The sequence below is a fragment of the Calonectris borealis genome, chromosome 3, assembly GCF_964195595.1.
Source record: "Calonectris borealis chromosome 3, bCalBor7.hap1.2, whole genome shotgun sequence".
NCBI lineage: Eukaryota > Metazoa > Chordata > Aves > Procellariiformes > Procellariidae > Calonectris > Calonectris borealis.
The window spans coordinates 84337755-84626112 of NC_134314.1; the positions used below are offsets into that span (position 1 = coordinate 84337755).

General features: G+C 45.5%; 4 protein-coding genes across 5 annotated transcripts; 2 read left to right on the forward strand and 2 right to left on the reverse strand.

Annotated features, from left to right (window-relative positions):
• Nucleotides 1–54400: 54400 nt before the first annotated feature.
• SLC35F3 (solute carrier family 35 member F3) lies at nt 54401–125902 on the forward strand. The gene is made up of 7 exons (XM_075146460.1): nt 54401–56632; nt 73406–73730; nt 111609–111828; nt 117940–118065; nt 121205–121397; nt 122969–123058; nt 124211–125902. Exons 1-7 carry the CDS (start codon nt 56557–56559, stop codon nt 124453–124455), a joined length of 1275 nt encoding a protein of 424 aa, XP_075002561.1. The 5' UTR covers nt 54401–56556; the 3' UTR covers nt 124456–125902.
• An 11220-nt stretch (nt 125903–137122) lies between these two features.
• On the forward strand, nt 137123–138509 carry COA6 (cytochrome c oxidase assembly factor 6). Its single transcript, XM_075146463.1, has 2 exons — nt 137123–137491; nt 138075–138509. Exons 1-2 carry the CDS (start codon nt 137348–137350, stop codon nt 138168–138170), a joined length of 240 nt encoding a protein of 79 aa, XP_075002564.1. The 5' UTR covers nt 137123–137347; the 3' UTR covers nt 138171–138509.
• Nucleotides 138510–139189: 680 nt separating this feature from the next.
• TARBP1 (tRNA guanosine 2 -O-methyltransferase TARBP1) lies at nt 139190–179747 on the reverse strand. Of its 2 annotated transcripts, XM_075146461.1 has the most exons (31): nt 178877–179747; nt 178690–178787; nt 177727–177796; nt 176695–176843; nt 175502–175554; nt 173613–173710; nt 172225–172360; nt 171093–171189; nt 170125–170214; nt 168179–168317; nt 166347–166443; nt 165876–166051; nt 162611–162708; nt 160378–160539; nt 158545–158738; nt 157599–157854; nt 157326–157514; nt 153852–154051; nt 153637–153708; nt 152384–152504; nt 150939–151049; nt 150252–150401; nt 148309–148395; nt 147221–147417; nt 146571–146654; nt 146017–146098; nt 144487–144658; nt 144047–144238; nt 142943–143067; nt 141636–141772; nt 139190–139571 (listed from the first exon to the last, which is right to left on the reverse strand). In XM_075146461.1, the coding sequence occupies exons 1-31, from the start codon at nt 179745–179747 to the stop codon at nt 139406–139408; spliced, it is 4869 nt and encodes a 1622-aa protein (XP_075002562.1). In that variant the 3' UTR covers nt 139190–139405. The 2 variants fall into 2 exon arrangements, with proteins under 2 accessions (XP_075002562.1, XP_075002563.1); XM_075146462.1 differs by lacking the exon at nt 146571–146654.
• Nucleotides 179748–246330: 66583 nt separating this feature from the next.
• On the reverse strand, nt 246331–249922 carry IRF2BP2 (interferon regulatory factor 2 binding protein 2). The gene is made up of 2 exons (XM_075146464.1): nt 248801–249922; nt 246331–248541 (listed from the first exon to the last, which is right to left on the reverse strand). Exons 1-2 carry the CDS (start codon nt 249825–249827, stop codon nt 247826–247828), a joined length of 1743 nt encoding a protein of 580 aa, XP_075002565.1. The 5' UTR covers nt 249828–249922; the 3' UTR covers nt 246331–247825.
• Nucleotides 249923–288358: the final 38436 nt, after the last annotated feature.

The following is a 288358-nucleotide window of genomic DNA, read 5'->3' on the forward strand; positions in this document are numbered from 1 at the left end:
CAGTGTGGAGAACTATCAATCTTCATCTGGAACCTCCAATATGAATAACTCAGAAACCAGAAAAATTATTTTTTTATTTGAACCTCTGAGTGCTCAAGCAGTGAAAAATGATTATGTAAAATCTGGCAATATACTAATGTGATTTGCATTTGATGAATATCCTGACGCAAGTATTTCATGCATACTTACCTGAGGAATTTTAGTGGTGCTTTTGCACTTCTGGACCCATACCCTATGCATAATCCATCATGTGTATCAAATTCTCCAGAATAAAGGGACTAAAAAGTACGGAAAGGACTTGGCCAATTAAACTTGAAAACCTTCACACTCTTCGGATTCATGAAACCACTGAGTGTTCACGGATGTGAGAGAGAATCATAGAACAGCCCAGGGTAGAAGGGGCCTCAACAGATCATGTTGTCAAACCTTTTGTGGGAAAGGGAGCCTAGATGAGATTATCTAGCACCCTGTCCAGTCGCATCTTGAAAACTTCTAGTGAAGGGGACTCCTCCCACCACGTCCCTGGGGAGGTTGTTCCAGATAGCTGAATGACAGCTTAGAACCAGGGTTATGAATAGCCTGAAGAGGAAGCATTCAAGAAGAAATTGTGAGAATTTCCCTAAGGGGGAAGTAAGAGCACTTTTTCCTTGTTGGGGTTATGTGTTACAATCACCTAAGTGGACCAAATACCTGCTAAAATGAGGTGTCTTGTTTACTTGTGTTCACTTCTTGAGTACAGAAAGGATATTTTACAACTTAGAAATCATATGCTAGATTTCACATCAGGCGATTAATGGGGTAGTGAAAGCTGGTAAAATGCCATGACAGTAGACCAACAGAATAGAAGTCAAATGGCCGCAGGTTTTCAATGCATGAGGTATAAACTTCAAGGCTACACGATATAGTGATATGTGTTTACTTTTTGATGCAATAACTTAAATTGCAAGGAGGAAAGTAATTGTACATGGTCTTGATTTTAGCAGGATTCCACTGAGAAAACATGCTGCTGTAGACTTAAAATTAGACTGGTTTGACTTGCTAGAATCTGTCTTTTCAGATTACGTGGAGATGCTTCTGAGACCCAAGAAGTCTCGCTGAAGCAAAAAACACGAAGAATTGCATTCAGTGCTTCAGACCAGTGAATGGGTGGTTTTTACCTTCAGAATTTACTTGTTGATATGCACTTTTCACACATTGCACTCAACTCCCAGGTGGAGCTGGTGCTGGAGAAAATGGCCAGGTTTGTGTAAATTCTTGATGTCCAACTAAAGAGTTGATCTTTCTGAAAGATGGAGATTAGTTTCTCATCATTAGAAAGGAGAATCTGTGCTGAATCTGATAATATGAAAGGTCTTTGGGAAAAGAAATTTGTACCTTCAATTCATAGTCAGAATTTGGTCATAATAGCTGCAAGCTTCTTTGGAGGTGAAGTCATGGATATTTTTCTAGAAACCACACCTCAAATTCTGTCAGTCAGTAAAGAAAAACCTGCATCAGGGCTCAGAAACCTCATTGATGACCCTGTGATGTTGAGCTCACCCAAGAGGAGAAGGCTTAAAAAAGATTTATTGTCTCTCAGCTTAGCAGATTTCAAGGTTCTCAGCAAGGTGAAGGGCCTCTCTAGACAGAGGAGTTCTCCGACTTGAGTACATCTCTTCTTACCCTGAAGGGCTCAATTGTGATGTTTGAGATGTAATTTTGCACCAAAACCCAGCTGCTTCGTGTGTTGGATTGGGCTTCTTTTAAGAAAATGAATTGCCTTAGGCTGCCTTCCTTAAAATATGACTCTTCCAGATGCCAGTTTTCCTTAAAGGAAAAAAAAGCTGGTATCTAAATTGGCTATGTTTAGCAAACGCCTCTCCCCAGAATTCCTGCAAAACCAATTACCGCAGAGCTGCCCAGTTTCAGCCCCAGGCTTGTGGGAGATTTGCTTAGCACTTGAACAGGAATATGAGCTATTTATTAGCTCAGCATAGTTTTTTATTGTGAAAAAATAAAAACCACACTGTTAATGAATGCAAGTAAAAATACAAATGTATTTAATATAATATCCGTAGTCAAAACATTGACGGGACTCTCTTGACAATGGGGATCTTTATAAGTTAATATATTAAGGAAGAATAGTGATGGTGGGGAAACAGACTCCCAAGTGCTTCTCGGTATTGAGTGGCTGTTTCTGCCCCAAGTCAGCTGCGGATGTCAACCATCCGCCCACTGCTTACATCTTTCAGACAAGCACATTGTTCTTTTTCCCATGCTTGAGAGGTACAAACTGCCTCATTATTTTCATTCTCATCACCCTTTATGCTTTCTATTTTTGTCATGTCTGCAAAAGTCATCGGTGACTAGTTTGTGTAGCTGCTGCCTGTCTTGCTGACCAACAGTAAGTTACAGTGTGCCAGCTTTGTCCATAACCTTCTGTTACTTCTTGCCTCATACCTAGATCTTAATCTGGACTCAACCCAGCAAAGCTTTTGTTATTCCCAGGGACTCAAGATAACTGTTGACTAGATGTATTACTGATAAGTGGAGATTCAGGCCGACTTTCAGATTCTGTGAACTCTTTTTGGGCTGACTTCACGAGAGATATCCAGCAATGTTTGTGGTTGTTCTCATGACGAGCAGAGGGTGCATTCACTTTCTTAGTATGAGTCATCATTTTTCTGTGTTTCTTAAAACACTTCTAACAAAAATTGTCTCTGTGCTTTTGTTGCAAGAGGAATATGTGTGAATAAGCCTTGCAGCCACTATCAGCCTTGAGACAAATAGGTTGTGTCCAATACATGGATCAACAACCTTTGGCAATAATAAATGCATAACATGAAACGTCCTGCAATTATTTGGCGCTTGAGCATTTCGAGTACATTGGCTTCTCTTGAGAATATTTTGAGTCTCCATCCTTTGAGAAAAGCTATAAATTGTTCCAGTGAGAACAATATGTCCTTTGAGTGTTTCCTGATCTTCAAGTCCTATCTGTAGACTAAATGGTGTAGAACTGGGTTCTGTAGCAGTGACAGCTCACAAGCAGAACTGTCAGCTTCCACACGAAAAGCAGCAACACCATTAGAAAATGTGTAAATCTTTGCAAGTGGCATCTGCATCCTGTGATGGTGATACATACTGTGAGTAGCCTGTCATCAAGAAGAGAGATTCTTCATGGTTTAGAGATCAGATGAGAGCTTACTTATCTGTGGCTTACTGAACAACCACTATAACTTCCCCAAGCTCCTTCAGGAGGTTTCTTAGGAACTTTTACATTCGTGACATGAACAGGTAAAAATCCATTTCTCTGTCTACAGAAACACATTGAGCACTCCTGTACATCCAGTGGATGTAAACGCCTCTGCTGGGACCTTTTAACATCTAGTCAGAAACAACAGCAGGAAAACCTCTTCCTAACAAAGCAAAGCCTTAGGGTTTTTAATCTTTGCTGCCTTGCACTGGGTGGTAAGAAGCTTTTTGTAGTGGTGTACATCCTGAATTCCCTGATTTGTTCCAAACTGTTTGGGGGGCCTCTCAAATATTTTTTTGGGAATCATCCCAACACACATTGAAAAAAACTATATAAACTTGGGACTTTGGGCAAACAAATGAGCGTTGACCATCAAGGTCTTCCACATCCAACTTCTTTGCGTTTCTAGAGAATACCTGTCATCGAGGAAATACTGTGTTCTGTGCTATATAAACATTCATCCATGGAAAGATTTTTATACAAGGCTCTGCTTATCTCTGAGCCTCCCTTGGGAGCCAAATTCACAGAAACCCATCAAGGAGTTCTAGATGGTTTCAAATTGCCTCAGATGTGATCACTGTTAGAGGCTTCTTCTGGCAAGCCTGAATGATTGGCTCTATCAATTGCAAGTGAAAAGGGATTTTTCATCTTCTCAACCAATTTTGCTAACAAGTGTGGCTTGACAGCTCCATTCAGGATGCTGATAGCTTTTATTCCAGGCTTCAGAATACAGTGCCCCAGGGAACACTCAGTGAACTACAGCAATTACAACTTTTAGCTGTGCTTTCTTCGCCTCTTAGTTTCAAGCAGAGGGATTATTTGACATAAGCCTTACCCTGTCATCAGGTGACATTTTTTTTCCAGAGTCTCAGGTCACTGCTGTTGGCACACTGGCACACACACCAGATTTCCTAGTGTCCATGAGTCAGATTATGTCTATTCAGCTTTAAACGGATTGTGTATATGTGCCCAGTTTAGTGTAGGCTCTGGAAGCCCTACAGCTATGTTTAGAGAGTGCTCTATCTAGGCTAATTTACCCTGCCTCTCAGACAGGCTATTTGGCTTAGGTGCCATATTAAAGTGCCAATACCATGCCCAGGACCCAGTTTAGCTAATTAAGAATTAGTTCTTACGTCTCCACTAAACTCCATCATGCGGAGTAGAAATTCTCTCGACTCTTGTGTCGGTTTTCTGAGACAGAACTGTATTTTTAGTATTTTTTGTTAAGATGTTCTTAGGATTTTTCTTTTCTTCTTGTTGCTTGATGCGGGCATACATTTGCAAGCCAATGAGTACTTCTGCATTGAAAGTTTTCTGTCGTGATGAAGTACCACATGAGTTGCTAAGTAATGTGTTTTGTTCACATTTTTCCTTTCCCTCGCGAGTATTAGATCGTTTTGACTTTTTTTTTCCTTCCTGGCAGCGAATGGCACTTGCATGAGAAGGAAGTTGTTCAGATTTGTTAATAACTGCTGCTTTCTGAGGCCAGCAGGTTACGTGTTATGTTTAATTACCACTGCCCCTGCCTGGCTGGAGATTTTAATTGCAGATGTAGACTAGCAGGGTCAATGATTATGAAGTATTCACCCACTGTGGAGTCCTGCATTCTCCTTTTAAGCACATGTTCCTAGCCGCAGCGCATGGGAGGTAATACCTTTCATGGACCTGAAATGAAATACTGTTCTCTCACAAGGATGGCGCTTTTATCTTTCATGTGGAGATGAATATTCTGTACTTCCTGAGGACTCCTGAGAAACATTGTCACTATCCAAATTAATAGTAGAGACTTTCCTATTAAGTGCAACTGTTTCACAGGTGAAAAGCATTACTTTCTCTCCTAGCAGTTCTATTAATGACATTTGCTCTGGGATTTTCATACTATATTAAATGTCTCAAACTTGCCTTTTGATGTCAGCTAATGATAACAATTTTTCCACCATGACCCAATTTGAATTGCTTTTCCTGCTACCTTCACAGAAATCTGTGACACTGGGAGCTTTCCTAGAAGTCTGTTTTCAATTTTCTTCCCTTTTTCTTTTGCCACTTACTGAGGCTGAGGTGACTGGGCCCGATCTTAAGTTTAGGAGTATTACATCCAATCTGAAAATAAAACAGTTTTAATATATTTTGGTCTTGAAAACGTACACTTGATCAGCAAGAGAGAGCAAAGGAATAAAAGTTTGGGAAGGTATACCCCAATATCTTGAAGCACACAGGGGAAGTCAGTGCAGGGCACTCCAGTACCATGCAGAGGGCTGCACAGTGGCCCTGAACGAGTCTGCTCCAGAGTCAGGAGCTCTGAAATAATTTCAGCACAGTGCCAGGCTTGGCCTATGTGACCCCATCAACGGATGGAGCTGATAATCAGCCTATTGACGCACTACTCTTTGGTCTCCCCAGATATCTGTACAGAAGTCCCTGTCGTTTGTGTAGAGTTACCGGCCCACATGGGTATTCCCAAAACAGTGCTCACCACTTTGTTGAGATACACACACAGAGATCTTTCAAGTTAGTCCTTTGCCACCTCCACAGCAAAACAGTGCATAATGGGTGGTCTGTTATCATGTGTGATGTCCCACATTAAGTTCACCGAAGACCTTCCTTTGACTTCCCATGCAGTATTGGCAGGGAAGTAGTGCACACAATCTACTAGTAGATAACTTAGAAGATGGGCAGGGGGCAGGTGGCAAGAGTACAGGTTTACAACACTTTGAAGACCATGCTGAAATTCATAGGATTTGTGTCATATCTCTTTGATCTTTAATTTCCATTTTACATCTCACAGTAGTGTTCTCAAAATAAGTGGTGTTGCTGGTATGTGAGGGTGGTATGGAAGATAAGAATTCAGAACAAAGTGTATTATGTCCTATCAAAAGGCACACATAACATATTTTAGGCAGCCTGAGTGGTGTTCTCATTTGCATTAAAACCTCTTTCTGTAATTCTAGCAATGTGAAGAATCTTCAGAACATATTTTTCATGTAGTTTATACCGAGAGAAATATAAAGGGGTGAAGGGAGCTGACATGAATGTAATTAAGACTTTCAGTGGAGAAATGGCTCAAGCTCTTGTGAGCAGAAGACTTCATAGACTAATGTAGAGCACTAGTACCAACTTTCTAGATTCTCCCATCCCAAACATAAGTTGGGAGCTCAAGCTGTGTGCTCCAAAGAGGCGGCAGCAGAAGCGTTAAGGAAAAACTCGCTTCTGTTTTGAAGCCTTCTACTTTCCTGTAAGGACTTTGGAAGCTGGTAAGGCAGCTGCAGGGGCTGGAAGGAGGCCACTGCTGCAGACCAGCGTGCCAAACTGCTGGGGCAAAGCTATGAGTGGTGGTGGCAGGAAGGACAGAGAAGTAGCAAAAGTAAGGAGGGGATAAGTGGGAGAAGCCAACATGAAGAGGCTTGAAGACTGTGCTTAAGAGGAAATAACAAGAAATTTTTCAGCACATTTCTGTTACTCAATATTGAGTTTGTTGCTTTATCATTGAAAGGTAGGTAAACATGAGACTCAGCAGTCCCAGGAAAAGTAGTTTGATATAGCCCATTGAGATTTATGCTGAGATGACTTTACAGCACCCTGCTGTGAAGTCAGCAGTTTCAAGAACTCCTTAAAATTGATGGAAATACTGTTCTTGTTCATTGTTGTACTTTTTCACCCTGCCAGAGCACTTGGAAATGATCTCGGTGTGACTCAGGATCAAGTATGTTTCTCCATACCTAAAGCTGGCAGCCAAATGGGTCATGTGTAACCTTACACTGACTGTGTAGGTTCCTGTTTCTATTCCCGGACACCAGCTGGGGGAAAAAGAGACTTTTCCTTTCATCTGAGGCCAGCAGCACTGAATACTGGCAAGCATTATTGTGCAATACAGGAGCAAAATATTATGCCCTTCCAAAGTCCAAATCCTTTCTTTCATTCTAAGAAAACTGGCTGTTGGTGCTGCTGGGTGACAGCATGCTCGCTAAGTCCCCGACATTCTTCGTGGTGGGATTGTTGCATGGTTTCTGTTAATAATCACCTTCCCAGTCGAAGTAAGTGAATAAGTGGGCTAGTACATAGTGAGTACATACTGTGATGTGAGACTTACGCACATGGTGATGCAGGATGGGCACATTATTTCCCAGGTAACTTCCAGCTGGAAGACTGAATGAGCTGACTAGGATGAGAGATGAAAAATTAATGGGGGAGTGAGGAGGAGTGGGATTTGTTAGCATCGACTTGAAGTTTGAGACTTAGTGAGAAACTTCGCTATCCTGCCGTTGCCATTTCTTGGTACTTCCTATCTTGGATGCTGGGAATGCCACTAATGAGAAGGCCTGCGTGCTGCTTGGAGGATCTGTCTTTCATTTCCATTTCTGGCTGACTGGTTCTCTGAGGTACTTGAAGCTCTCCCCTCTTTGGTTTCGTGGTGAAAGAAGAGATGTAGATTTTTGTTTCCTTTACTCCTTCTCTCTGTTAGAGGGCAGAAGCCTTTCTAGCCAGCTGTTTCTCCAGGCCCAGATTTTTGGGACTATATATCCAGGCCTCCATTTCACTTTATACTGCCCTAGTAAATTTGATACCTGCTACTTTCTTGGATGTTCAGTATTTTAATCACTAAGCTTTCCAGAAGTGCCAGTCAGAAATCCAGTAAGAGGGAGGGCTTGAAAATCAGTAGATGTAATAATAAAATAACATTTTATTGCTCTTTATTTTATTGGTTCATTTTTTCATCTTATGGCTGAATCCCAGAGTGCACGTGCATCAAGTTTTCCACCCTTCCCCCTAATCAACAGTACTAGGAATTTTTTTAAAGGCATTTCAGATTCTCACAGGGACACATCTGCAATTGTGGTGGAAGCAGAATAGCAGGTGTCTTGAGAATTGCCATGAAATTGGGAGAAATGACAGTGCTATAGACTTCCCTCAAAGTCTGAGCTTAATGAAATTGATATGATTCTTCACACAAAGATTTCATTGTGTTTATTGGTGCACTGGGATTTTTTGCAGCCAAAAGCACATGCTTCTTTTTTGGTACTGTGTCGCAATACCCATACGTGTATCGATACTTCCCTCTCCTTTGTAAATTAGCTAGCGGGTAGTTGTTTTCTTTTATTTTTGTCTTAAAAATCTGAGATTTCCAAAGGTACGCCTCACAGGCCCCCACATATGGTGAGCGAGAGCATCCCCATAGGATGCTCTTCTTGCTGCAATATACCCTGCATGTCTACTTTCTAAGCACACGAGACAGTTTAACGCCTTCTCATCACTGAGACAACATGGTTTTGAGGCTATGACAACAGAGTGGGAGTCAAGCCTTCCAGATTATAGCAGCCCAGAGCTATTCAAACAGCCATGTAGCTGCTCTGCCTGGGCTTGGAGCCTAGCAAATGGAAGATGGTTCAGTCTGTGAACTGTAACCACGTTCAGCTGAGCTGAGCCCTTCAGCAGATGCACAGCGGTCTGTACCTAGCCTTGAGCACAAGCCCTGAGATTCTCCTGCCAGCACTATCAGTGGTGCTGTCTGGCCCAAGATCACTGCTGCGTCTTCGGTGTCTGATGTCCCCACCTGCAAAAGGGAGACTTTCATCCTGCTTTGTAAAGGGGTAGAAATGTTCCCTCGCCTTTTAGATGGGGGAAAACATACATATGCATGCATATATATGCAATATATATACATACATATATTTATACACTAAGTATCTATTACTCCAGGATTTATTTTGCTCAAGGATTGAAAGTCATAACTCTAGTTTTGGTTTTTTGTGTTTCAGAAGCAACCATAAATCCTGCCTGATTTTGATCTCTGATTTCTCAGGCCCCCAAATCATCATCCATTTATCTTCATATTTCATGCATTGTGTGATAAGGAGTGTTCTGAGTTTCCAAACAGCTTCCATTTGGAACTGAACACGTCGTGTTAAAAAAATAAAAGCAAATAAACAGAGCATCTTTACTGATGATGGAGCCCTGAGAATAAAAGTAGAGGGGTTTGTGCTCCCTCTTCTGGCCATGGCCTCGCAATGACCGGTCAAAACATTATCCCAGGACAGCAAAATCTTCGTCATGACTGAATGTTGAGAGGGCCCACATGTCAAGAGACTTTTCATACTTCAGAAATAAAGCTTTTTTTGGCAGGCACAGTCCGAGGTTAGGCAGAGAGAAGACGGCAGCTTTCTTGCAAAGAGTTTGCTAGCGTTTGGATTGATTTGCCAAAGGAGTAGTCAGTGTATGGATGTTTCATTCAAAATATCCAGGTAGACAAATATTAATGGAATTCCACCGGTTGCAACAGGAGTCTGCAGAATGCAAGCTCAAAGTAGCTGAAGGCTCTGAATCTTTTATCTTACCTCTGGTCTTCTTCCTGTCTTGCTTTTTGAACTGCATTTTTTTGAATCTCACAGTTCTTTAAAATACCTGTGTTGTTTGGTGAAGGAAGGGCTCACACATTCACACTTCAAATACTTGAAGTCCTCTTAAAACTTAAGAAAGTAAGTTGCACTCTAGAGTGGAGGTGAGCAAGGACTGCCAAGTGCCATGTGTTATCCCAGCTGCTTGGGCTGGAAATGCTCCCACCCCTCTGGCAGAGGTGGTGAAGGCCCTGGCGAGCCACAATGTGAGGGTGGTTGAACACTGGCACAGGTTGCCCAGAGAGGTTGTGGAGCCTCCATCCTTGGAGATATTCAAAAGACGTCTGCATATGGTCCTGGGCAACTGGATCTAGCTGACCCTGCTTGAGCAGGGGTTAGACTAAATGATCTCCAGATCATAGAATCATAGAATCATTAAGGTTGGAAAAGACCTCTAAGATCATCGTGTCCAACCGTCAACCCAACACTACCATGCCCCGTAAACCATGTCCCTAAGCGCCTCATCTACACGTCTTTTAAATACTTCCAGGGATGGTGACTCCACCACTTCCCTGGGCAGCCTGTTCCAAGGCCTGACCACTCTTTCAGTAAAGAAATTTCTCCTAATGTCCAATCTAAACCTCCCTTGGTGCAACTTGAGGCCATTTCCTCTCGTCCTATCACTAGTTACTTGGGAGAAGAGACCAACACCCACCTCGCTACAACCTCCTTTCAGGTAGTTGTAGAGCGCGATGTCCCATCCTATCTCAGCCTTCTGTCATAGTTTGATGAAAGTGGCCTTTCACATCTTGGAATTAGTGACCTAACTCAAGTCCTTCTGGCTGGAAATGGCATCCAACTGACTGTCACGGGAGTGAGGACATTATGTGGGCCCAGAAGTGCTACGACACAGCAGCTCAGCACTTAGCACTGTCCAGCAATATTGTTCATGCACCTGGGAACAGTGAAGGTATGGCTGGTGTTGGTGCTGCTTACGATCCTGCATCATGCTGCCATCTCCTGGGATAGCAACTCCATGACTCCTCCTGCCTCAAGCTGCCTGGAACCTCCTGCTCGCTCTCCTGTCCTTCCTTATCTCACTAAATCACAGCGTGTCACAGTAAGTGAGATCAGCAATGTCAGTGAGGATGCTAACAGGCCGTGGCAGGTGTTCCTGTGTGTGCTGTTTTGGAAGGTCAGTGGCGGGGGAGATGCTCATGAGTTGGGTAAAATACGAGTTTTAGAAATCTCTGCCTCATGTTGCAGGAGTTGTTCCCCAGGACAATGCCCGTATGACTTTGGCACCCTGGAAGGGATACTCTTATTAGGTCCCTTCTCTGGAGCAGCCTCACAAAACACTGCAGAAATGAGCACTGCCTAGTGATGCTCGTTAGGAAGAGTGCGGCAGAGCAGTTAACTGAACCTTTTAAGCTTCTCCAATCCTAGGTGAGTAGCAAGTGGTGCTGCATGTTTGGTATTTATACTGTAAGGAATGAAATGGAGCCCCACGTCCAGCTAAGCCCCTGTGTGCACTCTCTACTTCCCAAGGCTGCATAGCGCTTTGTAGGTGCATCTCCTACCCATAAGCTCCAGTTTCAATGCACCATTGCTGTCTGTGCCGTCTGTGGACACCATGTGTGGTCAGGAAGTCCCAGAGCTGTGGTTATTAACTTCTTTTAAAAATATCTAAATATAAATAACATAAATTTATAAATAAATAAATCTGCTGCTTTCTGGGTTTGAGAAGCGCCTCTAGTTCCTTGTGATATTGATGAAATGAACATAATATGCTCAACTTCAGTGGAATTTTCTCACTTGTGCTACAAGTTTCAGGATAATTTTCAGGGTTTTTTTTAATAATTATTTCATACATTTTCCCCTCTGGGGTGCCCTGGAATTCTGCAAGTTTTCTGTTATAGAATAAAAGTGGCTTACTTTAGTGTTGTACTGCATAGAGAGTGACTGCTTGCCTTTTCTTACCAGAGTTTTTGCGGTTAGAAATGAGTTGCTTATAAATTCCCACACTCATCTGTGTGAAGAGAGATTAAATCTGGATCTATACTTGTATATAGATCTTTGTGACCTATTGTAATCAGATTAATGTAATTTGCTTGAATGTTTTTTGCAGCATTCTTTTCTTGAAAGTTTCAAAATCCATCAGGTTCATCCATTCTCCAGGGACTTCTCCTGTTTCCCAGTTTATCATGGAGTGCCCTGACTGCCAGATACTGCTGCAACTTGAGGTGTTTCCCAGCTCTAGAAGAATCTGGCCTCTGAATTGCAGACCCTGGGACTCCAGGAAGATCCAGGAGGGAGGTTAATGCTAAAACGTGTGAGGAGCAGCTTCTCTGACGTCGAGGAGATGCTCAGTTGTTAAACTAGTCTTAGAGTGAATCAGTTCCAGGACTGTTCGCAGTCCTGAGGGATATGGGTCAGGTGAAGAGTAAAGTCAGGACCCTGAATTTTAGGAAAGCAAAATTTCAGCTGTTCCTAACTCCTCACTGCAGGGAGGTTGGACTAGATGACCTTTAAAGGTCCCTTCCAACCCAAACCATTCTATGATCCTATGACTGGAAGAATTCATTGGCACAAATAAAGGTTGAGGGGTTGTTAGGATTAGGAATTGTATCTGAACACAAGGTGGCACTGCAGGAATTAATTTTATATTGTTTAATTCATTTTCTGAGTTAATGCTCTTTGCAGTGCTCTTAATAGGCTACAGAGAGTATTTTTCCTTTCACATCTATGTTTTCAGGAATTGGTATGAGCATATTTACTGTAAAATGAATAGGAATCAACCACAGCAGCACGGCTTAGCTGATCACAGGCTCTGGAACTTCTGCTCTGATAAATCTGAACAAACGCAATGCAAATACTAACCCCTTCCCTACCCTGAGAGCTCTTTCTTTCTTTGTTGTTTACAAAAATTTGAAAATACAGAGACTGAGGAGCATCCAGGGTGTTGACTAACTTACTGACTTGCTAAGATGGGCTTGTTTTCATGTTCTTTATCATCCCTCTGCTGTTCCTCTCTGTTTTGCTTTGCACTAGACATGAAGTGTAAGATCATTGGGCCAGAGGCATTATTTTTATTCCACTTTTTATAGCACCTAACAAGGCTATCCAGTATGTGATAGGATTTCTAGCAGCTATTAAAGTAGACATCAATTGCAAGTAAAAAACCCATGCTTTTTGCTATTGGCAGTCTCAACAAGTTTATCTCAAGGACAATATATATGAAAGTCCATGACAGCCAGTTAAAAATTTATAAGTTGAAGACAAACTTACTTTATCGCCAACTCGAGTCTGGTGATTTCAAATCTCCTTTGGTTACAAATGTAGTGGAAGAAGATGCTCTATTGACTTTGCAGCTGATTTTCTGAAGAGCTTCTCATTCTTTCGTTGCTGTGTCATGTGATGCTTATGAAAACACTTACATCTGGTCACTGTTTTCCTTGTTGGATGGCATAAAATGTACCATGCACATGCAGCATTTGGGGTGGGGGGGTGTCCAGTATTTTTTCTCAAGGTTTTCATGAATACTGCTCTGATTGATAGAGCTTGGAATCCTATCACCAGCCGCAAGCACTCAGAAGCCATGAATTGCCTTTCACAGTCAAGGCATTATCTCATTAAACACAATATGCTTATTTCTTCTTACAGTTCTGAGCCTAAATGTTGTGACTATGTTTTTTGAGCCTGGTTTCTAAGGACATAAAGTTATGTTTAGATGGTAGTTTCAAGCCTTTTTTTCACAGCGTTATGGTCCATAAACATTTTTGTTGCAAAATCTGAAATGCTTATGTGATCAATTGATCCAAGAGCTGGAACTTTAGCAGAAGAAAATATGTGATAAAATAATAGCTGTTGGAAACAGATGTTCAAGATTTCATTCACAGAACTGCCATAGCACTGAAGTGTGGAGCTGTGAGTTTCTCTGTGTCTTTTTAACAAGATGCTTTAGCTATGAGTGTTTGCCTTCAGACAATTAGAGGGTACTTTAATTCTCCATAGTTTTTTAGACCCACCACTTTCTGCACTGCCTGCCAATCATGGTATCACACGATGCTGATATCGGCAGAATGGCTAAAAGCAACGCCCCTTGTCATATGGTGCCAATACCTGCCGGGGAATAACAATTCCAATTAGTACTGAGAAAGATCAGAGTCCAGCTACTAACCTAAGCTAAAGACTTTCCTCTTACTTTGAGTCAGTAGTTCCAAAACATGTCAATGAGTCCATGTCAGATAATCTTATCAGTCAAGTTTTATATGATTTTCAAATAAAAGCTTGCATAAAAATGATGTATGGTACTCCACAAGGAAATTTGAAGGCTGACCATTGATTCAGAAGGCTTGGGGTCATCTGGCCTTCACTGCTGTCTTTTAAAACATCTCTAGTTTGAACAATGTTTCATAATCTGGAAAGAGAGACATTATATAAGGAGCTGCTGAGACCTCCCAACTCGGTCCTAGTGCACTGCTTAACCCAGCCTCCGTCAGAGCCCACCTGTCGTGGTTTATCCCCAGCCAGCAACTAAGCCCCACCCAGCCGCTCGCTCACTCCCCCATGGTAGGATGGGGGAGAGAATTGGAAATGTAAAAATGAGAAAACTCGTGGGTTGAGATAAAGACAGTTTAACAGGTAAAGCAAAAGCCACGCATGCAAGCAAAGCAAACCAAGGAATTAATTCACTACTTCCCATCGGCAGGCAGGTGTTCAGCCATCTCCAGGAAAGCAGGGCTCCACCACACATAACAGTTACTTGGGAAGACAAATGCCATCACTCCGAACGTCTCGTCCTTCCTTCTTCTTCCCCCAGCTTTATATGCTGAGCATGACGTCATACGGTATGGAATACCCCATTGGTCAGTTGGGTCAGCTGTCCTGATTATGCTCCCTCCCAGCTTCTTGTGCATGTGGCAGAGCATGGGAAGCTGAAAAGTCCTTGACCAGCATAAACACTACTTAGCAACAACTAAAATATCAGTGTGTTATCAACATTATTCTCATGCTACATTCAAAACATAGCACTATACCAACTACTAGGAAGAAAATTAGCTCTATCCCAGCCGAAACCAGGACAGTATCCACCCCTTATTCCATACCATTTACATCATGCTCAGGTCCCACACTATGCAATACATTCTCATTACTCACCATCCCCCTTCCCGTCCTTTGATATAATACACACATATCATTCCCTTAGTCTATGGACCACTCCTGTAAAATGCCTGTAAAATGTCCATAAATGTCCACAAAATGTCCACTGCATTCATTTAGTCCATGACTTAGGGTTCCATCTGTTACAGTGGTCACTGAGATAAGGAGAGGTGGTGTGTTGTGTGGTGTTGTTGGGCACCAAAGCCAGCTCAGGTGATGTCACTGCTGTACTTGCACTGCTTCTTGTAAGGCTTTTCCTCCACTGGTTCAGGTGGTTCCTGCTATAGTAATTCCTATAACATGCAACTCAAATCATGGGTTACAACAATTTCAAAGTATATCCATTACAATCTCCACCCCTGGTCCCTTTGGGCCAGATTATAGGATTTAACGTTGCAGTGAACTCCTCCCCTTGCTCCTAGCCTGGCTAGCAACTAGGGGTTTCTGCTATAGTAATTCCCATAACATGCAACTCAAATCCCGGGTTACAACAATTTAAAGGTATTGCCATTACAATCTCTACCCCTTGTCCCTTTGGACTAGACCATCAGGTTTAACATTGCAGTGAACTCCTCCCCTTGCCCCTGCTCCAGCTTGGACTTACCCACAGACTGCAGTCCCTTAGGGGTGTACCTGCTCCAAGTGGAGCCTTATCCGTGAGCCACAGTCTCTCCAGGGGTATACCTGCTGTGGCATAGACCTATCCACAGCCACAGTCGCTTTGAGGTGCACTGGCTCCAGCGTGGCCTTACCCACAGACACAGTCCCTTCAGAAGTAAACCTGCTCCAACATGGCCTTACCCATGGCTGCAATCCCTCCAGGGGTGTACCTACCCTGTCATGGGCTTATCCACGGCCACACGCTTTGAGGTGCTCCAGCCCTCATGCACAGCCACTGTTGCTTCAAGGTGTACCTGCTGCAGCATGGACTTATCCACAGCCACAGACGCTTTGAGGTGTACCTTCTCCAGCATGGACTTATCCTTAGGCCACAATCCCTTCAGAGGTATACCTGCTGTGGCACAGACATAATCACAGCCACAGAGCTTCGAGATGTACCTGCTCGGGCATGGGCTTATCCTCGGTCACAGACACCTCGGGGTATCCTGCTCCTGCGAGGACTCATCCAGAGGTCACAGCCCCTTCGACTCGAGTTCACACTGGAGTTCCAGCCTGCCCAGTACAGCAGCACAGAAACAGCAGCGATGCCCTGGCCACCTGCCAGCCCAGGCACATCCCCATTGCTGTTATCAAAGTGTTCCCAGGCACAGCACAGTAAGATGATCAGCAGTGCAGCAGCACAGCAAGCAGCGAAAGCAAAAAGCAGCCACTAACGAGCACAAGACTCTAATACGCAGTAAGGCAGGCAAGCCCCATGGCAAGCACAGGAGCCTGCCAATTAATAGCTAAACAGCAATAACAGCTATAAATTCGATCTAGCACATTCCAATCAAACCTGTCGTTATCTTGAACCCTTCAAGCCCCACATTGGGCGCCAAAAAGGACTGTCGTGATTTAACCCCAGCCGGCAACTAAGCCCCACCCAGCCGCTCGCTTACTCCCCCATGGTGGGATGGGGGAGACAATCAAAAGAGTAAAAGTGAGAAAACTTGTGGGTTGAGGTAAAGACAGTTTAAGAGGTAAAGCAAAAGCCGCACACACAAACAAAGCAAACCAAGGAATTCATTCACTCCTTCCCATCAGCAGGCAGGTGTTCAGCCATCTCCAGGAAAGCAGGGCTCCATCACACGTAACCGTTACTTGGGAAGACAAACGCCATCACTCCGAACGTCCCCCCCTTCCTTCTTCTTCCCCCAGCTTTATATGCTGAGCATGACGTGATATGGTGTGGAATATCCCTTTGGTCAGTTGGGGTCAGCTGTCCCAGCTGTGTCCCCTCCCAACTTCTTGTGCACCTGGCCAAACACAGGAAGCTGAAAAGTCCTTGACTAGCGTAAAGACTACTTAGCAACAACTAAAATATCAGTGTGTTATCAACATTATTCTCATACTAAATCCAAAACACAGCACTATACCAACTACTAAGAAGAAAATTAGCTCTATCCCAGCCGAAACCAGGACACCACCACATACGCAATTTCTGAGACCCTCAAAGCCATTTCTCAGCTATGGCTAGTCCCATAGCCAAAACTCATAGGTGTCTACATGTCTTTCCATATCCATGTGCAAAGCCACCAGCATTCTGAGAATGTCCCACAGCTGGAAAGCAGCAGAGAGACTTGTTTCAAGGAATAATCTTGGGTGTTGGGAAGCTGTATCCTCACTCTAGGCATTTTCCTGACTCAAACTGCCAGAGAAAACTGACGCTCTTGATATGTTCATATTGTGCTGGAGAGAGAGATGTTCTCTAGATATGCTTGTATTTCTTCTGGCATATGGGAGAAAGCTGTCTTTTCTGTTGAAGCTATTTCATGTTGTATAAATAACCAGACTATTCATTCAGTCAGAGAAAAAGACTTTGATTTTCTAGTGTTTTGGGCACTTTTTTCAGAAATAGAGTAAAATCCTTCTTATGATTAGTATTTATGTAAAGTGGAGAAACTGAGGGAGGTTTTCCCTTGGACTCAAATGGGCTTGGGAGATCTGAATGTGGATAGCTGCTTTAGAGCAAGGGCTTGAGTGTGATACTCCATATCTCCGGTGAGTCTTCTGATCCTTAAAGAAACACACATCCTACATCATCTGTTGAATTCTGCATCTTGAGCCACAAAATTCAGGCTCACTGGCAAGGTTGGAGATGGACCACTTCACAGAACAAGTCCTGCTTTGGGATTTTAGCTCATGCTGGATCTCTGAGCAGCTAATTTGCTCTCAGGTGGCACTAGTCCTGAGAACACTTTGTGCTCAGCTCAAGATCCTGTGACAAGTGAAGCAGCAGTTTTGAAGTGGTAGTGGTACCAAATTGGCATATAAGCACCTTCTCTGTTCTTTTTATTTTCATGATCTGGGCCTCAGTGCCTAGGAAATCATTTGTTCAGCATATGTCAGCTCAGTGACACATGGAAGGCTTGGACAAACTCTATAAGGAGGATATGGGTTTGAGAGTGATTCGTAACTGATTAGTTGCAGGCTTTTTTCTCAAACTACTTCGAAATGTGACAGCAGCAGAGCTAAAAGTAAATACCGAAACTGTATTCCTTATTTTGTTAGGTTTTACTATTTCCAAATATGAAAATGAAGCCTGGAGAAATTTATGTATATTTATTAAGATATTTAGCTAGGAAATCCCCAGTGAAATGAATCATCTTGTCTCTTACAGTATCAAGAGTAGAGAGCATCTTTGACAGTATCATATTGAGAATGGAGCAAATATATGTATTTACTAAGTTGTTTTTCTTATTTACCAAACTAATTAGCGAAGTATTCCAATATTCCAGTATTCCAACCTCTTTATGCCGTTGGCCAGTGTCTAATTTTCTTATTGGTCATAGTAACCACCATGTTAAATTAATATGTCTTCCATGCTAATTGCAGCAATCGTCAGTTTAAGACAGTTTTGGAGATATGAGGTTCAGCTCACTCTTTGATACCATCTAAAGCAACTAAAAGTTTCACGTGGCATCCATTTCAGTCTGCAGCCTCTCTGCTTTACAAAGAGACACCTGATTATTAAGTAATAAAACTTGACAGGTGATATTGGTAGGCTTAATTTACAGGGCTTTTTTAAAATTGTAGATAAAATGCCAGCAATCAGAACTTCTCAAAAAATGAGGGTGCCTGGAAAACAACAGAAAAGATTGTTAGTACAAAGGGGTGAATTCCCTTCTTTCCTGGTTTGGGCTAGCAGGTATGTTAAGGGGTGGGCAACAAGGGAAACATTATTGTGGCGTAATGAATCAGTGTCAATCAGCTGAGCTGAAATAACTACCATGTGCACAATTGCACATTAAAGCAGTTTCACTGAGGTCTAAGCTAATGCATTTTGTCTTCCAGTTGCAGTGGGTGGTGAATACACACGAGGCCAGGTGCAGTGACTGGGCTGGTGGGGAGGCGCAGCACCTCCATGGCACAACTGTGTGACCATTAGTCTCGGATAAACCTTGCGTTTAGGTGTTAGTCAAGCCTTGTACCTGTGATTGCACTAGAGTGATTCTTACCTGGAGCATTCCTAGGTATCAGTAACAGAAAAATGTAATAATGAAAATCAAAAGTCTATGATGTTTGCTAATGATAATTCAGTGGATCTCAGCTTTTTTTCAGACAGGTACAGAACAGTAGCATGAATGCATTTCACAGGAAAGAAGGCTTTAATAAAAAATATTTACAGTTGCCTCTTGAAAGCCTTGCAAATGCGCTTATTGAGTAGCTAAGGGAGAAGGATTTTATTTGTTCATGATGTAGAACATACTTTGGATCAGTCCGATTTTTTTGTAGATTGAATAAAGTCCACTGATGCTCTGTTGATTTACACAAGAAGATGCTGTCAGCTCTTATCTGAAATGCTCAATGATATAAAGGTTTCTTTGTGTTAGTCTATCTGTGTGGAGGGAAAATGATCAAATATAAGCCTAAATCTCTTTCCCAAATGATAGGTTACCTCTGCTTTGTTCATGGCAAATTAAAGACATTTGAAAGCAGGAAGGTTTGAGCTGATTTGGAAGAAGTAGATCTCCAGCCTATAAATAGTAATTTCAATTGATCTATGCTAGTTATCTGCTCATGGTACGTTATTTCAAAAGATGAAAACTGCAGTGTAAATTAGAAGAAGCTCCATGTTTCAAGAAATAAGCCAGTCACTTTTTGATGAGAGAGACAAAATTTCTCTTGTAGTCAGGAACCTTCATGGATGTCCTTAGCGGCCCTGGTGAGGCTTCTCTCTGAAGTTGTAGTGCCGCTATACAGCTCCTGAGCTCCTTCCTGGGGGGCAGGCACCGGCCCGAATGTCAACCACTATAGAGTCCTCCCAATCAAAGGACTTGGGGTTGGACCTGTGGCCTGACTTTTCCCAAGTCTTCCCTAAACCTGAACATATGCTTCTATACTGTGTGCAACTACAGCAGTTGATGCTTTTCAGGATCTACACATCAATACCTGAAGTACCGCAGCTCCATCCCTGTGTTTCAAGGATACTGCTTCCTGCTCTCTTTCTTTTGGGCATTTCTGTGTTCTGGCATAGAGATGCCCCCACCTCTCTACCCCAGGTTTCCATATGCTGGAAGAATGGAGCAAGGTTTGCTTCTCATAACACTCTTCCCATAACATTTGGGCACCCTGCAGCTAAAAAAAGAACAAGAGAAGGCAGGGAAAGAACTGTAAAATTACATAATAAATTACTAATTACTAAATTACTTTCTTAAAACACATGAAACTTTGTCCAGAAAGACTGAGAAGTTCACATCAAGGTAACAGGGTCACTGTTCACTCTAGATTTTTCCCTTAAAAAGTACTTCTTGTTACAATAGAAGTCAAGACATCTATCTTGAAGTGGTGTAAATACGTGATATAAGAAGCCCCATTTTTCATATATTTAACAGAAAATTTTACAAATTTACAGCTGGAAAGGGACTGATAAACAAAGGGAGGAAGATAGTCTCTGTCTCGCAAAGCTCTTAGGCTGCAAACTGCTGGAAGGCAGAAGGATATACCAGAGGTATTGTTGTGTATTCACCCTCTCCTTTACTCCTTCCCAGAGCTCCCGTGCACAAAGTATGGGCCCAAAAACACATACACATGGACACACACATATGCACAATACATATTAAACAGTTTTGTTAGTTTTCTGGTTTCTGTTTTTCATGTGCAGAGCATGGCCACGGGCCCTCCCCTAAAAACTGCTCTGCCTGACAGCAATGTCCACTCTTTAATTGATCACATTTGCTCACAGCTAAGAGATGTGACTCTCTGATCTCAGTCATCAGCTCAGTCAGTCTTGCAGGACGCTTGGCTCCCACAGTCCTTACTACTTTGCTGTGCGTGGTTGTATTTCCCACCGGGTACGCGATTGGGAATCTCACCGGTGTGCAGGGAACTGTACTGAGGCCCAAAGTGAGTTGTGTGTATTGAGCCTTCCCAACTCAACCGTAAATCCTGGGGCCCTGCCTCTGGACCTCAGAAAAAAAGGATATGTTCTTATGGAGCCAGTATATCATTTATTCTCTGTTGCACTGGAAAATACCAGATGGAGGTTCAAAATACTTGTTTTGGGGGTTGTTTTTTTTTTTTTTTTAATTGTACAAATAGTAAGATGTGTAACAATTTTTAAACAATGTTTTGCTAAGCAGCTTCCTGAAGTCTTGGCACATTCGTATTTTAAATTTGAAGTGGAAAGCCTTTAAATGGAATTTAAAATAAAACCAAATGAGATTCCTACTTTAAATAGTTAAATTATTGCAAAATTTGCCCAAGAGGTTTTATTTCAGTTACGATAAAAAAACCTAGTCATTTCTCAGTAATAGCATTGCAGCTGTGATTTCTAATTAGCACCGTGCCTGAGGTGAGTGGTATACAATGATGCTGTTTCACTCTTCTAACATGAGACAGAAGGTCTTAATACTTTGTACTTCTCAATAAAGAAAAGGTTATGGGTTGTTTTTCATACTGAAGGAGTTGTTTTCACTGGAATGACACAAAGGATCATGACCTGCTAATGTATTCCCATCATTTATTGAGCTTCTTATTAGTGAAGTCTCTGGGCATTTACAATCTTATGGTAAAGAAAAGGGACTGAGCAATCAAGATATTTCTAAAAAGTCTCACAGGAGATTATCTTCCAGGAAGCTAATTCAGGGCCATTTTGTGAGGAATTTGACATAAGCAGATATTGACTGAACTCACAATCCTGGAAAACTGATTCACGTTAGTAGGAGCTCTTCTGGTTATCATCACTGACACTGTTGACTTCTATCACATGGAATTATCACAGGAAGATCATCCACAAATGGGTATGGTGGATGAGCAAGGATGAACCAGAGCCAGGCAAAAGTCTATTACAAACATCTATTTTTGTTTAGTAACTACAGCAAAGAGCTCTTGATGAAGCTCTGACAGCTGTTCGCTCATGCTGGCAATGTCTTCTTTTTCTAGTTGCCCAGAGAAGAAATCCCTGTGGATACAGTTAGAAACTTTTTCATTGGGTTTGCGTGGCAAGGCTTTGGTAGCAGTGGGGACTGCAGGGGTGGCTTCTGTGAGAAGCTGCTAGAAGCTTCCCCAATATCCAATAGAGCCAATGCCAGCTGACTCTAAGACGGACCCGCCACTGGCCAAGGCCGAGCCCATCAGCGACGGTGATAGTGCCTCTGTGATAACGTATTTAAGAAAGGGGAAAAAAAACTGGGCAACTGCAGGTGGAGAGGGGAGTGAGAATATGTGAGAGAAACAACTCTGCAGACACGGAGGTCAGTGAAGAAGGAGGGGGAGGAGGTGCTCCAGGCACTGGAGCAGAGATCCCCCTGCAGCCCGTGGTGAAGACCATGGTGAGGCAGGCTGTCCCCCTGCAGCCCGTGGAGGTTAACGGTGGAGCAGATATCCACCTGCAGCCCATGGAGGACCCCACGCCAGAGCAGGTGGATGCCCAAAGGAGGCTGTGACCCCATGGGAAGCCCGCACTGGAGCAGGCTCCTGGCGGGACCTGGGGACCCGTGGAGAGAGAGGAGCCCATGCTAGAGCAGGTCTTCTGGCAGGACTTGTGACCCCATGGGGGACCCACGCTGGAGCAGTCTGTTCCTGAAGGACTGCACCCCGTGGAAGGGACCCATGCTGGAGCAGTTCATGAAGAACTGCAGCCCATGGGAAGGACTCTTGTTGGAGAAGTTGGTGGAGAACTGTCTCCCGTGGGAGGGACCCCACGCTGGAGCAGGGGAAGAGTGTGAGGCATCCTCGCCCTGAGGAGGAAGGAGCAGCAGAGACAACGTGTGATGAACTGACCACAGCCCCCATTCCCTGTCCCCCTGCGCTGCTCAGGGGAGGAGATAGAGAAAATTGGGAGTGAAATTAAGCCCGGGAAGAAGGGAGGGGTGGGAGGAAAGTCTTTTTAAGATTTAGATTTTATTTCTCATTATCCTACTCTAATTTGATTGGTAATAAATTAAACTAATTTCCCCAAGTTGAGTCTGGTTTTGCCCGTGACAGGAATTGCTGAGTGATCTCCCTGCCTTTATCTCGACCCACGAGCATTTTGTTGTATTTTCTCTCCCCTGTCCAGCTGAGGAGGGGAGTGATAGAGCAGCTTGGGTGGGCACGTGGCGTCCAGCCAGGGTCATCCCACCACAGATATTGATGAACCCAATGTAGTGGCTTACGTGCAAGAATGTTTCATTGTTAAGGAGTTAGATTTTGCAAACTTAGGGCATTTTGGCATCCCTGTGTTAAAAGATTATATTGTAACCGTCCAACTTTTCTTTTTTGTTCCCAAGACATTGACATCCTTTATTTTCACTTTCAAGCATATATGTTTTTTCACCATTCATGCAGATATAAGCACACAAATTGCTGTATTTGTATACGAGTTGTCTAGACCCAATTGAATTGTAATGAGAGAGGAGCATGTACACGGATCTGATTATTCCATCTCAGTTGGCAGGGAGAAATATTATATATAGGGATCTACATAGATTGGAGCATTGGGCTATGATGGGATGAAATTTAACAAGTCCAAATGCCGGATTCTGCACCTGGGATGGAGTACCGCTGGGCACAAGTATAAACTGGGAGAGGCGTGGCTGGAGAGCAGCCCTGCAGAAAGGGAGCTGGGGGTGCTGGTGGACAGCAGGCTCAACAGGAGTCAGCAGCGTGCCCTGGCAGCCCAGAGGGCAAACCTGGGGTGCATCAAACACAGCACAGCCAGCCGGTCAAAGAGGTGATTATCCCGCTGTATTCAGCGCTGGTGCGGCCTCACCTGGAGTACTGTGTGCCGTTCTGGGCCCCACAATTTAAGAACGATGTGAAGGTCCTTGAATGCATCCAGAGGAGGGCAACAAAGCTGGTGAAAGGGCTGGAAGGAATGTCCTATGAGGAGCGGCTAAGGACATGGGCTTGTCTAGTTTGGAGAGGAGGAGGCTGAGGGGCGACCTCATGGCTCTCTACAGCTTCCTGAGGAGGGGACGTGGAGAGGGAGGTGCTGAGCTCTTCTCCCTGGGGTCCAGTGATGGGACGTGTGGGAATGGTTCAAAGCTGCGCCAGGGGAGGTTTGGACTGGACATTAGGAAGCATTTCTTTACCGAAAGGGTGGTCAAACACTGGAACAGGCTTCCTAGAGAGGTGGTCGATGCCCCAAGCCTGTCAGTGCTTAAGAGGCATTTGGACAATGCCCTTAACAACATGCTTTAACTTGGTCAGCCCTGAATTGGTCAGGCAGTTGGACTAGATGATCGTTGTAGGTCCCTTCCAACTGAAAAATAGTCTATTCTATTCTATTCTATTCTATTCTATTCTAATATTTCTTAAAATGTGCTTGCCATGTAAGTCTATTCAGGTTTTTCAAAGAGAGCATTACTGGGATGTCTTTACTGTTATTGACGTGGAGCTATTATGTTTAGCAGCTGAAGATTTGTTTTGAGGAATTGGCCCGTGATAGACAACTGAGAGGATAAAACAGTAAAGAAAAGAGAGAAAGGAAAAAATATTAGGGAGACCAAAACCTCTGCAGCTTCAGCAACTAGCGTGCCACATATGCTTTTTGGTTGATCATTTTAAAGAGCAGGATCGTGTTGGCACTTTTTCCAGTATATTTGCTTTAATCTTCAAAATATTGAGTTGAGAGGAGGTGTGGCAGAGTAAAAGAATGTGAAATAGTAACGCTTAAGAAGCCTTTTAAAGATGTTTACAAGATATATTTGAATTTCCCTACCCTACAATTCTTTCTTTGAGTTTCTTGGATTTGTTTTCTTTTCTTTCACAATCTTCCTTAGAAGCTATTTTGTTAATTAGGTAAAACGTTGACCTTTTTAGTACTGTACTGCTCTTGTTCTTATGAGTCATTACCCTTTCCATATCACTTAATTTTCACTGTTTAAATATTTTTGTTAATATTGATTCCCGCAAATATATAGACACTCCCTTCCCCACATCACATAAAATTTAGAAGGCTTGCCTTAGCTCGAACTGTTCTCATTATTCTTTTACTTCTGGCTCCAGTGGAGCTGTCTTTCACAGCTCTTAAAGAGCTCATTCTCCAGGGATCAGGATCTCCGAGGGATAAGCCACCTGGATGTATCACAAAGCAGACTCAGGTAACCCCTACGGTAGCCAAACATTTCCCCACTGAGAGCGGGCATCTCGTGCAAACCCTCTGTTCTGCCCTGAGCCAGGTGCGTTCATGTGTTCGCATGTGCAAAGACAGGTTTTGTACCCCATTGCGTACTTAACGGTGAGTTTGTGTTGTTGACAGCCTAAGTGCTGTGGACTACTCAGGGATTTGCTGGTGGAGCTTCAGCTGTGCCAGGGCACGTCAGGAGGTACAGAGGTAGAGGGCTTCTGGAGCATCTCAAAAACCAAGGCAAGGTCTGTGCTCTTGTCCTGCAAAATCTCCACTTGGACACATGAAGGGCTGCCAGACATGCATGAAGTGTTAGGCAGCTGATGAAGCCTCCAGAGCAAGTGCTGTCCTTGAAAAGCACAGTTGTGGGGGAGAACATCATATGAATGTAGAATAACTCTCTGAAATTTAAATTGTGATTACTTACTTCCACAAAACTAATTGCTTCCTGAAAGCCCTTCCCATGTAGTTTAAGTTCTAAAGGTTTAAAGGTTTACCAAAAATAGGAGATTGTTTCAGTGATACAATTTATGCCATATTTAAATGTTTCATCTGTTTTTATGAGAGATAACTAGCAAATACTTTACATGTTTACATATTGTACCTTGGAAAAGTCACTTTCAAAATTAGTAAGTCTAATAATATGTATTTCAGAAAGGACAGCAGGAATTAATTTACTTCCCAGAATATGCATTAATTTCTAGTTCACTAATGCTTCATACTCACAGAGTAATTAGCGGTATTTTTACATCTCCCACAATTTATCATGATTAAACTCACTGCCAAGTGCCAAGCATATTCAGATGTATTCGTAGCATAGCAGCTTTTGCTTGACAAAATTATTTGCAAAGCACTGTACACCTCTGATAAACTGTAATCAATTGTTATTATTGAGATTTTCAAATATTTGTTTCCATTGTTTAGGAAGATGATTCGGCACTCCATTGCTTCATTTTATTCGAAATCTTAAGGACTTTTTAACGATATAAGATACAACTACCAATGCAACCATTTAATTGTCATTTTTAAAGATGCATGGCCCTTCTTTCTGTGACCCCATGAGCATAAATTCACTGTAAGTGTTCAGCATAAGATCTAGGAGAAATGAGAACGCATGGGAAGTGCAACCTCTTGTGATTTGTGGGGCGTGTTAGAGCAATGCTGTGAGGAACCTCTGCGGAACAAGAGCTAGCCAGGGCATACCAGGGGTCTGGACAGCAATCTAGTCATCTGCTACCATTTTAATAGCAGCTGGTCAGCTGAAAACCTCTGATACAGTAATTTCTTGTTGCAAAATCAAAACGTTTTGTGGAACATGCAGAATACATGTACTTTTATCTTGAGTGAAAAGATCGTTTTACTAATAGTGAAATGTTTCCTTTAATTTCGCTATTTTAGCTTTTAAGTTTCGTTTATTTTTTACTGCAGTCATGGTATTTCATGCCTGAGTGATGGGACTGTTTCATCCGAAGTTTGTATCACTTAATTGCTTTTCAATTTCAGCTCAAAATTCTTGTTTTGCAATTGTTTCATTCTGTTTCTTTGAGCTTCAGAGTGTCTGCTCCTTCATTCATTTGAGCATTCATACTTCTTGACCTCCTTTTACTGTCTGTAATTCTAGGATGAAGTTGTCTCATTAGTTTGCTTGTGATGATCCAAATATAGCTCTGAATTCCAGACTCCAAAACTTTTCATATCAAGCTGTTTTTCAGGTTGACAGCAATGCGCAGTAATTTTCCTTACCTACTTAAACTTTTAATATTTAATAAATCATATAGAAACACTAAAAATAGTTCAAGATTTTAATGGCCATATATGAAGGCAGAAGGACCACTGGGAGAGAGATTTCGCTTTAAGGCCATCCTGCTTTCATAAAATGTTAATCACATGGGATAAGATCCAGTCTGCCTACCCAGCTTGCATCTAGGTATTGCAACTCTGCATGTGACTATCTAGCTTGGATCTGAATTTTAGATGTCTAGGGAAGAAAGCCTCCTAAAATAAGCACCTGCATTCCCTGTCAAATGAATGGAAATCTCTAAAGTGCTCCAGAGGGGGATCCTGTCTGCATGAGTTCAAGCATCTAGGTAGGTCTTCATACCTCAGCTCAGCAGTTGAATTGAAAAGGTAAATTTTACTTTAGTAATTCAATAGGTAATCTCTCATCGGGTGCAAAAATGAAATAAGCAAATAAAGATCTGCTTATGCAACAGTCACACCACTGGCATGTGTAGAAGAGAAGGTAGGACGTGATCTGTCCATAATTCCACCTAGAAACATTACTAAGGATGTTTTATCCTATGCCATCATTGGCATAGACAGTTCAAAAATGGTTATTTGTGAAAACTTGCTTTACCTGGAAACCAGATAAATGAAGATAATTTCTTCTTAGAAAACACATTTGCCTCACTTTAAAGGGCAGATATCTTTCTTAAAGTATTATTTATAACAAATGAATTATGGTTTTTATGCTAGTTAGCAGCAATACCTGTGTATGTGACCTTCACTTTAAAGTTGTGGAGGTTTTTTGTAGTGGTCCAAAGGGAACACTGTCAGCATTCAGAACTCCATTTGTACAATAGTTTCTGATTGACAGAAAAAAGATGGAAGGCTCTTGTTGGCATTATAACCTTAGTAATTTAAAAGTAACTTTTCAGCAATATTTTCCAATTAGAGATATAAGAGTCCATCCTCAACAAGTGATAAGCAAAAAATAGATAAACTTTTAAAATACAAACATGAATCAAAATAGAATTTCGCATCTTGGGGGTATGAGGCAAACTTGTTTTTCCAAAGGTGATGGACATGGTTCTCTAAGCCAATTATTTTGAATAGATTTCAGTTTGACATGGGTTAACGTTATTAACTTCATGGATCTGAAAAAGCCTGAATTCAAAGAACAAAATTGAGTTTTAAAATTAATAATAAAAGAATACCCATGATCAGAATTTGACTGGTGTGTACCTGTTACTTCGAACCGGTTTTGATACACAAGTTTTCTACAGTAGTTCTTGATTTTAAAAAAGGTTACCATCATAATGAAGTCCACGAACAAAATAGATGAAAGGCTGTGTCGTGACCAGTCCTGCACCAGCAGAGCCCAGTGTGAGGGACAGACACCCTCCGTGGCCACGGCCAGCTGGCTGCTCGGCACCATGAGCTGCCTGAACTACTTCAGTATCTGCCTGGGGAGAGGGCAAGAATTGGTTTCTTTGGCACTGCGGGGCTTGCTTCTGTCTCTTTCTTCATGCCTTCAGTTTGAAATGAGAAAGTACTTGACTGAGTTGCATATAGCGGAGGTTGGTATGGGCCAGAAATGTGTTGCTGTCTAGCGTCTGTCCAGAAGCCTTCCAGTTCAGAGATGAGTGAGCAGAAACATCCCCTCCCAGCCCAGTTTGCTCCTTTCCCTGCTTCCCTGTTCCCCAGGCTGGCAGGGGCATCTGTGTTAGCGAGCAGTGGCAGGGCTGAGAAATGCATGGGCATATGGACCACAGTCTTGTAGAGAATGCTGTAAGAAATTTATACTGCTTTTATTATTCCTGCTTTGTTGAAGAGCAGAGAACGTCACCCATGTGGCAATTTCATGTTGCTTTCAGATAAAAAATAATTATCTTTTGATCTACGTACAAGGTGAAATCCAGCATTTATTTTACTTCAGTAATTCTATATTTCTTTGAAGTTTTCTGTGTTACAGCTTTTTTCATGAGATAAGCATGATTTTGCAATATGCATTTTAAGTCTATGGAAATGTGCAGCAGATCTATAGCAAGTCAGTTAAGGTGATACATATGAAGCATAAAAGTAAAACTATTGTTTTGAAATGTTTATTGGGAAAAAAGCTGAGAAGCTATGTGGGTATTTATAAATTATGAATGTTTCACATAGCTAAATACTGCCAGTAAGCTTATTGTTTCCTCTTTTATATTTCACTTCAGTTTTTATATCTTTTGTAACACATCTTGGGATTTAAATAACCCAAATAATTTCTAAACAGGAAAGTCATTGGTATACTCTGTTCTGAGATGAATGTCAATTCAAGTGCAGAAAGCAGCAACTGTTAAAGAGGATTATGAAAGTCAATATTTAGACTATTACCAGTGTCTAATAAAGCTGGTTCTGCAATAACATTTAGTGGGTATATCAAGTGTATTGGAGCAATGAGCTATTTGTCTACAAAATGCTTAAAAGAGGAATTTTCCTGGCAAATATTATTAGAATAACTAGCACTACGACAGTCCCTCCTGCTTGAGGAGTGTGTGTATTTATATAAAATGAGTCAAATTGTGTTGATATTTTCCTTTTTAATAGGATTAAAAACAATTCTATTAATCCAGTCAGCATCTGTCTATCCCTATGTACCCTTTAAAACCTTGCCGTTCAATTATTATTACTTTAAAACAATCTCTGGCTCCTGAATTAGTCAAGGAACATTTGTCAATGTACTTCTTTGTAATTTTTTGAATAATTTTTGTAAAAATATTTCGAAAAGCTTTTGTGTGCCTGATCCATCTAACACATGGAACTAACTGCTGAAAGTCGGATTTCAGGCCAGGCATTTAAATTTAGTGAAGCACCTGAAGATGCACAGACACCCCTATTGTTATTGAAAAAGTTTTGTGGACCTAAGTCTCTTTGATTCCCATTAATTTCAGTGGAAACTGGGCATATTACCAGCTTTTAAAGTTCCTAATCTGTACATACCAGTACCTTCAGGTTTCTCACTTTTAAATATCTGTCCCTCAAGGTTCTTTGTGTTTATTTAACTAACCTTTGTAATTTGTTCCTTGAACTTAGCCATTCTAAATTTTTTTTCAGCCAGGTCAGCATTAGGGTTGCAATTACTTGGTCTTGCAGCATTTCCCAATGGGAAGGTGAAATACCAAGACAACAATACTAAGACTTTCCTCTGCATGTCCTTCTCGGTCCCACATGCCAGAGTGCTGACTTCTGTTCAAGCAGGATGCTGGGCCCGGAACAACAGGCTCTCGGGTGCGAAGGTGTTGCAGGAGCGCACGCTGGTACTGCAGTGCAAGCAGCTCCTGTCCTTGGGAGGTGGTCTGCGCCTGTCTGGGCCGGCGATCGGGGTTCACAGGCTAGAATCGCTGAAGTGAGGGGAAAAGAAGACAGCGTTAAGTGGTGGAGAAATTAAGAAAAAAGGGTGAAATACATTTTCCTTATAAAGACCATTTGTACTCTATACAGAGCACATATTGGCATGCCTCAGCCCAGCGCCTACCATGCAGAGGCAATTTTAATAGCCTTCCATCTCTCTTCTTCACTGCAGCTGCAGAGCATCTCTGCTTATACTGGGGCACACTCATATGCTGAGAAGTAAACCACATTTTTATGTTTTCTACTGCAAAACCGAATTTCATTCAGTGACCCATTTCTGTTGAATTATCCCGAAAACTCTGTCCCTGCTATCCATTTGGAAGCCAAGTCCAGTGGTGGCTTGGTTACACCTTTCATCTATAGCCTGCTTTCTTTCATTCCTCTGCTGGGATTTGGTCATTTCCCATTACTAACTCCGCAACAAGCCCCTTTCAGCACTTCAGTAGACCAGAACCCAAGTCGTATGTGGTCTCCCCCAACTCCAAACAAAAAAAAAGAACTTGGACTAAGAGGCAATTTTAAATAACAGATTTCAAGGTTCAAAATAGTCTTCTCATGACAACTAAGAAGTGCTGCTGCAGCTCAGTTCTTGAGTGTGTCTGTAAAATTGGAGTGAATGAAAAATCAATACGGAGAGGGAGAATCATTCCTTCGGCAGACTGCATTAAAGGGAGGATCCCATTAAAAAAACCCAGGAAACTTTGGCTGTCGCCTTTTAAGATGAGAACCAAAAGTAGTTAAGTCAATAGGATTGTTACAATAAATAGTAGTACCTAACCTAAACTATTTGTGGCAATAAGATGATCTTGAAGTGACACATTTTAAGTCTCATGGATAATACTGAAAGTCACTGTGTATCCTTAAAGATCTCTGATGACACAGTGCACCTCAGCTGTTAGTCATTGATTGGATTTTGGTCTAAAGGAGACTTGATACGGCATCAGACTTATTTGCAAAAGTCAAAGACAGTGCGTGCGTCACCACTAGCAGACCGCAGTTGTAATGCTGAGTTTGAAGTATCCGGTTATGGATTGCTGTCAGGAACTTCAGTAAGAAACTTAACCAGTTGGTTCAGGTTGTGCACATTTGCTGAGGGGAAGGCTCTCTGTTGTGGTTTAAGCACAGGCCTGGGAGCCAGGAGGTCTGGATCTATTCTGCACCGTGTGCTGTGACCTTGAACAAGTCAGGGTAACCTGCACATCTAGTATTATATTTGCTCTTAGATAAAAGCATTGCAAAGTATTGTCATTGTGGTCATTACACTTCTTTTCTGAGGGCATCTTCACTTTCAAGGCAATGGGAACGTTAGGAGGATGAGCATGGTTTTTTTCCATGTGGAGTCAGTGTTAGTAACCCCTCCAAGTTCACATGTGCTCAACTTTAGTATTATAGATGTCTTTCCCCCAAGGAGTAAGTGTTACCCTGGATGCAGACAGATCAGGACCCCATTCCCTCCACCTCACCCCAAAGCTTAGGGTCTGTGAGGAAATATCACTCCTCCCTCCTGATGGGGCATCTTTTTGGTTCTCCATCCAGATCCCAGTCAGCCAGGACACATCACCTAAAGGCTCTTGCTTGAGCCTGATGTGTCCCCAGGGCACCTCTGTGCAGGAGGGGCATGTGGAGGGATGGCTTGTGACCTGTTCCTGATCTCAGAAGGTTACACAAGCAGTGCTGCTTACAGGGCTGTGTGTTTTTATATTAGACATTCCTGACAGACTGGCCACTCTGAGGCACATATTGCATGCTCTCACATCCACATGCAGGTCCCCATGCAGATGACCAGGCATGCCCAGGCTCCTAAGAGACCTTGCTGCAAAGCCCCAGGTCTCAGCAACCCGCATGGCCCTGGCCAGCCTCAGTGGGGCTCGGCTGTTCTCCCCATGCGGGGGAACAGAGGGGAATAAGCCAGGTCTGCCAGCTTGGTCTAAAACAACAGTGTTTCTGTTAGTTTTTACTTGATTGAATGAAAGTATAACCTTGATGCAGCAGTTGCAAAGGCTGTGAGCGTGTGACGGCTGAGCAGTGCGTGTCTAGTACCTAATACCGGGAACCCCTTGCATGCTCTTCAGCAGCATGCGAGGCTGTAAACTTCCCTGCTGAAAGCCGAGATGAAGCAGTAGGAAGGTATTCTTTCTCTTGTTTGTGGACACTAGAGGGCAATATAGTAATGTAGTCCCCTAAATCTCAATAGTAGTGCTTGCAGCTCGAAGGTTGTAATAGGGATTGGCATTTTTAGGTGCTTACCTAATTGTTAGCAATCCGTCCATTGCTAATCATACAAATCTCTGGTGTGAACTACAAAGGACACTCACTCTTGGTTCTATGTTATAAAATATATGACTAAATAACATTATTGTGTCTGGACAAGGCAAAAAGAAGGGATCGCAGATTTGTTTGTTCTTTTCATGTTGCGGCTGGTTCTGGCCGCATTCCCTTCTGCGCTGTGCTTCCAGATCAGGCAGTGGAGAATTTGCACAGAGGTGACTGCACGTTTCCCTTCTGGCCACAGGGCAGGTGGAAGCTAGTATTTCACTTTGTCTCTAGCCATGCACTGGATAGTAATAGCTATGTAGAAGGAAAAAAAATGCAAAAACCGAGTCAGAAAAACTGGATCACTGAAGCCACTGGAACGTTGAAGACAGCATTCTTTGTGCAGCTCCGGGGGTGGCTTTTGCATGGGAGGTGGTGGGTGGTTTTGATTTTCTGCTACCCTGTGACGATGGGAAAATAATAGTTGGAACATGAAAATTAAGAGCTGTTTTCTTTACTGCATGAGACAGGGAGCTGTGAAATTCTGTCAATATTAATATCACAAGGGGTAGAGCAATGTTTTTATTAGGCTGTTCTGCTACAGTTTTTCTTTCCTGCAGCAGCTCTGACAGATAGAACAGCAGCAGGAGGTAGAAAAATAAAAGGAATTAACCTGAACTTTTACTGCAGGGTTTTCAACACAGAACAAGAGTGGGAGACAAAAATAATAGAAGCACACTGCTATCAGGTAAAAAATTAATAATGTAGAAAACTCTGTAAGATCTCAAACATTTGATGTCACATGCTGTATAACGGGGTTTAGCTCTCCTTGGCGCTCATAATTTTCAAAGAACAGCTGAGAAGAGGCCCTAATGCCTGAGATCATTGCGAACTCTGGTTTTTCAACCTGAAGCAAGTTCTGGAACTGCCATACGAGTTGCAAATTTTGAGTGCATTTAGTTTGTCGTTGCATGAAACACCTGGAATATTGAGATACAGAAAACATTATACCTTAGAAAGCTTTTGTCTGGTTGTCTTGACACCAGCCTCAGTATATATGCCCCCACCTCACTGTCATGTCAGCCTGATATCTTAGCTGGAGTCCTCAGTTGTTACTATAATCCAGAGACTAAATCCTGCCCCCCAGCAGTCATGCCTGCTACTGTCTCTGCTTTAGGAGATTTACATCTTTGGCAGTTCACAGTTCTGTGACTAGTGGGTTGAATTAACTTCTTCTATTTGGAATTTAAAACCAGTCTTGATTTCTCTTTCTTTTGCAAGCGTTGACAAACTTAGCCTTTGTCTCTACTAAAGAAGGTTTTGCAGATGTGGCTGCACTGGCAGAGTGCAACCCTCCTAAATTTACTTCTTACCAGGAGGACTTTTTTACCTGTACAGCTTAATCCAGAAACAAAGTAAGGTAGGTCAGCAAAAGGGTTTCCTGCCAGTATGACAGCTATACTGGGCCTTTTTCTGGTAGAGTTGCATACTTTATGGACAAGATATTTTTTCACAGTCCTGACTGCTACAATTGTTCTAGTGAAGCCTCTGGTGTGTAGGTCAGCTCTCACCGATGCCAGGGCAGTACCGAGTAGTAGCAGCCTCTCTGCTCCACTGGGGCCTGGAGGGGCAGGCAATGCTTCCCATTCCTTTTGGAAGGCAAGAGAAGGAACAAGCTCCAGATTTTTCTGATACCACAGTCTCTGCTGGAAGAAACACGTGCATAAAATGAAGATGTGATATTAGCTCCTTTCTGTCAGTTTGCTCCAGCTAGCTGTGAGGACTTTAGCGCATAATAGCAACCAACCTGCTACCAGTATCCCCAGAGACCCCTGCTCCCACGGCTAGCTCGCGCAGAAGCAGCCACGGCTGCTGCCCCTTCCCTGCCGCAGTTACCCGGGCTAGCGCGGCTGACCTGCCCCCGGCACCGCCCGAGCCTGCCCTTGCTCTGAGGTGCCCGCAAGCCCTCAGCACCCTGCCCGGAGGGAACACAGCCTTCTGCTCTGCCTGTGTGATGCTGCGATTTGTAACTTCTGAGTCCGTGCGTTTTAAAGATTTGCGAGCTCACACTGTCTCCCTGGGTAGCTGATTTTTTCCTTACGCATTTCGCTGTAGCCAGGCAGGGTTGCTCTAGTTTGCTTTCTCTTTTCTCACACAGCAGGCCAAATGGTGATAAGCTCCTTTGCACCTGCTTTGCCATCAAAGTCTGGTAGGTACTTACCTACCCCTCAAATTATAGTTTAAGTGTTTTGTTTCATCCTTAGGTTGTTAATAAGTTTTCAAGCTGAAGCCTGTTCTCAGATGGCATTGCAGTGTTGTTTCAATTACACACTAATGCGTTAGTGGCACTTCCAGGGGAGCAAGATTGCTTGCCAGAGGAAAAAAAATGTTATTCACAATAAAGACACTTAATGGCTGTTGGCATATGTGGCATCATAATGTTGCATCTGCATGACTACCAGTGAAAGCAGAGGTAAGCAGCAAAGGTTTCTTCCTACCTTTGGCTCTCCCACTATTCGGCAGAGGGGAGCAGACAGCCTAGCTCTCAGAAATACTAAACCGATCCTCCTTTCTATTGCACAGAAGCAAGGGAATGAAGCTTTCAACTGGCGTGTGCGCTTGTTGTCCATTTTTTAGCTGCTTGAACACATGCAGAAAAAAGCCACGTAACAGAAATTAGTTATGGATGAAAGTTGTCTTGGAGAACGTTTTCTGAAAACAGTGTCGAGGTATTTTCCTTGAATTGACTGAACAGCTTCAATCCCTCCTCCCTGTGGTGCTTTCATGAGATAATGTTTTCCAGTGTGGTTTTGCTACCGTGCATTATGTATTACTGATTAATTCCTAGCACAAAAGAGGTGCCAAGGCATTTCCAAAGACACACAGATACTCGCATGAACTTAGACAGGGAAGTTGAGGTGACAAACCCAAACTAAGCAATATAATCACCAATAGATTTACAAATCTACTATGATGTGGTAAATTTTTTCCAGGCATGCATGATATTCTGAGAACTTCAAGTATGTGAGGCTTATTCCAGTCACTATCTCGAATTCATTTTCCTCTAAAAAATTAGTCTTGGGAATGGGATGTACCTACAGTAATATTGAGAGTGTGTTTCACTCAGCGGGTCATTGTTAAAGAACCAAAAACTGGAAGTCCTATATCCCAAAGTAAAGCAGTATAGTAGTGGGCCATATGGAAACAGTTTTATGAACAACTGATAGGATACAAATGTCTTTTTTTGTCTCTTCCTCTAGTAAACACTTACAGAAGGAATCCAGCTTCAAATCATACACTTGCTTTGTGTTAGCAATAAACAGCCATTTGTTAACAATGATCTGTTTTGATAACCCTGTTCTTTGACATTTCAGGGTTTCTTTCTTTGAAATTGTTCCTCTGCGCTACCCAAACGGCAGTTAACTCTTCTCATGTCGCTTACAGAACAACTAGGAGTTAATCTCTTCAAATTCATTTGCACTGCTCCATATCCAGAATATTTAATAACAGTTTTAACATCTGCTACCCCAGGGTGCTTCCCAGCACATTCAGCAGTGCTTCTTTACAGCTCAGGTATAAGGAAATGCGGCTTTTCAGCCCTTGTAGCCTGGGAAGGATTGGAGGAGGAGAGGGTCAAGCTGCAAAATCATTGGCTTGAAATCAAAGGACAGCGATGTGGTAGAAGAATGGGACAGGAACGAAGGAGAATCACGTTTGTCATAGGCTGAGGCACAAAGAGGTCACCCAGCAGACACATAGCACAAACCATGACCTGCCATGGGACAATCCAGAGGAAAGTTAGGCAGGAGCTCCATTTCCACTGTGTGTGGATCAAAAAGCAGGGATAAAAGCCAGAGAGGGCAGGCAAAAGAAAGGACACGGGGAACCACAACACATAAATCTGTCAGTGTGACACAGTTACGTGTTGTGGACAGCCACGGAGGCACTTCCTTGTCTCTCTCTTTACTCAGCCTAGGGGTCCGAAGGTAAAGCTTGCCAACTAGGCCAACTATAACTGAAGGCAGCAGCTTATGGTAGAAAATTGTTCAGGATTTTACAGCCTCCAGTATTAAGTACTTGCCTAGTAGTATTACAGAGAAAATACAGAGATGCATTGGAGAGCTTTCTGACACCTTTCCCATACTTACGAGGTTGACCAAAGGTGGCAGGATCATCCAAGCACTCTGTTTTCATGCTGAAGATCATACCTCTGTGGTAACTTTTAACACTCACCTGATTCACGGTTTCATGAAGTAGTTAAGGAATAAGGGGATTTATATTTATTTCTGGTTGAAGGGTGAAATCATGAACAGAACAACATTTACTTCCTCTGTTTAAATTTCAGTTGCTTTGTTTGTTCAAGGCAGAAGGCTTTGAAGCTTACCTTTGGTTGGTTATTTTAAGCATTTTGTGGGCTGCAGCAGAGTAGGAGGGTATCACTGGCAAATAAGCCTTGTATCTTTGACAGGGAGTCTTGTGACATTTCAGTAAGTTGGATCCTTATGCAGCAGAAGGACGGATATGTGTAGCAGCATTTCTCATGTGTAAGCTTCTTCATCTCCTTCCTTTGGTAGTAAGGAAACTTTTGCATCCTTGCAGGATCAGATCCTGTACATGGTAACATCATACAGCATATGTCCAAGAGACATACCATTGATTCTGCCTGAGGATTTGTTGGCAATCTTTAAAAATCCAGGTCGGTGTAGGCTAATGGTTTAAGGGCATTTTAAAATAAGAGCGGGATTGATGCTGTTGGGCAAAGCTTTAACTTAGGATAACTTTTTTTTAGGGTTTCCACAAATTCGAATGTGTCAGGACAAATGATTCACTTTCCCAGTGAAAGTTTCCCCTTCCCCCTCCTTTCCAAAGTATAGAAAGCCTAAAAGGGAGCCAGCTTCTGTTAATCTGTCCATGTGTCTTCCCCACAAGATCTGCAGAGGTTTCAGCCCAAAACACGTATGAGAGAGAAACCCCCCAGTAAGTTCATACTCAGTAAGTTTACAAGAAAAATATGTTGTTGTTTTCTTTCTGAACTATAAAGTCACTGGAGACCTAATGCAGGAAGGATTTTGACACAGTTACCTGTAATACAATTACCCATTATAAAGATTTTTTAAAGTGGAACTTACCTGGAAAGGATTGTTGATGATGTGCAAGGCACAAGAAAATCTCAAAGGGCTGCCCTTAAAGCTGTGCCAGCTATGTAGAGTCAAAGAAAATTTTAGATTGGCATTTTCACCTGAAATGAATGAGAAATAGGGCACAAATGTGTATTTTAATAATCATTTTGCTGTGTCTCAGTAATACTGGATGAGGAAAGTTAGAGATGCACTTGAATTCTGGACTCTGCACTGTACCATGGCCTGGAGATGGGGAACAAAATGAAGGACACTTATTAAACATGGAGGGTTTGAGGTATTTGCACCCAAGTGCCACTGAAATTAACAGTCAAGTGCACTCATTCCTAAAAGCAGAACTTGGTTTATGAACATGTGCATTTTTGGGGCTGACTATAGAATTAAGCAAATGATGACAGAAAAGGATACCACAGTGTATTCAAAATATTACAAATATAAGCCAGTGCACTGTTTGATAGCTCTTACTCTACAGAGTTCATAGCCCAGTTGAAATACCTTCTTCTTGAAATCTTTTTGATTTTCTTAGGCCTTGAAAAGTATGAGTCAAAATATATTTTTAGCTGGTCATTAGGCAGTTTGGGGGTTTTATTCCTATCCCATGTATTTGTTTCACAGTACTTATTTTCTTACCTTATAAAAGCTGTCAAACTTACGAACGGTGCTGCTAAAATTACTTTTGCTTCATATTGCTTCTAAAAATACCTTATTTCAAAAAAAATATGAAGATGGATGACTAGTCCTTAGTTTAAGGAGTGGAAGGAGGGGCTGCACATTCAGTGTTACTCTTTTCAGACCATCCCTTCGCGTAGTTTTCTTAGTGTAAATGTTATCAGTTCTATAACTCACTCAAGCCTGGATTGTTAATACCTGTAAAAGAAAGCTTTCCAGAACCATCCTGCAGGTATCCACCTACTGTTGCTCTTAAGAAAACTCTTTATTGGCAAGATCTTCAGGAGAAGCTCCTGATGATGTCCAAGAGACAACCAAGAGAAGAGATGGGGAGGAGAAGGGAGATGTATAATTCCTGTCTGAAGTGCTCACTGAGTGTAACCCTTTCACTGGATGTTCACTGGATGAAATCCTTTTCCCCACAACTAAAGCATTTCATCTTCACTTCAGTACAGACACAAATTTCACCCAAGAGTTTCTTCCACTGATGCTAATTAGCTTTGGATCATACTCACTGCATGAAAAGATTGTCTTGGGAGACAGCAGAGAGGTAATTTCCTCTGCTAACAGCTTTTCAGAACAACTAAAACTCAAATTCCACTTCATATTTGTAGTATGATCTTTTGATCTGTTTTTAATACTGTCAGCAATAGAAGTGTTTCTACCCTTTGCTGCCATGTAGTCTGCTTGCAAACTAATTGATGTACCCTGTAACAGCTCGGAATAACAAAACACTGCTTCTGTCTACTCTTGTAAGGAGAGATTACTCATTTGTCTTCCAGTCTTACAAGTTTGTCCCCTTTTCTAGGTTTCTGGAATACACATATCTTTCCAAAGATCCAAAGATTTTTTTGTTAACCTGAGGGTCACCCAAGGTTGTAAATTATTTCCTCCTTGCATACCTTTGCCTGTGAGGCGGTGGATAATAGATGGCAGGGCTGATTTCTCCCTAGCACTTTGCAATAAGCACCTCCAGTGCCTGCGGGTCCCCTCATAGATAGCAGGCTGGAGATACCTGCATACCCCTCTTGGTTTGGATTCCTGACTACCCAAGAAGTAAGAGAACCAAGGGGCATTAGGTTGTTTCAAATAGCCTAAAATACAAACAACATGTTTATTCCAGTGAAGGGTGGTGCTCTGGATGATGGAAAACAAAACCAAAAAGAGAAGCAGAAAACAGCAGCCTGCAGTGTCCAAGTACCCCATCTGCCTGGCAGCTGGGGCTCTGAGTGTGGACCTGGCGGTGATAGCAATCCCCTGCCCATGGAGTGAGTCTCCAAAACTACCTAGCAGAATAGGCAACTTCGTCTGCCACTCTGATTTGCTTTGGGAGCTCTCCTGCAGTTTGAATCTACCCTGTTCCTGTTTTTAGGATGGATTCTCCTCTTCTGATTTGCCATCGCAGTCCTGCCACCCACCAGCAGGTAGATTTTGTGCTTATGAGCAAATGGCTGTGGTGAGGCAGCCTTTTACCCTCTGCTCTGGCACCAAGCTTTGAAATTAAAAAATGCAAATATAGCTAGTGGGGCCTTTCTTTCTCCCCAGGCTTCTCTGTTTTATAATCCTACTGTGTTTCTTAATTAGCACTTTCCTTCAAGTTTGAATGGTTACTGCATTTTGTGAAATAATAACTGTGCTTGTTTCTGATGGTAACTACATTTCCAGGACTGTATCATATTTATAAATGACCTATCTGAAGTATTCACTATGTATGTCCTAACAAACTCCCAGCTTTCTGTTTGTTTTGGGTTATTCAAAGACAGCACACACAATGTACAGCAATACAGGTGATGCTTTTACCAGTACTCTTTACATGCACCATCCTCCCCCCCACTTTTGGGCAGGGACTCGCTCCCATCACAGCATCGTAGCCCTTTCTGTCCTGAGTCTCTGCTGATGTGGCTCCACGCTGACAACCACCACTCTTGACTGCAACAAATGCCAAATATACCTTGTAATACTGCAAGCAGAATGTCTTGTCTGAGCTCTAAAAGGCATAACTGAGAGCGCCAAATCAGAACAATCTCAAAGTGATTGTAACAACCAGCCAAAACAGCTGAGTGAGGAGGAAAAGCCTTATCATGCTTTGTGTGAAAGTCTAACACATTTTGGTGACTTAGAGTCCAATTCTAGTGCTTTGACAAAGACATTTTATAAAAGGCAGAGCAGCATTTTCTATTTCCTTTATGGTAAGGATCAAACGAAAGTATTTGAGAGAGGCCATATCTTAAGTGCAAAATAAGTCACTGTACAGTATGTCATCGTCAATAATGCGCCTATGTGAAGATTTTTTTACAATACATTTTAAGATGTCATATGTACGGGTTATAAATATGATGTTCTGAATACCTACACAATTTTCATATAGTTCCCATATCATTATTTTACCTGAAGATCAGGTGTCAGGTAGCTGTTCACAGATGAGACAGGCCTGGGCTCTTTAATCCCTTGCTGTCGTTCTTTCAACCTCCACTGAAAACCTTCTGCACTTTCCAGTACTCCCAATGTTCCAATTCACTGCTGAAAAAATAGTGACTTTATCGAATGCTTCCTGCACTGGGGCATCTTCTCTTCTGCTACAATTCCACAGACTTCAGTAGGCATAGACCAACTGAGCATTTGGTGAGTTACCCAAAGTCACCTAAGCCAGGAGTGATATTTCCACAGATATCAGCAGTAGCCTTTCTGTTGGCTGCTGTAGAATTTGGATCTCACCCTTAAGACCGGACTGCAGATACCTTACTCGTGAGGGTCAATAGACCTAGTTCACACAGTAGGCTTGTGCAGATGTGCGCAGGAAAGTCAGGACATCTCCTCATGCAAGTAACAAACTGAGCTTCCAAAGGGGAGAACGGAGCCATTCTGCTTTACTGAAATTCTTTGAAAACATCCACAGAAGCAGCAGAGAGAGAAGTACTCACTCACAAATTCTGCTTAAAATCACTGTCAAATACTGTAAGAGTCTTGAGGTCTTCACCCGGGATGGCTGAGCAAGCTCCCAGGTGCCCGAGTGCACACATCTCCTCTCCTCACTCCCTGAATGCCTGCACTTGGCCTGGGGAGCCAAGGGACACCTGTCACAAACGAGTTTTCTAAGGACAGTGTAAGGTGCCCATGCAGATTTTTTGTGATTTATTTCCACATGGTTTTCTACATATAACAGTTCATCCACAGCAGTGCACACTTTCCTCACCTACTGTTGTTTGAAGTCCAAGCCATGTCTTAGTTTGCAGGCATCCAGAGTCTGACCGTAGTACTGCTTTATTTGAACCTTTTGCTTCTGAGAAGGTAATGTATCTGTCTCACGAGATTTAAAGGGTGGGCAGGCATAACGTAAATGAAAACAAGTGTTGCCTAGCAAAGCAATAGGCTACATTCTTGATCATAAGCCTGAAAACATAGTTATAAATAAGAATGTTAAAAAAGGAAGACATGGGATAAAACCAAAGATATATGTGAAATATTCCCTCTGTCTTCTAAACTTTTTCTGAGACATCTTTTAGCTGTTAGATCCGAGGGCTAATAAACAGATCCAGCATGCTGCATTGTAGACTAGAATAAATTGTGGCCTCTCCGCACCAATCTCTGTGTTGGAGTTTCTCTAATACTTTAGAGTTGTCAGGATGACAATGTGGACAAATGATATGTCAAAGCAATTCTAGGACCTCCACTTTCTTATTAATCCATTTAGGGAAATCTATTGTATTTGCAGCCTGGGTTGACTGCAAATATGCTTGAGACATTATAATGGATATAGTGAATGTGCTTGTAATATTGTTCAAGCCTATCTAAGTTGGACTGTGCAAAGCCTCTCTCATAGGAGAGGTGACGTTTTACAACAGCCATATCCTCCTGCTAATTACATTGCAGTCTCTTTCTGTCTGGGACAGAATGATTTGTAATGTGAACATTTCCTTCTTTTTGTAGGAAAATGAGATTTACATATTATGAAAGACATTACCTGTACAGTATTTTTGCCTCACAAATATGCTTACAAGAAAGACATATAGCCAGCTCTCTATCTCCCTTAACATTAAAATGCGACTTAGTATTTTGAGTTCCTTCTTTTCTTTCTCTGACTTGTCCGTTATTGGCAGGACTAATCACATTAAGTCAGACCACCAAATTTAAAGAAACACTTCTCACAGAGTCTTTCTGGGTTCCATACTGAAGTAGCATAATTCCCCATAACTATAAATCCATAATTTATTACATCAGATTTAGCTGTTGTGGCCAGTTTTGGCCAACCTTTCACGGACCAACTTCAGCAGGAATAGGAGAAACATGAGGTGGGGAAAAGACCAGAGTCATAGAGAAGTTCCAGAAGAAAAAGAGGATGGAAAGACAGAGTTGTTTCATTTAGAGAAGTGTTAAAGAGGAGAGAGCAAGGTGAGTGCAGGCAAAACAAAAAATGGCTTAGAGACCATGTTTCAGTCTTCTCCTGTTTGAATTTTCTCATAAAACAAGAAAAAAGGGAATCATTCTTGATTACTTACCCAGTAAAACAGATAGGCAGCAGCTGTGAAACTAAAAGAGTAGCATTTTTCACATGGGGCAAAACTAACCTGTGGGACTCCTGCAATGAAAAATATACTGAGACCATAACTTCAGTAGGACTCGGGAGAGGATAGGACTTTTTGGGTGGAGTTACACTGTACTCCCAAGAACGTCAACTGAAAGAATGGGAAACACGTGTGCTCTAGGGTTAAATCAAATAGACGACGTGGAGGGAGGGAGGCTAATCAGCATCAGTAAAGCACTGATGCACATTTTTAGCTTTAAATATCAACTTAAACCTGCTCAGCAAATCACTTTGTAAGCAGATACAGAGCTCTGAAGAGGTGCTCAAGTCAGTTGAAGTTGGAACTTCATTATTTGGTGTTTTGATTATGTGCCTGGGCACTTTTCCATAGTATGAGGCCTGGAATTGAAACGTGCTGAGGGGTAATGTCAGCAGCAAGCATACTATCCATGAAATTATAAACCATGCAATACAGCAGAAGAACCCATAATGCATATATATCAAAAGACGTAACATTTGAAAGCAGTCCTTCCATTGCCATTGCCCTGGCTTCAGCTGATGAAACATCCAGCTTGCTAATATATATGGTTATCATCAGGAATCAGGGCATGTTACTGACATGGGAGATAAAAGTGGATGACTTACAATATGCTAATTTATGTGATTATAATATAAATTATTTTGTGCTATGCTCACTTTCCTTCTTTCTTGTGAATCTAAGGCTCAGTTCAAGTCATTCTTGGGATACGTGGCAAATCCCTAAGGCTCCTTCATATATGCTGAGGAGGGAAAGTCTGAAAAGAAAAATGAAAACCACAATAAAAAAGCCCTTGGTTCAGATTAATAATAAACCATTCTGACACAGTCTTATATCTTATGTATTATCCATAGTTGTTTTGCCTTTCACATCCAGGTGTATTTAACGCCTCCTCCTTCTTCAGCTTCTCTCTTACTTAGGCTTTGGATTCTCATAATTTTCCTTAGTGCTGAACAGCAAAAATTTTTCCTGCAAGCCTGGAGGATCTTCTCTGTTCCCTTTCATCCATCTGTATTATCTGCAGCAGAAGTAGCAGTGATTCTAATTATGGAATTTCTGTAGTCATTAACATTTTATAAATTATCTGTTTCTTCTTTGAGATGGTCCTATTCCAGCAGCAGATAGTCTCGCATTCCCCTCTATTACTGGCAAATCGTTAAGTATTTGGCATTCTGCACCCGGTGGAGTTGCAAAGAACCTCCCTTCCCCCATCTGGTACATTCATGGGTACCACTTTTCTGTTAATCTCTTTTTAAAATGTAGTTTGTTCACGTTTGTGTGCAGTATACAAGCAGGCAGGAAAATACCAGCATGTTAGTATCTAAGTGACAAGAGAAGCAGTAATGATTTCTGTTTGCTCTTCAGTGCCTTTCACCTCAAAGTTTTCCAAATATTAAAAAAAACCCAAAACCCCAAAACCCTCAGCACTGATCAGACAGTCATTGGCAGTCATTTGGGGTAGCGATTTCATCATACCAGATGCATTGTACTTATTTTGGGTTGGAAATAAAAAAGAAAGCACAATTTCTCCAGCTGAAACACAGAAAAACACAGGAGATTAAAATACTTTAATAAACCTCATGCTGAATGGAGTAAAAAGAATGAAAGGCAGAATATAATGACCCTGGTTGTTGCCAGTACACGGTGACATCACACTAACATTTACAACAAGGTCTTCCATGACTTTGAGTGACTTTCCCTGCAGCAGAGAAAACGGTTTTGAAACTACAAACTATCTGGAAGTGAGACCAGGCTGGCTGAACTTGTTATGCAGCTCTGCACACTGAAATGCAGTCATTTTGCTGGTAATGCAATAGGCCGTGGTGTCTCTTCAGTTAAAGATCCTTTTTCTGTCCAAACTTTAAAAAAAAAAAAAAGTAGAAGGGGTAAAAATCACTGTGAAATAAAATATACAGAGTTTTTTCACTTTGCGTGCAATGACCCAGGAAGGGAATGAGAAGTGGCAGTGGAATATCCACACCACAGGTAAAGGCTTTTTCAATGAATGCAAGCTGCTGAACACTAAATCTAGTGGTATTCAATGATTAGAGCATGTGATGAACAGATGACACTACTGTTTAAGGGTGAATTCTTTAAGATTCTCACTGATTAGCAATAAAATATGACAAAGTTATGTTTGATAAGATATAGGGGAGATAAGGATGTAGTGAGATAAAAATGTATAGCTTGGCTCAAGGCTAACATAATTGTAATGATCAGGTAGAATGTCGTCATCTAGGTGTTGTCTTCATTGAGAAACAGTATCTGTTGGAGCGGTTGTATGATCCTCTGCAAGACAAAGAAGGCTGCTTTTTAAGCAAAAGCACTTAAACCAGTCCTGCTGCTTAGGGTTTTAGACAGTTAGCAATAAGACATTAACTGGCAGTTAAATTGGGTGAAGCTTAATGTAGGTGGTAGAGATTGACTAAAGTGCAAACAGCTTATTTTCTTATCTTTATGTGTATTATACACTGCCAGAGGAGGGAGAGCAGGGTCAGAACTCTTTAAAATATGTAGCATTAACTTGGATGAAGCAGTGAGTATTATTATTATTAATCCTGTTTTACGTACACTGAAACATAGAAATTAAGGGCCACGTTTCATCTAAATGTATTCCTCTAACAGTTAGAGTTGTAATTCGGGGGCTTTCTCTGTAGTGCTTCTGCAGTTAATGGAAAGAGATTGGCCTAAGGGATCCACATCTGGATCCTGTCCAGAAAGCAAAAACATTCTTATTTTTTAAAATAATTTTCAAGGAAATGTTTACACTCCTAAAATAATGAAATGGATGCAGGCTATCTGTGAATATCTGTTTGGACGCTGTTTTGGACTGGGCTCTGTTGCATTTATCTCAGCAAAGCCAACTTGTACTCCCAACATTTGCCTTGTTAGTATTTCATGTCTTCCATTTCTGTAGCCTTAATTGCACTAATATGTGCAATTCTGTGTGCTTCTGCCAGTCTTCTGCCTTTGGATTGTTATTTTCAGCTGATGCCCTGTTTGCTTTGTCAGACACAGAAGGATCATTCAAAAAAATGTCTCCCACAGATACGCCTTCTATGACCTTATTTTACACAGTGATTATATGAGTAGCTTTTAAATGTTGGGATGATAAAAACTGTTCTGAGTTCCTGGTTAACAAAATCAAGCGTCTTTCCTCCTGTTTGGCTGGCAAGAACTTATCTCAAGCTTAGTCATGCAGTGGTCTTAGCTCCTTGCAGATTTAAAGCTGTGTTTTCATTCTTTCATTTATCTCACGCAAGCCTTTCAGGCATGATACTGTTTCTCTACTCGCAACCTTCCTTGTTCGTCCGAACAATCTGGAAAAGAGCACAAAATAAGCTTTTTGATGGGGAAAAAGAAACCTAGAAAAAGCTTGTCAATTCCCATATACAATCTTGTGCTCTGGAGAGTGTATATGTTTTTTCAATTAGGGTTTCTAAAGTTCCTTTAAATGCACTAGCGGTGCCCTATACGGTGATTAAAGGCTTCAGTGAGTAGGGTCTGAGAGGCCTTACAACCTTCCAGTCTCCTATGAAGGCATTTGCCTACTGATTTGCCCTTCTTTTCTTTATGCATTTGTTGTTGTTGTTGGTTTAATCCTCTCTAGAAAGTCAATCCTGGAGAAGTGCCATTAGTGGGGGAAAGACTGAGCAAACAGCAAGTCTTACATTTATTTCTGATGAAGTGCTGGCTTATTCCTAGAGATGTCTGAAAGAGCCAGAGAGACTGGCTAAAGTCTAAAGGTTTATTTTTTAGGTCTCCATGAGCAATACTCAGTTTGTTTTACATTTTGCATTGGAAATGCTAATATCCAAGCCAGGTTTAAATTGACACTGAAGAGTTATTTCTTTTCAGTGAGTTACTACATGAAACAGCTATAAGTTATTTGTAAGGTGTTTTATACATAGTTAATCAGAAAAAAATTTCTTGGCATTTGTGCTATTTATTTGCATTAGGTGGCATGGGACCTAGATTTATGTTTTGAAGCTTTGAGGAACTGTGTGTTGCATTGCTGAAGGCTTTAGATTGTTCTATGGAAGAAAAGCAGTTGAAGAAATATATGCTGCTGCCTGAATTATTATACATATCTGAATAACAAGGCCCCAGCCGCATTTGCCGCCTGCCTGTAACTGCAATAAAAAGTACTTGTAATTTTAATTACTTAGAGCAAAATTCAAGTGATTTGTTAATATCAACAGAACCCTAGGACAGAATTATAGTAATGTTTTATATATACTTGGGGGAATGCTGATGGAAATAATATGCAGGATATAAATCTGCTTTCCCACTGCTTCACAGTTCAGTGGAAATTTAACCTGAGATCCGACCTGCATCTGCTGGGAGTGGGAGAGGGAAGAGGAGCACAAACAGCCACCCCAGGGGGAAAGTTTCATTGTTCCAGATCTCGGGAGAATGATTCTGCCATCAGTGCAGGGGCTGGAGCCTGCCTAATGGAGGTTCAGTACAGTCAAGAGGGAGATGGATAGGCCGTCTCATGCTCTCAGGTCCCGTATCCTACCATCATCCAGGCATCTGTCCAGTTCCTAGCAAAGATGGAGCATGCCTCATCCTACTCTAAGTGACACCAGAAGCTGATGTTCCCCCAGGGTTGTGCTAAGACCATAGGGTACGAGCCAGGGGAGCCTCAGATGAAGTGCCAGTCTTCTCCCCACTACTCCTACTTCGTATCCATGTGCCATCCAGCGAATACTCCTGCGGCTGGATCTGACAGGTTTGCTTTGTGACAGGAGGGATACAAATCAGCTGGATTCTCCAAAGAATTTGTCCTGGTGGCCGTGGTGAAAGGATCAAGCTAAAGAACAAGTTGGAAGTCTCTTTGCACAAGGATACATGTTAACCTCAAACAACACGTTATAGGACAAGGAGCCTCCTTGTAACAGAAATCTGTGCTTTTCGTAGGCTATTTTTTACTCCAGCTGAAAGGAACAGGATCTGCTGAATTTCCACGCTCTATCCGAAGCACACGTGGACTTTACTCACAATAGGCAGGTGCTTCAGTTTTTCTGAATTAACCCAACATTCTTATTTTTGGTTCCAAGTGTGTTTTATATTTGTGTTCTGATGCTTGCCTGAACTATTGTCCATCTGTCTTTGGCTTATCCTGTCTGGTGATCCTCTCTTTCCTTCTCTATCTTGGATATTTCTGCCTAATGCTTTGCCCTCCTATGGATTCATAGTTTATCGTGACCCTCCCTCCTTCTACTCTATAAGCTAATATTTTTAATTTAGTTTTTTAAATTTAGTTTCTTTTTTAACTGTTTTATTATTACTGTTTTATCAGCAATAACAGTTCCAGTGTTGAGTGCATTGAGTCCAATGGCAAAGTTCCCATTAGTTCAAAAGAAAATTGACTGAGTCATGGGAATGTAAAACCATGTGCGTAATCTTATTACAGATATCCCTGGTACTGTTAATGAATGATCCAGATCCGTTCCCCAAAAGCATTAACCAAATCCAGTCCAGAAGTTGAGGGATTAATGATAAGCAGCAGAAGATCTTTATAGAGAGCTGTCTTGTTATTGTGTAAAATACAGGGCTTATAGCATAGAATGACATATCTTGAATGCTCACAGCCATTGTCATGTAAGCATGAAACTCAAAGGTTCTACTCCAGCATTTTAAAAAATTGTCATGCCTATTTTAACAAAATCTTGCTAGCAAGAGACAGCAAGAACCCATTATACCTGCTTTCTTCTCGTACTGCAAGAGAAAAACAGACAAGATCCACCAGTGGACATTTACGTCCCAAGGAAGGTTGTAGAAATCTCTGCTTTTTGCAACAATATGTAAATTGAAAACTCATAAAAGTTGGCAGGAATCAAGCTGACAAAGGGTAAAAGTTGTGTATCATACAGAACCTCCACAAACAGCGCACATACCTTGTGCCTGGGTGGGTGGGGGGAAAAGAAGATATCTGTAGTAAATTTGTATGCCCTAGTGTAGTCCCAGCTAAAAATAGAGAGAAGCACAACCATCACTTTCTCCCTGGTCCTTTCCTGACCTCCTTCACAGATCCTCAGGCTGTGGTTCCCCTGTATCTGCTGAAATCAAAGGCAATCTATTAGACCATCTCATCAATATCTGGTCAGTATGTATGAAATTTTTTAGAGCTAAGATGATACTCACTGAATTTCCAATCTGAAGAATTAAAAAACCCCACAAGGTTTTTGCTTATTTTAGACTAAATAAATTCATCAAATAGAGAACATAATGTTACCATCCTGCCTTGTTTATTCAAAGTATTTCTGTTGGAAAAAACTTCCAGTTTTCTTCAGTCTCATGACTGTTTTTTGAGGGCTACCACAAACATAATGTTACAGTCTAAGTAAAAGACTGAATTCAGTGCAATATATTTGGGGTAGATTATACTCTTTGCTGCCTGTGCATTCATCTGACATGGCTGCACTGAAATCTGTGAATTATTCTAGTTTTACATTGTTTTGAATCTCCTGACTGTATCCATGGTCCTTCATATAAAGTACCTCCTTTCCAGAGGGACACAGCAGCCCTCCTAACTTTACAGCCACAACTTCAAGCTCGTTTCCCATCTTTAACCCCGCTCTCCAATCAAAACTGCCATGGCCTTGGAGCAGCCCAAAGGACTTAAACTTTCTCCGTGGTGTTTCCCATGAATATGAGGCAGTATACCTTTGCTGTGGTATCCATCTGACATTGTATTGTTCAGCAATGCACTTGTGAGGTTAAAATCGTTCACTCTGTAAAGATATATAAGATTATTAATCAATTTATGAACATCTAGAATATTAAGAGAGGTACTTCTTGGTCTACAAAATTTCGCTGTCATTTCAAAAACTCAGGTTTAGTGTATGACCCAAGATTTTAATTATTCTTGCACTAGTGACAGATGGCAGTAACAATACATTCACCCTCTGCACTAGTAATAAATTCATCCTCTTTCTTAAGAAAGCGTGATAAATTATAAATAGTAAGCCTGTTAGATATATTCCAAGTGTTTAATAACAATAATGCTTGGCTGTTCTCAGGGCTTTTCAGCATAGAATCTCAAAAGCACATTAAGGAAGTAGCTAAATTATGTCCCAGGGTACTCATGAGTAACTTGTGGCAGAAACTTAACTCACGCCTTGCATCACGATAATGGCAGAGCCTGAAATGGAGTGGGAGGATCGCACTGCCACTGCTCGTAGTGCACACCAGTTGGTACTTCTAGATTTTATCATAGGCATTCCCACCCCAGCGTTCTCTCCCTTTTCGTTTTCCCAGTATCTGAAGGCAGATACTTTTCTAGGAAGCAGGCTTATATTGCTGTCTCATATTATAATAAAATAGCTGGGGCCCAACTGTATTAATATGTCCCTTAATAGTGGTTGAAAGAAGCAAGAGATGCCCCAAAAAAGAGAGAAGTAGCCAATGGGCTCAAGAAGAAGCAATTAGCCTCTCCAAGGGAGACTGGAGTGATTAGGATTGCAGGGTATGGAGGACATAATTACAAAGCACTTGGTGCTAAAAGGTTCATCCTGTATAATGGCTTTTAAATAAAATCTACACTTGAAGGGGGAACTCAGTGTGCCAAACGGAATGGTTTCTCTGAGGGCAGTCAGCACAGCTACTTACTTTAAGCATTTCAGTGAGATGTCCCAAGAAAATTAACCTGTTGCTTCCAGGGATCTGACTTGCTGCTTCCCGAGAATTAAGCCAGAAGCCTGCTGCACTGGACCTCGCTTGGAGCTCCTGCGAGGAAGCAGGGCAGACTTGGAAAATTTGGGGAGAGGCTGTGCCTAGGGCATTATTTTTCAGCCTCATCTTGAATTCTTCTGGACATAGCACCGATAGTGTTCACAGGCAGAAACTTAAAATCACAGAGCAAAGGGTAGGAGAGCTTGAGAGGTGCACAGCTTCTGGGCAACTACAGCAAATCTACTTTGAAGCTGTAAATTGTGAGGTCTGAGACACCTCCAAAAATCCCAATATTAGCTATTAAGGGTTGTGATGGACAGGAACGATAAAAAAAAGAACCCACGGTTGAATATCTTTTTCTGTTTGTCTGTGTAACTTTATAAGTGGATGTGGCATTCAGTTCATATTGCAAGCTTTTTAGTACTAGCACTGGGAGAAATTTGATGAAGGAAAGACATGAAAGAGGAAAGGAAAAGACAACGCAAAGAAAAAAAAAGAGCAAAAGAAATACTGACATAAAAAGTAAGAAGAAAGACAAAGTGCAGAGTCTACAGAGGAGAACAGGAAAAATGTAATTATTTAAAGTGTTTAAAATCAGTCTTCCTGGTAAAAGGGCAACACAGGAATCAGTCTGGACCTGCTAGCTCTTACGCATCTTTGGATTTTAGATAGGCAGCAATTTTCTTCCCGGCAAATATCTGGCAAGTTATTTATGTAGGCTGAAAACCTCTCCAGTCCACAGGCCACTAGGAGTGCTGGCATCCTACCGAATCTTTGGTTCAAGCAGCTGACAGTAAAACTTAAATTTGACAGACATCATGATTTTCATCTCAGAGCACTGACCATAAAAAGGGTGACTCGAAATACAGAATATATTTGCTCGCAAGTGCCTTTACTGTTATTTTCTGAAAGATCTTTGGATGTTCCTTTTTCATCTCATTTTTTGTTCTTTTCCTGCCTGATACTACTTGGGGAGGCAGTGCAGAGTTCTGTAAATATTCAGGTGAGAAAAAAAATGTGATTCTGTCTTCAGTTCTCATGGTCTCTGCTTGCGTGTTTGAGGCCAGGAGCATATGCTTATTTGCTCAGTCAATTCTGAAAGAACCTTCTCTTTGAGGACAAAAGCTTGCCTCAGATTGAACTTATTTCTTTTCTTTCTGGACCAGAGTCTGAACAATAGATTTTTTAATCCTGTTTTTAGGGTTTAGATTTTTAAATTCTGTTTTTGTATGTTCCAACCTCAGATTTTTTTCACCTGTTTTTTTTACAGTGCTAGAAGTGTGAGCTACTGCCAGACATGGTCTCCGGGCCTTTGCATCTTTACTAGAGGAGTCAGGTCCTCCTAAGCTGGGATGTTACAGCAGTAGAGGTTTAACATGGCTTACACACTGTTTCTGCTGGTGGAAAACATGCACAACTACATTTAAATTCACTGTTATTTGTAGCACTGTATATCTGATCAAATTTGAAGAGAAGGCATTCAGGTAGAGCAGTAATTCTATAGCAGTCTCTTTCGGTACAGTCTGGCAGGTGCCAGACAGGTGTTAATCCCTCCTCTTCCCTTCACTGCTTTGCTCCGTGAAATCAGGACATGATGCTGAAAGTAACTGAACTGTTTTGGAATAGGGAAGATTGGAAAGACGTTGTCCTTACAGCTAGGCAGAGAAAGACTGTATGTAAATTTGACAAAAATGTGAATTTGTTCTGAGTGGAGGTTGTGAATGTAGGAGGCGTGCAAACAGAATAGTGGTGGATGGTCACCAGACAGCGCATCTAAATGCAGATTTCAGAATGATTGCAGGACAGCAAATATCCCTTCCAAAACAGCTATTATTTGTGTTGGAAATGTGCTTTTGACATCTATGGGTTTTTAGTTGGGAAATAAAAGCAGATTAGAAAGTTATTAGATGGTAGCCAAACAAAACTAACACAGCATTCAAGTAGAACAAGCTCCTCACAAACAGACTAATAATTATTTGTGGAGAATATTCACCAAATAACTTCAAATAAACTAGAGGAAAGAATGCTCTGTTCCTGACAGATTGTGGGCAGTGTAGGTTTCGTGCATGTATTTGACTCCTGGCAGAAGAATTCATTCTGGCATGAGATGGAGCCTATTAGGAAATTGGCTACACAAATAAAAGTCCACACTCCATTTCCTTTAGGGTTGCTAAGCACAACAATTATTGCCCTCAGTGGTAAGGCAAGCACTTGAATTAATAAATGTCCTATTAATGAGTACACTAAACACAAAAATGTCTGAACTGGAAAAATACCAACTGTGCACGTTACCAACTGGGCATGTGTTTCATGTTGGTTAAACAAACTAGCTAATAGGATAAAAGTCAAAGGTTGAAGCACACATAACTATGAGAATTTAGTTTTGTCTTGAATCTACCTTTCTATGTCAATAAGAAATCTTTCAGAAAAGTGGTGATGATACGTGAACTTAAAAGCAGTGCGGTGCGGAGTGTTAGCACACTCGTATATGGGTTTATGTGTAAAAAACCCAACCCAACGACTATAATTTCTTAATCTAAAATGAAGAAGGGTAACCGACTGTAACAAAACCGGTTCCATCAAACAACAAATTCTACAAATTCCTCAAACTGAGCAAATTCTAACTATCTCATCCTGGATTTTTAATCCAACCTTGCCTTTTTCACATGAAGTGTCCTTGCTCTTGATCGGAAATAAAAGTCTGCTTTCTCCAGTTCTCAAGCTTTGAGACTGCCCTCTCCACATTTGTAAGCTGTCTGCAGCCCAGACATCCGCCAGCTTCTCCTCTGTTGCCTCTTGAATATGGGAGTGGTGGTGTAAAGGAAAAAAGCCATAAATTTGACTTGAAATTTTACCCTGAGTGCATCAGTTTTGCATTGCTTATACTGTAAGATGCTTACTGTAAATTAAATTAAATGTAATCCAGCAGCAAATGTGTTAAGGCTTAGGGAGGCGGGGAGGCTGCAGAGTGATACAAGTTACAGAAAGTAACAAGCCTGCTGCCAAATGCAGCTCTCACTCTAAAGAATACAGTCCTCAGGCACCCTAGTCTTCAGTAAACAAACACAACTTTTTGTTACCGTGATATGTGGCTGATATTTTTATGCACAGCGTAAGACAGGGGCCTAGCATGGATCTCTGGTGTGAGTGTGTGCGCCTGTAAGGGCAGCAAGAGAAATCGGAGACTGACGGAGTTAACATGCTCTGGGACCAGGGTCGAGCAGAGCCCTATGAGACTGCATCAGCCCCAATGAGCTGTACTTCACACACGCATTGGGCAAAAGATTTCCAACAGCCCGCAAGTCATTGGATGTCCTATCCCCAGTTTGAAACCAGTCCTAGTTGGATATTAATTGTCCTCAGTGCCTTTGAAAGCTTCTCTGAGGTGAATAAACTGAACACTGAAGAGTCTTGAGTGCTGTGGTAGTGCAAAGCACGAGGAAGGAAGGAGGACAGGAGGTTTGAAGGCTTAGATGCCTCCTAGCTCTCTCGCAGCACCAGCGGTGCGGCCGTCTCTGCTGAGCAGTGCGCTTGGACGCCAGCCTCACCTAGGCAAGCAGAGGTCCAGCCAGACGCAGGAGATCGTTACTGCCATACAAGTCTTTGACGTTTGGAGTTCTAGGCTTAAATAAAACATTGCAAGCCTGAAACATGTTAACAACTCTACAAATCCTGCAATATCAAATATATGCAGAGTTAAAAAAACATGCCATCAAAAAGAAAAAGATTGTCTTGTTTTCAATGTGATTGTCTAGGTGAGCAGCACCATCCTTTAAAAAATAAGAGAGCATAAACCTTGCAGAAAGGAAAGAGTATAAGTGCCCAGCAACAAAGATCCTTTTAATAATATCCTTTTAATTCTTATGAATGTCCCATTGATTACAAGATATAGCCAGTAAAGAAGTCTGATTGTCCCGCCTTGCACAGCCATTGACCTCTAGGAAAAGTAGGTGAAATTTGGATGTAAAATGCTGATTTAGTAGTTTGCTGGTTACATAGCAGAGGCTTAGATGATCCCGGAAGGTAAGCTCAGAGCAGAAGTTGGACAGGGTTATCTGGGTTCTGTTCCTCACTGATGTTACTTGGTCATCTGAGTCTGAGGGAGTCGCTTACATTCTGTGGCTGTATTTTACCCACCGGTGAGCCTGAAGTTTCTTCACAGAGGCAACGTAGAATGAATTAATATTTTAAAATGTGCTTTGAAATCCTCAGATAAAAGGCACTGCAACATGGCAAAATACTTCCTGGACAGAACCATCTGAGGTGAGATCTGCCTCTTTTTACGTAACTTCTTTCAAAGATCAGAAACTAATTGGACTCCGAGATGAAAAAGTGCAGTGAAACAAGATCGACCCACAGTTCCCAACATGCCTATGATCTGTAACATCATAGGAAGCTGAATGGATCAGATAATTCTACTAAGAAGGCCTGGGAATAACCATGAAAGCAATTTTTTTTTTTTTTTGACCAAGCCGAGCTTTTGTGGTCTTAGCACTGAGCACATGAACATACTCTCCAGAAGGATCACTTTGAAAGAAGCCTAATGATTTTTTTAATAAAGCTCATCCCAAAGGCTGACGAGGAAGAGGCATAGGAAATGCAAACCACCCCTGAGCTTCATCAGACTGCACATCACCAGGTGACACCTGTGCAAACTAACAGTCCGGATCTGACCCACAAAGAAAGCTCTCCTCTTAAATATATAAGAGCTGTCCAGATGGCACAAGTAAGGTGATGTTTTCCCACAGTTTGCTGAACAGTCTGTTGGGGCTGCTTTTCAATAGCTAGTGTTTATATAATTAACAAATACTTTGGAATGTTTGTGGAGTATTGATGGCTGCCTGGTCTTGTTTGCAAAGTACACTCATTTTAATTTGACCAAATCTTAAGAAATGTTGAGTATTTGCATCTTTGTCTGCTGACGCATCTTGTATTTGAACCTGGTAAATGTGCCAGGTATTTTCATATCCACAGAAAAAATCACTAGAATTAAAGGGTGTTGAGCTCACTGTGCTCAGCATCTTGTGAAAGCTGATTCTTTGCTTATAGTGATATAATCTTTTTTAGATGTTTCATATTCATTCATTAGAATCTGTTCTCTCCTGGATCCACTTGCATTAAATCCTGTTAATACCAGTTAGACTTCTGCGTCTCGACATAAGGGTAAATCTACCACACATTGGTATGTCATGACTGGGAGTCGTAAAATTATTTGTGGGGGAAAAAAAAACAAAACAACTTGCTACATATGAGCAGCATCCAGTTATAAAATACCACATTTTATCTAACTTGTGTGTAGGTATGGAGGTGTTTTGTTTCATGCCTCAAAAAGAAGTTGGTAAGCTGTGTTAAGAAAGCTGTAGAGTATGCTACTGCAAGTATTGGAATATTATTGATAAATCAATGGTGTATCCTCATCTTGAATGCTGTGTCTAATTTTGGTCTCCCTCTTGGAAAGGACACAGCAGGAACAGAAAGGCTGTGGAAAGGGTGGTGGAAATTACTAAAGGCACGGGTGAGAATCGACCCAGAATAGTGAGCGGACTTGAAGGAGAATAAAGGAGGGATATAACATGGGCAAATAAAAAAAATGGTTTGTAGAGTGTAAATTATCCGTCCCCGTAAGACAGTAAGAAGGGAACGAAGGAGACCACGAAAAGCCAGGAGCCCTTTTCGTGCGGTGCAGCAGCCCAGCGCCAGCAGAAATCGCCGGCGCCGGGAGCCCGGCCCGCTCCGGGAAGCCCCGGCACAGCAGCGGGGAGCAGGAGCGGTGTCCGCAGCCGCATTACGGTGCGGGCTCCCTGCGTGCTCTGCCGGAGCGGTGCCCGGGAAGGCGCCCGCGGCCCGGGAGCGAGGCACGCCGCGGACTGGCGCTGCGAGGCCGGACGGCGGGGCAGGCGCCGCCCGGGGGCTCGGCAGCGACCCTCGCCGCGGTGTCCGGGCGCCACCCCCCCCGACCCGGGGGGCGGCCCCGGGAGCCCTGGGGGCGGGCGGGGGGGGCCGTGCCGGTGACGTCGGGTTTGCAGCAGCCCCGAGCGGCAGCGGACGGGCGGGCGAGCCCCAGCCCCCGCCGCCGCCGCCGCCCGGTGCTGCGGCAGAGGGCGGCGGGCCGGGAGCCGTACCGGGGGAGCGCCGCCGAGGAGGGCTCCGGCGGCGCCAGGATGTAGGCGCGGGGCGGCGGGGAGCTGCCGCCGGCGACGGGCTCGCCATGAAGAAGCACTCGGCCAGAGTGGCCCCCCTCAGCGCCTGCAACAGCCCCGTCCTCACCCTCACCAAAGTGGAAGGTAAACGACGACCCCGCGAGCGGGACGGGGGTACCACCGCGGGGATATCCCGGGGAGAGCGGGTATCGTGACGGGGGATGCTCCGGGGAGACTGGGTACCGTGACGGGGGATGCTCCGGGGAGACTGGGTATCATGACGGGGGATGCTCCAGGGAGGCTGGGTACCGCGACGGGGGATGCTCCAGGGAGACAGGGTACCGCGACAGGGGATGCTCCGGGGCGCGGTGCCGGGGCGATGCCTCGGCAGCGGGAGAGCTGCGCGACCCGTGGGCGGGCGGCGGGGACCCCCGCCACCCGCCCACGGGTCACGCAGCTCCCCTGCCGCCGAGCATCGCCAGCGCCACTCCCGCCCCACTCTGCTCCAGCTCCTTCCTCCCCCATGCTCCAGGGGCAGAGGTCTTCTCCTGGAGCTCCCCTTGGGGCCCAGGAGTGACCTCCAAGCCCCTGGGCAAGCACCTGCCAGGCGAGACCCCCAGCAGGAGGAAGGGAGGATGCTGGACAGATTTGACCCCCAATGGGAGGGACACAGCCCTGTGTCCCAACCATCTGTCCTCACCTCTGGCTGCCACTCCAGCTGCATGGTAGTGGTGAGTTTGGGGCTCTGTGGCCGGGAGGGACATTAGGAGCCCAACAGCAGTAGGGGGTTGGCAGACCTTCAGGGACTACGGGGACCTTTGGAGACTTTCAGGGACCCTGGCTGGGGACCTTGGAAAGGCTAGTGATGTGCTCAGGAGGGTCTCCCAGAGAGCTCTGAATCTCTGGGCATAGCTGGTGGGGGAGGTCTGGAGTGAGGAGCTGCGATCTTGGGTAGAAACCTGTAGGCCATGTCCTAGAGAGGCAGAGCAGGGTGGGGTGGAGGGGGGGATGCAGAGGCAGGAGGAACAGAAGGAGGGTGCAGGTCAGGAAGAGGAGCCCACCTGAGGGGTGGATATGGAGCTCAGTTCCTAAAAGAAGTGCAAAGAGAAAGCCACTGGTTTGGGGGATCCACTGGGGGATGTGGATGAGAAAATGGGGTTGGCTGAGAGGAATGGAGAGAGGAGAGGGAGAAAGGGGTGAGCAAGATGAGGCAAAGAGGAAGAACAAATCAAAAAAGGGAATGATTGAACAGCAAGAGGTAAAATATGAATGTGAGACTCCATAGAAAGCTCATGAAGAAGAAAAAAAGTAATATTGAAAAACTGAGGAACAAAGAAGGGAAAAGAAAAAATGGTAGCAATAGCTCTGTGGAGGAGAAAGTGAGAAAATGCAGAAATGCCCAAGACGGGGAAAGGAGCTAAAATCAGCAAGTAAAAGTGGAAAATCAGGAGTACCTGAAGGTTGTTATTTCAGTTCATGGAGAATACAGCTGTTGCATTCCCCCAACATAAAAACCACCTGCTGCAGAGATAGGAAAAGGGATCTCAGTTTTCTGACTGAAAGAAGAGCAGGCCTGATCTTCATTACACTAAAATTAGAATTAAAAAAAGCCCTTGGAGTTAGCCCCGTGCACAGTAGAGAGTTTCTCCCAAGGTTTGCATTGGAGGCTTCTCTGGGCAGGGAGCACGTCTCCCTTTCTTTTGGTGCACTGCACATGCTTTATGAATCATAAATAATAATAACCCACCAGGTTCCAGCTTTCAAATGTGGGTCATCTCATTCCTCTCCTGCCAGTTCAAATACAGTTTATTACCTACCTTCTATAAAAACAGAAGCAGCACAGTCTTCCCCTGTGCCATAAAATTGAATCCTGTCAAGCATTTCCCTGTCCGCTCTGCATACCAGCTCTCAGATACCCTACTGCCGCCCAGCAGGGACTTTGTTGACCTAGTTGGACTTTTCCTTCTTTACTGCAGATTCTTTTTTCCTTTATCATCAACGGCAAAATCTAAATTGCCAGTTGGCAATTACCAATTGGTGTATGATAGGGCCCAGAGGTTGTACAGAGGCTGGTAAGAGTTTCCTTTGCAAAGGAAACAGATTGGCTTTGTTTGAGAGCTTCTCTTTCCAAATCAATTGACAACATTTCCTTTCAGACTAGTATTGACTAATTTTGCCAGCTGGTGTTTACAGCCATATAAAAAGCCAAGATGTAGATATAGGCAAAAATAAAGTGAGGCAGTGGGCATAGTGTGGACTGCTCGCTTCCCTTGGTCTGCCTGCCGTACCTCTGGCAAAGATTTACCTTCCTAAAGTTCTCTGGTAGCCCAAGTCCCTTGCAAAGGCATAGCCAATGCTGCAAGAGCAAGAAAGCAAAAACTTTCCTCTGCTTCGTAGTTATGATTATTTTCTCCCCTATCAACCACCATTAAAGCATTTCAAGGATCTTTGGCAGAACCACTAGGAATATGTTTCACTCTAGGATAGTTAGCCAAGAGGAGCCTTTCATTGATATGCATTGCTGTAAAGCCTTCCAGCATTCCCACTATTTTCCTCTCGGTGCAGTAGCTTCTTTGCTTTAAAAGGGAGATAAGGACTCTGTGCACCTTCAGAAGCGTGACTGCCATTTCGAATTATTTCAGAGATTGAATCATCAGTATGCACTGAGCCTGCTGTACCAGCACTTTTCAAGACAACTGTATCTACATGCATCACTCAGGCAGGCAGTAACCATACCATGTGTTTTCTGTGCCTGGTACCATTACACACACTTCGCATTTTGAGAAATGTAGGCTCGGTGCCTGCTTTATGTTTGTCCATCTCTCTGTTGTTATTTTTCTCACCAGTTTCCATCCATACTGCAGTGGCCATTCCTCTCAGACCAGCCAGTTGGCTGGTTTCACCCTGAAAGCACAGTGTACTTTGAGGACTGACTTCCCTTCCCTGGGAAGGTTAGTATTTCCATCCCCGCTCTGCATCTTGGGATCTTCCAGAGATAGGTGACATCAACTTTCATGAGGAGCTGCAGGACAATCACCTTACCAGAGAAAATCCATCTTCTACTTAATTAGCCCCTACTTAGAGCTCCTTATTCCCAGGCTTCCAGCACCAAAGAAATGGTATTGCAGCCTCCCCATATAGCATGTTTCCTCTACACTATTCTGTCGGGAAGAGTGACTGGTGATATTCAAAGTTGCTTATAATGCAAATGATACCTCTCTGCTTTTATGTATTACACGTAAATATCTAAACTGAGTTGCTGTGGAACCAGATTCTGCTACATGCTCAGCTGGAGTAACCTTGTCTGCATCACTGGAGTTGCAGGGAATTTGTACAAGTGCAAATGAGAAATGAATTTGGCCTTTAATATATTGCCTGCCTGCAGGGAATTCACCACAAGCGTATCAACACTGTAATCACTTTAATAATAAATCTTTTTCACTTCTTTAGCAAGCACAAACTGAAGATCCCAAGCGCAGCAAAAACTTTCACGAGTGGCAGTTGCTTCCTTAAGATACGTGATTCTTTTTATCCTCATTTTGCAGATGGGGCAGCCGAAAAACTGCAGAATGAAGCAACTTGTCTAAAAACAAGCAGCACATCTTTTCACAGAGCAGGCGAGAAAAGACTTACAATAGATATGAATAGATCCCCAAACTTCCCACACGTGTGTTCTGGCCGTGGGATGGCACTGCCACGAATGGATGCAATAGAGGTGCGAGAGGACTTCTTTTACTGAAATCAATTACTTCAGGTTCCTACTAAAACTTCCTTTTTGGGAAATAAGTTGAAATGCTGCATAAATATATCTACGGATAAATACTGTGTAACTATTAGCAGTGTTCTGCTAGGTTTTGGTAGTCAGGCAACGCTTGTTTGTAGGCTGAGCACTAGGACAGACCCTGTGAAAATTTCACCCAGGAGTTAGCATTTGTGGAAGCAAGAAATGTGCCCACTGGTCTTGTTTATGTGAGAACTGTACATTATAGAAATATGCAGTGCTCATGCGTTCTAGAAAACAGAAGCAGCTGGAGAGCAGGAGAGGCCGGTGGTTCGGTGGCCCAGCCAGGGCTGTGGGTTTGTGTGTGCTTCCCCACTGAAGTGGCCTTTGCGAGGAATGCGTGCTGGCTTCTGCAGGGAATAATTTGCAAAATGTTCACTTTTGATCAGCCTGTCTTCCTGCACAGAAGACAGTCTTAGGTGTGAACATGCACGATTAGGGCAGAGACCATCAAACCCACCTTGTGCTTTCTCCATCGTTGTGGTAGCAGCTTTCGCTCACTCCTGACCGGAGCTGGGATGGAGTGAATGATCTAGCGGTGAAGGTAATGGTAACAAGTTTGCATGCAGCTACCGGAATGAATGGGGGTGTGAATGTGCTGTGTGTCTGCTTCTCCATGGTACCTGCCAGCAGGTTATTACAGGGTAAAGTCAATGTGACTTGCTCCCCTGATGGAAAAGTGGTACCCTCTTCCATGTTTACTGTGGGTACTGAGTGTTAAGTGCACCTAGGCAGTAATTACACGCTGGCTTTGCCCCAGGGCAATTCCTATTCCTTGCAGTATTTTCAGTTAACACAACAGCGTATTTGAGCAGATATCCAAGATCTTGTTCCAAAGGCGTGAGGAGATTCTTGTTGCATAACACCTGGCTCTCTTCCCAAATGGTACCGTGCTTTCGTAGGCTTTAAACAGCCTCAGAATGAGCCACTCTTAGCTGTGCTAGCCTTACTCACTGGGGATTCCCACCAGCTCATCTTTGGTCCTGTCCCACTGGTTATTTTGTATACCATCTCGCCTGTGCAAACTCATAAGCTATAGGTATGGAGGTGAACTCATTACTTCTGCACCGAATGTCCCCTCCCCAAATGATACAAAAATAAAATGACACCATTTTGATGTTACTAAATGCCAGAGCAGGAGCTTTAATGCATCACGAAACAGAAAGATAAGTTATTAAAGATTTATCTAAGCTTCCTTACTTTAGTGGCTGAAATGAGCCAATATGTACACACTATGGACAAACAATAGTTTCATTTACAGAGGCAGAATTTAAGAATAACAGCAACCATTGGATCATCTTCTCAGACCTTGTGTAGATCACAGGCCATTACATTTCACCCACTTATCCCTAAATGAAGCAAGGAGCATTTTCTAGTCATCTTGAATCAATTGAGCCATTTGCTCTCAAAAAATAAGCAGATTACTAATTTAATTATAGATTTCTCCCATGAGAAGTTGGAACAAGAACTAGTAAAAAATAAGTATTAAGTCACCAGAATGCATCATTCATTGTCTCCTATTTTCATTTTTTAATTCTTGTAAAAGAATATATCAGCATAGATCATAGACTATTTCAGTTGGAAGGGACCGACAACGATCATCTAGTCCAACTGCCTGACCAATTCAGAGCTGACCAAGTTAAAGCATGTTGTTAAGGGCATTGTCCAAATGCCTCTTAAGCACTGACAGGCTTGGGGCATCGACCACCTCTCTAGGAAGCCTGTTCCAGTGTTTGACCACCCTCCCGGTAAAGAAATGCTTCCTAATGTCCAGTCCAAACCTCCCCTGGCGCAGCTTTGAACCATTCCCACACGTCCCATCACTGGACCCCAGGGAGAAGAGCTCAGCACCTCCCTCTCCACGTCCCCTCCTCAGGAAGCTGTAGAGAGCCATGAGGTCACCCCTCAGCCTCCTCCTCTCCAAACTAGACAAGCCCAAAGTCCTTAGCTGCTCCTCATAGGACATTCCTTCCAGCCCTTTCACCAGCTTTGTTGCCCTCCTCTGGATGCATTCAAGGATCTTCACATCGTTCTTAAATTGTGGGGCCCAGAACGGCACACAGTACTCCAGGTGAGGCCGCACCAGTGCTGAATACAGCGGGATAATCACCTCTTTGACCGGCTGGCTGTGCTGTGTTTGATGCACCCCAGGATGCGGTTTGCCCTGTTGGCTGCCAGAAATTTTGTCCCTCTTTCCTAATGGCTGATAATTGTAGACAGTAGGATTTGTAGCATAGAAGCAGTTCAGTATAAGAGCCAGAGTTCAGAAAAGACTAGTAGTTCAACATAAAAGTCTATGATAGCTCAACATGTATTCCCCAGCAATTTCCCAGTTATAAGCCTCATATATAGCATTATTTATGCTGCAGCTTTCCTAGCACATTATACTCAGCACAGCACATTCACTTATGTATGAAGCAGCTCCCTCCACTTGGCTGAAGTACCATCGCCAACCTTTAGTCCACAGCCCAGTTAATCTTTGTTGATTATAAACTGTGAGATGCCACTGCAGACCTGGATAGCATCCTGCGGAAGCAGGAATTTGGCCAATAAAAGAGTAGATTTACTTTGTAATCTTCACTGAGTTTTGCTGATAGCCACTGCAGCATAAGATCAAAGGCAACAGGAAAAAAGGCATTTTTAGCAGTGCAGAGATAGCTTGCTTTTCGGCAGAGCTGCCCACCAAATGTGTTGGCACATGTATTGGAGAAGCCAGGTACTACCTCGGATGTTAACTGCCCAGTTCCAGGAACCTGGATCCACTCTACTTGGACATAATGCAGGGGTACCTAGCCTGGAAATTTTATGAGTCCTACTCAAGGCAAGAATTTTGCCACGGGATCTGGCAAAACATATCTGGTTATACAAAAGTTATATGTTGACTCTTCTTGAAGTAATAGGTATACATTTTGCTCAGTATCACTATTTCTGGCCAAAAACCTCCTCAAATAAAAAAAAAAAAAAGTGAGCCCCGTAAGCCTTGTAATTCAGTCATGGAGAATGCAGAAGTGAGGAAGTATGATCTAGAAATGCCTGTTCCACAATCACCTCAAATTCCCTAGGGCAAGTCTCAGCAAGGATAGTACTGTATTTATGGCTGAAAAAGTCATCCTTCTGTCTTCTGTAGCTGATTGAAACGAGTGAGGAGTAGCAGGCTGCAGAAGCCTTTCCCACTGAAAAGAGGAAGAGGCAAGTATCAGAGAGAAAATAGAAACTAGAATTTTTGCATGTAATGTATTTTTGCTCGGAGTTACACTGAGTGCCTTGGTGCCAACATGTGTCTAGCCAAACCTAGCTTTGTTATCAAAGGAGACCCAGCTTTTGCTGACCTTGCTGGTGACAGGTGAGGAGGCATCCTCTTCTTTCTTCTGGTAGATCCTTCAGCAGCAAATCATGTGGGGACGTCTCTGGATATATGTACGTTACTCCAACCACTGTGAGCATGCTCAAGTCCATGTCAAGTCACTTTAATACCTGCTTATTGGTTGACAGAGAAGAGATGCTCCAACTATCTTGTTCTGAACTTAGGACCTAAAAAAACATTGTGTTTGGGGTTCAACAGCAGGTTAACCCTTTAGCTACTAAGAGAACTATCAATTGGAGTTAGAATTCAGTATGCAAGAAACCAATGGGCTATAGCAAAATCTTCTGTCTAAAACTGTGTTTACTTGAAAGCCAAGCAGCTCTGAATTTTGGAAAGCTCCATAAAGGAGAAAGAACATCATCTTGTTTTTGATAAAAAGCAGCCTCCACAGTTAGCATGAATTTACTTACCTCTTAATATAATACCTGTATATATGTACTGATATAAATGTGCTATTTATATTAGTTTAAGTAGTTGAATTCCCTTGGAGATAAAACTCAAGAAAGACGCGTGGCATTCAAACGCCTGGCTAATTAATACAGTAGTTGCTTGCAGAGAATCCAGTTTGTTTTTTTCACCAGAACAAACAATCATCTCTCAAACCTTTGTTCAGGGTGAAATTTGCACAGACTCTGATTAAAATTTGCCCAGAATGCCGTTTTAGTCATAGCTTATTTTTGTTCTAATGAAAGTTCTGCTTCCACAGAGATGCTGGTCTCCTCAAAGTCAACGGTGAAACTCCCAGTGACCTCGCCAGGTAGCTCACTGTAAGCTTCAGTTCAATTTTTATTCAAGAAAGGAATGCAGAATAATGAGAAAAAAAAATCTCTTTTTCCATACTATCAAGAATATGTATCTCATAATCAGGTTTATTCTTTGCGTGCTTTTATGGCTGTTACTTTCCACTACCACAATGCTGATAGTGTAATAAGCACCCAATATCTTCCATTTTCACTCTGGACTCCAATCATGCATTCTGATAAATAATAAAAAGGACAGTATTTAGGGGAACTCCCCACTCCACAATATGGAACATCATATTTTAATAAGGCCCATTCAAGTGCAGCACTTTTAATAGAATTTCTAAGCAGTTGCCTCTGAAGATAAATTAAATGGATTAAAGTCCAAATTGCTGAAGTATGGAGTTGATAATTTTTCAGCTCTCTCTGTATCAGTAACAGGAATTAGAATATATATTTTGCAGGAAGCCTTGCTGGAGTATTTGACAGAGGTGGAAAGAAATATGTATGCTAAGGAGGAGAATTTAGCGTATCTAAAACAAATATGTGCAAATTATTTAATTCCAACTCTTACTAAGCTTAGGTGTAATATTTAGCACAGGATAAAACAGGAAATAATATATGATAACCATTAGTGATAGCAAATGCGATATCTGTGAGTAATACTTTAGGATTTGAGACTACCTGTTACAAGAAACTTATGCCTATTTGGTACAAGTTAAGCTATATGGATGATCTGGTGGTATCAGTGATACGGGACAGATTTCCACAGGCAAGAGGCAGGAGAATCATCTTGATTGCCTGTGAGCCAATAGACCTATTTCCTACCCTGTTGAAATTAAGGTGAGATGACCAGATAAGTTTGAATATCCTGCATAGATTATCGTAACACTTTTCATAATTAGTTAATTTATGTTATTAATTCCAATAGCAAAAGAGGGTCTGAAATCAGACTGCATTTGTCTTGCTTTGAATCTGTGTTCATGCAGTTTTCCCCAGTTCCAGATACCTACATCCCTTATTCTGTAGCCTCAAGCAAATTCAGACCTTCTGACCTAATAGGTTAATACCCTGGTTTTGTTCTTTAAAATAACCTTTACTGTGGATTTTAAAACTGTCTGCTGTATTGATTTATTCTTAATTTAGTCATGCCATTCCATGATCAAATTAAGTAAAATTATTTTTATCTGTTCCTGTAAAAGCAAAGTATTTCAAGAAAGTGCTTTAAACTTTTACAGTTTCCCAAAAAGCGTCTAAAAATCCATATGTGCAATGCCATTTTGACCAAATATTCTCATTTAAAAACTGATTTAATAAAGGTTCATGGGGTTTTGTAGTTTTTCGATTATGATACATCAATTGGTATTCATTAAAAAATATAATACTGGTCTGTTAGACCTTCAGCACCGACCATGGTTGGAAAGTTGGGGGAATGTGCGCAGACAAACCCACAGTCATTGCAGCACTAAGCGTTGCAGTCCCATCCGCCAGCCACCCATGGGGACTCACAACTTCCCTGTAGGAACCAAAGAGCAACGTCCTCAAAAATCACACTCACAGCCACCATATGGGGCCTGACCAAAGGTCCACCTGTCTCCAGCTCGGTGGAATCGATTGGGAAGGTGTATTTTCTAGCCTGATATGCATCTCTCGCAGTGTGGGTGTGCTGACAGCTGCAGTTTCCCCAGATGTAAGAAACAACTGTTTTCTGCTTTGTTCCTGGTAATTTTTGGCAGTTCTTTTGCTTTTTTGGCTGCTCCTGAACACTGAGTTGCCCTTTTTGTGGAGCAGCCTGTGAAGGGCTGAGGATCCCTGGTGGCAATGGCCAGAGCCCATCGCTGCGTGTGCAGCATGTGAATTATTTACTCCCACCTGCACCTCTTTATCGGCACATTTCTCCATCTGCTGATTTACCACCCAGTCACGTAGCCTGACATCCCTCGCAGCTGGTCCTTAGCCCTGCTGACCTGCCTAACTTCATGTCGTTAGGAAACTTTGTCATCTCATTGCTCGCCCCCTTGCTCCCGTTACCTGTGGTTATGGTGAAGAGTGCAGGTCCCAGAGCAGAGTTCTGCAGAGCTTCAGCTACTTCCCCCGTTGCTGTATTTACTCCTCACTGGTTTTCCTATCTTGTACTGAGCCTCTTATCCATTCCAGCACCTTCCCTGGCTGCTTGTTTTCTCTAAGGCCCTTTGGAGTGGGATTTTGTCAGAAGCCTCTTAAAAACCTGGAAGGAGAAAGTGCATCTCCTTTATCAATGTGCCTGTTGACCCCCGTCAAAGGACACCGGGGGGCTGCAGGATGAATCATCTAGCTTGCCCGGTAGGTAACGCCGAGCAAAGTCCTGTGCTTTATGCCGTGCTAAGATGCCCGTTCCTCGCTATTGCTCATTCTCTCTAGCACTTACGGCTCTGTTTCAGAGTCGAGTTGGCAGCTAAGTGGCTGAACCCTTTCCTTCAAAAAGTGGAGGTGGAGTGTGTGCTCCTCTTCAGGAGCTCAGCGCGTAGAGCAGCCTCCCACCCCCTGTGCTAGAAGAAGCAGGGATCCCATCTGCCCAGGTGGGTGCTCTAATCCGCAGGCCTTCCAAGGCCAGGGGAACTCAGATATCAGCAAAGCTGGTCTGCTCAGAATAGAAGACATCCTTATTTATTGGGAAAGCGTGAAGTGAGGAGGTCATTTGCCCAGAGGAAAAAAAGTGAGGCTCTAGGCCTTGTTCCAATGACTGCTTCAAATACAGAATGGAAATATTTCTTGGAGATGACTCTCTGAGAGTCTGGAGAGATGGAAACTCTCAAATGTGTCTTTGAATGCTGAGAGGGTCTGGGTGTAAGAAAGGCACAAATCTGCTTAGGAGTCATGATGCTTAGGCATGCCCAGGAACAGATTCATTGGTATCTGAGGAGCTCTAGTGGGGTTGGGAGGAGGATACAGCTGATACAAGAAGCCTTGGCAAAGCTAAAGCCAATTTGGAGAAGGAGGGAACGTCCCTTGATGCAGAAGTTAGGCTGTGCGTGTTCTCATTACTGTTCTGTGCAGCAGAGGCATAGGCCTTTGGAAAGGTTGATACAAGGAGATTACTGGCTTCCGAAATGAAATGAAATATTAACAGTTCCTTAAAACCAGCTAATCAGGATGACCTGCGAAAGGAGCGTCACTGGGTGATCTGCCAGGTGACAAATGAGTCCCTAAGACCTCATTCTTCAACCTGACCAACGGTGAAGAAAATGCCTGGGCAACATATCTGAATAAATATCATTTCAGATTTAGGCAACTGCAGTGGCAATTAGAGACGTAAATCACTGTGGATTTGGCACTTCATCTTCTCTTCACAGGATGATGCCTCAGCTTTTTTTAACAGCTTAGCTCAAAAATCCTGGACACCTAAATAATGCATAGCTAGTGTGGTAGACAGGAATGGGATAAAAACACTTTGAGGAGTTTGGGAGTCTGCTACTGAGGCAAATAGTATCATATGTCCAGAAAACCACCACCAGAAGTCATCATGTGTGTTCTTAGATTTGTAACTGGTAAGTAATTGTGTTGGAACTAATGGTCTCCCACTGATCTCTCTGTGTAGTAATTATTGGGTGAAGAGGAAGTCACACAGCATTCAAGGTTGTGAGAATATACCTTGTGTAGTGTCCAGCTCCAGTCCCCCTGCATGTCACGGGTTTCTAGAGCTCTGACCATGCTGAGGGTCAGGCGCTGTCTTACAGGACTTACCTCAGCTCCTTCTCCCCTATTTATGATAAGCAATTAGAAGTTTTGCAAGCTTTACAAACTTGTGCAATGCCCAAGCAGCTACAAAACATTTGAGAGGCTGGCAAAATGGAAATGCCTTGAGAATGGCTCATCTGTAGTTGTCACAGAGACCTGTGAGGATTCTTTCTTTTGTCAGAATTTTTTCCAGAAGCCTGATTTAAAGAGCTGTTTAAGAATATGCTTACGTTGAAGCACATTCATAGCCTGGAGAAGCTGTCAGAGTTGTGCATTATCATTAGGCACATGTTTCAGTCCCTATAGGCAGGACCTTACTCTGTGAGGGTCACTTTCTCACTCTGAAGGGTTGGCGCGGGCACCTGGCACTTTTGTAGTACTTCTTCCACTCATTTGCTGACGAGGTGGCAAGAGCTAAAGCAGTTCATTGGTGACAGCTAAATATGTTTGTGTGGCGGGGCCCAGCTCCGAGCCTACCAGTGCTGTCTGCGGTGGCTTTACTCTTTGTTCCTGACAGCAGCGGTGGAGAGGTGGGGCTCATCTCACCCAGCTGCAGACACCTACACTAGAGACACCTACTTCTGAGCTTATCGCCCCAGACTGTTTAGAGCTGGTGGAGAGAAACAAGCACTTGGAGAGGGTGATTCATCTGGCTTGTTTTAATTGTCTACTTTAGGAGGAGATAAATTGTACTATGGAAATGTCTTTTTTCTGTCTACTAACTATGCAAAAAGTGTAAATGACTGTCTCAGATATACAAGTCTGCACAGCAGACGTCTCAAACTGAGAAGATGAATGCCACCCGTGGTTTTTATCAGTATCATATTTTTAACATATACAGTGAGGTACGGTGTGCTCCTATGGTAAGCCTTTAACTGGCTAGCTGTGCATAGGAGTCTTAAGCCTTAAAGCACTTTTGAAGCGGTCTGGACAGGCTATTTAAAGGTGTTACCTCTGGATTTTCTCTTACCCAGTGCAGGCATCTGTAGACAGTAAGAAAGGGCACATCATCTAAGGCATCTACCTTATGTGGGGTGTGTAGTGCCTTCCAGTGCCTGTTTTTCTCCATGGCCTCAGCCAGGACTCTGGAGTGAGTAGCTCAGGTACAGATGTCCCTACCACAGGTATCTGAAGTCAGCTGCGAGGGGTCTCACCCATAATGGAGGAAACAAAAGGATGGCTGTTTTCTGGGGTTGGGGATCCCCGTGAGTAATGGCATTGGCAGTAGCGTTGGAGGTGTTTTCCTTCCTTTGCTTCTGAACGCCATGGCAGAGACTGAACGCCATGGCTGAAAGGGAGGGAGGAGGAGTGGTTCCAGTTGGGATTTATGAAACAGGAGAATGAATGAACAGAAGGGAGAATGAAAAGCCAAAATTATTAAAGAAAGATAGGCATTTTCCTCTATGTCAGCATCTTGATTTCTTCTTTTGGGGGATACAGTAGCATACAGAGCAGTCTGCTGCAAGGAGCAATGGAAGAAATCCATTAAAAGTCTGGACGAGGATGTCCAGAAATAAAATTCTTTAATGTCTGGCCTCATCCGTTCTGAAAAGACATTTTGCCATCTTTAAATTCATGTGTATTCTGTTGCCAGCTGGCCTTTGTGCAGTGTTGGAAAAAGAGTGAGGAGCTTCTCATCCGTGTGTGGGTTTGATGTCACCCCATCTGTGCACCTGCAGTTTGGGTGAGGAAAATGTCCCCATGGGGACACAGAGACTGGGCAGGGAAAGGTACAGCACTGGGTGTTACGCGTGCTAGCTGGCAGGCGAGTCCCCAGCACAGTAAATGAGAGGATGAGGCCGCATGGGTGTATATCGTCTGTAGCGTCCACCACTTCCAAAGACAATCTGGCTTTTGGGGGCAGATTACGTCCCAGGTATCCTTCAGGACAGTGCCACATCCACTGGAAAAGGCTGTGCCCGTTTGACATCTAGCCCTCCAGCAGCACAGGAAATCATGAGGGCACGGTACAGTTTCACTGACAGATACTACAAGTCTCAGCTTGTAACTGTTAATCACCAGGACAGTGAATTTTACCCCAAAATATGGGGCCCATCATCATGAAACCCATCATGCCTGGGATAAGTTCTTACTCCATCCAGCATGTAAATGCATCCAAAGAATGAGCATCCCTAGAAATTTAAGCCTTGAGCTGCAAGATCACTTTAGAAGTGATACATGCAATATTGTCTTTTGCTGAAAGTGAATGTTTCTATTGGTGTATTTAACACAAAATTAAATGTACCTGGACAAGTAATTTTGCCTAGGGAGCAGAGAAAACGTCAGTAAAGTTTAGCTTTATTTGATAGGAAGTAATTGCCATGGAATAGAGTTAAAAGGCAGTGATATTCATGCAAGCTGTCCAAATGAACTGGTGGCTCATGAGTATGTGCGCAGTACAAGGGGGAGCAGAGTGGGCGGCTTCAGCCTTTGGTGGGGAGAAGATCCTCACCACAGTGTCTGTTGTGGAGCGTCCACCAAACACTGCATTATTTTATATTGAAAGTCTGGCGCATCAGATGGTATAGTTGTGATTTTCCCCCTTTTCAGTGATTGCCGAGACTACTGGGCCAGAGGGCCAGACATGTTATCTTGCTGTCTCAGTGATCAATTCTTATTTTAGAAAAAATAACACAGCTTCAGTGTTGTGATTCAGAGCACCTACTCATCTTGGGATATCATATGCCCTAGTGGCTTAAGGCATGTTCCCTAGTGTTAAATATATTCAGCAGGAGGGGTTTAAATCCCAGTTTCCTGCTTCCTGGGGGAATAACTGCAGAGGAGACGGGATCAGCGGGTACACTGCTAGCTGTCTGCTAGCAGGAGGAACATTTTTGCCTATCTCTCCAAGTAGTTTCAGAGATGCAAACTGTGAGTGGAGGAAGGCTCTTCCCTGCATTGACACAGTGGCACAAACCCCTCCTAAGCTCTCGCTTGGCACCCTGACTGCCTGGATTCGTTTTTTCTGTGCCCAGCTCTCCCTGTGGTCCATGGGAAGGATGCCAGAGTTCGTTAGTGAAGTGTTTGATGTTGCAGTGACAACGCCCAGTAGAAAAGCTTGAGAGGAAAGGAAAAATTCAGTAATCATTGCAGGACTTGTGTGGTGGACGGCAAAGAGAGCGCTGGCAGCTGCCTGTTAAAAGAAATGAGTTAAGTTAAAAGAAATGAATGTACCGTTGTTCGGTAAACTGAACCCTGACCAGTCTGTGCAGCGAGTGAGGCAAGAAACATTAGTTACAAGCAATGATGTAAAGAAAATGTATTTAAATTATTTTGAATGAGCTAAGGGTTCACAGGCAGCCTTTTTTTTAATTCTAGCTTCTTCTAACATTTAGCAGGTAGCTTGTAACCTTTCCCTTATATGTTTGATACAAAGCCACGTTAACTTTGGATAATTCATTGGCCTGATGGTGCATCTTCCATTACGTGGGAAGCTGCCCACACAATCTTATATTGAAAACTGAAATGAGTGGAGAGATCAGCAACATCCCCATCTCTCTTAAATCTGCTCAAAAAGACTAGACATTTATACCTTTGCTGCTGTACATTCTTTTTAGATTTCAGGATATCAAACAGACGCCACGGTTTTTCCCATTACAAAATACAGCTTTACTAAGCCAACCAATGGTACTCTTAGCTCAGGTCATGCATTTCTTATCTGTAAAGAAGTAATTAAATAGTTCTCTGCATCGGAATAAAACTTTTTTTAATAATGTATTCGCTCACGTAAATACAAATTTAGGTTAACCTGAAATAAGAAGCTTTAAGAGATTTTCTATTCCAAATACTGATTCTCACCAAGATAAGGAAGGATTTTTTATGTGCAGATCTCTCTTAGTCTGCCTTGAACATATATAAATGTTTGGCAATAATAGAGTCTCTCATTGTCCTGGCTGTACTTATATTTCTCTTTTCACTTTTGAATGCATGCAATGACCTCTGGACACTTTTGAAGTTGTAGGTTCCTGGCTTTCAACATGAATTACTATTACATCCTCCTTCAAGTGAATGGACCAACTAAACTGAAGTCAGCCTTTAACAGAAATCACTGCTCAGTGTCGCTTGCGGGTGACTGACAGCTTTAGCGGATGTTAAATGGGGTGAATTTAAGGAAGGCAGGTGAAAGCCCTTGAGGCAGTGGCCCGCTGCTGAGGTCTGGCAGCGCGTTTTGATCTCAGTGGGAACTGAATCACCTAACCTCACTTTGCTCATTCATTCACAAGCTGGATACAGTATCTGCTGATAGTGGCAGGATAGCAGGGCTATGACAATTCACGTTTAAGGATGTAAGTAAAGGGGCAAGGTATTTTAGGAGAGAAATTATCTTTTCATTAAACCAAGTGCTCTAATATGTGAAAGAGACACATTTTTGGAAACATAAGCCCGAAGGAGGTTTTGATGGCTGTCATGCAGCTGATTTGAAACCAGACATACAGCAGATGCCGTCTTTAAAAATTATCGCCTGGTTTGTATAGTGCCTGTAACTGGGCTGATGGGTGCTCGGGTGCGTGGCTGAGGAGCCGCCGCTGCTTTGGGACCCTGGACACCGGGTCAGCAATAAGGCATGTGTGAAACTGGGCTTTCCAGCAGCATCCCAGGCTCAGTTATACCGGGGCAAAGTTCCAGTCCATGTGCTGCGTCACATTTGGTACAGGACTCAAGCTAAAAAAAGTTAGGGTTGCCTAGTCTGAGATGCTCTTCAGGGCAGCCTGTGGGTTGGTCTAATTTTTGCCATCTGGTTACAGCCTCAGGAGAGCTGTTTTGCTAGGGATCACTGAAATACTTGGCAATCCCGGTTCAGTATTAATCGTGCTACTTACATTGCAGTGATCGTGCTTAACGTCAAGATTAAATGCATTGTCACCTCTCTCCTTTTAAGAAACACCATATTCCATAAGCTGCTCAATTCCACATTTTCCAAGACAATAACAATTCCAAGTGTTGTTGTAATCCCCTTTGCTGCTTTATTAAACTCAATGCTATATTTTTCATTCATTTACACATCCTAACAGCATCAGTTTAAGTGGTGTGTTAAGGCTTTCTATGTACATCAGAGCAACATGTAATTTTCATTTCCATTTTACCCAGTGGCTTCTAAATCTAGAGGTGATAATTATTACTTGCTTTGTAATTATGCCTCAGTTGAACCAGAGGCTTTGCAATGATCTAAAAACGAAGGACATTTTGTGTCAAGATCTGGTGGGGTTTTTTTGCTGGTAAAGCTCCACGTGATTTCAGAAGGGCCTCAGATTTGAAAACTAAAATGCAGCCTGGATTTTCTTAGTAAGCCTAAGTAAGTGTTTTCTTCTCCCCAGGGGATGAGCGCTCCCGGGAGTCTCCAGCCCCAGCCGAAGCACAGATGCAAGCCGGGGCGGAAGGCGGTGGAAGGGTGAACCGCTGTTGCTGGAAATGCTCCGTGACTCAACTCAAGAAGATTTTCTGGGGTGTGGCCGTGGTCCTGGGTGTCTGCTCCTCCTGGTCAGGTTCAACCCAGCTAGCAAAACTGACCTTTAAGAAATTCGATGCACCCTTCACTCTAACGTGGTTTGCAACAAACTGGAACTTTTTATTCTTTCCTTTGTATTATCTTGGACATGTTTTTAAGTCAGCTGAAAAGCAGTCTCCAAAGCAAAGATACAGGTATGGGAGCTTTTGTTTTTTCTCCTGTGGCTCTTGCATGCTGCTCTACCTGTAGCGGACATTTTATTCAGATCAGCCAGTTAAATCAAACTTGCATTTGCTTTCCTCTTCACGTTTGCTAAAGGATGTTCTGAATTCATTCTGTGTGCTGTGCTAGGTGGTATGTTATTGTTCTTAATACAATTTCACTCCAACAGTAAGAAATCCAGGTTTATTTCCGATACTTACAAGTCACGTAATGAAAGTCCGCATTTTCTGCAATTGCTTCTCAAGAGTTTTCTGTTCAAACCTCTGTGAACATTATTTTTTGATTAATATCTTCTTCCTCTACCCACAGCTGACTTTTATGGCAATCTCCGAGTAAGCTAAGTAAGCTTTTCTTTTCCAAACTCGGGACTAGTGCAGTGCCTTGAATAGCCAAGTAAAAAGTATTGCAGTATTTTCCTGGCATTATGCCCCTGACATCAAAGGCCAAGCTCTGATCCCAGTTAAACTCAAGCTGATGTGTTTATTTCCGGGAGGAAGCGCGGTCATAACTAAAGGCAGCACTTTGTCCTCAGCACACCTTGTCTTTACAGCAAGCCAAGCACACAAAGCCTGCAGCGTTCATGGAGAACCCTGGGTGCCCATCCTCCGTGAGGGGCTGAGGGTGCTCTGGCTGCTTGAAGGACTGCCTCTGGCTGAGCGCTCCTTCATCGCATCTCGTTTTGGCCTGAGAGGTGTCTGGGACAGGTGGGATGACTCAGCCATCAAGATGTCCCACGTCAGAGAGCTTCCCCGATACATGGAAGGATGTGAACAACGTTTTCCCCTTCTGTTACACAGTGGGGCTCACAGCCTTTTAATGAAGTAGCTGAGAAGGTAAACAGTAAGAAGTACACATTTCTCAGCTTCCAGCTGTGCAGCAGCAAGGTGGAAACTCACTACGGAAAAATATCTGAGAAACCAGGGTACTCGGGCAATGCGCTACCTCAGATGGCTAAGGTTAACGTTATCAATGCTGAAGTTCTGCTGCTTAGCCATCGTTACAGTTTCTTCATCTTCTAAATCATTCGGGGGCTGCAGATAAAGGAGTTTCACTGCTCACTGCAGGTCCTAGAGCAGCATCCAGAAGTTTTAAAGGCATTTTCATTACATGCCATGTTTCCTGCACTTCAGTCTTCAGTTTGTATTTGTTGTTTACTCCGCAGCAAATATGGTTGCTTCAGAGATGAGAGAAGCGTGGAGGTTGGAGAAAGCAACAGTTTAATCTAAAAACAATAACAAATGCTAGCCCAAAACAACTACCTTTTCGTTTCTTTGTTTTTAAAGTATTTTTCTTTCCAGCTGCTCTCAGATAATGTTTTAAATACTGTTGAATTCTGGGGTGAGCAGTTGTGGTTCGCCAGATCCCTGGGGTTAAAACCAGAGCATTATACTCTTTGTTGCTGCAGTTAATTGATATGGTTGGTAGTTTTATGTCTTCCATTTAATTAAATGATGGCTGAGTTGAACAGCAGGTGCAAGCCCTGCAGCCTGTTTGGGATGCAGGGGGACATCGTTACAAGTAAGCTTGCAGCAGGCTTAGTAAAATATATGCATTTGTGTGTCTGACCAGCAGACTGAATAGGGTTAATTTGCAGTTTTTTATTGGTGCCAGAGTAGACTTGAGCATTTGGAGGTATGGCTTTGGTTCCTAGCTTTGCTGCAGATTTGTTTTGTGGCTTTGAGCAAGTCACTACAGACCTGATTTCCTTGTTCTCTCTGTTCGTTTGGATGAGACAGTCCTTCAGAGGGAGGACTGTCCCTTACCATGTGTTTATGTAGTGTCTGCTTCAGCATGTCCGCTATCTACACTGGGACCTTTCAGTGGTCCTGCACTAAGGATTACTGTAAAAAGAATTACTGTTCATCTGCCTGCTCCATTATGGCTGAGACGTCACATGCACGTACATCTGAAAACCCAATCACTGAGTTCCAGTATCCCCTCTTAATTATTCCCCATTTTTGCATATTTTATATATATATGTATGTATATAGAGGGAGAGAGATACAGAGACTTTGCAGCTCTGTACGAGGCATTACCATCTTCAGGAAAGCTTGCACTCCAGGCACAGTTGGACATGTTAGGGAGGCATTGCATGGGCTTCTGGATAGTTAAAATAAGACAGTTCTGACCTGGAACTAACAAGCAACTCGCTTAATCACTTGCTGCTTCTTTTACCCATCACCTTCATTTATATTTTATATACTATCTAAGCTCTCTGGCAGGAATTTGCAATGAGATAAATGAAAAGGTGGTAGTGGGAGAAGGTGGAAATACGACATCTAAGTCACCTTAGCAGTGAGATAGTAAAAGAAGGGATTCTTAGATCTCGCCTACACAGGTTGCTAAAATCCACAGGCACCTATTTTTTTTGGCAGCAAAGCTCCCCAAGGACACCTGCGCAGCCGCCTCCTCCTCAGCAGGGCTGGGCAGCTCAGCCTCCCCTCACCGTGGCACAGGCAGTGCCTTCACACCGCCCCTTCCTCCGCGGGCGGCTTCGTGGGGCCTGAGCCAGCAGGCGTGCTTTGGGGTACCTCGCTATACAGCTAAAGAGCATGGAAGAACAGCAACCATCAGGAAAAAATATACAAAAGAGGGATCATAAAATGTAGGAACAGTGAATAGATATATAGTCTCTCCTGTACAGATTATATGGTTTATTATGGTTTTAATTCCTGTTGTATTGTACCAGCATGTATATATGGCGTAAATATATGAATTTGTATGTTTTGTAGTCTCACAAAAGAACATACCTGTCGTGGACACAAACCAGTTTAAAGCTGCACAGATTTTTTTTCCCATTTTATAGCACATATAATTGTAATAGATTTGCCATCAAAATTTTATAGTAGCACATTAAATTTAAGAGGAGGTTTATTCAGTTTCTTCATAAGATTTTGAGTATTAGCCCATAATGTAAAGTATGAAGGATTTCTGATTGACCCATATTTCATGGTAAGGAACTTTCTGTTTAAGCTGAATTAGGCTATCAGTTGTGTCCACAGCACGGGGAGAGAGTCACTCTTCAAAGTAAACCAAAACTCATGCATTCACGTCCAAACTGTTCTAGGCTCCCTGTGCAGCTCCATCAAATGCCAGAGTTGCGCCCAAGTGTAGACCGCTCAGGGAGAACTTGTCCCACACTCGCTACCAAGGGTGCCACCCGCCCTTGGCACGGGACTGCGTGTGTGGGAAGTGACGCAGAGAGCTCTGGCAGGCTACTGAAGAGCACTCCAGGGTCAGCGCCGCTCTCTTACTCCTTGTGCAAATGCTCACTAGCTTAAAATAAAATTACAGTAACTAAATTATCATTCATTTCAACCACTGTCCAGTCCAGAAATAACACATGTAATGATTTATGCGCCTAATGGATCATTTAAGACTACTTCATTTTGGCTTCATACTTCTTGCTTCCAAACTGCTTTATAAAATGACACATTTAATCTGATGAGCTACCCTCCGTCATACCTACATTATTAATTTATGAGGTAACATAAATGAAAAGCACTAGAGCTTAAAGCTCCCTGACTACATGAAAGATTAAATTAAAATCTCTGTAAGATATTGCTTAGCTTTGTGTATCTCTAGGCAGGACAAAACACACCTTTTATAAAGGTTGACTCCATGTGTGCCAACTGGGGGAATAACAGAGGATTGTGTTCACATTTTAGCAGAGGAATACCTCAGAAAGCTTGCTTATCTTGATGGTACGGTCTTATCAAACGATTTTTTGAGAAGGAAAGGGCAGGACTTTCCAGAATGGTTTGCGTGATTATTTATTTATTTGTTTATCATTTAGATCTTGATTTTTATTTCATAAAGGGTTAGGCCTAAAGAAAACACCAGAAGCTAAAACTAAATCTCTTCCATAACCTTGGCTAGACCTGATGTGTTGGGTGAATGAAAGAATCGTCGCACGTACCTGCACTGACCTACAACCACATTTGAACATGTTTTAACATGTTCTTTTTCACTGAAACAGAGTTTTGTCTCTATACTGCCCCCCTCTATACTGCCACTAATCTTTCAGAATTTGAAGATTTTTCTTTGAAAAGAAAGAAAAAAGTTGCAGGTAACACCAAAGTATAGTTATTTCTTTGAAACTGAACCAAAATACTGGGGGCAGCAATGATAGAGGACTAATGTAGTAGATCTCACTTACTCTAATTTACCAACATACTAACTTCACAAGAGTCACTTTTGCTTTATATGCATATGGGCTCAAATTGAGACTTAGCTCTTCAGTGGCCAGAAATTATCAGTGCCATAGCTTCGCATGACGTCGAGGAGAATGTGGGCCAGTTTCTAAATGTGTCATCTGGCAACTAAGCCCCACACAGCCGCTCGCTCACTCCCCTCACAGTGGGACGGGGGGGAGAATCGGAAGGGTGAAAGTGAGAAAACTCGTGGGCTGAGATAAAGACAGTTTAATAGGTAGAGCAAAAGTCGCACACGCAAGTAAAGCAAACCAAGGAATCCATTCACTCCTTCCCATCGGCAGGCAGGTGTTCAGCCACCTCCAGGAAAGCAGGGCCCCATGACGCCTAACGGTTACTTGGGAAGACAAACGCCATCACTCTGAACGTGACCCCCTTCCTTCTTCTTCCCCCAGCTTTATATGCTAAGCGTGACATTATACGGTATGGAATATCCCTTTGGTCAGTTGGGGTCAGCTGTCCCGGCTGTGTCCCCTCCCAACTTCTTGTGCACCCCCAGCCTACTCGCTGGTGGGGTGGGGTGAGGAGCAGAAAAGGCCTTGGCTCTGTGTAAGCACTGCTCAGCAGTAACGAAAACATCCCTGTGTTATCAACTCTGTTTCCAGCACAAATCCGAAACATAGCCCCATAGTAGCTACTATGGAGAAAATTAACTCTATCCCAGCCAAAACCAGCACGCACATGTATTTCTGCTAGCATGGAGGAGACGAGGCACTAGCCCGGCATCCCCAGTAATTCCAGGAGTTGGGTCCATTAGTTTGATCCTGACTCATACGAAAGTGCAACTCGCTGCACCACGGGCACTGCCCTCCTCTTCTGCAGCAGGCAGAGAACCCAGACGTGCAGTGCTGGTAACCACCCGCCTGGCCACGATGAAACTCTAAAGGGGAAGAAGGTCAGAGCCTGACTTGGCATGACTGGCTGCTTTTTTACTATTGATTTTCAGCATTTTGTATTCATGATTCTCTCTTACCCAGCAGCACTAAAATGTTGCATTGTGGTTGACTTTTGGCATCCTACTGATTTATATTGCTACTTAGGTGGGAACTTCACCACCAGAGCAGACAGCATTAACAGAGTCATAAATAAGGTACGAAGGCATCAAGACATGATGAATGCAAGTGTTTTTAGCAAATGTCACCCAATGAAGCATGTTTTCTTTCAAAAAACTTCAGTTTATAAACTCTATTTGTCTAATTCAGTACATTAGCCTTAAAATAATACCTATTTACTTTGTGTTCCTCAAAATAAAATCACTTTACAATTCAAGTTCCCATTAGCTTGTTGGGGGAAAAAAAACAACAACCAAAGAACAAAAGGAACCCTTGAAATTAAAAGATACAGCATCTGATTCTTACCCGAGTTAGATGATGGATACAAGCCAGGAGTAATTCCAAATTAAATCAGTTTGATCTCTACAGCAGTCTGTCAGGACTTACCTTTGTGCTTGGTATCGAAGCAATTAATTAAAAGAAGATGTGGATATTGTGCAAGAGGTTTATCATACTCGTGGTCATCGATATCTCTCCTGCAGATGTCTGAACTGTTGTTGGTGATGTGTTATTGATGAGCCGTGGTATCGCGTCTCAGACTGTTTTCACTGAATCGGCACTTTTCTTCCAGGGGTTCTAGCTGAATACAAGGCCAAATTGTATTATTAGCAAGTAGCAGTAGTGGTGAAGCCTTCTGTTGGAACAACGTGGTGTTTGTGGTAGGGGCAGTGCTGGTGGGCGTCTGTCCGATGTCCAACCTGCTGGGCATACAGCATCAAGCTAGGGCATGGAGCGTTCATTTGGGCTTAGCTCAGCTGAAGCCCAAGCCACAGAGCTCAGGGTGATGCGGTTGTTAACTTCTGTTTCTCAAAGGTAAATAATTACTCCTGATGAAACCTGTGGTAGCTGCTGTCTCTTTCTTTTTGAAAAGGAAAGTGTGTCCCCATGGGACGTGGGCTAGGACTCCCATGGGAGTTCTGGAGGTGGCTCCTCGCTGCTGCCTTGACATAATACAGCTATGCTGTGTTATTGCCAAATTATCACGTAAGTTGTCATTTCAGCTGCTTCCTTGGGGAGACGTTTTCTTAGGTGATTAAAGATTAATGTCATGGTTTTCTGCTCTTCACGGCTCCTGAAACAAAATTTTCTCAGCCAGCTGATAAAAATATGTACTACAGACTGCCTGTTCTTGAGAAAATAAGTAGTCCTCCAGCTCCAGAGTATTTCTAGAGTAGCCTTCTGTTCACGGAAGTCTTTTCTACACACTGAAGACAGTACCAGGGCTTAGATTAGCAAGGAAATTTGCCACAGCTGGCTCCTCAGTGCCACATTGCATATTGCAGCACTGCCAGCTTGGAGCTGAATGCCCGGTTTCCTCCTAAAATGCACAGGGAGAGCAAACACCTATAGAGGAGACACAAACGTGAGGCATGTAAGGTAAGCAGCAGGAAAGGCTGAGGAGAAAGAGAAAGTCTGTTTGCCCAACTTTAGCTGTTAGTGGGAGCCCTCCACCATCCCAGAGTTAAGTGCCGAACTGGAGTTGAGGTGGCACTCCCTCTTGATGTTTTCCGTTGGAAAGCTTAAAAAACTGCTCCTGGACCCATGTTGAAGGTGGTGGGTTTTTTGTTCCTCAGATGCATGGTATGGGAGCTTGGTACCTACATGGGGCTGATGATGTGAGTGGCTGGCCGAATGCCCTAAAATTAATGCCTGAGCCCTAACTTCTCTGGAGGTAGCTCTCACCATACAAAGTCTGTATATGGGTCTTGGGCACATAAGGTGGCATTTTTATGCTTACCTCCCTTTCTAAACCTACCCCAGCTTTTACATCTCCTGAAAACACCTTTAAGAGAATTTCTTTAAACTTCCGTTTGACTAGTTTGCTAATTCCTTCTATTCAGGTAGCTAACACTGCCTTTGAGAGCTCGTGTCTTAGCTTCTGTGAGAAAATGGTCATGGTTCCTTCTTTGGGAAACCAGTCCCTTCTAATTTAGCATCCCAGTTTATACTTGGAGATTGCGTTTGTAATTCGGACCATGATGTTCTGAAAAGAGCTTAACATTCATGCCCAGTGAAAAGCTTTCTGTTAATCTGAAGATCCTTCATCTGTTGAGGATCACCTCTTCTGGGCTTCCGGGCTTTTGGGAATGCTAATTGAGAATAAAAATTGGGTACTACCTGATCAGGAGAAACACGTGTTCTTTAATTTTGAGCCTGGTTTGCAAAATCATTCCAAGGATGATTGAATTAAGTGGTGTCCTGTAATTTTGTCTTGTTGTTCCATTACTTTTGTCTTCTCTGCTGTGGCTTGAACAGATGCTCTAAAATAATTACATTATATGCCTCCTATGAGGTAACGGTGCTTGAGGCAAGGACTAGAAAGAGAATTGTTCTTGTTACCTGCAGACAGGGCATGTGCTATGAAACAATATGTTTATGTAATGGCTTTTGCTTGGAAAAAAATGTCATGTCTTGCATCACTGAACGATCTCTGGTCAGTAGTTAAACTGCACTTCATTAACGGGCTCTTCCTCTGGTTAGTAGCTGCCAAGCTTCCACACTGCGAGGGCTTTTCCCAGGACACCTCAACAGCAAATCCACTTATACTGATCCTACCCATGCTGATCCCTCTGCACGGGCTGAGACTGTGGAACCAAAGCCAGTCAGATTGAAGAGACCTCAAGGGTCAACTCCTCCCTTCCCTGCCTCCAGGCATGACCTGCACAAACAAAAAAGTAACTGCATTTTATGGCTGGCAGAGGAAAAAAGGGACTGGGAAAAGAGTGTGTGGTCATGTTTACTGTGTGGGAAAGAAGCAGAAAGCTGAGGTGAGCATGGATATGCTGTTTTTCCAGTCATCGTAACATGAAAAAAGACAGAGTTCCCAGCTGGTCCTTTTGCAGGAGGTGTTTCACCTCGGTCATCATATGAAGTATCTCGACACCCAGTGCACAAACTTATTAAACAGGGACTATCCTAGATAGGTTCTCCCATGTTGTTTACAACAGCAACATGAACAACAAAACTCAGGAGGGAGTGATAAGGAATTCTGCATTTTTTTTCAGCCCAGATCTGTGTCAAAATATCTTGAAGGCAGCTACCTTTAAAGCTGCTTTAAAAAAGGAAAGTGCCTGTATGGTAACAGGCTTCATAGCTATAATTAACAGCTCTCAATAAAGTCGGATGATACAATGAGAAGTGTTGGAGGCTGGCAGTACTACAGAAGTGGAAAAAACCTTTTTGTCCAGCTGCCTAGTGGTTATGGACCGTGTCCAGATTTCCCAGGATTGTTTGTGTTTGTAAGAAAAGGCAGCCTTATAAAAATGCAGAGGTACCTAGCTGAAGATCCTGTTCAGTCCGGGTCTGCGGGAGCTGGCCACCCTTGCTTGTTAATCAAAGCTATAGCTGGTAAAAAGGGAGAAATAGCCAAAGGTGAAGGTTGGCAGCAGCATACGTTCATGAACAGGGCTTCAGAAATTGAAAAACCCTGTTGAGCAGTTAAATAATGTCTGCGAACATCCATAGATTTTTTTGGAGGGAAACAATGGTAAGACATGAGCTGATGGCTAGACAGGTTCATATATGTACTGGCACACCCATGTACAACCATTTCTGTGTTTCCAGTGCTAAAACGCCTTTCTAAATGGTAGTTTCCCTCCAGAGAATCTGATCCAAAATGGAGCAGACAAACAAAATCTGGTTTTGTTACCTCATTCGCCTGCTTTGGCTTGGCAGTTAGTGAAGGCCGCTTCTCTTCAGCCTAGCTGTGAAAAAGAAACAACCCTCCTGTTGGTCTGTTTGTCAGTCCTTGGGGTCAGGGCTAAAACTCAGCCAGTTTAAAGGAAAGAGCCTCATTTACTTTATGGCCTTTATGGTCATTGCCACATCATTTGGGTCTCTTGTCCTCAGCAAGCCTACACTAACCAAGTCCACTGTGGCCACCTCATCTGTTCCCTGTTCCCCATATCTCCAACGAGCGCTTCCCCACGTGGAGCTGGTTTCGTTTGCTCATGGTTTGTTAATTTATAAATTGCATTCCTTCTCTTTGGAGCTGGGGGATTGTTTACTTGTTTGCTGAAGCTGCTTATTTCGCGAACACGTAGAGACTGCTGCAACGTTTCCTTCGTATCTTTGAAAACCTTCCACTGCCTTGGTAAAACGTTCAGAATCCCCCAGGGGGAATGGGCCTCTGGAAGCCTTATGCGAAGGATGGCATCCCCATCTGTTTCAGCAGACTCAAATGTTAAACCCTGGGGATCTCAAGTCATTGAGAACGTCCCTTCAGCAACAAAGCGGTATTAACCTTCGTATAGTACATTGCTAGCATGAGGCGCCCTTGGGTGGTGTGAGTCCAGGTCCATTTGCTACAGGAGGATTCTGTTCCTCTGTGTCATCTGGTATTTGCCCTTGCATTGCATCTAAAAAATGTTTTGCTTCACCAAAATACTGGGTTTTTTTAACTTAATTCTCTTCACTGTGTCTATTGTAGAGGCCAGCCAGGCCAACTGAAAATTGTATCCTGCTTTTTCTGCACTGAATCTGCAGCTTTCTTTACTAGTCTGGCTTATTATGCTTTCAGCTGGAGTACATACAGATTTCCAAGTACAGAAAGATGATTTTTCAGCAATGAAAAGCTCTCCCATTAAATAGCACACTAGAAAATAGCAAGAATTGCACCTCTAATTTCAGTACCTCTTAATACTACCTAGGATAAAAACGAAGCTACAGCTCTGTAATGCTGTCTGATATTTTCACCATTTAACAAATGGTGCTGTTGTTAGACCATCTCACCATGATATCCTGAACATCAGGTCGTAGAAACACGGAGTCATTCTGGCTGCTGGGGACTTGGGGAGGGAGATCTCTAGTCCAACCTGCTCAATGCAGAGCCACATCATATCTACTTTTTTATTTTGTAATGGTTAGTGATCTGCAGACACTGAATGAGACATAACTATTATTATTTAAATTTATGTGTACTTTATTGCATCTTTAAATGTGCTGTCTCTAGATACCCCAAAATTACACGTACCAGAATACGTTGGCATGAATGGTACCCGTTCTGCTGCTGTTTGCTCCTTTTTGCCAGAGCCACCTAAAATATTTTTCTGTCCTCAGGCAAGAACATGTTGATTCAAACCCTGAGGATTTGATTTATTTTTTATTAACCTTGAAATTTAAAAAAAAAATTGTATTAACCCACTATAAAGTGTTTCTGCTTAACTTATTTTTAATAATCAAACAAATTTTCACCTAGCATTTTCAGTATTTTATGAAGTTCTCTATATTAAATGTGATGGGTCCAGTCAGCACTTGACCCTAGCTGGCAGAGCTCCACTGAGTCCCATGACAACGTGCTGATTTCTATCAGAGAAGGGTCTGGCTCGGTGAATATTAAAAATATAAAGTTAATAACTATCTAGATGTGTTTCATCTTTCTTTCTTTCAGAGGAGAACTCAGGCTTTGACCAGGCTGAAATTTACCCTACTTCCCCACGTTATTTTTTAAAAAGTATCTTTTGATTCTTGAGAACTGAAGTAGAAGAACTTCATCTTGAAAAATAGTATCCCAGAAGAGGATACAGTGACATACAGCCAAATGATCAGCTGCCTTCCATTAACGCACCTGCAGACCTGCACTTGCTCTTGAAATTTTTAGCAATTAAGGCCAACCCTCTGAAAGTCTTATAGCATTTAACAAAGAGCTTTATCTATTTCACAGATTTTTCAAACAACTTAAACAACCGTGCTCTTCTGTAGTTCCAGGTAATTCCTCTAATACCGTTACTTTCTCTCTTACCAAGTTCCACGTGGCTTTTTTAGTAGAGTTGTACTCTTCATCATGTAAAAGGGATAACTGTAGGGGGATATGATAAAGGTCGGCTAAATCAGGTATCGATTGGAGAAGGTGAGGAAAGAGTTAGGTGGCATCAAACAGAGTTAGTGAGGTTTTCGAAACAAGGGAAGAGCTTTCTAACAGTGTGCAACTGAGCTGTCAGGAGTCTGAGAAACAAGAGGAGCCCGAAAGAGTGGTTAGTGCATGCTTGGGAATCGAGATGATGGGGCAAATGTGGCCTGTTGTGGGAGCAGATTGCATGAGCTCTACTAAAACGTAATACTCACATGAACGATATCGTTCTTTTAGGTCTCCTACGAGCTAAGCTGAATCAGTACATCCTACATGATTTTAATGGACAGCGTGCTTAGCGTAGTATTGCTAATCTGTTGAGTCCTGTGGCCTGCTGCAGGTTTTTAGCGTGGAATATTCCAGAGCTCAGCAGCCGCAGAGCCATCCAAGTTACAGGGGTCCAGACAAGTCACTCGGGGGTATCTAGGGAAGATTTAATCATACCAGCAGCAGCTATTTCATGTGTTAACAGATTTGTTTCTTAACATGAGTGAATGTACAAATAAAATTTACCAAACTGCTGGAAGATATTTTCTTGGGATCTTTTCAAAAGTGAGCATCGAATTGGCTTTATTTTTAGGTAAACAGGAATCATAATGAGGACATTCTTCTTGAAAATCTTACCAGTTATATGTATAGTTAACTGTGGACCTTACTTTTGGCTGGCAAGTTGCAAAATGTTGTCTGCTGCTTTATATTTCTTGAACTTTGTTTTGTTTTAAGGATTCAAAAAAAAAATAGCAGCTGGCTTCCCGGATATGTTTGCTGCAAGAAGCCAGAGACGAGTAGTTTCGAGAAACTGGAGACAAATGTGTTTCCTTCATAGCAATTGTGCTAAAAACAAACTGTTCTCTTTGTCAATGTGGCTTCAGACACTTTCCACTATTATGCTGCTGGTATCTGGAGTCTCATTACCCAAAAAGCCTTTGTCTAGCGCAGAAGAGTAAATAACCACGGATTTTAGGCACACATAGAAACATCTCATTAGGGAAATTTGAAAGAGCGGTGACAAATAATGTCCTGGAATCAATCTAATGTCATGATCCGAATATGCAATGGCAAATCATCCTTCCTCAAGTAACTCGGCTACTGAAGGCTACAGATGGGTTTGCCTTCAGCGGGTGTTTGGCATTTGCATGCCTTTGGGCTAACAACCGTGACCACGCGGCTCCTCTGCATGAAGCATGCTGATGGCACCTAGACGTTTTGCAGCTGACAGGAAAAAGATGCAATAGTTCATTAGTTTTGTCATTCTGTTTAATTCAGATGTTTTCAAAAGGAATGGCACTGAAAGCTTTGTAGTACTGAAGGTGCATAATAATTGCATCAAAATTGCCCATCTGCAGCTAAAGTGAGATAATTGCCTAGGCGTATTTGCGTTTGCAGAAGAGATTTTGAATAATAAATGTTTATAAAGCCCTTCTGTCATCATCTTATCCAGCCCTCACCCCATGAGCCAAACTCTCAATTCATTTACACTCTTTTCAAACCAAAAATATCTCATGTCGGCGCAGCTCTGGGGTCGGTGAAGATGAGAATCAGGACTAGCGTAAGTCACCTGAAATTGGCTCCCAGCTCCCCAGCAACATTTATGAACCAAATTGAAAGAGAGTAAGCAGCAAACCCTGCTGATTCCTTGCTAGTGTTATTTTCTGTATCTTTAATAATTAATTTAACTAAATTACTGGAGTTTAGGGGTGCCGGTACTGATTTTCAGTGATACTGAATGGCGCTCCTTCCTGAGGGGCAGGGCTTGTCATGGTGTCAGGTCCACAAAAGGGCCGAGACACATGCCCCATCCTGCAAACGGGCATAAACATCTACGTGTGGTTTCCAGCAGATGCTTCCCCTCCTCAGGAGCCTCTCTTCTCTCTCAGAGCTAAAGCCTGAGCAGATCCATCCTTACAAACACAGACACGCCGAGGATATTGCAGGACTGGCAGCAGTAGGTGAGATGCAAGCCCATCTTAATTAGGTTTTTCATGGCTGATCTAACCTGCTCCTGCAGATAAGCTCATTAGCACGGACTCAGCTCACCCAAGGCTTTAAACACAGTCGCTCCATGCTTGACAAAATGCAGACAGCTGAAAGATGTGTCCTGGTTTAAGTGCATGCTTTCCCTGTCAATCCCTCCTCCACAGGGATGCGGTTTGTAACCACTTCCATGTTCTGGTACGCTCCCTTTTCCTGGCAATTAAAGACGCAAACAGCACTGACCAGACAAGATTGTTGATGCACCTTTGTTATCTTATACTTCTCCAAGAAGGAATTAATTGATTTTTCCATTAGACTTGATACAAATCATGCTGATGTCCCCGTCATCCTCAGTATGCCTGACTGATTCCTAATAGCTGCCTTAGAGTCTTCGCAGCACATCTCGTGCCTCTCCCATGCTCTCGTGCAGTGACTAGAGCTGCTCGTTCTAGCCCAGCACTACTAAATGCACAAGCACAGATGATTTACAATGGGATGGCAAACGTTTCCAGCTAGATGACAGGATCACCTGCTTTCTGCCACTGTGTGCCACTGGTCTTTCTTCATGAACAGAGGAGCTGCCGTTCCTGCTGTGGGATCCCTTCAGCAAAAGAGCCACCTGCCTCCCCCACGGTCAGCTCGCCCTGCAGTTCTTCAGCTCGTAAATCCTTGGCGCTGTAGTGAGATTTCAGCAGGCTGTACCTCTTGGGTAGCCCCGGCATGGGCACGGCAAAGCTGAGTTGCTCTCCAGCACTGGAAAAGTAGCCAGCAACCCTAGGAGATAACTAAGCCGGTGTCCCCAGCCACGCAGGGCCCTGCACACCTCAGAGATGCTTTGCACACCTGCATCGATGAGGTTCTTCAGATCTCTTCACTGCGCTAACAGTGCTCTGCCGGAGGAGCGGCACTCTTGCTGCTAGGGATCCAGAAGAAAGTAGGATAGCAAAACAGGCATCGCCTTTGCCAGGTTTCTGAACAAATAGTTTCACCTCAGAGGGTGAAACCACATTGCTGCTCTTGTCACTCTTCCTGGGAAACAATCTGAAAAGAAATTCAGACGCGACACTAAAATTAGTAACAATATGAACTACTGTTCAGTACATTTTTCTCTCTCTCAAGGGCTTAAGCTTATTGAGTAACCTCTCTCTCTCGCAGTTTCGTCACAGAGTTTTGAGAAAGGGCTGAGCCCAACCACTGAAGCTCTTTATTCTAGTTGTGTAGGTGCAGTATTGACAGAGCCAAATTTAACACAGTTTACCCAGTGCACAGTTACAGTAAAACGAGCCAGATTTTGCATTGAGTTACAGTAAAATGAGCCAGATTTTGCCAGATTTTTACATCGGGGGAGTTGGATAGAGATATAGCAGGGCGCTGTGACTCTGAATGACTCTGTTACTGAGACTTGGTAAGGTGTCAGGATATTTTGGGTAGTATTTTTGAGGTCCTGCTGCTGGATTCTCTACTCTTACTGAAGACTGGTGAAACTGTAATGACTCGTTTGGAAGGAGTGGTGAGCCATAGTGAAAGCTGTTGGAAATGTCTCCTTATGGTTGTGTACCTATGTAGGTGTGTGTATCTATGTACATATGTATGCCTGTGTATGTATGCGTGTGTATATGCACCATTTGAGTACACATGCTGAGCCCCTTTACCCTGCAAGAGCAGGGATATTCCAGAGGGGTAACAGACTGTTTTACTTTTGACAGTCTTCATACAGTGTCCTGCAGATCAGGAGTTCTCCTGTAAAATACGAACTGTTGAAAAAGAAAGGAAAATGAAGCCACAGATGTTGTGGTCTCTAGCTCTAGGGTAAATATGAGGTTGTGCCCTTGACTGGGGTGGAAAAATCCCCTAGCACAATGTGTATCTTTCCCTGTGGGTCTCAGCGGGAAAGTACAGTCTCCAGGATCAGGCCCCAGCTTGTTTGCTGGGGGAGCTGACACCTGCCTGCTCGCAGCAGGAAGGCTGCTTATTCTCAAGCATCTGTCTGCAAGCGCTGCCTGGTGCTGCTCCGAAAATCCCTTCCACCCCGACGAACAGAGCTGGAGCCCCGGGAGGAGGGACGAGGCACCCCCAGCACTCGCCTGCCCGCAAGCACGGCAGTGATTGCAGCACAGGTTGCCCCGGCTGGCTTGTCATCGGCCCCCACCGCCACCCCGGGCTGCCCTCACGCCAGGCAGAGCCCCGGCTGCGCAGGGGGATCGGGCTGCGGGACGAGCTCTCACCTCCATTTACACCGCTTCCCATCCCACTCATGTTCAGTATAAAACCAATGCCCTCGGCAGCCCTCTTCATTCTCCTTACACATACAAATTTTAAAAAATCCCTAGCTTGTGGTAAACACTCCTTCCTCCAGAGCCGTACGCAGATACCGTCTTCGCTTCCAAAATGCAAAACTCCCCTTGAGCAAGGCTTTTCAACTCTCCTGGGCTGCAGTCCCACCATGGCTGATGCCCGTGCGAGAGACACCGTGCTTAGCCTTCCTACCTCTATTTTAAAACCCCAATTTGATCACCCATAATTCCTTTTGAAATCAGTGGGTGGTGACAGTCTTCAGCCCACTGGAAAAGTCAGTGTGTTAGGTACCTGAATATGAATTTATGTTTTTAATTTGGTATGATCCTCCTAGGATTTCAGTGTGAAGGTGGAGAAATCCAGTAATTCCTTGCAGCTTGCTCATTTGTGCAGTCTATGAATTATTTGTCAAATTCTTTTTATATTATCTTTGTGATAAATTTAATGAATCTCATCAACACCAAATCATTTGTCTCTGTTGGTTTACTCTCTAGGATGATTTATGTGTACATTAAATGTGATTGCTAGTCGTTTCCTAACACATGTAAAACTCAATTTTCAAAGATCTCTGGGGATGCTCTAAGTTTTAATAACAGCCTCACATAAAACACAATTACCCCATTCTGTCAATGAACATGAGTAAACATGGATATGGGGAGTTAGTAAAATAATAGTTTATTTGTTATTTCACAAATTATACTCTATAATTAGGGAAAACTCTCTTCATCAAAACCAAAGAGCAAGAATTATCAGGTAGGTTTTTTTTCCACTATGTGTCTTCAAGGTATTATTCCATGTTTTCCTGTTGGGCAGCTGACATTGTTTGCTCCCTTCTCCCATATAATCTTGAAGCTGCCTGCTCAGCCTCTCTCACATGCTGGGAATATTTTGGTTTATGGCTCAGCCCACCTACCAACTATTTCAGCTACTGACATGCAGTGAGCTAATTAACGCATCCATCATCTTACATATTCTTCAGATGCCGTGAGCAATAAGAGGAGACTTAACCTTAATCTTCTTCTTTGTCTTATTCTTTCTCCTAGGCTCGGCACTGGCTTAACTCAAGCCCATACACATTTTCCTTGCTGAACTGTTCATTCATGTATTTTTGTTCTCTATTTATTGACTTCTAATTCCCTTCCTCTCCTAGCATGCATGCTAGATTAAATCTCCATTATCTAAGCCTGTGTCTCCTTTGCCTAGCTCACAGAGCCATTTAAGTATCATTATTACTTAATATTTGTATGAAATTAGCATCCAGCAAATCCTGATCCACACCAGCAGCTTGCACTAGGCGCTTTTCCAACAGGGAAATAAACACAGCGCCTGTGCCACAGAGCCTACAGTCAAGGTTGAGGCACATATCTGCTAAAATCTGCTATTTTTCATTTAACTGGTGATTGCTGATTTCTGCAGATGCTGTTTGGGGCCCTGTGGAGGAGGGCTGTGGTCCCACAGTACCTGCCGAGGGAAAGTCAGGCAGAAGCATGAGGACATCGGGGGGATGCTTTTCTCACCCCTTCATGGACCTCACCATGAACCTAAGAAACACAGCATGTGATGCAGTAGCACAACCTGGCAGATGAAGAGGAAGAGAAATAATTGCAAATGTGCTTATAGATGAAGACAAACCCAGGGTTTTCAAAAGGCCTGTTTCCTCTTCTGCCTGAGATCCACTTTCTGCCAACATAACGCTGCAATCTCACCCCTTTCATGTCAGAACATAATGTAAGATGTCCAGATCCTATTAATGGCAGTGAAAAAGGAAGCCCTATGTGAGAAGCAGGCAAATGACAAGTGTCACTGTGAAGCTCCCCCAGAAAGCTTGCAGCACTGAGCACAGCATGGCTGAACTGGCTTAACCAAAAGACATTTATGAAATCCAACGTCAAAAGAAATCTTAGAGTCTTAGAAAGATGTAAACCTGCTTTTCCAGATAACGCCAACAAGTTATCTGGTTAAATTAATCTACGTCTGAACTTAAACTGAGATAAGTGCTTACAGAATATGTAGGCTGTGATACATCCCCAGCAGTAATTCTGTTAAATTTTTCAACACCCCCTGCTATGCATGTGTAAGGATTTGCAGGCACACCAAACAGGCCAACTAACTATGCTCCTCTCCTCTGCTTTTAACCACTCTCAGAACAGCCCTGTGCCTCCTCCTCGCATGCTTTCTGCTATAAACCCAACCATTTTCTTTTCCCAGGCAATCTGTTGTATATGGCTGCAATTGCACTGACCAGAACTGCAACCAAAGGGTGTCCAATCCAAATTATGTAGCACATTCTGATACTGGCCTGTGGAGCCACAGATCTGGGAGAAGGCCAGAAAAGCCATTTTACAATTATAGTCCAACTCACGGGCTTTATAAATCCGTTATTAAAAAAAAAGACAGAGCAGGCACGCTCACAAGGCAGGCATTAATCATGGCTAGGTAAAGTCCACTCTCTCCTCGGTGGCAAGCTGTAAGGTTTCAGCAGGAGCTCACTCCTGCTGCAAGGACACCCCGCGCTTTTTGCCCTAACAGTGTTTTTGCCCTCTAATAGCAGGGAGCAGATTTTTCACTGCTGTCTCTGCAGCTGCTCTGGAAGCAGAGCGTGATCCTGGAAGTAAGGATCACAAGGTCATTTTCCAAAATGAAGGAAGGAATAAGCATGTCACAGGAATAGAAGGTGGAAGACAAATGAACCCGGTAATTTTGTATCTGGCAAATACTTGGCTCTCCTCGCTGCAGCTCGACTTTTAGAACCAGCAAGCAAGAGGGAGGCTCATTGCACAGCCCTTACCGTCTCACTCAGAAAATCACAGTCCCACACTCCCTGTAACTCCTTCTACCCATTAAATCCAGGAAGATGCCATAAACTGCAGCTATATGTCACAGAGCTATTTCATTTTAGCCAAAAGTGAGTCTGCAAAAATGGATGTGCGGCACACTTAGCTGATGTAGATCAAAGGCGTTTGATTCCTATAGTTAAAAATAATCAAAGAACAGAAATTACTTTTGCGACCCTAAATCAGGTTATAGTAGGTGAGGGACTCTCCTGATATTCTTACATTTTATTTTAGAAACCTTCTATCATAAAAGGATGTTCATCTGTGCTACAGTCAATCACATGGTATCTGAGCATCTAAATGTAAGAAAACTCTTTAACAGGCTGTATACCAGACACTTTATTAAAGCCATTACCAGAGGCACATCAAAATGTAATAAACACAGAAGCAGATAATGGTCAGAGCGTTTCTGGCATGAAATGCATGATCTATTCCGGTTAAGGATAGTCCAGGTTAAAAGCTGGCATTTTCATTTGGCAGTTTCAAATGTCACAGTCACATTTCTGAGACAAATCCAGATACCATGTTCCTGAGTCACCTCAAGTTTACTGTCAGCAGTCAGTCTCTGCCACTTAAATGTCAAAGCGCTCTTCTCGCAAGTCTTCCAGGTGCTCTCGCTAGGCAGTGTATCTCTGGATAATCCTGACTCTTCCTCTGTCTGCTATGCTAATTCCCAGAAGGTAGCTGTATTGTTTTCTCTCCAGAGATGTAGTCCTAGTGAATCCCAGCACCATCACGGCACCCAGTATGGATGATTCCATAGAGGTCCCCAACTTGGCAGGGCCGGCTGGCAGACAGGGTACATGCAGCACACTCCCCAAGGCTGGCAAAGTCCAAGCTGAGCTGAGCAGATGATCAGGAGCTTATCACAGTGGTTCATATTATTCTGTCAATGACAAGAGAGCTGTACTTTGGCTTTGCACTTACACCTAAGCGGTTCAGAGCACTTTAATTAATGAAATGGTAATTTATTCTCACTGCTCCTGAACTGCAGGGAGCTACACTTGTCTTACAGGCTGAGTGAGGGTACATGGCTAATGCAGCCAAGGTGGATGAAGCGGAAGGGCAGGAAGAGAAAGACAAGAAAGTGGCAGGGTGTCCCAGGGGAAGGATTTCTTCATGTGTGCCGTGTCCCAGTGCCTCCACCACTGGCAGCTGCTAGAGCCAGGACAGGGCTTGGCTGGACCCAGGCTGGTAATTCCTGTGTGGTCCAGGTCCATCCCTTCACAGGCACCTCTGAGTGAATGCCTCATTGACACAGATTGGGCAGAGGGAAGGCTTACGTTGTATTAGTATTTCAGTAATTTTGATGCTGATGACCCGAGTACAGCATATGGACTGGCAGATAGGTTTTCCAATTCATTAACTCAGGAGTTCTGCACCTTGTTCCGAAAAGTTCTTGTGTTATTACTGTTGCAGATAAGGGCTCCTTTCTGGTTTCCAGTCTTTCACAAAGTAAATCGGTATCTTCAGTGATGACTGGGTTGAAATCCTAATTTCTGGATTCACAGCAAGATCAGGATGGAGCATTAGATGCTAGTGAGGCACCAACTCGCTCCTCATCAGGGCGGTTTTCAAAGTGCTTCTCTGAACAGAACTGTTTTCTTTGCACTGAGGATCACACAAAGCAGAGCCAAAAGAAACCGTTTAGGAGGCAATAAAAATATAAAAGAAAAAGAACAAGTACATTAAAAATGTCAGTAGGAAGGAGAGCAGTGTGTGCTGTAATAGCCTGATCCAAACTACACTGACGTTCCCCCCACACATGCACTGTAGTGACAAGACCCTACTCCTTTGTATTTTCCTACTTCTGTGGCACCAGACTCCAGCCAGAGACTTTTGATGCTCCACCATCTGTTATCACGTAAGAGTAAAACCTTAAAAATACGAAATATTTCATATAAATAATTTAACATTTTAAAAACACACAGCTCAGCACTCTGAAGCACAGTATCTGTGGAAGGCTTCAGGTTCAAAGCAAATTTCTTCCTGGCCTCTGAGGAACAGCTACGTATCCCATCCAAACACATAATAATGGCTACTGTCCCGTTCAGAGGGGCACTCACAGCTTCCAGCAATTTTTAGTCGCAAGCGCCGTTTTGCTCCACCATCTCAACTTTGAGAATGATTTTTAAATTTGGCAAATCTGAAACCTCCTTAAGTTCTGCTTACTTCAAATTTCTGAGTATCCCTCACCACTGTTTTTTCATTTCTGGTCTTCCCAGGAACTTCAAATAGATCTCATTTTCTTATAACCTCTAAGCAGCGTAATCACGTCAGTGCCATAATCTCTTTGTTTGCTTGTGGAATGAATCAATTTCTACCTGATCTCTCTCTCTCCCCCCTTATATTTCTTCTCTGTTCTTTTTAATATCATGCTTGCTTTACTTCATTCTGAATGAAGCAATTGAGGGCTAATGACCCCATTAGGTATTTATGTTCTTATTTTGTCTCTAATGAGAATGTTGGCTGAAAAGTCTAGAGTAGGACTTTGACAGCAACACCAAATGTGGCTGCTCTAATACCCAAGAGTGGGGGCACAAGGGTGCTACACCATTCTGGAATTCAGATGAGCCTAAGACTTGATAGCCTTGGCAGCTGACACCAGTTTTAAAGACCTGATCCATCCAGTACAACAATATGCATAACGGGGTCACTGCAGCTCTTTGAAACTGGGGTATTTGTTTGCTATTTCTCCTGCTTCTAGACCCCAGATTCACCTCAGCATCAGCAAGCAAGGCTCTGCTGGAGTTTGTCATTCCTGCCACAGCTGGAATGCATCTGTTGCTGTCTAATGGACTGCTTCATAGCTCTCCTCTCTCACTGGCCACATCCCAGAGAAGATGCATATGGGCGTGTGGCTGCTAATGGCAGATCTCTGGAGATACCTTTTTACACCCTGTGTATACCCAGCCCATAGGCAGCCCTTTCTCCCCTACAAATGACACAGCTGTCAAAGAGAGAAGGGGCTGTAACTCCTTTGGAAACGGAGGCTGCTGGATTCGGCAGAGGAGAAGAGGCAAGGGTTACTGTCTTCTAGAATTCTGAAACTCCAGGCTTTCCACCTGGAGTGTCTGGGAAGTTGCAAGGTGCTGATGGAAGGAGTTGGAAATTTTCTGAGCTGCAAGAGCAGAGACAAAGCATGTTCCTAGAGCTGCTCAGTGATAACTCAGCTTCCTTTCTGGAGGAAGGACCCAGCATGAAACTCAGTTGTCCTCCTCGCTTCTTTGGAGGGTATAAAGGAGGAAAGCTCATGGTCTGCAGAATGATGGAGCATGAAACTGAGATTCAGCTTCTGAACCATGTAAGAGTGAGTGGCCCATCAATCTGTAGGCGTAAAAACAGCTTGAAAGAAGAACTACGAGGATGTAGACTCCTCAGAGTGCAAGAAGACTGAAAGACAAATGTGGCTTGATCCATCCTCTGGACCTGCCTCTGGGGCTCAGAAAGAAAATTAAGTTGATGCTCCGTCCTCTGTGTCTTGAGAAGAGTCTTCAGAGAAAGTTTTGCTTTTACATAGGATCCTCATGTAATACTGCCCGTTATTTTACAGACTCCTTTGTAACTGAAAAGTAGGGAGGAGAAAATTCCTTAGAGACAAGGCTCCTGAACTGCACATGCATGATCTCTCTAGCAGAGTCAGATTAATAGTTTCGTTTAATATTTCCTCCTGTGGGTTTTATTTGTGAAGATAACTATAAACTATATTGTAAGGTTACAGAGGGAAAACTCCCTTACTCAAGACATAGTTCGTTCTTGGCTATGAAGCTTGGGTCAGCAGTGCCTATTATGCTGTCACATTGAAGAGTTGTTAAGGGATAATATAAAGGGTCATTAATAGACTGGGGAGGCAATTATTTTCTTTTTCCAAGAGTAATTTTGAAATTTTAAAAGAAATCTTGTTCCAAATGGATGAAAGGCGAAATCCAAGAGCATCCACAGATGGGAAATGAAAATAGAAGTACCTTTCAACTAAAATACATTCTTGCCTATTCTTTTTTAATATTTTCTGCTGATTTTGATCACTTCCATTATTTTCCACTATAGATTTAGTGAATATTCATTTTGAATTAAAAAGGCAGCTTTCACTTAAAATGTTCAAACGGAACAATTTCAAAACCTTTTTCAGTATTTTTTGTAAAAGTTTTTTTAACCTGTACCCTTCTTCAGAAGCTTCTGTTTCAGTCAAGGAGCATTCTGTTTCACTGCAAATTGAATGAAAATAAAAATTTACAACTTTTTGACCAACATTTGTAGAACATGTCCTCAAAGATCCAAACCACATGAGTTCCCACAGCTCTTCACTGGAGCTCTATCTACTTAACTTGTCACGAGCACAGTCTCTTGGAGTTTCAGCGGCTATGGCTCCATTTCTGTGTTAGCCAATCCTCCTTTAAAAACACAGTGAGTATCAGTATTTTCAACTTTGCCTGTTTACTGTTCAAACAAGAAAGTGCTCATATGGGGAGCCAAAAATTACATATTTCTCTTGGACAACAGGTAATTGATTTCCAAGCCATTCTCAGTTATTGTATGCCACTTGAGAGACCTAAATGTTCCAGTAGGGCAGAGAGAACCGATTCAATTCGTGTTCCATATCACTCTGTTTTTATCATTTATAATAAGGTCTTGCACAAAATTAATGCAGCCGGCAACAGCAACATATCGTAGAACATGTTTTCTGAAGGACTAGCCTACTGAGAGAAAGGTCAAAACAAGTAAAGCTGTTTGGAAATATGAATCTCAGAAGTGCTGTACATATTTTATACCACCACCCTTTTGGCACCAAACTCATCAGCTGTACTCCTTCACTTCATGTGATGTAAGGCTGCCGAGTTTCTCAATCTCTCACAGGCTGCTTTTCGAAGATCACTACGCTCTGAAGGGTGCTGTTAAATCAAGCTCTGGGATGAGGGTAGATGCCATCACATTGTCTTGAGACCTCCTCACTCCACTTCCATGGCTTGTTCAGGACTCACTCCCCTCCTTGCTGCGCTGCCGTGTGTGGGATTGGGGTGACATTGCTGAAGGACAGAGAGTAAGGGAGTACGGGGCAGAGAGTGCTCTGGTTTTGTGTTAAATGGACATCAGCGGTGCAATTAAAAAGGCAAACAAACTTCAAACAGAAAAGATTCACCTGTTCTTGATACAAGGTACTCTAAAAATGACCACAAATACAAGTATTTAGAAAAGATTGTTTCCTTTCTATATCCCAGTTTTCTTAATGCATCTAGGGGCAATTTGTGTGTCGTAAATGTCAGCTTCTCTGTTATGTCAGCGAGCTCTCGGCTTTCTTTTTTGTATAACTTTCTTTTCATTGACTAGCTGCCAAATTGATGGTGTCTCTTTTGGTATCTCCTGACTCACGTGCCTTCCTGTTCCCAGCTGTCCCAGTATCCTGTTGTGGTGCTGAACAATTAGTACTTAGCTTATGAAGTTGATTTATTTCCCTTGTTTTCTGTTTTACAGCATGATGCTGCTATGGAGTGAGGATTTACAGAGCCAATAGTTTATGCCCACGGCCTAAGGCTGGCATCGCCAGTGAGAAGGGCCATGGGCTGGCAGGGCTATGCCCAGCTGGAACCGTATCTCCACGCAGAATCTTTCTGACAATCCACAGGCATAAAGGTCCAAAGTAAATGTGCGTGTGAATGTGTGTATATATGTGTATACTAGATACATGTTCCAACATACATATATATATGTGTGTTTCAGTAATAGTATCTCAGGGTGTTTGCATAGCCACTGTTATCACTGAGACATTTCTCTCCTCCTTGTATTGCCGCTTGTCTTGTTCCTTCCCTCTCCCAAGATGCAACAGCATTGTTCCCCCTCCTGTCAGCACTGTGCTTCTAAATCAGCAGAGCCAAAACCCCCCATTTCTAGAAGCCAAGACAGCAGCTATTAGAAAAGCGTTTTATTCTTGCATGCTTTTTTGTTTGCCTATACCAACCACTACAAAAATCCAATTCACAGGAGGCCAGCTGGCTAGGTTCTCCTAAAAGTTCCATTTTGACTATTCCAAAAAGTAGTAAGTGGTTCAGGTCACAGCTGAAGAGCACGAGCCGGATATAAATCACATCAGGCCAAGCTTAAGACATCCGCAAGCGATCACTGCACAGTTTCAGGCTCCGCACGCCTTTCACACCCAGAACATCCACTGACGTCAATGGAAATTTTGGATGATGACGGAGAGCAGTGACGATGTTGACTCCGGCAGTGAAAGCCTTGAGAGCCTAATGTTTAGGTTTTCTCTGCCGTAGTTTGTATATGCTGTCCCTCACCACACGCCGAATGCCGCACAAATGCTTGCCTGCACTTACCTCGGCACAGCCCTGGGAAATCACAGCGAGCCTGTACCCTCACGCCCCGCTGCCAAGCCGGGGGGGGACAGGCTGGCTGGGTGACTCGGCCACGCTCACGTGGGGAATTTGTGATCGAGCGTCGCCATGGACCTCAAGTTCAGGCTCCCAGCGCCCTTCCCAGTGCTTTCCTTGGGACCCTTTTCATCTTTTCAGTAACTGAAGTGTTGTAACATTGCTTGAGGTGCCTCTCCAAACTGCTGGGACCTGCAGGGAATTGCCTAATCCGCTTAGGTAACATTAAAAACAATGTGGGTTTGGGGTTTGGGGTTTTTTTACCCCAAAATTTTGATTAACTCACCTTTTAAAGGCCTGCATTAGGAAACACGTTCATGTGACAGCCTGGGCCACGCAGGACACAAGTTAGGTGTGACTTTGGTGCCGGTGCATCTGCCCCCGGGACACAGCCCCTTCTCCTCAGCGCAGCACCCAGCCGCGCTGGTTGAGGAAAGGGGCGCTGAAGCAGCTCCTCTGACAGCTGGAGTGCCCTTCCCAAAAGCCGGGGTGCGGCCCCCCGGCCGGCCCCAGGGTGCTGGGGAGGCTGGGGCCCTGCTGCCCCCGGCCCGGCGCGGGGCTGCATTGCCCTGCTCCCTGCCCAGGGGAAATGCAGAGGCGAGAGGCTTTCCCTGCCGGCCGGCGGTGCCGCGGGCACCTGCCAGCAGCAGCGCAGAGCGGCTGCGGAGCTGAGCCCTGCGGGGTTTTTTAATTTCGGCTGCACATGATAACAGTGAGGAGCAAGAGGCTCTGGGGAGCAGTCCCTCTGGAGACCCAGCGGCCGTGGGCCACTTCTACCTGACTGGTGCGGCGGGAGATCCTCAGGAAGGTCTGAATTCATTAGCACCCAGTTGCTCCGAGCAGTCGGTGTCCTGTTTTTGAAGACGGCAGTCATTAGGTGCATGGTATAAGCAGGAACGATCCTGCTGGAGTCAGGCTTTAAGGGCACTTGCTCACCAGCCATCCCGCTGGGCTGAAAATACTTGCCAGCGGCAGCAACACCCCGGCTGTGTCAGCGCGCTCCGTGAATCGGCCTTCCCTGTTCTCATCGCTCCTTGATGAACCCAGGAGGAGGAAGAGGCGATGCAGTGCAGTCTTTAACCAGCAACGGTCATCTTCAAAATGGATGGCCAGCCACAATCACGACGCTAATTACATTTAAAGAATCGATGGGATATTTGCTTTGGGTAGGAAGGCAGTTTTAAGGGCAAAGTTACAGAGCCCTGTTATGAATTCCCTGTTTCATTGTTGGGCTTTTTGGGCTTTTTTGAATTCTTGAGTAAATATTGTCTGGCAACTTGCTGCTGCTCGTTTTGTCAGCTTGCTCCATAACTCCGTAAGGACCGTCGTTAGCTTCGATACATCTCACTAACTGCTCTTCACACTCTGCCTTGGCCTGCCTGCACGTGGCTTTACACGGCGCTGTCAGAGCTGACAGTCCTTTCTCTTTACTCCATTTGGGCATGACATCACGTCCCGACGTAACCTCCCTCCCTCACACCCCACCGTGCAAATGGGCCAGCTCCCTCTCGCCCGTCCTCCAGCCCTGCCCCAAACACAGCAGGAACGGGCCCTCTGCGTGCACCGTGAGCACGCCAGTAATCCCCAGGCACCTCTGAAGCTTCAGCCCCCTCGCTGCCCCTTCCAGCTTCAGCCACTGCTGCCGCGGAGGGGAAATGTCCGCTCTGAGTACCTCCTGGCCACTGCTCTGGTGGGCTCTGGCTAAGATGTAAGGCCGATCCTGTGTGCCACACCAGACCAAGTCAAGGGTTGCATCTCCTCGCGGGCTCAGTAACCAGCTGCTCCATGAAGCAGTTTTTGAGCGTAACTAAAAAGCTCATCTCTGTGTCCAATTGTGATGTCTGCCTGGTCTGTGGGTGTTTGGAGCTTGCATACAGCAACAGTATTACATTTTATTTGTATAACGCCAATTATCTAGAAGAGTATAAAGCAGTGCAGGCTCTGGGTACCTCTAAGGTGTAAAGGCAGAAAATGCTGGATAATGCACCGTGTGATAACTTCAGCTATCTGATTGCTGAGTGCATGTTTTCACATTAAAAGCTACTTCTTGCCAGAGTTTGCTGCATTTTCCAAAATGACACATCCCCTCTGGCCTGATGGAAGACCCACAGATGCCAGCCTGCCCCATGCAGCAAGCTGAAGGGAGACTTCGGAGGGACCATCTGGTCTCTGTGATAACACACCCCAGACTGAGCTCAGCTCACTCTGGTGCTCGTGGACAGATGTGACTCTGTGGGAAATCTGTTGCAATGTCTGCTCGCACTGCTGCAGCCGGCGCTCTTCCTCTAAAGTAGCACTACTGTGCTGCTGCACAACTTTACCTGCTCCTTAACGCTTTCCCTCGTGTCCCGTCAGGAGTGGCTGGTGGTCCTACTCCCACAACAAACAACCTAGATGCAAAATTCTGCAGCATGTTCAGGTGCAAAAATTAAATGAAATATTCATCTTAATGCGACCCACTTCCTGCAGCCTTTGCTGCAGTCATGTATGTAAAAGCTGTAGAGTGTGTCCTAGGACTACTGCTCTTAACTGGAAATGGATGGAGGCAAACCAAACAGATTTATTGCCTTGGGCGCAGCAAATTGTGGGATAGAGGACCATCCCACAGGCAAAGCTGCAGACTTCTGCTTCTGCAGCTTCTGCAGCCCAAGACTCCCACCCTGGTGTTTTGCTAAGGCAGTTTACAGTATGTGACTTTTCCCTGTGGTTTGGTCTTGTTCTTTTAAACTTTTTTTTTAAATGTTAGTTTAAACATTAAGGCTTCTGAGTGTGTGCTAAGGCTTGTCTTGGAAATGTGTATTCAGGTGGTTTGTAAGATTTGTATTATTTGCTTCTTTCGGAGCCATTCTGGTGTATTTTGTAAATCCATAGCTAAGCATTTCCTGGGACCATTTATTGTGCAAATGCCTAGTTTGGCACATGTACAGCGCTGAGCAAAACCAATTGCTTCTGTCTGTCTAGTTCAGAGAAGAAAGATCAGCCTGGAGATTTTTTGTATCATTTAAGAGCATTTTCTCATTTCATTGCCTATCAGAACGAGTTTTCTGCAAATGAGCTGGAAACTCCTGGAATAGATAAAAGTTTAAAGGCATAATATCAGCCCCAAATCATGTATAGAAACAAGTAATGATCAACATCAGACACAGACATTTAAAAGTGGCAGCTGGACACTGGATTGACTTCCATGGTCATTTCTTGCATTTAATAACATGCTTACAGAAAAATAGGCACGGGACGATGGGCATTAACAAGCTATTAGACTATTTTAGATAACGTCCATTTCTGAGAAACTGCTTAATCCCTTGAACAGTTATTATTCAGTTTATGTAACCAGGTAGGTTTGGTGACAAGCCCCAGATCTATCTGTTGCTTTAAGCTTCAGCTCAGGCCTTTTTCTATGTACTGACTCTGCATGAATTCACCCCCAGAGCTAAGGAAAGCAAGCGTGGGGTACTTGACACCAGGAAATTCTCCATCCTTTCTTAGTTTCAAGGTTTGGCATTCCCTGCCCAGGTCATTGCTTCTTTCCCCCCTGCAAGCTCGGGAAGGGGCTGTGGCTTGCGGCTTGCCTCTGTTCCCTCCGCAGGAAGGAGGTCTGCAAAGGGCTCTCGGGGGGCACAGGCAGCGGGAAGGGGGTGCAATTTGCAGGTTTGCCCCTACCGCAAGCCTCCAAACTCCCTCCCTGGGGTTGCTGCCAGCCACACCTGGAAGGTCAGAAGAGGCACAGAGCTCCTTGCAGGCACCATCAGCTGCAGCTCACAGGTCTCAGCAGGGGTGGGACGAGCTGTTGGGAGTCATGGCAGGACCCGCCAGCCCGCAGTCCCTCTGAAGGAGGCCCCCAGTTACTTGGAGCTGGAAGTGGGCAGCACTGCCCCATCTCCCACCTCTCTCCTCCACGGTCCGATGTCCCTGGGTCCTGTGTTACCTCAGACAGCAGAGCCCTGAGACACGTCACCATCACTTGAGTTTAAATAAAGCTGGAAATAAATGTTTTGAATTATACATTGTGGTGGAGCATCATGTTGTGCCCCTGAACTGTGCTAGAGGAAGGGAACTTAAAAGCCACTTCCACTTGTGGGGGAAAGCCCCACCGGCAGTGTTGCCCCCTCGCAGGTGGTCCGATGCCAGCGACCGTGGGGCCGTATCCAGCCCTGAACCTCCTGTGCGAGCAGCACCCACGGTAGCTCCCCTCTGCCACCTTCCCACAGCCGGGCTTGGGGCTCGAGCACAGCCCTGCAACCCACTCTGCTTTTCATCTGGCAACCCCCCTCCGGCCTGGGCCCCAGGCCCATGGAGGGACAGCACAGGAGGGGGGATCCCCGCTGGGGCAGGCCAGGGAGGGGTGAAATCCTTACTGCGGCGGCCGTGAGTGGACATCCTTGGCGTGGACTTCGGCTCATTGCTGGGCTGGGAGCAGCACGCCGGCATGGCACAGCACAGCACGGACCATGAGCGACCTGCTGCTTGAATTTCCTGCCATGTAAGATTTGTAGACGTGCTCTCAAATTGACCTGATCCTGAAGACAGGAGCAATCAATTAAGGCAACTTTTCCCTGTGAAATCAGCTGCAAAAATGGTGGTTTTATGACAGCCTGCGCTTGCTACCTTTCTAAGGACAGGATGCTTCAAACTTGAGATTTTCTGACATTAGCCAAGCATTTCTTCAGCTCTTCTCAGGCACAGATCCAGTAAAGGAAAAATGCCCGATTGTGATGAATCACTCACTAAACAGCTTAGTGGTGCCCCATCCCCAGCCATTTCCATGGGCACTATTAGGTAAACAGCCACTTGAAACGTGCCAGGCATTTTCCAGGAAAAAAAGGACACCCCTTGCCTCCAAGTCCAGAAACCAGTGCTGTCACCGGGGCTGATGTTACCTGCCAGGCTGCAGAGCTGCAGTCTCCCGTTAGGCTATAACATATAACGAGAGACCGAAGGGCCGGACTCTGCAGCCCTAGTTCAGTCCCCAGCACAGACAGACCCCACTGGATAAGTACAGGGCATCTCTGAGGAGCGACACAGCCGCTGCCCTGGCCGTGACCTCTGGCTAATGGCCACGGGCTGCGGCTTGCCTGGCCAGGCAGTGCAGGCAGCGGGGTGAGGGGCTCGGGCACACCCAGGGCAGGTCTCGCACCTCTGTCCTGCGAAAGCTGAGGAGGAGCTTGTGCCTTCCCAGCACTGGGAAGCAGTTTTCCTGAGCTGCTCTGGGTGCACGGGAGGAAAGCTGGAGGCAGGGGTGTACAGGTTTTGTTGTAGGAGCCTCAGACCAGCGGGGCAATAAAAGCGACCGCAGGAATCCCGGGCACCTCTCTGCAAAATGCTGAGGCTAGTGGATTTATTCATGGCATTTTATGATCCGGGACACACCACAGGAGCCTCCGTGCAACTGTTCTGCTGGCATGTGAACCTGCAGTGACTCAGGAAAAAGGCACTTGGGGGCTGTCTTGATAAGTTACAGAAGTTGGCTATAAAATAAACATGCAGGAAAAGCAAATCCCCAGCTCTCTGAAGATGCAGCCTTCATCCTGCCTCTTTCAAGCACCCAGGGACTTCACCTTTCTGTGCCTCAGCTTGCACATCTGTAAAATGGGGTTCATGAGCCCTCCCTTCACTTGCACTGCTTCGAAATCTGCCCGCCTGAGAGGCTGATATTATCATCACTGCTGTTCACATCAGCACTTCCTCACAAGGAGTGAGGAAGTGAAGCTAGAGGCATGATCCTGTTTTCTGGGAAACACAGCAAGTACATTCCTGGAGAGCATTTTTGAAGAATATTTTGGCTTAACTTGTATCTCCTGTATGCCCCACAGTCTTCTACCTACATCCACTTGTGAGCGTAATGCATGAGGGATGCTGTGGCCCTAACAAGATGAACTATGAAAAAATGTCCTGGAAATTTCTTTTCACTATGAAAAATTAGACTTGGGTTTAGTTTCCTTCCCTCCTTTTAACAGCCAGGGCACTTCATCTGTCGTCTTTGCTTTTGTTTGCTCCAACTGGCTTGTGAGTTCCCCCAGAAGACACGGCATGACATTTTAGTCCATGTCTCTTTTTTCATATGTTGAACAGAAAATGTACGACTGTTAAACAGCACATCTGCAGATTATTTATCCGTGCAGGCCTAATCAGTGCAGGGATTAGCAAAGCATGTTTTGCATGCCGATCTCTAATCAAAAGGCAAGATTCAGTGGCACAGTGGTGGCTTTGCTGTGCTCCAGGGAGGCGATGCTCACTCTGCTGAAAAGCAGGAGCAATTTAGCCAAATTCAGTTTGCAGGTTCGGACCTTGCAAGGTCAAAGTAAGAAGCGCAGTCTACAAAGAAAAATATCCCCCCCCAGGAACAACCGCAGATCCAAACCTGCTTTGGAGGAGAAGGCTCTAGTATGAACACTGCGGCAATGAGAAAATTGTAACAAAAGTTAACAGCCTGGAAAGGAGAAAAAACCGACTCGTGCAAAGTATTCCCTTAGGATGTGTATTTCTCCCAGATATTTTCTACTTCGCTGCATCTTTCCCAAAGATGTAATGGCAGCTTCAATGGCTCATTAACCTTTCTGGCATAGGTTTGTTCTGCAGTAAGTATCAAGAGACCAAACCCCCGGCCTGGGGGAACACACTGTGTATGCTTTTTCAGGTTCTTGTCTACCTTTCCTCCTCATAGGTGGGGTTTTTTTGCAAAATGGGAGTGAAAAGCATTCCTTCCAGTCTTGGCAGAGTTTTATACATTCATTTGCACGAGGTTCAAAGCAGTGGAGAAACATCCTGACTACCTAGCAATGGTTAAAGAGAAAACAGGCAGTGGAAGGTGAATAGTGTTAAACATATAATTGTGAGCTCAGTGGGGAAAAATGGAGCTTTACTGTCATATTTTATTTGCAAATTGTATTTGACTGCAACACCTGCTTTCAATATGATTAACTCTTACTTAGCATGCAATTTTGGCACTAACTACTTCTGATTTACTTCACTGGGGATGCTCAGTTCCAGTGACGGAGGTATTTTGCTAGTCTTATTGTGCTGGAGATATGCCTAATGGGGCAGAGCTAATTTGCCATTTGCTGGGTTAATGAAGATACACACTAAAAAGATTATGAAGAAAAATAAGAACTAGTACATGAAAGATTAAGAAACCAGCAAACAATTGAGAGTAAAAATACAAACAGTAAGATCTCTGTGCCTTAGGCTTTTCTGTAGTATCTTTCATCCCAGCGCAGTTCCCTTCAGCTGCGTGCCGTTCCCAAGTGACATTACACATTTCCATCAGGCCACGCTGAGTTGTCAGGGCACCCTCTGACAAGTGGGGGGACCAGAATCCCCATTTGGAGAAGGGACCGCTGGTACATCCAGCCCACGCGGTGCTGGTCAGGACTTGCTAACCCCTTCTCGAGGGCTGTTCCTGTGGGGGGCTTGTGCCACAGCAGCAGCAAGGTGGGTTGAGTCGTGCCGTGTGGTGCCCACTGCTTTATTTTATACCTACAAGCAGGCTTCCGTCTGTCCCCACCGCTGTCTTCCTGTGCAGAGGATGCCCTGAAAGCAGCCGCTTCTGCTCCCAGCTGGGCTTTATGGGCTTTATGCCAACCATCCCAGCTGGCATCCTGCGGAAGCGGGGAGCAACCAGGCCAAGCGTGTGCCCCTCTTTCTCACCTGCACCATCCCGTTACCCGACACACAGCAAAGATGCCTGCTGCAGCAGCCCCCTCAGCAACTCCCCGTGGCGAGCACGTCCACGGTGTAACATCTCTCTGGAAACACTTCCCGAGGGCCACGAGTAACCAGGCTGTAATTCTCAGTCCGCATGTAGACCTCCTCCCAGCAGTGTAATCCTGCCTTTTATTTCAGTCATGAGCCTTCAGATTGTCTGCGAACATGGATATGACACTTCTGAGTGCGAGCAAGCTTTTCTTTATTGCCCCTGTGGCGATTAAGCCAGTACGTTTCCCCTCCAGTATCTTTCCTTTGACATTTCCATTCCAGTCTTACGCAGGCCTTTGCTGCTGCCTTGGCTAATGCCTTGCATTTATTTTTTAAACCAACTGCTGTGATTACAATGGAGCTCTAGCTCATGACGGCAGAATCGAGGAAAATAATGCAGGAAGCTAGTTTATCTCGAAAACACGGTATTATGCCCCGCAACGTCAAAGCTCCTTGCTGTCTCCTGCTGCCTTATCTGGAAACAGCCCAGCAGTTGTAGGAATTTACTCCTCATGCTGGAGGATTATACAGAGTTGAGGAGAGATTGTCTCAGCAGGGTGGCTCTGTAGGATGTCTGCAGGGTGGCTTCCCTGTCCGGGAGGAGCCATGCTCAGCGTGACCCGGGGATGCACAGGTCCAGGACACGCCTGAGCTTTGCATCAGCGTTTCCCTATAGCCTCTCTAGCCGTTGTCCACACTGAAAGTCCCACTGCTCCGTGGGCAAAGCAGGGTGATCCCAGCAAACGAAACCGTATCAGCAAGCGAGCAGCAAGGCAACTTTCATGTTGAGGTGGTATGTGAGACCGGCAGGCGCGGGATTTCTGGTAATGCAGGCAGGAGTAGGTTTGGTCAGTCTTTGATGAAAATTTCTCTTTTAACACAGGGGGTGGGATTTCTCCTGCCAGACATGTGCTGGAGGGCCCCATGCCTGTGCTCCTCACCCTGGGGTCCCTTTTAGAGCTGAAGGAGAGAAACAGAAGTAGCTTCTTCCTGGGCTCAATGCCTCCTGCGGTGGGCAGCAAAGGCAGCTCAGGGACGTTCATCTACGGTGACTCTGAACAGAGCCTGGGGTCCTGGCTCAAACATAAAAAGTTGTTTGTACATATCTAAAGGTCAGTGGGCAGAAGCTCCCCTCTACCACTCTGTGTCCCTGGCACTCAGCACTCTGCCAGGTTATTAGAGCCACATGCACATTCATCTCACAGGGAACTACCAGAGCATCTTCAGGGCCTCCTTCAGCTGGATGTCTTGGAGGTACGTGGAAAATATACATGCTATAAGTAAATAAGGTTGCTTGCTGTTAACTGTGCCTTTAAGATAGGCCAGGGTCTCTCTCTCAATAGCTGTACGGCGCAGGAGATCTTTGAAAGGTTTGCAGTGAGTCTAAGGCATGATGGGCACCAGTGCACACTCTGTGTGAGCAGGGAGAGGGAGGTGCAGAGGACCATGACCGACAGGGGCTGGTTGTGTGCACACCGTGATAGCCCCGCTCGGCTCCGCTGGCCGGAAAACCCACTCCAGTGTCACAGTGCCTGGACACAGGGCTCACCATCAGCACTTGTAGGCATTTGTAGTGATGCTGCACCTAGCAAATGCTGTATGCCCATACCAGCCACTTGCAAACACTGCATACTGCTAAAAATCACTGCTCCCCTCGGGCACGGCCTCTCCTCGCAGCAGGGCTGCCTGTGGGCTGCCCACGCCTGCCACGTGCCAGCAGCATCGGGCTGCCCCGCACGCAGGGCAAGGGTGAGCGCCAGGAGCGCAGGGCAGCACCTGTTTACAGGATCCCTGCTTGCTTTCTTTGCAAAGCACGCCTCTGGCACCTCTGCCCACATTAGCAAACAGCAGGGATTTAGTCCCAGAGACAAACCTCACAAAGAGAAGAGTCTGCAGCTTCCAGGCATCTGGTAACCCTCCCTCTTCACCCCAGATGAGCTAGAGCTAGCTGTGCAGCAGGACCGGCTCACCGAAGCCTGGATAAACTGAGCATAAAGTGTATTTTATCCTGGAAATGAGATAGCTTGGCTGCTGGCCCCAGCAGTCAAAGCTGGGGGAGGCTGGTGGTCTCTCTGCTGGGCACTTCCCCAGCAGCTTTTCCACTACCATTGCACTCTTGTCCCAGGAGGAGACGCCCAGTGCCATCTCCCCACCGGCCTGGAGGCAGATGGCTTGCTCCAGTGAAAACAAAGGACTGCCTCCATGTCCTGCCCTGGTCAGGTAGACCTGCAGGAGTCTGTCCTGTAAAACCTCAAGGAACTGACCCCAGCTCCCTGTCTGTCCCATGGCTTTGGGAGACTTGGGGTCAGGCCTCACATGAGGGTCCACAGTGCTGTGCTGAGCTGAGCTCCAAAGGGTGCTGAATGCTACAGACTGCCCTCCGGGTAGGGTGGGTTTTGTCTTTCTTAAAAAGTAACATTTTTGTTAGCAGATGAGATGATTGTTAAAATATTCAGGCAGGCTCTCCTGGTGCAGCCAGGCATGCCTGGAGCACCACGGGACACAAGCTCTGTTTTTGCCAAAGAGTATCCATAAAACATCAGGATACTCGTTGGGTACAATGTACCCTTGTGGGCAAAATTGAAATTACTGGACAGCAGGAGCAACTGTGTCCAAGATGTTCTGTCAAAATATATGAAGGTTGGTTTTTCTAGAGTGATTTCATCCCCTGACTGTTTTGGGATTACGGTGTAGGTTATATCACAGTCCTGTCTTGCTTCCCATAACTATTTATCTACCGTTACTCACTGACAACTCTCTGCATCAAACGCTTCCTGGTACGGCTTCACAAGCTGTGTTATGGCACCAAGGAAAAATCAGTTTCCCCGATAAGCAGTAGCAAACCTGGGAAGACAATTAATTGTGAGGGGGTTATTGTACAGTATATAGTCATCCTGGCGCACGAAACATACCACATTTCCCCTAATGCTCCTCAGACTTCACTGAAGATGCCAGGTCCAAGAAAGCCACCTAAGCCATCTGCTACCCCCCACAAAGAGCCCACGGTTCAGCAGTGCACCCGTTTTAGACAATGGCGCTCGCTGTGCACGTGGGTGCAGATCTGGTAGCACCCTCCACAGCCCCGGGTGTCCTCAGGCAGAAGCTCCCTTACAACCCCATGCTGGATAGGGAAACCTCTGCCATAAGGAGGTCTCCTTTGGAAGCTGGAGCCAGCCTACAAGAAGCAATTCAGACTTGGTGAAACCAGCCAAAACAGCTAAAAGGAAGCTTTATTGTATAGGCCAGTGAGAGGAGACTCCCAAAGGAGTCTCCCCCCCCAAAGGGGGAAATGCAGCTCAGGGTCCTGATCCATGCCGGGGCAAGGCTGTCCTTTGGGGCACCACGGCACTACACTGGGTGCTTCAGGGATGGGGGCGAGTGCCAGGCTGTGCTACCGTACGGATCCAGTGGTAGCTGATAAACAAGAATCAGGCCCACAGTACAGTAAAAGCACGTTTCTACTGTATATGAAATAGTGATACCCAATTCTATATGTGGGGAACTTTTTTTCCCCAGAATGAATCCCAACATAAATTCCATTTTAGTCCTTTCATTTGACTATGGCCTTCCTGTCCCTCTCATACTAATCTTACTTAATGTTATGTTATTTAATTTAAACTGCATTTTTTGTCTTCAGAGCATTAGACTGACTGCCTGTGACACCCTGGCAGTCAAAGCCTCCCCGGTGTCTTGGGAAGCAGGTTTAAGCCTCTAGTGAAGTTAGGACTGGGTTTTTCAATGTCTCTCTGCATCCCCGTGCACTCCCTGCATCCCCTGTGGCAAGTGGCTGGTACAGCCAGTGCCTCGCAGGGCTGAAGGCCAGACTTGAAGCAGGTATAGTGTTTCTGGAAGGGCAGAGTGGATGCAGGCCACGTGCTGAGCACAGGCAGCGTCTGTCGGTGCTGAGCACATCCCTGAACGGCCCTACACGGCACAGGCTGCGGTTTCTGGTGCAGAGGGTAGCTCTTTTACTGATACAGAGAGGCAGCTAACAGGTTTGGCAGGGAATAGGCTGCTGCCAGCAGGTAATTTCATAGGGGACAAGGAACACTGATGTGCTGGCCGTGACACCGAGTGACACGATGCAGAACCAGCGGTTCAGATGAAAGTGTCCGTGTACAGCAGCCAAAGCCCAGGGTCATCGTATCCAGAGATGGGCAAGTTCTGCATAAGAGGTGGGCAAGTTTTGCGCAGCCATGACTTGGTATGACAGACTGGCAAGCGACAAAACACAACAGACACAAAAAATGCATTTCCTCTACCCTGCAGGCTTGTACCTGCTGCAGCAGAGGGGGTGTAGACAGACGTAGAGTTAGTGATGGGGGAAATCTGAAGAGGCTCAGAGCGTGGATACGTTTCTTTAGGTAATCGCCTGATACAGCCCCATCTTCTGAGAAAGTTGATCAAAATCACACTTTCATCAGACTCCAAATAATGAGCCTTACATGCCCAGTCTCAGGAAACACAGCCTGAAATTCGAGGCAGCAGTGAAAACCTATTTGGCATTCATTGTCAGAGGAAAATTTAATTTTGCTCAAATTTTGTCAAAGCACCCTCAGGGCCTCAGGGGTTTTGCAGGTTTGAAAGCAAGCAAAGCCAGCACAAGCCATGGTCCCACCGTTGACTGCCACCTGCACACTTCAGCAGGCTGCAGGCTGCACCCTCCGCCTCGCAGACTGCTGCATTTCTTTTTTCCGATATTGAATTTCCATGCAGGCAGCGCAGCCGGCAGCTCCCAGCTCTGCTGCCCGGCAGAAGCGGGTTGCACGCAGGCTTCCCCTCGCAGCACCTCCACAGAGGTGACCCCTGCAGCCCCATCCCGGCCCCCACCCGCTGCCTCCCCAGAGCCGTGCCAGCAGGGCCAGGCTGCACCCGTCACCTCCTGTCCCCTTTTGCCCGCCAGCACCTCCGGGACACAAACAAGCCGCTGGTGTGTTTCCTCTTCCTGCACCAGGGCCAAACCTGCTCTGGCTGCCTCCCGCCTGGGGATTCACAGCATCCCCAGCCCTTGCTGTACGCGTGAGCTCCTGACTCCGTGCTGCTGCTCCAACTGACCCAGCACGTCCCCAGGTGCCACTGTGCCATGTCCTCGCCCCAGCGGGATTGGGCAGCTTGGGTGGAAAAACCCCAAACCGGGCTCCCGTGAGGCTCCTTCCAAGCCCTGCATAGCGGATCACAGATGGGCACTAGGGTCCCGTGGCTGCAGCAGGAGCGGGGAGCAAGGGGCTTTGCTGCCAGCCCTGGCCCCTCAGCATCCCGGTGCCCACAGGGCTGAAAGGAGGAGGATGACCCCACGCTGTTTCAAGATGTCCACTGTAAAGGCGCTCATGGCAAGGGTGAAATTTCACCTCCTGGCTTCACCTCTCCCCTCGCTCTTCCGTTGCCATCCCTCCTGTGTTTGCAGCCCCCCCATGCTGAAACTTGTTTTTCTTCTCCTTTTTAAGGTGTGTGCCCCTCTTTCCCCAAAGGAAAAGAAGAGGAGCAAGAAAGAAAAGAAACCCATACATTTGCTGCAGACTGTGACTGTCTTGTGTAATAATGCTGCCTTTCTCTCCTTCTTGTAGGGAGTGCTGCCGATTTTTTGGAGACAATGGCTTGACTTTGAAGGTGTTTTTTACCAAGGCAGCACCCTTTGGTGTTCTTTGGACACTCACAAACTACCTTTACTTACATGCAATAAAGAAAATAAACACTACGGATGTCTCCGTGTTGTTCTGCTGCAACAAAGCTTTTGTGTTCTTGCTTTCATGGATCGTTCTGAGGGACAGGTTCATGGGAGTGAGGGTAAGTGATTCCTTATCTCTGTCTCCCTTCTTTCCCCTCACATTTCTGCCTTTCCTTTTCCCCTTCCACTCGCCGGCCGAGTCGAGCAGCACCCCACGCAGACGGCCGAGTGGGCACAGAAATCCTTGTGGAGCGGGGACGCATCCTTCCCTGCAGCCTGCCCAGGCGCCCGCGAGCTTCCAGAGCCCCCAGTCTCCCCCAGCCTGCTGCCTTTGCGCATTTTCCTTCAGAAAAGAGGTAACTTGCTCCAGAGCGTGGCACGAAGGATAGCTGCTATCTCCATGTTGCCGTGGACGTGCATCAGCCTTTGCCTGCCCCTTCCAAGTGACAATTCCCAGGCTGTGGCACCAGACCTAGTTGTTTCTAACTGCACATTCCTGCAAGCCTCAGCTGCACGCAACACGTTTCTGGTCCCAACCTGTGAATTTAATGGGGCCCTTGCCTTTCTTACGCGCAACAGCAGGCTTGCAGGGCAGCACGGTTATCCTTTGCACCCATGTCAGTCAGCTGCAGCTACAGAGAGAAGAGCTGGGCTACCCTTGCCCACCCGCGGCCAAAGCCTGCGCCTGCGTCGCCGGTGGAGGATCGGAGTAATGCTGGCACGTGGGGACTTGCGTCTGGGCAGCAGCCAGGGGCATGGGGCCAGGCAGCGGGGCAGGCAGCGGGGCAGCAGGCCCACTCCCCCAGGGCTGCTTTCCTGGTGGCATCCCAAACGTTTGCTTACGCTCTTAGTCCTACACCCTATGTGAATGCCTGCTCCACAGCGGCAACAGGGCCACAGCGGTGGGGATGGTTATTGGAAACGCCCGCAGCTCCCTGCTGACCCTGCTGCTATTTTGGCGGCCCTCAATATGCGGTGTCCTCTGGCAGCAGGCAGGTGGGTACCCAGGACCCCGGGGCCAAGGGGGTCCTGCTAGGGTCAAGAGTAACGGCAAGGAAAAGGCGCCAGTGGGTCCCTCCTGCCTCGCTGCACCAGCAGACGCTTATTAATATTCACAGCAATAATGGTAATAATACCTATTTTCTGCCCACCATTTGAGGAGCTCTCTGCTCACCCACCCGGGCAATGCTTTCAGTGCTCAGAAGAGGTTGTTAGCCCTCGCTGCATGGAGAAACTGAGAGTTAACTTTTCGGGAAGCGTTCCTCTCTGGCAGGAGAGCTTGGCCAGCCTTGCGGTGGTAGCAGCCAAGAGGCTGCTCAGGGAATCGTTGCAAAATGTACCTGCCAAAGGCCCGGCCTGGCCAGCTGGTGTCTGCGCTTGCCCACCCACCTGCCCAGGTAGCCGTACCCTGAAAACAAATTAACTGGGGTTTTTGAGTACAGAAGCAAGGTTATCCTGAAATGATCTTGGAGGCAGGGAAGTGTCGCTGTTACCATAGCTGGATGTGCTGCCCATTTTGATAAAGGCAAAAAAAAAAGCATATTTTTGTGGTCTTCAGCCATCTTGTGGCACTGTCAGCTGTAGTGCTGGTGGGGCGCCAGGAGAGGAGGTGTGTAGAGGGCTGGCTGCTGGTCTCCGGCATGTGCAGCTTGCTCCGTGGTATGCACGTGCCATCTCTCACCGCTGGCTACGGCTGTGGTCTGAGGCGAAGGAAGCTGACCTGCGTGTAGGGATGCCCACACCGGCACGCACACGCTGGAGCAAAGATGCTTCTTGTGCTCTCCTGGGTGCGTGGCCGTGCGTGAAAAGCCAGGGTGGTCAGGGGCACTCCAGTAGCTTCTCGGCCAGGCTAGGTCTTGTGCCATGGCAGGTGACACGTGCTGGGGGACAAATCCTGCTCTGGATCCCCCCCTTCCCAAAGGGGCAGAAGGAGTGGATGGAACAGGAAGCAGACCCGAGTGGTGGTCTCAGCTATGTTCAGCCGTCCTTCGTTTCTTATCAGCACTGCCTTGGGAAAGGCAGCAACGAAGCAGAGACCCAGAGCAGGGGCCAGGGCGATGGAGGCCGTGTGATGCTCCTGCCACGCATCCCAGCCTCTGACCATGGCACCTGGCACTGGGAAGGGGTGGCAGAGGTTGCTTCCTGAGAAGCCACCTCCATGCCTGAGGAGGAACATGGCCATCTCTCACTCCGGTGATGGGCCAGCAAGGGGCCTGGGCACAAGGGGAAGGGGCTTGCAGGAGGACTGGGCTATTTGCTCTTGGGTAGACGTGGCATCCTGACTGGTGACAAAATGTGAGTGAGGAGATGCTTGTCCCTAGACACTGGCAGGGCATGGGACAGCACAGCAGTCCTGCCACCCAGCTTCATTTGTCACCATGGGAGCACTGGGGATGCTTCTATCTGCAGAGGGACATCGTGTGGAGTCTCCTGGCGAGATGCATTTTCTTCCCCCTTATCTCCCTTTTCTGTATAGCCCATGTGAAAAACAGTAGACATCAAGGGTTGCCTGGCGTGCTGGGGGATAGCCTCGGGATGAACCCCAAAACAAAGCCTTCTTCCTGGGACTGGCAACCAAGAGGAGGGACAGCTGCTGGGGCTTCTCCGGGAGCGACCTAGGGACTGTGAGCCAGAACACAGCCCAGCCCCAGAGCTCGCGGTCCCTCGGGGCCACGCTGTGCCAGAGCTGCTGACCCTTTCAGAAGCACCCTTTGAGAGGGTGTTTGGCAGACGAGGCTGCAGGGCTTCCTGCCCTGCGGCGAGCGGGAGCCCTCCCACGCTCCCACTCCATCCCCCCAGCAGCGCAGCAGGATGGATAGTGCTGCAGCAAAGCTCTGACTGCACATTTGGGTGTCCCTGTTCACACCTGCTGCAGAGGAGGCTAGGTAAGAAAGGCAGCATCTCCATGGGGTTTAAGGACATACAAGTATCCTACTTGGCCTTCAGAAGAAAAGTGCAACTAGTAGCTCTACAAGCACTTAAATCACAATTTTGCTGGAATTTAAATGTAAGAGCAAGCTACAAAATCCCATCCTCACTACTCAGGTGCTTGTAAGTGCCTACATCTCCTGTAAAGAAGTTGCACTTCTCTCCTTTCCCTTCACTGTGCCCAGAGCAACGGTCCAACTGGGCTGCAAGCTGTGGTATTGCTTTCAGAGAAGACACGTGTAATGAAGCTGTGAGTGCCTGAAGCGTTGCCTCTGCAAGCCCTGTGGTGCTGAGGCATTTGCAAGTAACTGCAGGCCGGTAGCCATGGCGTGGTGCAAGCAGCCTGTCACTGCCGCTAATGACATGCTTGATAGACAGGCTGAAACGCCTCCAGAGAAAGCATATGTGACACACCTGACATGTCAACAGGCAAGACCAAGACGCACCTGACACTGGTGACATGCTTGATAGAAGAGGCAAGGACTTCTACTCCAGCAAAACTGTTTGCAGACTGCATTTATTTGCTTTGATCTTGGACTTCGGTGTTTCCCTCCGTGCTACAGTAAATAAAACAGTTCAGGATTCAGGAGAACCATCACTTGCAAGTACTGCCTGGGTCCATAACATGTAGACAAGCACATCTGCCAGTGGGACTTGGAAATAAATATACTATCAAATCCCAAATCAGTCTTCATTTCCAACCAGCACAGACCCAGCCTCCCAGGAGGTGCTCTGGAGTCAGCCAGCCCCTGACATTGAAAGCAAAACTGCATGCTTTTTACTCTGCAAATCATTAACGCGCCCTCCAAGTTTCCACTGCAGCGGAGCTGCGGCCACCAGCGGGGGCTCAGGCGGGCTCCCTTCGCCAAGATGGATGGAGGTACCAGCTGGTTGCCACAGCCTGGCGTGTGGCTGTGCTCTCCCCCGGGGCTCTCCAGTGAAGGCTGGACAAGCCCCACGCATCTCAGATGGGAGACGGCCGTGCCTGGAGCAGATGCCACAGGAAACACTGCGTCTACCACTCATTTTCACCTGGGCTGTAGGACAGGGCATGTGAAGGGCTGGGGTTGCCCTTATCTTTCAGATAAGCCCGAGCCATGTATCTTGCAGCTCTACAAAGAGTCAGAGCAAAGGTGTGTCTGCCCCAGGAGCCTGGCTCCAGCAGCTGCCAGTAGTGGACACCGAGAAAAATCGTCTAAACAGGAAAAGCCTATAATGATATTTCCTCATGAGACTTTCCAGCCTCCAGCAACTTGAGGCTCAAGGACTTCCTGAGGTGGAAGTGATGTTCCTATAGTCCTTGATGGATTTTTTTATTCCATGAGTTTATCCTTGTAAAGTTCTCACATCCACAGTGTGCAACAGCAAAGCTTTCCTTGGCTGAATTATATTTTGGGTGAAGACAAATCTCTTTTTGTTTGTTCTGCACCTGCTAGTCTCATTCGATGACCTTTTTTCTTGTGCCTCTGAAGCCACACAGAGTGTCAGAATTTTTACTTGACAAGCACCAGCACGCTGACATGAGAGAACTGCTGAGGGTTGCTGAGCTCCTTCAGCCCTGCCTATCTGAAACAGCCCCACGTTGCTGTAGAGCCATGCATCGGGGTTTTTCCTCTCCTTGCCTTAAAAAGAAGCCTGTCCAGGACCGTAGGGCCCAGTTACACCAAGCCTCGCTTTAGAAATGATGCCCCACAGCTGTGCATGGAGAGATCTGATGCCAAGAGAGCTGCAAGCCAAGATGCCGTATCTGAACTTCCCCAAATTTGCAGCGTGCACACCCAGCCTTTGCAGCTTGCACCAGACTCCGCTCTGGTCAGGTCATAAACCAGCTTCTTCAGAACCTGCTGCCCCTCGGCTGGGCCATGCAAGGGGCTGAGCAGCTGGGGGAACCCTGCCCCTCCACAGCCTGCCGAAGCTGTGCTCATGCAGCATCTTGAACAGCAGTACAGCAGCTTCTAGACTCAAGCCCCTTCTTGTTGAGGTGCTATTAGCAGCTGTATTTTCCAGGCAGTGTCAGCTTCTGCCCATACGGACTTTTTTCTACCCTTGCGCCACCCTGCCATTCTACAGCAACACCTTTGGAGAAATTGATCCCCTTCTGTTTGCAAAAATGGGGCATTTTTCTGCTAGGGGAAATTGGAAGTGTTGATGTCAGCGTGCAGGGGGGATCTGCTGGGTGATTGCCTGTGGAAGCTTTGTAGGTGCCGCCTGGCACCAGCCCCAGCTCAACCCAGGGAAGAGGCTGCTGGTGCTGCCGGGATGGGGACCTGCAGCTGGTGGTAAAGGGGTCCCCCCACCGCAGCTTGCTCATCAGGCGGCAGCAGAGCTTGGCACACAGGCTTTCCCCCTGCACCTTCACAGCAGCCCCAGCATCTCTGGTGGTGAACGGGAAAGGTGAGAGGAGGCCATTGCTCTTGGATATGTAGGCAGCCATAGCCTGTGGATGGGGCTTAAAACCCCAGGAGAGGGGCAGTTTGCTAGCACTGATCCAGCTGTGGGTCAAATTAAACTCATTTATCCCAATCATCTTAGAAGAATCACCATGACTGTGCAGCCAAAGGGGATGTGGTCTAAGCAGGGCGTCCCTTGCACCACTGCCAGGAAGCATGGAGCATGCAGAAAGCCCTTTTCACCCCAGAATTACCACCTGGGGAGGCTTGAGGCGTCTGGCAGGACAGTCCCAGAGAAGCCAGGGGTCTCTCGCTGACCCTGCTGAATCCGGGGCAGCCTGTCCCTTTCCCTGGTGAATGCTACCTTCCTTTGGACGACCCGCCTCAGGCATTGCTGTGGGCCTGGCTGGCCGACTGAGCCTCCCTCCGCTCTCTGAAATGACACGTCTGAACTGGAAAGTAGTTGCATGAGTTTTATTTCCCTGTTTATTTCAAAAACCTTTTTCCTCCAAAACCTTCTCAGGACTCAGAGCCTTTCCAGGGAATTATTACTTGTGATTATTGTCAGGCACAGGCTGCGGGGACTCTCTGATGGGGAGGCTCAGTGACCCAGGTGAAATCCCCCCTTCAGCGCAGTCTGGGGCGCGGGGCCCTGCGGTCTGGCCTTCCGCACCCGCCCCGAGGCAGCCGCTCCTTCGCAGCTCTGCCTGCAGCTTCTCTGCAGCCAGGGAAGCCACGAGGGGAAGCAGCATCGGCTCCGTGGGTGCCGGCCTGGGCTTGCTACTTGTTTTCTACATAAGGAGGGGAGGAGGTGATGCAGAAGTACTGCCCTCTCATTTAAAGCTGCTTTCATATTTTTCCATGTTGGGGGTTGTCCGGTAACACTTGCTTTCTTTCTTTGTCTCCGACCAGATCGTGGCTGCTATATTTGCTATTGCAGGGATAGTTATGATGACGTACGCTGATGGATTTCACAGCCACTCCGTTATTGGGATAGCCCTGGTGGTGGGCTCTGCCTCAATGTCTGCTCTCTACAAGGTAAGCACTCCTGGGTCTTCACCCCCAGGAAGATGCCAAGCACCCCCGTCACTCACTTTAACTGCTCCTGTCTTACTTGCAAACCTTCCTTCAGTTCGGTGCCACGTGCTCTTTTTATGGCAGAGCCATAAAACCATGGCCATAAACGCACTGACTCTGCCACACTGCATTCAGGTATTCACTTGCTTTGGTGTCTGCCCTCACTTTGGATAAAAACTCCTATTTCCTGGGAAGAGCCTTCTCCAGTGCCTACAGGAGGACTTGCAGATGTCCCACCTTCTTGAAAAAAGAGGCTGCTTTTCCAGAGGTGCTGGATTTAATTACTCACTCTGGAAGCACCCTGCAGAGATTTAGCTTCTTTTTCAAGTCACTGTGTTACCTCCCCTTGCCAGTTCTCCTTCAGTGGCATATGTAGCCTACGCTGGACTTGAAGTATGGTTTATCACAGAAATAATCAAGTGCTTAAAATCCAAAGCACATGCCTATGAATCAAGGTCTCGTCCTAACCAGCCGGGCACGCTGCACTATGTGTAAGATGACATGCAGCCTTCTCAGCTGGGCAGAGAGCCGTTTCACTCAGCCTGAGACACGTATGTGCATTTGCCTCTGTGCTGCTCATGGCGCGCAGAGTCGCAGTCCACAGAGAGAAATAAGCACTTATAGGGTGCGGTTCACCCACCCTGGCTCGGATGTGGAGACTGGGATGAGGTGTAGACATCTCCATCTCGTCTAATGAATTGCACCATACCAGTCCTCCAACACAAAGTGGCCAGGCAAGCCCTGCAGCCTTAACACAAGCAATCCAGGGAGACTCGCCAAACTGAGAAGCATCTGTCTGTGTCCCTCAGCGCTGAGCTTTCTGCTCACTTTTTTATATCGGCCTATGTCTTACATAAGGGAGGTCATGAAGTTTCATACAGCTCTTTCCTCTGAAAGAGCATTTCCTTGCAAGACCAGAGATGTGGCCCTCCAGACCCGAGGAAACGCCATGGCTCTGGAGTCATCTGCAGGCGGGGAGGGTTATTCAAGGCTAGAGCCTTGCTCTGCCGCCCCTCCCATGGCACCTCCACTCCTTGGCGGGACAGAGGGTCTCAGGGCTGCTCCACCAGAGCCCATGCACGGGGAGGTGATGGTGGCAGTGCCGGCAGGGTGTTAGTCTGCAGTGCACCCCGCATACAAGGACAGATGGAGCTGTGCAGCTTGTTCTGCAATGAATGCCGCTCTGCCACTGCTGCTGACGCTCTGCTCTTGCTTTCCGCAGCCTGCTCAGTCTCCACGAGTTGTGCGTGCGGAAGGGACAGGCAGATCTGCAGGCAGACAAGCTGTGCCATGTGCAGGGCAGATCTGCCCGCAGACAAGCTGCGCCACGTGCAGCAGAGCCGGCTCCAGCTGCCCTCCTCCCCCAGACACGGACGCTTCAGTCTGCCTGTGCCGGCTGCCCACCCTGCCAGGGGCAACACGCCATCCTCGGGTGGCAAATGAGGAGTAAGTGGGGAGTAATGGGACATTTTGCCCCATTATGCAGAGCGGCAACACAGCTGCACTGGCCAGTGATGGCTGCGAGGTGGTGGCAGCGGGCAGCAGCCCCGCGAGCATGGCAGCCCTGCAGACCTGCCGGCAGGGCTCTAGTTAGGTAACGGGAAGAGACAACTGACACTCGCAAGGCGACCTGCCGTCCCGGCACAAACCAGTAAGCCAGAGTCCATCCGCTCCCCTGGTTTGCAGCCCGTGGCAGGGGAAAGCTGTACCCAGAGCCCATGGGATCCACCGGATCCTCTGCAGTTCTGTGGTGGAAAACTGATGCAGACCCCAGCCCAGGCCAGTCCGCGGGGGCTCCCCGGATGGGCTGCACAGACCCCTCATTTCCTCTCTCTTTATCCCTTCTCCCACTAACAAACCAAAGCTTTTAAATCCCATCCTGTGGTCTCATTAGTCAGGCTGCGGCTGTGCTCTGGGCTGCAGGGCTGCTGCTGCGCTGGCTGCCTGAGTCCCCCACCCTGGGGAGGTGCGCAGACGCTGCTGTCCTCGCTGCCCGAGGCTGCGGGGCAGCAAGCTGCTCCCTCCTTCAGAGAAAACGGACGTTGCGTGCATTGGTATAAAACCTCATTTATCTTCCTAAAAAATACACTGGAAGTGAGTGTCCAGCAGAGGAAAGGAGCTGCTCCTGTGTGCAGCTGCTGAAGTTGGTACCTACAAGAAGAGAACCTGGCTGTTAAGGGGAAGGTTTTTTCTTTGTTTATGTATGTGTAACATCCCCTCTTGCTGCTTCCCACTGACCAAATCTATCTTTTAAAACCTCACCAGGGAGGTCGAGTCAGGAGCGTCAGAAGGAGCCTCAGCTCCCACAGCTCCCACGGAGGGTGGTTTCTCCAGGGCTGCATGGAGTGCAGGGCAGGGCAGTGCTGGTCATGGCGCCCACGAGCCCACGAGCCCATCACCCAGACACCTTGCAGCCCACCTGGGCCATGGCAGGGCCCCATTTCAGCAGCCTTCCTCCATCCGTCTCTGGGAGGAGGAAGAAATCCACACCACAGAACCCCCCGCCTACCTACCACCAGGTAGACGGGCCAGTCAAAGCAAAGGGAATGAGGACGGGAGGGAACAGCCTCGGGGCCACCCCCTCCTCTCTGGCGGAGCGGGGCCTGGAACAGTGATGTCTCACGCAGGGAGATCTCAACACCTTGCTTCCTCTCCTCCCCCTGCCCTGCTCCACCAAGTCTTCTGTTTTTAATGTCAAATTTTCCTGAGGTTTTCCCAAAGGGAGCACGCAGGAAACAGACCGAAGGGTGTAGACTAGGGTGAGCAACCTTCCCTTTCTGGAGGTCCCTTTCAGGCCAAATATGCCGAGTCCCCTTCCCGCCTGGGCTCGTTTGGCAGCTGCCCCTGCCTGTGCTCCGGGAGGGTGCCAGGAGGGAGAAGGCTGGGGCACACGAGCTGCTCTCCACAGCTCCATGAGCAGCCGCCTCAGGTGTCCGGCAAGCATCACCGTGGAGGTGCTGACTGACACCGCTCGGCACCCAGCCCCTCGGCCCCAAGCACTGGCCGGCGGGCCAGGACGCCGGGAGCCCCTGGAGCCAGGACACCAGCCCTCCAGAGGAGCGGTGCAGGAGAGTTAAACCCACGTCTTTTCCTCTTGTAGGTTTTATTCAAACTTCTTTTGGGCAGTGCTAAATTTGGAGAAGCTGCCTTATTCCTGTCCGTGTTAGCTGTCTTCAATGTCCTCTTCGTTACCTGTATTCCTGTCATTCTTTATTTTACCAAAGTGGAGTACTGGAGCTCTTTCGACATCGTTCCTTGGGGAAACCTCTGCGGATTTTCGATTCTCTTATTGAGTGAGTAGATGGGGGCTCTCGCACTGCTTGGGGTGGAGGAGGGTGCCAGAAACTGGCCGCTGGGGCAAGCTGTAGATTTCTGACATGCTGGAGCTGTTTTCCCTTCTTCCCAACCTAATTATTAGCTGGAGAAATCCTGCAGAGGGCCCATGCCTAGGTGGCAATGTAGACCCTGCTCCTGCTGTTCATTACCAAGCCAAAATATTGTGGCCGTCGTTAGAAGGTGCTGTGGGACGAAACTGTAAAGCTTGTCCTCACTCCCACTCGTGAACTCTGCCTCCCAGAGACAAGCGACGCTTGCCCGGGCTGTGACGGGAAGCAGCCCTGCCAGCGGGGCATTGCCTGGGGCTCATCAGCATCCCCCGAGCAAGCAGGTTAGGCCAGGCCCGTCAAGGCCAGCCGCCGGCGCCTCTGCTGACTTCAGTAATAGTTAATTGCTATTCCTAAAGAGCAGGAAACTGTTGAAAATGTAGCGCTGCATAGCGCTCACGGGAATTTGGTAGGTGGCACTCCTCTCTTCTGCTGCCACTGCTGTGCCACCAAGGGAACCCAGCTTGGGAGGGATGCCAAATTTAAGCTTTAATGATTCATGGCCATCAGAAATGTGATGCTGTTCCTTGTTAAACTAGATGTGTTGACTGTGCTGCTACAGTTGGTCCCTCAACTGGATGACAGCATCACATCTCCTAAAACGTTCCTTTCATTTCAACCAGAAATAGCCCTTCTCCATCCCTATCTCGAGTCCCAGCTCCTTTTACCCTGAACAGTCACAACGCTTGACTCTGGAAGTACCTCCAGTTTACTGCTCAGTGGACTCAATGGAAGGTTTCTGTAAGCAAGCATTGCAGGACTTGGCAAGCCATCACTGGGGTGTGCAATGTATAGGTACCACTGGAAGACAGTCAGAGCCCCAGCTGCTGACAGGTTCAGTGTTGGCAAGGCTCTCCTGACCTTGCTAAAACTAATCACCGTAAAACAAGGGTGAATTTGGTCCAAAGCAATTACTAATTTGTCATGAGACACTCCATGAAGAGTGTATGGTATTACAATGGAGTGATATTATAATCATTCTGTTGTAATGATATTATAATAATATTATAATTTCATTGTACAAAATTATATTTAGCAAGTTCCTGTCTGGAAGAGGGTTAGATTTACAGCATCTTCCACCTGCAGCTGGAGGCAGCTTTTTGACAAAAAAGGTATCCAGCCAGAAGCAACTGTTTGGCTGAAATCTCCCTGATGAAAAGCGTCTTTCAGCAGGGCAAAGTGCATTGGTATAGAGAGTGGGAATCACTGCACATTACACTGAGATACAGGTTGTACCCACCTGATCCTGCCACTGGACTCCCATGGGATATAGAGCTCCCCAGAAACAGCAGTGTCTCAGGCAGACGGACATGCAGCAGACAGACGTCTGTCCACAGGTATCTTCCAGGAATAGCAACAGAAGTTAATATGCCTTCTATTTGAACAACATACAGAGGCAGTAATAAAGCATAAACATTTCAAGTGACATTTCCTCTGCCTAGTTTCACTGTAGTAAAAGGTCTTTTTCTTTCCTTCTTCAGCATTCAATATTCTACTAAATTTTGGGATTGCTATTACATACCCCACCTTGATTTCTCTTGGAATTGTACTGAGTGTCCCAGTGAATGCAGGTAAGAATTTCTGCCTTTTGCATCTTAATGAATACATTAAATCTGTGGCCTTTCAAATACACAACAGGGATAAAAGCAAATAGCTTTATTAAACATGTTTTGCATCTTCTCTCAAAGGCTTAGGGAGATGACACTGATTAAAAATGTATACTTTATGTGTTAAATATGTATTGTATAATATTACATGAATATTCATAATCTCTAGAATTGTTTTTTAAGTTACTGTCCGAAGAAGCCTGCATACTGAAAAACAAAGCAGATTTGAAGTCTCTGGGCTGGGATGAAAACTCATGGATGAAGTAGAAATCCATTCTTAATGATTTCTTCAAGACGGGCTTAACACTAGATTGAAACAAATAAAATTCCTTACATTTTAGAGCAAATATGTACTAGTAATTCTGCTTGCCTTGGTAAATAACATTGCAGGCATTTATCAAGAGCACTGGACAATTTAATTTTGGGCATGGCCTGGTACATTTCTCTGACAGTTTTCTGAAATTTAGCAAAAGCCAAGAGACTGCAGAGCCCGAGAGGGATGAGCAGGGGAGCGCAGAGGCAACCCTGGCCCAAACCAGAGCCACCTCTCCCAAACCCGGCTCCTAAAACCCAGCGTGCTGAACTGGTGCCATGGTGCAGGCGGCAGCTCCCAGCTTTGTGCTGCCTACACGCAGGCAGAGCCGGGCACCGCTGGCTGCCCCGGCAGATTTTCATACCGAACGGTGTGATCCCCACCGCAGCGTTGCACGGCCCAGGGTGTGCAGGGTTTGTTATTCAGCGGGGCAGTCAGGCCGAGAAGAAAAATTTGCACAAAGGAGCTGTGATGCCAGGGAAGGGAAATGCCCCTTTCTCTGCGTACCTGGACCTCAGCAGGAGTTCCTGGGCTGTCGGCGAGCAAGGGACAAGATGCTGCCACAGACAACAAGTGCAGCTCCAGGCAACGTCCCCTTTTGCACCCTGAGCCCACAGGCCAGCTCCGCCTGCTCTGAAGGGGGTTGAACCAGCAGGAAGGTAGTCTCCCTGCCACCATCTCCTCCACGGTCATGTTCTCCTGCCCCAGCCAGCCTTCAGAGCCAGGGAGGCGAAGGGGAGGGAAGGGGATACTGCCCTAATGCTTTGTCCCATGTAATAACACCCGTTCAATCTCCCACACAGTTGTTGATCACTACACGAGTGAAATTGTCTTCAACAGTGTCCGAGTAATCGCCATCATCATTATTGGCCTGGGCTTCCTCCTGTTGCTCTTGCCAGAGGAATGGGATGTCTGGGTAATAAAGCTCCTCACGCGTCTCAAAGTCCGGAAGAAGGAAGAAATCCCCGAAGGGAATGGAGACATTGCTTCGGGACTGCCTAACAAAAGCCGGAGAACTCGCCCCTCCATGTCATCCTTTGCTCATTAAATGTTCTTTTTACCAAAACTTTGTGGTTAACCTTATATATGATGATGCAAAGGTCTTTTCTTGGGAAGAAGCACACCTGTCCAACACCCTGTACATACCTGTACAGTTTTGATATGATCACCATCTAAGGCATCGAGTCTTGGCATGTCCAGTTTGCTTGTACTTTTTTCACATCAGACCTTTCACTTAAGTAGTACATTGAAAAAAGAACTGCAAACCAAGAACCTCTCTTCTCTTTTTAAATGAATGTAATATATAGTCAAAATATATTTGCATAGGTTATTTTAAAGAATGATTTTCATGAAAAGCAGGGCAGACATTTTGAACATTAGGTACCGAATGATGCATTGCACACTGTGATTTAAAAGAAACAAATGCTATGCTACATCACACGTTTATTTTTGACCAGAGCTGTACTCTGAAAGTTTTTCAAGAAACCAAAAGGGAATCTTATCCGGAATGGGAAGATGGGGGGAAGAGTGGAAGGAAGGAGGTTTGGAAATCACTCTATGTAGATAAGCGCATGTTGCGCTGCAACCAGGAGAAAATTCAAGCGCTAAAAATGCTTGCACTAAAGCACTAGAGAGAAAGCAGTTTAGAGCCCAAATCTCCTTATTCTGCACATGACTGACTGTAGTCCACGTTTAAAATCATGCAAGAGAAATCCAGTGCCTTCTACAGAACTCTTGTCTTTATCCACGCAGAACCAGGCCCCGCCGCGAGGCACTTGCAATGGCAGGGCTCAAGCTTGCAGCCCTGGGGGACCCCAAATTCCCACCGACAACAGGACGTGCCCCCCATACGTGCTGCGGCTTCTGTGGGAATGCAGGGCCCAGGGGACTGCAAGTTTGCGCGCGGGAGACCTGGTTGTTTCCCCACTTGCACAGGTTTTACCCCTGTGTGGAGCTGCGTTTGATTAACACCAGTGTGAGGGAGGGGAAGTCTTGGTCACGTGTGGGACAATCCGACCGAAAATGATCAAAGGGGCTGGCAAGAGCGTGGTTGCTGATGTACAGTCTGAGAGCACGGACTAAGGGGGTGAATCGCCAGTTGCTTTTACTCCATAATTGTGAGTGTTAAGAGTTAAAAATGTAAGATATTTACATCAAATGTAACACTTTTTATGAAACTTGTAAGCACCAGGATGTTTACTTACGCGATTTTGGTTCGCCATTAAATTTCTATCTGTGATAGATCACATGCTATGTAAAAAAGGGGGGGGGAAAGGTTATAGTTTACTATTTTTGAAGTTTACATTGTTGCATACAAAATTAAAAGTGTTCTTTTGAACTGCTGCCACAGCCTAAGGGTCCCTGCTGCCACTGAGGCCCTCTTTGTCTCAGGCAGGGGTGGCATCCACTTCAAAATATTTTAGCAAATCAACTTCAGATTCCATTATCTGTTTGGCAAAGCTAAATAATAAAAGATTTCAAATTCAGCCTCTGTCAATGCTATCTGTTTCCTTTTCTTGACTGCACCTTTATTCCAGTTTTACTGTGGGTAGTATTTGGCCAAAGCGATCAGAAAGGAGAGACAAGATCATTAAAGCAACCAAGGCTGCGACTGATGCATGGTGCCAGTCTCTCCTCAACAGGAGGAGCTTTAGACTCCTGGCCAAATCTGTCCGGAGGGCTGATGTTAGGCATCAGTCAGGAAACACGTGTCCAGCAGAAATAGACCAAAGGCAAAGCTGACCTTCCTTTGAAACTGTCAGAGAGCGGCCATAAATGCATACGCTAATAGGTATTTAGGGGCTATAGATGGGACATGAGTTTCTACATTAATAATTAGGCCCTAGTCCAGGCTGGATGTTGTTCCCTACATACCTCTTCAGGGCCAAATAGACACTGAAGACCTGCTAACAGAGATTACACACACAAGCAAAAATCTGAGGCTGTGGGACGCTGCTCGCAGCTACTGTCCATCCAGTGTTACACACCTGAATTTTTAAATCTATTTCTTTGGGAAGCAGGGGAGGGTAAGGCACAGGACAGGAGCACGGGTACAACTCTAATAACTGGTTTGAAGGGCACACGCAGACACTTGATTTCAAAGCTCCCAGCTTAGAGTTTACTCCATCTTCGGGCATATCATTTTGTCATCTCGAAGCACCCCACCCCCTCCCCAAGCCCCCGCTCTGAGGCAAGGCCAGAGAAGAATGTACAAACAGTCCTTCCATTTTCCATAGTCCCAACCAGATGACAGGCATCTCCTGTCATCTCTGCACTCCACTTTACTGTGTGTTTGATGAAGTCTGGTAGGTATCCAAAAGGCTCTAAATGCCACTTTAAAAACTACAACTAACCTATGTTTATTACTAAAATGGCAGCAGATTTTTTAACATTCAGTACAGATCGTGGGGGAATTTATGCACCAGAATGGATAGCAGCATCAGTAAAACTCTGTGATTTACCAGATACAACTGTCATTGCTTCTGTTGGCTCATCCTTCCCCAGAACAGGCTAACCACACGCAAGGGCTGGGATTTCAAACAGCACTTTATTACAATCTCTCTCCTGAGTGAGAGCTGAGCAAACTAGATTTACCCATGTTAAGCAATTCTAAACTACACATAGATTAATTAATCAGGTGAAGTGACCTGTATTTCTCCAGGCAACACCTTACCCTAAGGATAAACACCTGACTTGACGGCAAGCTGCTGCTTAGCAAAACCTTCCAGTGAAGCCCAGGATGTGACTAGGAGAATGTCAAGAAAGCAGCATGTCCATATGGGTGCGTGTGTGCATCTACAAGTGCCAGAGCTTCCCGGATCTGATAAGCTGAGGAATGAAAGGAACTGGAGTCGCTGCCTCCCACCAGAAGGACAGGGCAGAGAGCAAACCCTTATGAGAAGGCATTAGATGTAGCTGGGCCACCCTTCAGGTGAGGGCAAGATTGAACCCCCCTGAGCTTGGACTGTTAAAGGACTCCTGGGACAAATTCAGTGCCTTGGAGGTGAGGGCTGAGTCGTGGCCGGCTCCCCTGCTTGCCCTCATAGGCCAAAGCACTGTGTGCAACGTCTGCAGCACCCTGCGAGTCAGACCCACCGCTGGCCTGGATGGACCCCACACAGCTCCGCAGGGCTCTACCTGCCCCGCAGAAGAGAGCAACATAAGCCTGGAACCAGCACTTTTAGCCCACCCTTGGCCAACTCAAACCTCCTCCTGAAGCAGACCTGCAGCATCAGGTCCCTGCAGCATCAGGCCTTGCTGCCTGGTGTCTTTGAAGCTGGCCTCCTGCGTCATCACTGCGTGGGTCCTGCCCTCACAGAGCACTGCCAGCCACCAGCGTGCACTCTTGTTCAAGGGCTGACCTGGATCCGCAGCTTTCTGCCCCATCTTAGCCCTCACAAGGTGTTTTGGCTCCTGCAGCAAAGGGGGAAACCAGAAATGACCCAGTGGGCTTGATAAAACAGCAAGTCGAAAAAAATCTCAGGAAAGTAAATAGCATCACCAGGTGCCATTACAGCTGCCAGCTTTCACTGCCGCACAATACAGCAGTGAGGAATCCGAGGAATAACAGCAGTTCTCCTCCCTTGCATGTCTTTCTCCTTGGCCTGTTGTCTGTAGTTGTCTCCTGCTGCTACCTTTATCGTTATATTTTATTGCAGCTCTCCACAGTGACTGCCTGAGCCTTTCATCAGCACATGAGTCAGAGCTGGGCTTATTTTAAAAAGTTTCTCCAGTTCTTCTGCTAGGATGGTTGCATTCCGATCAGTAGTCTTCAGAAAATAGCTATGAAAGGCAGAAATCCAACCACAATACTCAACAGATAAACAGAAGACACTGAAACCAACATGTAGCTTAACTGTTTTGGGGGTGGAGGGTAGAATAGCAGAACCTATAGATCACCAGGTTCTGGGGCTGAATTAGTGTCTCCTGTAAGCTTGGGGACAAGTCACTCATCCCCAGCTCTCCAGAATGCTCTGTAACAAAACTAGTGCAATATTGAGAATCATAGAATAGTTTGGATTGGAAGGGACCTTTAAAGGTCATCTAGTCCAACCCCCCTGCAATGAGCAGGGGCATCTTCAACTAGATCAGGTTGCTCAGAGCCCCGTCCAACCTGACCTTGAACATTTCCAGGGATGGGGCATCTACCACCTCTCTGGGCAACCTGTTCCAGGGTTTCACCACCCTCACTGTAAAAAATTTCTTCCTTATATCTAGTCTAAATCTACCCTCTTGTAGTTTAAAACCATTCCCCCTTGTCCTGTCGCAACAGGCCCTGATAAAAAGTTTGTCCCCATCTTTCTCATAAGCCCCCTTTCAGTACTGAAAGGCTGCCATAAGGTCTCCCCGAAGCCTTCTCTTCTCCAGGCTGAACAACCCCAACTCTCTCAGCCTTTCTTCACAGGAGAGGTATTCCATCCCCCCGATCATTTTCGTGGCCCTCCTCTGGACCACAAAAGGTCCATGTCTTTCTCTCCAACAGGTCCATGTCTTTCCTGTGCTGAGGGCTCCAGAGCTGGACGCAGTACTGCAGGTGGGGTCTCACCAGAGCAGAGTAGAGGGGCAGAATCACCTCCCTCGACCTGCTGGCCACGCTGCTTTTGATGCAGCCCAGGATACGGCTGGCCTTGTGGAGTGGATACGGCTGGCCTTCTGGGCTGGTCAAGGTTAATACAGACAGTATCTTCAACCTATAGGGAAGGTAACATCACCAGGTTGACACCATTTCTGGTCAAAAACCTTTCTGCTACTGTGCCTGCAGGCCTGCAAAGCCACTGGAACGTGAAGGTTTCCCTGTGCAGTGGATACAGAAATCTGAATCGACTTGCATAGCTCTGGATCATATTCCCAATAAACTCACAAATCTGCACAACAGAAACACAGGTGAAACACCCCTCCTCTTCACTGAAAAGGATGTCGTAAGTCTCCAGCACTTCAGAAGCCCTAGGAATAGCACCAGTCACCCGCCTGGGCTACGTGGACTCAGAAAGCGGGCTGGGACAAGCGGGGCCACACAGACTCAGAAAGCAAGCTGTGACTGGGGGTTTCTTCAAGGACTGGGGAAAGAACAGAAGCCAGAAACAATGCAGCTGGTGTGAAGCAGGAGCACAGGAGAGCTGCTGATGGGATCAGGACAGAAGTGCCTTTTGGGAAACATTTCCAGGGGAAGATGCCCACCTGCCCCTTGCTACAACTCCAGTTTGAAGAAATGGGGTCTGTGCACATGCTGTAAAGTCAAAAACTATGGGGAGTTTGGCGTCTAAACCTGAGCTTCTCCTTGGCAAAGACCAAGGTTGAGAAGCTTCTTTCACAGTCCAGTCTTTGTGCAAGCTGTCTTTGCAGAAACTGCCAGCAGTAATGGATTTTGATGGATGAGTTTAATTAGCTCATCGTTATTAAAAGAGAAGCAATTAGATTTTCTTCTTTAGCTGGCATGTTCTAGGGCATTTTCATAATAACCTGCACCTTATCTAAAAGTCCTAAACATTAAAAAGGGAAATAAGAAAAAAAGGAGCTGAAAGATCTAGTGAAAGCAAAAAGGAAGTCAAATGAACAGATCCCCACCTGCAGCCTAAAAATCTTCTTTGAAGAGGAAATCACATTCCTAAGGACAGGACCAGTAGCTCAAACTAATGTTTCTGAAAATAAGCAGCCTCATATTTCTCTCTTCTACCTGAAACTCTGTTAGAGGGATCTTTATATATGCACAAGATCATTCTAAAAAAGGCGGTGATTAGTATTTCTCCATGCACATTTCAGCAACCAACTTACTTCTCTGTAATGCAGAGTGGAACTTATAAGGAGAGTTAAAATTCTGGAAAAGGCTTAAACATGGGAGATGGTGGAGTTCACATTAGTAGTGTATTTAAGAACCTGTTATATGCAATTTCTCTGCAATGATCTAGAGATATTTCTTTAATCCTACTGCTGAACTAGATGATCTCTTCACAAGAGAACTCGAAAGAGTTTTCCAGCTCTTCATCTCCAGGTTTCCCTCCAGTTCTAGATTCAGTCCACCTAACACCTCAAGACAGCCATCAGAGCATTGATTGGGAACAACAGCAATCAACCTGCAGACCATCTTTCACCCAAATGAAGAGAACTAAAGTAGATGTGCTTCAACAGAGTTAACCACCATAAATTGAGAATCTTTCTGATGAGTGACAACAGTAAATTTAGAGCCGCTCACCATGTATGTTAGACTTTTTCACCATGTCCATTACCTCGTGTCTATTAATGTTGAGTGCCACCAGCTACTTTGCTGCCTGGCCACATGACAGTGAGAGATCCTCCTCCCAGTTTTAGTCTTCACTCTCCTGAATCAGTAAAAAAGTATGATCAGTAAATTTTTTTTTTTGACCAATCATTTATGAGTATATACAAGAAGACTGGCCTCAGCACCGCTCCTTTGATCATCTCCTTTTGAACAGCAATCATTTATTCCTGCTCTCCGTTTCCTGCCTCACTAACCAGTTATTAGTCCACAAGAAAACCTTCCGTTTTTATCCACAGTAGCTTCACTTCTTTGGTAAGAAGCACCATCAGAAACTCTTCAGAAATCTAAGTGCAGTGCTTCCTATTCTCTCAAAAAAAGGGCCAAGACGAGTCTGTGGAAAGCCATCCATCCTTCAGACTCCTTTTAACATGAAAGAACAAGACTACCGAGAGACCGAGATTCTTCCTTTGCCTTTCTTTAGGGGAGGGCTGCCTTGGCTGACTTCCGCAGATTATTTACACCAAACTCCAGCTTCTGCACATATCCACGACTGACCCAGATGCTTAAAAGATTCTTATAAGATTCTTCAAAGAATCCTAAAAGCTGGATTCCAGTGAGGTCCAAGGAGCAGGATTTGTAAGAACTTACAAAATGTGAACCAGCCTGGATTTCCCGCCTTGCTGGCTATGAGCATACATTATGGGCCAGTGAACATAGCTTTGCTGTCTCCCAGCGATAGGTCTCACTGTCCCTCTGGCTTCTGAGGCTGCCAAGTCTTTAATGACTGCAGCCCAGTAAGCTGCATAATACTCTCCTTGTGATTTTTGGCCACTTGTACATTCTAAATGCCTTCCTGACTTGTAAACAAAACCATCTCTCTTTCATTGTGTGATTTTGGATTTAGTCAAAGGCAGGTTACTTGCTAGCTTGGCTACTAATTGATATTGGTCTTGGGAACAAATACTCACCATGTTTGAGAACGATGTTGCCTTTGCACATGTGTAAGCAATCCTATTTGGTAACAGTACACCTATGCTTCACAGACAATGTTTATAGTGAACATAAGGTAATCGGTGCAGCTGGTGGATTATTAAATACAATACCTGAATGCAAACATGCAGTTGGATTTTTAATAAAGAATTTTAGGATGTGTTTCAGTCTCAGAGAGAACTAGGAACCACTTCTTTGCTTTTAGTGCATAACATGCCACAGAAATTTGAAGGCATCCAAATGAAACTCAGAAGATGAGTTGTCTTCTTCCATTTACATAGCTTTGAAAATTGGAGTCTGCTTGTAGAACAGGCAGATTCCCAGTTTCCCATCTAGCTTTCTTGTAAAAAACTGAGCATCAACACTGCTGCAAAGCAAGCTTGTCTCATCCTTGGTGGGTTTGGAGAATTGCTAATCAGGAGCCAAGAGAAGAGCAAGGATTAGTCAGTCTGCCCACCTTACCATCGCCTGCTTTTCCCAAAATACTCCTTTTTCTGTTTGCTTCCTTCCTAACAACTGAACAAAAATGGAATATTGGCATTAAAAACAAGTGCCTATAATTAATGTAAATGACTTCATCACCTTAAAAGAATCCTAAACCTCCAGTTGTTTTTTTTTCTTCATCAAAATCCACTCCTCTAGGTAACCTAGTGATTTTCAGACACCATTCCACAGAGCACTCCACTGATGTCCATGAGAGGTCACAAAGACAAGCAAGCCTTTTCTCAGCAGGTGTCAGATGACTAAGCAGAGGTCTGGAGAAGGTGCAAATCACTGTTCTGTCTATTCTTTCTCCTTCTGTCTCCATAACAGCCTGCACAGACGGCTTAGTTCTTCCTAGCCAAATCCCCTCCAGCGCTACCTGATGAACCCACACACCCAGCCCTCCGATACATGCCGAGCTACTGCAGAAAGCTGTGGCAGCCTCTACGGCTGCCTCTCCCTCAGTGTCCCAAGCCATGTGCTTAATTCTCCATGTTCATGTCACGTTTGCGCTCCCTAGTGCAGGGCTCCTCATCACAACACCCAGCAAAGACAGCGTTATGAGGAAATGAAGGTAAGAGCCCCAACACACATTTAGTTGGAAAATAACCTGGTAATGCACATTTTCTTAGGGATTCAGAAATTGATTTGCTAAGGCTGTGAAACAAAAGCTACAGTTTTCTTTCTCCTCATACACTCCTTTATTCATTCAAAACCCTAAACTTTTGCTAACTCATCCAGAGAAGTTTAAGCATGTTACTGTTAAAAGGAAATTCATAAAAGTAAAACTCAACATGAAGTCTTTATGAAATAATGAAGAGGAGTGCTTTGCATAAGGCCATAGAAAGTACCATATACATTTCTTAAACGTTTAGAATCTAATGTGCCTCTTTCAGATCTTTATTTGCAGATGTTTGGTATTAAATGCAAGGTTATGTAAAGAGAAAGAAGTTTTATTTATAAACATAGATCCTTTAGTATTATTGGTGGCTACTAAATAATGAACTCATTAATTATTAACTAAGGAATTCATTAACTGTCTGCCAGTTCTTAAGCAATTCTCTTATAAAGCTCAGAAAATTATTGCTCAAAAAATCAGTGGTCTTCTCTGAAGCCTGATTCTTCAAGAGGGATATTTAGTTTTTAAAAGACTTTTCAAAAGCTATTTTAAAGATAAAAATTACCTGTTCTGTTAAAGAAGGACCTATTTGAAAGAGAACTTAAGTCTCACTGAACCCTAATAAACCACAAAAATAACCTCAGAAAGCAACGTAAGGAAGACTTTAAACAATAAAGATGTATAAATGCTTCCCCTCCACAAGAACAAAGAGTGTTCCTTTGCAGACTGCATCTTCAAAGCTGACGCTACTGCCAAGAGTAACCATGAGGGTCTTTAGCCAGTAAAAGGATGAAAGCAGAACCTGAAATTTGGTCACACAGGATCTCAAGAGATCCACTCGGAGAGATGCTTGATGTTCAACCATTTAAGTAAACTCTGTTAAAACATTTTCAAAGAGGAGCAGACAGAGGTGATTACTGTTTGCAGTTCATGGGGTTTCTTTGCTTAATTTATTCCTTTTTTCAATAATAAAACCAGGCACAATTAATCATTGTGATTGTTTTGCTTTTTTTTTGTTTAATTATTTTCTTTCACCAAGCATAGCAAGTAACACTGTAAGACCAAAGACCAAAGAAGTCAGAATTACATCCTTAATGGACATCTGAGAAGCAAGAAACAGAAAAACTTAATATATGGTTCTTTCGCACTATGTATTTTTTAAATTTTTATTTAAAAAACTGCTTGGTGCTCAACAATGGAAGAAAACATCCCAGGCTACCTCAGGTAAGATTATTTCCAGCAAAATAAATAGTTGGACACTGCTAAAGAACTCATTTTTAAATTCATTCCCCTGAAAACCTATTACGGATAAGGATCATTGTTGTGGTTTAACCCCAGCTGTCAGCTAAGCCCCACACAGCCGCTCGCTCACTCCCCTCACAGTGGGATGGGGGAGAGAATCGGAAGGGTAAAAGTGAGAAAACTCGTGGGTTGAGATAAAGTCAGTTTAACAGGTAAAGCAAAAGCCACGCACGCAAGCAAAGCAAACCAAGGAATCCATTCACTCCTTCCCATCGGCAGGCAGGGGTTCAGCCATCTCCAGGAAAGCAGGGCTCCATCACGCCTAACGGTTACTAGGGAAGACAAACGCCATCACTCCGAACGTCCCCCCTTCCTTCTTCTTCCCCCAGCTTTACATGCTGAGCATGACGTCATATGGTGTGGAATATCCCTTTGGTCAGTTGGGGTCAGCTGTCCCGGCTGTGTCCTCTCCCAACTTCTTGTGCACCCCAGCCTGCTCGCTGGTGGGGTGGGGTGAGGGGCAGAAAAGGCCTTGGCTCTGTGTAAGCACTGCTCAGCAGTAACGAAAACATCCCTGTGTTATCAACTCTGTTCCCAGCACAAATCCAAAACGCAGCCCCATAGTAGCTACTATGAAGAAAATTAACTCTACCCCAGCCTAAACCAGCACAATCATATATCGGAATCTTTCAATGCAAGAAAAACAAATTAATTGAGCTCCTGGTATAAGCACAAAGCTCAACACAGCTATAGTACATCGAGGAGTGCTCGCATTATTAATCCTACAGACACCTGTAACATGCTAATTGCTTCCAAAATGAAAGGAGAAATCGTTATGGTTGCCAATCCAGAATCTGCTGGGAAAATTTCAATTAAATATGGGGTAAGTAAGGCTGTAGGTGAGGAGAGCTCTGTTAGATGTTAACTGGAAGGCAAAGCACACACAATGCTGTATCCCAATTAGCAAGAATAGGTACAAAAGAGTCTGAGAGCTGAACCACTGTAATAACTCCACACAATTCACTTTAACGCATTACTGGCTAGAGTTTCAGTGGAGTCGGGCATCTGTTTCTTTAATATCTATTTCATTAACTGCTAAATGGAAATGTAATTCAATGGCTTCAACTGTGGCAACCAGCGCACCTAACAAATCTGGAATTTTTTCAGCTTCCCATCTTTCTAGAACATTTGCCCCTGCCTGGCTATTATAAATATCCTATTTATTACTTCCTGGGCACATTTCCCAAAAGTAAAAGACTAAAGATAGATACTTAGAATTGGCTAACTAACAACAAAAAAATCTACCTCCTTATGACAGCAGTTTAACCAAATGGAAATATTGCCATTAAAAATGTATTAGATAAACCTGTTCTTTTTTCTATTCATGCACTAAAACCAGATCACTAAATTTCCATAATATCCATTACACAGAGTTATTTACGATTGTCTCCAGTGAGTATTTCTTGGGCTACAGGTCATTAAAGAATAAACTATTTATCACAAATATCCCAGATGTGCTATTTGGGCATTTGATTAATTATATATAATCACATTATCCCCTCTGTTTCGTGAATGCAGTAACTAAACAACATTAAATGCACTGTAAATTTTGAAATCTAAATCACAACTGACATTTCCTATTATCACAAGTTTTGGTCTTGAGACTTAACATTCATTTTCTTTTCAATATTCATGCCTTGCAAAAGCTTGAGTGCAAAAGGGTCATAAGTAAACTGTAATATAAATTTACTTCTATATTAATTCTTTTCAACAGAAAAACATAACTGAAATTCTACTTTTGTAGTGACTTCCACTCACCTTAAAACCCCTGTTCTATTAGAAATTAAATTACTGCATTTCTGTCTCTTGCCTATCCTAGTCTAGCAAACAGAAGCAAATAGGTTAAGCAAATAGGCAGGGATGAGAACATGGACTGTGTTATATACTGTACAGTGTACAGCAGCAGTCACATTCACTTTGCTCCAAAAAAGCATCCCTTCCAAGGGGTTGGTTAGGTATTTCGACAAACAAAATCCCCTCCAGATCTGGCTGGCTTACAGGGGGCTCTGCTGAAGTGCAAATCCTTGGTCTTCTCTTTCAATACCTTTCCTTGTATTAAGACAAGTGAGCCACCTGCAAAGGAGAACCAGGAAAGCACGCCCACCACCACCAGCCAGAATCATTATCACATGCTGAGGACGAAAACCAGCTCAAGGTAGGTCGACAGCTACACCCGCTCCCCGACCCGGCTGCCGAGCAGCCTCAGGCACCAGAAGGAGCACCGGCTATCGACAAGCTCCTGGTAAAGCCGCCGGCCTGGGAGCTGCCAGGGGCTCAGCAGCTTGCAGGGTTAGGCTTTTCCCAGCTGCCAAAATGTCACCCTTCCCAAAACCACAGCATGTTACTATGGCAACACACGCCATAGCTTTGGAAACTGCAGAACTGCTCCACATTTCCATGCGGCCGACGTGTAAAAGGAAGACTATAAATTCCTTGGCTACAGGGACTGCCTGCCACGAGGAAACGCCACCAAACCCTAAATAAAATAATGAAACAGAGTTTGCTCCTGGATGCTTTTTACCAGCACGGCAGGCTTCGTGCCTAGTTTGGCTGCTAGGCTGAGCTCACCGCGCACCCACCCGGCCGGCCCACACGCTTCTGGTATTATTTTACCACCCTTACTACAGGTAAATTTTTCTTCCACTGGGATAAACCAGTTCTTCTTCCTTGTTTTTATCATCAGCTTGACTTAGCGACAGAGTCTGTAACGAGAAACCTTTCCAGAGTGGTTTTTAGAAGGCACGCACCGCTGTGCACAAGCCCGCGAAACCAAGTACCCCGGGGCTCCAAATTCGCCTTTCGCAAACCCACGGCTCTCCCTCCTCCGACTGAGAGGCCACAGCGGGGAAAGGCACCCCGGAAGGGGCTATGGGGGGAACCGCTGCGGACGGGAGGATTTGGGGAGCCCCGGCTGGCCGGGACCGGCCCCGCGGCCCGACCTGCCCCGGCCCGGTCCGCTGGGGGACCGGCAGCTCCGTCCCCATGGCGACCGCCGCCCCGCGCGCGGGGGCGGGACAACCGGCCCGCCTGCCAATCTCACCCCGGGCCGCCGGGGCTGCGCCTGCGCCCTAGGAAAAGCGGCGCGCCGCTCCTCCCCAGCGCGGTACCGCTTCCGGCACCGTGACCTTCGCCGCGCGAGTGAGTGCGGTGCGGGCCCCGGGGCCTTCCCTCCGCTCAGGCGGCCCCTTCCCCCGGCGCCTTGGGACCGCGGGCAGGGCGGCGTCGGGCCCCGCTGTGGAAGCGGCGAGGCGTGGTTGGGGACTCTCTGCCGGCCCGGGGCGGCGAGGCGCTCTCGGACAACCAGGGCTTGTGTTCAGGCCGGTAGTGAAGATGTCGGCGCCGACGATGGAGGAGAGGAAGGCGTGCTGGGGGGCCCGGGACGAGTTCTGGCGGTGCTTGGATAGGCACGCCGACGATGACTCCAAGTGCGAGAAGCTGCGGCTGTCCTTCGAGTCGCGGTGTCCGCAGCAGTGGGTGAGCAGCCGCCGCTCCCTACGCGTCCCCCTGCGCTCGGCCTCCCAAAGCCTGTGCTGAACGAAGAGAGGAGTTCGTAACGGCATCGACAAGCCATTGCACTTACCTCGCTAATGACGGCACTCCCGCTTCTCGGGTGGCGGGACGTGTGCGGTCTTGCGCTTTCCCATCGATAACCCTGCACCCTCGTCAAACGTAACGAGGTTTGCGCGCTTTTGGTCTTGCTGGGAAATCAGAACTCCTGAGCTGGATTTCGCTTTGTATTGCCAATAATCTCTGTTCGTAACAGTGAAAATAGCAAAGCGATGAGACTACTTTTATTAAGCTGTCCATGGAAGTAATGGGAGTGGTTATGACAGGAAACTGGAGTTCACTTTCAAAATGATAAACACGTCCACAAAAAACAAACACACCTCAACACACCTATAGTCTTCCACTTTGAGTGAGAAACTCCTAACTAGTGTATTCAGTTAAAATCCTCCTTAAGCTCAGGGATCAAAGACAGTTTATTCCTTAGTCTTGTGATGCACAAAGCCTCTTCCTCTGCTGGTTTCTTTTAATTAACTTTTCTCTTTCTAAACAGGTTAAATACTTTGATAAAAGAAGAGACTTTTTAAAATACAAAAGAAAGCTTGAAACAGAAGGGTATCATCCTCCAGAAGCCGCTGGAAAGTCTTAGGTACTCTGCTTTCAAAATAAATCTCATGAGGAGAACTATGGAAGGAAGACGCACGAGAAAGCAACAGAAGCTGCTTGAGCTCAAGAATGGGTACCCTGGCTGTCTCCCTGAAATGCAGGCTGCCCTTTCTTGTTGCAAGGTCTCACGTGTCTGCTGAAAAAAGATGGTCATGGACAGCTTTCTCATGAGTACAAGTCAAAGAAATATGGTGCAGGGCTGTTCACAAATCATAAGGTTTTGAATGTATAATTAGTCAAATTGTTCACAGGAATAAATGATTATTTAAGTGTAATGTACATATTCTAAAGAAAACAATAAAATTGTTTTTCAATAAGTGAACCAGTTTTTCCTTAAAAAAAAAACCATTCCAACTTCCCCTCCTTGTCATAAGGAGGTGGTGGTATAATGTAATTTGTATTTGTCATTTACTAAGTATTTCTAAGTATTCTAAAATACAGTTTAAGTCAAACATCAGTTTATAAAACAGCAGGCATTAGACGACCTAATGCATCCTGTGCATATGATACGTAATTTACGTATTTTGTGTATACTCATTTTTTATAAGCAATAGGAATTCCTACCTTGGTGAGAACAGCCAGTTTTCAATCAGTATCTCTGTTAGAAGTATGGCAGTTATTTATCATGATTCTCACATTATAGCTGCCTGTGTGTAATTTAGTGGTTTTGATTACCTTACTGATGCAACTCCATTAAAGATACAGACTGTTTACAGCAGGATTAGTAAACTTGACCAGGGAAGGCATTTAGACAAGGGGCAGCACAGGCAATTTTTAATAATGTAAGTGAATTTACCTTGCAAAAACTATATAGTATATCCAGATGCTGGAGGCATGAAATACTTCACTCTGGCTAAAGTAAGTTTTGATTGTGGTTATAGGAAGGCACCACTTCAAATTCAAGCATGGTCATCACAATCAAAGTAACTGCAGTATGTTTTAGTTTGGGATTTTCATGGTACTATGCTGATGTTCTAATAGTAGAAAATCACACACACCACATGCAATATAAATAGTATTTATTTCCAATGCAACAGTTTTATTTAAGGAGGTAAAGTATTAAGGCATTTAAAAATCAGTCTGAACTACAGAGAACAAAACATGCAAACTTAAGAATCTTCATTCACCCTGAGTTTGTATCTCATCTATTCAGAATTTCATGTTGTAGCACCATAGTAAGTCACCCAGCTGTACTATAAGGCACGAAACTCTTGGCAGTTATTTTTGTTGTTTTTGCTTGATCACTTGTTGCCTTGTGTACTCCCAAATCAGCAGAGCTCCACTTACATGAACATTAAGTGATCGAATAATACCTTGCTGAGGAATTTCCACACAGACATCCAGGTGGTGAATCAGGTTTGCTGGGATTCCTTCGTGTTCATTTCTAGTAAAGAAGAAACAGTGACTTGTATCTGGGAAAAGACAGGTGTTCCAGAAAGCAGAAGATGCAAAAGTCAGAACAGCATCAAAACACCGTTTGACAAATGGTGCATCCGCCCTCAATGTAACTGATGAGGACAAGAAACGAATTTTTTTTAAAAGCAGTAATACATTACAGATAGAAGGAAAACATGGGAGACCTGACTAAGCTTTGATGTAGGAAAACTGGTAGAGCACTTCACCTTTAATTCACTGGTCCAGCAACAGCTGAACACCCAATGTACGGACTCCCGCTCTGCCTTTATTTTGAAACCATCCTTATATAGCGAAACAAGCAGCTAAAGATGAAGTGACCAGGGCATGAAGCTGCTGGCACAGCAGGGAAGCTCAACTGCCCACTTTACATTCAATGAGGTCTTGGTATGAGGGAATGTCACAGCTGATGGAAGCCTTGAACTGGAAATGTTTCACCTCTTCAGAATGAGCACACCAGAAGATACCAAAGGTTAACAGTAATTGAAACTGTATTTTTAATTAGAAGAGAACAAAGTGATTATGAGAACTACATTCTGAAGACAAGCTACATATATAAAGGTTTGAAAAACAGGTATTTCTGCCCATTTTGTCCTAAAGGGATAGACAGACAGGCCCTTCCTTCTTGTCTCACTCGGTGGCCCTGCAATTCCAGTAGCTTTCCAAGTGCCGGGTCCTGCACTTCGGCCACAACAACCCCAGGCAACACTACAGGCTTGGGGAAGAGTGGCTGGAAAGCTGCCCAGAGGAAAAGGACCTGGGGGTACTGGTTGACAGCCGGCTGAACATGAGCCGGCAGTGTGCTCAGGTGGCCAAGAAGGCCAACGGCATCCTGGCCTGTATCAGAAATAGTGTGGCCAGCAGGAATAGGGAGGTGATCGTGCCCCTGTACTCGGCACTGGTGAGGCCGCACCTCGAATACTGTGTTCAGTTTTGGGCCCCTCACTACAAGAAGGACATGGAGGTGCTGGAGCGCGTCCAGAGGAGGGCAACGAAGCTGGTGAAGGGCCTGGAGCACAAGTCTTATGAGGAGCGGCTGAGGGAACTGGGGTTGTTTAGCCTGGAGAAGAGGAGGCTGAGGGGAGACCTCATCGCACTCTACAACTACCTGAAAGGAGGGTGTAGCGAGGTGGGTGTTGGTCTCTTCTCCCAAGTAACTAGCGATAGGACAAGAGGAAATGGCCTCAAGTTGTGCCAAGGGAGGTTTAGATTGAACATTAGGAAAAATTTCTTTACTGAAAGAGTGGTCAGGCCTTGGAACAGGCTGCCCAGGGAAGTGGTGGAGTCACCATCCCTGGAGATATTTAAAAGACGTGTAGATGAGGCCCTTAGGGACATGGTGTAGTGGGCATGGTGGTGTTGGGTTGACGGTTGGACACGATGATCTTAGAGGTCTTTTCCAACCTGTATGATTCTATGATTCTATGATTTCTAACTTGTAGGCACTTTCCTCTAGATTTCTTGAAGTAGCCTCCCCTTTGTCACACCTGAGGCTTGCCTGGTTATAGGAACTGGTTATTGCTTTTCTCTGAAGTCATCCCAGCCTCTGCTTGTACTGCAAAAACTTGCTACTTTGTCCTGTGCCTCATGCTTAATTTTAAAGCATCTCCCAGCTATGCATGCTGCCACTCCGCTCCAGTCCTCCTCGGCGAGTTAAGGAGGGCAAACAGGCAGCCCTTCCTTCTTGCTGAGCTCCCCGCAGCCTACACGTACAGGGCCCCGTATTACTAAGTGAACAGACGATAGCTCTATCACACCTGGAAAACTATAATCCACACTGTTGCTACCTCCACCCATAAAAAAAAGGAGCTGTAGTGTATGGATAGGTTATTAAGTATGAGGAGAAGGATCGTTCAGGAATAGATATCAGTACCTCCCACTCCTTAGCGCACAAAGCCAAGCTCTGCTGTTTCCATAATCACTTCCCATTCTAAATCCACCTTTACCAGTGTCACTTGATTTTCATATGACCAAACTCTGACTAGTAGAAGGGATGGACTGCAAGAGGTAGATTTACAAAAAAGTGTGTTCTTACCCCAGCAATAATAGTGACTTCTCTGGGAAGCAGTATTCTGTAAGATCAAAACTTTTAGCTGTCTGCTCCACACCAATAATAGTGTAGCCTTCCGTTTTTTTCTGCTGTAAATAATCAACAAGCTGAGATGGTTTCACCTGTCCATCAAAAGTAGAGAGAAATATACAAATATTTAAATACTGCCATTTGTAAACTTCTGAAGTTACTGTAAAAATCAATTTACTTGGACAGTTTTTAAGATGAATGACTTTTATTCCCAAAGACTCTGTCCATTTACGTAGCTTTCCATTTCAAAAGCTCTTCAGCAATAGCACAAAAGGTAAGTAATGCCACAAAAATGTACCCCACAAATACAATGAACAAAGGCTTTCTATGCTTCTGACAACTACAAACATTACATGTGAATGTAAAAGAATCACTCTTGCATAGGGACAAAGTGCATAGGTGTTATTTAACCTAGCATCCCTTCCCAAAACAATACAACAGCCAGTATTGAAGCTGAGTTGCCTTACATGCCTGCATTACAACTCGTGATAGGTTGCAGTAACAAATGTCTTAGTTGTCTTCTTCCTACTCTCTGAACTGCTTGTTTGTATTAAATGCCAATTTGTTCATGCAACAGAAACTCTATCATCAGTACACTTCTGTACAGATACTAGGCATGACATGTCCATCAGCATTCTGTTTTACGCAAAACACACTACAACTATCTTGTTCCGAAGAAAAATCTTAATAGGCTGAAAGTAAACACTGTGGAAAAAAAAAATGAAAAATTTGCACTGAATTTTTCAGATGCTGATCTTGAAAAACAGATTATTATAAAATATCATAAACATATTTTCTAGCAAATACTAAACATATAGGTTGAAACCTGATTTTTATAAGCTTGATAATAGGTTCTAAAAGCTTGGCACAAGTTAGCTTCAGGCAAACTCAAAGATTATCCCCATGAAGTTACCAAAAGCAATGGGCCAAGGAAGATAAATGAAGTGTTCTTCAACTTTTATAACTAACCATTAAATTCCAACACACCACTATAAAACACAAAGGAAGATGTAACGACAGCTCACATAATCAGTTTATCACAGCAATAAGAAATTAAAAGTATTTTTAAAATTCTTTTTTATGAGGTTGACCCGAAGTTTACTCCAAAATACTCAAGATTAAGTCTCAGAGATAACAGCGGGAGCTTCTGTTAAATAAAAAGTTCATTTTGCAAGAGAAAAAGAAGTAAGACTCTGAACTATGCATCTGATGAACTGAAGATGTACAGTACACTTTTTAGCTATTAAAATGTTTCCATTCACCTCAACAAGGGGGAGCCACTGCTCTGCAGAAACACTAAGATGCTGAAACTGCTTATCCTGTATATAATGAAGACTGCCAACAACGAGTGCAGATGCCCCAAATATTTCACTTGTACGACATAAACCTACAAACAGAAGAATTAAAGTGATTTTTGTGTAGAAAATAAACACCAAGACAGAATATTTTAGCAAGTGAAAAAGGACAAAGAATCTGAAAGAGAAATGGTTACTTTAGTCCTCTATTTTTAATCAGTTTCAGGTGCTTCTTACATCTGTTCCAAGTCACACCTTGTTCCATATGATTTACCAGAAAAAAAAAAATGTTTTGTAACTTAGCAGAAGGATAAAAATTAGGAAAGCACTATGTCTGACAACGCGCTTCTACAATACTAACTACACAAAGTTAACAGGTCAGTGTAAAAGCCTAGGCAGGGATGGATGGACACATACACAGACTTAAGCTCTAAATCCAGTACCTGTTAAATGAAAGACTTGAGAGAACAACACGTTATAGCATTACAATGCAGACAGCACCAGCTTGTGGGCTTATTTTTCATTAACAGTCTCACTGCAGGTATTTAAACTGCTGACAACAGCAAGCACAATGCAATAAAGTATTCGCAGGATTTATTACATCACAGCTTGCATGATATTGTGAAGGAGTACCTAATCAGGAACGGGCACTTTCCTGTCCAACAGTCATGAGAAACTAGTAGGTCTACAAGATTTGGTTTAATTGTTATAGAAAAGAAAAGTAAAAGCAAATTATTTCCTTTAACTGCATAACAGTTGAAAAACTCAACTGTAACAAATATAAAAAACAGTAAGAAACTGAGCACGATTTATAGCAAAGTTCTATTTAATTAATGCATGCTATGTGTAAGTTTTTTTTCTTAAAATGTAACTATAGAAGACCCCTTCTTCTGAACCAAAACACTTCTTTTGGTTACCAGTTTTTTGCAGGTTAATGATCTATTTCTCTGAATAATTTCTATTTCTCTTAAATAATTTTCTAATTATCAACATAAGATGAAATTCATTCCTACTATCAAAGTGGGCTCTAAGGTCTAAAATAAAAGTTTAAAAATGTGCAATCAACCTTACCTCCTAAATTCGTAGGTTTATCAATAAGTGAAGCCACCACAATCAGTCTGCTGTTTGATTTACCAAGTTTAGCAGCACGATCCTGAAATACCATTTCCAGGTCTAAACTAGGAGTACTGTTCTTCCAGGGTATAATCTTTCTCTGAACATCAGTCCATTCTGTCTGGCTATCTGTTTCAACTGAATTTGAACCTATAAAAACAAGTATTAGTCATATGGCTGTGCAAGCGGTAGTGGAACTACTGCTTCAGTAAAGAAGATTATCTAAATGGTAATACTGTAGACACCATTAGTCATCTACTGCTATTTTATGGCACATACTCTGCTCACATAGATACAAGGCTACTTCAGCAGGATAACATAGAGATCAGATTGAATACAGATGTATACACCTACTACATACAAATAATTATATTTAATATAGATTAGCTATATTTTACCCAAGTCTTGCTGAGACCAGTCACTTGGTTTCAGATCAAGAAGTTCCGTTCGAGAATGATACCACTGAAATGTTGGTGGCAAAGGAACGTCAGTGAACCTGTCAAATTTAGCAAGTGAGATCCATTCATCTTCAGCCAGTTCCGAAAGGCGGGGAAGAGTGTAAAATATTGTCTGCAATGTAACACAGTGTTATTAGCAGAGCACCACTAAAGCAAGCAAAACAGGTAATAAATTAACCTCTGGTAATTTTATCACACACATCTTTTATCTAGTATTCTATGATTTTAATCCTTGTTTTTCTTGGTACTTGATATAACTTACAAATACATCTCTCAATATTCATCATTTTACATACAGTGGTATCCCAAACTTTCATAAATCTAGTCTTTCTCTCTCTGATTAGATCTTTTTTAAGGATCTGCATTGAAATTCTGCTATGCTTCTCAGCACAGAGGTCTTGTGAAAATGTTTTACATGTAACACTGAAGAGTTTTCAGATGCCCTTATGAACTTCAAGTAAAGAATGCAGATTGATTTGATGTCAAAAGGAATACAGTCAATAGCATTAAAATAGTGGTAAAATCCAACTCAGCACTACCAATACAGCTAACCACAATCTATCAAGGAGGAACAAACACAGACTCCAAGGAAAAGGCTGAATAAGATGAAGAGTTTAAAACCCAGACTTTTTTTTTTATCCCAATGCACACTTAAGATGAAGGTTAAGACGCACCCTGAATACATTTAAATACTTAACAAGTATTAGCCTTGCTTTTTTTTTCTCTCTTGTTCAGGATTTTCACTTCGAAATTTTGCTAAGTCATATCTAGCATATTTAAGTGTTCACAAAAGTATTTCACAGAACATCAGTTAAAAAAAAAAGAAAAAAATTCCTTCTCTGAACGATGGCACTGTTTGTCCCAGAACACATGTACCTCTTCACATTCATGTTTATCTTCTATTTTCAGCCTAGTTCCTTTACCTCCTATTTTTATCTGCACCCTTATTTTTGCCTGCCTTCCCTCGGTGTTTATTCAGCTCTCAGTTATTTAAGCTATGGTAAAAAGAATAGCTGAAAAAAATGCTCTAGGAGTTACATATCTGTATCCCATTCACATTAAACAACAATTTAATTAAGCAACCTCAAGTCACTTCTAAGAACAGGGGATGTGTCAAAAATCCTAGCAAACTACATGTGATTAGGTAGATGCTCTTCAGTTATTAGAAGTAACTTTTCCAGCCACAAATATAAAACCTGATTAACTCCCACACAGATGGGCACATTCATCACACATACCTCTTCTTAATTGACCTAGGTTTTTAACACAGTATGAATTAGAGAATTAAGCTACAGTTTTAGTCTAAAAATCCATCACAATTTAGGTGAAGTAATTTTTCAGAGTTTTAAATGAATAATAGTTGATCAATAGCTGATCATTATTCATCCTACATTAGAACACACAAAGAAAGTTAAAATTATAGTTGTAAAACTACGCAAATACAATGATCAGCAATAGTCTCGGACTTGCCTCTAGACTGTAATCCTCAAGTGGATGAAATGTTGCAAAGAAGAAATGGTCTTGGATTCGCTGCCAGTTCCTTCTAGCATTCCTGCAATTGCAGAAAGTAATGCAAGATGCACAAAAAAAGGCAACATACTGGATTTTTTTTTAAATTGTCAAATTGGAATAAGGCAACCTGATTGTATTTGCTATATACTGTACAGGAAATAGAATACTTTAACAATTCAGTAAGGACCCATTTAAAAACAAATAAAAACCAAAACCCAGCATTCAGGAAATAAGTTTTACTTATGTTTCAAGAAAGGCCCATAACACGTCTCCAAATGCTATTATTATAAGAAGCAAGTTTCGCAAGAAAGGGTATCCCGTCTAGGCCTCTGAAGGACACTGAATACTAGCCTATGGTTCAGTGACAACTTTTAGCTGTCAAAAAAAAAAACCCAGCAGATTCCTCCTCTGCTGCTTTTTTCCATCTCATGTCTTGACATGGGTGATTTAACAGCGACTCTGATCAGAGAAATGAATACTAATGTTCTCCAAAAAGAAAAAAAAAAAAGCACCTGTCAGCAGCAGTCCCAAGTTTATGTTGGCTGACAACACTGTCAGAAATTCTAAATAATTTTAAATAATTCCTAAAAACAGGGCTGGAAAAAAAAAAAAAGGTTACAAACACACAGATGGTACAAAATTTAACTGAGGAGTTGTATTTCCAACTCAACAAGCAGAAAAGTATTTCTGTAAAGCTCATTTAATCATCACCCCAAATTAATTTCCCTATCCATTTTTCTCCCACAGAAGTTTTTTCAAATATTAACACCAAAATCATTTCAGATTTTCTATTTGAGAATTTACTGATACCAGGAAGTTTGGAAGAATGATTTGTATTGCTTCAAAACACATCAGGTAAGAAAATTAAGCACTCCTGACTGTTTTTTTTTACCCCACCCCTAAACTATGAGCACTGTTCAAACACGTCTTGAGTTTTTCCTGTTGTGCTTTCAGACTGTAATGATACACTGAATTATCACTTTATTTTCTTTGCTGATAATTAGATTTCAATTTCCAAGTCTTGGTTTCTTTTTAAAGAAAATAGCCTCCCCCTTCCCCCTATAAACCTAGAGAAATGACCAAGTGCTATTAGAAAATTAGACTTGCTGCAAATGGCTCAGAAGAACTGTATTAAGCTGTAAGTCAGAAAAATGTTACTAACCCCGTGCCATGCATGTTCTCCACTTGTTGAAGGCTAGATTCAATAACTGGTGTCAGAGCTTCAAATTCTTCCACATGCAACGTTCTGCACATACCCCAGATTTTTTTAAGGGCAACTAATGCATAAAGTCGAACGCTGAAATTATGGTTGAAACACCACTGTAGAACAACTATGAGGGCTTTCTTCAAAGCTGCCTTCTAAAAAACAAAGATAAAGAAGTTTCTTTCATTTATGTTAAGTCTTAACATACCATTTAGAAGTAGAAAAGCAAGAGAGCCCAAGAAACAGTGGCTTCCTCAAAAAACAGCCTTTCAGAAAGTCCAAAGCTTTAACAGCATGTATATGTCCAAATAGAGGCTTCAGAACATGCTCCTGATTTCCTTTCTTCCTTCTCACTAGGGCACAGATCTACAGCCCTACTTGTACTTTGAAAATGTATTAATTTGCTTTAAAAATTCTATTTCTGCATACAAGGAAACCTCTATTAACTTCTGATTTTCTAGCACTTAGAAAGCTGATCTTACAAATGTATGCAAACAGTAAAAAAGTAACAGAAATGCCTGGATTGCTACAGATGCAAAGTAGTTGACTTAATGTAACATCTGACTGTATTTCATCCTCTATTTTAAAGTTCAATAAAAAAATTGAGAATTCCAAATAAAGAATTCTAAATGTAATATGGACTTGCTATTACCAAAGAACTCCATATTTGAGCACTGTTATTCTATAGAAAGATCACCTTCTTCCAGGTTATCTCTGCCCAATTTCATGCAGATTAAACAAGAGTAGCAAGAAAAACAAACCCAGGTGCATCCACATATTTAGTTAAAACTAGATTAGCTATTCTAGAAAAACTCATAGGTAATAAGGCCCTATGTATCCAGAACATCTGCCATTGAGCTAATTTTCATAATCCCAATATGTTACAGAGGTGACAGGAAGAGTTAGTGTTTTCCATATCAAAGGATACCTTAGTAGGATGTAGGTATTAAAAAGGTTTTGAAAACAGACTGCAAAAATGGTTTTTATTTCAGAAATCCATATGCAGCGCAACTGAATAAAGAGTAAACACTTTTAGTCAAACTCACCTTCTCTGAGGTATTTTGAAGAACGATGTCAAAGTGTGATAACACTGATAAAAATGTGCAGACGCTTGTTTTAAGCTTTTCTTCATCCTAAAGCAAAGGAGAATGTAACAAGAAATACGCATATATAAAACGTTCTTATACCCTGTAAGTTTTCACAGCGTGTTCTGCAGATGCAGTATCAACACTATTAAAAAAACTATGTGTTTCAACAGCAAAATTTACTAAAATACGAAGTTCATATTATTAAGATTACATTTTTCCTAACACATTATTTGCTTTTTACTAATGCATCAATCAGAGCAAAGTATATAGCAGTGTAAATGAGCTAAAATTCAACCCAAATGCACTGTATTCCTCCCCTACCCCCATGAAAAACCCCAAACCCAACAAAAACTTTGTGGATTCTTTTCAGTGCTCGCACTTTTCCACGTCATCACAAACGCAGGTATCGGATGCAGAACGAATAGCCTAGCATCAGCCTCACCCACATTCTGTACTGGGTCTCCGCACTTCTATTCACCACTTCTCTTTACTGATACAGCTCCTATTCATCCATTTTGCCACAGCATTGCACTGGGTGCTCAAGTTCAGCTTATTTTTCAGTATGATCCTGACACCCCTTTTCAGAGTCACTGTTTTCCAGAATAGCCTCTGAAAATACAATCTGTATTCCTTTTTCATAAATCTACGTTTTCTGCTTGCTCTGTTTGTTTGAATGGGCCCACTGTGATTCAGTACATTTGTTTAACAGCATGAGATCGCTTTGATCCAATAGATTATCACCTACTAAGATGACAGCAATTCCAACAGCCTGAGCTCTTGGAAGGAACCCTGAAATAGGAAAAGGTTACATCCCTTACAGCACTTTTCACCAGTTCAGATAGGCATGACAAGCCATCTTTATGCACTTAAAAAAAAAGTATAAATTGTAAACTGAAAGAGAAAATTTTTTCCCCTACACAGAAGACACAAACAAACAAAAAAATCCCCCAAAACCACAGCATACATCACTAGCAAGCAAAGTTGTCTCAGAGCAGTATTAAAAACCTGCCTGGTTTTGGGCAAAAAAAAAATGTATATATACAGTTTTCCGTTTTTTCTATTTAGTTTTAATTTTTGTCCTACTGTTTGGCTTTTAAAAAAACTACAGTAGCAACTAGGCTATTTGATAAGCAAGAAGACATCTACATTTAACTATTATGAGTTGTGAGCTTTAGCAGAGTTACCACTGCAAGTCATGTCCTCCTATACATTTTCTACTCAGCCCAAGTGTACAATGCTAACAAATTCAAGGATATCAATACAGACAATTGATACAGGTCAACTTTTATGGGTAATTACTTAAAGAAGAACCCAAGACATAAAAATGAAATGCTACTAAGTCAGTTCTCCGCAGTCAACCCTTTCACGACTTTTGGGTACCATAATTCAAACCCTGCCTCCAGTTTTGGAACCACATGACAGAATTCCACTATGAGAAAAGTCCATATTAAAAGCTGCAAATTGAGTATGTGTTATGCAAGTCATGTTCCCACTGACAAACAAGATGCAGAAGACAAAAGCTGGGTGTGGATACCACAAGTGACTTTGCGGTATCTTCCCAAACTCAGAATCTAGGGCATCCATGTGTTCCTGATGGCTCTTATATTGGCAACTGCAAAGAGCACTCTGACTCACTATGCCAGCTCTACTCTGACCAGAGTAGCACATTATAAAAGGAAATCTCTCAGCTGGAAGAATTCACTTGTCTTCAGCCACTTCTATATCACAAACTTCTAAATGTCTCATATAGTTCAGACTCACATCTAAGTTAATTTAATCTGATCAAGAACCCACTGCCTCTGAAGGAAAATTGGCATACACAGAAAATAACATATGGGAAGACAAACTGTACTCTATTTGTTCAAATTGCTCTTCAAGTGAATGTCAAAGTTCTTTCTTACATAGCAAAAGCAATCCCAGAATTTATTAAGGAATTGGGGGTATTTATGTAGACTCAAGATAACAATCCATTCTATGAAGTATTTCACAGATGCTTGATTGTTACCAAATCCAGCCTGGAAAACTTTGTCAAGGGCTCCACATAAGAAGTTCTGAGAAAACAAAATCAGATAATCATTTACTATACTGTTACAGTTATTTCCATGAAGAAAAAAAAATCTAAATTAAAGAACATTCTCAGCTTTATCATAATATTAGAAATATTTTAAATACTCAAATGAAAACATTTTAGAACCATCTAATTTCTGTATTATACTTTTCAAACATTATTACGAAGCATTAGATGAGACTAAAATTTCTCAGTTTTCTGAGTGTTCATAAAGTAGCAGCATTTTCACTGAATGAAATCAGGTAGTCAGTACAGAGCTTTAGCTAGCTTTAACAGGAACAATCTAGTCTCCTATAATTCACAAATCCAAGAACCAGTTTTCAGTGACCTCTAGAAATGCATCATAAATCCGTGACTTCAGACTGAAAGAATGAAACGACACAAAACTTCCACCTCAGCCACAGAGATTTACGTGCCTTCTATACCCTGCTGTAATTTAACATATGCAGTTTGCATAGCACCAAATAATTCTTGAAAGTAGGTATTTATTTATCTAAGAATTCATAGTGAAGAACAATACCTGGTCAAGCTTCGGAAGAAGAATTAAGAGTGTCTGCCATACCCGGTTTTTAATTCTATGCTGTAAAGAGTTTGCATAATAGCGTGTTCTAGATCTGGATACCAGTTCATCCTAAAAGCAAATTAAAAGGTTTATTACCTATTCTTCCTTTAAAATTGAATACATGGAAATACACTTCACTGTACTGAGAAAGCAGCATCTACTGCAGAACTATTATCAGCATTAAATATAAAGTTAGGAAAAATATACTAATTTCATTTATTTAGAATTAGATTTTGAAGCTTGTCCATGAGAAGTTCGGAAAGTTGAAAAAAATATACAATTCCACTTAATATTTTTACTTAAGAGTACAACATCATCCAAATTGTAACCATTGTTCCATTAAGAAACTTCCTTTAGGCTGCATTTTGAAGCACCACATTTCACTTCAAAAATTGCAGACTACCTTTTGAATCTGCATTTAAAAAATGGCTTTAGTCATGCCATCAATTAGATCAGCTTGTCACTACAGCTCTAGTTTTGATACAGAAACTGATATTCTGCAATAAGGTGTTTTACATGAAAGAAAATAGATGAGATAAACGGAGCTTTAAAAAGATTTGAAAATCATGTTCTCACATAGCTTAGATTCTTTCCCTACATACTCTGTTCTGGCCTTCAAAATACGTGACACCCAAAACTATTTCCTTAACTTTTTAAAAAGAAAATTATTTGGTGATCCAAGTCTTACACTAATATTAAAATGCAAATACACTTATTTTTACATGTTTATGTTTCATATTTAAGCAAGTAAGGAAATCACTTTTAAAGCTCACTTTTCCCCCTTGATCAATCTTACAACACAAATATTAACCATTTTTCTTCAGTAGTTAATTGACGAGAATGAAGGACCACCCATTTTTTGTTCTTCAGACAAAAGCAGAATTCTATGGTACCAGAATGCATGATGTTCTAATAGCAGCTGTAATAATTTACCACTGATTTTACACTAGTGCCAATGCATAAGCAGCTATGATATAAATGAAAATCAGACCCCAACCTTCTCCATTAATCCTATTTATAAAGGTCTTCTAAGGAGACAACAGCTCTCTCAATTCAAAAGGTAGTCTGCAATGGTTAAAGTGAAATGTGGTGCTTCAAAATGCAGCCTAAAGGAAGGGTTCTTAATGGAACAGTGGTTACAATTTGGGTAATGTTCTGTGAAGTTAGAAAGTCCACTAAAGAGAGAGAAATAAACCCGAAAGACAATTTTTACTATTTTGGTTTGGCTGAATTAACTCCTGTCTCATAATTTAAAAAAAAAAAAAAAAAAAAGTAGTATATTACTGGGCAAATCTAGACAGGCTATACAAACAACTATAAATACATCCTGTCAACTGTAAATACTTCATGTGTTAATAATTGTACTAACGTAACATTTATATACCAAGAGAAATGAAGTTTACTTTATCAAGCAGTTTGATGAAAATGTCTTCCATAAACGTCTTATGCAAGATATTTGATCCATCCAACAAGCACAGAAATTTAATAGCACAAACCCGAACGTAGTGATCATCTCGATTTGTACTGTAAAATATTAATTAAAAAAAAAAATCATACTCTACTTGTTCAGACATAAAGATAATTCCTAAATTATAAAAAAGCACCAAACATCATCTTGAACAAGTTGTCTGTAGTGAGACAATATGCAAATACCCAGAACCAAAACTTTAAGGTCTGTTCATCCCTGCTGATGAAGAAAACTAGTGAGTTCCAGATAACCTGCCCCTGTTTTTATCTACAGGTCTTTAATAGCATCTAAGTGTTTAAAATAATTTTCTACATAAATAGCTGTATCATATAAAGTTTTTGTAAACTGTAATCTTAAAACAGCTAATTTATGCTTACAGTTTTGGTCAAATATTCTAGTCTAAAACAACACTTGATTCCTATTAGTTACTCAGGGACATATGGAATAATTAATGCCAAGGATAGAATTAATGACATTACAGGTAACAAAGCATCACACAGCTGCAGACTGTCACAACCAGACATTTGGAAACCAAGAAGCTTTTGGGAGAAAATACAGGAGTATTGAACTAGAACTGGTAGTAGATTTTTATAAAGTCAGGTTTTAGCAACTACTAACACTTCCCAAAGCACTATGTGAGACTGTTCCTCTGACTTTCTTCCACTGAGTAAAGGTGGGACTGAAGCTACAAAAAAAGTTCAATAATCCAGTAGCCAATGTCCCTGTTTCAAAAACTGGAGGCATAACATATTGCCAGTATGCAAACTAAAAAGGCCTACAACCAACGTTAAAGAGCCGAGGTCCAAATCTGGCTGCATTAAAGCCTGAGTTTCTTAACTGTCTTGTCTACAATGGTAAGGTACATATCCATATCAGCACTGGGTAAAATATCTGCATCCTAAAAAGTATTACTTTTATGAGGTGAAACAATGAGGAAGTAGTTTTTTCAACTCCATTCAGGTTAACAAATGGGATATATTTTCCTGAAAATACTTAACATTTTTCTACATTTTGTATTTGAATTATGAATGTAAGTGATGTATATCCCTTTTACCCATATTTAAGAAGGTTATGAATACAGTCATAAGCAGCTGACTTCAAAAACAGCATCTTTCCTATTGTAGCATCAATTGTAAAGACTACATAATTCAGACCAAATATTGTAAGATGTATCCTCAAAATCATTACCTTTCTGTAACAACATTTGCTGCACATTTTTCTCCAAGATTTTCTATGAAGGCATGCACATCCTGAATAAGTCTTCACAGATGAAAGGAGACAAAACAACAAAATTAACAAAATAGTATACAAAAATTATTTCAATAATTATCTCAAAGTTTAAAAGAAAAAAACCAAAGTGCATAAAATTATAACAAATATAATCACAAAGATTTTTTTTATACCTTTGATCTCTCCTAAATACAGTTCCAAAGACACAAGCCTCAGTGATAAGTTCACAATAATTTCCAGCATTTAAGAAAGCATTTGTCAAGGCACTTCTCTCATCAACAGTGGGAAATATCCAAGACTGACAACAATGACTCAGGACCACATTGAAGACTCCAGTCTTTGTAGTGGACATATCTATGAGCTTGAAAATTATCTGAAAAGAAGAAGAAATAAAAGATTCAAAATCTAGTTTTCAGAAGTGCTAGAATTATTAGAATAATATTGCAGTGATATCCTTCTGCATCCTAGATCTGCTCAGGTTAATGCTGTCTTCAATCTATTTACAATTCCCTGAGTCTAAGGGCAGGTGAATGGGCAACAATTGGCCCAGCACATGTTTATGTTAACAAAAGACAGAACTGATCTTTGCTTAAACAGATATAACACCAGATGCTTTACATGAATCTCCCGATAACTGGAACAAATGCACCTGGGCTTACTTCAGTGAGTACAAACCTAGTGTTTTTAATCAATCCTTACCAATTTAGAAAAAAAATTAAACATTAAACAAAATTTCTTCCATAGGCAGCTGTATCACTAATTCTCTTCTTTAATAAGGATCACATTCATGTTGAAGTAGAAGTTCGTATTTGAGTTAAAGTGGAAAAATGTCTTTGTACTATTTACTTTTTTTTTTTTTGAGGAGAGCATACTTAAGATATATGAAACAGCTATCCAGAACTTCTTCAAAAAGGAGAAAAATAAAATAAAACAAGAAAGATGGCCCCAAAATTTTCCTTTCCTACTCCCTTCATTAACCTAAGTGCAAGAGTAAACTTCAGTTACAAAGTAATTTTTTATCTAAGAAATTGTAAGCATTTGGGAGAGGACAGGGAGATTCAGAATGAACAGATGGGGTTTTTTATAAATTCCTTTTTAGACAACATCAATTAGAGCTGTCATAACAATGGTTTTCCAGAAGGTATGACAGCTATTACAAGACAAAGCTTCTTCTCTTCCCTGCTCCGAAATGATACTTTTGATAACATGACAATTCTTTGACAGTAACTCTGTTTTTATAGAGAAAGTTGTTCTGAATTGCTAAGGATTAAAGCACCAAGAAGCTCATGAAGAGCCTAAATTGAAATATTGGAATGCACTCAGAATAAACACTTTTTTGGGGGAAAAAAAACCCAAAACAACACACACTAGAAACATCTGGTCTTTGCACACAGAATTCGAACTTAACTTTTAGTGCAAAGACAGGCATTGTAACTTTCCTACTAATTCCAAAATTGAACTATTGTGTTTCGCTTGAGGAGAAGCATGACATTTACTACACATTTCTCAAAATCCTGGAAGGTTTTTCAATTGTTTCATTAATATAGCAGAAGTCCAGCATACACAAAATAAGCTTAAGAAATTTAAGTTCTAGCACAATTAACATTTGAATAAGTCACAGAGAAAAAGGAAAAAAGAAGAAATGAAGCCTAAGAACACAGTGCTCTGAGCACCTCTGCAGAAGCCTTTCTGGATTTTACCATAGCAATATTCCCTTTTCCGGTTCAAAAATACCCCTTTGTTCCACCCCTTCTAACTATTATTAAAAAGACAGAGTGCACTGTGGTAGACAAAATTAAAATTATGCTTCTGTGACAAATCAGTATCAGGCAGTTCCGTCTTTTCTTTCTCTTTAGCTAAAACTATATAGCCATTGCACAAGGGGTCAATGGCAATAGAGACTGCCAAGGAGTGGGTAAGAACATACATAAACAGACACTTGCTTGGGAACTTTATCTTCATTTTCTTAGGAAGGGGCAGAAGGTGGCTCGACCAGATGCCCTTTGCTGAGTATAGGAGACCTTCATTACCTCCTTGATGCCTGCTGTCATGGCATGTCCCACTGCAGACAATGGGATAGCTGTCACATAGACTCAAGACTCTCAACGTTGGCAAAATACACCTTACATAATGCTTGAAATACATTGAAGTTAAGACAGTAATTCTAAGAATTTAAACAAATTTTAAGATCAAAGAAAAATAAAAAACTAACTACAGCTCATCAGTTACTACAACACTGAGCATACAACTATCCATTACAGATACTCGTTAAAAGAAAAAGCTAACAGATTCCTAGAACTGAAGAGGTATTTTACCGTCTTTGCATACGTATCTTATTTTGGCTTGGGTCCACATTAAGACTACAAATGTGAAGTGTTATCTACTGCTTAAAATAGATGACAGTAACATTCATTTGAAGCAAGTCTTCAAAAAGAAAAAAGAGAAAATAAATGGGACTATATTTTAAGATACTTAAATATCTTAAAAGATAGATACCACAGCAATTTTAAATTGCTAGGAAGCATCCATATTTCTATATTTTATTAAAAAAATAATTTTGGAGTGTCTGAGCTGAAAATAAAGCTGAGACATTTCCTATTACTTACAGTTACGAGTGTGACACCAGGACAGAGCTATTTATGGTGACTTCAAAGCAAAACTGTAACCCCTCCTAGTACGATTTCTGCTGCTAAGTGCAAAGCAGCGCATGTGACCATAAGTCTAAGCACAGTCTAAGCATACATATATATACACCGGTAACTAATTTATAATGTATTACTGCTCTGGTAAAAGTCTTGCAGTCATTGTGGACTGTTCTGCACAAATATTTAATTGACGCTCAGAAGCTAAAAAAGCAAAAAACCCGAGAAAGATTATTTAGGAAAGAAACAGTAAACAACTTTACAGTGTATAAAGCCAAGATGAACCAACCCATTCCAGTACTGAATGCGGTTTTAGTGACTCAAAGTGAAAAAAGAACACCATAACATACGCAAGAACTTTTGGAGTACAGGAAGCTGCATTCATCTTACAAAAAGACTAAAAATTTTTTTTTTGTCTTCGTAACTATGGAGGCAGCCCTACCATGCAGTATTAAATTGAACTCTAAGGTGACTATTATTTTTATGCTTTCTACATCTGGACCCTCAGAGGGAAAAAAAAAGCTTTTAAAGAAGCAGTTAGCTTATTCAATAGCATCTATTAAAGTTTTGAATGGTTCTAACTTTTCATTTTTAGCAAGTATTTTCATAAAGATGACATTATTAGAAAAAGGCATAATTTTTCCAGAATATTAGTAGTTTGTGACAGTTCGGGTGGCAAATCCTGAACAAAACATTGAAGAAGAAGTGCTTAATGTAAAAATAAAATAAAGACCAAAAAACCCATTTTGCTGAATGCGGAAGGTACTGAACAGTCTGAAAATCAAAGAAATAGTACTTTCCATTTTCTGTGTCACAAGAACAAACAACATACTTGTTTATCCTCAATCTAATTCTCAGATCTTTTGTCTTAACACTCTCAAACTAGTACCCTTCTGGAAATGAAAAATTCATTACAATAGCTGAAAGGAAAATAAAGAATAAAATATATTTTTAGATCTAGAAAAAATTTATGTTCGCTTCCCAAAAAACAATTCTTCAACTGACCTCTTTGATTTTGGCATATGCTTGACCCTTTGCACTTGCAGCAACAGCTAGAACCTCAGTATCAAAGACGAAGTGAACAAAAGCTTTTAGATTGGACCAAAACATTAGCTGTGTGTTGCTCAAAGAGGATATAATTTTCCAAGCCAAATCAAATGCTTCTATGCAGAGAGACTCCGCTGAGTCCAGAAGCTGAAAACAAAGAGAAGAATGCGTTACATTTGACAAAAACCACCCCCAAAACTATTAATATTGTGCAGTTGTTTTATCTTTTACCTTGGGAACAAGGACTTTCATGCAGTCAAACACAGGTAAAACTTGGTCTGAAGGAAGAATAGTTAGGGCTTCTAATGCAGACTCTAGAATTTTTCTTGACCTTTCAACTACAGATAATGCAATTTCTGAAGTTTCTTCATACTCTCGAGCCAGTGTTGGAAATGAATTTAAAATGAAACGAAGGCAAATCCACTGGTCACGAACATAGCGCGCAACAATTCTCCCCCAGCCTTGAGATGTTGTTTCTTCACATAAGCTGTAAGAGGAATATTATTCTTAAATATATATTGTATTAATTTACCCTGCACATTCCTACTCCATCAGGAACAGCTTAACTGTACAAACTCACTATATTTCTTCAAGATACTAAAATTTACACAGGTTCAAGGGAGACTGGACAAGTTCAAAGAAACCTACAAATAAAGTTTTTTAAACACAGAAAAATCAGTTCTGGGCTCAGGCAGTCTCATTAGTCATAAGAATCCGGGGGAGTAATCAATGGAAACATCACAATATGCTGGCTGTCTTTTTTTGATAACCAAAACATTTGGTTTTTGGCCCTCGGGCTTGCTCTGGGCTTCCTTTCCCCAACAGTAAATAATTTCCATTTAAACTCGCTTGCGTACATGCTATGGCTTTGTGCAGTGTATATATATTTAAGCTGGCATAAGGATAAGCAATGTTCAAAGCTAGCTCTGGCTTCACAGCACTAGAGGACTGAGCAGAAGAACCTTTGGTCTGATCAATTATGGCTGCTTTAATGTTCTAAATCCTGAATGTTAAGACAAAGGAGCAACTGAATGAATAGTTTGTGTTCAGAATTCTTCATTTTTATTTTGGCAAAAAGTTATCAAAGAAAAGAACAGAAAAAGCCAGCATCTTAATCATTGCTCCATGTTAATCAAATTTATTCTGGAGAATTACTGAAGCTATAGCACAGACGTACCTACTTTTTTCTTCAATATAAGATGGCTTCTTTAATACTTCATTGAATTGAGAAAAGGAAATAAATCTCTTCAGAGCATCCACAGAAGGCAGAGATTCAAGGTGCGCTTCAGGTTTCTGATCCATTATCTCACAAACTGCTCTAAGTGAAGCCATGCTAGCTACTTTTTTAATTTGTTCTTTAAGCTTCGGCTCCTAATTAAAACCAAATCATACATGAACAAACATGCACCGATTTCTTCTAACATGATACAAATAACCTACTGATACATTTGATAATCCTCCTATTTCTATCACCTCAGACATCATAAGGTAGCAAGTCTGCATCCTTCTACTTCCTTATTTTCTTACCCTATGCATACACAGCTTTGCTTGGCTGGGTCAGTGCAATCAATCACAAGTTGCAAGCATTGGAAAAAAGTATAAATCTTGCAAATTACAGTCACTTATTCATTAAGTGCAGGAGCCTAGCTCAATGGAACACTTCTATCTTGCCAGGTAGCAGTTCATATATATTGCTGGATAGCAATTAGAAAAAAAAAGATGTGGGTCCACACAGTCAGAAACCCAGTGCAAGACGACCGCTAAAATTCGGAATACGACATGCTAACTGCTCCAAGAGGCTAAAAGGTCACAACATCTACTACAATTATTTCGTGTGATAAATGCGTATGTTCAAAGAGGCATGAAATAAAATGTCTCAATTAAAAAAAGTCAATAAGCATATAGTTCCCCAATAGCATTAAAAGCTCAATGTTATTTAAATATCTTCAAGTTACTTTCAGCTGTCTAGAGCACAGAAAAGATTTTTCTCATCTGTAATTACTCAGCGTTTTCTTTTTTCTTCTTAAACTGAAGATGTACTATATGCGCAGCTGAAATAACAACAATATAATTCCACTACATTCAAAAGAAGTTGGTAGAAGCCCCCAGTGAACATTTAGTTTGAACCATAGAATGTTTACTTTGAAACTCTGGAATAAGTATATAATTCACATAACCAAAGGAAAGAAAGTCTTGTTCTTTGTTTCCTTAGAAAAGTAAACCTAGCAAATCAAATACTTACAATCTTTTTAATGTGTTATTAACTGTTCTTGATCAAGAATTCAACCCAGAAAATACCAAAGATTATACTGCCCAACAAATCTTAATTTAAAAGGAGGAGATTTATAAAAGTTATTGATGTTTCTTTACCTTTTGAAAATATATCTATCTCAGATATACTAGCCTAATACATACAACTATGGGAAAATGAACATAACTATATGAAAAAGCCAAAGCAATGCTGGATTCTGGAACTACTTTTTCTCTGCATGTTCCAGCTTGGAAATTCACCAGATCATTAATACAAAAGGCATTTTCATTTAATAGTAACTTCCTCATTAAGATTGGTTCATCTTTGAAGAAAAAGCTTTTGAGTACACATAGTCCATTATTACAAATAAAGTTTTACTTTAGCTATATAGACTTCTGAAAAATGTAATGTAAGAAAACAAAAGTACTAAAAAATCTTATCTACAAATATTTTACATTAACATTACACTGCCAACTAAAGACACACATGTGTTAGGGAATATATATACACATACGTATTCACACAAACTTGTTATTAATTTATTATATATTATATTATATATAATATAGTTATTTTAATATGTATAATAAAATGTATTTTAATATAAATATTTGTACATTAAGTTGTACTTATGTTTATATAGTTATTTATATCTAAGCTAAATATTATATAAGCATTACAAATGAAATATTTATTTTAATTAATATGTACTGGTTTATTTTATATTAATATTTACTGTTGTAAATAATGTTAAATTACCTCTTCACAATTTCCCTCCTGAAGATTACGAATCGATGCATTTGTCAGGGACAAAATGAAATTCTTGATAGATGGTACTTTCTTCCAGCTGACTTGCATGCACAAATTCACTATCTCTGGAATTAAAGCTAAGTATAGATCACAACGATCCAGATCGCCAACCTAAAAATCAGGAAACAAAGGTAAACTGAAGCATTAAGAGGAGGAAAATTAAAACTTAAAAGAAAGAAAACTAACAGTAACAATGATAGCAGAAGGAAAACAGCAGCAGTCATTGCAGTTGAACAACCTTTTCTTTAATTTTGGGGTTTTTTGATTTTTTATTATTTTTTAAATCTTTTCATCTTACAGGTTCTTTTAGTTTTAGGGCTCTGGAGTATGCCTTAGAAGAGACAGTGTGAAATTCTGGAAGAAATCTCCACTTCTTTTAATTGGTAAGTTTATTTAACTTCCCTCCTGGGCCCAGAGGAAGGCCATGTAAAAACACCTGAGCCAGCCGGAGTATCAGTAGCAGTGTTCAAAGCCAGCTCGGTTACCAGAACATGGCACAGCACTGCACCCTGTACACACTCAACAGTACACCTTGCACTTCTTCCCCAACTACATTTTATCTCATGACTGTATCTTGCTTGTTTTATGGCTGTTTATTTTCCTCTTGTATTTGCAACTTTTCGCCACATATCATAAAAAAGCACCCCCGTATAAAGCCATGCACTCAAGGAACCGCACGAAGAAAGAACTGTTCCTTCTTTAGTTTTGAGAGAACATACACCTCTGAATTTTCACTTACCTTCAGAAGCCGTTCTCCTGATTCAAGCCTAACTTTTGCTTTAACACAGGACCGCTTTTCACGTCGATCTTCCATTGCACTCATGTTTTGGGGACTGTCCACTATCAGATTTATTTTGTTTCCTTGCATTTCCCCTTCAATTTATACTTTCTATACTGTTTCTGAGAAAGTACCCCAGAGCCCCATGCTTCTCTCCAAGTTTCCACCCTTACAGAAACACATGCTTTCGTTTCCCCTCCAACTTACGGACTTTTCTCACTCTCCCAAACACAAGAAGCAAATTTGACTTCTGTTCATTATCATTTCTGCACACTTGTCCATTTAACTTTCTCCATGAAGCCTAAACTGGTTTTCTTTTCTAAACTCACTCTTTACTGAGTAATTCTAAAAATGCCACTTTACATTTTGTGCATCTCCTCCTCACCTCTTCCCTTCCAATCCTTCTGGCCTTCTCCCTTCTTCTCAATAGTCTATCCAAATACAGTCCACTAAATTAACAATCTTTAAACTGATGTCTTCTCTTTAAATCTCTATTTTGGTTTTCTGCCTTTTATGATATAAAATTAAAAGGTGACACAATTAAAGGTCACAATTAAAAGAATTGTGAAGATGTTGCAACTCTTCATTTTCTCTTACTTCATATCCTTCTCTTGAAACTCCTAATCTATTTTTACCTCACTTTCAAAGTTCCTACTTCACATTTCATTGAGCTTTTGAGTTTTGAGAATTAGCCTCCTTTTTAACTTCCATCAATCCCTCTTTCTCAAATCTGTTTTCTTGCAAAAATGACATCATTCTCGTCAACATTACATTCTAATGCCTATTCCTCCGTCTGGAAACGTCCGTAAATGTTTTGCTTTACATGTCTTGTATCTTTCTATTTACATATGGCTTGAAAGTTCTTTAGAGTAGGAAACATGTACCTCCTCTCTCTCTAAAAAGCAGTGCGTTTCTTTCATACATTCAACAGGGTATTTTTAAAGAAGTCAAACTCCTCTACCATCAAGTCATTTTGCTTCAAATGTCACAGGTTTCTTTGGGGTATAAACTTAAACACTGGCCACAGCAAAGAGCAAACAGTGGAAGATAGTCAATCAAGATGTTAACCAGGCTAAAGTCTCCAAACTCCAAACATCTTATGTCCACAACTGTACTAGTAGATATGATACAGTATGATATGATACTCATGATTTTTTACTACATGATTTCTTTAGATTTGAGAAGAAACAAGGAATATGGACTATAGACACTAAACATTACTTGTCAAGACACCTTTTTTTTTGCTGCGTTCTTACTGTGCCCATTCAAAAAAAGTTAACAGCAGCATTTCTACACAAATTGATTTTCTAGGTGTTTAAAGATTTGATATGAAAACTAGGAACACTGGTAAATCAAATTAAGAAGCAAAACCACACCAAAGTATGTCTCATAATAATTACTTACAGTGCTTAACTCATTTGTAGTAAGCCTTCGGAGAACAAATTCAAGAATACTCTCCACAGGTGCCATTAGAGATTTCCAGATAAAAAACAACACCCCATCTGCGTGAAAAGAAAAAAAAATAAATCTATTAGCATACAGAAATACACTTTCCTTAAGAAATTTATTATATCATGCAGATTTAATTAAGTTACAGAGTCAAAGTTATATGGTAATAAGTATTCAAATACCTAAGAATACCTTAAAACAGCTCTGTACTCTTTAGCAGTGTTAAACCATAGGGCTGAAAGAATCAAACCAGATGATATTCTTTCCTGAGATTATGAATTAGTGAACCAAAAACCGCAGCAGTCTTCCAACTTTTAATGCACGCTTTCATCCTATTCCCAACCCTCTGCACAAACAGCTTATTAATGAACTTACTTTTTACTAAAGAACAAAAGTTTCCATGTCCAGCAATTATTGTATGTGAGAAAAATGCAGTTATCCATTTCTAATATGTACAGAAGTGAAAACCGTTTTTCGGTTGGTTTTGTTTTGCTGTTTAGAAATAATTCGGTTTTGAATATAGAGTAATATTACAAGGATTCAGTCAAGTAGCTTCCTGGCTTAACATTGTAAATGAAAACGCAAGGTTATAATGTGAAATCCGATAGTTTCTCTAAGAAAAGGCTAGGCTACAAAGTATAGCACATGTGCGTCGCCTTTCACAAAAGAAAAGACACAAGTTTATCACACAAGGGAAGTAGGTCACTCTGGTGAAACACATTTAACGACAAGCACACTTCAATGTGTGCTTCAAGGGTAAGGGCTAGCTGAAAGCCAAAGAAATAACATATCAATATGAAAATGGAGTTAAAATACTCAGCATGACCATCTTGTTCTAAAAATATCAGTCATTAGTTTCAGTATTTAGGGGAGTTACCAGAGGTTATAATCTGCTGTTTTCTTCTGGAGTTGACCCTGAGTTACATTTCATATAGCGAAATTACGATGAAATTGGAAGACCTTCAAAAGGCAGAAATATAAAGGGCTGTATTTCCAGAAGTCCCAAATCTGTATTGTACTTACTTTCAATGTTCTCTGTTAAAATGGCTCATTGGACTGCATTTCTAATGCTTAATTTGTTTAGAACAAACAGTTTAACTATGTCAGATTATCACATTTCATGATAAATCTTGAATCACTAAAACATCTTCTGCAATTAAAATTCAGAAATTTTTCAGATAAACTTGTAAGACAGTAAAATCCAATTCACTACCAGTGGCTCTGTAACACTATCAAAAAAATAATTGGCAAAAATTTTCCGTTTAAAATAGTAAAGTCTAACAACGGTACAGGCAGCAAAACCTGTAGAAAAATGCTGCTGCTTTCAGCATGCATTGCAGACATGTCTATCCCCATTAAAAGTATTCTTAAATAAAACACTTCCCAATTGTTATTATTTTTGTTTTACAAGCTTAAATTCCTTTCTTCTTCTTTCCCATTTTATCATTTTCCATTTGACAGACAGGATTTTTCACCTCCTGTTTAATCAACACAGAAACAAAACTTCTGTATTTTACAGCATTACTCTTCCCGCCCCTCAACACAGCTGCGGAAACAAGATTTATTACTTGGCTCTCCTGTGCAGGAGGAAGAAGCACAAAAACATTGTAGGAAAGAATATAAGTAAAAAAGTAATCCTTGTTTAACTTAACACAAAAAGACATAATATTACAAGTCCAATTCTGAAAGCCTCTTGAAAGGCTCTACCAGCGACGAGCTGCACTGGAGCTATGGGGGCATTCAAAAGGACAGAGACACGGCGATGCTCAGCCTTGCCACGCCTCCAGAGCTCCGTTAGCAGAACTTAACATGTTAAGTCAGGTATCAAAATTCTCAAGGCAGGAGCGATTGATTGTACATTAGCAAGCACAGTGGCACACAAGGAAATGATTTACAGAGTTAAATACTTCATACTAAAAACTTAACACGTGTTTTGGAGGGTTCTGCTTCAGGCTTGCTCTAGCCTCATGCTGTGGACGGAATGCACGCTGGCAGCTGGGGCACATCTTCCAGTTCAGTTTCACCTGAAGGAATCCACTCCAGCAGCCAGGGACCACCCCACAACATGAACTTAAACAGCCTGCGTAATTAGTGCTCAGTATTTCAGTCTAACAGCTAAAATTCAAGAGGGGGGTGACTATATAAAGCACTTTTTAAAATTAGGTTAAGCATTTACTTCAGGGCTGCATTTAGACATCTTTATGAAACCTGGATGCAGAACCTGAAACAATTTTTTTTCACGGAAGAGCCTAGATCTGTGGCTCCTGTTCCAAAACTACTCTTGTATTTCATGTTACAAAAATACTGAAAAAAATCCCAAAACAATCTGGGGAAGCAGAAACCAAATGCCAAGATCCCTCTTATTACAGTTCAGCATCCTAATTCATGAAAATAATGCAATTTTTCACTTGCTCTCAGGAAAAAAAAAACCACATATATTCTGGTTACAAATTGACCAAGTTCTAATAAAAGTAGTAAGGACTTCATAGCTGTTGTTCAGACTCTCCTGAAAGGTCTACAAGTTAAAATGCTTAATCAGGAGTGGGGGGGCAAAACTCCCAGAGAGTCAGATCATCAGGTTTGTGCTTAAGCGGGCACCTCTTAACTGCCTTGCTTTTTAACTAAGGTCAAACTGAAGCAAGTCAGTTAAGCACGCCTACAGAAGTCATGCCTAATACTGTGAAACAATCAGAGGCATGCTGTCTTTTGCAGTCTAAACAGCGTTAGTTGAGACAGAAGTATTTACCAGTCAACTCGGAAAACAGTATGTCTAGCAGGATCACTGTATGCACCCAGGGAAGGCCCTGGCTTAACCTGGGGCAACTAAGCAGGTTAGGCTGGGCTTCTGTACTAACTTCTTTTTGAAGTGTCTAAATGATTTATGGAATCCATACACTGGAAAAGAATAGGCCTAAAAGTATTTGTAACACGGTCACACTCTCCAAATTTTAACTGCTAATCTAATCCTAATGGGTAACAATTGCTTTCTCAGAGGGCTTCCACATTCTCAATTCCCAGTCCTTGGGACACCCTCCAAAGAGCCCCTGTAGGATGGGACCCACAGCTCAATTTTGTAACAGATATGCCAGATTGTCAACTTTTACATTTACCACTTCTAGGCTAGTAATAATTTGACAACATAGCCTTAAAACATTAAGTACCTTAGTTTTAGTTAGATTATAATTAATATAAGACACAGTATACTGAAGATATCACTAACCATCTTGTGTATTGGAACATTTTAACGAACGGGTCTGCAATAACTTCAAGAGAAGCTGTAGGCTTTTATCTGTTTTCAGTGTTGGTATGTAAGCATTACTGCCAAGTTTCATCAAGACATCCAGAAGAGGGTTCAAGAAAGCCTCTAGTTCAATCCATTCTATGTTGCTTTTTCCACTACACAAAAACAAAAATTAAAAAGAAAGTCTTCTTCTCAGTATCTGCCTTAAGTGTTGAAGTCACTTATGGAAATAAATAGGACACACGTTTCCAAGTCACTTAAGCATCTTTAGAAATGTTACCCAGTATGTTTGCAGCAACAGTTGGACAAGGGCTAAGGAATGATCAGGCTGACCAAAAGTCTACAGAGAAAAGCAGACAACTTCCTGACTTGATCAGGCTTCTACTGGATCCTTCAGGAGTAAGGGGGTTGAAAAAGACAGAAATGTAAAATAAGATATTTCATACTTACCTGCATTTATTCCTCATCTGCTCCACGTCTGCAGCCAACAGAATCACTGTTGCGACAAGCTTAGCTTCAAACCAGTCAGGCATAAAGCAATTTTCTCCTGATTAAAAATATTTTAAGGTTTCCACAGTATTTAAAAAATACCTTCAGATTAATTTTTAAAACTTTTGTTTTTACAATTTACTAAAATAAATTAGTAGTATAATAACAATTAATGCTAACAAGAACACTACTATTAATTTTTTTGCACTCTTTTAGCTAGATACAAACTAAACTCAAAACACAATTGCTTTTCCTCTAGGCCTTAAAGAGGGTAATCTCATTTGCCTCTAGGCTGAAATAAATTTTAAGCAATACGTTACATTATATAGTAGCATATATTATGTAGTAGTTCCCAACAGGGTTTTCTATTGCTTTTAAAAATACAATAGCATATTCAAGTGAAGTTAACCAAGAACATAATTCCACTATGCTTCGTCAGAAACATCGGCTGTGATTTTGACCACCTGAAAGTTGCATGAAGAACTAAAACTATTCTGTCAAAAAGAAATAAAAAAAACTAACCGAAGTTTCTCTTTTCATCGATTTTCTATGCAGGACCACATCACCATACTTATAAAATTGTTTCTTAAATAGTAGTACATAAGCTGGTTTTAGGGTTTTTTGTCTGTTATGTTTTTGGCTTTGGGAATTCAGAAAGCAAAACACACTTTGGAGGTCCAGTTCAAACAGCTAGACATAGCTGATTTTTTTCCTCCACAGAGCTGCTTATAAGCTAAGATTCAAATCCAACAAAGAAATTACAAACATAACTTTTTAGAAGTGAAACACAGCTGTTTGCCACGGAATTACAGATACTATAGACCAACAACTAAACAAACATTTCAGAAAGGAGAGAAGATCTGCCAAAATTTTTAGCAAAGCATTTACCTTGCAATAGCAATAGACAAAATTTGCTAGCAACTTTTCTAACTGTAAGACAATCAAGTGAAGTTTCCTGGGCTGCAGGAAGCTTCTGAAGCTATTTATCATTAGCAACTTCTGACTTAGGTTTTATATCTCCTACAGGTATAATATTTTAAAAGTGTTCAGTTTTGACTTTTGAAATATAAAAAGACTGCATGATTGCAGTACTTAAGTAGCAAATAACTCAGTGCCACACAAAAGTTAAAGTATTCAAAAAGTTGATTCGCCATTCCTTTCAATATATCTGAAAGAAAATTCTGCAATGAAGTTATAATAATTTAAAATGTGGCAGTGAACAAAGAAGTCCCTTCAGAATTTACCTGCATATTGATACAGCATACAAAGAACCTTCTTTGGTTATAACATGTGGCAACTCATCTGCTGCAAGCGGTCCAAGATCAAAAGAACATCAAAAGCAGGAAGGTGTGTAATGAGCTGCCAAACTGTGTAACTATACAGCATCTCTCTCCATATATACTCAGTCATTTTACAAACCTCTGCTAAGAAAGGCTACAGAATCTGTATCTATTTATATTCCCTCGTGCCTTCCTCTGCCCCCATACTCCAGTATTTTCAGGCACCGCCAAAAAATTAACAGAAGAAATCTAATGGACAAGCATCTCAGTGCAGCATTAAAATTGAATATTAAGGCTTAATTTCAATTAATACTGCAGGACTGCAATTTATGAAGGAAAACTGGAATTAGAAAATAAAGTTCAAACTTAAGAATCGTGAATACCACAAATTAGGTAGAATTTGAATAGGTAAAATATAAATAAACAAACAGCTCTTCCAAAATCCAAAGGATTCTTGTAATTTTTTGTTTAAATTACTTCAAAAATCTTTATATTAATTAACATTTAACTTACTTTCAGATGGTGGTGTCTTAAGATACTCTCCCACAAGACTGCGTACATATTGGCATAATGATGATGTCTCTTCATGTTCAAAATTAGAGGTTATCGACTTTCTGAAGCATCTGTCATTCACTTGTAACCAACTGCAAAGCTAAATTAAAACCAATACGTTACTATTTAACCATAACTGCCAGTTCTGTACTGACAATACCAACATAACAGTTCACTAAAGCACTGTTAAATCCATGCTGTAAGAAGTATTAACTGCAGCTACCTTGAGGCTTAGCAGACTATTTCCCTCTAACTAATATAGCAAAAAGTTCTTCCAGACAGTAATTCAGAGCACCCAGAAAAGATCATTGGTACCAGTATAAGAAAAAACCCAGCTCTTAAAAATAAGCAAGACTGGTAAGATTTCCCTTATGTCAAAAGGGCTTCTTACAGCCAAGTGTTATCTAGTGAGAGCTGCGTATTTATTTTTGACTTTTATGCCAAAAATCAACAGACTCGGATGAAACATACAGCATACGGAACAAGAGGACACTATGCAAAAAAACATTTATCATTATATATCTGTATATCATTATATTACTGTACAACTAACCAAAATTATGGCTGTGTATTCAGCTGGCTCCAGTATATAAAATTATATAAAATATATAAATATATTTTATATATATTTTTATATATATTTAATTGTATATATAAATAAAGTATATATAAAATTATTTCTTCTTTAAGACTTTTTCATAGCATTTTGCATCTTGCAAAGACAAAAAACATATATCCTCTGGAAATTTAAAATTTACAATCTCATTCTGTGTGGTAGGCACACTTCTCCCTTTGAGATTACCCGTTTACTCCTGCCAGTGCCAGATTCAACCAAACAACATGCAAATCAGAAGCAGCTCTTATACAGTTTTTTTGGCCCATATACTGGCCCATTCAGAGAGTCTCAGGATCCACATTATCTCAGACAGTAATTTCACGACTAATAGAAAGGGGAAACATGCACCATACTAGCAGATTATTTCTCTAAAGACAGAACAAACTTACAAAATAGTGTTCTTTTCCATCAAATGAAATTTTACAAGAGAGAGTTAAGGGGAAATGAGAAGGAAATAGCCAAAAAGAAAATACATATGATATACAGAAAACTGTTGAATCCGATAAGCAAGAGCAGCTTCAGCTGAGGATGTTACATCCACCTGGTATCCTTAATAAAAGCCGAGAGAGAAGCCCAAGTCATGGCTCTGCAGATTCTATAACATGCCCTGCTTCACAGTCTCTCCATGAGGATACCAACCATGTAGAGGTGTGAGCATGGATCCCCGATGGGAGAGATTACAGATACTAGCACAGGCTTACCAACAGCGATTTTAGCTCCTACAATCTTGGCAAAGGGTGCAGAAGACTAGGGCTGTGATGAACACACGGAAGTCTCTAAAGGACCAGTATTCAGGGACCAAAAGTCTGAGTAAGACCTGATTCTGATTTGCATTTCAGTATCGTTACACCCAAAAGTTGCAATACAGAGATGGAATCTAGGAAACACAATGAACTGGGGCATACAAGCTCTGAAGGACTCAAAAAAAACCCCTCTGCCTCAAGAAAGAGCTTTTTCTTCCACAGAATTGAGAATTTCTGCATGAAGAAAGAAAAAGTCTATTCTTCTCCCCACCCACCTTACCTTCAACCACCTTAGCATTGCTTCCACTTTGAATCTGCTGAATAATTTGTTTAGGGTTAACATTATTGCCTCTACAGCGTTTAAAAAAAAAAAAATCAGAACTTTCAAGTGAAACATAAATCTGTCAGGACTCCACATCCAGAAATTCCAGAATGTACCAACGCAGAAATAGCTAACTATTTAAATATTAAATTAGCAATAATAAATCATGCATCTGTAGAGGTATTAAAAAATGTTTGATGAGCATAAAACCAGCTTCAATTCTCACCTCTATCCATAACATAGTATCTCTCCTTAGGGACTCCTCTGGTCTAAGGGACAGAAGCAAGCTTGCCACTTCTGGGAGGGACACTTTCTCCTGAAGAAATTAATCAAGATACAATAGTTGCCAACATAATATACAACAGATAACATCTATATAACGAACTCAAGAAGTTTGCTGTCATCTGGCAAAAGTTTCAGAAAAAGAAACTGACTTTTTTCTTTCCATGACACAGACTCATTTTTGCCTCTTTGGGACCAACTTATCTTTACCAAGGAACACAATTTAATTTTCCCAAGTATTAAAATCTATCTGATAGTTAATGAATGACTAGAAGAGAAGTGCTATTCGCTGATGACACCTTTTAAATGAATGTACATAAATGAGTAAGAGTCACTGGTAAGTACTATTTCTGCATTTCCAAAAGGAAATTCTGCTCAGACAAGTTTATAGCCGTAACACACAACATGAAAGACAGTCTCCTTATCTAGAAAGCAAGCATGTTATAAGACAACCAAAACATGAATACTTTGACTACTGAATAATTAAGGTCTTGCTATTTCAACATTAATGGTAGTTTTAGCATTCTGGTATTATGAATACTTGTATTCTCTTAGGTATTTCAGAAAAGTCCATTTAGTTTCTATCTGTTAAAACCTGAGTTTATACAGTGGATATCATAATAGCATACTATTCCACAACTACTGCATGAAAACCGTACAAGAAAACATCAATTAATAAAAGGTAATGAAAAAAATACATCTTATGAAAACCAGAAGTTAACAGAAGCATACCCATACTTGCATGGCACAATTTTTTTAGTTACTAAAAAAATTGCAAATCCAGCAAAATCAGTTGTTCCATGTTGTATTTAGCAATTTTTTGAACACTGTTTACCCTGTAAAAGTGCTAGTGTATATTTCTATTACACCAGAAAATTAAAAAAAAGAAACACAACACAAAACCAAACTCACCACATCTGTCAAATGCATAGCTGTTTGAAGAAGATAGCACTGAGCAGCTCCACGCAACAAAATCTGATGGGTAATCATAGTACACTGCAGGACATCTCTGCAAAAATGAAAAATATGCGCTGCAGAAAACACACACTTAGGAACTTTAAACATTTTCATGTATTGGCTAATTTTTAACCATTTTCAGTATATTAGATTGTATTTAACAAACATTCTACTAAGTATAACACAATCACTGCCTGATCAGACAGCATACAATCCGGAATCAAGACTACTGCTATATGTACTTTCAAAAACTGATATTAAAACTTGGACAAGCATATACCAACAAGATAAAAAGCATGGAGCTGGGGGAAGCAAAACAAAACCAAAACTAAAGGAATGATCCCCATGATCACATCAGTTCAAACTGATAATTTAATATTTGCATTTCTATCTGTAACAAATACAGAAATAAAATATTTTCGCCATCAAATTCTCACTCTACCACTCAGAATGAACTGAAAGAAACCTTCAATGGTCTTTTATCAGCAGAGATGTGTCTGACTTTTTTTTTTTTTTTGGACGCTTTTTTTTTTTGGTAAATATCCAATATTCCTTCAACCACCAGTAAGATTTTATTTCAAAGCTCAAATTTTATTAAACTGGAATAATTACTGATTTTTAGTTGCTCTAGGAAGTGAAAGCAGTGTGATTAAGGACAATATGCATGCCAAGAACTTTTACCTAGCTTTTTATTTACAAGTCTTTCAGTTTTCAATTTAGTGGGCTGATACAGCCTAAATGCCATTAAACAAGGGTTTAATGTAATTAGAAGAAAAGGAAGAAGTTTGACATATATCAGTTAGGAAGTATGGAAGACCAGGGAAAAATTATGCCAAAAAAGAAGCGATGACAAAGGACTGAAATACAAAACACTAATCTTTTTAAGTCACGGGGAGATATAAATACATTGGTTCTTAAATTGCTTTCCTCTGCGAATTAGACATAAAGGAGACAGAACCTTCCATTCCCATGCACAGCCATCACATCCACCAGAAGTAACAAACATGGATTAAATCCTGGCTCTCCAGACATTCAGCACGTTTCTTTACAAGAAGTGTGTAACAACACAATGCAGTGTACATTTTACCTTAAAGCATGAAGTCCTTCAGGGCCCAGTACTTTACATGCAGGGATATATGCCAGAGCCATAGAAAGAAACAAAATAGGAACAGCACACCAATGCCTACTTGTCATCTTCTGAATAAATTTTAACAGGAAGCTACCTTAAAATAAAAGTAAACAAAACAAACAATCCAGAGTGATTTCTTGTTCTCCAATGCATTTAAAAAACATGGACCCCAGCAGCAAAGTGTTATGATCATTTCAGAAAATTAAATGAAAGACAACAGAATAATTTCCTAATTATTTCAATGAAAAAAGTACATTCCAAAGAACCCTGTCAGCAAGGTAATATGATAAGGACATAACCAGAAATAAACCAAATTTTGGCTTTGGTGATCTGCACTAATCACCATATTCAGTTACGGAATTTTAACTCTGTTTCGGGTACTAGACAATGCCTTTTTTTATGCTGTTACTCAGCCGGTGTGATGGCAGACCAAAGTACATGGCGATTCAACCAGTTTAATGGATGCTGGCATGGCCAAAGCGAGCCTCAACAAGACACCACAGTTACAATTTGTAGAAGCAGGTCACCCAGTCTCAGGGTAGCTAATCACAGACCCTCCATTTTGTGATAAAATACATGCCTTGGGACAGGGCAGAGAAATAGGGCATCTATGGCATTACAAACATGTAAGGTGTTTCCTACCTGAATATGTACCTGTAGATACAGGATACTGAACAGAGCTGGTTCTACCCTTATTTAATTCAATTAGATCAGATATTAAATTCTGGTCTGTCAAAGGTTGCTCCTTCTTTTCAGCCTGCACTGACACCAAAATTTGGAACAATCTCAGAAATCTTCCTCCATCCAACCTCACAATAAAAGAATCCTTACTCAGCTTCAGTCTTGGACCGGCTCTTTCGAATGCCTAACTACACAGGTTGTGACTAAAAAAGTCTGGCAGATAGGTTAAAAAAAAAAAAAAAACAAACCATAAAAAAAACAAACGCAAACCAAAAAACCTGCACCAAGATCCCCCAAAACAAACAAATAAAAAAATAGTTCTAAAGATTTTGCTCAGCACTGACAAATAAAGAAAAAAGAACCTGCAAATACTGTTCACCTTCAGAACTTAGAGTTTGTTTGGTTTTTTTAAATAAAAAAAGTAAGTCTGCTTCAGTTTGCCCCTAAAACAATTTTGTAGCTTACTACGGCAGCATCCCTCAAAGCCTCTGAAGACCTCCCTCTTCTCTGGAAACTCCACTGCCACAAGGACAAGTACTCCTTTTTTTTCCTCAAGTAATGTAGAAAAATAAAGGTAAATGTTTACATGAGATACAGAAAATGAGGCCATAGTTTTTATTTGGTTTCTTTATTTAAAAAAATATAAAGGTAAAATTGAAGCATACCTTTTTGTCCCTCTGGAAGAAGCATGAGATAAGTAGCCAAAAACTTCTGTAGCCTCATTCCCAAAGGAGGGCAGGTTCCCATTAACTGACCTGATGTCCTGTTGGGTTTTAAAACATCAAATACACACCTGGCATGTTAACAGCTACAAGTAGGATTGCCCCTAAACAAAAACAAAGTGCAGTTCAGCAGTTACTTCACTGCAGAGACTGCTCCAACAGGCCACAGAGATGGAGTGCATCTGCTTGCGTCCTCCATTTACCCTGGTATTCCAGCAGCACCCAGCAAACGCAGAGAGGATGGGGACAGCCACAACAGCGTGACTCTCCCTGGCCACTACAAGGACATGGCGGCGGCACACTCTGGCATTCATGCGCAAACTCCAGTCAAGTCACTCCGGCCTGAGAGCACCTTACGCTGAGCCCACAGTAAGAAATGGCACTGCCAGTTCAACCCCCTGCCTGCACCCACAGAATGAGAGGGGCCTCCGGGAGGGGGTTGCCAAGGTCCACGGGACAAGATCAGTGGTACACGGTGGGGATGTGACCGGTCTGATCTGGAGAACAGTGAAGACAAATGACCTACACAAGTGTGCTAGGGAGCAAGACTATAAACAAACCTACTGACCAGCACAGACGGTTTTAAGACGCAAGAAACGCTCCAAGAGACAACCTGTGTCCTGTCAGGAGTCTCGGGGTCCTGGCTATTGAGGATTAGCATCAGACAGTTACGAGACTTTACAGTTTTCTCTCATACAGCCTGACATAACGCTAACAACTCTGTAGATTCTTGGTATACTCAAGCATGCACTTTCCTCTACGTATCCCAACACTTTCACCAGAAATACAGAAGCTAAGAGAGAAGATTATGAAGCATTGATCCAACACAGCTCTAACATCCACACCGAAACACTCAGCACTGGCTTCAACTTCTGACTTCCCACCAGCGTGTGCCCATGGAAAGCACACCGCAGCCAGCTAATGGAGATGAGAACGCGTAACTGCTGCCAAAGCCCAAAGAGCTCACATTTGTCCTGTCGTGTTTAGATGAAACAACCTATTTTGACTACGCTTCACCCAGAATCACCCAGTCCAAACTGATCATCAATTTCGCAAGTGAGTGTCACATTTTTTTCCCCAAAAAAAGTACATAAATAGACAGTGTCAACTTTTCTAGCTGCCTAACAAGGTCAGCCAGCCAAGGCTCCTCCAACGTCGTTCTGAACGGAGTTTCAGATCGCTGGCTGAATCACCCCAGCCACTGCATCTGGCATTCAGCACTTTATTCCCCATTCTCAGTACTCTCCATGCAACTAACACAAAGGACTCAATGCCATCAGTACACTGAATGTGTAGCAACTTGCAACACCTCAAACATTTATCTGTTTCTTATGTATTCCCTCCAAGGGCCACTGTCATCTGTCGACCTCAAATAGTCTCCTGTGAAAAAGTATTGATCTCCCAGAAGATAATCAGGCACTGTTGAAAAAACATTCTATCAGTTATGAACTGGCAACAATTAGAGCAGCCCCTTCTTTCTGTATGGCCAGAAAACAGTGAAGTAATTTTTTATCTTCTCAAGTTATTCACTTATCATATCTCACTTCATTTCCAAATTAATATTTCCACACCAGGTGTAAAATAGGACCTTGAGGCATCCCTATGTTGCTATTACTAGGATAAAATGGAACCTACTTCATCTTACTCACAACCACCCACCTTTCCTGAAAAACTCTTTACCTGTCAGGGAGATTTAGCAACACCATTTGTTTATTAACGTGTTTTCTCCTTTATCAAAGACCTTTCCCATATACTCAAACCAGTATTATTAGAATACATTTCCGATAATCGATATATTTATAAAAAAAAAAGAAAAAATATCAGTGGCTTACCTGCTATAGAGGGAACTTTCTGAGAGGGCATCCATTAACGGTCCAATAACAAACTGATAAAAGGAAACAAGAACAATGGCTAAATGTACACTTGGAAGGCACTGTTACATAGAGGCTAATTAGACTTATTTCACCAGACTTTAAAAGGACAGACAGAGTCAGAAATTAGAGAACACTCTTCCTAGTAGTAACTAGTCGGAGCAAAAAGAGAAGGAAACTGAAGAGAAGGGGGAGCAGGAGAATAAACAAGCAAAGCAATTTTTTCACTAGGTACATTTCACAGAGCATTGTGAAAGGGGCAGGCAAATAAGAAATCCTTTTGGGAAATGGATGGAGAAAAGATACTTAAACGTGAAATAAAAGAAAGACTAGGGGCCAACACAAGTAGAAAGATTTAGGGTGTGTTTTAAAGCTGACTGGATTTCAAGTTAGTCATCAAGAGGCTGACTTAATTTGTATAAATCAGAAATGTTAACCTCTGATGACAACGCTCCTTCTATGAAGGAGAGAAGGAAGAAATAATAGTATAATATAGATCATTCCTTACTAAGGTGTAGGCTGGTTGGGGAGTCAACCTACAAATGACACTAATAAAAAAAAAAAAATTAAGAACTTTAGCTTACAATATTTCTTCCCACATATGGAATATTTTAAAGTGTGGTTTTTAATGGGATACAGTAATATACTGATCATACTACAGAGACATTCACCTCCTCACAGGGTTATCTAGGAATGGATCTTCAAAATCCATCCTTGAGTAGGAGACACTATGCACAGAGTTGAAGTCTGTTGACCAGGTTTATCCAAGTCTCTGTTCAATCAATTAACATTAATTAATACTTTTGGAAAGATTCAGGGGGCTCTGAAAATCTGAAGCATCAATCACCCCTCTGAGAATTTCACTTCTGGTAAAAAATTTCAATAAATTGGGAGTCAACTTTATTTAGAGAGCATTAGTTTGAAATATAGGAATGAATGACTGCACTCAAAAATGCATTCCCTCCAGCCAGGCCATTTTTCAAGTAATTATGTATTTGACGCCACTTACAAATATCGCTACCACTGGCACAGCTAAATAAGATGGTATTTTTACAGAACGTGTCTAATTCCAACACTACTGAGGCAATTAGTGTTAAGATATATTACAAATGAGAATGTCTGTTTGTTCTGGCAAGTAATAGTAACACCCTTACCTCCGAAAAAGCAAGTGAATTTGGAAGATGCTTTGTTTCATAAAGCTCCAGAAAATGAAGAATGCCTTCCTTCGTCAATGTTTTATTCTCACTCTCAAACATTCGTTTATAGATGCACATGTACCATGATGGGTGAAACAACCAACAACCTGTTACAAAAGCAAGTTCTTCTAAACTGACACAGAAATGACAGTGACACATTAACATAATAATACACAACATACTGACACTCTGGACAACATCATAGTCAATTCACAGGACATTTCAAAAAGATGATTATAGATATTAGATTTATAAGAGTACCCTGCTAAATCTCCAATACATAAAAAAATATTTATTAACATGGCTTTCCAAACTTACCCTCTAAATTTTAGTAGTTATAAATCAAAAGGACTAACAAATGCAAAAACCACGTCCTTTTTCCTGCAACTCTCCTCATCTCAACATTGTATTCACCTGCAACGCTTTCTCATTGGCAGCCTTCCCGCTTTACAAATCTCTGAACTTTAACTTCTAACATCTTGCACTACCTGATTAGATGTGTTCCGTTTTGCCCTACAAAAGATGACATTACATCCTTCACCATGCTGTCTCAGCACTCATTTTATTTCTTCTCTCCCCACTTCCAATGAGGGAGCTGTGCAGGTAACTTGGCTCATGTGACTCACCCCAAGAATCTCTGGCTTTGTTTTATTTTCGTATTAACTTAAGTAAAGCAAAATATAGTGAAAAAGGACCATTTAGTTGGGTTTACTGACAGAAAAAAAATATTTCATGATAACATAGTAAGCAATAAGCGTATGCTAGGATTTCTTCTTGTTGCATCTCAGAGCAGAGCAGCACTGCCTGTGCATGTTTGCCAAGGAACCTATGCATATAGCAGACCCACAAAAACTGGAATAGCCATCCTATTAGAAAACAGCTAATCTGAGACATAAAACGTAACAAAAAGCTGCTACTAAAACAGTAAAGAAAAAACCGTGACTTAACTGCGTAATATTTAGGAGATGTTTCAAAAAAGTTACGTCTTACCTTTTTCCCCTGATATAGCATGCTCATACAAACTGTTTAGTTTTGGTAATACTGGCTTTATGACATGGATCTGAAATGCAAATCAGATGTAATGTAAGTAGTCAGTTTATATCTCAAACCTAAGAATCGGCACTTAGTCGTGGGCAAGAATTTACTATCAACAGCATTAATATAGTAATTGACAATATAACTGCATTTAAATAAACCTGCAACACCTGTGCAACAGATCCCTGCACTTGGTATATAACACTCAATCGTAGATTAGCACTGAAGAAAAACCGGTACTTCTGTGCTACTGTATCATAAGAACAATACCTCCTAATAACCAATCATTCTATTCATAAAAGTATAATAAAAGAGCACAAATCTCTAAAATTAAACGGTTTGGTAAATACTATTTCTCTCAGTTACAGGACGATTTTGTACAAATAGAATAACTACAAAGAGGTAGTCACACAACTAATAGTTAGCACCACATTACCACACAATTATGGAAGCCTCAAGTCAACAGGAATCTTTCTGTCAAGTACAGGGGACACTGAGTCAAACTCAGCAATTTTCATCCAAGGCCACAAGTGCTTTACTATACAGATGTAGGCCCCTCTACTGCAAAGAGGTTATTAAGTTGCAATAGCCTGATTTTCACTAAGAAAACCAGGTTACCTGCGGCCTTGCAATGTGCTGCAATCCAGGGTTTTCTTTCTTAGTTCAACCCACCAGTTCTTTAATCAGAATTATTCCAAAGAGAGAAGAGAGTTCTGAATTTGTTCTGAACGAATTACGCATGCTGTGTTTTAACTACTTAAAATTCGAAATAGAAATATTCCAGTTAATGCTTATTTAGACACCCTCGATCACCAAAACTGGAAAAATTTTACCCAATGGAAGTATGTGCAGTACGTGTGCCACAAGTAAGGTATCGCATATAAACTATGACGGGTGTAGATTTTAGGGTGCTCCCACCTGGTTTCCTTCCAGAGTTTCCATTATCAAAATGTAAGTTTCCCAAAACTGCAGAAGCTTCTCATTCTTCTCAGCAGACCACCAAAACAGACTCGATTCTGACAAAAGAGGGAACACGGTTCTCCCCGCCGCTCGCCCAGCCCGGGCCGAGCCGCGCTCCCCGCTCCCGCCCCCCGCCCCGCCGTACCGTCTCCGCCGTCCGTGGGGCAGCGCAGCTCGGCGCGCTGGCCGCCGCTGAGGTCCAGGGCTCGCTTCAGCAGGTAGCGGGCCCGCTTGCGGCACAGCCCGTCCCGCTCGGTCAGGCCCTCCTGCACCACCCGCCAGAACCGCGGGCACAGCCGCGCGTCCAGCCCCGGCCCCGGCCCCGACCCCGCCGGGCCCCGCGGCAGTAAGGCGTCTGCCAGGGCGCTCAGCGCCAGCAGCGCCCGCCCGGCCCGTGGCGGGCCGCCGGCGCCCAGCAGCCCCTCCCAGACGCGCCGCAGGGCCGCCCCGTTGCTGCCCAGCGCCGGCAGCAGCCGCCCGGCCACCAGCGCCGCCGCCGCCTCGCCCTCGCCCTCCTCCCGCACCAGCGCCAGCGCCGCCGCCACGCACCGCGCCACCAGCGCCGGCTCCTCCAGCCGCGGCGCCGCCGCCACCAGCGCCTCCACCGCCGCCTCCGCGCCCGCCCCGCCGCCTGCCGCCAGCTCCGCCAGGGCGTCGCGGGCCAGTCGCGCCGCCAGCGGCGCCCCGCACAGCTGCACGCAATGCCGCAGCGCCCCCCGCGCCGCCCGCGCCAGCCGCAGCCGCTCTCCGCACCCCCCCGCCGCCGCCGCCGCCGCCGCCCCCTCCCCGCCGCGCAGCAGCGGCCAGCACCGCTCCAGCGCCACCTCCCAGGCGGCCCGCCGCAGCGCCTCGGCCTCGCCCGGTGGCGGCGGCGGCAGGCCGCCCGCGGCCAGGCGCTGGAGCAGGAGGCGCAGCGCCTCCGCGCGCTCGGCGGAGAGCGGCGCGCAGACGGCCCGCAGCAGCGCGCAGGGGTCCCCGCCGCGGGCCAGCAGCGCGTCGGCCAGCACCACCTCCATCCTGCGGGGGGAGCGAGGGAGGGAGCGCAGGGGAGGGGAGGGGAGGGGAGCGGAGGGGGAGCGCCGCGCCTGCGCAGCCGGGGGCGGGCGGGGCCCGCCCGGCTCGCGCGTGGACAAGGGCGGCGGCGGCCCCCTTTCGCGGCGCTGAGGGGCGGTGGCGGGAGGCGGGAGGCGGGAGGCCGGGCCGGCACCTCACGCACGGTGCCGCCGCCCGCTCGGGTGTGCGACGGGCAGATCCCGTGGGTGGGTCGTGGAAGTCGCGCGAGCTTTGTGGCGGTCGTGCCAGGGCTGGGGAGAAGGCGCCTGGACAGCTCTGTTTTGTGGGGTCGTGTGGGGCCGTGTGCCCCGACAGGGCTGCGCACAGGCACGGCTGCCTGTATCCCTGTGCGTGTTCCCAGTATCCCTGTGCGTGTTCCCAGTATCCCTGTGCGTGTTCCCAGCATCGCTGTGCGTGTTCCCAGTTGGCTGCTAAGCAAAGCTTGATCCACTTGTGTGTTCTCACGGGCTGAGCACAGGAGGGCCTGACAGAAACATCGTGGGTGTCGGCGCCATGTTTGAGGGGGTGAAGTTCCTTCATTGTGAGTCTCGGAAACTCTCTTCACGCTTCATGCACATTGCAACGCAAGATCAAGCAGCAGTAATGCACAAAATGCTCAGTTTTTCCATCTGTTGGGCTTCTTGTTACCATTTATGCCAATACAAGTTGTTGAAACCAGCCTCCATCGTCATCACAGGATCCCAGAAGTCTACCTGAATGCCCTGCGTTTGTCTCAGAAAGACACCGGAGGCGTTCCTTGGCACTGGCTCCCTGCTGTTGGCTTGCTACAAGGGTCCAGGCCACTAGCGCTGGGGCCAGAGAACAACAGTTAAATGTACACAGCCAATGTGTAACAAAAAGAGCAACCTGATTTCCAGTATGTATAGATTCATTATACAAGATTACAATTCCCTTGAAAAAAATTTAGAGATCAGCTCATCAAAAATGGTGGCAAACCACTCTCCTAGAAGACATGGTCATAGGAAAGGGCTAACCAGGAACTTTCTGTTCCTGCAAAAGCAATGGACAGCAGGTTCCCTGCGCAGCAGCACGGGTACAACATGGTTTCCAGTGGGTATGGGAGTTACCTTGGCTAAGCCATAGTTGCTTAGGCATCTAATGAAGAAGAAAGACTTACTGCAGTGTTTTCAGTGTGAGCTCCCACTTGATCACTCTCTCCAAATCACATGAGTACAATCTTTCCTTTTCCTGGCTATCCATTTTCCCCAAACTTTATCGGCAATTTGTTATCTTTGAGAGTCTACCGATTGTAAAATGGCTGAAGCTTCTTATTAGAAGTGGACCTGTAGTAGTGTGACTATATATGCAATATATTCCAGAAAAAGAAGGTGGAAAGGAATTATTTTAAACTTGCTAGCTAACGCAGTTTCCATATGCCTTACCACTCTGCATGTGTTCAGTTACATAAAAATATAGGATCTAGAAAAAGCTCAAGAAAACAGTTCAAACTGATACATTTACTTAAATGTAAAGTAAAATCTAGTTCTTTGTTTCATATGCAGATTTTTCAGAGGAGGAATGAGTATAATGTAAGTAAGTAGGATGCTTACTGTTGAAATATCTTTCATGCCATAATACATTTTGTTTGCTTTTCCATTTGCTCTGATGTCTTTAGTAATTCTTCCATTTCTTACTTATAGCATGCAGTCTGATGAATTGTGGGTGTTTCTTTTATCAGGCTTGAAAAAGCGCCAAGCAGGGTATCCCTTCTTTATTACAATCTTACTCTTCGCTTCCAGGCACCTGTAAGACTTAACTAAATGAAGCGTTAAAGGTCTGCACAACAAGTAGTAATCAAAATGGAATAAAATACTGGGTGCTGTGCTGTTTCCCCATTATTGTCTGAATTCTGCCTTGCCTTTATTTTTATCACAGTGGGGCGCCAAAATCTAAAGTCTTACTACATCACGTTAAACATCAGCATTTAAATTTGAACTGTTTCACTGCAGATCGTCCTATCACACAAAAAGAAGTGGGTGAGAAATTAAGCCCATGGGAGATTAAGCTGGGGAGCTTCTGAGTGGAACGTGATGCAGAAAGATGAACAACAACAACAAAAAAAAAAACCAGAAAGGTGAATATGGAGTTAGAGAAAAGGAGCAAGAAGCAGCAGCATTTTGTAATATTCAAATGGCAAGAGCCACAGGATTCACACCCTTGCGCCGTACTCAGTGTCCTCATGCTAGGACCCTAAATTTGTGCTTTCCAGCTCTACACTTCCAACACATACTTCTACCTCACCAAAGATCATGTCCCGTTCTGTTTTCTCCACTTTCCAAGCTTATCCCAACCCATTCCTGCCTTTTTCCCAAGCCAGCCCTGCTCGCGTGCCCCCAGCGTGCCAGCTGCACCCACCTCTAGGACCCCAAAGCCCATTCAGCCTAGGCCTACTGCACCAGCCTCAGCACTCAGAACACCCCACACCTGCCGATCTCTCATACGCTCTGCACTCCTGTTTAGAAGATATTCTGTATTCCCTGACCTATCCAGGTCCCCTCCAACCTCGGCATATGGGCTAGATCAAAGGTTGAAATAGCTTGGGGTTTTTTTAGAGCGGACAGCCTGCAGCTGCTTTCTTTATTTCTGCCATATGAGATATTCTCCCTCAATCAGATTAATCTGTTTTAGAAACCTAAGACTAAGAGGAATTACCCGAAACATCAAAACCAGTCCACCACAATAGCAGACAGCCCTGAAATAAATGGCCGGTCTGGACATGTCCTCTTCACAGGCCACTACTATCTATAGGCCACGAAATACTTCTCAACTCCCTGTAACAGATATAGCGCTTACTACACACTCCTCTCCCTTAACCAGAATCTCTCAGTGCCATTTCATACTATTACTAAGCCTATGGGAGTCAGGACAGAGATGAGAAACACATATTATTGTTGATTCTTATCTGAACTTTATAACAGCAACTTTGCTGATGATTTGGATTTCCAGCACATGATAACTAGCTGACCAAGTTGGGGCTGATTTTACAACTCAGACACTTAATAATAATAGTTTATTGATTTTCATCAGGACCCAAAATGCTACACCAATTTAGCAATACAAGAGGACTGAGGTTCCTTCCTCACACCTCTAGTTAAAAAATCAGTGTCTTAGTTAACTGCATACTCTTTTAGACAAATGTATACTTGTTCTGATGTAAATGTTTTCCCCCGTGATCACACAATTGGGCAATTCTGTACTAGGAATAATCTGTGGGTGATCATTCCAGTGGTTGGTTGTGTTGGAAAAGGATCACGGACAAAACTACAGTATAAACTACAGACAATTAGTTATAAGTCTTGGAAATCCCCACTTACAATTTTGGAAGCATGCCATTGCCATAAAGCCACTGCTGAGCTGAGCTACCACATTAGATTATTAGAGCCCAGGCCAAATATATGTCTTTAAAAAGTTTCGTGCCGATGGTCGTTTTGGATCACACAAAATACTTTTCCTCTCATGAAAACTGTTACAGTCCCGTACTACCACCTGCACGTTTACAGGTGGTTCTGCACAGTTTATAAGGAGAAGGGCTTAGCTGACCCTGCAGCATGATTTTCTGTCCTTGCTGGAGTCCATGGGAACATGTCTGTATAGTGTAAGACCTCTATGGGACCGGGTACATAACATAGCCTTTTCTCTCCTCTCCCACTGCATGCAGGAGAAGTAGACGGGAGATTTCTGAAAAAGAGTCATGCAGAAAATTTCCCACCACGTCTCTGTCCCACAATAAAATGGGAGAATGAAATGAAAAGCACAGATGTGCTCCATACAATAAACCTTACCACATAGTTAGGTATACTCACGTCCTCTTCTAGATTTCCTCAGTGCTGTTGTGCAAAAAACCAGCAGCGCACGTGGCTTTTACATGTATCTCACTCCAAGACAGCACTTGCAGCGAGGAGCATATATGGGAAAAGGGGACCAGGTACTATGGTAAAGGTTCATACCCAAGTACAGACATAGATGTATCTTCTAGGTTTAGGTGAAGCTGGACAAGATGGGTGGAAGTGGAAGGACTAGAAAGGGGCGGTTACGGAAAAACTTCTGCTCTCTGCCAGGGGATAAGGAAAAAGAGATTTACAAGAGATGAGAAAGGGAAGGAATAAAGTCACCTTGTTTTTGTCGGTTTCTCCTAAAGTCCTTGAACCCCCTAACTAAGAGGGATAGAGGCAGAAGTGTTCAAACTGAAAGAGGAAATAATCGATATGCAGTCAGGAAAGCTGGTCACGACATTTCTACAAGGTGTCTGTGCTGTTGTCTCCGGATCCTCTCATACTTATTTCATTCACCTCCTCTACATTGCTTCTAAACCTTTCTTCTGGCTCTTTCACACCACAATGCAAGCATGTCTTAATCTTTACCATTTTAAAATGAGATTCAGCTTGTCCCTCCAGCTATCACCTTCTCTCCCTCCTCCCTTTAATTTCTCAACTTGCTACCCACTTACAGTGAGCCTGGAGTTTGTCCTCTCCAGTTCCATTTCAGTGCTAATTTCAACACTTGCATCCCAGTCTGATTCTTATATCCCAATCTAACTAACAGTATGTCTACTGTTGTTAGAGTATGTCAGCTACCACTTCCCACAAGCTACCTGTTGAGTAGCTAGCTCCATGTTTCTATCACCCAACTCCATTGTGAAATGTGAACAAACCCTATATCTTGCAAATTCTGTCTGCAGAATTTCCCCAAAACAGGCCCATTCCCATCTACCCACATACTTAAAATTTTTGTCTGGGCTGTCGTCGTACCACATCCACATCCCCTTCCCTGGCTTAACAAAAGCAGTCTTACCCTAATTAGATCTTGCCGTTGTGAAGATCTGTTTCTTAGCCTGCTGTTTTGACCTTGCCACCTCTCCCTTTATGTCCCTCTGCTGGCTCCCTGCTCTGTGCTACATCAAACACATCTGCTTCTTTTCCCTTTCCCTTTCCGGACCCATTAGTCTATCCCTCCCCATCCTCTTATCTAATACCAAGACATTGACTTCCACACTGACCTACCCATGCTGCCAGTCTTAATTGTCCATATATTAGACTTTCAAGTAATGTTCATGCTTCATGATTTTTCACCTGCTAACTCCCACCTCATTTTCCTCTTCTATGCCCCAAACTTCCCTTTGTTGTCACACTGACACAAATTTTAGGCAGCACGTGGTCTATGACCTTCTGTGGTCTATGGGCTTCTATGTGGACGGATAAGCTGATCCCTTGTCTGGGCTGCGTATTTCCCCCCGTGACAATCAGTGCAGTACTATCGGTAGAGAATAACGTTAACACTAATTGTGATAAATAAATAAATAAATAAATAAATAAAATCAGAAACTGGCAATGTGTCAAGCCACAGGGAAGGAAAGCAAAAGTACCCTAAGTTTTGCAACTGAGCTTTTATGAGGAGGAGAATAAAAGACAAATGTAAAGATGGCTCACAGAGAAGAGTGCTATGAGAGCTGAAGTTTTTGTAGCCTTTCATTCCCCACATACATTCAGACTTCTTCAGACATGGAAACTCATGAAGAGTTAGTTCAGATCCAGCTCTAGCTCCAAATTTTTCAACCAGACCCATCTCCAAAGGACTCATAGAAACATGAGAGTGAAGCCTTCATAATCTCTGCAGAACAGAAGATGGTGCTGTTGTCACTGACATGTGCCTTCCATTTTTTTTTCTGGTGAAAAGAAAACAAGTGATAGTGGAGAAAAAGAGAGGAGAGGACAGCAAAAGGAAAGGTATAGGAAGAAAGGTAACTGCCATTTCCCAGATTTTTTACTGGAGAAATTTAGAAACTCAAAGAGAAGAAGGATAAATGCACAGAAAACAAAAAGGACTATCTAAAAGAGAGCCCAGATCTGGAATTTTCAAGAGGTGTTAGTACAGAGGGAGGTGTAAAAGCGATTAGGAGAAGCAGAGAGGCAGCACAGACCATATGCTGGGTGCACTTTTCCCCATTTCCCTGAAGATACTATAAACTAGGCTTAGGAAGGTGCTAAATACTGTCAGTTCCCCATTGACTCCGTAGGGAGCTATTATTGATCATCAACACCTGGGAAGATTAGGCTCAGTATGTCTCAAGCCAGGCATTTGAAAACAGAGATGTCAAAAAACAGTGGATATTTTCAAAAAATAGCTTTAAATAATTGAGTGGGCAAGGAGGAAGAACAGAATCAGGCAGGCAATGAGAAGCTGTGACTGCAGAACGGGCCATCTCGCACTGAATCACGGACTGCACGCTTTCGGCATTATCAGGGCTGCGCTACATGGCTTCCTTTCTTTATCCGCACAGGAGAAAAGAGCACAGGAAAGAAACAGTAAGGTATCTTTAGGACAGTACTGTTAGTATTGTGCTGTGAGATTCCAGCCTGAAATTCTTCTTTGACAGAGCAGGACAGTTACATTCACCAGAAACACTCTGATATTCCTGGGCTTTTTCGGATGTTTGCTTTAAAAATGAAGCTAGAGTTCTACTGTTGTAACACTGTAAACATCCTTCATTCGGAAGCAGCATTTAAAGGCAGCTGATGAAAAGCAGTTGTGTCCAATTAAACATTCCTAATGATGGGAAGTTGCAAATCTATAATATGTGTTTTGTCACTGTGAGCTGTAGACGGGATGTTAAGCAGGTAATTCTCTAGTTAGACTGAGTGCAGTGGAATGGTCAGGAAAAGATGAATTAGGAAAAAGAATTAGATATAATCCTTTGCCATCTGTCTTTATTTTGCTAACCTACTTGACAGGACACTACTGAAATCTGTAGCCATTTTTTATCTGCTTCATGTAGCTGAAGAGCGTTTGCTGGACAGACTGGAATTAAAATGCTTCCCAGTAAGTCAGCTTTCCCATTTGTTGACCCCATTTGCTTTCCTTTTTAAAAAAAATTTAGGACTTTCCATTCAGCCGTAGGCTGCACCATTCATTTTTGACCTCTCCCCCTCGCTAGGACTCAGAGCTGGGTGGTAAAGCTTAAATAGATTTTACCATTGGCTCTACAGGGAAGCAAAAGGGCTGTTAAAATGTACGTAATCCATGCTTCTCCAGCTTTCAGCCTGAAAAGCATATGTAGATCTGGAAGAAATGTGACAATTGAGAGAACGTCCATATGGTATCACAGTTTCTCTGTAACAGCTTTTGTCTATAGGTCTTCATCTAGCAAATCATGTAAACACAAGCTTATCTCTAAGCACATGCCTGAGTATTTTGCTGCTTCTGGATTTTAGTGTACAGGGGATTCTGCTGATAATGAAGCAGATAAGAGGATTTACTGTAGTGGGGAAAATACCCTGTAGCTTCTGCATGAAAATTTACCAGCTGCAACCCTGGGAGCCTTTAGTCTTTTTAAAGCCCTGGTGTTATTACTGGGAGTAATACTGCAGGAAGGCGGATAAAAAAAGTTCCCAAATATAAGCGAAGCAAACCACAAGGACCAATCCGGTTCTCATTTACTTCCATGGGAATAAAGCAAAATGCCACTTTATTTTTGGGAGGGAGGAGAGAAGGAAGGAAGAGAGGGCAGGAGGCAGGGAGGAAGCTTTCACTTTATTTCCAACTCCTAGGTATTTTTCTTTGCAAATGTGAAGGTTTGCCACTCAGTGTCTTTTCAGAATGCAGGGTATGAAGAACTTTGTGGCTCCTTGGCTTCAGAAAATACAGCATAGGTGAGTAGCTTTTCAGGGATGAGCTAAAGTTAATCTGCTGTCCTTTCTGGGAGCATAGAGATAGCCCAGTAGGTACAGAGAAGTTGTCTTTGGTTTTCGGATCAGTGAGGAATTGGTCGGGCACTGGTTGAGAGCAAGGTTATTTCCTCAGTGGGAAGTCAGGACGTGAAAGGCCCAGACCACTGCTGCCTTCCATCTCTCACAGTCTTTTGCATCAACGTAAAGCAAGGGAAAACAGGTTTAAAATATTCTCTTTCATCTTCCATAGTACTTTGGGTTATGCTGTTTTAACTAACCTCACAAGAAAAAAAGCGGGAGTCAGTTGTGTCAAGATGTAATTTTCACATTTTGACTCGTGCATTTGACTTCAAAGAACTTCTTCCAAGTTTATTTTGAATTTCCCATACTAAAAATAAAGACACAGAACAACTCATCAGTTTAGCTGAGAACGGCAGCTTTGAAAGCATTAGGCAAGAAGAAGCTCTAGTGTTTTGAAAACAGCTCCTAATGCTGTTGTCTTTAATGGGGATGGCTAATCTTCCCTGTTTTCTCATATTCCCAGTGATTCTCTCTAAGTGGAAGCCTGCCAGTTATTCTGCAAAACTTCTGACTCATTCCGTCATCATTTAGGGCCTTCTTAATTGATTGCAGGATATCTTCAAAGTCAGAGGAGGGCTCTTGTTTGATGCTGTAAAAGGCTTTCCAAGAGGTTACAATCTCTTCAGTTTTGGTAGTGTGCTTTAAAGATAGTGGGATCAAAGGACAAACCCCCAGATCAGCTTATTTTTAGAAATACCTCACTTTTACAATTTCATTATAAAGACAGTGGGTGTTTTTTAAGAACATTTTTCAATTACTAATTAATTAATTTACCTTGGCCTTGCAGGTCTACCTTGGGTTCTCTTCCTGCTGTCCATACAGGAATAGTAAAAAAGAAACATTTATCATATTGTCACAACATTTCTTTTTTGCTTCACCCCTTAAATCTCAATCTCGTAAAAAATTAGAATAGTAGTCTTTTACACATTTATGAGGTCTTCCATTAAAGTCCATTCAAAGCATTTTATAGGTAATAACGTATGAAGCCTCAAAGCACACTGCTGAGGTATTTATTACCACATTTTTACACTCAGGAAAATGTACCACAATAATCACACAACTTGAAGACCACAATAACTAGTCATCAGATTTTGGGCAATAGAAACGCTTTCATGGCACCCAGCACTCAGAAGCTGAATCACTTTCTGAAAGTATGGCTCTCCTCCAGTAGCTGCCAAAAAATGGAGGCATTCAAAAATAATTCTCCATCTTTGAGAATCTTGACATTAAGATGTTTTCTTCGACCTCCACCTCCTGTCACTGCATCTAATTAATTCTCTTCTTCTATTCAGTGTTGCATAATTCTTGAAACTTCCCACTGTAGAGGCATAACACTATATTGTAAAAAAATTGCTTTCTTCAAAAAAAAGAGATGGCATTTTCCAGAAGCATTTGGCCTTAGCCTAGACCCCTTCTGGTTTCCATTGAAATTACTGTATATATGAATGCTGAGCAAAGCTGTTTCTTTGGAGATCTTGCAATCTTTTTTTATGGGAAACCAGTTTTATAATACATGCTCATGTTGGAGTTACATTTGTAAGCCCACTCTGTAGATCTCTGACCATCTGTGCTTTAAAAAAAATGGTGCTTACAGATCATGCAGATTTTTCCTCATGAAAACATTTGGAAAACAAAAGCCAGAGAGAAAACTCCCAACTTTTGGCTAGCTCTGCAAGGAAGTTCTCAGACCAAACTATCGTAAAAGCCTGTTCTAGATTCAGCATCATTACCAGGCCAAAATGCATGTTCCTTCTTCACCTCTCCGATGAGATCCTCTCACATACCAAAAAGGTCCTAAACGTCCATGTTGATATGTAGTTTTTGACACTAAATGCATAAATGCTAACTAATTGCATATTCTGGACTGGAAGGCATCCTAAAATGTGCTGCTACTAAGGAAAACAAGTCTAAAAATAGCATTGAGGTGTGGGCATGTTTGACTTTGTGTGTGGAAGAGGAATTCAGCATTTCTCATCTCTTGATAATTCTATGTAAATATACTCAGTTTATATTATATAAATACTTTCCCCACCTAAACAACATTGAGGCAGATTCATTCTGGACTCTTAAGGAAAAAAAACATTTGTGTAGCTTCTAATTTGTGGATTGCTGTTAATAAAATGTTGCAAGAGATACTTGGTTAGTCATGGCTTATGATACGAAGTCCAAGCCAAAATCCTATTCATGCCGGTATGGAGTAATACGGAGTTAAGAAAGAGTCAGTGAGAGACAGGAAACAACCTACTTTTGTCAGTAGAAAGAAAAATAACCAATGAATTTTTTTATAGTCACAAAAACAAATTAAACCTTTCCTTTCTCTTAAAAAATACCCTCATATCTGGCAATAAATTTGGTAAGATATGACATTTCAGTAAGGATTAGCAATACTTCTTCATTCAGGACTTCATAAGTGACAAAATATACCTGAGAGATGAGGGAAAGAGAAGATTAAAATAAGTAATCATGTTCTTAAAAAAGAACCTGACTTTTAACTCCTGCAATAACAAAGGAAACCCAGCAGATGGTGGAAGGAGACCACAGAGGTAGAGTGTGCTTGTCATTTTGTTCCAGTTATGGACATTAGTCCTTAAAGGAAGTTACCCTCTTATTATTCATAATGCACTGTAAGTGTTTAAAACAAAAATAGGACCAGAATTGTTTCTACTATGCATTTTGTGCCCAAAAATGTAGGTGAGATCGTGCAAGACTGATTTTGACTAACATGGCAAATGTATTCTTTTTAACTATGGCGCTGAGGCTTTGTTTTAAAGCCAATTGACATCAATGACAGTAAAAAAATTACTTAACTAATAAAGATGCTGGTGGCTGCTTTTATTTTGTGTCCAAGTGTTGGGGAGGAAGCATATTTTATTTGTCTTTCTTTTTTTGGGGGGGGAAGTGTTTTTGTTTTGTGAGCATTTTGATTTATTGTTCAGCTGGTAGCTGAAGATCATATCTGCATTACCCAAAGATGTAACAAGAAGAAAAAGACATTACACTTTTCAGACCATATTTGCTCTCTGAGTGACAAGACCCCGCAGAGCTCCCTATCTGCAGCAGCTTCCTGTCATGAGTGCCAGCGAAGACCTGGAATCCAGCAATATGTCTGCTGTAATCCTAAGAAATGTGCAATTGGGAGCTGACATCTTGTTTTATCTGGTTCATTCTTTAAATATTTTCTCTCTCTAACTTCTATGTCTGACTTATGCCATATCAGGATAGACATTAAACACTGGAGAGATGATCCAGATCAAAGGCACCCCGATTTTTCTCTGTAAAGGATCAACTATTATATAAAAACCAGTATCAGTGTTACTGCAATTTTGGTGGCAGTTTCAGTAATTAGAATGGGCTTCAGAAGTACCAGGATAGAAATGCTGGCAATGGGAACCCCTCTTTGCAGTGCTCTGCAGAAGCACTGGATGAGAGGAGGTAGGTCTGAGGTGTCAGTGTGACACACCTCTTACTACTCATCGTTTTGGCACCTAAATCTGCTGTCCCACCTAAATCTGCTGTCCCCAAGCACTCCTTGACCTTAGCAGAAGGCCCATAAAAATACATTCTCCAAATAGTTTTCAAACAACTTGGCTTATTTTATTACAGCAGCCTGAAAATAAAACTGATGGGAGCTTAGGCCCTTTTTTGATTAGTGGACATACTATCATTTTTCTGTTCAGGGCACATATTTCCTGCCGAGTGACTCTAAGAGGGCTTATTTTGGTCTGTACTTTTTGCAGACTCGGTGGCCATAGCCAGTGGACACCCACTGCTCGAGCTCGAAAAGCTTGCCATTGGCACAGCGCCTTTACGGTCTTCAGAGATGAACAGCGGTTGCTTATTCCTGCCCTCAGTGGAGTCCCCTAAAAGGATGTATTTATAAGGTGCACTTCCGAGGTCTCCCAGGGCCACCAGGTACATCGCTCCTCCTGCCCTTTGCAGCATGCAGGGAAGCCTGGCCAGCCACGGCTGCGCCCCCTGAAGTGCCCCTGGGGCCCTGCCGCTCCCTGCCTCCTCTCTGCCTCCCACCCAGGCTGCCGGCTGCCTGCTACCCGCAGCTCAGCGTTTCAGTGCTGCGGGTTTATCCCTTTCTCTGTGCCTCCTGTGCTTCTCATCCAACGCTTGCTAAGGTGACATTATCCTCTGCCTGAGAATCCAAGTCCATGACAAGTCCCAGTTGGGCACTTCAGTTTTGTAGCTTTGGTCACATTTGAGACCACAGCATTAAACATGAATAGCGCAACCTGCGTGAACCTTTAATGTACCATCGTACATGCTTAACATCTGTCTCGTTTTATAGATAATGTACTGCTTTTTTTTTCTTTTTTCTCTTCACTTCTTTTGGGAGCAAAGCTATTTTCCCCTGTGTCTGAAGGGGCTGTTCTTTCATGCCAGACTACTGTACTGCCTCGTGTGTACACCTGGAAGTGGGCTTGATGTTGGAGTCGGTGTATCGTTCACAAGTGATCACGGATGACTGCATTCTGCTTGAGTTCTTCAGCAATGTGTTTTCTGGGGTATTGCATCTATTGCCACAGTCACTGGATTTTTTTCTTCTGCTTCGATCTGTGCTCTGTCAGTCAGGTCTGCAGAGTGCGTAATTCACTGCTATCTCTGTGTCTTCTGTGCACAGCAAGTTAATGTATTTGAGGTTTCATGGAAATATGTGCTTACAAATGCTACATTACGTGAGCAAGAACTTATCTGCTCAAGAAAATAGTTTGCATCCCAGAACATGATATGTCCAGAGGAAATAGTCTGACAGGAATACCTTCTCCTGCTGGTAGTTCTGGGAGGTCTTTATTTCATCACTCACGGGAGGCTTTGGCTTTCACATGTTTCTTCTGTTTGTCTGTGATTCCTTTCATCGCTGCTAGTCGCGTTAATGATGCCACTGCTCAAGGCATCAGAAGATGGAAGCAGATTGAGCCGGCTTTCTGAGAGATTGTTTCTCCATTTAAGAACAGAGATTTCTCCATTCAAGAACAGCTATGTATTTTCTTCATGTTCGTTGGCATTAATAAAATTTTAGGCATTTTAAGTGCTAATTTGGCTTTGCCATTTGGTGACGATGCTGTGGTGATGATCGAAGTGAGTAAATTCGAGGATGGATTGCAAGCAAACAGATCTGTGTTCCCACTGCGTGGGATATTCTGCCCACTAAAGTACTTAATTGCTTTAAACTCATCCACTGACCAGAAGTCTGAGTAGCAGCCCAAATAGCCAGATTTGGGGTGGGGAGGTGCATTCCTGTTCTCCCCATGGACAGTGGGAAGAGCAGTGTGTTTCTACTTCTTCTTTGCTGGTTGCCCTATACATGCCACAACAGACCATCAGATGTTGGCTAGCCTCTGTCATATTTGGCCAAGACAGAGTACTACTGGCTTTCTCTGCACAGACTGCAGCTCCAGAGAAGAGCTGGGCAATTCCCAAAGAAAGTGTCCATTTCCCGCAATCTGGGTATTGTGATTTCCTGTACATTCAGCCTGTCTCAGTACATCCAGTACTCTTGAAACGGGGACATCTTCCCCTGCTTTCTGGCCTTTCCAATAGAAAAAATGGAGGTCACCACATTATTTAATCTTAGATTTCTTCCAAATCCTTTAAGTGGTGAACTTGGCTTGACTGAGGCTTTCTGTGCCTTTACGTTGTTTCTGTCAGATTCACATTCAGCTGCCATATTTCTGGGCTGTGTACAGTGGCAGCTATAACCATGTCAGCCTTTTTCTTCATTTTGGATACCTAAAACTTAGTGTGAATGCTTCAGAGGCATGTGCTGAAGGTGATGTGGGGCTGCCAGCAGCAATCTAAAATGCTTGCCAATAGTTTGTGATCACTCTCCACTCAAGTGGTTTCCTGTTCATCGTTACACTGACACCACCTTCCACTTGTAGATATTATTGAAAGATTTAGCTTTTCTCTTTGGATGTATCTCTGTTCTGCTGGAGATACTAAAATTGAGCTATAGGTTAGCAAGTGGAACGGGTCTTTTTCTAAGGGGTAACACTCCTCATTAGCAATATGTTACATACCTCTCTTTATTAAAGGTGGGATAATTGTCTGCTCTTTCACATGTGTGATAGTTGTATCCTGTGATGATACCAATTGTCCATACTGCATCTTTATTCAGGAGCTATATCAATGACTTGCACATATGTGAAAACTGTGGGAGAAAAGTTGTCAGATAGGTAGGTCACAAATCCCAACAGGCTCTGGATGGAGTCTGTGCATTTGAGAGTAGGAAGCTGCTGTATTGCTCTAGATTGCTGAGGTCGGTCCCGGCCCTTGGGAGATCAACAGATGTCTCACACAGGGTACTGCAAACAATCCCAACACCATTATGGTTTTATTCAGCTTTAGATCTGTTCTCTGAGTCTTTCTAACTGACAGATGAAGATGGGATCATGATGTATTACAGCTTCTGCCACATGATCTCTGCCTCCATCCCCAGACCATCAGCAGCCATTACACTGTTCCCTCAGAGTCCTTTTAATACATCTTGCTGACAGTGCTGATGCTCTCCCACCTCACACCTGATCCCAGTGGTCTCAACCATTTGCATCTGCTCTTTTCCTGGATGTGGTGAGGTAGTTTCTTTCCTTATCCAACAGTTCTTGTCAATACCCCATGTACCATGCATATGTTTGTTCTCGCCAAGCTGGATATCTCCTCGCTTGTAGCCATTCAGTTGAACACTCTTTTAGTGCTTGTTGAAGTTACTTCAGTCTTCAGAAAGGGGTAGGTTGTCTGGCTTCTCAGCATCCATACTGCTTATGTGACTTGTGGTAGCCCCTGACATTAGTTAAAGATGTCTTCCTTTTCCGTTCCCTCTACTGCTCCAATTATTTTTTCCTTTTATGCTGTAGTCAGTCCTGGAGGCACAAGTTGTGAAGATGGAAATAAATGTATGCCTGGAAGACATCCTCCCTTTCAAACAATTCTTGATATGCCTCCTAACAGCTTCATTGCAGAGATGCTAGCAAATATTGCCAGCTCAGCACATTTAATATTTGTTTAATTTGTTCTGCTTGCATTGCCTGCATGAAGTGTTTGCTTCAAACTCAGAGCCCCTGTGTGGTGACGAATTCACTGGGTGCAGTTGAAAGCAGAGGATTTGGTGTTGCCAGCAACACTGATTTGATTTGCCATTTACTCTGCCTAATGGCATGAGCTCGCTGCATTGCTTTAATTCAGCTTTGCATGGTTATAATTCCTTTCCCTCCTTGGCATAGCTCTAAGGAAGCCTTTGCAACCTAACACATTTAGTAATGTCCTACTGTCTCCCTAGCATTCATTCTCCTGACTAAGTGCTGCTGCTGTCTCTTGGCACATAGCTCAGAGTTTTATTTTTGCCCTTTTGCACCATATTAACATCATTGCTGTGCAAACTTTCCTATCCTGTGCACACTTTTCTCACAGCACCAAAGATCTTCCCTGATGTTCTCTGCTTCATATTTATGCATTTGCTTTTGATGTTATTTTATGCTTCTCAGTTCTGCTTTCTGAGCTAACTGTGTCCACCCCACCTATGGTCCGCTTTTGGCTGGGTGCTTTTGCAGCAGCTTTAGACGGTCCTGAAGTTTACTAGCAGTGAGGACAGCTTTTCTTTCAGCAGTCTCATTGCACTTTTTTCCCACTTATGAATCTACCACTAATTACTTCAGGTTTTAAGATTGCATACTCGCATGAGTCAGCCATTTTCTGCACAGCTTGGCAGCATACCAATCTATTGTTTCTCCAGCTTCTTGATTACACAACTGTGGGGCAGATAGCTTCTCTATGTGTCATTTTTCTGAGGACTGGAAGTGCTTCTGAGACATTTCTAGGATTCTGCATGGGGTTCTTCCAGTCTGCAGTTGGTATACATCCAGATGCTGCAGAAACACGTGGGAGCCATCGCCCAGTACAACTAGCAGTGTGAATGGGCTTGTTTTGGCTTCCTGTTTACCCAGCCCCATGGCAATGGGTTACATTTCCCATGTGACTCTAAGGAATGGCTAGCAGAGCTACAGCCGATACTTCCTCTTTCATTTTCTGCAGCTTTGGGCCAGGAACCTGGTATGAACCCATGATGTCTTCTCTGTACTTCTGTGTTTTGGGGAAGTGTAGGGTTGTCTCTTTTTTTCCAGGCTTCATAGCTGCCTATGACACATGCCCACCTAATCTCTTTTGCCATATCCATATGTCCATACTGGCACTGAATATGAACTTGACACAGAGAACCAGGGAGACAATGCTGGTTGCTGGTCCCTATTTTCTCCCCTTTCCCTCCTCCTCTGGGAGTGCTACAGCGGTAAAGAGCTCCTCTGCTTTCAAGCAGAGCTGCCCCCTCTTCTGGAGCTCACACAGCCCATCCCAAAAGGAAATTGCCAGCTCTTCCTTTGTGGTGCTAGGGCACACTCTAAACTGTCAACCAGGGAAGGACTGCTGTAATGGAGACTGTGGATTTTGTACAGGAGTCAAAGCAAGAGACAGCTGTGCAGCCTGAAAGCTGATCAGAAGATAAAATGACAAAGGCTGAATTTCTAAAGACATCCTAATGCCAATTAGAAGTCTGAAATCTTCCTGGCTTGCCCTGCCCCAGAAATTCAGATCAAATCATGCACGGAGTTGTTCCCACAAAAGGAACTGGAAATTCAATAGGTCAGATTGTCAGCTAGAATAAGTCCACTGACTCCAGGGGAACTACCTCACCCTCTGTCATCAGAGAACCTGGCCCCATGACCGTGAGCTGCAGATTTTCCACATGGCTGTTTCCTTGGGACTTGCATCATCGCCCTGCACAACAAGGAGAGCCCAAGGTCCCAGTGTAGGAGGATTTTTAAGGAAGCAAAGCAAGAGACCCAAAAAAAGCTCAAGTTCATGTTGTGCCTCCATAATACCACCTGGTTTAGTAGACTTGTGGATCAATATCTTCCCACATCCCCCGGTGCCACGTGATTGGTGCCAGATATCAGTGCTGAGTCCTTCAACTCACACCAGAAATGGGGGAAGTCAAGGACCCACAGAGCAGCTGTGCTATGGCTTTGCTTCTAGCCAGTCCCACCCCACCTGTGACGCAATACTCGCAGGATCAGGGTACAGATAAAGAATGCCTTAAAAGCACTAGTTTCCCTTACTGCTGTCTCCTGACCTGCTGTTCATTCATATAGAAAGGGGTATCTTGTATCTCAGGCGTATAGTGAGAACCCAAATCATAAAATAACATGTAGGATTTCTAGGATGAGCAATGCCCATGGAAATGAGTTTTAGAAATTCTGCCTGAAATTCCCAAAGCATGACGTTCACCCCTAGGCAGAGAGCCTGCAGACAGTTCTGTGCATCGATTGATAGGTGTTAAGTCACCCATTCAGCCTCATGCAGGCTGCTCCATCAGTGAGATTCAGCTAAAAATCACAGTTAGGAAGAAGAATTTCAGTGCTGCTATGAAGAAGAATGATCATTCCCTAACACACCTCTCCTTGCAAAGGCACAAATTCAGTGATTTACTAGTTCTTTCCCATTACTGACTACTGTGATCTTATACGCTGTATATCATATTAACAAAATAAGAGCTTTGGTGTGATCCCTTCCTGCCCCTTCCTGCCCCCCCTGCTGTCACCCTGAACCTTTTATGTGAGGACTGAAAATCTAAACTGTCTTAAAATTGTCAGGACAGCAGGAGGAAAAACTCTTAAAAATGAGCTACTAATTATTAATGTGAATGCTTTTCACATCCATCTCCTACTAACTATCTCAATGGATGATTCAGTTGAACATCGCGCAGTGAGAAGATCCATTTGTCATACTTCTTTAATTTTTTATCCATTTGTAAAGCATCCCAAAACCTAGCCAGCAATAAAACAGCAAAGAAATTGCCCAAGGCATCCTCTTAAAGAAGCAGTATGGGTTGGGTTCTATTCTGTCACAGTCTAAATCGGTAGTTATTCCATGATGTCAGTGAAACTGAACTGCCGAAATGCAGAGGCGAATCTGGTCCCATGATCTAATTCTGTGATGAAATTGCTAGTGTAAATAATGGCTGTTGCTCTTCAGCTCTTCCCCCCACTCCCCAAAGTGTTTAATGAATAATGACTTTTATGAATAAGCTTTAATGAATGACTGAATACATTTTAACGGCCAAACTAAGATCGTAAGTTAGAACGCTTTCCTTCACACTTTCCTCTCCTCCTATAGCCTGGCTGCCTTCCTTTGCTTCCTTGAACCAGAGAATTGCCCCTTTAAACTATGTGTCAATCACACATACAATTACCACATCCCAGCAGGGATTATCAAACTGCAAAAGTGGCCAGTTTTTAATTCCAGGAAAGACATTCCGTATTTGTTTTAAACATCTAACTTACATTCCAAAATGCAAGTGCTGAAACAGAACAAACCTTTAAGCATTTATTCCTTCCTTCCCTCCCCCGCCCCCCGAGATTAAAATCCATTCATTTCAATCAAGTCATTCAGAGGAAGGCTGTAAAATGAATGACATAATTAGCCACTTAATATAGTGCATATGGAATTTTAATTCCAGCTGAAAATCAGAAAGGCTTTTCTAAAGCTGTTCACTGGCAAAAATAATAGTGGTATTTGAAGACAGCCAACGATTTTCAATTTAGTGCTGCTTTTCTGTTTGGGCTCCCTAGTACTTTAAGCATTACCAAATAAACCTTCTTGACTTCCATCAGAAGGGGGCAAATATACCATTACAGTTGGAAGAGGTCAGGAAGACAGTGAGACTAAGGACCCAGTTTTGCCAGGTTACAGTGCAATCACAGAGAATGAAGTGACTGCTCATCTTACTGAATACTATGGGAACCAGTTTTGGGACAATTTTCTGAAATGTCTTCCCAGTGGCTCAAGCACAACATTCAAAAATGAAGGCACCTCCAATCAGTCCGTACTCTGAAAAAACTTAGTCATGCACCCAAAGTCATATGAATAACGTGTATCTGATCCAGCGGCAGTTTTAACCAAACGCCTTCTGACCAAAGCAATGGGATTTTATGGGTGCAGCTTAAAAATTAATCAAAATAAACAAATAAAACACCCCTTACAGGAGAGCTAGAAGGCAACTGGGCAGTTTGCTATCTGATGAACTTGACTGTCTCTGCAACCAGTCCATCCTGTTCAATCCTGCTGGCCACCCATTTCTGTCCTGCTTATATTGACATATTCTGCAGGCTTTTAACCATGTTACTGAGTCAGGTAACACTAAAAGATGACCCAGTAGCCAGTTAGATTAAACAAGAGACACTAAACAGCAGATAATAGCCAAAGGGTAGGGAATGGGAACAAGTCAACATTACTCAAGGGGTTAGCAAGATGTTCCAAAATGTAATCTCAATGTTCATTTCATTGAATAAATATACAGTCAACCCCCATTTGCACAAGCCTTGATCACATGAAGTAATCATTTCTGGGGAAAAAAGCCACATTCCACCAGGATTTTGTGTAACAAAGTGCTCCAGGCTTCGGGAGCGATTTCATTTACTTGCATTACTTTCACTGCCCGCTGATCGCTCTCCAATCCATATGCCCATACCATGGGGAATGCAGCAGGAAGTGCAATGGTTCTGCTATGAAAAAAAGGCCCAAGAAAATGCTGGAGACAGAGGGAAAGGTTAAAAAAGCATGTGTTTAAAGTGTTGAAATCCCCTGGCATTGATCTACACCCCAGATTACCTCTTGCTTTTTTTTTTTTGTTCTTTTTGTGCAAACCAAAACAACCATATTAAAAATATGCTTACCAGTATAAATCTGTATTCTTTATGTTCTTTTTATGGTTTGTTTGGGGTTTTTTTGAAAGGATTGAACTGAACTTTGTAAACCTGATTTGCTCTTTGTACTTCGGGTTGCATGTGGGAGTTTTTTTCTTATTTTGTTCTGAGAGAGGGGGTGAGGAGGAGCTTCCTGATCCAGGCTAATGGAAACCTTTGAGGGTTCCCCTCATACCACATCATGTCGATCCCATGCACTTTACTAGTTGTGTAACTCCAGTCACTGCGACATTATTCTCAGCCTAATCTGGCATACCTTGTCGATGGAGGAAAAATTAAAAGTGAACCTGCTTAACAGAGCAGCAGAAGGTCTTTGTGGAGATCTGCAGCATCTAAACTCTAAAAGGTTGTGGGGCCATTTTGCTGAGGAATCGTCCGAGTTGAACAGAAGGAGTGCAAAGTCTTGTATCACAACTGGCACACACAAGATGGAAGATGGGCACCAAAATTTCGGCTTTTTCTTCCATGTTCCATAGGCAGTACGAATCAACAGGGTTGTTGGCTCACCGAGGGAGAGGTACAGGCCTTGCAACACCACTGGAAGTCCCTTCCCAGGACACTAGTGCAGGAGCTTAGGCCAGCGTTGAATCACATGCCAATCTTTCACTCTGATTGCTACACAGGATTGATTGGGAAAGAGAAGGGAACAGTCCAGTTTTTCCAGTATTCCAGTGCTTGGGGACTCGGTGTTGAGGCAAGAGCCACTGCTCTGATCCTTTTTGTAACCAGGCTGCTGGCCTCGCGAGCCGATGCTCTGTTAACCTCTGGAGCCCCACAGCCTCTCACCTTGCAGCTCTCTAGTATGGTCCTCAGCTGTTAAGCATCAGACCTCAAAGTGAAATGCAAACATTTTATTTTTAGATGTTTAAAAAGGTCCCATCACGACATCCCTGGCCTCATATAATAAACAATAAAATACACCAGCAAAGGCCTGCAGACAGTTAAGAAGTCTCACTGCAGAGTTAAATTGTAGAAGACCTCCAAAATCATCCTTTCCAGCCTGAGCCAACACAGAGCCTGGCATCGTGCTCTGACAGTCAGCGTATTTGGAAGCAAACGAGGGACCCGCCAACGATGCCTGGCAGTCTTGGAAGTGTAATATTACAAAGACTTATAAAAATGCATCTGAAAGTGTCTTGCTTCCATGCACCACTTTTTTTCTCCTTTAATTATTTGATGTTTTTAACTGCAGGAAACACCCCCTTGCCCTTGGAACAAGAGCAACTGTGTCACAGAGATCATGGTCCCTTTAAAGTTCATGTGGTTACAACATTGATGTCCCACTTCTATCACAAACTGTGTCACTGCACATCTGGTCTGGTCGTGTCTGCTGTCTGCATGCCCTTTCCTGCTTAGGGATCACCTTGAGAGGATGTCGCCCTCCATCCAGCGGCTGGTGAGCAGCCATGGTGGCACCTGTCCAACGGAGGAAACTGATGAGCCATCATGTTTCCCCATCCAACACCAGCAGGGCCCTGGCTTGATTGCCCTCTTGAAAATGCTGCGTCCAGATGGAAATTCCCACTTGGAGAAAACTCTCCAAAATGCACGTATCCATAGGACAGCACTGGGCAAAAACAAGAAGAGGAGTCTGTTTATGTCTCTAAAGCCTGCCTCCGCACTAATTTGACTTCAGGCCTTGTTATTCCTGTTGTGCTCACTGCAATAACCACTGTCAACAGGAGGATTTATCAGGGCGGCCAAGCACCGACTGACTCAGCACAGTTGGAGCTTAAGAACTCCATGAGGATGGATGGACAGAAGTCGGCATGGAGGAGAGCGTCACCAGCGTTCAGCCCGAAGTGGCTGCAGGGGAAAGCTCTTCTACAAAATACAACACAGCACCAGGCAAATTTAAACTCCTTTTCCTAGCTACAACCTCTTCATCATTCTGGACAAAGATTGGAGGCTGTTTCAGCCTGACTGGTGTTTAATACTCCCTGGCCCACTCTGTGAGATGCAAGAGACATACGCCATGGCAACATCAAGCTTCAGCATGCTGCTTTCCCACAGTGTTGAATCTTGAACTACTGACCATGCTTGGCACCTTTGCACCACTCTTCCTGAGTGGGTTAGACCCACAGACCTCTGCACCCCTCCATATTACAGACCTGCAGCAACCTCCTAATCTCCCTGCTCAAGAAGTCAACAAATAAAAAAAACTGTGGATGTGTTCCACAATACACACGCTTCTCATAATGGCAGGTGTAGAGAAAAGCTGTAGAAAAGGTGGATGTGGTACTTTCTGCGTACTGCCTAGCTGGGAAGACGTTCTTTCTGCATATTTTCCTGGGTTGCCATTTCAAACATGATGCTTTGAGTGGGATATGTCTCACCCTGCTTTAGTTATCTACATCTGAGCCAGTCAACTTTCATATTCAATGAAGAGAAATAGGCACGTCTGGGGTGTGAATCATCTGATTTGCTTTATACGTCTCCTTTAGACTAAGATGAATCACACCACAGAAGTGCTTATTTTTCTCCATTGACTATAAAGGGAATCAAGATGAATACTCAGATACAGACATCTACATTTGGTCAGATGACTCTTACCCTGCACCTTCTGGGAACAGCTTCAGGTAACATCCTCTACACAGGCAACCACTACCCTGCCTCTGTCTGTCACTCACCCATGCCATAGCCTGAAACCAGGACAGTTGTTCACTCATTCTCCCACCCCAAAATCTACTACACGCCCAAAGCCAGCACAGAGATCTGAACACCAGTCTTTGCTAGAAGAATCTACAGAAATTAATGGGGGAAGAAATTGGGAAATGTATTACTATATTGAAGGAAAGCCCAGAATGGAAGGGTAGAATTGGAGTAATGTGCATGGAAGGAATTATCATTATTGGCGTAGATGACAGGATCCCATTAAAAACACTCAGTTCAGGGTGGGGGCTGGGGGGCATCCTCATTTCCATTGGCAACTGTAACAGGGACCACAACAAAAGAAGAGTTATCAACTATCAGCAGCTTTTGAATTTTTCACAAAACCCAAGAAAAAAGGAAAAGGAAGTATCCATTCGGAGAACTCCTGCATTCATCCCCGCAGGGCTCTGTGAAGGCAAGTATTGGTAAGGCTGATTCCTCGTGCTTTCCCAACGCTGGAGACCTGACGTTCACAGAGCGCAGGGAAGTGGCAGTGGCACATTGCCTGTTGGCACAGCGCTCTGCTACAGCCTTCCACCTACACGAGGATGGCCATGTCAACCGACAACCAGTGGCCTGTCTCCCTACAGCAGATACCCATTTCAGTCCATAGCCAACAGCAGCCTGTGAATTCTGCTGAAGTCTAGCCCTGGTTCAGTTATATCCGCCCTACATTTGTACGGTATTCTTATTTACCTGCTTTTGTTTGTATCATCAGCCATGTGCTGCTTATATTTATCACGGGCAAACTGGTTGAAAGCTTTCATTGAGGACCAGCTCATCTCATGAAAACGACAACCAGCACATGCTGTGGTTTTTCGGTGAAATCAGTTAGAAACATTACCTTGCTTGAGATACATTCATTACCCACAACAGTGTTTCCTTGACCCCTCAAGGTGTTTTCATAGACATCCTTTGTGGATGTCCCTAACGTTCAGAAATCTCCCTGCCTCCTGTTCCCATCCATGCCCTCAAGAGCACTCACTGGCTGTCAGAGGTGTCCAAAAATACAGCATACACTTCTCACATGAGGCACGTACTAGCCAGAAATAACTAGTGTTTCCATTCGGCATGGCTATCTATCCTTTGGTCTTCCAAGCATTCACTATACCCACATTCTGCAGCTACGCAAGGGAACATTCATTTGCTCCTTTTCCTGGCCCAAGTCTCCAGCAAGAGATTTCCTAGGGGCACAGGAGGACAAGTGGGGTTTCTGCAGCTGACAGACGGAGTCATAGCACTGTTGATATCCATTAGCACAGACCTATAAAACGTCCAGGACAAACATGAGTTTTGGTTAAAAAAAAAACAAAAAAGATTTTTATAACATTGATGAAGTATTAAAAGATTGTTTTATTTTTACAAAGACAATTCAAAACATCTGGAATCTCAACTCAGTCTCTGTACACACTGTTTTAACCCAAGTTCCCTGATATTCATGGAATTTCCCCTGCACTTCGCTCTGAGCGGAGCTGACTGGCTGAGGTGAACGAGGCTTCTTTCCTGCCTCAGGAGAAACAGCTGGACACAGAACTTCTGCTTTACATGGACAAACACAGTAAGCTGACGAGCCGTTTTTAATGGGAACATTTGGCTGAGCAGCCATCCCCCAAAACAGGCCTGAGTTTCTAAATCTTCTGGCATCACAAAAGGATGTGTGATAACTTTCTTCATGGGCCTGGCATAGCTCTCCTATGCTACCATAGCGCCTGTCACCCTCCCCCTGCAACTTATCAGTTGACTTACCTGTAGATGACTCATTTCAAACTATACTCTGAAAACAAAAGGCAATATGCTCAGTGCTGGGTCTGTAGGTATGCTAGTTACTGCCAGTGCTATCACTTTCTCTTCCATGAGAGAGGGAGACAGGTGAAGCCAAGGCAATGGTGTCCTTCAGATTGCAACCTGAGGACCTGTGCTAACCATCAGAAAGCTACACCTTCCTAACTCGGTATTTCCTCAGGCTGCCTCTGACTTTCTCTGCTTACAGCAGCAGGAAGTTGCACTGTATGACACCTGCCCAGAATATTGAGCATTTGGCTTAAAAAGCACAAAGTCATGGGGAAACGATGACTAGCAGTAAGTCACCGTGGAATCCAGTCCCAAGGGGAGTACCTACAGTACCTACAGACAGCCTAGCAAATTGGGATGGATGTACATTAGTTTGCCAGACTTGCATCCAGGGCTAATTTAATGGAGTATTGCTGCAGCACAAATAGAGGCAGGGTATTGCCTAGTCCTCCAGTGACCAGTTTCCAGACCGTCCTGGATCAAAACTACGCCAGTTAAGTTGGCATGCTTAGATCAGGTGAAAGAACATGATGTGACAAATCTGTGCCAACCTGCGAGGAGTGCTTGCTTCAGAGAGTCAGATTTAAAAGCTGGTCAGCATAGCCCCTGAAGCCTTTCATCTTGGCATCACGCATGGAAAGAGGACATAAAAAGTGCAACTTATACAGGACTTTGTAGATTGCTGCCAGCGTTCTGAGGGTACTCCTACATCCACTGAGGTTGGTGGCGAGGTTCCCGCTGCCTTCTCTGGGCGCACAGGCAGAGAGTGTTGAACTGCACCCAGAGACGAGGTGGAAGCACACTTGGAAAGCTGATAGGATGTGCAGCGCTCAAGGGCAAGCTGGCACCCACCTCCTACAGCTGCAGCTACTCGGCGACTGTAAGCGGAACTCTTGTGCGACAGAAGTTTTAGGGATTCAGATGTCACTGGGATTTTCAAAGCCTAGCTCTCAGCGGTACAAAAGACTTCAACTTGCAGCTTTGTGGGACTAAGAGACAGTTCATTCACAGCGCCATAAAAATTCAAACCTATTCAAGAGCTGACCTTCATTCGACTATCTATTTGAATAATGACACAAGCAGTCAAGATGATAGAGCAATTGTGTTTTCAAGGCTCTATTTCTGAAGGTTTTGCCATGTATTTAACTTTACCTCAGAAAACGCCCTTTGCAGCAGACAGGAGCTTGTGTTATATATAGAAGTGCATGATAGCAATAGACAGAGAGGAGCCACAGGGCTGACAATAGGGAAGGGTTGGGGCTTTGAAGGAAGGTTTGGGGCTCATCTCACTTCGTGAGAAATCTGGAGTCTATAGCAGGTGAATGGAGAGAAGGAGGCGATCCTGGGAGGGATGAGTTACAAGCTCTGTCTCAGAGAAGGAACCTTTTCACTTCTCCTTGCCCTCCCCACACCGCTGGCCCTGCTGTGGGGGTTTCTTCTCCCTCAGGAAGACCTCCACCACAGAGGCAATCATCTCCCTCAAGAAGGCAACCACAGCCCTGCGCTGGCCTCTGCAGCAGCCAAAAGGCAACAGCAGCTACACCTGGGGTCAGTCCTGCCTCTGGTATCTGTGTTCACAGTATCAAGCCCAGCTGCTCAACTGGGGCCTTACTTCTCTCTTGCCAGGCTGGTAACCTACAGCCAAACACCCCTTGATTTGGAAGTCGGTACTCTCCACCTGCCCCCAGCATATGACCCTGTCCCAGTTTTGGATTACCCCCATGAGTCACGTTTTTTCCACCTCCCTCTTCCAGCCTCCCCAGCAGAGCGGCAGCACAAGGACAAGGGTAGAACAAACACCCGTGACTATCTGGCTCTGACCCCGAGGAGCAGCAGGCTCTGGGGAAGCTGGGGTGCAGACCAAGCAGCTGAGCAATGTTCATCTCAGGGATTCAGGTGTCATGGGGCTCAGGGTAAAGCCAGTTCTCTCGGCACCCCGAGACAGCGGAGGGCAAGGTTACTCTTCCCTAGGGCTGCCTGTCTCTGGCCTCAGCCTTATAATGGGTGCCCCACGTTCTCCCATTGAACTGAGTCACCAGTTGCCTGTCTGTCAAGGGTAAATGGCTATGCCAGTTGGAGACTAGCCAGGTGGCAACCATAAGGACAAACAGGCACAGGGCTTAGGCAGGAGCGTCGGTCGCCCTCGTAAATGTACGTACATGGGCGTATGCAAAAGCTCAGCCTGAAGGGCTCGGTAGTTTCCTCGCTGCTAATGCAGGTTGCCAAATCAGAATGCTCGGGGACCTCCTGCCTCCGCTTGGACCCCAGCGAGCACCTCCCTCCCCCACGCTGCCTGCCTGCCCGTCTCAGGCATACGGATACCTTCTGCAGCCTAAGGAAACAGCTCTCCGTGGGGTGCTACGCAGGAGGCAAATTCCACCGCTGGGGTCAAATTCCTCAAGCAAGGAATCTGGAAGTCCTTCAATACTGGATAAAGACTGCAAAATAACAGAGCTCGCAGTCCCCTCGGCAGAACTGAGTTTTAACCAGCAGAGCTGCTTTCTGATCTGGCACTCTTGGTCAGTGGGATTGCGTGAAATGCCTACGACAGTGATAAATTATCGTGAATGCTTAGTAACGCTCCTTGACCAAAATTAAGTTACTCACAGAGTGATTTCTTAGAATGACTTCTTTGCTTGCTCTTCCCGAACTATTAAATTACAAGTCTGTGATTAATTACTACAGCAACTGCACAGCAAACTTAAAACTGTCACCTAAGAACAAAAGGTCTTTCAGATAGGGGATGTTTACTTTCAGCTGAAAGGGCACATGCTCAAATTTGGTCAAGTGTACCTTACTTGCATTTTAATTCTTCGAGTTGAAAATAGCAGCTGGCTGCATGGAGAAGCAGAAAGGTGAAAATGTCATTGGATAAAGCCTCCGACTATTTCTCACAACTGGCACTAACAAATGGTTTCCGGAAGCTAGAGGTCACTGCGCACACAGTCCTACAGCTTTCAGGCATTAACCTGAAGTTATTGTGTGTAACTGGAATTCCTAAAGCAAGGTCAGATAGTTTATCCCAAATGTTAGCAAATTCCAACAACTAATCTAACACAGACGCTTTCATTCCCTCCAGTGGGATGCTTCGGAGGCAAAGGAGGAGTGGTTTTGAACAGGGCTGCTGCTTCCTCAGTGCATACAAACAGCAATCACGCTGCAGATGAGCTTTTTGCTTCACACAGATCTCACTGTAACTGCTGTGACCCTCCCCCAAAAGGTATTAAGCCTGATCTGCATAGGTATATAATTTTTTAATAGGGCAGCGGGAGACACTAGCTACTCTGTCACCTAAGTGTTTTTGGAAGAGGAAAAAGAGCTATTCAGCATTAAAGATTCAGGAATGTCTGTTGACATATTAAGGAAACAACCTCGGGGGACAGCTGACACGGCTCCAAGAAGCATTACCAAGGGAACAGTGACGCAAATGTCTTCCATTTTTACAGGCTGGCAGCTCGCCAGGTTCCCTCGCCTGATGGCTGATGTAATGCTAATCCCTATCTGGGTTAGTGCTCAGATATCAACCACGGCAGCTCACTCTGCTGCAATCAATATAGCACACTTTTTATAGAAGAGCGTATAAAAAAAATTCTGCTCTAATCTACTAGGAATATGTACAGTAGAGTAAATGCAGGGGAAATCTCATGGCTAGCCTAGAGCTCACCCAGCATGTGCTTTTGCAAGCATGCACGTGTGTGCACAGACTTGTACACAAACCCATCTACACCTCGAATAATGGCAAGTCCAGGCGAGGGCCACACATTGAGAAAGGGCTGGCTGTTCATCACGTACAAGAAGAGCCTTCCAATTCCTTTATTAAGTGATGTACCAGCAGAAGAAAACAAGGAAAACGGGACTGGAAAATAAAATGGGCTATCAGTTATAGCATGGAATAAAATGTTTTTTTATGTAATAATGATGACGTTTTGTACTTCTGTGAGTACCAGAGGGCTCTGGGGGGGGTTAACGAAGCCTCACAGCGGCTTCACAGGCTAGACAGCAGCGAGGCGGAGTGAAGGACTCACAGCGAGTCACTGGCAGTCAAAACCCGTCAGCCCCACAGCCAGTGTGTCAATTCCATAGCGGACACCAACACCAGAACCTTAAGACAAGACACGAGCAGGAGAGGAATCCAGGGATCCTGAATTAATTATGTAATTATCTGAGTAGTAATTTGCTTGCTTATAAGAGAAGAACTTTGAAAATCTGAGTAACCTTCAGTGAATATAGTCCTGGCTTTACACCTTCTACCATGGAAAGTCCTTCCAGTGCTTAATTGCACCCTAAAACCAGTCTAGAGCACTGTTTTGCTGCTAAGTGGATCATCACCCTACCCTACCTCCTGTAAGCGATAACCCCACACCAGTTTATTTCACAGGATATTGGTGTCATAACTGTGAAAATTTCTATGTGTGTTCTTGCACCAGATAAAATCTTGAGATAAACTCTGCGGGTAACAAAGTGGATGAATTCCAGCCTGTATCCAACACCTAGTATGATGAGAACTTCGCAGGCAATGCATTGTTTCCTTCTATTCCTCCTTTATCAGATAGAATTTAAGGGGAATTTTAGGAAAACAGTACTTTAAAATAGAAGCTGATGTTCCAGTAATATTAGTCCTTGGGTTAACTCCTGGCAGATGTGAGAAGAGTATTAACCACGTCATTTAGGGTTTCCAGAGGGGGTCAGCTTCACAGAGCAGCCTCAGAACTGGGTTGGTATTTTGGGAAAATCCAGTTACATGGCCCGTGGAGATTAAAAAGGCAACACTCTCAGACTCATCCTTTCCCAGGCCACACTCAGGGCAACCTTTCCACAGCAGCCATTATCGATTTGCCTGAATAACTGCCCCTACCTTTTACTGGCCCTGAAAGTGAAGGAAATCGGTGTCTGTTCACGTTAGCCCATAACTACTCAAGCAGCCACACAGCATAAAGCTCCTCTGAGACGCTCACCAGCACCCAGCTGCAGCCTCACACACCCGTCAGGCCTTCCCTTGCATTTCTGCCTCCCTTTTGCCAGGAGCTGCCATGGCACGACGCTGTTTCTGGCCGCCTCCCCCTCCTCTGCTCTTCCCTCCCTGCCGGCTGGGCCCCGGCCAGGGCAGCAGGGCTGCCTGTGGGAGCGATGGGGGGCTGCGGCCTGCGGGGAGGGTTTTCAGGTCCCTGCAGCAGGCAGAAAGGCTCAGGGAACAAAAGAAGGAAGGCAAGAGCGGGGCAGGAGGTAGCCAAAAGGGCAGGGCAGGTGTGGGGAGACGAAAGCAGGGAGAGGACAGCGTTTGGCCTCATAACTTCTTCCCGTATGTGTACGCCTTCGGTCCCCAGAAGCCATGGCCCCTTCCACCCACCCGCGCCGCTGAGGCACGCACTGCTGCCTGGCCCAACATCAGCTCCTCTGCCTGTAGTTTTCAAAAAGAATACACTTTAAGTGAATGGATGGTCTTATTACAACAGCCTCACAAGCCAGACCAGTTGAGAGCATTAACATAATTATATTACCCCCATCTCTGATTTGTGAAGAGGTGAAATGTTTGATGACCGGAGCCTCCCTCCTCCAACAAAAGATTTAACTGGCTTTGCTCACATGAAAGTAATGGAGGAGAAAGTATATTTCCCTTCCTAAATAAGTAAGAAAGAGGCAAATAGCTTAAGTGAAGATACATTTTAGCACACCATATACCTGTCAGTGTTCCAGACGTGCCCTCCCTTTGCAGCACGTACACGTGTGACAGGGAGGGAGCTGTAGGCCCAGTCCTCCCCGCCGGCAGCCAGAGGGGACCTCATGGAATTACGATGCGATCCCAATGTGAAAGGAAAATCCGAGTCCTTCCTATGCAATCCATAGGACGTTTGCACAATTTTTAACATATGTGTTTATATTTCCTTAATATTTAATGAAATGCTTAAGAAAAAACATGTTCTAAAAATGTTGATGTAATTACAGTTTGTTGTGCTTGAATTCTGAATGGAGAACAGTCTCCATTATTTTTTCCGCATGCTCATACTACGTTATATTGAAAACATATTCTACTCAGTCAGACATGTGTTGTGTGCTTTATAAACACTTTGCACAGTTGGAAACATTCATGTTTAGCAAAAATCCTACCGCCATCAAACGCAATGTGGAGAACCTCCTTTGCAGCAAATGGTCTGATCATGGGAGGCGATCACCAGGGGTCATGTGTGAAGGGCCTGGCCAAAGGGACTTGTTCTGCATCTGCATGCAGCTCAGCTGGGCTCCTCAGGGCCCAGCACTGCTGAGAGGAGGGCTCCTCTCCCCAGAGGACAGAAAACTCGAGTGAGAAGACTCCAGACAAGTTAATACTCTGGTCTAAGTGGAGTTTGTATTTGTGTACATTGAAATACAAGATACATATCAGTTAGCGTCAGTGCCCTGCAAGGTTCATTGCCTTCTCAGCCTCTCTCACACTTACGGTGTGGTCCAGTAATCTCTGACAATCCAATTAATGTGACTCAGGCGTTATCACACAATCTTTCTTACTCTAATCACCCTACTTTGTTGCTGTACTCCTAGAATTAGTCAGAGAACTCCAAAAAGATTGTCATAGTATTTTTTTTTACATGTTCATGCGAGGCTGATGTTCATAGTCTCTAGTGACCAATTAGTAAAACTAGGTGGTTTTCAGGGCAAAATCCTTAGATGAAAATCACAGGAGTGCGAAAATGTCAGCTTTTCATTCCCAGAGCAAACGTGGTCCTATGTTTTTGGTGCAAGAATCATCCTTACCCAGGCCATTTCATGCAGCAGCTGGGGATTTCCACATTTTTCCTATGCATAAACAAAATAAATGTCGGGTGTGGATCGGTCTCCGGTTCCAAACCCTCTGATTCCTTTTCAAAGCGAAGGCCCCATCAGGTGCAAAATAGACTCCACTTCCCAACTGGAATAATATGTGCTTTAATGTAGAACCAGAGACAGTGGGTAGATGGATGGATTCATGCCAGTTCCACATTAATGGAAGGGTCAGAAAGAAAACATTAGCGATCAAGAGCATTTTGCGGACCTTCCCTTTACGATGTATCACCCTACACCACATAAATACACATTGGCAGCTTGTGAGAGATACAAGCCATTTCTTACGCTTTAATGCCTGATGGCATCTTGATGTGACAACAACATGGTTCAACAACATACGGGAAATACTGTTGATGGAAATAGGCATTTAGCAAAGAAAAACAAGCATTTCTTTGCCTGAGGATCACTGAAATGGGAGCATTCTTTCCTAAATTCATGGGAATGCATTTCCTTTTATGTGCGATAGCAACTGTGTGGCAATTGATGATAGTTTTCCTTATGGTTTTCATGTTATACTCTCTTTTTTGATGTGTGGTTCCCTGTCCCAGAGACACACTGGTCAGCGGGCAAGGCTGAAATGTGTGAATCCTCCCAGCAGCCCTGTGAAAAGCAGGACCTGTGCTCCCAGTCAGGTGATGTGATCACGGTCTGTGCAGGCTGCCCACTCCTTCAGCTCATGTCTTTCAGAGTAGGGCTGTATCCATCCCCACATGTTCTGCTGGACGGACCGGACTCCTCCAAATGTGCAATGTGAGGACCACAGAACACAAAAGTCCTACTCCTAAAGCTAGTGGAGAACCTGCTTTACTCCAGAGCACTGGGGTCTGGGTTTCTTTTCACACGCCTGCACAAGCACAAATTAGCTAGAGAGGGACTCACCTGTTCTGTTACAACAAGCTTCACACAAACCTTGGTCTTAACAGCAGCATCTGCCTCTGAAGGTGTATTTCTTACTGTGAAAACACCTATCAAGGCAAAGATTTAGCCTTATGCTTTAAAATGAAGACATAGCTTACTGGAGAGCTGAGCTGAGACCTGGCCTGGTGAACATTGCCCAACGCTAGGTTTTAGGAAGCCACAGAGAACGACACTTCTTTATCCTACCCATTAGGCATTCGTGCTCCGTCCGGCTGCGTGCAACTGCGCCGCTGAGTCTCTGACCATCAGAGGAGCCATGCTCGGATCTGAGTAGCTGGAATCACTCCACCCCTGGGTCATTATGATATTCAATTATGGCTCTGTACTTAAGTGACACAATAGATATGGGAATTGAAAGCACAAAAACTCCTAACCTCTGATCCTGTCTCTACAACAGAATCCCTCGGTGGCTTTAGGCAAGGTACTTAACATCTTTGCCTCGGTTTTCCCATTTGCAGAAGGGGTCTAATAATACTCAGCCACCTACTCCACAGGGGAGTCCTGAGGATTCATTACTTAATGTAGAGTGGCTAGAAGATGAAAACCTGCATGTAAGTGCCAAGCGTTATTACAGTTACCCAGGTTTAGCTTCAATTTTTGAGACTTGCTTTCCTCTTTGAAATGAGGAAAAGTATTCCTTTTAGTCGACCAAGATTAGTGTTCTGCACTGCATTTCCTACAGAAGTAGGAAGGAGCCTTGGGAGTATGAGAGAAAAGGAGAAAAATGTGTCCCCTTGGATCCCAATCTACCTTTCACATCCTCTCAGGAAATTGTTTTGAAAGTGCCCGACACTTGGTGCAATATGCTGCAGTCACAAGGCAAAAATTTTACTCTTTCAAGAATGTTTTATGAGCCCCAGGAATAAATCATCTCTAGCGGGGATGGTTAAGCATAATGTTGAGAGTCTGTGATTCTCCCCAGAGGTAGAGAAATCATTCCAAGCTTTTCTTCAATTTGGTCATGAAACTTTAACAAGAAAATACGAGGGCCGTTTTGGCACATCGCTGGAATACGTACATTAAGACAAACCAAGGGGAGTGTTTTGATTGACCAAATTATTTCCTTCGATCTCAAATGAGTTAAACGTTTGATTTTAAGTGACAGTTCCGGTATGGCAAACTACTTTCATGCCAGTGTGGTCAACATTATGCTTGGTCAGCATCTTTAAACAGACCGGCATAACTGGGTTTGAGAATATGACAGTGATGGAGAGCAGGAGAACTGGTCATCCTAACACGAGCTGCGCTGAGACTACAATCTGCAATAGACGAGTGCAGCAAACAAAAGGACCAATTCAGTATTTGCAAATGCTAAGATTATTGGAAACAAAGGAAACAATTTTTTCACCCCAGAAAAAAAAATATGGCCTTTTATGATTGTTCTGAAAAAGCCCCCTGCCATGAACTGCTGCCACTCCTAAGAATTCAGAGCATGCAGCTAATGCACATGGCTCTGCTTCCAACTTCATTAATATGAGATTTTGGCACTGCAGGAGCACCTCCTTGTGCATACTGGATCCGGATCTGGCCTAAGCACACAATTATCTTTCTGTTGAATTAGTCAGAGCACACGATGTGGTATTTATGCCAGTTTTATGCTGTCTGGAGGACAGACGTTACCTGATTCGGTACGGTGTCTGCCAGAATTTGTCAAACGTATCTGAACCAACATAGTAAATTTGTGCTTGTTCAGTGCTTGGCAGCACATGGATGTGATGTCCTGGTCCAGCACAGGGTACTTTTTATGCCAGATTTTCTATCCGATGGAACTGTGGTTTAAGACGTACAGTGCAGTTACATGCCTTGCTTATATTAACTAAGCTGCCCTGCCCCTCTACTGTAAGGTGTTGTTTAATTCCCATATGCATAACAGGGATTATATAATTCCAGAGGAAAGGCTCTCCTTTGATGTTTACTCCAGGGCTCCAGGTTTCTTTCTGATGCAGTAATTGCCAGGTCCATCTGCCTCTTGAATGTAAAATGTTTACGTCTCACTTCAATAAGTAAATAAAAGGCACCAAGTTAATATGAGCAGAGCATGGAAAGAAAAGGAGTGTCAGATCAGAAGAGAAATCTACTATCCACTCCTGCTTTTCTGACTTCCCATTGAGTGGGGTGTAGAGCCAAGCCACCCTGCACTCTGAGTTGCTCCACTTTCAACAAATACTGGTCAAATCCTGCAGGATCAGAGCCAGCTTTGGGATTTTGAGACGTGCTGGCAAGAGGATTCTGCTGGGATCCTCCCTTCTTCATCATCCCGCCCAAGCAGAACAGAGTCATTTGCAGCAAAGTGGGTGGGGAGGGTTCAGAAATCTTTGAGCCCCAACAGCTTGCCTGGGCAACATAGAGGCCAGCCACATGTACACTGGGGATGTCAGCATGTCAACTATTTTCTAGAAACAATTCCCTCTGAAGGGAGCAGTCCTTCAGACAAAGCCTTGTGACACATCCGGGTGATTTTTAGGCTGTTTTCTCTTCCTTTTCTTCTAATTACTTAGTCATGGAACCCAGAATAATCAGCCATAAGTGGTCAAAAGAGCCACAGAAACAAAATGCCTCTTGGGACATTGCAACACAATACTGAACTAGTAAAAAGAAACTTCATTAACCTAAGAACAGTGTGAGTCTCTTTGTTTCACCTGCTTTCTCCCATGTTTCTATCTTATTTTTCCTTCTTCCACCTCTGTTTTTTTCTGTCTTCTCCATGTCATTCTCTCCTGTCTTGGTTTGCATTCCATCTTCTAAAAATACTTTTCTTCTCTTGCTCATTATGTCACTCCTTTTCTTTTCACAGTGGTTTTACCTACTTCTCTCTTTTCTTCCCTGCTCATTCTCATTCATTTCTGGCCACCATCCTCCTCAGTTTCTTTGCTCTGGCTGGTCAGTTCTCCCTTGCTCCTCTCTCCACCCCAGTTTTGCCTGTCCAATGTTTTCTTTAATCTTTGCCTCCCTGAGGAAATTCAGTTCTCTCACCCCGAGTCTTACAAGTTCTTATTCCCCATTCTTGCAGTCCTTCCCTTCCTTACACTGTGGGTTATTCTCATTCCCTCACACCTTACTGCCCTGCAAACCTTCTGTATCCTTACCCATTAGCTACCCGGCAAAATGTCTTTTGCAAGCTATGGATGTCACTACAGCCACAGGAGCCGCAGTCATGGGAGCGATATTTACAGAGACAAGACTGGGCTGAAAAGAAGCTCCGCTTGTGCACAAGTTAACTCATAGGGAGGCTATTAGTGGGGCTTACCAAAGGGTGGGTCAGCAGACAGGAAAATCCCAAGCTTATCTGTTTCTCCTTTGGACAGCTATGCCTGTTTTGTCACTGTTACTATTCCCCTCCTGCTTTCCCAAAGAGCATGGTCGGTGCTGCACAGACGAAGGGCTGCTGGTTGCCCCTTCCCTTGCCCCCCTTGGAGGTGGGGATTGTTGCTGTGGTCAAAGGCATGCAGCAGCGGAGCCAGATCCCCTCTTCCACTTATGCTGGTATGCAGCTTGGAGCCAAGTCAGCTCTTTGGATGAGATGCTCTTTCCTGTGGCTGGAAGTTGCATCAGAAGTTCACCGCAGAGGACAGCTGAGGCACCAGGCAGCAGCCAGCCAGCGCCTGGCAAGGGTGCTTTCGCACTCCTTTCATGGGCTTTACCCAGGTAGTTCCCTGCCGCGCTGTGAGCCGATCCACGGAAAGGACAGCCACGCACAACCCAAGTGCTGGAGCTAGTCACTGGCCATATAGAAATTGTGCACAATGTGCTTTTAAGTTGCTGGGATGAATCCCCTCTGCTCATGGCCAGCCTCCACGCCAAATGCTCTCTTCACAGTGAAAAAGTCTAGAAACTACCCGGACTAACTCCTTCCCAAGGGCACCATCACTAAGTCAACAAAGTTGTGGTATAAATGCATGTGTCCCATTGTTAGGGGTGGGAGAGCCAAAACTGATGGGGGTTTGCAGGAACACCCACAAAGATCCCTAGACACAGAGCAACCAAGTTGAAAGCTCCAAAGGCCAGCGCCTTGCAACAGCAGAAGCCAAGCACGGTCAAGCAGCAGATGAACATTTGCTTTTCTGCTTCATATCCTTCCCAGTCCTTTCCTTAAGAAACGTAGAGGATTAATAATTTTGGATGCAGAGCCTGAGTTCACACAAACGCGTATGAAACCGGCAAACAATACCCCCATTAAACGCATGGAGAAGCTCAGAGACTGGAACAACTCGCCTCCAAGAGCTTCACCCAAGTCCCACAGGAAGGCTACGGTGGAGCCAGAAATAGAGCCCAGACCTTCTGACTCCAAGCCCTGGGCCCTAACAAAAACACCGGCTTCCCTCCACCATCCCTCTCTTCATACACTACATTGACCAGACTGGAAAAGGCGTTCAAAACAAATAAAACCCGCCTCTCGCGCCAAGTTCTAAAAAACATTTTCTTGTCATGGCTGGTTGTTTTTCTCCTGCTAGACGTTAGGCAGTCTCCGCCGAGGGAGACAGCTCTCCTTTCTTCTCCAGGAAACACAGTTGTCTCCCACATGTTGCACTCAACGTAGCTCAAACAAATGTTTTAGGAAATTCCCCCTAATTCGGTGAAATTGTTAGCTTGGCAGTGGCGCGCTGGAAACAGGACTGAAAGATTGCCTTGGATTTTTTTTTATTTTTCCTTTTTAAAGTGTACAGGAGAGCTCGGGCTTCAGACGGGCTGCTGAGGAAGACAGAAACTCATGTTACATATAAGGATTTGGCAGGCCTGAACACAGAAATTTCCAGAAGTGTTTGCGTGGCAGCAGCTCTGTGCCAATCCACATTTTTTAGCTATTCTGGCCGGATGCCCGGCCGACAAGAAAGTCTTGTATCTCCACGCAGTTCACTGGCTTCCCTGAGGAGTTTCCATACTGCATGGCAACATGGGATAATCTGATTTGTGCGCCAGAAAAACTCCTGCTACTTACACTGTTACTAAATACCAGATGTGCTTAATAAAGAGTAAGTGGAGCCAAACCTAGGGTAATCACATAACCTATCATTAACATTTTCTAAAAACAAAAAAATGCCATTGGAACAGCAGATTACTGTTTTGCTTTGTTTGCTTTACGCCCTGTTACGGGAACCCCTGGGGTGCTGGGAAGGGAGCGCGGCAGGAGCAGACAGCTCTGGCACGGCCGATGACATTGTTTACAATCACACCCCTGCACATCTGAAACATGTGTGAGAAAGTAAAGGCTAAGCAGATTTCCCCTGCGCTGGAGAGGGAGGGGAGGATTGCAGCAGGAAGTCTACGCCACCGAGAAAGTGCTGGAGTCGTGTTTCTTCATCCCGGGGAGGTGGCCGGGGAGGGGAGTAGCAGTGGCGGCGGCGTGAGTTTGGTCCTTCACGACTTGCACATCCCCGAGTCCCCAGTGCATGGGAATGCGGGAGCCGGCCTTGTTCCTTGAAATTTAATGACGGCCCAAATCCTCCAAGCCCTCCATTTAAAGCACGTTTTTGTGTGAGTCAGGGGGCCAGTCACCACGCAAAATGTGTGTGCACATTTATTATGGATTTAAATGGATGTTGCACATGTGCGTATCTGATGCTGACCAGTCCCTTGAGGAAAATAGTGAAGTCATGGGGATGGCGAGTGAGTTCTGCTGCGACAGGCTGTTAAGAGAAGGAGGGAGACAAATGCACTGCGACATTTGCAGCCCCTGTGCACCCCTCACAGCGGAGGCTGGGTGCGGCTCAGCCCAGAGCCCGGAGAGCTGTGAGCCACCCAGGTGCAAGGGGGGCATCCCTCTCCCAAAAGAGATGTGGGTGAAAAAGCTGGTTTCTCCCGCAGCTGTTTCTGTGGTTGACAGGGAGGGATGGAGTTAAATGACTAGAAAAAGAGGTTGTGTCTTTATTTTAGTGTCCACTGCTACCCAGATGGAAGAGAAGCCTGGCAAACGCGCGCTGACTGGGTTCTCCCCAGGATGGCCATCCCTCGCAGGTCTGCTTGCTCCGGCTTGGTGGAAACCAAGGCAAGGGGATGGGAGCAGGGACAAGTCCAGGCCTTGCTTGTTGTGTACATGAAGGCGGGGAGCAGTGAGTCACCCTCATCACGCAACAGCCCGGAGCGGTGCCATTGCTCTAGTCCCTCAAGCAAAACTCTGACCCACGTCAGTGGGAGTCGCAGCTATGCAAAACTGGGATATCTGATGCCAGGAGCCGTGCCAAGGGCACGGGGTGAGGAGGTCACAGTGGGTGTCAGCCTGCCACAGCCCTGGAGCAGGAAGGCAGCCACCCTCCAGCGCTCACATAGCTCCCCACGTGACTGAACCCCAGCATTTTCCAAAGGCTGGCTGCTGCCCACGAGAAAAGAAAGGCCAGGGAAACGCAGCAGTCTTGATGCTGCAAGCGCTGTGCTTGTGCCCTACCCGCTCAGCCCCATTTATTGCACCTGCCGCGCAAGGTTGGATCCAGACTCTGTTTCACCTCACAAATTCAGCAGCGCCGGTCTTAAAGGCTGTGCAAAGTGACAGCGAGTAGCACTGCCGCCTGTGCTGCTCCCAGGCCAAACAGACGGTACAATCCCGCACTCCCGGCATGGGAGCTAGCTGCACAGCAGGAGCGATGGAGCAGCTGGCCCTGCTTGGGCCAGGCTTTTGCCTGATGCAAGTATTGCTGGGCTGGTCCCTAGCCACAGTCTTAGGGCAGCAGGTGACTCAGGGCACCAAAACAGCCATGTCCCCATCACCTACTCTGCCTGCACCACAGTCCTGGAGAGCTGGGCTTGCTGCTGCCCACTGCTTAGAGGTCAGGCTGAGGAGGATGTGGTTAGCCTGTTGGGGGGTGAAGCTCTAGGTCACTTGGGTCCTGCCCCACATCTCCCCCTTCCAGCTCCATCCTTCCCCCTGTCCCATGGCTGGAGTGGCCCTGGCTGCTCAGCCTTCATCTGGCAAGACTCAGTTTTGCCTGTGCTGCTGAGAAGCCCCAAGGAGGGTCTAAACATTCTCCAGCGTGCCAGTCTTGTTGCTGGCACCTTTCCTGTCTTTGCCACCATAATGTCCTGGGCACTCCTGGAAGGCTGAGGGAGTGGTGTGTGACCTGGCAACCAGAGCAGGAGACAAGAAGCCTCCTCCACCCACAGCGCAGGCACAGAGTGACCAGCTTTCCCAAACTAAAAACCTGGGACAGCAGCGAAGTAGCCAGCAGCTCCCTCCCTCAGTGTGCCCACTCCCTGTCAGCTAGAAGATTTGGTATCAGTGGAGCTGCTGGTTCGGAGAAGCCTCACCCCACCAGCTGTGGGTGGTGTGCAAGAAAGCCAGGAGAAAATTAGGTAGCGGCTGGCCAACTCTGCATCACTGTTTCCACTTCAGGCTTTAAGAGTCAGGAAACAGCAGAGAGGAACAGCTAATCAGCTGCATAACGGTGCTCCTTCCTTCCCCTCCCTGCTGCCCAGGAATCACGGCCCCCAGCCCAGCCCAGCCCACCCTTGCCAGATGCCTCCTGTCAACTGCCTCCCTCTTGGCCTCCTCCAGGGAGGCTGAGGGGATGCTCGGGCAAGGCCCCTTGACTGCAAGGATCCAGGCGCCTAGACACACCCCTCCAGATCTGCCCCTTCCTCACTGCGCTGCATAGGCCATTCACTTCAGTTTGTAGGTGAACCAACAAGAAGATGTTTTCCTACAGCTGCTTCCAGGAGTCCAGCAACTATACTGCTCTTTGGAGTTTGGTTTGTTTGTTGTGTTGTGAAGGGGAACCCATCAGATGGTCCTGAAAATGAACACCTAACCCCATCCCCAGTTGGCAGCAGGAAGGAGAGGCTCCTGCCAACCAGTCACAAGGCACACCACAAACAGGTTGCTTCACCTGCCAGAGAACAAAGTCCATTGACATTAGGAGACTTCAGTCCACAAAGCGAAGATGTTTCCCCTGGCTCCAGTTCCTGTAGGTCAGACTCATAAATGACCAAGCCCTACTGCTCAAGATTTTTGTGAAGGCCTTATTTCTTGGATTTAGAGCCTCTCTTTTCTGAAAGGCAAGTCTTTTTGACCTATATTGTTGACATACTGACTGTCACTGTGACCTCTTCTTTGCTATGCTTCATGTCCAGTCATGTCACTCTAGAGACACGGGATCCAACGAGCCCAACGGGGCTGGCCCATGAGACGAGCCCAGCCCACTTGGCAGAAAGGCAAATTCAATAAAAAGCTTGCGGCTCTTGAGCTGTACAGTGGGGTTTCTCTGTTCTGCTGCTGTAGGGGCCAGGCAGAGCTGGATCTGCACTTGGCAAGGCATCGTACAGGTCTGAACCACGGGGCAGTCCTTGACCTGAAGAGCTATCCCTGGAGAGACAAGGCAATAAAAGAGACTGAACAAGGAAGCAGAGAGGACATAAAATGAGTTTGCAAATACCACTGTAGTGCCATGATCAATGTGAAAAGAGAAGGGTTTTATTAGGAGAGAGCTGAGGAAGAGGCATGAGAAGGATAAGGGCAGGAAAGAGCAGGGAGGGCAGATGAGATGAGGCTGAGAGGAAGGGGAAGGGGAAAGGGAAGACAACCCTGACAGGTCCCACTATACTTTCTTCTGTTCCCCAGCAGCCAGGAGATAGGGGAAGGGGCACAAAATGGGTCCTTACATGTGCAGTAGAGATGCAGGGGGTGACTCTGCTTCATCACTTCAGTTCTTACACTGGTGAGCCTAAGCTGACCCTGTCTTTTCCCGTGTCACAGGGCTGCCATATGTGTTCAAACAACTTCTGCTAACTTCCATCAATCAGAGCCAAAGTTGGACAAGTGGGCAACACAAATGTCAGGGAACAACTACAACCTAATGCACACAGGAAATATCTGCTAGAGCTCTCCAACACATTGACAGGTTTTATCTTATCTGTGGCCAGGAGGGACAAAGAGCTGGAGGGACAGTGAAGGTCAATCCGGCACTTAGGAGAGCTCAGAACAAGGGAATAACTGATTACTCTGAAGGACATCACAACTGCAATTAAGGTTAAGCTCCAAAAGTATGGGGAAAGTAAGCTGTTTATCTCTCCCAGCCCAGCATAAGAAAGGCTCCCCACTGGCCACACCAACAACCATGTGGAAGTGTCGTTCCCCTTCGTAAGTCCCCACCATGTCCTGAATGAGGAAAGATGAGCAATAAGCCCGTAAGTATTTACAAGAAAAAGGCTTAGCACAAAGTGCTTCTGGGCACAGCTCTGTTGCCAGTAAAAAGCATGATGAAAAGCATACTTTCTTTGATGAAGCCTCATTTGAGTGGTTTATGGGTAAAGGTGAATCTAGTATATATCATATTTGTCTGATGGCAAACAGAGCCCCTTGTGAAATCCATCTGACTAGATGTTCTGAGAAAATCTTCATGAAACATCTGCAATCTTTGAATCACTCCATTGTTGTCAGGGTTTCAGCTGGAAATTATTCTGGATGCAAGGGAATGGTGGGTCGCTAATGGCTTATTTCTTATTAAATGCTTTGGGTTTAGGGACTTTGAGGATATGTAGATATTTTTCTCATTTGCAGCTTTGCATGAAGCAAAATACTAGATGAAGATAAATAACCAGAGCACCTTGCCTTTTGATTGAGCAGTAAAGACCCAGGTTATCGTTGTGTTAAGAAAATATGTGAAAATATGTGAAAAGTCCTTTTGACCCTCTAGAAGAGAATAGCCCTGTCACTGATCCAGATTAACAGGCCTTAAGATGCAACTGCTGTGGGCCAAAGAGGAAGGTATGTGCTGTGGTTATGCCCTGGAGAGAGACTCAGAGTATCTGGCTTAACCTCCCAGCTTTGTCGTTGACATCCTATCATTTTACCTATCTCTCTTGCTTTAGTACAGCAATTTGAGAACACCAGAACTAATTGATTGTTTGTGTTTTTAGAGTTAGATACTCTGCTGGATGGCCCTTAAATCCTCTGGTCAAAAATGGCAAGTGTAAGATGCCCCTCCTGCCGGCTTCAGTCCAGAGAGAGCAGTTTCATGCTCCAGGGAACTGCTGAGAACATGCATCCGCTGGACACCCTCTCACAAGCACCTCTGCTCTCAAGCAAAGCATTGCAGGTTATCTCCTAGGTTTCACTGGAGGGGAGAAAAAAGTCATCACAGCTTTCCTAATTCAGGCCCCCCTCAGTGGACTTTCCGCTGCTTAGGGCCACCCGCCGGTGTCCCCGCTAGCCCAGCCCGCTGTCAATTCAGCCTTCTCTCACTTCATTTCCTCGGCTGTTAAATGATGCTGAAGTCACGGTCAGGACTTTAGCCGCAGTGAAACAGGGGACTGCTATACTGAAACAAGAACCTCCATGGAAACACCTTGCGAAATAATGAAAGGTGTGAAATAAAACTGGCTTAGGTGTTTGAGCGCTGCATCTGCGTGTCACATAGCTGTGAAGTTGGCCTACAGCCGGCGGTAGGAAATTCGCCAGTGCAAGCTAGGCTAGATCAGGTCCAGACCCCCTTGTGACAACTCCCACCACTCCAGGTGCCAGTTAAAGCACTGCAGCCCTGCCTGCGCACCAGGCACTGGCTTCTCTTTTCCCTTGCGTGCACAACCTTTAAGACGACCAGGAGCAAGTTGGGAGAGCCCACAGCCATTGCTCTCACCCCCTGGTCCCGCGGCTCAGCCACACACGCCACCCTACATTCACAGTGGCTGAGGGCTGATCGTGGTGGGGATTTTGGGGGTGATGCATTAAAAAGCTGCTTCACAGGCTCACCCGGGGGTTGCTGTGGCTGGCTCTGCTCCCATGCCACCTGCCACGCCTGCAGCTAGGGCTGCGCTGGCTGCGTCTCCCCGGGAAGGCTGCTAGTGCCGGAGGGACGACGGGGACGAGTCCTCACCTGGCCATATCCCTTCAGCATCCTGCTGGGAGGGCTCAGGAGCCTCATCTTTCTGTCCCATTAGTGGGACTCCCTCTCCCTTCCCCACATCCATGCCACGGTCTCTCAACTATAACACTGCTGAAAAAAATGGTGTCCAGATACCAGCAAGATGAGCTCCTTGCTGCTCGCCAGAGTAGTAACAGTGAGCGGCAATTCTGCAAGATTTGGCCCAGGCGTCAGCGGTCGTCCTTAGTAGCCACATGGCTATGGCTGAAGCCCAAACAGAGGGCAGAGCACCTGCCACCAAGCAAGCTGGTGGAGGCATGGCGAGAGACCACCCCAGCCCTTGATGTTTAACATGCAAAGGATCATGACCTTGGGGGAAAGGAAGAAGTGATTTTCTGGTATTATTGAGTTATCGGGATGGCTATCGGGATCTCCCAGTATCACACGGAAAATGCATTATATGATCAGGAACGAACCCAGGTTTCCTAATTCCCAGTCCCATGACAGCCATTGTCCTGCCCAGTACGGGCCATCAGGATCCATTCAGCGTTTTGAAATGGCAGCTGTCTATGTTACTCCAAGGAGCAGCATCTTTCTTTATTTTACAAACTCACTCCAAGTTTCCTTGAGTACCCCGCTGACACAGGGTGAATTTCTGAGAGTAATCTTTCCTCCTTTTTCCCAGAACAGCAAACATCTGGGACTACTGAGATATCATCTTGTGGCATCGGCTGACTTTTTACTTTAACGAGTTTCTGTGTAACAACTTCATGATGTTTTTCCTGGGAGGACAACTGTCTCATCTAAAACCTTGTCTCGCATATTCCTTTATAGAAGGATGTTTTATGCTAAAGCTCTTGAAAGAATTTCCTTTCGTGCTCTGTCCCCACCTTTCTCTGTTTAATTCCTCCCAAATGTCTCTCTGATGCTTAACCTGCAGGTCGCCCTGTTCACCAAAAACAAAGCAAAATGCTGGTTTGAATAAGCTCAGGATACATGGATGTCATTTCTGAACATTAGCAAGCCACATGATACTACCAACTTTATTTGATCCCATTTGCTGGAGCAGCCCGAATTTCTCAGGGGCAGTTTTTTTTTAATCCTAGTTCATTATTGTTCAAACCCATCAAGCAAATGGCCGTGGAGCGGAAGCTTGAATGGGCTTGTTTAATAAACAGGCGAAGTCATTCATCTGCAGCATAGCAGCTCTGCAGCAAGGCTATGTCTTCCCCCTCCTGCTTCTTACTGGGTCTGCATTGGCAGCAGTTATGTTAAACCCTGGTAGGGAAATGCGCTAGGCAGGGTAAATCTTTGGCTTCATGCTAACTGCATTTGCCCGCTGCAAGAAATCCTTGCTGAAGCGAATAGTCTGATTGTTTCCGTGGGTCAGTCGCCTATTTTAAATTTATTTCTCACATCTCACTTGGCACTGCTGAGGACACTGGCCCCACGGCAGGCTGTGCTCTTTATCTGAGCGAGTGACGGCCAAAGCAGCAACCCCTCAGGCCTCAAACTGTAGCCTTGGGATCTGTTGGTGATACATTTGCAGCTCCCTACAGGTCTTATTATCGCTGCCACGGAGAGCCGAGATAGGCTGTGAAACCATGGCACCTGCTGGGTTTGGAAAACGAGCCCTAAGCTGTCAGGATGGGCATGCCCCTGTGAGCTAGGAGCTGCACTGAGCTTCTTTACCCCCCTGACTCACCCCACGTTTGAATTAAGGATCAGATGCTCAGCTGGCGTGAACTGGTGCATGGAAATTTGGTGGAGACCTGCCAGGTAGCAGCAGCTGAAGATCTGGCACCCGAATCTATTTTTTATACATAAAACTTGCTATTTGTGCACGACCTTTGGTTTCGCAGCAATGCCAGAGAAGCGCCCCGGCTGCGTTTCCCCTACGAAAGCATGAATGTAAGATTTTGTTGCTGGATGCTCACACCAGAACAGACATGTTCAAGACAGATAACTGCTAGTATCTTTCACGGTGCCATTTCTGCACCGAGCAAAGCATGTGCGAGCCCTCCCTGTCCCCCCTGCTCCCTGCCTGCTAAAACCCAACTGAAACTCATTACATACCAGGAATACCAACGTCCCCGCAAAGCCTGTGCTGCGGAGGAGGCTCTCCCTCGCTCCCTTTTTCCCCTTCCGCCCCGCTTGGCTAGGTCTTTGGCAGAGCCCCAGGATTTTGGAGGGGGGAGCGGAGGGGGGCTTGGGAGGGCAGCGACTTCCCGAGCATACCCATGGCCTCATTTTGATCTGCGGTACTGCCTGCTCATTTCCACTTCACAGATGCTGCTGAGCTCTGCCACCGAGAGACAAATCCCAGAAGGGGAAGGGAGCGTGGTGGGGAGGGAAGAGATGAAAGCAGAAAAGAGCCGCATTTATTAAGCTGTTTTTCTTTCAGTGAAAAGAAGCATTTATCAGTGATTTCATGTATCATGTGAGATGTGGCTCCCTGCCAATTTCTAAGGATGCAAACAAGCCACTGACATCATACACTAAATATAGAGCAGCTCCTGCTTTAGGTGAATAAATAATGCAGATGCAAAAGCCCAGGTCTTCAGTTACACATTCATTACCATCCGTCTGTCAGGTTGTCATCATCGAGCGAACAACGTCCGACTCCAGCAAGGAGTGACAGGTGAAGAATGCAAAACAACTGCAGACAATGGGTGATTAAGCAGAATTTCCTTGTTCTCTGCTTTTTTCTTACAGCTACATATCATTTCGGCAGTAATCCACGGTGCAGCTTTTCCAGCACAGCTTTGCCGCCTCCCTCCCTTTCCCTCCGAGCCAAGCTGGAGCGACAAGCCTGGGTGGGGAGAGCCCGAACAATGAACACGGCCAAAATGCGGAAACTTCCCTAGGCACTTAGCGGGGGAAAAAAAATAGAAGAAAGAAAAAGCCAAATTAAAAAAAAGGCTCTGATCAGACTGGGCAAGCAGTAAAGCAACATCATCCCCCTATGAAACAGAAGTTTTCCGTGCCCTGTCAGAGGGAGGTTTTCATTAGGGTCTCCCAATGCTAATCGCTCTTGATTCCTCCAGTAGTTTTATTTAAGGCACACATTTTAACAACTGCACAAGCGAACCTGTAGCTAGCTCCACAGCTTATTATTTTAGCTCTCATAAAGCACCCCAAGAAGGATTAGTCTTGAAAATAAAACCCAGTCGATACCTCCCCCCTTCTCCTCCTTCAGATCAAAGGCACTGAGCAGGAGGAAGCATCCCAACCCATCCTTGCTGGGGTAGAATGGAGACAGGAGAGCAGGAAACAAGAAGACAATGCGCCATCAAAGCTGCCGCAAGGTGTTGGATCAATGACAACATCTGCATGAGGGTCTGGGCTACAATAGAAGCTGTTACCATGGGAACGGGCAAAAAAGCATCAGGCGGGAAGGAGCAGGCGATGATGAAAGGTGGGAAAGCAGGAGAGAATATTTTTAGATCACTTAGGAGGAACGCTACTCAATGACATCATCCTATCTCATTATTTGCACCTGTGCTGTATAACACATTGTGGCGTCTGCCCCAGGCTGTTAAATGGGAAAATGCTATTATGGATGTGAATTATAAATACTGCGGTGAAACTTAAGCTCGGGAGTTATTAGACATCACTATTCTGTAATAAAGGAGAGCATTTAATACGCTATGCTGTACAGATTCACTGTACGGTGCAAGAAGCATTGTGTCTAGGATTTTAATATTCCCAGAAAGTAATTATGAGTCATCCTTTTATTGTTATTAAGAAGCAGAGTGCAAATAATTTTACACATTTGATATCCCACACATCAACAAGCCTTTTGCACTGGAGAAACATGGCCTAATTTTCCAGACTGCTGCGTGCCAACGTGCTCCGAGTGAATGTGGTAGTAGTTGTAGGTGCTCAGCACTGCCAAAAATCCAACCATCCATGACACATATGAAAGAAGCCTCATTAATCTCGAAAAAACAAAGTGTACTTTTCACTGCCTGTGTTCAGCTCCTAAGGTAGGGCTGGACCCCTAATTAAGGACCCAGTAGATACCCATGGTATCCGCTGAATATAGTCCTGATTTGGGAGGGGGAAATTCTGACTCTCAGACCCCACTCCCAGCTGACAGAGGGGAAAGCCTCCAGCCTGGAGAGGTGAAACAAGCTGGGTCTCGTCTGCCTTGCACCGGGATGTGGGTGCCCGGAGCCCACTGCACTGGAGAGGCTGGAATTGCTATTCCCATCATGCCGCCAGCGGTGAAGTCGGAAGGGTAAACCCAGAGAAACGTGTTTCTTGTGACTGCAAAACTCTGAGCCTGCTCTCTGCCCTGGAATAACCATCGGTAAATGCCGCACTCAGCCAGAGCGTGTCCAGGGCCACCAAAGCCTGTCACTGGAGATGGGCAGGGACTGAAATTCCCAGTCCATGCTGATACCCACTGACGATGCCAAAATACCACCGGGTGAGTGACAGGGCTTGCCCTAGCTGTTGCCCTGTGCGAAGCGAAGCACGTGGGTCCTCAGCCATTTGTTTTCGCACTTAGGACTAACCCCTGCGTCAGCGGGCGAGAACAGGAGGCGGGTAACCGGAGCGGTGCCGGGACCCGGTGCCAGGGGAGCGGGCATGGGGCAGGCAGCGGAGCACAGCCCGGCTGTGAGGAGTGAGCTAGGCTGATGTCATTTTGCAGCGTTCCTCCTAGGCGAGCTAAATATACCCTCCCTTGCCCGCCCCCCTTTCCTGCTCCCCGCTGCTGTGCCGCCCGTCCCAAGGGCGCGAGCGGGCGCGGGTGGGCTGGGGGCAGCGGCGGGAGGCTGGGGATGTGCGGCCGCAGCCCCGGCCTCCCCTGCTCTGCCGTAAAAGGCACTGGTGCGCAGCCCGGCCAACTGGGGAAAGAGAGCAAGAAATAGCACAGAGACGGTGGCGGATGAGCAGAAATACAAGTGGGCCAGGGAGTTACCACCTGGTAGGCAGAGATTGCTTAAAGCAAGGACAACGGGTAGCAAAACCTGTTTTTTTTTTTTCACCATGCAATCACAATGTGCCGCTCTTTTCTCTGTTTAAGCTCTCTTTCCTCACAGAAGATCTGACTCTTTAAATACATAATAAATAGTGAAACATGCTGATGTATGTGTGCTACTTCTGATCCAACTTCGGGGGGAGAAGATGAACATTACCCAACACAGCGTAGCTCAGACTGCCAAGGGTCCCATAGGGCACATCTACGAAACAGGACTAGAAAAGGTGAGTGAATTTAGCTGAGCCTGAAATAACACCACCTGAAGACATTTTCTTTCCTGGTCTAAATGCAGCCTTCTAGCTCCAACATCCCTGAGTCTGTTGTACGTAAATCTCCTGACTTAACTAGACCATGCCTGAAACAGCAGCGTTTTTTATGGTATCATTGGCTCACTTGACCTATTCTGCAGATCAGCTTCATTCAGCTTAACCTCACCCCCCTTTCCTAGTTAAGCTAATGCCCAGCACAATGCTCAATAACTTTTGCTTTCTTCCTGGCAGCTCTTTTTTGGCTCTTCCAATTTTATTTTATTTTTGAGGAAGGAGGTTAGGGTTCTACATCTTACAATATTAGTGTTGGATATAGATGAAACAATATTTCATACAACTTATCATTTAATTTGTATTGTATGTTAGCTTTGGCAGTGCAGGCATTGTAGTCATGCCAGTAGAGAAACTTTGATCTGAATGAGTGTAAAACTCAGCCAGGCTTGAAGTAGGGTTGCAGAAAATAATTTCAAATATTAAAAATCTGGCCCGTGCTCTTGGGGTTACAGGTGCTGTTGATGCCCTAAATATCCCATTTTATAAGAGGCATGACCTTTCTGCAGAAATCAAGGACCATTTTAGGACAACATACAAGTTGGGACAAGGAGTCACTCTGGACACGTGTGGAATTCACCAGACACATTTTGGGCACTGCCCCAACCTGAATCACAGCAGTCGTGGACATGTACGGCTCAAGGGATCTCCAGAGATTATCCAGCCCCTCTTCCCCTCCCCTTCCCTCTCTTCCTGTCTGATATCCCCGACTGATATTTGTTTAACCTTTTTAAAATATCTTTGGTGACAGGGACAGCCCTCTGCCAGGGCTCACCTCTCGTGCTGGTTACAGCATGTTTTTTCTTTAGCTCTAACTCAGCTCACTCTCACTGAGAAACAGCTTGCCTTCTTCTCTGCCTACCTGAAGACTAGTTGGTCTGATGGCAATCCTTACATATTTGCCACGTTGCCACATCTGCCCTCATCCTCCACTCTTCCAGCCTGGACAAACCAGTTCTTTCAACCTTTCCCTGTAAGCCATGTCTTCCAGGCTACCACCATGCTCTCCTCCATGCTCGCCTGCATCATCCCTGGAGCAGCAGGACGCCGTCCTTCGCTCGGCTCAGCCCTGAGGAGGGAGGAATGGTGATTTCCCCAGTCCCACATCTGGCGTGACCACTGGCATCCCCTGGTCAGCCCCCTCCCCATCCCAGACCACTAGCTGCTGCCTTGCTGCTCGTCTGGACCTCCCCTGCTCTGCCGCTGCCAGCCTGGCCCTTCCCCACACCATTGTTGTCTGCTTTAGTCCTCCTTCTAAGTGTGTGCTGTGGACTCCTCTGTATTGAATTTCATTTTATTGATCTCAGATAATTTCTCCCATTTGTCAAGACCGCTTTGATTTCTAGCCCCCAAAGCGCTTGCAAAGTGTGCTTCCCCACCTGGAGGTACCCACAGATTTTAAAGTGTGCTTTCTATCCCATTATCCTCCTCATTAACGATATAAACAATAGCAGCGTGATCCAGCACCGTCTGCTTGCTCGCTGCTCTCCCTTCCCTCCCTCTGACCTCTCCCGGTACGGGGGCAGCGAGACCCCTTGCCTGTGAAATGCAAGAGGGACACGGGCTTGCCACCGGTGATGGCAGCACCCTGAAGACAGGGGGTAAAGCACATCGTCCCACGCTCAGCAGGTTGCTGCCGCCGGCGTCGGGCATTAGAGCCTCTCATCTGACATAGGCACACCTCCATCCAAAGTTAAAAAGCTGCTCCTGTGCATATGTGTGTGTGGGGGGTGTTGAACCTCAAGCCTGTAGCCAGAAGACAAGCTGGGCTTGGTTTGGCTCAGCAGGACCACTGAAGCTCGGGCTACCAGAAACGTTTACTGAGTGAGTTTGTGCAGCTTCAGCTCAGGCTTGCCAGGGGCCCAGCTGAACAATTAAAGGAAATATCAGTTCAGTTGCAGGTTGCAGCACACTCATAGCCCTGCCTTCAATGAATAAAATTAATCATTCTCACTGATTCTCTAATCAACCCAGTCCTCAGAGGTGTAAATTATGGTGGCAGATGTATAATCAGGGAAGTTTTCCAAATTAACCTAAAAAAATCCCAAGAACCCACTGAGTCTCTTAGCGTTGGCTGAGCTGAGCAAGGGCTGTCTAAAACAAGTGCAACAGAAAACTGGGCAGCAGCAACCGTGCCTTGTGAAAGACAATGGAAAAACAACCATCCTGGAAGGGAGGGCTTCGATTCAAGGTGACAAAGGCCCTCCCGGGCTGGCCGTTCCCCAACGACCCTGCCCAGATGCTCGGGATGTGCCTCCAAGCATTTGTTTACATGGAAATCCCACCAGGATCCTACACCTCAGCAGGTGCAGGAGCACCTCAGGAAAGGTGCCAATCCCTTCAGCCGGCAGACCTGTCGGAAGAAAATAAACCTCAGCACATGGCTAGGACACGGAGGGTCGGGGTGCGGCTGTCAGCTGGTGCCACCCTCTGCTAAATGCATCCCTGCCAGCAGCGTCGGTCTGGCTGGGGGGGGACATCAGGGGGACATCAGCTTGACAGCTTCGGCATGGTTTTGTCTTCTCACTGCTTCTGTAGTGGGAAACACCAAGGAGCCTTGGAGAAGTGAAGGTGGCTGCTGTGTGATAGCGCCCGTGTGGAATGGTTATTTATCCACTGACCTGGGTCTGCAAAGGACGTTGGGCCACTTTATTTATTCTCCCTAGAGATGTGGATTGAAATAATGGTACTGGTGTGTACTGAATAACGAAAACGAGGAGATGTCAGAATGGAAGAGTAATATTTTAAATGCAGCATTGGAGCCTTTAGAGGAAAACAATGAAGCAAACCCACAAAACTCGAGTTACAAGTGTATTGCCTGCGTGACCTGGGGGCACAAAAAGAGTTCAAATGGGGCCCAGCCTGCTGCTTTATGTACCCACTGTTTTATTATGTAAAATAAAAATAAAATGGATTCCAGCAAATAATGGTAAATATTTGATGATGTAATTATGCCTTATTAATGCAATGTTCTTTCTTTTGCAAATTAAATTTTCACAGGAATTCATCACCCATTTCATTTTTATTATTTAGGCCATGAGTATGTCACAGTTGTTTGTTATGTACTTTCATAACCATTTGATTAATATTAAATGTTTAAAATAAAAACTCCATTTATATTTTAGTTATAATGGCCCTACGAAAGTATTATGAATACAAGTCAGTATTTATGGCCTGCATTAGTTCTTAGTACTACTTTTGATATTTTTATTGCTGTACAGGACACGCACAGTTCATTACATATGAAAAATAGTTTAATTTTCAGGAGCTTTGTAACGATCCATAAACCGGAGAGTTTTCCTTGCCATGCTGCATGAGCCCTCTCCGTCCTCCCGCTCCCACCTCTTTTATCCTGAAGAAGGCAGACCTGAGAGAAGGAAAAAACTACCCTATCCGCTTGCCTGGAAGAGCGGATCTCTTAAAAGGCATGAACCCGGGAGTTACAAGTTTTGAAAATCCTGACAACACAGCTCCTGTCCACCCAAACTTACAGATCTGGATCACGGCTGGGCAGGAACTGGGGAGAGCATTAACTACCAGGAATTATCTCACAGGTCTGTAAGGCATCTTTCATGCCTGTTGGATGTGGTAACAAACCGAACCCTGTGTGTTTGACAATTACCCCGTACAGAAAAGCTCCCTGTGGCCACTACAGCGGGTGGCTGCAGCCGGCACCCTACTGCTGTGGGTTTCGGGCTCCAAAGATGCCCGGGAGGAGCAGGGTCCCCTGCGGCACCGGGAGCAGCATTTGGTTTTCTGCTCTGGTATCTCAGGCAATTTCAAGTGCTTCAGGGGTTTTTTTTTGCAGTACTGCAGAGAAGTGCTGTGGCTTCCATTAAAAAAAAACCAAAAAAGGACCAAAAAAACCCTTCCCGAGCACTCCCCCTGCTCTCTGCCAACCCACTGCGAATCAATCAATCCCATGCAACGTTTTCGGATGGATCAAAAGTGCCACAGTCATTACCGTGCGCGTGTAGGATGTTAGTCCTAAACCAGGTACCTATGAAGTCCTTACTTCCTTTTGCTACAAGGCTTGCTGCTCTGTCAGCTTTGACAACGTCCTTGCAGACTCTACATGTCACTGTACCTCCTACCGGCTGCAGGCTGCGCGCACAGAGCATCTTCTTCCCAGCTCCAGTTATGCTGGATTTCACTGGCATGCTAGCGTGTCGCCTGCAGGAAGAAAATTGGATCCCAGGACTTGCTAAACATCCTAATGACAGCAGGAGACACGGGGCTGCAGGTGACAGCACCCGTCCCCACCGCCACTTCTGCTGCTGGAAAGTGACGGGTCCAGGCTCCCTCGGGATGACAGGGTGCAGCTAGGCTTTCCTTGCCCAGCTTCCTCTTAGCCACTTGGAAGAAGCAAGCCTACTTCCAGCTTTGCTGGGCTTTTATGAGGCATGGTGGACTTCTGCCACACACCTCGTGCTCATTTAAAGTGGTGCAAAGTGAATACGAAACCTCCCTTGTCTGTCTTGATGGCTTCCTATCCGCCTTGCTACTCCTGTCTAGCCGAGGCGAACGGCTGTGATGGCTGGTCCGTAAAACATCAGTACGGTCCTCACCTATGTGAAGCCAACTAATGGTGCCGGACTATAGCAAGTTAAACAGTCCTTGTAAATATTCTCTGCTCCAGGCCTGCTCCTCCGTTTTTGAAACGCTGCCAGACAGCTGTCCTACCTCTGTGGTGGCTAATATCCCCTGCGATTCGGAGTTTGCTAGGCAGAGCGAGCAGACACAGCCAGCAACAGAAGACTTGTATTCTCCTCCGTGGCTGCTGAAGTGACATTTTAAACAAGTAGGGAAAATGTTCCTGAAGGTATACAGATTTAAGTACCAGAGGTAAAAGCAGCTGCCTCCCTCTGCATCACCAGCACTTGCTCTCAAGAGCTCATTCTGATTCTCATTTCGGTTCCCCAGGCTCCAGAGGCGTATCAGACATGGCTTTCCACCGAACAGAAACCGCTGGTTTCGGGTGATGTTTAGCAAAATATTTTTTTCCTGAGGGTGGTTCAAGAACTTTTGGGCTGTGGGAGGACAGGCAGAGTGTGCATGGGCCCGCACGTGCTGTTTTCACCCCTTCCCTCTCTCAAACACGTGCACGCGCCCGCTGCCTCTGCCCGTGAGGACCACTGAAGAAGCACAGGCTGTGCGTGGCTGTGACCTTTTCATTGCAGCCCGCCGTGGGCTGCTAGGTCTGAAGAAGCAAATTCAGACCTCAGTTTGCAGAGGCAGGGGAGTCAGGACCCCATTTCTAAGTGCTGTTGAAACCCCTGCTGAGGGTGGAGGCCCTTTCTATTGTCAGAACAGGCTGTGCTTTGTTTCCTTCCAACGCCACCATCTCGGAAAGCAGGAGGGGAGCTGCTCCCAGCCCCTCCGTGGGGGGCTGGCAGCCCCTGTACGATGGCAAGGGGCAGGGGGGATGAAGCCCATCGAGTCCCTTCACCCCGTGTCATTCCCAAAGTGCAGAGCCCGGCCGTTTCCAGAGCCACTGCCACACGTAGCTCTGCAGCAGCCAGGGCCACGGGGCTGCCTCCTGCGAGCTCTGTTTGTTTCTGGAAACTGAAATACTTCAGCTTCCAAATCATGACAGGAGAAGGTGCTTTACTTAGGGGTGAAATTGGAGCCAAAATCTATTCCTGGCGATGACTTGAAGGTCACGCACCAACAAAGAGTTCCTACCCCATCGGTATGTGCTGTTAGACAGATGCTGCTGTTGCTCTTTCTCTGACAGTGACAGATTTTAGGCTTAGCATGCCACCCTTTCATGGGTGTGTTTGTTTTCTCCTCCAGTCTGCATTGCTCTCCTAATCCTTGCCCCCAACTCAAGTTTCACCCACTTGTGCCCTCCCCAAAGGGATGCAATTAGGCACAGCTAGTGCAGATCTTTACAGTAACAGCAAACTCCTTCCTGCCTGCAGACTTGACCAGCAATGAGGTGGCAATGCGACTTTGCAAGCGTGCCCCGCAGAGCCTCTGGTCTTGGAATCCTCTGAGGTGAGCGGAGCAGTTCACACGCAGCCCTTGCACCCATTGCAGGAGGCTGGGGCCAGCCTAGGGGACTCAAAAATGGAAGCCGGTCAGCAACCCCCCGAGATTTGTCAGTGGAGACATGTTCCATCGCCGCCCTTTCCCAGCCGGTGGGATGCAGCACTAACCTCTGAGGGGCCACCTGTGGAGATCACAGCCCTGGTTTGCAGTGCTAAGGGTCTGGCTCCCTTCCTTAGGTACACAGCAGAGGTCCTTTACAGGGCAAATGTCTTGGTCTTCACACTCTGGAGGGGTTCAGGCTCCAACAACACAGAAGTAGTTTATTACCAAATCCGGCCGTTCCCCCTTGTTCTTCTCTGGAGTAAGACACCCACCATGCAGAATAGAGGGGAATGAAGCTCCCAAAAGGGCTGCTACCCCACCACCACCACTCTAGTGCCTCTCCGTCTCAAGAGGATGAGTTTTTTAACGTGGCTCTCCGTGGGTGTTTGGCATATGAGGAGACATCAGTAAGAAACGCAGGAAGCTGAGGGTTATGAATGGTGGCTATGGGATGGGCAAGTCAATCAGAGATAAATTGGGAAAGAGGAAAGAGGAGCCTGATGCACTGCTGATCTCCATGGACAGAGATGGATTAGAGCAAACAGTTGCCTGTATTTATAACCTTCCCAACACCCTGCTGCGCCCGAAGGAGAGGAGAGAGGAAGGATCACAAGACCCTCACTAGCTAGGGCTTGGGAAAGGAAGTCTCTGAAATGTGAACGCTGGACATCCCCCCCCCGGGGTCGAGATTTTCCATGGTGTCACTCCCGCTGTCACTTACGGGAGGAGCGCTGTGGCGAGCCGATCCTCACTCCCCAGCCCGCAGGAGAGCTTTTCAGGAGCCCAGAGAGCAAACCTGAAGGGAGGCCAGGAGAGGTCTGCCCCTTTGGTCCCTGCCCCTCACCCCCGGCCGCCTCCAAGGGCTGGCGGAGCTAATTGATTTATTATGAGTACAGTCCTTTCAGTGTGGGTCTGTGTTTATGTTTACTTTTAGGAGCTAGAGATGGTACAGATGGCTAATTTGTTTGTTCGGTATTGTTCTTTCTAGCTGCCTAGAGCTGTTTTTGTACTTCTGTATTTGTCATGGTTACTGCATACTCAAAATCTCAAGTGCCTCTTTTCCTGTATGGCGGAAAGCTTACCGAGTATCAGCTGAAAAATCACGACTGTTTAGGAGAATTCTCTGTTTCACCCCCCTGCCCCTTTGTCCAGCGCTACCCTTCATTGCCTTTGTTTAGGTGGGGAGCTCTCGGAGGCAGAAAGCCAGCTCCAGCACAGAGGTTTCCCAGAACACCCAGAAAACACAGACAACAGGCTTTCCCCTGGCTCTGAGAGCTCCCAAAATGGGTCACCTCCCCTGTAGGTTAGGGAGGAACACAGGCAGGGACAACTAGTGCTGCTGGCAAGAGAAATGGTGGTGGTGGGGAGGGAAGCAGCTGCATTTGATCACACAGCATAGCTGCCCGGTTGCTGCTGGTGGGAAGAGCAAGCCTGCTGATTAGCATTCCCAAGAATACAATTAGGAGACAAGGCTATTTTCAGCGGTGTCCCCTCTCATGGCTTGTAAAGACACAAGCGCAAAGAAGCCCGGAGTAGGCGCTTCCTCCACCGCAGGCACTGGATGGCTTATATTAGCACAATGCTCCAAATCCCCTGTAAGTCCTCCCAGAAAGGGAGAGTAAATATAGTTTGTCAAACTGTTATCTTTAGCACACTGTCTTGTCTGCCAGCATGGATCTTTCTGCATGACCTCTTGCTAAGTCAGGGCAATTTCTTCTCATTTGCTTACTCCTTCCTGCGACGCCGTGCCCAGAGGGGAGCGAGGGCTTCCTGGGGCTGGGGGGAGAGACTGCTTCCACCCCCCTCGCTGACCAGCCTCTGTACGGACACAGCTGGCTTCTTGACCTTTAGGCCCAGTTTTTCCCATCTGTTTTAAAAGGCAAAAAATATGACATGGAAGTTCACACAGAAGGATGGTGAAGGGAAAGAAAAGGAGAGCCAGCTCTGCCGGGGAGCCCCTCTGAGCTCCAGCGGACGAGGGGCACGCTGAGTCCACATCTCTGCACCAGGTTCACCTGTAATGCACCAGGTTCTCTGTAACGATGGGACGGTGGTGGGAGGAGAAACACAGGGAGGTTTTGCAGTGAGCTGAAGCGAGCCCTACGTCACACTGCTGCTTCGACAGGCGGTCTTTCCCTCCCTCGGTCTCACTTTGCCACCGCTTCTCTTGTGCCACCACTCCTGCACGCACGCACGCACACACGGCTCTCCACCAGACCGGCTTGCCTCTGCCCTGCCGGCTGCACGAGCAGCAGCCTAAGCACAGCTAGGAGGGCGGGCAGGTCCCCCCTTTGGGGGTTTGCTCAGCATGGGATGGCTGTGGCCAGCTCATGGGCCATGCACGGGGTGCTGGCAGGGCTGGGACACTGCAAGGCATTGACTATATTTTGAATCGAGAAGGGGATGTGTGGGAGAAGGGGCCTCACACACCAGCGGGGACCTCACCTGCTAGTTGAAGAGCATCCTGTCTTTTAACAAAACAAAAAGAGTGAAGGACCAGAGTTGACTGCAGCTCCGGTTGCCCACCAGCTGCCCTGCCAGCTGGGGCACCGCAGCAGGCCAGACCCCTTGCCCACGGGTCCGCAGCCTCTGCCCCTGCGGGAGGGAGAGGCCTCCGTGGGGAAGCCTCCGGGAAGCAGCTACCTGGACAACTTGACAGCTCGCAGCAGCCAAAAAAGGCCCAACCCGTGTCAGGTCACAGCTATACCGGAAAGTCAGAGGCAGAGCTCGCTTTCCCCAGGTAAGCTGGAGCCCTACGAACGCAGCGAGAGGGCCGGCAGCTCCAGCAAGCCGCGTCCATGGGGGCGCTGGGTTTCTCAGCAGGTCTCCCGTGCCCGTCACAGCGGGCAGTGACGTGCCTCCACACAAAAATCCGCACGTCCGAACCACTAATTTTCAAACACATCATTTCCTTTTTTTTTAATCTCAGCAGAGTCTCATCCTTTCAGGAAACTGCCACAGGCGACTGGTGTAACACGAAGCTCAGAGACTCCGAGGTAATGAAAAGGGGGAGATTAGAGAGCTAACGGCCCCAGCTGCCACTCCAAGCTTTACTCTCCCTGGCCGCACTCGGTTGGAGAGGCATCATGTTGCAGCTGCTTCCCGTGCCATTCTCTAGCATGGTTGGGGAACTCTCCAGAACAAGAACAACACTTTCGGTGCCGTCTGCCAGTCGGAGAAACCCAAGCATGCTCTTTCGTCAGGAGGCCCCCTGCTTCCTCCTGCGCCACTGAGCAGAGCTCTTCCAAACTCGCAGAGGCCAGGTCCTCGTCTCTGCCCTGCTGCCCTAAATCTACAGCGACTCCGGCACAGCCAGGGTTTACACAGGGGAACGAAGGCCGGGGTCTGGCCCGGCGAGGTGCTGCTCATCAGGCAGAAGCTGAAGAGGGACCAGCCGTCCTGCGGGGAGACTGGGCTCAATTGCGCTCCAGGGATGGGGAGCGAACCCGGCCCTCGCTGGGCATCAGGAAGGGGACAGAAGGAGAGGAGCTGTCTCCAGCATCCAACAGCTTGCTGCAGAGGATCACATCCAACAAACCTCCCTCTGTTCCCAATAACTGAGGGTAGCTCTATTAAATACATATCTAGAAACCTACTCGCTGTCAGGTGACTATAGCCAGAGGAAAGTCAGACAGCTGCGTGCCAGATATGCAGCATACAACTGCACATATTCTGTGGCCAAACCAATGCAGAGGCACCGTAACCATTTCCTACAACACGGGTTGCATGAGGGGCTTCAATCCGTGCGCTCTTTTCTCTGTTGGCACCACCTCCGTCTTCTTTTCCTCCATCAGCTTTGAGGCAGCGAGTGGGGAAGGGAGCGCAGGCAAGAGCCTGTGCTTCCCTGGGCACAGGGGTGCCGCTCGCCTCCCTGCAGCCAGGGCATTGCTCAGCCCTCCTCTCTCCGATGAGGCCTTTTCCAGGCCTGACGAGATGCCTTCTGCTGCTCTCCTGATGGAAGTGGTGCCATCCCCTTTGCAACTCTCCCCTGCCCATTGCCCGCTGAAATGTTCTGCCTTGGCCCTGCGCAGCCATTAGGCACTTCTCCACCTCTCCCTCGTGGGGAAATGAGATGAAGACGACCAGCCACAAGGCTCCTTCATTCAGCACAGCTCAACTCCAGCCAGCCACATCTTGGCGGCCAGCCTTATTCCCGAGGAATTTCCCCACGGTCGTGCTATGCTAAAGTTTCCTGAGGTGCAAATGCACACATGCAGCACAGACATGCCAGAAGCCAGAGAATCACTTGAGGAGCATATCAAGTGATTCAAATGAAGCTCACTGCTTCAGCTCAGTTCTCGGGCTTATTCTTTTCATTTCCTCAACTTTGAAGGAGTTCCTGACTTTATTGCACCTTCCACACGCCTGACCCAGTTACGCTTGCCCCGATTCCCACCTCCGCTAGCTAACTGGTGAGCTCAGGGGTGATGGAGCACACCCCACTGTGGGAGCCCAGCCACCCCCCCTCCGCCACCATCCCAACAGGGTTTGTGTTCCGGGACTCACAAAGCTCTTTCCCGTTAGGACACTGCTAAGGAGACAGCAACAGTAATAAATGGCTTCAAGAAACTCTCCCAGCCCTTCCTATTTATTATAAACCAGTGAGATGCCAGTACCAATGAGTAAAGTATTAAAATACACATGAGATTCTGCTTGGAAACATGATTTTTTCTCTTGATATTCATCAATAAGGATTGTATTTCCCAGGTAAATTCACTTGAAACAAATCATTATGATAGCTTATACGTACGTTTTTAAAGTTAGTTTAAATGTGAATTTTCCAACAACATTACTTGTTGGTTTTTCCAAAGGCCAGTCAAGCTTGCAGTGACAACAAAAACCCCCTTCCCTTTACTTCAAGGGAAGTAAATTTTGTGGAGAAGAGGCAGACCGGTAGATCTGCTTCAAGTGCCTTACCCCTACAGCTCTGCACTTCCTTCTGGTTATTCTGAAAAGCAGCCAGGAGATGCCCTGCGTGGAGCCAGGAGCCCTGCAGCACTGACGACAGGAACCAGCATTTTATTTCACTCATTGGCCACCCCGTGCCCCTTTCCTTCCCAGTTTTTCTAATGACATGCTTGTGAGAAAGTTCAGATCCAAGTAACTTTGCTCTGCTCAGGCCCAGATTGCTCCTTCACCTATTTGCACATACCAAGTACCCTGAAAGAACCAACATTTCTTCTGAATTATTTATAGTATATGGAAATGATAATAACATAGAAATCTGCTATGATTTAACTAATTATGAATAAGTAATAAGGTAATGCTAGCAATACATTTAACTGAAAAACCTATTTATAATGAAATGATTTCTTATAAATAATTAGAGCAAAACTAATGTGTTGTAACTCATCATTTACATTTAGGGCCTGATTCTTCCTGCGCTTCTGGTGTAACTTCATCTACAGGGGTGCTCCCGTGGAGCCAGTGAAGTCAATGACAGAGCTGTTGGCAGGATGGGATCCAGTTTAGGATTAGAAGGAGAATGGATTGCAAAAGAAAAAGGTCGCATTTTCTGTTTTGTTTTTTAAACCAACTAAGGGCCAGCAATTCAGTCCCTAAAAGATGAGCTTTGCTTTTCGCCTGGAGAGTAAATTCACCTTATTTTGCCTTCCTTAAGCCCATTTTAAAAGCAAATGAAACCCAGATGACACTAACTCTATTTCACATGTATTGCTTGCCATTTGCTCTGCACCCAGTTAGCCTAAACCACTCTTGCCTGACTCTGTACAGCAGCTCCTGGCAATGTGGACCCTAACGGATACACTTGTGGATACCACGGCAAAACCCAAAGTTTGGTTACTGAGACGTGATGGGAGGAGGGGTACCTGGAGGAGTGTACTCATCTGAGCAAGAGGGATTAAATTCAGACTGCCATGACCAGCCTGTCCCTGGAGCCAGCCTGGGCCTTAGCTCAAAGGAGTGATGAGCAATTCAGACCAGCTTCCAGCTCCCACAGTCAAGAGGCAGATGCAGGGGTGGATGGCACCTAATTCAGCCTTTTTTTTTAAGTAGACGGTCTCACTGCAGTCCTTTGTCTCCGCTTTGAAATCAGGCTGGTTTTTAACTCTGATCAGATGCAAATTGCTTCACGGAAGCAATACTGGGTTTTGGCTGTAAGCAGTAAACAGAAAGGATGCTTCATTACGGTCACCTTCTTGAAAACAGACAAAATTAAAGAGGAACAGATCTCGCAGTCCTGCTTTCTCTGACCTAAGTCAGGGTTTTGCTTAGGAGAGGAACTCAAGGCAAGCTGGAAAACACATTTCACTCAGAGGCCCAGCCTGGCTCCACCAGTGACAACCTCAAATGCACCCGGTACCCCTCTTTGCCTTTTGCCTTTCTCAGCTGAAAGAAGCCTGTGCTGGAGCGGCACCCGTGCCCCTTCCTACGGATTAAGCACTGCTTAATCCCCTCCTTGGCTTTCGGAGGGGCTTGTATGATATCCTCATGCAGGAGCTGAAAACCTGTAATAAAATTAGGCTCAGTGAAGGAAGAGAAAACCCTCTGCCAACAAAAGTAGCCGGATGCATAGCCTTTGACAGGCCAAACGTAGCCCATGAGCCACTAGCTGAACTGCCGTGATCACCATCAGGATGAAACAGGCAGTGCCGCAGCACCTTTTTGGAGCTGCTCAGGAAGAGCTTAAACGAGCCCTGAGGTCACACCCAGTGCAAAGGGTGAATATGGCCAAAATCCAACACTCTCGGGCAGCCCCTTCCCCTGCAGGCACCTCTGAAGGTGCTCCCCCAAGGAAAGCGCTGCCGGCAGCAGGGGCGCCGGGGAAGGACGAGGGGAGGCCAGCCGGGCAGGTAACCCCATCCCTCTGCAGCCGGGGAGTAGCTAAAAAGGGAGCCCGGAAGCTTGCCTACGCAAACCAGATTTATTGGTGTTGTTCCAGTGCTTCGTGGACTGTTATCCATCAAAAGCAGCACTGAAATTGGCACTCTTCGCAGCAAAGGAAGGGATCCACCCCAAAACACTAAATGTCAGGAAACTTTTGTGACACAGGATGAAGAAACACATGCTGCCGCTGCAGTTCAAAATGTTCCTGCTCGGAAGATAACTGGGAGGCAGCGTGGCCGGGCCGGGCTGCTGGTCCGCACCTTCCAGCAGCACCAGGACCACACAAAACCTGCAGAGCCCTTGCTGCGAGTCCTCCCTGAGGGGTGGCCGGAGGCCAAATGACTAACCACCCAGCACGCACCGCCTTCCCAGAAAGTCTCGCTACCTGGAAAGCCTCTCCGTTTAAGAGGCGGATTTCAGGAAATAACCAAATTGTGGAGAAGAGGAGAGGAGCAGAAGTCAGACCTCCACGTTTGCGAGTTAATTTTAAAGCTGTCAAATGAAGAGGTCCGGGCAAAGAGCCACAGTAACCCAAAGAAGCAGAACCAGTGAGGTGAAATAACTGTCTGGATTATAAAAACTATTAATAGGGGATATAAAGTAGTCGGTTCAGTTATGGGCACAGGGTGTTTGTCTTTCCGAAGGAAAGCAGAGGGCTTACACAAATAGAAGGGGTCTCACAATATGAAAGTAATCATCAAAATAGCCATTAAAAAGCACAGCTAAAAATCGTTGCTTCACGCTGTTTACCATCGTTCGTTTCCTCTGGGAAAGCCAGAAGGCGCAGCTTAGATGCCTAAGCAGAAATTTTGAACTAATTAGAGTCCCTGGAATGACAAGTTAAAGCCCCAGCAGGGCCCATCCAGCCCCATTCTCCCCAGGTGCAGGGAAGCCAATACGCAGCACCGCTACTACATGAAGCGTTTTGTTGCCCAGAGTTAATAAAGATAGCACGGTACTTTCTGCAAGAAAAAAGAACTCCTTCCTTCTGTAATTTCCAAAGGGAGGTTGCCCTAACTATATTGTCATAGAGAAAATGGATTGAGCCCTATTCAATCACCACCACAAAATCACAGGGAAGTTAGTGGGGTTTTTTTCTAATTATTACAGTCCAAACAGGTCTGAAAGTGTGATGGAAAAAGCGGTGCTTATGCTGGCTTAGCTTCATTGCAATGCATGAAGTTGGATCTGCAAAGGCATGAGTCAGTGTGCAGGGGCTGATTTATTTCTTGATTTTTGTGAAGTGAAAGAAAGGTGATGTTCAGCATCACCTTCCCCGGTTCCCATCGAAGTCTTTCATCCAGGACCCCCATTTTGCGCTTTCTAACTATCAGCTGAGGGATGATGCATCTTGAAAGAGAAAATTCTTTGTTCCTAGGGCTTAGCAGCAGCTGAATTAAGTAAGACAAAAAAAAAAAAGAGAGTTGTAAATAGTCTGGACAAAATTAAATGCCTCATTCCATTATGCAGTTGTTGCCTAATATCTGTAAGTCTTCTTACTACTGGACAGTTGGAGAATGTGACACTCCTATAAAAAAGGGTTGGAGAAAACCTGGACTTCTGGTGGAAAAAAAAATTAAGGAAATCTATTTGAAAAAAAATCGGGCCTCCTTCGGCTCATAAAGATGCAAAAAGAAGAAAAAAAAAAACCCAAACCACGGGAGGGAATAGGGGAAAGCCCCGCTTGCTTTCTTGTGGCCCTGGCCGAGTGGGTGGCAGGGTGAGGCCCCCGTCCTCAGCCGGGGCGCTGCCCCAGCCCACCACCCGCCCACTTCCCAGCCGCCAGCCAGCCGCTCCGGCCCCGCAGTGCGGGAACAGGAGGAGTTGTTTCCCGCTGCAAGGAAGCGACCTGGTGAACCAATAACCCCTTTCATCTCTGTTTACTCATCTTCTGTTTTTAAATGGTTGCCAAAAAAAAAAAAAAAAAAAGACATGAAGCATCTCTGGGGTGAGGGGTGTGTGGAATAAGTGTTTTATAGTGGAAAAGGGTAAAAGAAAATGCATACTTGGCATTTTTGCAGGGAAGAGTGAATGCCCTCCTTCCCAGAGGTAGCGGCTGAGGTCTCCCTGAAAATTGGAGGCTCCCCAGGGTGTCCCAGGGAAGCTACAGCTCTCCGCCAAGGAGGGCACCCTGCTGCCCTGCCGCCTCGCAGGGTGCCCCGGGATGGGATGGGGGCACCCTGGGGCTGGGGACCACCGGGGCAAGCGGCAGCGGGTCATGGGGGCAGAGAAGGGGACCCTGAGGTGGGGGCACGGCCGGGTGCTGTGCAGGGCAGGGTGGGTTCTCACCCCTGCCCCGGCGCTGCATGGAGGTGGAAGCTAATGAGCAGGGATGCTTCTTGCAGTGTTTGCTGAGTCAAAGGTGATGGGAGGAAGAAACACCTACTGCAGCGGGAAGCTTTCACGAACTTTTCCTGACTTCTCCGTGAGTTTATTTTATAGGGGACTTCCACTTGATGCAACATTTTGGGTTTTAGCATCTCCTCTGCTATACTGGTATCTGCAAAACCGGCTCTTGAGTGGCAGAAAGAAAAGCAAAGTTAGGTGACTTGTGTATAAAAATAACTGCAGAGTTATCACCCCACCTTCAATGCACCTATGCCAACCAAGCAAGACAGCCATATAGATACTAACATGCACTTGGGAGATTTCTATGGGAGACGTTACTGTTTCTTCTTTCCCAGAAGGGAGGCTTCGGGAGGCTTCAGCCTTTCAGGGAGCTCAGTGATTCAAATTTGAACCCTGTGCTTAGTGCTCAAAGCCCATGGCTTGCTCCAGAGGCTGCCCGAAGGCAGAGTTATCTCCGGAGCGGCACCCCCGGGTGATGAAGCGGGTAAGCAGGCACTCCGTTCGTCTGCTGCACAGCACTGCCTGACCTTGGGCCGTGCAAGGGAAGGAGGGTGACTCGGGAGTCCGGCCGGCCTACATGGCATCCCAGGGAGGGTGGCTGGGCCATCCCATGGCCCTGTTTGGCAAGCGGCAAGGGCCACCCTCTGCAACGCACCCGCTGTAGAAAGTGAATCCATAGGTTGCCCAGGCTCACCTTCTGTTTCAACGGGGAAAAAAGTTTTCTTGGTTTTTGGTTTTCGGTGTTTTTACTTGCCTCGTTATCTCTGGGAGCACAGACTTGAAGGTGTGATTTATCCTGGGCTGGACTGTGGCGTCTAAACAAACAAGAGTCCACTTTGGGAAAGGGTTTTTTAAAATTATTTTTCAAAAGCTGCAGCTGGAGCTACCTAAATGCAAATGCTTGGGGAGGCGAAACATGACATGCTGAGGGCTGAGCCTAATTACTGGATGCCTCCCGCCCGTCACCCTGTTGTGGCGAAGCACGCGCTGAAGCGGTAGGAGTCAGGGCTACAAACATCTCGATTTACGATGAGCTCAGCTACTCCTGGTGCCATTGATTTCCGCATCGTCCAATGTTTTCTCCTCCCGCCTGAGGAGAGGCTGTGTTCGTGCGGGGACTGCAGCTACGCCATAACACCCTGCGGCCCCGGACACCATACGGGGTGTCCCACGCCACTGTGGGGGTGAATTAGACATGGGGAGCGGGTGCAACCGGCAGGGCAGGTGCCACCCTGCAGGCGAGCTGTCACCCAGGAGGGCGAGCGGGTGGCTGGGTGTCCCCGGAGCAGCGTCCCATCCCGCCCTGTCCCACCGAGGGCGGCCGCCCTGCCAGCAGGAAGGATGAGCGGGGCTTGGCCCCGGCAGAGGAGGAAAGGATCCAGGGGCCCTGTTGACATAACAAGCCACTAGAGAGCACTCTCAAATGTATTTATACCCTTTGCCTAAGTGCTGGTTCATAAAAACACGCGGTTGCCATGGCCTGGTTTACAGCACATCTAAAAAGAGAGCTCCCAAACATACCAGGTTTTCTGAGGCCACCGCAAAGGCGGTCAAAGCCTCCCTTGTGTGGCGCCTTGTGCCCACCCCCTAGGACCCAGGCGCAGGACAGCACCCGCCGGCTCCACGCACCCCCTCCCGCCCCGCACTGCTGCCTGTTCACAAGTAAGTGTCAGAAACAGCATTAAAAAAATTAAAAAAAAAATAAAATTGCACTGGGGCAACTATACCTTTTTCAAGTTTTCTTTTTTTATATACAAAAAAGCACAAGAAGTACTTAAAGCTCCTAGTTTCCTTACATTTAGTGCCAGAAGTAAAAAGAAAATATGTAAAAATGTCAACAGGTTAGTTCAGCAGCTATCAACAAAAGCACTGTGCAGGTGATCTGCCAGGAAAAAATATCTTTGAAAAAAATGTGATGGAAGTGGGTTTGGGGAAAAAAAAAAGCACACATTCTTCATTAAAACACTTTTAATACTACACAAATTACAGTATCACCTTTTAAAAAGTTTAAAAAGGAATATTAACAGTAGCACTGTTGCAGCTAAAACACTTCAAAATAATAAAAAAAAAAAAGAAAAAAGCTTGTAGCCCAGGAAGTAGTAAACTGGTATAAAGGGAGAATCCACCGTAGCGTTATTGTAACTCAGTAAAGCAAAAAAAAGGAAAAAAGCAACATTGAACGTGAGAAAAATGAGCTATGCATGAACACCCTCAGATTTTAACTTTTTTCCTTTTTCTTTTTTTTTTTGTTTCCTTTTGCAGTTCTGAAGTTTGATGGTGCAGATTAGACTTGGCCGGGGCACGGGGGCTGAACGTCAGCTGGGCGAGCGCAGCCACCGCGAGCCATTTCTTTTCCAGCTACGTTGCTCCCAGGCCACCGCCTGGCATCGCCGGCCGGGGAGTTTCCATCCTCTCCAGGAGTCACAGAGCTGGGGGAGCGGGGCGGCCGGCGGGGAGGAGGAGGAAGGTGCGCTTCCTGACGGGCCTCTCCGCCCGGTCACACCAACGTCCCTCGGCCCCAAAACAAGGGTATGCTTTGTCAGGAGCAGGTCTCACCCTCGGCAGGCTCAGAGCTGGGCCACCTGATAACACAAAAGGGGGGGCCTTTTTAGGGAGGCTTTGGGGTTTTGGTTTTGCTTCTTGTTTTTTTAAGAGTAGGGATACCACCTTAATCAAAAACATGAGCTTCATCCCATGTGAGGTATTATGCCAAGCAACTTTGAAGAACTTGTTACCATCTACCAGCTCAAAATCCATTTTTTTTTAATAAAGTGCCTAAATACACATTTACACAGATCATAGTGGTTCCAAAGAATCCTTTACAGTTTTTTTTTTTTTTATATATAAGTATATATATAGGTATATATATATAATGTGCGTTTTCTTCAAATTGGCTAAATGTGTTTACATAAGACACCAATCTTGACTATAGGTATAAGTTTTAAAGCGTAATATCGACTCAATGAATTTGTTTATCATGCAAGTCTTATCTAATATTACATTGACCTGTAATATGGAACACAATGTAGTGGGTGTGCTCATTAAACACTTCATAAAAAATTACTGTGCATGTGCAGTTCTGATCTTCAAATACTAATAATGACCATTTCTTTAAAAAAAAAAAAAAAGAAAAAAGAAGTCTTCCAAAGAAGACCTACTCTGCATTAAATTGCAGTCTGAACATTATCACAATAAGAACAGTTTACTAAAAAGCACCCAAAATTCTTCAAATTATAGTCGGCTGAACAGATTTTTCCTCCTCCTCCTCCTCCTCTTCCGATACTGAAAGTGTTTATTAGCCCGTCCCCGGGAAGGGACGACCTCGCCACCCTTTTGCTCAGAAACAACCGCGTATAACCGAGTTATAAACACCTCAACAGAAGGGCTCGTACAGCTGCAGCGTTGCCAACGAACTATAAACAGCACAAAAACATCACTATAAGACTCGAACTATTTCTAGTAACCAATGATTTATTGATTTTAGAAGTCTGCTTGGTGATGCAGAAGCGTGATCAAAAGAAGTGGCTTTACAAAAGAGTTCTCCAAAGTAGCTTAAAAGGCAGGGCCAGGGCTATTATGTGCAGCCCTAATTGCTTTCATTTCAACCAGTTTATATTTTCATTTTCAAAGAATAGCAGTAGGTTTGTTTCAAGCACACGTAATAAGGAAATTACAGGTTTCCTCCACCCACATTTGGGCTGTCACTGATCTGCCCGCGGGCAATCTGGCAGAGCCTCAGTCACCGCTGTCACTGTACCACACCGTACCTGCCACTACTTGGAAATACCGGGTCAGCGATAGTAACAATAGCAACAGCACTAGAGGTGACTGATAAGCAAACTCAAAGTCCACCTGCACTATCTGAAAATTAAAGTAAAATTTGTAAAAAAAAAAAAAGTCTCTCCCCCACCTCCCCAGCTTTGTCCAAAGACACAAAAGCCCCAGAAGTGACGCTGAAGACCTTCAAGGATGGCAGTGCTACGTTGGCGCCTTCGCCAATCGTGTAATTAAGTTCGTTATCAAAATTCCACGTTATGGTATGTAATTGGTGAGTAAATGCAGTTTTGTAATCTTACAACTGATCACGTGAACTGCGGTCAACTTTGCCTCAAAAAAAAACAAAACACCAAACCAAAAACAAACAAACCCAGAAATCCCTAACTCAACAGCGCCTCTGGGACACCTCTCCACATCCTACTCTGGAGGCAACTTCCCTTGAGAAACACGGAGGAATTTGGGACTGGATCTGGCGGATCTGCCATCGCAACCCGAGCCGCGCTTTTCTGGGAGAAAGCCCTCCTGCTCCCTAAGCTCGCCTGGCCGGCGGGATGGCGAAGGCCATCCCTGCCTTGGCTAGCCACTCTTCTCCCCAACCGCCTCAGACCAAGCCTGCATGCGACCAGCTCTACAGGACAGGGGCCAGGAATAAGGAATCACAGACAGTAAGGCAATCTTTACAATGTCAGAAAGTGTATTTGGCATTTAAAAAAAAAAAAAAAAGAAAAACAAAAAAAAAAGAAACAAGTGCATACAAATACAGCTAGAAGCATTTCTGGTTTGCCAAGTGCTCTCTAAAAAAAGCAGCGCAAGTCACAGCCTACATTGAACAGTAACTGTCACCAGGGAAGCACAACAAATAGTTGCTATAACAAAAGGGAAAAAAGAAAAAAACAAAAAAATAAGATTTAAAAAAAAAAAAAAACAAAACAAAACAAAAAAAGAGAAGAATTAGAAGAAATGCCTTTATAATAAGTACATACCTTTTGTCTTCAAAAAATATAGAAACACAATGTATTCAAAAAAATCAAAATTATACAGCCATGTTTATGAAGTCTACATTTCCCTTGTCTTGGAGATATATATATATTTATATATATATATTTATAGATATATACAGAATTCGAGCAGTTCGAGTTCGAGGTGACGTCGGGCGGCGAGAGCGGGCAAGTCACGAGTCCCTCTCCTTTTTCACTTTCACGTCTCCGGCCAGGATGGTGGCGATCTCCCCCTGCATGAAGGCCCAGGGGACGTTGGAGCCGACCAGGGGGCACTTCTCCCCGCTGGGACAATACACCTCCCCGCTGGCTCCCTGCTGCTTGATGCTCTGCCGGGAGCAGGGGAAGCAGAACTTGTGGGAGGGGACGGAGGGGCACTGCACGAAGTGGGTGTCCTCCAGGCGCTCGTGGCAGAGGGTACAACACAACGGGACGCTGGCGGCGAGGGACGAGTCCGGCAGGCTGGCGGGGTGGACGGGCTCCAGCCCGCCCGCCGCGTTGGCCCCCTGGCCCGGCACCTCCCTGCCGGGGCCCAGCCTTCTTTGGTTCATGGCGGAGGGCGAGGGGGGGCTGCTGCTGTTCCTCCGCGTGGTGGAGTGGACCTGGTTGGCGTCTTTGGAGGCGTGGTTGCCCCCGGCATTGTCCGCCACCAAAATGAGGGCGGCCATGGGGGACTGGCCGTTCTGGGCCGCCTCGGGCGGCGTGGTCCGGTTGGAGTGGGGCGAGGCGGTGGGCGGCGGGGGCGACATGAAGGGGGTGGCCGTCAGCGGCAGCTTCATCCCTTCCGACGAGGTGGGCAGCCAGGGCTGCGCCTCCCCGTTGATCTTCGGGGGTCCCGCCTCGCCCTCCGGCTCGGGGGAAGGCTTCCTCTTCCGGGCGGCCCGGGCCCCTGCAGAGGCAGAGGGGAGGAGGAGGAGGAGGAGGGTGAGACGCCAGCGCAGTCGCAACGCACCGCTGAGCACGGGGGTCACCGCCGTGCAACCGCAAAAGCGGGCGGCCGCGGCCACCCCCCGGGGAACCCGCCCACCCAGGCCGTCGGGCCGCCGCCTCGGGCGCCCGAAGCCGCCCGGGATCCTCGCCCCCGCGTCCCGGGAGAGCCCCCCAGCCCTGCCCTGCCCGCCGCCGCCCCCCGGCCCCCGCCGCCTCACCTGGCTTGGCCACGGCGCCGTTGGTCTCGTAGCCCATCAGCCTGCCGCCCGCCATGCCCGGCTCCTTCTTGAACTTGCTGTCGAAGGGGGGCACGGCGTGGCCGCCGTGCTGGTGCAGGGCCAGCAACGTGTCCCGCACCGTCTTGGGCTTGGCCAGCCACTCCTGCTCGCTGCCCGCCCGGCCCTTGCCCTCGGCGCCCAGCTCCGCCGCCGCCGCCGCCGCCGCCGGCAGGCTCTCGGCGGAGCCCCGCTTCTCCTTGGCGCCTCCGTCGTGCTCCCCCGCCGCGCCGCCGCCGCCGCCGCCCGAGGAGGAGGAGGAGACGGAGCCGGGGCGCTTGTGCCCCAGCTCGCCGGGCTGCCCCGCCGCCTGCCCCGCCGCTGCCGGCTGCTGGGGGACGGGCACGGCCATCGGGGCGGGCGCGGCGGAGATGGCGGCCAGCGAGGCGGCGGCGGCGGCGGCGGCGCGGCTGCCCAGGCCGCCGATGGCGGCGGGGAGCCCGGCGCCGTTCACCAGCGGCACCAGGGTGGGGGGCACGGCATGCGTCCGCCGCGGGTTGGGGCTCTGCCGGTTGAGCTCGGGCGGCTCCTCGGGCTTGGGGAAGCCGTTGGGCACCAGGATGCCGTTGACCTGCCGGCCGCCGCCGTACTCGGCGCCCAGGCGGGGCGGCGGCCGCTCGGCCGCCAGCGGGTAGCGCTCCAGGGGCTGCGGCGGGGGCCGCGCCGCCGCCTCCGCCGCCGCGGGGTGGCCGAGCTGCTGCTGCTGCGCCAGGAGCTCCTTGGCGGAGAGCGGCGGCTGCTTGGCGTGGGGCGGCGGCGGGGCCCGGCCCTCGGGGAAGCAGCCGTGCGCCCGCTTCAGCTGCCGCGCCGTGTCGATGACGAACTCCACGCGGTCGGCGCCCTCGTAGTTGACGCAGCCCCGGCAGACGGGCTCCGTGAAGTCCCAGATCATGGCCCAGGGCATGCGGGGCAGGTCGCACAGGTAGCACGACTGCCTGCGGGAAGCAGCCGCCACCGCCGCCGACGACATGTCCCGGCCCCGGGGCAGCGGCGAGCGCCCCCCGCTCCGGCTCCGGCCGCCGCCTCCTCCGCCCCTCGCCACCGGAGTCCCGACGGGGAGGCTCGGGCGCCGCGGCCGCAGCGGGACCGTCCGCCGGGCCCTCTCCGCGTCGCCTTCCTCTTCCGTGCGCTGGAGCGGGGCGCGGCGGGCGCCCCGGCAGGCAGAGCCGCTGCGGGGGACGCCGCTCCCCTCGCCGTCTCCGCCGGCGGCGCTCACAGGGCGGCGGGGACGCGCATCTCCGCGGCGCGGCTGGCGCAGGGCTGCGGCCGCTGCCGCCCGCACGGCTCCCCCGCTCGCTGGCTACTACGGGGCGGCGCGGGGCGGCGGGGGCCGGCGCGGCGCGGCGGGGCGGGCGGGGCGGGGACTGCCGCGGGGGCCGGGGCCGGGGCCGGGGCTGGCGGCGGCGCCGTGCCGTGCCGGGCTCCAGCCGCCACCGCCGCCTCTGCGCGCCGCCGCCTCGATTCTTCGACAGTGCCGGCCGCGCCTGCGCGATGGGCGCCCCCGCCCCGCCGCCGCCGCCGCCGCCGCCGCCGCGATCCCGGCCCCGGCGCCTGCCCGCGCCCCCGCCACCGGCACCGGCACCGGGGGTTCCTCCTGCCGCCGGGGGGCCGCCGCGCCCCCGCCCCGTCTCGCCCTCGGGGAGGGCTGTGGGAGCGGAGAGGGACAAGGCGAGGGGGGGGGTGCGCTGCAGCTCCATCCTCCTTTTCTGTTATTATTTTTATTGTTGTTATTGATTTTATTACTGTCTCCTGCGCCGCCGAGGGGCTTTGCCGAAACCTGCCACCCCTGGACGCAGGGATGCGCGGGGGGCCTCCCGCAGCGCCGGGCTCGGTGTCCCCCCGCCCCGCTCGCCCGGTGACCTTGGGCACGGCGCGGCGCCCCGAGAGCGCCCCGCGGCTGCGGGCTCCCCCCTCCCCTCCCCGCGGGGCCGGTCAGCGCCGCCTCCGGGCAGGGGCCGGCGCCCTCCCGCGCCGCTGCCCGGCTTTGTTCTCCCCGCCGGGGCAGGAGGCACCATTATAAATAAATAAAACGATTACCCATCTGTTTTTTTTTTTTTTAAAACTGTTGTCATTGTGCACAGGAAATAGGACGTTCTAGATTTCCTGTCATTTTCAACCACAAACCAGCGGTTCTCTAATGCAGATTAGCAAAATTCACACAGACTAAGCAAACGTCGTCTCCTCCCTAAAAAAAGAAAAACCTGCAGACATGTTTCCCCGTCCCCCTTCCACGCTGCGACTCGCTCACTCGCCGCCTGCATCCGCACCAAAACAACAGGGCGGGGGCAAGGGAGGGAGGGAAAGGGGGCGTTTGTTCTTCCCGTGTGCCGCGGGAGGTGAAGCAACCCCTCACCGGGCGCACCCCGGCACGTACGGCCGGCCGCACGCGTCTGCCGGGGCAGGGCGAACACGGCGGAGGCTGCTCCCCTCGACGCCCGTGCTCGGGCCGCCCTTCCCACGGCGTTATGTAGGTTACGGGGCGGGCGGGAGGCGGGGGCCGGCCGGGGCCGGGGAAGCTCTGACGTCCGCAGCCGCCGGCGGGAGGTGCCTCCCCGCGGCTGGCAGCCTCCCCGCGGCTACTCCCCGGCCCGCCGCCGGGGTTAGGCGAGGAGCGGGGGCAGCAGCCGCCCCGGCTACGCCGCGCTCCCTCCAGCGCCGCCCGCCGGGGGCCTGGGGCTGGGTGACGCGGCCGGCCGTGCGCCCCGGGGCGGCGGGGTGGGGGGTTGGGGGGGAGGCCCTTGCCTCGCCCTGCCCCGGCCTCCTCCTCGCCTTGGCGCTGGCTCCCAGCGCCGGCCCCCGTGCCAGGTTGGGTGACTTTGCAACTGCGGGGCCGGCTGGGCGTCCTGCAGGCGCCGGGCTGTTAACAAGCAAAACAAAAACCCAACCCGCCCCCCGAACCAGCCCCGCACGTCGGGGCGGCGGCCAGGGCTGCTGCCGGGGGAGCGAGGGTGTCCCGGGCCTACCCCCCAGCCCTTCGCGGCTCGGACCCGCTCTGAAGCGGCCGGCCGCGGCAGGGGGGCAGGAGGAAGGGGAAGGGGACAGCAGCACCGGTCGCGGCGCGGCCCAGACGTGCTACCGGAGAGCCAAGGGTTAATATCGGCTCGCTTTTCCCGAGCAGCCCTCCTTTCACATTGCATCAAAGTCCTTTAAAGCTGTTTCTCTTCCCCCCTCCCCGGCTGGAAAGACGCTTTATCCATGCATGCTAAGTAAACAGATCTTTGTTTTCGTCTTCCACCCACTGCCCTCCTTCTCCAGCCCGAAGCTGGAGCCTCGCCAAGCCGGCTGCAGCGATTGCTGCCTCCACACACACTCACTCACACACACACGGGGGGAAGAAGCCGGGTTTCTCGGGTGAGGCAATGCGCCTGCAATTGGCAGGGACAAGGCAGGAATTGTAATTGCACTTCATCATGTGATGGCTTATGAAAGAGGAAGTTTGGATGTTTTAGTCACGTACTCCTTTGCCCTCTTGCTTTAGCCTCCAGGTTCTCCGAAGGAAAAAATTACATATATTTATATATACTGGTGGAAAGCCAAGAAACAGTGTGTTTGCACATCTCAGATCATGAGCAGAGCTGGAGTGCTAGCTGAGTGAGGCTGCAGGGGAAGAAGAAAGCAAAGCTTTCAGCTGTGACAGGCTTTTAACTGCAGGATAGAAAATGTGATCTGTATTTATTTTCCTTTATTTCTAATGAAAACTAGCTGCTTGGAAAAGTCGAGATGAGCAGTATTCTGGTTTTGCCGCATTTGCTGCCTTTGAATTCATTCTGGTGGAAAAGGCAAAAAAACCCACGTTACCGAGCTCAATGTCAAAAAGCTGATAAAAAAATGGTGGCAGTGCTACATAGGAAGTGTGGTTTATGTATCAAATCACAAAAAAACCTCCTCAAAGCTGCTGACTGTTACAGCACTAACTGCACAGGAATCGAACAGATAATGCATTTGTTTCTTGTTCCTTTTTTTTTTGGAAACAGAAACCATCCTTTTGTGCCCGATCTCTGCGAAACGCCCCTTGCTATGACACGCCAACGCTATAGACAGGAGCAGCAAGTGCTGGAGGACGCCTGATGGGGCATGGGGGCCGCGCGGGGCCGGGGCAGTGCCCGGCTGAGGAGCACCGTGGTGGCATGGAAGGGGGCCCAGAACGGTGCGGGAGTCCTTCGCCTTGTCCCGGTTGTGCCCAATGTCATGGTTGAGGGAAGGAAGAGAGAGGGGGGGTCAGAGCAGGGCAGCTCTTTAAGATGAACTCTGTCTGCCACCCCCATATCAACGCCATGGTGAGCCCCTTCCCACCCCATATTTTTTTGGCATTTTTCACTGGGCCGCACTGAGGTCTTGCTGAGTTTCTCTGCTCTTCCCTCCCTGCAGGGTCCTGTTTCCCTTCCCACCTTTCCTCCGCGCTGGTGGCAGCGATCGCAGGTGGCCCCTTGCCCCAGAGCTGTGCCCCCTGGTCTGCACTTCACCCACGTACCCATCCTCCGTGAGGGACGCCTTTCCTTCTGTTCCAAACCAGTGCTCCCCACCTGCTCCCCTGTGCCCTCGGCATTCCCCTTTCCCTCCCGATCGAGGGCTGCGCCACATCCTTCCCTTGCTGCAGATATGCCCTGCTTCCTCCATGGGTCTTACTTCCATCCTTCTGTTGGGGCAGGGGTCTGCAGCGTAGTAGCAAAATGCCCAGAGCCAAGATGGGAAAGGTGATTATGCTGGAGGGTGCTACCACCTCTCCTTCTTTGATCCGTAATGAATTATGGAGGCTACTCTGCCAGAACTGAGAGGGAAAGGCTAGGAATAGTCCTTGAAGTTTTGTATTTGGTCAGATGCAGGTGATTTGGGGCCGAGGAGCCCACCGAAGCAGTGCCATCGTGGCTGAAAGCAAGACCTGCTAGCTCAACCTGCAGAAACCTGACAGCAGATTACAGCCTCCGCCAGTGCATGGCCAGGAGTTCGGTCATTAAATATTTCTTACAATGTTTGTAGAGCCTCTGCTGAGAGGAGAGTTCAGGTAGGACAGAGGGGCTTTGCCTCCACTCTGAGGCGCCTCCTGATTTTATGGCATTTCTGCTGTTTTCATTCCTACTGGAGATGGCAGGTTGCTCCAGAGGATTTTCCAGAAAGCTGAATGAACCCGGAGTTCAGTGGGTTTCTAGGTGAGGATTATGTGATTTTTGCCAAACAGTTTAAAAGCCCCTAAAGCAACTCCTGGATCTTGCTTGTAGACAGCTGCTCGTGTTTGCTTGCAAGAGCAGCCATTTTAGAAACACTGAAACTTTTCATTTAAAACGATCCATCATTTTGAGAGTGAATCCCACCACCATCCTTTTATGTATGGATTTTAAGATGTACAATTCAAACAGCAGTTCAGGCGATGTCCTGCTTTCATGTTGACGCTGGTCTCAAAACCAGCCTCATTGCACACTGAAAAGAGAAAAATCTTAGAGAAAAAGAAAAATCCCCATCCAACAGTGTTTTATTTAGTGTCATAGGAAAAAAAAAGATACTGATGCAAACGAGAGTATCATCAGGCGCAGCCTGTTGACATAAATAGGCTTTGGACAGGCTCATGGTAAGCCACTGATCCTGCAGACGTTTACAACCACTTATAACTTGATTCACAGGAGCATCACTATGAATGTAAAGCCATGTGCGCTTATGTGGTCGCAGGACGAGAACACGCTTCCCTGAGAGCCGCTCGTCAGCGGCGCGCTGATGGCCGTCCTGCCCTGCAGGCTGGAGCTGACTGCTGGTGGCAGGAGCTGACAGAGGCACTGGCAGAAAAATACTCCACGGAGGCCGGAGGGAGGTCACTGCACTAGCTCCCTGCGAGGCAGGACGTGCCAGAGGATTGAGAGGGACTCGAGCAGCTACTCGGTGTCTGCCTTTTGCCATATATGGGGGCCTTTTATTAACAGACAGCTGTGCTGAACGCCGCTGTTTGGTGTTAACTTCTGAAAAGCACCACCTAAGCAGAGCCTGCCTAGAAAAGGAAGCACCACTGGTGTGCCATTAGTTCATGGGTATCTCCTCAAATACGGAGATGCTCCGTGTGCTGCTATTCTGCTATGATTTTTGCTCTAGAAAGTTTGGGCACGTATCTGTGCGCTACTTACCAGGGAGTCGCACGGTGAGCAAGAGCCTGGATGCTACAGCTTCTGCTCCATTGGTGGGCTCTACCCTAGGCGGTTTGGAGCAAAAATTGCACGCTTTCTTTAAAAAAGGAAACAATTCTGTTTTTAACTGAGCAGTTGACTTTACGCCCTCTTTTCAAGTAGCAGTAGAAAAAAAGCAGCGAGGAAAAGATCATGGAAATACTTGAGAAATTCAGAGGTTACTGCCCTCCAAAGAGAAATAAAAACTTCAGAGAGATACTTCCAGATGCCAGAAGAAAGGGCAATTGATGTGGAAAAGCTTCCGCCCCTTATCCCCAGGCTGGGTAAATAGGCATGTCGGGTTATCCCATTTACACCCTGCCTTGGTGCTCTGCATTGCGAGCCACAGTCGGCAATTGTCTGTGGCCACGGGCAAGGGGGGCAGGAATGCGGTGGCCGGGGGCTTCCCGGGGCGCAGGCAGAGCGGCCGGCCGGCCGGGTGACCCCTTCCCAAAATAAACAGGAAGCCCGGGAAGCTGTGACCCCTCTGCGACACCGCGCCGGCTCTGCTCCCTGCCTTCTGCGCGGGAGTCGACAGGCTTCCAAGTACCCTTTGAAAATTGGACAGGGGCGAGGACTTCACAGGAAACGTTACAAAATAAGAGCAGAAACAGATCGTCTGTTGAAAAAATTACAGAGGGCTTTAAAACTCCTTCGATTTAAGCCCCTGGATAGTCGTATTCCTTGTCTGCGCTTCATCCCCCTAAGCCCCCATGCAGCGTGCAAAGCAGTGACCAGCTGCGAAGAAGGGGCAGAGCTTCTCTGTCTGCATGCCTGGGAGGGCTGGTGCGCCTGAGCAAGGCGAGAAGAGGAGCCCCAGGGAGGGTGCGCCAAGGGGTTTCTCAGCTGGGCTGGGGAGTTCGGGCTGGGAAACGCTTTCTCCCTGTTTGGGGGAGTTGGCAGCAAGGTCCTCGCACGAAATGAAAGTCAAAACCGAGGCCCAGACTGTCTCGAAGCCCGGGCCAGAGCTATTAAAGCTGTTTCCAGCGTGGGAGTTCCTGCATTACCAAAATGTCCCCCTGAAGCAGCAAACTGGCACTTGCTGACAGCTCCAGCTGGCAAGTCACCTCCCGGGCCCGCCAGAAGAGCTGGCCGTCCCTAAAGGCCTCCCTGCCTCGGCGGCCACCGGCCCCGCAGCTTGGGGCAGGAGAGGACCACCGCTGGCGGGGGAGGCGGCCCAGCTGAAGGTATCTTTGCTGCTGCTGCTGACCTCAAGGTTTCCTGCCAGTGCCGGCGGTTTTGCAATCCCACTTTTCTGCTCGCCCGGCGGTTGCCTTGTCCTCCCCGTGGGGCACGGGTGCCTGGAGGGGCTGGGGGCTCTGGGGGCGGGTGCTGATGGGTTCGGCCTCCGCACAGATCGGCTAGTTCAAAGAGACTTGAAGGAGGAGAAGAAAGAGGAGATGGATTCCCTCTCCGATTACCTAGCAATTGCGAGGGTTTTACAGTTGCCAAACGCTGGTGCTCGCCTAGCCGGGTAGTAAGACGCACCGTGCTGTTGCCCTTCCTGCCCATGCTCCCCTATCCCCCCACCGCAGGGGGCTGCTCTTTAGGGGAAACACTACAACATATGGAGCGAAGTGCAGCTGCTACAGGAGAGTCTCTTGAACAGACGACTCTTCCTTCAGGAGAAATTTCGGGCATTGGCATGGAAAAGCTGCGAGCCAGTCCGTTAGGCTGCAGCCTGGGTTTGTTCGAGGCATGATGAGATACAGCTGGTGTGCCCACATTTCTGCTAGTCATTGCAGCTATATTATTTCAATTTTGCAACATAAGAAGAGTTAACGGAAGTGTGCCTAAATCTGAGAAAACATAAAATGCAAATGAAATTTGTTTCTGGCCCCCCTGCCACTGCTTCTCTTTCCTCTCCCTTTCTCTCCTCCTGATGCCCAGGCAGTGGCCCTCCTCTGCGGGGAGCCCCTCAGGGAGCACTCTGGGCAGTCAGAGCAGGGGAGATGCTCTTCTCTGTGCTTCAGCCCCTAGCCTTACCTTTTTGCTCATTGCTGTCTCATATGCTAAGTAAAAACAAGTAAAAGAAGGTAATTTTTTCTTCTTGTACATTCTGTGATATGTGTAGTATACTACTGTGTAACAATGCTGAGGAGCAATACTTACAAGTTTAGGCATTAATGATGCATTTGTAAACTTAAACAGCAGAGCTGTATTGTGTTACCTCATCCTGTCCACTTGTACTTTCAGGCAAAAAAACCATGCACATCCCTTTTCCAGGCACCTATATCCCTCCTGCTCACGCTGAGCTCCAGAAAGAGGTGCCTGCTAGGAAATACAGTTGAGTTCATATTTGATAAAATGAACACCGGCAACATTAATAACCGGTAGACCTGTACTGGAACTGGCAATTAAACTCAAGTCTCCTCCTCCAAATTTCAGTCATTAAAGGAACTTGCCAAAGGCTGGGACCTGCGTATCACTTAGTCTCCCAAATGGGACTGGATGAGGGACTGAGGACCAGTCATCTTCGTAATGGGACCTGCCAAGGTCCTTGCGTCATGCCCAAGGAATGGCTGTGCCGGTGAGCTCGCTGGGGCGGCTGCAGAGGCTGCTTGCACAGTCGCCACTTGCTGCTGATTCAGGGGTCTCGCACGTGTGCTTGGAAGGTGCCATACAGGTGTCCCTCAACAACCGTCTCCCTAACACATCTCACCACAGTTTCAACATGCAGTCCATCATGATCAGGAGCACCAAGCTGCCTCTTTGCTCCATGGTCTGCTTGGAGAGTCCCTTAGAGGCTACGCCAACAGCAGCCGGCGTGGAGGACACTACTGTCGTTTTGTGTTGGACTCCATGGCACCCCATGGCAGCTTGCTGAGACATGTCCACACCTCCTTTAACGCCCCTGGGGAGAGCAACGACAGAGGAAAAACACACCAGCATAGACTTCAGCAAGGACTAGTTAGTTACCTAGTGCTGACCAGGGCCCCTCCAGTTGTCTGCTTGGCTGTGGTGGAGACGTGGCCCAAGAGTCAGATGAAAGTCCTCTGCTTCACTTCCCATACAGTCTCAGAGGTGGATATTGCAGATCTGGGATGGGTTTCAATGGCTGATCCAGAGGCAAGAGGACGATCACCTTCATCATCCATTTTCCCTCTGCCAGTTACTATTATTGCTAACTGCCGTTCCACACACGTTGTAATTAAGTGGAAAAAATACAGACCAAATGAAAACCATCTCTGCGCTAGCTGCAGCCTGACTCAGCCTTCAATTAACATTCTTACTTAAAATAGTTTTGTTATACAGCTTTTGTTAAATCTTACATAATAGCAGGCCAAATCACCACCCCAGAGCGCCACGCTGAAGAGAGGAGCTTGGCCCTGGTCTCCTGGGCACCATCGCATCCTGTCTTTGATCCAGATGGCCTTGGACATGGGTGAGCTACCAGAGGAGAGCGTGCAGTACACCTGCAGCTCTGCCTAGGCGGGCGCATTGAACTGGTGCTGCCACCAGAAGAAGTGGTCCCGCTCTCCCCCATTCCAGCTGCTGGATTCTGCCCAGCGCTGCCCTCTGCGTCGCGCCAGCGCAGCTGCTGGAGCAAACCCGGCAGCGCCGACAGCCGCAGCGCAGCTAAACCTGCCCCAGTGCCCCCATCCCGCTGCTCCGGGGGTGCTCCTGGGGCAAAAGGGAGCAGGTCGGGATGGGTGGCCGGGGAGGGACCTCAGCAGTGACATCGGTTTGCAGCTGCTGCAGGAGCCCCTCATGCTGCACCTGCACCCAGCCCATCGCCCGCCGCCGGCTGTGCCGCCCCTCCCCAAGCTGCCAGAGGGCACGCCGGGGAGGAGGGAGGGACACATGGGCCGTCAGGGCTTCCTAGGGACACGGGGCTGCTCTGGAGATAGGTCTGATTTCCTGCCAGGGCCTGAGGAGCTTGAGAGCTGGGCTCCATCTCCTGCAGAGCGGGATGGCAACCCTGCCTCCATCACCAATACCGATACCGTGGGGAAGCCTCTGCACAGGGCTCCTCCTCGTCACTGCAGAGGGATGTCCTTGTGGCTCAGTAGTGCTGTAAAAGCATTTATCTACCAGCACGATATTTCTTTGTTGTTCTTATCAGGCCTAGCTTCTAACTGGTACAAAACATGCTCTGTGTGTGTGTCTGTCTGTCTGTGTGTGCATTTATGTGTGTGCCCACAGAATATAAAATAGGGGTTTGTGTTAAAATCTGGAAAATTGGCACATGGGATGTAGGTATGAGGTGAGGAAGATACTCCCATGTCTACTTCAGTTTGGGGGACTACCTTTCGTTTGAAGCCATTGCTGTCAAATTTGTGGCTCCACAAACGCTGTCTGGGATTGTGGGAACCTCAGCCTGAGTTTGCACGATGCTCCTGAACCAGGATGGTGTTTCAAATGGAGAGAGAGCTGGGAAAAGAAGGAGCCGGGCACATCTAAACCTAATATCGCTGACCACCCCGGACCTCCGGAAACGGATGAACACAGTGGGCAGCGTTCCTGCTGGCGGCAGCTCCGCTAAGTCACGGAATTTGCACCAGGGCGGCATTTGGCCCAAGGTGATCATGCGCAGCACGGGTTAAGGTGAGGTCAGGAGGCTGTGCAGCTGACAGGTCACCACCGCCTCCTCCAGAGGACCATCGTGTCTGCTCGGCTCGGCTCAGAGTCCCAGCCTGACCCACCGCCGGCACTGAAGGAGGGTCGCTCCCGCCGGTGCCCCCCTCCGCCGAGGAGCTGGGAAAACTCCTAGGGATGACAGAAAAGTCACATAATGGGCTCAGCTCCTCTTCCGCTGGGAGAGCCTGCGGTGGCACGCAACCTGGAAAGAAGTAGGTTAATGCAAACGAGGTTCTTTCCTCTGAATTTTGTTTTATACCGAGAGTTATGTGTTTTGGCAGACTTTTTGATGAATAGGTCAGCAGGGTGTGGAAATGTATTCTAAAGCTTTCTGCATCCTTGCACATGCTTCTAGTTGCCGGGGGTTTTGCCTACTGCTTCACTTGGAAAGGTTTAAAAGAAAATGCAAATTGTAAGCAAAAGGCAGAGATAGGTTTTTGTAAATACTTTTGGCACAGATTTTAGCCATTCCCTTGTCATTTGTGAAACAACAGAAAGAACCCCCACTCAACTGTATACAATATGAAAATACCAGTTTCTCTGTTTACAAATGGTAAAAAAAAAATCACAACCTGCTATATGCACCTCCAGATAGCACATATAAATATCCATAAAACTGTCTTTGCCTCAGAATGGATAGAGGGCAAGTATGGGAAGAATCTGGACTTTTTCACATCTTCTTCCAAAACTAGCGTTGGTAACAAAAAGATATTGTTTCATGTACTTCAAAAAGAGATGAATGTTTCTGCACCCTAGGCTTTCAGAATCAAACTTCTACACCTGAAATATGAGAAAAATCATATGAGCAAAAGACTAAGAAACTCTCTTCAGATGTAACCAGATACACTGTCCGACAGACTGGAATACTTAAAATCCTCTTTAACCAACAGCATGTCAAGACATGCCTGCTTTGGACACTGTTAAGACATCCAGCCCCCATATTTTACATACCCTCCTAATTAAATTCATATGTTTGGTTTCATATTTGACCTCTCTGTTGCGACAGAGTGCCAAGTAAAGCACTCCTCTTCTTAGGTCTGATACAAGAATTAAGCTGGAGAGTGTGGGGGATTCACGGTCATTGTATCCCTCATACACACACCAGCGTGACATGCACCAATAAGCAGTACAACAAAACAAAAACATTTAAAAAATCTCCAGTGCAAATGTGCACTTTTAAATTTAAAGTACAGTCTGGGCTCTTTCTGCATCGTTTTTTTGGAGCACTTCGGTGTTCACACCTCTAATGCTTCCTCCATAATCTGGCAGTTCACCAGCTAGCAGGTTTCAGCTTCTCTTTATTAGGAAAAAAGGCTATTTGCACAAAAATTGCATCATTCCGGAGTGAGAAACCGACTCATCTCAGTTGTTAGGACTTTTGTCACTGCATCCGGTAGGCTCAGGTTCCCGGCGCACCGGGAATGGCTTTACGTGAAGCCCCGGGCTGCACAAGGCGGTGGAAACACTGATCAGAAGACATGAGCTGCACAGAGAAATTCACTGTTTTCTTCCCTCCCCTAAATTCTCTAAGAAGCCAAAGCCAAAAGTCACATCACTGTCAGCAAGAACAGGATTGGACCCTTTATAGATATAGATATAAAACGAGATAAATGTGATTATTTGGCACTAAATGCACGTGGTTTAAAAGCACATTATCAATGAGAAAAAGATCTGAAGGCACAGTGATTCCTAAATGGTGGCCTTTGGACCATTGCTGTTGTTTTGGGGAAGGAAACGGCAATGGCGACAGAAAGAGCGAAGCGGCTGGACAAGGCTGGATTTCACTCCCGGCCCTTTCTCAGGCGAGACACAAGAGTGCAGTCCGCAAGGCTGGATCGCAGCCTCTCAGCCTTCAGCACATCGGGATTTCCAGATTCAAGACAATGCGTCTGGGATTTTTTGGGTGAGCTGCACCTCCTGTGTGTTTTACTTGGACAGACGGGTTTGAATACCACGCTGCTCTGCTCTCCTTTAGCACTGTTATTACAGCCTTGTTTGTGAAGCAAGAAGAGTAATCCTCATGTAAAAATAATAGTATTGCAGACCTAGACAGCAGATGGTGTTATTAAATACCTGGGCAAAGTCTAAGGTCATCATGCTCTAACAATTAACAAGATATATTGTCTATCACTTAATAGGTAACCTCCTAGTGTGGGATGTTTGCAAGGCCGAGCAGAGTGGCAAGTGGTATCTTGTCCAAGCCCAGATAACTCTTCCAGTTAAACAAATATTTGGCAACCATTTTCTTGCCTAAATTTGTTGCTACCAACACGTCGGATAGAAATAATATGCTTCCATTTAATCTCCTAAACAATCCCTCCTTTAACCAACTACATTAGGTTTTAACTAGATGGCAACAGTTTGAGCACTTATTGGTAGTTGCCTGGCGTATAGGTTAATTTATAAGAGGACAGAGAGGCAAATCCTCAGGCGATGTAAATCATCGTGAGTCTGCCGTAAGGTATGTCTCTGACCGGCTCCAGCAAGGTACCATGTGTGTGAGGTGTGCTCGCCAGCCGGCTTTTGTTGTCTGCAGAGGTCTTCAGCCGTGGAGCATGTTTCTTCTTACTCACAGCCCCGCTCTCCTAGGGAAAGCACGCATTTATCTGCGTTGATAAAGTTGAAATTGAACCTCGGTAATATGTGGCAGGGCTGTCTTTGTTGCAAGATCTAATAAAATTTTCAGGCAGAGCTCCCTCTAAGGATTAATTTTATATCATAACAACTGCACTTTATCAGTGTTTCCCTTGATATTTGCCTAGCCTTCCCTGAACTTTACCTCTCAGCTGATGGGTGACAATTTCACTTCTTTAATGGCACTTCCAGGTGTGAGAGCAACTTTGCGTATCTGCTCATTTGCCCATTTTTTCCTCAGTTGTTTCTTCTCCGCCAGCACCTCTTAGAGATTTTGCCCAGGCCAGCTGCCCAGACCACCCGATTAAAGAGCCACAGCCGAGCCCGGTCATATTTTTGCCTGAGCAGGGCAGCTAGCTCCCGTTGGCACGCCTGGCGTTCCAGAAGGCTGCTCCCCTGAAGCGCAGCCTGCCTTCTCTTCTGCCGTTGCCTTCTTTTAGAAGTGTAGGCAAGGGCGCCCGCATCGCTTTCAGGGATGTAGACCCCTCCATCATCTCTTCTGTGCCTTCAAGGAAGCCATGGAGGCTAAGCATTGCTCTTTGGGGCAGGTTCTGGCTTTCCTTTAATTACGAAAGTATTGCCACTTGTATAGTGGCAAGATGGGGAGCGAAAGCAGAGTCCTGCTGCTGCCAATAGTTTCACACAGTACTTTTCCTCCACGGTAATTGCTCTCCTGCTAGGATCCATGAACTTGAGAACAAAGTACATTTTATTATTTACAAGGGTTAGATGACAAATACAAACAGATGGTGCAAAGATGACTCCTAATGCATAGTGATCGAGGAATTTAATATTCATTGGTAAAGGCCTGGAAGATTAAGTAAACAGATTCAAATATGCAGGGGAAGGTATCTCCTAACAATGCATAAAGTCAGCACGGCCTTTTGTGCCTGTTACTGCTTGGGTCAGGGCGATTAACAAGGGAAAGACTGGCCAAATTTTCCAGTCTTCTTCAAGCGCTCAACTTGAGCAGCATCTTTGTAAGGAAGCCCTCGGAAGGGGTTTTTGTAAGACCACTTACAAAAAAACCTTCTATTTTGCTATTGAAGAAGGCTGCAAAGCCTGAGCGTGCTCCAGTCTGCTGCTGCTGCCCTTACGTAAAGCAGTTTTACCTGAATGACACTGCTGTTTTAGCTGGGACTGGTCGGATAACTTACGATTACTCACCCGAGCAAGGGTTGTGGCACTGGAGTCTCACCACACTGCTTTGCCGTTAATGATACTTCTCGTGGCAGAAGCTGGGATTTCGCTGGTGCTGCTTTCACATGTAGTCATCTTGCAGAGGCAATTTCAACACTGATGAATATTACGAGTCAGGTCCTCAGCGTGAATCATCCTGTCCTTCCAGATGACTTTTTCTTTCTGCTGTTTACATCAGCGGCAGGGAATTTTGATGCTTTTTTGTGCCTGTGACTAAAGGAGTATTTCATATGAGAAGCGATTTCCAAACTCACTTAAGTCATCCCTCTATATATTTCCTTTTGTTGTTGTTGCTGCTCTCATTTTGAGCGTGGGCAGCTAGCGAGATGTTTCTAAGGCCCTAGTGACTGAGTGCTGAACGTACGGCAAAAAAGAAAAGCTTTTTGGAGGAAAAGTTTATTGAAGCATGTTGCTGCATTGTGCCCAAAAGTTTGCTCTGCACTTTGATCAGTCTTCCATTTTTCTTGTCCAGATCAGGTTGTTGAACAAACAGATTATCTGGGGTTTGGTCATCCCCTCGGCTTATGCGATGCTCAGCCCCGGGAAGGTGTGTGCATGGAGTCAGAGGCTGTGGCAAGAGGAAGGCAGCAGCTCTGAGGTATCTGCCTCCCTGCCTTCTCTTACAAAAGCCCCTCGCCAGTGCAATATAGGGTCAGGATGCCACGGCCTACAGACGGATGGGAGAAGCTAGGAGATGGGGTAGGGATGGAGAAGGGTCGAGCTCCAAGCTGCAGCACGCAAAGGGTGGTGGAAAGCTGCCCGCGGACGTGGAGGTGAGCTCTCCCTCTGGTACTCCACCACTACGGCCCCAGGAGGAAAAATGACGCCCCGAATGCAAGAAAAGGCACCGCTGTTTGGCTGCTCTATTTTCATCCTCCTCCTGTAGCTGTAGCCACCACAGCTATTCCTATGGCTGCCTCCCAAATCACTGAAGACATCAGGCACCTCTGGATCCTCTTTCTTAGGATCTTGCTGCTCTGCCATGCTTTCTCCACAGCGCCTGGCAGTGCCCTGGAAATACTTGAATCCTTGTGAAGAATGCCCGGTGAGGAAAGACGTGTTTATTGCCATGACTCCAAGTCTCAGTTTTTCAGGGCGGCCACGGTGCTGCACAAGGAAGTCACGCTGCTCACAGCAGCAGAGGCAGAGCCTCTCCGCGTCTGGTATCTGCTTGGAAATTTGTCTGGCTCTGTGGATGCATTTGGTTGATATGGCTATGCAAGCTGGAATGTGGCCCAAGATACACAGCAGAGAAACCTGCCCTGTGAATAAAAGCCTTTGTTAAGATGGATCCCATCTGTACATGATTTCATCAGCTCCATGAAATGTACAGGACATTCATATGGTGAAATAGGCAGAGCTCCTGTTCCAGAAGAGAAAACCCTTCTGTCTGCTTTTCCACAGGAGTCTGTTGCCATACGAGGAGGTGAAACCTTCTGCGACGCTGTTGCTGCTCTTAACCGCAGGACAGGACAAGCGCTGGGGCTATGTTAACATCGTCATAAAAATAACGTGCACGGAGAAGCATCAAAAGCATACCCCCCAAAAATTGGCATTGCCCTCTTCTTTGCCTTCTCTTCCTTAAATATGGAGATGCTTAAAGCAGTGTAAATACAATTCAGGCCAGCTAACGAGCAGTCCACAGTGCTGAAACACTCCTGCCGTCCAAGCCCGCTCCCTGCCAGCGATTTCATTTACCATATGTTTGGTGTGGTTTTTGGCAGAGTCAGCCTGAGGATTTTTTTGGGCAGGCCTGCAAAACAGTTTTTCCCTGCCTCCACCCAAACGTGAGCAAGTCCTGTCTGCCACCGGCACGCCGTTGCGCAGGGTCAGCCTGGCTGTTTTGGGCAGAATTAGTCAGAGGGGCCTCTGGAAAAAAGCCCAAAGAGGGCTGATCCATTTTCCGTAAGAGTATTTGTGTTAAGGACACCGTAGGAAGACGACTTCTTCAGCATCACGCCCAGCCGCTATTTTAGCTACTTTTCCCATCGTGCAGCAATATCCCCAGCAATCACCGCTTTTTTCCTTGCTGGAGAGGCAGCCTGAGGAGGCTACAAACAGCAGTAAAGGGAGATCCCGACACGAATGGGAGCCCCAGCAGGGTCGGCAGTACCCAGCAGCAGGCCACCGATACGCTTTCCTGCAGCTGCCTCATTTTTCTGGTTTGGTTTCTGTTTCTTTGCTGCAAGCCTCTGTTAGGTTTGCAGAGGAAGCCGCCGAGGTGTGAGCCAGGGCAGCCCCCGATGCTGGCCTGCCTCTGCAGCCCGAAAGCCCAGCTCGGGGCGGTGGCGGCTGTCCCAGTCTCCCCACGGGCGCCAGCTCAGCCGCCCGGTGACAACACTGCCGGGTAAGAAGACTCACGGCTTTCCCGGGGAAGGAAAAGGGAGGGTTGGGTATGCACCGGGAAGGATCAGCTCACATGGGTGCCAGTAAGGAGCAAACTTGGCAGGGTTAGGGCACTTTTCTCCAGGCATTGGATCCGGTGTCAGGGGTGGCTTGCCATGGCCTGGCTGCACTGCGTGTTTCTGCTGCCTGCTGCAGGGGTTGCCCAGCTTGGGCACAACCAGAGCAAGCTGCAGTGTGGGGCAGGTTGCTCTGGAAGGCCGGCACTGGTGCTAATGTACCTTAACAGACCAGCTGCAGCAGTCCAGTAGTCGGGAGGTGCTGGGCAATGCTGGAGGACCACGCTGGGATACAGTGTTCCTTACGCCGGGACGCACTACCCAGACATACAGTTTGGCTGGTGCCACCCAGCTAGGGCCAAGGACAAGTCTAGCCAACCAAGAGAAAAAGAAAAGGGAATTTAAACACACTTCCCTGCCCTTTTCTAAGCAGATGCCATAAGGTGGGAAGGTCTGGCTGCTTCTTTCCTTCCTGCCCCATGCTCAGAGTACATATTCCCAGGGGAATAGCAGTATTTCGTAGAGACAAGACATGTTCCCCCAGAAGAAGAGCTTTGCAAAAGAGTCACAGGGCGTCTGTTCACCAGGCACTGTTCTCTAGACTTGCTGACCTCAGGGAACAGCTTTGCCAGGTGAGCCCTCCAAGCAAAGATTATTAAAAAAACACACAGTAGCCTGCAGGGCTGCGATTCCTCCCTCCCTTTCTGCTGAATTAATTGCTAGAAAGGCAGGGCAGCTGCACAGGAGCCAGGCACTCCATCCCCTCTGGAGGAAGGCATTACCGTTTGGCCTTACCTCTACATTTCTGTTCTCTGAACCAGTGTGTCTGACCGTCCTGATTCACCCTGGAACCCGGACGTGGAATTTGGCTTGATAGCCATTGGAAGGAAATGTAAATATTCATGCCTATAGCAGCTTCTTTTGCAATCGCGCTGCCCCAGCGAGCGAGCGCCTGTCCCAGCTGGGAGGCTTGCTGTGCACGGCGTGGGCAGGAGCATCTCTTTCCCTGCCTGCCTCGTCCTGCCCAGCTCCGACCCAGCCCGGGGCTGCTCCTGGAGGCACCAGGCCTACATGCCGCAGGGCTGCCGCAGGGGCCGCGGAGCTGCCGTGCACCCACAGGAGGAGCTGGGCCAGCCCGTGTGGGGCAGGGCAGGGGCTGGCCCCCGGCACCTGCAGGGGCAATTCTGGCTGAGTCCCCTGGGCACCAGCCCCTGCTCCCCGCCTCTGTCGCTCTTCCCTAAAGACACAAGCTGGCCTTTAATCAGAGTTAGCTATGCACTGCTAACTGTCAACATCGCTCTTGTTCCACTAATGGGTGTTTGCTGTTGCAAGGCTGGAGCGTGTTAACCCCAGGCAGTGACTCAGCATGCACACCCCTACCTTGAATGCGGGAGAGCTGCGAGCAGGGAGGGGAGCGGGGTGGGATGGCCAGGGCTGCCACGTGCATGGCTGCAGGGTTTCTTTCTTCCTTTTTCTCATTTCGGGAGAAACCGTTGCAAATTTCACAGACCTTTCTAGCGCAGGCAAACAAAGGGGAAATTAATTCTGAGTGAGGGAATTAACATCAATAAATAGCAAGGGCATTGCTAAATGCTAGCGACTGGTCGCTTCCCCTGCAGAAGCAGAGGTGGGCAGAGGCAGGCTTAGGAAAGAAGGGGAAAGCGACCGGGCGAGGGCAGGGATCTCTGCAGAGACAACCCGGCAGATATAAAAGGCAAAAAGAACAAAGGAAGAGACACTGGGGAACTATGACGGAGCAGATGCATCGCTTATCTGCTCCCGCATCAAATAAAATTCCTAAGTGTAAACCAAAAGCAATGACTAACCCAAAGCTAAAGGACTGGCCTATGGGAAGGGGTTGTGCTGCTGTTGTCAAAGGGCCGAGGTTAAACCATTTTAGTTAAAGCATTGCACACATGGGCTGCTGATAGAAAGAAAAAAAACTGGCTTTATGTCTTCTAATGAAGTATCACAAACACGGTGCCTTCCTGGTGCAAAGTGCTGATCCTGTACAAATGCGTGATTCCATTTGTTCAGAATGGACAATGTTGTTGACGAGTTAACGCTGTACTGGCTGCCTTTATGCTGGATAAGGCACAGTCTGTCTTCCAACAGGTGGTTTAATGCCAGGAAAAAAAAAATCGAGAGCCAGAATGAGCACATGGTACATAATTTTGGCTCATCCAACAGAAATATGACTGGGAGTTCACAAATAATCCTGATCAATCTTATCCTGGGTACTGCCACTTGTCTAATTTTCACTTAAATCAAAGCTGGTTTAGCTTAATTGGCTATTTCAGTTAAATATATGTTAGTGCAAATGTTTCTAGCTCTTTAGCCCCGATATAACTAATTTTCCAGGGCAATGCAAACACCAAGAGAAATGGTGCTCATGAGCCTTAGGGCGCTGACACATTCGTTTGGCAAACACCTGCCCTGGTCTTAGGTGCTAGAGGACCCCCGTGGTGCGTGGGGTGAGCAGAGAGACCTTCCCTGAGGCCAGGCGAGGAGTTTGGGCAGGGGCAGGTGAGAGAGCCATTGCAGGAGCCAGCAGACGGGAGCGGCAAGCATCTTCCAGCTGCTGAGTCGGTGTGGAAACCTCCTCCCCCAGGTTTATTACTGCAAGGTGTGTGCTTGCCTGCACACTCACCCTAGCCTACCCTCACCTGGGGTTTGAACTAGCACGTCTGGCCGAATATTTCAGATGACAGAGTATGTGTTCGCTTCTGCCACCTCCAGGAGAGGAGCAGTGCGGACAGATGTAGGCGGCAAAATCTTCAAATTACAGCTTAATCCACACCAGCTCATGAGTCAGGGCTGTGACTCACAGGCAGAGACAACTTGGCGTGAGGGGGATGCAGCTCCTGCCCCAGCTGCCTGCCCTGCCCGCACTGCCTGGACACAAGCTGCACAGCCGGTGCACTGCTTTTGCATCAACGCTGCTTCGGCACCAGCCCTGCAAGGCAAACCGGCGGCCAGCTGCGCTCGCACCAGAGCAAGCTGCTGCAGCCCGGGAGCACCGCAGCCCTCCAGCCTCAGCCGGGGGCTCCAGGAGCAATGCAGGCCGCGGGGGGCATGTGCCGCTTCAGTGGGCAGCCCCCTATGAATTACTCACAGTGTGTCCCTGAGACCCACGCATCCTCTAAATCCTCTAAACTGTGTTTCCGGGGCAAAAGGAGGATGGAAACATGCTTTTTTGTACCGCTGGGTTGGTTCAAATAACTGTTTAGATAGTAAAAATTAAGCCCCACACGTCCTGCAGCTTCTTGAGGTTTTGCTTTTTCTTTCTCTCCGAGAGAGATTAGCCTTTGATGACTGGAGATCAAGAATATTTCCACCCATACAAGGTAAGTCTGTTGGTGCTCAGAGGAAATGGGGTTCCTGTGAAGGTCTGATTTTAGGTGCGCCCATGATTTTAGGTGCATCAACGTTTCAGGCGTTAAAGGCGAATCTGCATTTTAAATGTGTTGCGTGCTCCAAAAAACTCTCTACCTTAGGCCAGTCCCAAGGCTTGAATATTAATAAAGGAGTTTCCCTACACAAACAACATGTACTGTCTCATGTCTTATGCCTGCCTCAAATTTAAAATAGCCTGGTGCAGCCATAGGAAAGTCTCATGTCACTGTAACTCCACACCAACTGCAGGTAAACGCTGTGGGTGATACTGTTCTGCTGGGACGTACTTACAAGTGGTTTCCAGCACAGTTTTCCTGTGAGGAATGGAGTCTATCTGGGCTGAGCACGACTGGACTTTGAGGACTTGGATGCACGGGGACAGAGCTGTTTGTCTCGCTATTTCCACACTGCTGCTTTATTTTTAACCGCCAGGACTGAGTTTCCCAAAAGGACTGCATCGTCACAGGCAACAGGATGCTAAATGCAAGTGACAGATTTCCGCAGTGGTCGCTGTTTTCCAAAATCCACGGAGACCATGGCGGCTGCCAGAGCAAACGCACTGAGAGCAGGTGCTCCCTGCGGCCCATCTCCTGCCTGCGGCGATGTCCCGCGGGGCCGGCGTCCCCTCTGCATCCTCCCCTGGCAGGAGGAGGGCAGGCCCGCTGAAGCGGCCTCTCTGGCGCTTTGTCTGCGTTACGGAAAGGTGGTAGTTGGAAAGTTTCTTCTGCGTTTCGTCCTTTGAAAGGACACGTGTCACTGCCTTGCTTCGGCTACCTGTCATACGCGGGGTTGAAAGCAGCGCTAAGTGGGACAGCGAGGTTGAGTTTGTGTCTTTGAGGAAACCTGCCTCTCGCTGCCAGCGCACTGATGTTGCCGTGCTCTCCCTCTCAGAGCCCCCACTTGCAAACCGCTCCGTCGCTCCCTGCATCTCTGCGCTTTACAGCCATCATTGTCTTTGACCAGCCTCTGCCTTCCCGGGCTGTGCCTGCGTGGAGGGCTAGCCTTCGGGGCTGTGGGAGCAAGCCTGGGGCCGGGGCATTTCTCAAGGCGTTCTTGCCTTGTCCCTTTCCCGCAGGCATTCGCCCCAAGCTGGTTATCGCTTCTTTGAAGTCTGACATACAGAAAGTGCGTTTACTTAGTTATGAAAGTAACTGGCGAGCAAACTGACTGGAGAGGGAAACATTTCCAGTTCTCCTTTTTGGGTGTTTTCTCAGCTCATAGAAGTGCCTCTGTGCCTGAGACAGCCTGTGACGACAGATCAGTAACGACCGCCAGAGACGTCCCCCATCGCATCTCCCTCCGGCGATCCCCCCGGCCCGTGCCGACGAGCGGTGGCTGGAGGCGGGGGGTGCTGGCTGCGGGGGTGGTCACCGCTCCGCACAACGCAACAAACACCCTGGCTGTAACGAAAAGGGTGATGCTGCCCCTGCGTTTCCGCAGCATGCAGCGAGCGACTGGCATCGCCACACTTCCGTTACCTCTTTTTTACACTATAAGATGAATGTCCCTTCCTATTCTCCTCCCTCCCCCCTCCAAAGGTTCGCCAAATCTGGGAACGAGCAGTGAAGGGAGTTGTGCCCTTCGCTGCCGCCGTGCAGCCCCCTCTTCCTTCCCGCCACCCCGGCCTACCCTCGGCGGGGTGCGGGCAGCAGCCGTGGGGTGGGCAGCCACCGGCCGTGCCTGGGGTTTGCTTCCCCTGGGGACGCCAGGCCTCCCGCCACACAGCCGCTTCTCTCAAGCTGTTTCCGAAGTTTCAGGCGGGCTCGGAGGCGTTGCAACCAAGGCACCCGGGAGATGTTGCAACGGGGCATTTTGCTATATAGTGAAAACCGCCTTTCTTCTGCCCCTCTCGAAGCTCTCGCTCGTGCCCACCCCTGCCGTGGGGCTGCACGGCGGCTTACATCTGGGACCAAGTTAAAAATATTTTCTCTTTTGGGTTATTTTTAAACCAAATCATTTCCTTGATCCCCTTCAAATGAAAGCGCAGCGTGGCAAGGGAACGGGAGTGGGGCACCAACGACATGGGCAGCCCCAGAGGAGGTGTGGGTCTGGGGGGGCTCGTCTCTGCTCCCACGGATACCCACGCAGAAAGCCAGTCCTCGGAGGTGTTTAGGGCAGGCTGCAGGAGGCTGAGATCACACCTATTAATTGTTCCCTTCGCCTGCTCTTCCCTTGCATGATTACAGGTTGTCTAGACTGAGAAGCGCAGGTTTTGCTCTTGGAGCATGAGCAGAATAAGCTGTGACATGCCGCCCTCCACGTAGTGGAAAAGGGATGGCAGTGCCTGCTCAAGGAGGCTTTCTCTTTCGGCTCGGGCTGGCTTTACCTCTGCCATCTCCCCACGCAGGGAGGGGACAGGGCAGTCCCTGCCCGCACGGTGCCTGCTGCGCAGGTAGGGCTTTGATGGCCAGGGCACTGAAAAATGGCTCAATGTGGATCAGAAAGCAGCGGTATTAAACACAAGTCACTTCGTTGCCGCTGTCGGTTGGTAAGAAAATAACTTAAAATTAAACCAGTTCTGAAACTGTCTACCGCAAGTGGTTACAAGCCTGAGTGTTGTAAAACTGGACCGTTTCCTCTTTTCCTCGCAACGATCGTGTCCTTGATTCCTCCTTTAGGCTGCTTTGGCAATTCTTGCACAGTAATAAAAGGCATGACACAGCATATGTTTTGTGGCTCACCTTGCCAAACAAAATTACAACGTTAGTGTAGCTTCTTTGCCTTTGCATAATGAACTCTACAAAGGAGCTGGAGAGAGGGTAAGCATCTGTGCCAAGATAAAAGCAAAAACAAGAAGTACAAAGGTCTGGTTTAAAGCAGTCTCCGTTTAAAGTAGTTCTTTTTAAAATGACTTATCTTGAAACTGTAACAGACAGTTAGGGAAAGTCATACAGTTTCTAAATGTCGGTTATGTTTTAAGTCTGCAGCGACATTGCTAACATTAAAAAAAAAAAAAGATGCAACTTTGAGAGGTCACAAACGTGGCGCAGCAGAGCATCATCTGCGCAACACGTGCTGGGGCCGGGAGGAAGTGGGCTGCAAAGGAACTGCTTTGCAGTTCTGTTTTTGCAGAGGTGGAATCAGTGTGGAGGGAAATATGACCAAATCTGTGAAGCACCATCTGACAGTACCCATCTTGCACAAACCACTCCGAGATGCCCTTCCAGTTCTCCGTAGGCACGATTTCCCTGGGATACTTCAAAACCAGCTTCATTCCCAGGCCATCTCCCCGCAGTCCACGTGCCCTTGGAGGCTGAGGGAGCATCTCCATGGCCCTGGCCCTGGAGCAGCGCACCCAGGAGGTGGCTAGCCCCCAGCAGGCATCTCTGAAAAGAGTTAGAGACGCTTCACGCGGAGACATGCTCAGCTCATTTCCTGCGCGAAGCAAAGGAGACCCAACCACCAACCCACAGCCTTCAGCCCACCATGACTCTGCAGGGGAGCGCGTCCCCCTCGGAGGCAGGGGTGGCTTTGAGGATGCTCTCTGGTGTCCGCATAGGATTCATGGGTCAACTTCAATGCTTCTGGGCATCAGCCTTCCATTTAGGATGATCATTGCTAATTGTACGGTGGTGGGAGTTTGGCAGCGGTGGCTCTGAGCCAGCCTCGGCGTGCTGCGGTGCCCGCCGTGCCCTGCCCACAGCGCTGCGTGCACGGCTGGCTCCTGAGCTGCAACTAATAGCGTAAAGCTTCCGATAAATCAAGTGTTGCACGAAAGCGTCAGTGACTGATTTCACAATGTGATTAAAATTACCAAGGGAAAACATTTCAAATGTTCAATAATTTACACCAACCACCTGTACTTTTAAAGTACCTTTCCCCATTCCACTCCCTTAGCTTTACGGGATTCTTGCCATGTTCTTGAAGCCGTTTCCTTCCTCACTTCAGCTGCTGAGCACTCTGGTAATAAATAAAATACTGTAGGGCTGGAGATTGTGCTGGGGATGAAAAATGCAATGCCATTTGTTGTAAAATAGTCTATGCAGGCAGCTGATCTTAGCATGCACTCTGCATCCTTCCAACATCCAGAGAATTTGCAAAGTACTATGGCAAAATTGGGTTTATATTCCAGTTTGCTTTTTATGGTTCTTATTTTTAAGAAAGCATTTTCAAATGAATGTTCAGTTAGGTTTTTCCATGCCGACTTTTTACTCCAAACAGTGTTAGCAAAGTTAGGCCTCCCCTTCATGGTTTAGTTTTGAAAGGTTTTAAATGTAAATTTGGAACTCATATCACACGTTACTGAGGAGCAGGAACAGTTTGTTTGTTTGTTTATATATTTATTAACTAGGATTTATTTTCTCTCCAGCATGCTTCAGTTTCCTACCAGGTCAGCTCTTTGGTGAACTAATTCTTCAGCATGGACAAGAATTGAATTATTGGAATAAAAAATCAGTAGGGAAGAGTTAGGGTAAATTCCTTCCAGCTACTTCTGCAAAAGTGCTAATAGCGTGCTGAGTCCTGGGACTGACATGTGGCTTTCAGTCCTCTCCCGGCAAAGCCAGTGGGAGATCTGAGCAGTGGGGGCTAGGTGCAGGGTTTTGGGCAATCGGGTATTCTCAGAGGAGCAGTGGAAAACCTGTCTGTTACAACATGCTTTTGCCTGAGGTGAGTTACTTTTAATAGATGTTTTGTTTTAGGAAGCTTGAAACGATGAGCTGGCACTGCTACTTTTGATTTTACTTCAGGGAAGATGAGCTATAGGTTCTGCTTGCCAGCAGTGTGATTTCTTTTAACCAGAATACCATTTGGTTAATGTAAATATGCCAGTTGTCTAAGCCTCTAGGTATGCATTTAGAAAATAAATACATTACCCATCCATGTCTTTATGGGGAAGCCTTTCAAATCTTCGCACCTTTTTTTCACAGCTTTTTTGAAGCATTGTAAAGTCTGATCCAAAGTCCAAGAGCATGACCGGGAGTGTTCTCCAACTGATGACAAAATAGATTCTGAATTAGACCGTAGAATAAGGATGCACTGTGACAGCACTTTGTAAATTTGTGTTCTCTTTTTAATGAGAAATCAGCTTTCTGAGACCCATCTGAGTAGGAGAATATGCAGCACAGCGCGATGGCTCACCCAGTCAACCACTTCTGATTAGTTTATTCTCCTTGAGGTCTGAAGGTCTCTGCACTTTCCCAAGGAGCTTCCTATGACTCAAAGAGCAACCATCGGAGGACGCATCAGATCAACAATTGCTAGATAAAGAACAGAAATCAGACTGCCTGCAAGGATTCCAGCTATCGATGTATCATCATAGCTCTTCTATAACAGCGGAAGAGTGTTTTCTTTTTATGCAACGGTATCAAGAGAGGAGTCAATGTTGTACTCATATGGTTGGTTGGAGTGTTAAAGTCAACAGCTCCTTTAGAAACCACCCCAGCCTCTGGGCAGACATCCACGGGAGCTTCGGGAGCTCTCTCTGGTTCTAGGTGCCTCATAAAGAAACATTATCTATACTGAATTAATTAGGGGCCGCTTCACCCTAACGCCAAGACTAGATGTAGTGAAGCAAAACCAGTGAAGTAATGAAATCACTAATGTTATTAAAATAACTCGCAGCAGAGTTACCGGCCACCCTGCCAACAATACTCACAGGCAAATATCTCAGTCTGCAGGGGACATGCCAGAACCACAGATGACAGCTAAAAGCCAACTTGCCTTCACCCTGCTCAGGTGAGCTTTTCCTGAACAGCACAGGGGCAGGCGCCCGGGGACAGCCCCAGGCTGGAAGAGGGTCAGCTCGGGTGGGACGGCAGCAAAGAAGAGAGGACAAGCAGCTCCCAAAAGGAAGCTTTTGGCTTAGAGTTTTGCACAAGAAACCTCTTCTAGTACTAATGCAGCTAGAGTGAGACGTTACCAGGAACAGCGCACACTGCACTGGAAAAAGCTGGCTGGAAAAGATTAATCTGGTCTTGAAGGCCAGATGCATCTTGGTTGGCCGTTGAGAAGCTGGAAGACTCCTCGATGCTGCAATGATGACAAAACAGCTCTGCTTGGCTTGAGTCTCCATGTTTAAAAACACACTTTAATGTCAATACATAATTGAGTAAAGAAGACACTAACTATATGCTCACTACATGTGGAATTTTGAAATATTTGTCAGGTATAAGCCCTCTCATTGTACAAAGACCATAGAAAAGTCCTAAGACAGACAGACAGAATATTTTAATAACATGCTTGTACTGTTCATGTTTTACACAAATAACACAAATATTTCCACCACTGTTAGCCACATCTCCTGGGAACTAATGACAAGTTCATAGGCAGGGGCAGATAACTGTGAAAGGTAATACTAATTTTTCCTGACACAACTAAGTGCTAAATATGCAAGGGCCTCTCTGTCTAGCTCTATTCTGGTACTCTGTCTGTGCCCTTCCCTGAACTGACTGCAGCTGCCATCTCTCTAGCTTCTTCCTGGCTATCTACTCTGCAAAATTTTATTCTAACTAATACAGGGGAACTGGTTTTGCAGGTGAAGGTGAAAAGCAACTGGGGTGAGAGTGACCTTGAAGTGGTAGCAGTCATGATTTCTAGAAAAGGAGACAGGGGAAAAAAACCCAAAGACAAAACAGTGGGCTTCGAGGAGACAGGCTTTAGCTAACTCACGGTGTTAGGACACACAAGCCCAGAGGAACAAATCCAAGGCAGAAAGGACGTTTGGAGAGTTGGCAGTGGTCTAAGGAAGCTGTATGAAAGCACAGTCACAAAAGATATGGTACAGAACTACTTGTGAGCTGCTCGGTACTGGGGCAATTTAGCGCAAGTACTAAGGGAAGCTAGTAAGGTATCAACTGGCTAAATCACGAGCTCTTCATTAGTTTCAGAAGTGCAGAGGAAGCACACAGAAAGTGGAACTAGGTCATGTTACTAAGTATAAAAGAACAGCATAAGCATGGAGGAACAACATGAAAAAGATGTAAGTCATGCAACACGCAGTGGGCGTGAAGTGTACGTGCTAGTAGCAACAGGAGGGCCAAAGAAAGAGCTGGGTTTCACGAGGAGAAGGAGATACTGAGTGATGATGCCAAACATGCAAAAGTGTTTGATACTTTTTTCCTTCAGTCAAAGGTGCCCCGTTTAACACAACCAGCATAAACGGTCCAAGGGTAAGAATACCGGCTGCAGGAAAGAACGAGGAGGTCAGACAGTGTCTACATAGGTCAGATATATTCCAATTGACAAGCCCGAAAAGCCTTCTGCCATACTGGGGAAAGCAGCTGAAGCCCACTCAGCGCCATCCGCACAGAAGTCAGGGGTGGGGGGATGTGTTTCTGCACACCGGGAAAGGCAAACCTAGCACCTACCATGAAAGGGGAGGGACAGGAGGAGCCAGGAATCAGAGACCGGGCAGATTCGTTTCAATTCCTGGAAAAATACTGGAAGTGGTAATTGGATAAACTATTTTCCAGCACCTAGAAGACAACAAGCAGATGAGGAACAGCGAGCGCTCATTTGACAAGAACAAATCACATCAAATCAATCTAATTTCCTTCTACAGTAGGTCTTAGATCTTGATTTTAATAAGGCTTTTGCCATCGTCTCACCTGACACTTCCATAAACCAAGTAAAGAAACACGGCTTAGAAGAAGCTGCTATTAGAGGAGTGTACAGCTGGTTGGAAAACCAGACTAAGAGCAGTTATAAATGCTTCACTGTCAAACTGGCAGTATGTATCAAATGAAGTCTGAAGCCATCTGTTTTATGTCTGGCAGCGACAGTATTTTCATTAATATCTTTGAAAAAAACCCAAGAGTAGGGAACACTTATTAAATTAGCACGGGACACTATGAAGAACAAGCGCTTTGGAGAACCGGAGGAGAATGCAAAACAATCTTGACAAATGGGAGAAAGGGAAGAGAAGCGCCATTCAGTAGGGACAAAGCAGAGCTCTGCATTTGTGTCGGCGTCATCAAGGACTACAAGACCAACTGGGGAACAACCAGCACAGCAGCAGTTCTGCAGAAGAAGATCTAAGGATGACAGCTCAACATGAATGAGCATGGTCATGCTGCAGTAAAAAATGAAAGTGTTCTAATGAGGTGTACAAACAGAAGTGCAGCCTGTGACACACAGGAAACCATTCTTCCCCTGTTGTCTATGCTCTCAAGGCTTCATGTGAAGCGTCATCTGTGCAGTTTTGGCCACTGCAGTTCAGGGAGAATGAGCTGATTGCAGAAAGTGCAAAGGAGAGCCGTGGTCCAGAAAAGGTGTCGAGTGGGAAAGGATGAATAAGCTAAAACTGAAAAACTGTATTGATAAGAACATCTGTAGCAAAGTGTGGAGGTGAGGAAGATACGGTAGTGGCCGTCTAATATATAAACCAGGAAGGGAATAATCTTATTTCTAAGTCCATTTGGGGTACTAGAGTAACAGTCTTAAATTAGAGCAAATGAGCTGTGCTAAAAACCCTTCCAAGTGCGAGGACAGGCAAGCGCCGGAGTAGGTTGCCTGAGAATTGAAGAGTACCCAGCGTTAGAGGTTTTTGAGCACTAATGCAAAAAACATTATTGGTTGATCCCACCTGGGGCTCAGGGAGGAGCAGCCGGGCCAGCCAGGGATCCTGCCAGCCCCACCTCTAACAACTTCCAGGACCAGATAAGCTTTGGGATTTAACTCACAGCCTGCATCTGAACATCTCAAATGCTGGAGGCCATTTCTCAGTGAGGACAACCAAACCAAGCAGAGTAATTGTATCTTTAGCTAAAGAAATAGCTTTGGTTAGGAAAAAAGAGGGCAACAGGAAGACATAAAACCAGCATGAATTGAGTCAGCTTAATACAATGGAGTGATGTTAGAATTTACTTGCAGCCTACTTGGTGTTGTCCCACTGACAAAAGTGGCATCTCGTTGCAAGCCTTTGGGAATCTGCTGCTACGGGTTTCCTCTTCAAGCTTACTGAGCAACACCATAGCTCTGAATAAATATCCTCACACTCACTCTTTCTCCTCTTTTACCTTGATGGTCTCTAGTCTCCTATAGGGACTGTCCTGGTGTGGCAAATGCTGCCTGTTTGCTGCCTTTAGTAGAAATCCTTGCCTCAAATGCCTCTTTTGGCTGTAATATCCCCAACACCCGTAGTTCCCCGCCTTCCCTCAGGTGTCTAGAAATGCAGCTCTGCTGTCTTCCAATTCATGTTAGCCCTCCCTTTAAAGTCCTCCAGGGTTTTATATCATGCAGTGTTGTAGCCCTCTCTGCTTATTAACCTCTTCCCCTCTAGCCTTGGTCTCTTCCCAGGATTCTCTATTTGCCACCTTAGACTTCCACACTTCATCACACGAAATGTGTGTCGGACATTTGCCTGGCTGCCCGCAAAGCCTAGCACTCGACACAGGAAAGGGAGGCTCCCTCTCAGCTGAAGTCAAATGCAAAGCAGCAGCTCTGGTAGTCCTCAGCAATCCCATTTGAATCCTATCTCTCGTCCAGAGACATTTCCTGTCTCCTTTCACCAGATTAATTAATTTCTCTTTTCTCATGACCCAGCCTCCTACTGGTATGGCAGAATAGGTGGCCAAAATAGTGCCTCCTGACCTTAAACACCCAAAGGTTATCTAAGAATGGGGGCTTGTGGCACAGGTAAAAGCACACCACATTTTAAAATAAATGCTGCAGGCTGGATCCCTTGAACTTATGCTTTGGATGCTATCATGCACTGTGTAAAACACACAGGCTCGGGTATGTTCATTTGTTTTACCAATTGTTGGGGTTTTGTTAACTTTCTGTACTGATTTGTCACTAGGTTCATCAATGCAATATGCATTGTTATATGTGTCAGATATGTAAAACATTGCCTAGCCATACTTTTGTTAGATGAGATTTCACCCCCCTACACACTTGTTGGCATGGCTAGGGGTAAGTGCAAATTAGGTGTGAGTGGCACTTGTCTCTAACCGCATATGAAGGAGCTTTCACCTTTCCTTCTAGCTCTCCCACTTCCTCTCCCAAAAAGGATTTAAAAACCCAAGAAGAGCAGCTACTAGAAACTATCAAGTTTGGGGAAATCTCACAGGCAAATGTGAGACCACGGGACAAATATTTCAAACCGGATCTGCCTGAGATGATCTTGCAGGCAAAACACGCAACACCAAATTCTGCAAGTATTATGTTGGAAATGACAAAGCAGGGAAACAGCTGCAGAGACGGCACAGATGGACACTAGCTACAGATCACACAGGTGAGCAGAATGTTACATATTGAACACAGGAAATGCTCAATTTTTCTTTTCAGTATTAATAAAAGAAATCAATAGTACCAACGAGTCCCTCTGTGAATTTTGGGCAATATATCGCAGTGCAACATGTGGCTCACCAGCATCAAGGAGCCTTGCTCTTCCTGCAAGAGAGGACAAAACTTCCACCATCTTCAGGGGCACAGTCCAGCCAGATCTCTGTACTCGTTCCTCACAGCTTAATCTGAAATCTAAAATGAGGCATGGCTTGTGATTTTATTGACAGCTGTCATTCCTATTAGCATTCATACATTTTCAGGGCTTCACAGAAAGAGCGGGGTTTGGACCTGTGCTAGAGGGACCTGTTCATCGGCTCGTCCCAGGCAATTGCAGGAGGTCTGCGGTGATGGCCACCTCCGGAGCTGATGGCAGTCCCCTGCACGGTGAAAAGCTCGGGCAGGAAAGCCAGGGCAGACAACAGGGAGCCAGCTCCAAGAGCACGGCAGACTCCTCGCAGCCTCCGCGGACAGCGTTGCACATGCGCTGCCAGGGCTGGCGAGCGGATGGGGAGCGTCTGCAGGTCGGCCTCCAGCGAGCGCCAGGGGAGCGGGGCGATGTGCCCTGCAGTAACTGCTGCAGCGTCGCTGGCCAGGAAGCTCCAGCAGAAGAAATGTTATGACAGTGCAAACAGTTACCTCCGTTGCAAGCGTCATAGGAAGTGACACTGCAAACAGAAATGTAACCTGTCAAGGCCACAGCTATATGCTTGTCTTTTAACCAAGAGCAGTCCCGCAGCTCTCTGCTCCCCAAAGTCTGAAGGCATCTGCACACAACCAATGTCCTAAATGATAAAAGCTGCATAACCTGCCTGAAAACCCCCAAGAAAGCCACCCCAAAAGCTCCAATCCCGTCTATGTGTGCATGTCAGCCCTAATTGCAGTCAGCAAATACAAAAGTCTTCAGTGCCAGCGCAGGCATTGCAATGCTGCAGTGGAAAATGTTAGAGAGGATTAGCAGAAGCCCCCAGGGAAATAAAATCATAGCTAAAGGAAGTTATACCAAGGAGCACAACATTTGACTTATAAGTGTTGTGGTCTGAAGCATAAACGCAAACAGTACCAAGTATTTGGAAAACTATATGCTAACTGTAATCAAAATAATCATTTTGCTGAAGTATTCTTTACCAAGGGCAACCCTCAAAGACATGTTGATTAAGGCAAAATCCATGGATGCTGGCCCAGCACTGGAAGAGCTTCTAAGGATGGATGCTGGCTCTGTACCCACTAACTTGGCATCCAAGGTGGCTAACCCTGCCGTGGGCCCAAAGTGGGGCCACCACACAGCCGCGTGGGTGCCTGCTCTCCACACCGACCTTGCAGAGGGCACAGCTGGGCCAGATTCGGTGAAGGAGGTCTTTGGCTGTGAGAAATGTAACGCCCCCCATATGGGTCGCTTGCTGCATTGCAGCCTGGCTCAGGCATCTCCGTCTCCCATTGGAGAGCAAGATCAGCCAGCCCTTCAACTCACTGGCTGCTCCACCAAAACCTTTCCAGGACAGGTTTTTGTATTTTGCTCTGCTGCTAACAGAGAGGCAGATGGGGGGAAAAAAAAAAAACGTTTCAGTGATGCTGCTCCTCCCAGCTCCTTAGTCCCACCATCCTGGGATGGAGGAAATCTCGACATGTTGCTCACCAGCCTGCGAGGGAAGTTGGGAGCAATTCATGCAGGCATCTGCTCCAGTGCGTAGAGGCAGGAGACCCCAGTGGGCTTTTGTACCTCTGCCTGTGGGGAGGAACGGAATATGTGCCTTACCTCTGCCATGACACCGAAGGAGAAGGGACCACTAAGCTTCGCCCTCCTTTCTGCGTGCTGCTGGGGCATCAAGATGCCAGCAGAGCCAGCAAGAGGGTGCAAATGTCTGATGCAGAAGCCAATAGATAAGAGATGGTTTTAGAAGCTACTGGGGAGATCGAAAGTGGAAAATTAAGGAAACGGAAGCCAGGAATGAAGGATGGGGGGAAGACAAAGAGCAAAAAGCTCCAGAGAACCGGAGAAAAGACAGGGGAATAAAAGAAGACAGGGGAAGAAAGGAAGGAAGGAAGGAAAGAGATGCCCAGAAAAAGGATGGAGGAAAAAGTGGTGAAAGAAGTAACTGAAAGCAGAAACTTCAAAAAAACGCACTTTATAGGCAGGCTCTTTGGAGACCATTTTTGTTGGCTGTGCCTAATAGGGTCCCGATCTTTGCTAGGCATCACCATAATAGAGTTGTAAAAGAAAAAGGTAAAGGGTAAAACAGATACACAGTCCAGAGGAAAAGAAAATTCAAAGTCTGAGAGAAAGGGAAAAGAAAACAAGGGAGGGACACATTGAAGCTGGCTGAACTGTCTTTTTTAGTGTTTGATAAAGTTACACCCTACAGATGCTAGAAATTTAAGAAGCACAAAAGCTTGGGTTAGTGCAAAATCCTGTGGCAATGAAAATTGCATTCTGAGGGGAGCAGATGTGGTTCCCAGACATCCTACACCCTGTGAGGGGACTGAGACCATCTCCTAGGGCTGGTCCAGAGCCGAGCACCCTCCCAAGCCTGGGCCTGACCAAGGCAGCCAGCAGTGCACCCATGAGGGGCGTGCGTTCGGCTCAAAGCTGTGCCATGTGGGGACATGAGTCCAGAAGACATCAGACCGTGAATCAGAAGACATCACAGTTGGGCTGACTCAGCCCCCAATGCAGATCTGAAGCCGGGATCCAGTCCCTGCCACTGCCAAGCCCAGTCAGTGCACCCTGTGGGTCTCAGGAAGGGGAACGATGCCTGTTCAGTGCTTTGCAACAAATGGAAAAATCCTCAGGTCGTCTGCTCGTGGTGCTGCTGTCTCGAAGGCTGGTAGCAGCAACAACAGACGCTCAATGAAGTTAAAGGAAAACAGACCTTGTGTGAATACGCCATGACTCTGAAAACACTGCCACAAAAAAAGGTGTCAGCGCTCAATTTTGACTGCCAGAAAATCCTTTCACAGGTGTGTGTGCACACACGGATACGTGCAGAGGAAGTTTTAAATGTTGCTCGCTGACCTCCCGAAAGGTCTGCGAGGCGTCCAACCTCCCGTGCAGCACACGCACACAGAAGACCAGGCAGGCCACTCATACCATGTGGGTCTGGGTGAGCCCCCCGGAGGTCACCTCCAGCCCTGGCATGCCGAAACACGTGCACCCCGTGAGTCTTGCAGTGCCAGAGCTGGCCATGGACTGGCAACACCCGATTTGCTCCATCCACAGCAGCCCAAGAGGATGAGCCCACCATACACATGTGCCCGAGCACCCCAACCCTCCGTGCCGAGGGGTAGGGGGTGGCTGGCACCTGAGGGCAGCGTCACGAGCCGGCTGGGGGGCAGTGGACAGGGAACCCCTGTACTGGAGAAGGTTACACTGAGCTCATTTGGGACTATGTCCAGCTCATCATCACTGCGTTTCTGAACGCCTCCCGCTGCGTGCTCAGCAGCTGTTTGTGTGGTTGGCTCCAGAGGCGTGTTGCATTTACGAGCCACCTCTAAATCAAATGGAGGCATAAAGACAACATTGATAACCGTGAAGCTGAAAATGCAGGCCACAATATGCAAACAAAATATGCTGAAGCCCCATCATGGCCAAGCAATTGAAACAGAAGAAAAGCATGTACAAACGTGACCAAAGAAGGTAAAAAACTTTTTTGAGTGCTGTTTGTTGCAGACGGAAGAAACTCTCTCTATTAGGCAACTCAGCATGTGAAAACCTTGAGCTAGTTAACAACATGCAGAGCATTACATGTGCGCTGGGAGGGAATGTGGTCTGGGCATTGCCACAGTTCAAGAGGGTGCCCTTTCATGTATTTCCCAGGAGCCTGGACAATTACTTGAATTTGTATGAGAACTTCAGGCTGCGTCCTGCAGGAAAAGAGAGGGCACAAGGGAGCCAGATGGCTGAGCTGACCCGTGACTGCTGTTCCCAGATGAAGCAGGAGCAGACAAGGAAGGATCTGGTGGAGGGAGGGAAAAGTCAGCTGTAGGCAGGTCCTGCCATGCTGGACTGACACTTTTCCCTCTCCCACCATGCTCCCTCTCTCTCCGAGCCAGCTTCCCACCAGCCTCGTTCCTCTGCCACCTCATCCATCACAGCAGTATTTTTCTAGCCCTGGTAAGAAACAGCATACAAACGTGCTCCCTGAGGGACGGGAGCAGAAACCTCCCCACTGCTCAGTGCTGTTTCCCCGCACAGACACCCCCTCGCATCCCTCTGCAGAGCGGTAGGGTCTCTGGCAGCGGAAGGCCAGCTTCTAACGTCTGCCCTTCCCTTCCAATCCCCTGTTTATGAAACTCAACAAAAAAATCCCAAGGCTAAGGATTGAAACTCTGACACCGGGGAGAGAGTTATTCATCCTCCACAGCTGGTAAGTCTGCCCACCAACCTACGTCGTGCCAGCAGCATCAAAGACGGGCAGCAGATCTGAAAGTCTCGGCGCAGACACTTGGCCTTTCCTACAGGGAAAACGTAGGGTGTAAATATGCCTACAGGAAGGTGTCGGTGGCAGGGACACTGGCTAGCGCCTATACCTGCCCCAAGGCAGCCTCTGTTGTTATTCCAGCGCTACAGAAATGATGTAACAGCACCGGTTTTGTTGCAATGCTGGAATCCGGCAGCATTTTCCAGCCGGCAGGCTGTGTAGGACGCCCACACGCGAGGCAGCGATCCCTGCAGGCTGGGGCTCCTCTTCAGTTTCTGCTGCCAGCGGAAGAAAATGGAGAGGGCAACCAACAGGAGATAAAAGACAGTCAAAGCGCTGATGAAAAATATCAGTAGTAGTAACTCTTAGGACTAACCTTAGGTGTCAGAGGAGTCAATGCCTCTCTTTTGAATGTACGAGCCATTTTGTGGGTTTAACAGCAACGCGCTCCATAATCCCTTCCATATTTGGCTTTATTGGCTTATTGTGCAGAGCCATTAGAATCAGGATCGTCTCTTATGAAGCTGTTAATGGGATGCAAATTGCATGAAAGATTTCTCTGCATCAATAGAAAACAACCTAGTAATAAGTTCTTGCATAAAAATCTGCATAAAAATCTGCTACAAAAGACATACTTTGAAAGAAGCAAAAATCCTGTGTGACTGAGGAAGAAATACGCTCACCACAGGCAAATGAATGTCGGGTTTGGAACTAGAGGTGACCTATCTCAGAGCTGCTTGGATCCCAAAGAACAGATGTGCCTTTAACTACTGAGGTATTGCGAAGACGTGGTTCAGAAAATATCATGGCTAGAGCCAGGTAAAGAAGTGCAATGAATATTTTATGCACTGAAAAATGCAGTTTCAGGCTGACCAAGCCTGAATCTGTGCTGAATTCAGCAAAGAGCCATGGCCAAAGTATGCATGTTGTTTGAATAAAATTATAAGTCTAAGCAGCTTGCTCTATGTGATGCACTTCTACTTTTCATGCTGAAGTGATGCTTCAAGACTGAAATTTGACTTTGAGTAAGGTAGAAACACCTAAAACTAGCATGAAGTGCCGAGCAGTAAGTCAAGAGAAATGTTGTGCTTAATCTGCCACATTACTTTGGGGTTTATTTTCCTTTTTGGTGTTGACATCAGTATGACTGTGATTTCAGTCCGCTGTTTCCAGCAAGCACACAGCTGGAATGAACCTGTTGTTAATGTTCAGCCCGTGCCACCTAGCACGGCTGCCCTGCCCACATGGCGTAAGTGGCAGAGTCCCCAGCACCGCCACGCACCGTCCATCTCCCACATCACGCCATGGACGTGCCTGTTCTGTCTCCGGCCCTGTGCAGCCATAAGTGCCTGGCACTGGAGTGGTGGGAAATACCAGGCCAGGCAGAGCTGCAGGTGTGAACCCCCTCCGACTTGTCTCGGTGGCCGTGGGCAGCCCTGGGGACACCTGCTATGCAAAGCCTGGAAGACAGAGAAGAAAAGCAGCATTGCTGGAATTCCTTGTCCTTTTTCCGCCCAAATCAGCCATGCACGACAGGAGCTGAGAGTTCCCCTCCAGGGACGCTACTCTGTCTCAAGCATGAAAGACCAGGCTTTTCCTGAAATAACATCCAGCTCTTGCTTTGCCGCCTGCTGGGCTCAGCTGATATACATGGAGGAGCCTAAATAAAGAAGTGCCGAACTCATTGCCCAAGCTTTTCCTCACCGCTATCTGCATTCTTTTGCATTCATTAAAAAACAAACAAACCTGTTTCCTGATAGCAGGGAGGAAAATCACAGGGCTGGGTTGTTTGGGGTTTTTTTTCACTTGCAAAAGGCACTTGAATATTATAAAGAGAAGCAGCTCTGCAGGATCTAGACAGAGAGATTCGAGTGGCTGGTAATGGACAGAGGTTATGGGAAAACAGAACAAACAAGAAATCCACTATCTCCATCTCTCAGGGATAGGAGGAGGGAAAGAGGGATGGGAAAAGAACAAAAGCATCGGCACTGCTCTATCAGCCGGGCCCTAGAGAGGAACCAGCATACCCCCAGTCTGGCCCAGAGACCTGCCTTGGACGGACTGGGTAGATGTCGACACAGGACTAGATCTCTGAGAGAGAGCTAAAAGAAATGATGGTTTCCTGACGAGTACAGAAACCCACAGCAAACGGCAAAAGCCGCCTCCAGACGATGACGGGGTACAAAGATAGCGCTGGAGGCTGCGACGCTCCTTGGCGCGGGGCTGGCCAGCGGCGGGAAGTGCCTCACATCCTCTTCTCCGCATTGTTCTCCCAACTCCTCCGGTGGCTGGGAAAGTTTCTTCCAGCAATTTACCCCGTCCTCACCCTGCAGCTGGCCGGCCTGCCGCTATTGATTCACTTCCCAAGGCATTTCTCTTACTGTCATGCTCTTGTGGCATCAAAGCAGCCACTGGGCTCAGGGTGGGGGGGGCGGCCGCAGCTTTCATGCTGCCGGAGGAAACTTTTCCTGCATACCAACATTTTTTAACTGCAGGGAATGGCAGCAGCAAGAGTGGGGGTAAATGAACACTGAACTGAGGTACAGGTGGATTTAGGAGGCATTACTGCTGCTTTATGTGAGGGGAGACGTGTTTCAGTACTCAGCGCCGCTCCATTATGTGTAAGGCTGCTTTCCCTCCCTCTCAGCACAAAATAAAAATCGTCGCACAAAGAGCCCTGGTTTTAGATGTATAATTGGATCAAATTGTGTGTATTGACCTTGTTTGGTCTATTGTGCCTTTGTTTTCAAGTCCAGCTTGCACCAGAGCAGGTAGCATGTTTACACTGCAGTCAGGGTGACCTGACTTGGAGCCATCCTGGTTTTATTCTTCTCTTCATGGAAAGAGTGGGTCCTTGGGAGAGGGCTGACGTCCTGTAGGACAAGGCTGGGTCTCGCTGCCAGAGAGATACGGGTGATTGCTAACGTGTCATGTCAAGATAAGTACAGGCGATGGTGTGGTGGACCGGAGGCTTCGAGAGAGCGGCGTGCAAGCACAGAGCTTTTACGCCAAGGTTACAATTAAACCTCACCTGGGGCTGGCTGTTTAAGTAAAGCAAATCTTGTTTAACCGCAGGAAAGAACATCATGTAATAGAAATCTAATTACATTGAACAGTACCCGATGTAAAGGTTATAGTTTATGGATTAACAGCAAGAACTGACGCTGTGAACTGGGAACTCGTCCGGAACTGGCTGAAGGGGAAAAGGGCATGCTGGTAGTTAATGATTTTGGGCACCAATGGGATGCAGCTATGGAAAGACAAGCGTGATCCCAGGATGCGCTGGAGAGTACATCCAGCAGAGGAGGTAAAATACGGAGATGCTGACGTGCACAGATAGTACCGGGATGCTGAGGGCCATAGGGAGTCTCCCAGGGGGGCCTCTATCCCTTCGTCATCGTGTGTGGGAGGGAGCTACTGAAACAGAATAGCATTTCTCTCTGTGGCACGAGAGAAACTGGATTTGCCCATGGAGGTAATGCAAAAGGTATGGCAGAGCAGTGATGTTCTGGACCAGCCCAACAGTCAGAGCATCGGGTACAGAGCTTCGTGACAGCCAGGTCGGATCAGGACAAGAGCAACGAGCAGCAGTGTCTGACACAGGAGAAGCCAGGATTCAGAGGACATCCTTCCTCATCCCGTGGGCCGAGGGAAAAAATAGAAGCTGAATGGAAAATTTGCATAGCTGTTTGAACTGGTAGGGAAAAAAAATCCTACTAATGTGCCACTGCAACTCTTCTAGCGCTGGAAGTAGCCAGCCTTTGATCCCAGGCCTTTAATGCACTCAATAAAAGGCACGATGGCTGCAAATCCTCTCTTGTGTTATTGCTTACTTGGCTTAAAGGCGTGTGGTGCTGTCAAGGACATCTCCTGATGGCTACAAGGGGAAAGGAAGAGTGAAAGAAAATGAAAAATTTCATGGCAAAGACCACCGGGCGCTGTGAAGGGCAGGCGGGCGGGAGACACCGGCGCTGGGTGCGGGGAGAGCATGAAGGTGACCTTGCGTGGCATGCTTAAAAATAGCAGATGCCACCACGCTTCCCACTCCGCGGGCTTCACGCTCCCTTCTTTGTCACAACCCAACATATCCCTTACAGCACTACATAAATTGTAAGTAATTTAAAAACACAACTAATTACTTCGGAGAGATGTTTAAGTACCCAAGTCTTCCGCAGCTACAGGACACTTACCAACCCCATGGGCGCTGTAATGCAAGAGCAGAAGGTCTCCAGGTGGGTGCCCGTGCCGGAGGAGCCAGCAGCCCCGGCACCGTCGACGCAGGGAGGTCACCCGCCAGCAATCCCCACAATCGACCTCTTGTGTCGGACGTGTGAGAAAGCTCTCCCTTTCCTGTCGCACGCTGCTGGAGAGCCGTGGCAGCTGCGGGCCCCCTCCGACGCCCCGGCAGGCCTGAATAGACAGAGCCGCCCCAGAAACACCCAGATGTGTGGGACACCCGGGTTACTCGGGATTTACTGGCACATCATGCGCGAGATCAGC

What these genes read in the sequence shown, in the direction of transcription:
- SLC35F3 (XM_075146460.1), top strand. Translation starts at nt 56,557, where the DNA reads ATGAAGAAGCACTCGGCCAGAGTGGCCCCCCTCAGCGCCTGCAACAGC. An exon ending in CAATGTCTGCTCTCTACAAG is followed by an intron (nt 118,066 to 121,204) that starts GTAAGCACTCCT and finishes TTCCTCTTGTAG; the next exon opens with GTTTTATTCAAACTTCTTTT. An exon ending in GAGTGTCCCAGTGAATGCAG is followed by an intron (nt 123,059 to 124,210) that starts GTAAGAATTTCT and finishes TCTCCCACACAG; the next exon opens with TTGTTGATCACTACACGAGT.
- COA6 (XM_075146463.1), top strand. Translation starts at nt 137,348, where the DNA reads ATGTCGGCGCCGACGATGGAGGAGAGGAAGGCGTGCTGGGGGGCCCGG. An exon ending in CGCGGTGTCCGCAGCAGTGG is followed by an intron (nt 137,492 to 138,074) that starts GTGAGCAGCCGC and finishes CTTTCTAAACAG; the next exon opens with GTTAAATACTTTGATAAAAG.
- TARBP1 (XM_075146461.1), bottom strand. Translation starts at nt 179,747, where the DNA reads ATGGAGGTGGTGCTGGCCGACGCGCTGCTGGCCCGCGGCGGGGACCCC. An exon ending in AGGAGGGAAATTGTGAAGAG is followed by an intron (nt 158,739 to 160,377) that starts GTAATTTAACAT and finishes GGTTTTAATTAG; the next exon opens with GAGCCGAAGCTTAAAGAACA. An exon ending in TTGAGGATTACAGTCTAGAG is followed by an intron (nt 144,659 to 146,016) that starts GCAAGTCCGAGA and finishes GTTACATTGCAG; the next exon opens with ACAATATTTTACACTCTTCC.
- IRF2BP2 (XM_075146464.1), bottom strand. Translation starts at nt 249,827, where the DNA reads ATGTCGTCGGCGGCGGTGGCGGCTGCTTCCCGCAGGCAGTCGTGCTAC. An exon ending in CGGCGCCGTGGCCAAGCCAG is followed by an intron (nt 248,542 to 248,800) that starts GTGAGGCGGCGG and finishes CTGCCTCTGCAG; the next exon opens with GGGCCCGGGCCGCCCGGAAG.